This window comes from Mesoplodon densirostris, chromosome 5 (genome assembly GCF_025265405.1).
Source record: "Mesoplodon densirostris isolate mMesDen1 chromosome 5, mMesDen1 primary haplotype, whole genome shotgun sequence".
NCBI classification, from domain to species: Eukaryota; Metazoa; Chordata; class Mammalia; order Artiodactyla; family Ziphiidae; genus Mesoplodon; species Mesoplodon densirostris.
In genome coordinates, this window is record NC_082665.1 from 29,192,302 (window position 1) to 29,436,094 (window position 243,793).

Consider the following 243,793-nt stretch of genomic DNA (forward strand, 5'->3'; position numbering starts at 1 on the left):
CTAATTGGAAAGGGGATTTAAGTATGTTAACTGGATAAAGCACTTGTTAACTTAACAAATGTAGCCCACTTGGTATACAATGAAAACAGTAAACAATAAAATACTTCAACCAATGAAAGTGACTTAGATCAGCGGAAGTTGGAGAAAATGCACACATGGAATTATTGTTTATAAAAAAATTCTATAATTAGATGAAATAAGCATTTTTCCCCTGTGGAATATCTCTTAAGACATGGGTATAGTTTTATCATGTAGATTTATTCTTTTCAATGGGAATTTTGAGGAAATTTTAGCTAGAGTACAAGCAGGAAGGTAGCAGAAGCTTCTAGGAACTTGAGCTAACAAGAGTACCTTTTGTTTATAAAATGTGTACTCTACAAAATGAGTTCACACTCATGGTCTCAACAACACTCTGAGGTAGGCAGTAAGAAAGCTAAGCCAGTGATTTTAATTAGGGGGAGCAGCATGGGGTAATTCAGTGGTTTTAAAATTGTATTCTAGATCAGTGCTTCTCACTTTTACTATGCACACATACCACCTGGGGAACGTGTCACGTGTTAGATTCTATTTAGTGAGCTTAGGGTGGGGCCTGAGATTCTACACTTCTACTCTGCTCCCAGGTAATGCTGATGGTCACTTTGAGAAGGGGCTTTGGAAGTTCTAGGACTGAGTTTGTACTGTCTCAGGGCTAAGATGGAAGGTGAGGAGAGGTCCAGTAGAATCCTTGAGACTCTGGCATCACTGTGAGCTGATCATATGTTGAACTTGAATATTGGATTTTATTTGAAGAACATCTTTTGGTGTTAATTTTGTTTTCTTAACCATTCGTTTCAAAGTATTGGAAAAAAAACCCCACTAGGCTTCCATTATATCTCTAGAAGTGTGTATCATTAATCTCTCAGGATGTGTTGCTCTTCTCTAAAGTAAGTGAAATCAAACACAAAAATCTCCAATGTAACTGCAATTCTTTAACTGATATTATTTTTATAGTAAAACTGCTAGTAAGTGGTAAAATCAGAGGTTGGATCCAGATCTTCTGGGTCCAGGGATCTTGTTGCTATACCATATGTTTATTTAAGTATTTCTGGAGATTGGGAAACAAATATGGCCCTTTTGTTCATGGTGAGTAATGGAGGAATCATTGGCTTTGTTAGAGGATTTCATTTAAAAATTAGAAAGCAATAGTGCATGTTGGAAATGACAATGTGATGAGGTGGGAGAAAGACCTGCCCCTTCTTATTTATAGGTTATTCTTGAGTATCTTGGGAAATAGTGGATTAATCGGTCAGAGAATTTAGAACTGGAAGGGATATGGAAGATTTTCTAATTTGAACATGTTATTGCAGTCACAGAAGTTAAGTAACTAGTCCCAACGTCACTCAGTGGCAAAATTTGAACTATGGCTTGGATCTCCTGATTCTTATATGAATATTTCTTCACTTTTTTTTTTAATCCTATAACAAGCCTCCTACCAGTACTGATAAAGTGAAGCCATTTTGGTGGGTTGAAGATTTCATACATTTGGTTTCTACCTTCATGCCCTGCCTCCAACTCCCCTGCTAGACATATTATTTGATGAAGATGATATAAATAGAAGCAAAGCAGTAGATAGTGGGATGAACAGAGACCAAAGAATATACCCTGGGGAGCTGAGCACCAACCAAATTTCATAAATACTCTTTATTATTCACTGTAGAAATGGCCTTTATCATGCATGCTTCAGATTCTTTGGTGTTAGTGCATTCTGGTGCAAGAACCCCTTGCTGGGATACTGGGTGAAAGGTAGAATTTCATGACAGGGTAATATGAAGACATGGTTAAAATAAGTGATGACACTGAAGGAGCTTTCATGAGTACAACAAAATATTTTGGATATCCAAAACCAAAAATATTTATTAATATACTTATTATTTTAGCAGAGTCATATTTATTGAGAACTTATATGGTAGACTGTTCTAAGTGCTTTATACATCGTATACATTTAATTCTCAAGTGCATGCAGTTTCAAGTTTGTGTGTTTCCAGAGTGATAAATAAATGAGATGGAAAAGATAGCCCGCAAATAAGCTTCTGCCACTACGAGATTGAATTTTCAATGAATTTGTAGTGGTTTGACTTAATGCACCAAATCTTCTGATTTCTTGGGCATCCTGTGGACACAAATCTTGGCCAGGTCATTTTAGAGCTCTCACCTTTTGTTTCATCTTGTGAAGTAGAGCCTTCAAATGACTCTGAGGCCTGCTCTTTTCTCTTTAAGTTACCTAGAACTATTTAAAACATATCAATATTTTCTGTTTCTGTTCTCTCCATTCCACCTTGGGAACAACAATTATAAACAGTACACCTGAAACTAGTATAATATTTAAAATCAACTGTACTTCAATAAAATTTTTTTAAAAAATTAAAAAATAAGTGTAAACTATAAAGAAACTCTTATTTTAGGTTCTCAATTCAGTACTTTTGACACTAATGGTTTAAGTGGTCTAGATTTTGCTGTGTCTTTTTTTGTCATTCCAGATGTTTAATTTTTTGTTTCTTATAGGAACATCAGGTTCATTTTAAGGGATCAAAATACTTGCTTTCTTAGATATACCCTTAAGTTTCCCTTCTAATCCATTGTTGATATATCAGCTATAAATATTAAACCTTAAATATCTACTGTATGTTTCCTCTGGAGGAAAGAGTTCTATGAGGTTGATAACCACTGTATAAAGTCCATGACTAACTGGTCAATATGTGTGTGTGCGTGTGTGTGTGTGTGTGTGTGTGCATGTGTATGTGTTCTCTATGTCTAGTGTCCTGGATGTTAGGGAATGCCAGTCTTCCTTCCATCAAAGCCATTCTACATGGAGATGATATAGGATATGCCTGGGACTGGGGATTCAGCACTGAATACAGCAGATGATCCTATGCTCATGGGGATGGCATTCTAGTGGGAAGATATATCAATACATTATGGTTGTATGGATATGGATCTCCTTCTTATTAGTCCTCTCGCTGCTTCAGTCTTCCTATTTGATAATAAGACCTTCTATCTTCTTTTTGAAAATTTTCCTGAACACTCTAGAAATAATATTGGTAAGACTCATTCAAGTATATACATTTGTAATTTTGGATTGTCATCTGCTTTTTTATGTGCAAATGTAAAATACATCCATAGCTAGACGTGATAACATTTTTACTCACAAAATTTCTGACACGAAAAGTGTGGTTTTTTTCTTTCATCCAGCAACGAATTCTCTGATTCTCTGGACACAACCGAGTGTCCTACAATTCAAATTTCTGATACTAATTACAAAGAGTTAGCACAGGTCCCATAGCTTAAGGGCTCAGTCCCATAGGACTGTCACAGTAAGTCTCAGGTTTCCATCTATACTTCTGACCCACTAGCTATAAGTTCAGGGAGTTCTCACAACCCCCTCTTCAGGTTCAATAATTTGCTAGACAAGCTCACAGAAGTCAGGAAAATAGTTACTTATTATTAACAGTTTATTATAAAAGATACAACTCAGGAACAACCAAATGGGAGAAATGTATAGGACAAGATATAAGGGAAGAGGCATAGAACTTCCATGCCTCCTCTGGGTGTGTCCCTCTCCTAGCACCTCAGTGTGTTCACCAACCTGGAGGATCTTCAAACCCCATCGTTTAAGGGTTTTATGGAGGTTCCATTATGTAGGCATGATTGACTAAATCGCTGGCCATAGGTGATCGAACCCAATCTTTTTCCTTCCCGGGTGACCTGGGGTAGGACTGAAAGTTCCAATCCTCTAACCACATGGTTGGTCTGTTTGGCAACCAGCCCCCATCTGAAGCTACTCAGGGACCCACCAAGAGTCACCTTATTAGTATAAACTCACGTATGCTTGGAAGAAGCTTTGTGAATAACAAAATATGCTCTTATCATCTTTATCACTCAGGAAATTCCAAGGGTTTTAGAAAATCTGTGTCAAGAACTGGGGACAAAGATCAAATATATATTTCTCATTATCACACTAGATTTTTAAGGGCAAGGATTACTACACACATATTACTGCACACATATTCAGTTGCAATATATCTTTCATAGTGACATGTTAAAATGCCAAACCTAGCAACTTTCCTCTACAGTTTAGAGCAGTCAAATTCCAAGCTGAGCTCACAAACAGGAAGGGTGAGAGGTGGAGTAGAGGTGAAGTTTTCAGAGTCACCGTAGTAAATTAAAGGTTCAAATAGAATCTGATAGGAACTTAATGATAGTGCTTAATTTAGAGTGAAACGTGGCTGCTGAATGCCCTTTCTGAGCCCACAAACACTGTTAATGTGCCGTTTCTCTGCATTAGTTTTTGGACAGGACTTAACTCATACATTATTGTGTAAATGAATCACAACTTTTATGGCTTGTTGTCTGTAAGGTAAACTTCCAGAATTTCTTTAAGTGTAGTCATCAGCTTACGGCTGTTATTGCTCAGCGCTCCAGAAGACAGAATTCCTATGGTTGCAGATTGGCAAGTTACCACCAGTCCACTGTACTGTAGATGGGTGGACGTTTAGCTTTCCTGGCATGGCTTGATTTAAACTACTGGCCAATCCACACAATTAGTTTAGGTCTCTTAGAGTCTCTCAACACTGAGAGAAATATAAAAGTCCCAAGAAAAAAATGCTTTATCAATGACTAGTTTCCCCCTCCCCCTATATTTCCACATTGTGCTGCAAATCAAGTAGACAAATGTAGAAATTCAAAGGCCCTTGTGATTTTTTGCTTTTTTTGGAATTTATCTCAGCAAATGAGGAGATGATGTCATATCACAGGGGAAGTGTGATGATAAGTGAGAGGACAAGTCATCCCTTAACAAGGGAAAATTAATGTGCTGTTCTAAAACGGAACTATTACATGTGCTGTTTACCCAAAAGAAGTATGAAAGTGAACAAATGGAGCTGTCAGACAAAGTGCTGATGACATACAAAATATTGAAGTAAATAGCTGATGATGCACAAAACATCGAAAGACAAGTTGATACCCATGTAGGGTCCATTGCTCATTTATTTCCACATGGTTGTCCCCTTCTGAATGTGATAGAGCTTTTGCTCTGTTAATAGTCTTCCAGATGGGGTCTTCAGAGTGACAAGGGATCAGGGAGTTGGGCAATTTTCCATTGACTATAAAATAATAGAGATAAAAAATTAAAAGAATTCAGAAAAGATAAATCAATTACCATAGTTCGTAAAGAATTGTTTTTAGCTGAAAATTAATTAAGTTAGTCATAATGATTGTGGAAGAGACTGGTGCTACTCAGAAGCCTGTTCCTTTTTCTATGCACAAAATATGAACACATTTCTCTGCATTCTTTGCCATTGAGTTAGGGCCGCATACTTAGTTCAGACAAAGACAATGAGAATGAAAGTGTTGAAAGTCAACTCCAGGTTTAGAGCCTAAAATCTCCCATGAGATTCTTCATTTGCTTACCCTGTATGTCTGGAAATGAAAGACTCCAAATGGCAGAACCACACAATGGAAGGAACTCAGATGCCTGGGTCTCACTTGAAGGAGACAGGAAAGTTGCCCAATGCACAAGAATTTTCTTTGAGCAAGAAACAAAACTTTATTAACACTGAGATATAAGTGTTTGTTAGAGCAGCTAGCATTTATATCATAATATAGTAATCAACTAAGTTTCATTCAAACTCACATTTTTATCTTAGATTATTTGTATGATCTACCATTTTAGATTCCTTCAGTTAATATAACTTTAATTATTCTTCTTACAGCTAAATTGAAACAAATCATGAGTATAATGCATTTTAAGAGGACTAGACAATGAATTTCATTTACAGAAATGGGACCTTAACACTCACTTGAGAGTTTTGATTTCTGTTTCACAGAAATATCATACTTTCTTATCATTCAGATTACTCCTATGTAAATACTTCTTTTGGGGTTTCTAGATCGTTTTGGCCTTTAAAATACAACAAAGTTAGAAATGATCATTTTAAAACTACCTTTTATGGATATAGAAGGAAGTCATGAAAGACTTTACAATGGGTTAAGAAGATTGTGTATAAGCATATCCTCTGGGTTATCTTATTCTAAGATTCCACAGATTCTCTGTCCTTTCACTGTCTTTGAGCTATTTACAGTTCTTTTCATTGTAGATAACTAATAGCAATGTAAATGATTCTTGTCCACAGACATACAAATGAATTTTGCCCAGTGGAAATACAATTGCTCTCCTTCTACTAAGCAATCCAGATGATAGCAGAGATTCTGTATTTTATCAGAATAATTTTCTGTGCTTTTTGTTGACTTGATTTCCTTATTATGCAAAACAAAAAAAGTGAAAGAACAAAGGTTCCTCACTTATGAAAGAGCTAAGGTTTCTACAGTCATGTTTTTTTTTTTTTTTTTTTTTTTTTTTTTTTTGCGGTACGCGGGCCTCTCACTGTTGTTGTGGCCTCTCCCATTGCAGAGCACAGGCTCCAGATGCGCAGGCTCAGCGGCCATGGTTCATGGGCCCAGCCACTCCGCGGCATGTGGGATCTTCCCGGACCAGGGCACGAACCCGTGTCCCCTGCATCGGCAGGCATACTCTCAACCACTGCACCACCAGGGAAGCCCCATGGTTATTTTTAAATATTTTATTGTCACTTTACTTAAATAGGTAACGAAGTATTTTTTCCCAGGCACTCATGATCTTATTTTAATCATGCTCCAGATCTCCTCTTAAAATGTTTTGATTTTAACCTTCCCAAATTCAGGTCTTAAGTACAGAAAAAATAAAATAAAATTTTCAGCATTTCTTTTACTCTTAAGCTATATTTGGAATTTCCCAGAAGTCCCCTGAAAAATCACACAGATTTGTTCTTTGGCTTATAAAAAGAGATGCTAGAACTAATTAGTTTTGCTTGATATTCTACTTTATAAGAGTTGCATGGGAAAAGTTTTCAGGTTAGAAGAGACACTAAGTTAAGTTTGTAAAGGTAAATGTTATTAATATAAATATTTCCAAAATTGTATGCTTTGTATCAAGTCCCTGAAGATTTGTCAATGCCTTACTTTATATAATACATTTTTACCACTGGTGAAACACTGATCAAAATCCTTATGCAATAATCTGTCTTATGTATTTATCAGAGTTCTAGAGTACTTTATGTGATGATGTTAAGCCACCACAATATAGCATCATCTGTCACAAGTTTAGTTATTGCCACAGCCTTACTTTTTTCATTTGAATCTGTTGAAAGAGACATGGGTTGCTTGTGCTCTTGGGTGTCTTGCTGGGAATGCAAAGATTTCAAGGCCCTGACTGTTCTTTCACCTGTGCCAGTTCTTGGGGCTGTGCTCTCATGAGTAATGTGGAGGAACAAGGTTCTGTTTCCCTCTGAGACAAAGATTAGCCTTGCTTACTGCTTGCGATGGAAGCAATGGATTTGCCCAAACTCAGTGTTCCTCAGGCTGTGACATAAACCCTCTGCATGTACAGCATCCATCTGGGCTCTTTCTGTCACCCTTGTGGGACTTGGGGACAAGGGAAACTAATGCAACTTTTTACGTTCATGCTGTTTTCTGTGATGTGATCAATAAAGTCTTTTATCACTGACCAAGGAGTCTCATGTCTTCTGCCAGCATCCACAAAACCATAACAGGATATCTCAGGAGCTTGTAAGTAGAGTAAAATCAAATCCCATACCTCCCAAAAGTTAGCGTCTTCTGGTCAGTGGGTTTTTTTTTTTTTTTTTTTAATTTTAGGCTGTGTTGGGTCTTCATTGCTGCACGTGGGCTTTCTCTGGTTGTGGTGAGTGGGGGCTTCTCATTGAGGTGGCTTTTCTCATTGCAGAGCACGGGTTCTAGGCAAGTGGGCTTTAGTAGTTGCAGCACGTGGGTCTCAGTAGTTGTGGCTCGTGGGCTCTACAGCACAGGCTCAGTAGTCGTTGCACACGGGCTTTGTTGCTCCACAGCATGTGGGATCCTCCCTGGCCAGGAATTGAACCTGTGTCCCCTGCATTGGGAGGCAGATTCTTAACCACTGTGCCACCAGGGAAGTCCCAGGCCAGTGGTTCTTAATTGGAGATGAACATAAAACTTAGCCAAGGAGTTTTACACATGTTGAGGCCCTATTCCAGACTTGCTGAAACTCCTTACTTGATATCCTTGCTATAATCCTTGTATGTCATGTATATTACCTCTCAGAATTATTTTATGCTATATCTTAAGATTTCTTCTCTTAAAAGTGCTCTTCCATTTAATAAATTAGATATAACATTCAAAGACATCTTTGAAAATAGACTTAATCATTACTCAGGAACTATTTTTTGGAATGGCTTTATTGTCTTTATTTTTCATGTCACAGAAACAATCATCTGCTGTTTTTCAATTGTATTATTCATATCAGAAACCTCATCAAATTTTCACATTTGAAAATTATCAGTAATAAATTAACCACAGCCATTAATTCTCTATCATTTTCAGATTGTGTTTTTTTTTATTCTGATGCTTTCATGGGGGCTCCACTATAAGCTACAGGGAAGAGGTTGAGTCTTCAACAAAGAAGGAGAGTTTCAGAGCCTCAAGGAAAAAGCCTGTACTTCAAAGTGTTCACATATCAGGGCTGATCTTACATTTTTTATAGCAAGAGTCAGTGATCTATGTCCTGCTGGCCAAAAATATCCACTGCATGTTTTTGTAAATAAAATTTTATTGAACCATACTCATGCCCAGTTATTTATGTATTGTCTCTGGCTGATTTTTTGCTACAATTGTGGAGTTGAACAGTTGTAAGAGAGAACATCTGGCTTGCAAATCTTAAAATATTTACCACCTGAGTTCTTACAGAAAAAGTTTGCTCTCAGAATCTAACAGTGGATGGCTCTGGATTTTCACAGCTGCTTTTAGTTGAAAAGTAGATGGCTTCATGAAACTGGTAGCCCAAGATCCAGCATATCAAGAATTAATTTAATAGATCTAAGTGGACTGATGAGGAATTTTTCTTGTAGTAATTATTTTAGAATATTCTTGTTTTATTTTTCTATTTTCTGGGGGGATGAAGAAGTCCTATCTTCTTTAAAGATATTTATAATGCACAACAATTTAGTAAATGCTACTTGTGTAAACTAAAAAGAAACGTCTTAAAATAATAGCTGATTCTCACTGACTTCCTAGAATTCCAAAGCTCTAAGTGTCTTTACTTTTGATGGTAATATAGTTATGTGTGTAGGTTCAATAGGAATCTGTTCTCTGTTTAACCAGATTATAATTGGACAAGTCAATTATGCAACCAATGCCTCAGCTGAAATGTCACTTTTGAAAATAAAGTACATTTGATCAAATATGACAAGTCGCCTTTAAGAAGTTGATTTTACATATGGAACAAATGGCTACAAAGCCCCCCCAGGAATATTGGCTCACAAGGTTCTGGTCTTATAGGTGGTAAGATGGTCTCTTTCTTACAAGGCAGGAGACAAAAATTAGGGGGCCCTCAGAATAGAGGAATTCATGCAAATTTATAAGGTACTGGAGATGAAATATGGAGTAGATGTTTTCTTGGGCTTGTTTTTCTAGTCTTATGAGAACAAATGAAATGTTTAGTAAGGTTCAATCAGAGATTCCTTATGGAAACTTTCAGACAGAAATTACATTTAAGGCCCCAGCAGTTGTTTGATACTATACAGCTGTAGATTTGCAAAGCAATCTCAGAGAAGTTCATTAGCATTCTTGCTGCACCTGTGTAAATAATCAGACCAAAAAGAGTGGGAGCAGTCTTTTAAGTGATCAAAAATAATCCTTCTTTGAGATAATTATGATCTTAAAGTGGAGGGTGATTGGAGACTGTATTAATGTCCTATTGCTTCTGTAAAGATATTATCACAAACTTAGTGGCTTAAAATAACACAAATTTATTATCCTATAGTTCTGAGGTCAAAAGTCAGAAATGGGTCTCATCAAGCTAAGAGCAAGACCTGCAGCAGGCCTGCCTTTCTACCGAAGGTCCTAGGGAGAATATGTTTCCTTGCCTTTTCTGGTTTCTAGAGGCCACCTGCATTCCTTAGCTCATGGCATCCTCCCACCATTTTCAGAGCCAGCAATTGCATCCGTTGGACCTCTGCTTCCATCATCGCATCTCCTTCTCTGATTCTGATTCTCCTGCCTCTCTCTTTTATTACAAGAATCCTTGTGATTGCAATGAGCCTACCTGGATAATCCATGAGTATCTCCCAACCTTGAGATCCTCAATGTAATCACAATTGCATAATCTCTTTTACCAAGCGAGGTAACATATTCATTGGCTCTGGGGTTAGGACATGGACATCTAGGGAGCCATTATTCTGCCTACCACAGAGACAACAGGAAAAAGTGTGAAAAACTTTGAAATGGGCTGAAAACTAAGTGTTGCCTAAACACATTCTTTCAGGTCACCTGATTCTACAGCATTTCTGCAGCTTTCATTGCTTTTAAGATTTTTAACAACCCTTTAAATTGCAGATAACTGCTCCCAAACAGGTGATTGTGGAATATAGATATAAATGTGTTTGTCCTGTGGAAATACAATTGATTCCCTACCACCACCACCACCACATTCTCAATAGAATAAGCCAGTTTTATAAATATGTTTCAGGATTACTTACTACTTATAAAAGTTTAGTTCTTTGAAATCTCCTTTTAACTATGGGCCTTTTAACTATAGGACTTACCTAATAGATACTGAAATTAATTATAACATGGCATATATTACCATAGAAAAGTACTGGCATGAGAGTAGACAGATAAATAGAAAAGGTAATGTGGGCAAAAACAAATCCCTAAATATATTAAAATTCAACATTTGATGAAGATGATATCATAAATAAAGTTGGGAAGAGAGAGATATTTCAAAAAAGAGGTAATAGAAATAGGCAAAATTTGGTGGGGGGGAAATACATTGCAGAGCCTTTTCACATACTATATGTCAAAGTAAATTCAGATGGTTTAAATAATTAAATGTAAAATAAAACCCAGAAAAGTTGGTGAAGGCATGGCAAACTGTCCACAGATTTAATTTTAAAAGGTAAAACACAAATTACAATGAGATATCAACTCATACCTGTTAGAATGGCTATTATCAAAAAGACAAGAAATAACACATTTTGGTAAGGACATGGAAAAAAGACAAGTGTTGTGCACTGTTGGTGGGAATTTAAATTGGTGCAACCATTAGGGAAAGGAGTGTGGAGGTTCCTCAAAAAATTAAAATAAAGAACTACCATATGATCCAGAAATTCTACTTCTGGGTGTTTATCTGAAGAGAATGAAAACATTAACTCAAAAAGATATGTGCACCCCCATGTACCTGGCAGCACTATTTATAACAGCCAAGATATGGAAATATCCTAAGTGTCCACTGATGGATGAATGGATAAAGAAGATGTGATATATATATATATATATATACTATACATATATAGCTGGCTAAAGCATTAGTTTTGGTTTTTCTGTACCAACTTATGGAAAAATCTGAACAAACATTTTCGCCTATCCAATATATACCATAAACTATTATTCAGCCATAAAAAAGGATGAAATCATGGACCTTGAGGGCATTAAGCTTAGTGAAAGCAGTCAAATAGAGATAGGACCTTCAAGATGGTGGAGGAGTAAATGTGGAGATCACCTTCCTCCCCACAAATACATCAAAAATACATCTGCATGTGGAACAACTCCTACAGAACATCTACTAAATGCTGGCAGAAGACCTCAGACTTCCCAAAGCCATGTGGCTGACACAGTCTTGTTGCTCATGCCAGGTGTCAGGCCTGAGCCTCTGAGGTAGGAGAGCCAAGTTCAGGACATTGGACCACAAGAGACCTCCCAGTCCCACATAATATCCATCAGTGAGAGCTCTAGCAGAGATCTCCATCTCAATGCTAAGACCCAGCTCCACTGAACAACCAGCAATCTCCAGTGCTGGACAACCATGACAAACAACTAGCAAGACAGGAACACAACATGACCCATTAGCAGAGAGACTTCCAAAAATCACACTAAGTTCACAGACACCCCAAAACACACCACCGGACATGGTCCTGCTCACCAGAAAGACAAGATCCAGCCTCATCTACCAGGACACAGTCACCAGTCCCTTCCACCAGGAAACCTACACAACCCACTGAACCAACCTTAACCACTGGGGGCAGACACCAAAAACAACAGGAACTACGAACCTGCAGCCTGCGAAAAGGAGACACCAAACACAGTAAATTAAGCAAAATGAGAAGACAGAGAAACACACAGCAGATGAAGGAGCAAGGTAAAAACCCACCAGACCAAACAAATGAAGAGGAAATAGGCAGTCTACTTGAAAAGGAATTCAGAGTAATGATAGTAAACATGATCCAAAATCTTGGAAATAGAATGGGGATAATACCAGAAACATTTCACAAGGACCTAGAAGAACTAAAAAGCAAATAAACAATGATGAACAATGAAATAAATGAGATTAGAAATTCTCTAGAAGGAATCAATAGCAGAATAACTGAGGCAGAAGAGCGGATAAGTGATCTGGAAGATAAAATAGTGGAAATAACTACCACAGAGCAGAATCAAGAAAAAAGAATGAAAAGACTTGAGGACAGTCTCAGAGACCTCTGGGACAACTTTAATGCACCAACATTCAAATTACAGGAGTCCCAGAAGAACAAGAGAAAAAGAAAGGGACTGAGAAAATATTTGAAGAGATTATAGTTGAAAATTTCCCTAATATGGGAAAGGAAATAGTCAATCAAGTCCAGGAAGTGCAGAGTCCATACAGGATAAATCCAAGGAGAACCACGACAAGACACATATTAATCAAACTATCAACAATTAAATACAAAGAAAAAATATTAAAATCAGTAAGAGAAAAGCAACAAATAACATAAAAGGGAATCTCCATAAGGTTAACAGCGGATCTTTCAGCAGAAACTCTGCAATCCAGAAGGGAGTAACAGGACATATTTAAAGTGATGAAAGGGAAAAACCTACAATAAAAATTACTCTACCCAGCAAGGATCTCATTCAAATTTGATGGAGAAATTAAAACCTTTACAGAAAAGGAAAAGTTAAGAGAATTCAGCACCACCAAACCAGCTTTAAAACAAATGCTAAAGGAACTTCCCTAGGCAGGAAACACAAGAGAAGGAAAAAACCTACAATGACAAACCCAAAACAATTAAGAAAATGGTAATAGGAACATGCATATCGATAACTACCTTAAATGGAAATGGATTAAATGCTCCAACCAAAAGACATAGACTGGCTGAATGGATACAAAAAGAAGACCTGTATATATGCTGTCTACAAGAGACCCACTTCAGACCTAGGGACACATACAGACTGAAAGTGAGGTGATGGAAAAAGATATTCCATGCAAATGGAAATCAAAACAAAGCTGGAGCAGCAATTCTCATGTGACAAAAAATAGACTTTAAAATAAAGCCTATTATAAGAGACAAAGAAGGACACTACAGAATGATCAAGGGATCAATCCAAGAAGAAGATATAACAATTGTAAATATTTATGCCCTCAACATAGGAGCACCTCAATACATAAGGCAAATGCTAACAGTCATAAAAGGGGAAACCGACAGTAACACAATCAGAGCAGGGGACTTTAACACCCCACTTTCACTAGTGGACGGATCATCCAAAATGAAAATAAACAAGGAAACACAAGCTTTAAATGATATATTAAATAAAATGGATTTAATTGATATTTATAGGACATTTGATCCAAGACAACAGAGTAGAGTTTCTTCTCAAGTGCTCATGGAACATTCTCCAGGATAGACCATATCTTGGGTAACAAATCAAGCCTTGGTAAATTTAAGATATTTAAAATTGTACCAAGTATCTTTTCCGACCAAAATGTTATGGGACTAGATATCAATTACAAGAAAAAAACTGTAATAAATGCAAACTCATTGAGGCTAAACAATATGCTACTAAATAACCAAGAGATCACTGAAGAAATCAAAGAGGAAATCAAAAAATACCTAGAAACAAAGGAAAATGAAAAAAGGATGACCCAAAACCTATGGGATGCTGCAAAAGCAGTTCCAAGAGGGAAGTTTATAGCAATACAATCCTACCTCAAGAAACAAGAAAAATCTCAAACAAACAACATAACCTTACACCTAAAGCAATTAGAGAAGAATAACAAAAACACCCAAAGTTAGCAGAAGGAAAGAAATTATAAAGATCAGATCAGAAATAAATGAGAAAGAAATGAAGGAAACAATAGCAAAGATCAATAAAATGAAAAGCTGGTCCTTTGAGAAGAAAAATATAATTGATAAACCATCAGCCAGACTCATCAAGAAAAAAAGGGAGAAGACTCAAATCAACAGAATTAGAAATGAAGAAGGAGAAGTAACAACTGACCCTGCAGAAATGCAAAGGATCATGAGAGATTACTATAAGCAACTATATGCCAATCAAATGGACAACCTGGAAGAAATGGACAAATTCTTAGAAAAGCACAACCTTCCAATATTGAACCAGGAAAAATAGAAAATATAAACAGACCAGTCACAAGCACTGAAGTTGAAACTGTGATTAAAAATCTTCCAACAAACAAAAGCCCAGGACCAGATGGTTTCACAGGTGACTTCAATCAAATATTTAGAGAAGAGCTAACACCTTTCCTTCTCAAACTCTTCCAAAATATAGCAGAGGGAGGAACACTCCCAAACTCATTCTAGGAGGCCACCATCACCCTGATATCAAAACCAGAAAACGATGTCACAAAAAAAGAAAACTACAGGCCAATATCTCTGATGCAGAAATCCTCAAGAAAATACTAGCAAACAGAATCCAGCAGCACATTAAAAGGATCATACACCATGATCAAGTGGGGTTTATCCCAGGAATACAAGGATTCTTCAATATATGAAAATCAATCAATATGACACACCATAGTAACAAATTGAAGGAGAAAACCATATGATCATCTCAATAGGTGCAGAAAAGCTTCTGACAAAATTCAGCACCCATTTATGATAAAAACTCTCCACAAAGTAGGCCTAGAGGGAAATATCCTCAACATAATGAAGGCCACATATGACAAACCCACAGCCAACAACGTTCTCAATGGTGAAAAACGGAAACCATTTCCTCAAAGTTCAGGAACAAGACAAGGTTACCCACTCTCACCACTATTATTCAACATAGTCTCGGAAGTTTTAGCCACAGCAGTCAGAGAAAAAAAGGAAATAAAAGGAATCCAAATTGGAAAAGAAGTAAAGCTGTCACTGTTTGCAGATGACATGATAGTATACATAGAGAATCTTAAAGTTCTTACCAGAAAACTAGTAGAGCTAATCAATGAATTTGGTAAAGTGGCAGGATACAAAATTAATGCACAGAAATCTCTTGCATTCCTATACACCAATGATGAAAAACCTGAAAGAGAAGTTAAGGAAACACTTCCATTTACCATTGCAACAAAAAGAATAAAACACCTAGGAATAAATCTATCTAAGGAGACAAAAGACCTGTATGAAGAAAACTATAAGACACTGATGAAAGGAAATAGAGATGATACAAACAGATGGAGAGATATACCATGTTCTTGGATTGGAAGAATCAACATTGTAAAGATGACTATACAACCCAAAGTAATCTACAAATTCAATGCAATCCCTATCAAACTACCAAAGACATTTTTCACAGAACTAGGACAAAACATTTCCCAATTTGTATGGAAACACAAAAGACCCCGAATAGCCAAAGCAATCTTAAGAAAGAAAAACGGAGCTGGAGGAATCAGGCTCCCAGACTTCAGACTATACTACAAAGCTACAGTAATCAAGACAGTATGGGACTGGCACAAAAACAGAAATATAGATCAATGGAACAGGATAGAAAGCCCAGAGATAAACCCACACACATATGGTCACCTTAGCTTTGATAAGGGTGGCAAGAGTATACAGTGGAGAAAAGACAGCCTCTTCAACAAGTGCTGCTGGGAAAACTGGACAGCTACATGTAAAAGAATGAAATTAGAACACTCCTAACACCATACACAAAATAAACTCAAAATGGATTAAAGACCTAAATGTAAGACCAGACAGTATAAAACTCTTAGAGGAAAACATAGGCACAATACTCTATGACATAAATCACAGCAAGATCCTTTTTGACCCACCTCCTAGAGAAATGGAAATAAAAACAAAAATAAACAAATGTGACCTAATGAAACTTAAAAGCTTTTGCACAGCAAAGGAAACCATAAACAGCACAAAAAGACAACCCTCAGAATGAGAGAAAATATTTCCAAACAAAACAACTGACAAAGGATTGATATCCAAAATATACAAGCAGCTCATGGAGCTCAGTATCAAAAAAAGAAAAAACCCAATCCAAAAATGAGCAGAAGACCTAAATAGACATTTCTCCAAAGAAGATATACAGTTTGCCAACAAACACATGAAAAGATGCTCAACATCACTAATCATTAGAGAAACGCAAATCAGAACTGCAATGAGGTATCACCTCACAGCAGTTAGAATGGCCATCATCAAAAAATCTACAAATAGGGCTTCCCTGGTGGCGCAGTGGTTGAGAATCTGCCTGCCAATGCAGGGGACACGGGTTCGAGCCCTGATCTGGGAGGATCCCACATGCCGTGGAGCAACTAAGCCCGTGAGCCACAATTACTGAACCTGCGCGTCTGGAGCCTGTGCTCCGCAACAAGAGAGGCCGCGATGGTGAGAGGCCCGCGCACCGCGATGAAGAGTGGACCCCGCTTTCCACAACTAGAGAAAGCCCTCGCACAGAACCGAAGACCCAACACAGCCATAAATAAATAAAATTTTAAAAAAAAATCTACAAATAAATGCTGGAGAGGGTGTGGAGAAAAGGGAACCCTCTTGCACTGTTGGTGGGAATATAAACTGATACAGCCACTATGGAGAACAGTATGGGGGTTCCTTAAAAAACTTAAAATAGAGCTACCATATGACCCAGCAATCCCATTACTGGGCATAAACCCTGAAAAAAAACATAATTCAAAAAGAGTCATGTACCACAACGTTCATTGCAGCTCTATTTACAATAGCCAGGACATGCAAGCAACCTAAGTGTCCATCAACAGATGAATGGATAAAGAAGATGTGGCACATATATACAGTGGAATATTACTCAGCCATAAAAGGAAACGAAATTGAGTTATTTGTAGTGAGGTAGATGGACCTAGAGTCTGTCATACAGAGTGAAGTAAGTCAGAAAGAGAAAAATATATATCATATGCTAACAGATATATATGGAATTTAAAAAAATTGGTTCTGAGGAACCTAGAGGAAGAACAGGAATAAAGATGCATATGTAGAGAATGGACTTGAGGACATAAGGAGGGGGAAAGGTGAACTGGGACAAAGTGAGAGAGTGACATGCACATATATACACTACCAAATGTAAATAGATAGCTAGTGGGAAGTAGCCGCATAGCACAGGGAGATCAGCTCGGTGCTTTGTGACCATCTAGAGGGGTGGGATAGGGAGTGTGGAGGGGGATGAAAGAGGGAGGGGATATGGGGATATATGTATATGGATAGCTGATTCACTATGTTATACAGCAGAAACTAACACAACATTGTAATGCAATTATACTCCAATAAAGATGTTAAAAAAAAAGTCAGATAGAGAAAGACAAATGGCAAATACCATATGCTCTCTCTTATATGTGGCATCTAAAAAAAAAAAAGAAAGGAAAGAGGAAAGAAACCAAGCTCATGGTTACAAAAAACAGATTGGTGGTTGCCAGAGGCGAGGGCTGGAATGTGGGGAAAGTGGGTGAAGGGGGTCAAAAGGTAAAAAATAAATAATAATTAAAAAACATTTTTTAAAATTCAAAAGTGATATAATACTTCAGGATATTAAACAACTTTATAATCATATATTTGCAACATATTGGCAAAGGGTTAGAGACAACTTTTAAAGTACTTATAAAAGTTAATTAGAAAAACTCATGAAGAATACAATAGACAAATGGCAAAATTCATGAGCAGACATTTTCCAAAGAAAGAAATACTAATTGTTAACTAGTATACTTAAATGTTTATCCAGTTAGAAACTATAAATTCAGAAGAAAAAGCTGCCAAATTAAGAAAGCTGTACTAAAAATTTTAATGCCCTATGTTGGCAGTTGTATGGTGAAGCATTCATTCTTCACTGTTTGTGGGTACATAAACTGGTATAATCTTTCTGAACAAAATTTGGCAATATTTATCAAGAGCCTTAGAAATGTTCACACACATCCTTTGAAATTTCACCTCTGGTAATCTAAAGTTTAACGAAGAAGAGCAAAAAAAGGGGAAAAAAAGTAAATGTCCAGATTGGGGAATAATTACATAACATATTATTATGTTACCATAGAATATTGCATCCTTCCAGCTTACAAGAATTGTGTGCATCTCTTCCCAGCTCTGCATTCAGTGACATCAGAGGATAGCTTGAAGTCAGCTAAAATGGGAGTATTCACTTCATATAAATTAGAAAATGCTAATGTAAGGACTTTTTCCCCTTTAGAAATCCAGTTGTTAACTACTCATCAGCATACTACTAATTACGACTGGCATGAGCCTTGAGAATAATAGTCTAATTTTCTTATTTTACTAATCAGTATACAATAGTCTGTTCAAGTTCTCGCAGTGAATTAGTGGGAGAATTAGCGCTGTAATCTTGTCCTCTGAATTCCTAGGCCGAGAGCTTTTAACTTTAACACTTTGCCAGGGAAATTATCTGGTGCTGTTTTAAATCCCCAAACTCTTGACCTAAATACCAAGTTCTGGATGAAGCTGCAGTTAAAATGATGCTTATCTGATCAATTCTGTCAGTATTTACTGTCAAATAAAGCAGGAATTAATCATGATTGTCTATTTATACCTGGAAAACTTGCTTTAGATTGGTCCTGGCACAAAGCATCCATATTCCTCCATCTGTCTCCTATAGGTATCTAGGAAAATACCATATGAGACATTGCAGCATGTCATACTTGCAAGCAATCTAACAGGAATTCACAATTCAACTTGCAGAATATCTTTGTGATTGAAACACATAAAGTCCCATTTTCCTGGAATCTATGCAGCTGTATGAGTTCCCAATCCACTGACACACTAAAAAGCAGACCCAGAATTTCCAGCCTTCCATCCAATGAAAATTTGTTGAGGACCTATATTGTAGCTGCCCAGGGCTTGTATGATCCCTGCCAGAACTCCAGAGTTTATTCCCTTTTCTCACTATGTTCCCCTAATGATTTCTCACAGGCTGTTGACTCCGTCTTGTCTTTTAGGGAACTGCAGTTCTTCCTGAGTACGGCTGCATCTTAGTTGGGAAAGAATCTCTTTTCCTTCTTATCACCATTGTGTTCCCCTCCAATCTCTCTAGATGCTACCAGAGAAATATATAGATATTTTTTTTCTTTCCAATTTTTCTATTATTCTTGATCACAATCTTGTCAACAGGGGAATTGAATTTCTGGGCTCCACTTCAAGGTGTCAAGATTTGGAGATTTACCTGCTATCACGGTTCACCAATTTAAAAACCGAAGTGTGCACAAAAATTACTTTCGTTATTTATTCGTTGTGAAAACTCAGTTTTCCATGCCTTGTTCCCAGTGCTGATCCGATAGACCTGGCATGGGATGGGGATTATGCATCGCACAAAGCTAAGCTCTCCAGGTGATTCTGATAAAGGTGATCAGAGATTTACTCCTCTGGAAACTCTGCTTTGTAGGGCATCTGCAGTAGATGGTTCCAGGATGGATGAGCAGAGAGCTCACATAAACTGAGCAGCCTGAGTCACCATCAGGTGAACCAGACAGTCATAACTTCTGTCACCTCTCTTTATACCAAGTCTCCGTGTGGAAAGGATGAAGTGCATACAAAAATGGAAGTTTGGCAGTTCGATCTGTAATGTAGAATTTGAGATTTGCATGGTTGTCCAATTCCTAGTATATTTAAACTAGAAATCAAAAAAGAATGACTTGAGAAAAAGAAGTCTTTGAAATATCCCAAAATAACTTTTTTGACTTGTCTTTCATGTCAGAATACTTTTCCACTTTGACTCTAATAAATACTGGAAGTCTTTAAGCTCTAAGATGACAGTAGTGATAAGAGTAATATCAATAAGTATTTGGGCTTCCCTGCTGGCGCAGTGGTTGAGAGTCCACCTGCCGATGCAGGGGACACGGGTTCGTGCCCTGGTCCGGGAAGATCCCACATGCCGCGGAGCGGCTGGGCCCGTGAGCCATGGCCGCTGAGCCTGTGCATCCGGAGCCTGTGCTCCGCAACTGGAGAGACCACAGCAGTGAGAGGCCTGCGTACCGCAAAAAAAATAATAAATAAATAAAAAAATTTAATTTTATATGAAACACCTGACCTACCTGGTATATATATATATGTGTGTGTACAGAAAGAAATCATAAGAATAAGCTACGAATACTCAGCTATTCAAAAAAGTGTCAAACTCCTGATAAAGTTAAATATTCTTATTATTTACTTGAAAAATGAAAATATCTGTTAATGAAGAACCAATAAATCTAAATATCAGAACATATGAATCCACAAAGTGAAGTCAACTGGCAGATTAGCTCACCTCTTATTTATACACCCCTTTTACCTATTCAGCTTCTCTTCATCCTTCAAATTTTAGTTTAGATATTACTTCTCTGCATTCTCTGTTTACCCCTCTCAGAACACTTCTCATCTTCAGTTGTAACTGCCTCTTTCCCCATCAGTGCTCCTTTGGGTGGAAATACACCTTGTTTACTACTGTATCTCCGGGCCTCCTACAGGCTGTGGTAATAACTGTTGCAGTATAAATAGTCACTGGACCACAGTTAGTCAGGACCTGTCAGCGTTTCTGACAGAAAGCTTCTTGAGGATAGGTATTCTATTTCTAGTACTGAGCAGCTCATAAATATTTTGGAAACAATGAAAAAATATAAGGGGAAGCCAACTATGGCACCCCCCAGGCCCCCAGGGGGTGCTAAAGCACCAAGTCTTGTTTACTTATGACTTCAGCCAGAGTAAAATTGCTCTGTACTGTTTCAGTTTAAGGAAACAAACATTTATCGAGTGTTTTGGGTTTCCTTAGAATTGCAAAGATAACCAAAACTCAGTTCTTGCTCTTGAGGTATTTAGAAGCTGGTGCATAAGTAATGCGCAGAAAATTACATCAAGATTATCCACTAAAGGCAGAACACCTGACCTTTTAGATGCAGTAATTTAAGGGATGCTGCAGTGCCCAAGACATTTACTATACTTCAAGGCTATTCCAACTGCCACCACAGACCACCCTGGATCATTTGCAACCGTACCCTGGGATTGTCTTTTCCTTAGGAATTCTACTGAAGCTTGGGATAATTCCCAAGCCAAGAATATCTAGAGTTGATGAAAAATTCAAAAGTTCTCCACAGGCAACTTTCTATTCCTCCCTAGATGCAGGTTCAGGATTGGTCAGACCTAACTGATATAAAAGCCCTGCCCCTCTTGATCCTTTAAGACAAGTTACATATCATTTGATGGTCAATAGATGCATTTGAATTACTGGTCACATGTATTTGGCCATATGCTCAGAAATTTAGGCACTGCCAGAGATGCCTCTGTGGATAATGACTCTTTCCTGGCCACAGCTTCTAATTGCAAATGTCTGTAATAATATAATCTGAACATAGGTCAAAGGACTGCTGGGTGAAGTTTTCCATAGGGCAATTGTTTTTGTTGTTGTTGTTGTTGTTCCTGGCAATGATCAAAGCCTTCTAATTTACCTAATTAGAGAGTATGATTTTTGAGTGACCAAGGCTTAAGTTTATTACTAACAAAACACATGTCACCTGTGCCCTAAACTGAATTGGAACCCGTAATTCTTCTGGCAAGAAACTAGTTTGAAAATTTATTTTAACTGCTAGGAACTTTTTACAACAGAGTTTTTAATGTTAAATTTGGAATTAGATGGGTAGAGTAGTAATTCTTAGTAGGAATTGCTTGGCAAACTCTGTGTCTCACTGAAAATTTATATCCTAATATTAGCTTTTGGCTAATGTATATTCTATGAGTGAGATATAAGCTCTGCTTTAGTAAGAACCCCTACTGAAGGGTAGAAATGGCAATGGGAGGCTCCAGTTCTTATTGACCCCTTAGGTACTATATGCAAGCTGAAATATAACCTGAAGAGATCTAGTGATAAAATATTAGGAAACAAGGAGAGGTTGATGTATAATGTTACCTTCTGCAAGAAACAGGATATTTTTCCTTTTCTTTTTTTTTAATCATGCAAAGAACCAACACAGGTATTTCTAAATAATGGCTAGTTCAACAAGAATGTTTTCCCTTAATAGCAAAAGCCGTATTTTTGTGTTATGCTGGCTTGTCACACATTTAAAATTGACATACATTGGAGCACTTCAAATTTATATCTCCATTTCAACCATTCATTTAGTAGGTCAAATCATCATTATATTTCACCAGTATGGTGGATTTTAATCCATTTAACATTTTAATCTTCCATCAGTTTTTCATTTAAGAGGATTTCACAGCATATACGGGATTTGTATAAATTTGTGTGCAGTAAATTTATTCTTTTAACAGTTTTAGTCTTTCATCAGAAATTCATTTAAATGGATTCCACTATATATCACTTCCACTTCCAGTGCAGCTTTAGGTCAGGCTGTAATTGATGCAAAAGAAATGAGGTATTAAAAGAGATGGGAAATATCTGAAATTGGAAAGAGTTCAAGAAGTGGGCCATTGTAAGGGCATTACGTGCCTCAGATAAGGTGGGGAGGGGAAAATGATATAGCATTTTGATCTGAAGCCTTGCATGCTTTATAATTTCAATTCTCAACAAAGTCAAAAAGATCTATGTTATCTGAGCTTGTGTCTTTAAAACAAAATTAACTGCTTCACTGCCCTAAAACAGCCTCCATATGGCCATGTGAATGTGCATGCTTGTCTTTAACATCCATTTGAATTAATGGCACAGCTTCTTTCAGTGAACATTCTATCTCCTCCCTCCCCCCTGCTGACATTCATTAAATGACATCCAAGTGATAAATATTAATATAATAAATACAGTAGCTATGGAAATAACCCAGGGAAGAGGGGCATTCTATCATGTTTTCATATAGAAGTAGATGAAAATCACCAGTAGCGCATTATAGTTGGTGACAGAAAACTGTAGTATGAGAGATGCCTTTACCAAAGAGCAGAGGGGCTGGTGCTTGCTTTGTGTACATCAGAAAAGCAAACGGTGACCTTGAGAAAATCCTCCTTGCTCTCTAGGTCTCTGCAAAGGGAGTGACTACTTTTATGACGCCTAATATAAGAGGGCACTGATGTCGATTGGTGAGTGAAAGGTGCTAGAGAAACAATATTGGTGGAAGTCAATATTTATTTGAATTTGCTAATGTCTCTTTGGGAAGACAATGCCTCAGGAAGAAATGTTCTCACCACACACACACACACACACACACACACACAAATGGTAATTTTGTGAGTTGATGGATGTGTTAACCAACCCTATTGGGGTAATTCTTTCATTATATATACACGTATCAAATCATCACATTGTGTACCTTAAACTTACACAATGTTACATGTCAATTATATCTCAGTAAACCTGGGGGGAAAAAGAGAAAACGAAAGAAGGAAGGAAAGGAAGGGCAAAAGAAAATAAGGAAGGAAAGAGGGAGAGATATTTTTTGTGATGTTGTCGTTATGTTCAATATACTCCTTTATGAAACTGACAGCTACTTCTATCTTTCTCTGGTTTATTGACTCTGGATTGCTTGTTATGTCAAATGCCCAATAAATGTTTGTTGAATTGAATTGAATTGTACTGAATTGAAAGAAGAAAACTTTACATGCTGGGAAAGATGATCCAAGCCCATCATCCTCTAACCCCCATCTCCCCACAAGGTCACAACATAATCTGGAGTTAGAAATATGAAATCAATTTAACTGATCACTCTGTTCATAGAGCATGTCCCTTTACTGCATCTGGCTAGGGAGAGAATATGACTGAGAGGAAAAAGATGGCACTCAGATTAAGCATCTAAATTAGTATTTCTAGTGAAAATGATGATTAGTCATGAAAGATTACAGGAGGGCTGTAGGAAGATCATACCTTACTTCTACTTTAATGTCATGCTGAGCTCTCTTGTGCCTCCTCTCATGAAATTATGGAAGGCCTAGTTCTGGTCTATTTATATGTATATGGCAGTTTTGATATGGGAGTTTACAAGTAAGTTGGGGGCAATCACTGGATTTCTCTGCAGGTTCAGTATAGCTCTCATGGGTTCTAGATCCCATAAGATATCCTAGAACTGATTGAAATATAGAAAGTCTAGAATATTCCCACCTATGTTTAGAAAAGACTTCATTTTCTACAATGGTCTAGGGGAGACAGGGAGAAGGGAAGGGACACATTTTTTTCTCTCCGAGATTTCTAGCACTTTGGTGGACTGTATTCTGTCAAATCTGATCAACAGTTTTTCAGGTCCATTTGGGTAAGGCTCCTGGTCCTCCAAAGGGCACCGTATATACCAGGAAGTTTATTATGTGAAAGCATCTTATGGAAGGCTAATTTTATTTGGACCTAACTTAACCTAGCTGTCAAACTACAAGTAGGAAGGTGAAATTCATTGTGTGGACAATTTTATAACCTTTCAAATGATAATTTCCTCAATGTTTATGCAGGTATACACTGATGGAGACTGAGATGTTGAAAAGAGCCGAGCCACAAGCCAAACCATAGAACTGATGATAAAAATCATCCTTCCACTAGTCCCTCCTCTCTTACTATTTTTATAATGCATCAAAGCTCTCTTTCAAATGCAAACTATGAAGCTGGGCTCTTATTTACCTACCTGATCTTGCATACGTGTTTCCTTTAGATTTGGCTGCTCTTCTGACCAGCCAGTCTCCTGCCAGCAAGTTCATATCAGTGTGTTCATCTAGATGGTTTTCTCGTTATTACTCTTCTGTTTAATATTAGTAAGACCTGACTTAATACTTGAGTAATTTGGTTCAGGAAGAGCTAAAAAAGTCTGCAAAACTGTAGTCATCAATCAATTACACAAAGACTGAGCCCCACAACGTATTAGATTATTTGAGCATAGTTGAGTGTGTTAATAAACACATAAAGAACTCTGAATTTTATTTTAACTGCATGTTCACATGGCATATCTTTTTCCATCCTTTTACTTTCAACCTACCTAGGTTGTTTTTGAAGTGAATTTCTTAGAGATAGCATATAGTTGGGTCATTTTTCTTAATCTGCTCTGCCAACTCTGTCTTCTAATTGCTATATTAAGATCATTTATATTATAGGTAATTTTTGATATGATAGGGCTTGTCTTCCATATTGTTTGTTTGCTGTTTATTCTCTCTGTTTCTTGTATATCTCTTTATTCTTGACTTCCTGTGAGTTGCTTGACCAGTTTTTAGGACATCACTTTGATTTTTAATGATTTTGAGTGTATTTCTTTATATAGTTTTCTTAGTGGTTGTTCTAGATGTTATAATATAAATATATAAGGTACCAACAGTGTACTAGTCTTCATGTTTTACTACTTCCAGTGAAGTGTAGAAATATTATTTTCATTTTGGTCTCTTTATACTCCAACTGTGAAAATATAATTATCTTGAATATTTTCTCTCTATATATTGAATATAGGGCCTTATAATTTTTGCTTCAATGATCAAATATGATTTTTAAAAAATCATGCAGAAAAGAATAGTCTTACCATTATTTTTGCCCATTACATTTTTTGTCTTTCTCTTCTGGAATTCCTAATCTCATCTTGTTGTCATTTTCTTTCTATTTAGACATCTCTTTAGCCATTCCTTAAGGGTAAGTCTGATGATAACAAATTCTCTTAAATTTCCTCTGTCTGAAAAATGTTTTTATTTTCTCTTCATACCAAAAGTACATAGTTGGGGTCAATAGCTCTTTTCTTTAAGTGCTTGAAAAATGTCTTATAACTTCTCCCTGGCCTGTATGGTTTCAGATGAGAAAAATGTCGTTTGTTGACTCCCTATAAATAATATGTTGTTTGGCTGCTTTCTCTGTGTCTGCTGTCAAACTTTTGTCAAAAGTAAATAAACCTTTAATTTTAATGTGTCTTGGTGTGGATTTCTTTGAGTTTATTCTATTTGAGATTTTCTCAGCTTCTTAAATCTATAGGTTCATATCTTTCATAAAATTTAGGAAAATTTTAGCCATTATTTCTTCAAATATTTCTTCAGCTCCATTCTCTTTCTCCTCTTCTTCTGGGACTCTGAAGACAAAACATTTGATTTTTTATTATCATCCCACAGATTTCTGAGGCTCTGTGTGTGTGTGTGTGTGTGTGTGTGTGTGTGTGTGTATGTAGTCTGTTTTGTCTGTTGCTCAGAATGAGTAATTGGTTATTCTATCTTCAAGTTTACTGAATTTTTCTTTTGTCATACTCATTCTTCTATTGAGCACCTCTATTGAATTTTTAATTTGTTATTGTATTTTTCTATTTCCATAATTTCCATTTGGTCTTTTTAATTTTTGATGAAATTTTAATTTTTTCATTTGTTTCAAGGGCATTTGTAATTGCTTGTAGAAGCATTTTTATGATGGCTATGGTAAAATCCTTGTCAGATAATTCCAGTATCCTATTTATCTTAGTATTGCTATTGTCTTTTCTCACTCAAGTTGGGATTTTTCTGTTTCTTGTTATGGCAAGTGATTTTCAATTGTATCCTGGAAATTTTGATTACTATTTTGGGATACTGTGGGTCCTATTTAAGTTTTCTGCTTTATCAGTCATCTTCTTCATGTTTTCTATGTCTTCTATGGTTTCTTATATCTTGTGTCTTATTTTTGTGTTGAACATACAGTTCCTACATTTTGTGGGCTACAGTTGCACTGACAATTTAGTTTTCTGAGCCTCTGTAGTATATTTTGGTCTCCTTGGTTTGCTTGTTGAAACTTGGTCTCCTCATGATTCATTTTGGTGGCAGTAACCAGACCAGGCCACCTAGAATTTTAAGAGGAGAGAAAGGAGACTCCTGCTCATGGGGTTGAGAAAGTTCCATGGGTCTCCTATTGTTGGCAGGGTTCCCACTCAATCCTTGCTTGAGAAGACTTCCTGTGTCTCTGAGCATGGGGGTAGGAGAGAGTCTTGGCCATAGGGGCAGAGAATAACTAGCCAGGATGATTGTTGTTGGTAGTACACTTCTTCAATCTGAGGAAGGGATCAACTTACTAGAACCATATTCTGCCATTAGGTTGGGAAATCAGAAAAACTTGGGCCTAGTTCTCCTTCTGCTAGTGCAATTAGGGGCAGGGGGATGTAAGAAGATCCTAGGCCACAGTGTTGTTTATACATGCCTGGGGGCTCTAGCAAGCCTATCTTATTTTTATGTTTTAGGGTTCCCTGTTGGGTTATTTTCAGAGTTTTTACCTGTACTTGGTAAGGGAGGAACAGAGAATGATGAGTCTGCACCATCCTGTTTACCTTCTGCATTTATATGTGAATATATATTTTGATAAGAGAGAAGTAATCTTTTACACTGTTATCATAAATCCTTGTGATTTTATGTACTTAGCAACTCTATTAAAATATAAAGAATGAACTTATTAGAAAAAATGAGAAGAAAACATCAAAAATCTTTCACGATTTTCTTTTGGTTGATAGGATTATGGGTCATTCTTATTTTCTGCTCTGTTATTTTTTTTAACATCTTTATTGGAGTCTAACTGCTTTACAATGTTGTGTTAGTTTCTGCTGTATAAAAAAATGAATCAGGTATATGTATATATATAACACCATATCCCCTCACTCTTACATCTCCTTCCAACGCTCCTTATCCCAGTCCTCTAGATGGCTGCAAAGCACCGAGCTGATCTCCTTGTGCTATGCAGCTGCTTCCCACTAGCTATCTATCTTACACTTGGTAATGTATATGTGTCAGTGTTACTCTCTCACTTTGTTCCAGCTTACTCTTCCCCCTCCCCATGTCCTCAAGTCCATACTCTACTTATATGTATTTATTCCAGTCCTTTCCCTAGGTTCATTAGAACCTTTTTTTTTTCTTTTAGATTCCATATATATATGTTAGCATACAGTATTTGTTTTTCTCTTTCTGACTTACTTCACTCTGTATGACAGACTCTAGGTCTATCCACCTCAGTACAAATAACTCAATTTCATTTTTTATGGCTGAGTAATATTCCATTGTATATATGTGCCACTTCTTCTTTATCCATTTATCTGTCGATGGACACTTAGGTTGCTTGCATGTCCTGGCTATTGTAAATAGTGCTGCAATGAACATTGTGGTACATGACTCTTTTTGAATTATGTATTTTTTAGGGTATATGCCCAGTAATGGGATTCCTGGGTGATATGGTAGCTCTATTTTTAGTTTTTTGAGGAATGTCCCTACTGTTCTCCATAGTGGCTGTATCAATTTACATTCCAACAAACAGTGCAAGAGGGTTCCCTTTTCTCCACACCCTCTCCAGCATTTATTGTTTGTAGATTTTTTGATGATGGCCATTCTGACTGGTGTGAGGTGATACCTCATTTTACTTTTGATTTGCATTTCTCTAATGATTAGTGATGTTGAGCATCCTTTCGTGTGTTTTTTGGCAATCTGTATATCTTCTTTGCAGAAATGTCTATTTAGGTCTTCTACCCATTTTTGGATTGAGTTGTTTGTTTTTTTGATATTGAGCTGCTTGTATATCTTGGAGATCAATCCTTTGTTAGTTGCTTTGCTTACACATATTTTCTCCCATTCTGAGGGTTATCTTTTCGTCCTGTTTATGGTTTCCTTTGCTATGCAAAAGATTTTAAGTTTCATTAGGTCGCATTTGTTTATTTTTGTTTTTATTTCCATTTCTCTAGGACATGGGTCACAAAGGATCTTGCTGTGATTTATGTCATAGAGTGTTCTGCCTATGTTTTCCTCTAAGAGTTTTATAGTGTCTGGCCTTATATTTGGGTCTTTAATCCATTTTGAGTTTAGTTTGTGTATGGTGTTAGGGAGTGTTCTGATTTCATTCTTTTACATGTAGCTGTCCAGTTTTCCCAGCACCACTTATTGAAGAGGCTGTCTTTTCTCCATTGTATACTCTTGCCACCTTTTTCAGAGATAAGGTGACCATATGTGTGTGGCTTTATCTCTGGGCTTTCTATCCTGTTCCATTGATCTATCTTTCTGTTTTTGTGCCAGTACCATACTGTTTTGATTCCTGTAGCTTTGTAGTATAGTCTGAAGTCCAGAAACCTGATTCCTCCAGCTCCATTTTTCTTTCTCAAGATTGCTTTGGCTATTCGGGATCTTTTGTGTTTCCATACAAATTGGGAAATTATTTGTCCTAGTTCTGCGAAAAATGCCATTGGTAGCTTGATACGGATTGCATTGAATCTGTAGATTGCTTTGGGTAGTATAGTCATTTTCACAGTGTTGATTCTTCCAATCCAAGGACATGGTATATATCTCCATCTGTTTGTTTCATCTCTAATTTCTTTCATCAGTGTCTTACAGTTTTCTGCATATAGGTCTTTTGTCTTCTTAGATAGGTTTATTCCTAGGTTTTTATTCTTTTTGTTGCAATGGTAAATGGGAGTGTTTCCTTAATTTCTCTTTCAGATTTTTCATCATTAGTGTATAGGAATGCAAGAGATTTCTGTGCATTCATTTTGATTCCTGCTACTTTACCAGATTCATTGATTAGCTCTAATAGTTTTCTGGTAGCATCTTTAGGAGTCTCTATATGTAGTATCATGTCATCTGCAAACAGTGACAGCTTTACTTCTTCTTTTCTGATTTAGATTCCTTTTATTTCATTTTCTTCTCTAATTGCTGTGGCTAAAACTTCCAAGACTATGTTGAATAATAGTGGTGAGAGTGGGCAACCTTGTCATGTTCCTGATCTTAGAGGAAAGGGTTTCAGTTTTTTACAATCGACAATGATGTTGGCTGTGGGTTTGTCATTATGGCCTTTAATATGTTGAGGAAACTTCCCTCTATGCCTACTTTGTGGAGAGTTTTTATCATAAATTGGTGTTGAATTTTGTCAACATCTTCTTCTGCATCTACTGAGATGATCATATGGTTTTTATCCTTGAATTTGTTAGTATGGTGTATCACATTGATTGATTTTCATATATTGAAGAATCCTTGTATCCCTGGGACAAACCCCACTTGATCATTGTGTATGATCTTTTTAATGTGCTGCTGGATTCTGTTTGCTAGTATTTTGTTGAGGATTTTTGCATCTATGTTCATCAGAGATACTGGCCTGTAGTTTTCTTTATTTATGGTGTCTTTTTCTGGTTTTGGTATCAGGGTGATGATGGCCTCGTAGAATGAGTTTGGGAGTGTTCATCTCTCTGCTATATTTTGGAAGAGTTTGAGAAGGAAAGGTGTTAGCTCTTCTCTAAATGTTTGATAGAGTTCACCGATGATGCCATCTGGTCCTGAGCTTTTGTTTGTTGGAAGATTTTTAATCACAGTTTCAATTTCAGTGCTTGTGATTGGTCTGTTTATATTTTCTATTTCTTGCTGGTTCAGTCTTGGAAGGTTGTGCTTTTCTAAGAATTTGTCCATTTCTTCCAGGTTGTCCATTTGATTGGCATATAGTTGCTTATAGTAATCTCTCATGATCCTTTGTATTTCTGCAGGGTCAGTTGTTACTTCTCCTTTTTCATTTCTAATTCTGTTGATTTGAGTCTTCTCCCTTTTTTTTCTTGATGAGCCTGGCTAATGGTTTATCAATTATGTTTTCCTTCTCAAAGGACCAGCTTTTCATTTTATTGATCTTTGCTATCATTTCCTTCATTTCTGATCTGATCTTTATGATTTCTTTCCTTCTGCTAACTTTGGGTCGTTTCTCTGTTTCTTTCTCTAATTGCTTTAGGTGTAAGGTTAGGTTGTTTATTTGAGATGATTCTTGTATCTTAAGGTAGGATTGTGTTGCTATAAACTTCCCTCTTAGAACTGCTTTTGCTGCATCCCATAGGTTTTGGGTCATAGTGTTTTCATTGTCCTTTGTTTCTAGGTATTTTTTGATTTCCTCTTTGATTTCTTCAGTGATTTCTTGGTTATTTAGTAGGATATTGTTTAGCCTCCATGGGGTTGCATTTTTTACAGTATTTTTTTTTGTAATTGATATCTAGTCTCATAACATTGTGGTCGAAAAAAGATACTTGATTCGATTTCAATTTTCTTAAATTTACCAAGGCTTGATTTGTGACCCAAGATATGGCCTATCATGGAGTTGTTCCATGAGCACTTGAGGAGAAGCTGTGTTCTTTTGTTTTTGCATGGAATTTCCTAAAATATCAATTAAGTCCATCTTGTTTAATGTGTCATTATAAGCTTGTGTTTCCTTATTTATTTTCATTTTGGATGATCTGTCCATTGGTGAAAGTTGGGTGTTAAATTCCCCTACTATGATTGTGTTACTGTTGGTTTCCCCTTTTATGGCTGTTAACATTTGCCTTATGTATTGAGGTGCTCCTATGTTGTGGGCATAAATATTTACAATTGTTATATCTTCTTCTTGGATTGGTCCCTTGATCAGTCTGTAGTGTCCTTCTTTGTCTCTTGTAATAGTCTTTATTTTAAAGCCTATTTTGTGTCATATGAGAATTGCTGCTCCAGCTTTGTTTTGATTTCCATTTGCATGGAATATCTTTTTCCATCACCTCACTTTCAGTCTGTATGTATCCCTAGGTCTGAAGTGGGTCTCTTGTAGACAGCATATATACGGGTCTTGTTTATGTATCCATTCAGCCAGTCTATGTCTTTTGGTTGGAGCATTTAATCCATTTCCATTTAAGGTAGTTATCAATATGCATGTTCCTATTACCATTTTCTTAATTGTTTTGGGTTTGTCATTGTAGGTCTTTTCCTCTCTTGTGTTTCCTGCCTAGGGAAGTTCCTTTAGCATTTGTGGTAGGGCTGGTTTTGTGGTGCTGAATTCTCTTAGTTTTTGCTTGTCTATAAAAATTTTAATTTCTCCATTGAATTTGAGTTAGATCTTTGCTTGGTAGAGTAATATTTGTTGGAGGTTTTTCCCTTTCATCACTTTAAATATGTCCTGCCACTACCTTGTGGCTTGCAGAGTTTCTGCTGGAAGATCAGCTGTTAACCTTATGGGAATTCCCTTGTATATTATTTGTTGTTTTTCCCTTTCTGCTTTTAATATTTTTTCTTTGTATTTAATATTTGATAGTTTGATTAATATGTGTCTTGGCCTGTTTCTCTTTGAGTTTACCCTGTATGGTACTCTCTGTCCTTCCTGGACCTGATTGACTCTTTCCTTTCCCTTGTTAAGGAAGTTTTCGACTATAATCTCTTTAAATATTTTCTCAGACCCTTTCTTTTCCTCTTCTTCTTCTGGGACCCCTATAATCTGAATGTTGGTGTGTTTAATGTTGTCCCAGAGGTCTCTGAGACTGTCCTTAATTCTTTTCATTCTTTTTTCTTTATTCTGCACCCTGGCAGTTATTTCCACCATTTTATCTTCCAGGTCACTTATCTGTTCTTCTGCCTCAGGTTTTCTGCTATTGATTTTTTCTACAGTATTTTTAATTTCAATAATTGTGTTCTTCATCATTGTTTGTTTGCTTTTTAGTTCTTCTAGATCCTTTTTAAATGTTTCTTGTATTTTCTTCATTCTATTTCCGAGATTTTTGATCATCTTTACTATCATTATTCTGAATTCTTTTTCTTGTAGGGTGCCTATTTCGTCTTCATTTATTTGGACTTGTAGGTTTTTACCTTATTCTTTCATCTCTAACATACTTTTTTGTCATTTTTTTTTAATGGGTGGTTCTGTATTCCTGTCTTACTGGTTGTTTGGCCTGAGAGGTCCAGCACTGGAGTTTGCAGGCAGTTGGATAGAGTCAGGTCTTGGTGCTGAGGTGAGGACCTCCAAATGGCCTTACTCCAATTAATATTCACTGGAGTCTGAGGTTCTCTGTTAGTCCAGCAGTTTGGACTCAGAGCTCCCATCACAGAAGCTCTGGCCCAACCTCTGGCCTGTGAACCAAGATCCCACAAGCTTCATGGTATGGTGAAAAAAGAAAGAAAGAAAGAAAGAAAGAAAGAAAGATAAACAAAGGAGGATTACAGTATCAAAGAATGAAAAACAAAATAAAATTAGAAAGATAAAAAATATATTAGGAAAAATAAAACTATAATTGAAACAACTGCAGCAAGGTAAAATAAGACCACAACAGAAAAAAGAAAAAGAAAGAAAAAAAGAGTGGGTGGGGAGATAACAATCCAAAAGGAGAGAACAATAACAAATTATAAAGAATAAAATAAAATTAGAAAAATAAAAGATTTATTAGGAAAAATAAAAATATAAAAGAATCAACAACAATGAATCAACAAGGTAAAACAGAACCCCAATCTAAAAGAGGAAAAAGGAAAAAACAAAAAGCCTTGGCTATGGAGTGGAGTTTAGGTGGGGGTGGAACTTAGACAGGGGTGGGCTTTAGCCTGAGGTGGGACTTAGGGTGGGAGGGTGGCATGGGGCCTATGTTCAGGACCCGCTTAGTGGGAAAAGGCCTTGGGGGTGGGGCCTAGGCAGGGCAATGTTCAAGTGTGGGGCGGGGCCTCCGCTTAGTACCTCCATGGAAGGGGAGAGGCAGCATGTGGAAAGGAGGGCCTCTGGAGTGTGGAGTTCCAGAGTTTGGAGGTAGAGCTCTGAGTGAGGATGTGTGGATGGGGTTTAGACCCAGCACATTGGAGGGGGTCTCTGAGTGTAGAGGTAGGGCCCTGAGTGGGGGTGTAGGTGTGGGACTTGGGTTCTGGGCAGAAAGAGGGAGGCTCTGAGAGCAGAGGATTAGGCCTGGGAGCCCAACAGGCTCCCCAGTGCCTAAGTGGGCAGGGAAAGTGCTGGCCACATTCTCTTCCATTCCTTCACCCCCCCACCATCTCCCCCAGGGTCTCCCCCATTGCTGCTGTACCCATAACCGTGGGTGGGTCCTGTTGCATGTAGGAACTCCTCCCCTCCCCCAGCCACCCATCAGGGGTGCTGGTCCCATAGGTCCAGCCTTACTTTTGCTCCCCCTTCCCTCCTTCCCACTCCCTCAGGACCCGTGTGGCTGGAGGGGGCCTCAGTGAGCAGAGGATCAGGCCCGGGATCTCAGCAGCTTCCTGGGGGCCCAAGTGGCAGGGGAAACCTGGCCACACTCCATTTTGATCCTCTGTCCTCATAGTGGTTCTCCAACTTCCCTCTTCAAACATGGGATCCCTTCCCCTCCCACAGCCACCCGTCAGTGGTGCCAGTCCCGTCCCACCTCCACTTCTCCTCCCCCTTCACTCCCCCCAACCCCCACATCCTACCCAGTCACTGAGGGTTCCTCCCGTCCCCTTGGGTGTCCGAGGTAGGTGCCCTATCTGTGAGGAGACATGAACTCCACGTCTTCTTAGTACACCATCTTGACTCTGCCCTCCAACTCCATTTGCTCTATAATTTTTTGTATGTTCTAATTTTTTTAAATCAATGAACTATATTACTTATTTAGAAAACTATTATTTATCAAAGAGGAAAAAGAGAGTCATGAGAAAGAGATATGTATTAAGCATGGCTAGCTCATAAAGCACTGAGGAATAGTAAAAATAATAGCATCAATGTTTTTTATTTCTAGGAAGTGGGCTCATGGCTTTCTGTGCATCAATACTTACTGGATAACATCTTCAGAACTCTTGTTAGCCAGCTAAAAAAGATAAAGGCCTCTAAAATCCCAACAAATGTAGCCCTAGAGGGCAGTGGGAAAGGGTGGTTATTTTAATAAATGGTGCTGGGTCAATTGAATGTCCACCCATAGGGGAAAAATACATATATCTCAATCCATATCTCTCACTGCACACAAAAGTCAACTCTAGATGAACTACAGATCTGCAGGTAAAAGGTAAAACAATAAATCTTTTAGAAGAAGCATTGAAAAATCTCTTCAAGATCCTAAAATAGGGAAGTATTTCTTAAATATGGCCTCAGAATCAATAACCATAAAAGAAAAATTATTAAATTAAACTCTTAAGAATGTCCATCAAACACCAGTTAAAGAATGAAAATCAATCCACAGATTGGGAGAAAACATTTGCAAATCAATAAGAGAAAGACAGACAACCCAAACTGAAAAATGAGCAAGAATCCAGAAAAGAGGATGTCAAAATGACCAATAAACATATGATAAGATATTCAACATTTTTAGTCTCTAGATAAATGCAAATTCAAATCACAATTGATATAACTGCATGCTCATCAGAATAGCTAAACTGAAAAACAGACAATATCAAATATTGGTGAGGATATAGAGTCAATAAACTCTCATAAATTGCTGGAGGCAGTGTACATTAGTACAACTACTTTGGAAATTCTTCAAATTTGTATTTGTACAAGTACAACTATTTGGTGATTCTTATTAAAGTTGAACATAGGTATATCCTATCTCGACAGTTTAAATCTTATTTGTATATTCAAGAGAAATATTTCCATATATTCACTGCAAGATATATTCAGTATAAAAAATATTCATTGCAGCTCCACTCAAATAACCTCAAACTGAAAACTACCCAAATACCCATCAATCATAGAACTAAATACATTATAGTATAATCAGACAGTGGAATCCAATACTACAGTATGAATGAGCAAACTACAACTATAACCACAATATGGATGTACTGTATAAATATGGCATTAAGTGTAAGAAGTCAGATGCAAAAAGTACACACTACCTGATTACATTCTATAATGTTTGGAAACAGATAAAACTTATCTATAGTGTCAGAAGTCTGGATAGTGGTTATCCTTTGAAGGAGGAAGCACCTAGAAGAGGGGACAAAAGTGGTTGTTGTGAGATGTAATTAATGCTCCATTTATTGATTTGCATTCTGGTTATATGAGTGCGCTTACATTTGTGAAAATTAATTGAGTTTATGTTTATGTTTTATATTCTTTTTTGTACGTTATTTAATAAAAATATGACTATATTTTCACATATAATAGAATTTTAATAAAGATAAAATCAAATAAAACAACTATATTTTAGATAGGACTTGTATTCAGTTTTAGTTTTTTATGCAATTCCTGCTTCCCCAGGCCACAGAAAGGGAGGGGACAATAATGGAGAGGTAGAAATTGGTGACAGATTCTCTTCACTCTCTTAGCCACTATCCTGGAGTGAGGCTTAGGAAACACATCTCATGCTTCTTCTCCTTTACTTTTTTTTTTTTTTCTTTTGTATGTGGGCCTCTCACCGCTGCAGCCTCCCCCGCCGCAGAGCACAGGCTCCGGACGCACAGGCCCAGCGGCCATGGCCCATGGGCCCAGCCGCTCCGCGGCACGTGGGATCCTCCTGGACTGGGGCACGAACCCGTATCCCCTGTATCGGCAGGCAGACTCTCAACCACTGCGCAACCAGGGAAGCCCATCTCCTTTACTTTTAATGGTCTCAAAATAAAGTCTGTTCTGTCTGATATCAGTACAGCTACTCTGACTTTCTTTTGCTTACTGTTTGCATAGTACATCTTTTTCCATCCTTTCATTTTCAAGCTATTTGTGTCTTTGAACCTAAATTGTGTCTCTTGTAGACAGCTGTGTTGTGCATTGTAACAAGCTACTAAATATTAGAGCCATGAGAACAAAGGAAACCAAAATCTATAATTATTGGCATTTGTGGGAATTTTTCTAAGAACATTTAGTAATTTTAATCCAGTTTTATTTCTTTATGGTTCTTAACAAAAAGTGGCATATATACAGAGGGCTTCAATCCACAGCCTCCCTACCCTTTTTTCTTTTTTTTAAATGAGCTTCTAAAGTGAGCTTTTATGAGCTTTTTTCTTTATTTCTTCACATGGATTCACGTTACTGTCTAATATCCTTTACTGCAATCTGAAGGATTCCCTTTAGTAGTTCTTGTGGCAGTAGTGAATTATCTCAGTTTTTGCTTATCTGGGAAATGTCTTTTTTTTTTTTTTTTTTTGCGGTACACGGGCCTCTCACTGCTATGGCCTCTCCCGTCGTGGAGCACAGGCTCTGGACGCACAGGCTCAGTGGCCATGGCTCACGGGCCCAGCCGATCCGCAGCATGTGGGATCTTCCCAGACCAGGGCACGAACCCGTGTCCCCTGCATCGGCAGGCGGACTCTCAACCACTGCGCCACCAGGGAAGCCTGGAAATGTCTTATTTTTCCCTTTAAAAATAAGGGTAGTTGGATATAGAATTCTTAGTTAATAATACTTTTCTTTTGCCCTTTGAATATGTCATCCCACTGACTTCTGGCCTCAATGGTTTCTGACAAGAAGTCAGCTGCTAATTTTAATGAAGATCTCCTATACACGATGAGTTATTTCTCTCTTGTTGCTTCAAAAATCTCTTTGTCTTTCAACAATTTGATTATGATATATCTAGGTGTGGATGTCTAACACTGACAATGATACTTGTGTTGACTTTACTGATTTTACTATGGAAGTAAAGTCTGTTACCAACAAAGTCCCAGTTCTTTTCATAAGTTCCTCAAAGAGTAGCCTTGTATTACATTAGACCTAAGTACATATGTACATCTGTATCTTTCTTCAATGACATCCAACTGCAATGAGCTGGCCACACCTGTTACCCCAGGTGTGGGGTTGAAAGTCAATTGATTGAAAGTCAATCCCTTTGATTTTTCACCTACCATCTGTGTTACTTTCTTCAAAGCATTGAGGCTAATTTTATTTCCTCTTTTTTGAGTTTCAACAAGATGTTCTCCAAATGTTCTCTACTAGTCTTCTAAGGAAAAATCAATTGTCCTTATGTGAATAAAACTGTTGTTGTCATACACAGAAATATGGAGGTAGGATTGATGACTTGACATTCCTTCCTCTCAATGACCACTTTTCTTCAAGTTCTTTCTTACTTGGAGAAGATGGTAACTTCAAAAACTAAAGGAGCTGTTGAAGTGAATTGAGAATATTGTGTCTCAATAGGATGTAATTACATTGTGGAAGAAATGAAAATGTATCATAGTAGTAAAGAGACATAAATTAGGAAGAAGGACAGGGCCATCTGCTTTTGTTCTTCATTGACTTCATTCCTTTCTTCTCTTCTTATCAGTGGCAAAGTTCAGTGAGTCCATATTTTGGTGAACTATCTTTCAAAATAGTTGTGCTAAGTGATACATTCAACTTTAACTCTCCCATTTGGAAAGAGATTGAGTGTAGTAAGATAGTGGCATGGAACTTGGAGCATTACGGATTCTCAAAATGGAAAAATAAACAGAGTTTAATGACTTTCACACTAAACCCTGATCTGAGACATTGGTTTACAGAGCATATAATTCTTTTTCACTTTCCTTAGGGAGACTGGGTATGTTCAGATGACTAATATTCCCCTTGTATCAAGTCTATCAAAAAATTGCTAGTACAAGGGAGAGCAAACAACAACCAGATGACTAAATGAGGAAGTGTGTCATGGTATCTCTCTCTTGTACTTGACTCTTTTGTGTTTTGTTTAGTTTTGTTTTTAACTGCAATAATGGCTATTTCCAGGAACACAAATTGTCCAAATTATTGACAAACAATAAAAATGGGATAGTAAGATGTATCAAGCAGAGATTACAACATCAACACTAAAGTATAATTTACAGTGATCTTGTGTTCTTTATTCGATTCAGGATTCTTTCACAGATAGTTGTGATTACTGAGGGAGGAGCTCAGTATGTCTGGGCACCAAGAGTTGTTATCAGCCTGGAAGACTTGTATATATGTTTTTATACCACAGTGGGTCATCTAATAAGACTGCTTGGATCTCCTTACCTTACCGTGGTTAGAGAAATGCTTTGTTGCCAAAACTGTTATCTTTAAAGAGTGCCTGTTTAATAAGCTTCGCACATAAACCAGAGAAATTTTAGGTACTATCATAACTGTCTGGAAGGGCTACCCATGATTGCAATTGGTCATTGCAAAAACTACAAATCTGCAATTTATAACATTAGTGTTTGTCCTGAGATTGAGGTAACATTTTAAAATATAGACAAAAATGAGCACTTCTTACAGTATATTCTAGTCCTTCATCAGATTAACTTTATGGGTCATCCCATTGATAAAGGTGTGGATAAACTGAAGAGGACATTGAAAAGAGTCCTGAAGGTGATTAAAGACGTGAAAACAGATTTTATGTGTAAATATTAAAGGAATAGGGCATATTTAGTTTAGAGATGAGAAACCCAAGGAAGTCTTGAGCACTACTTTAAAATTTATTAAAGATTTTATGAGGAGCACAGCTAACAGTTATTCTTTCTGTTCATGGAGAACAGAATGAGAAAACAGATTTAACTCCTTATTTTCTTCTTATTATTATTTTACTTGCTGATTAACTACTTAACTAGATATTAATAGAATTTATTTCCCATTACCTAAATCACTCCCTGGCAGTAATTTGGACCCTAAGGGTTGTACATTAATTTTTTTCAGAGCTCAGGGACACCATTTAGTATTCTTGAGCAGTAGCGCTAGGTACTAAATGGTATAGGGTGACCTGAAGCTGGCTCACTGATCATTTAGTTATAGATCAAAAACTGACTTTAAGAGATCATCTGGCCCAGGATTCTGAGAGGAATCATGCATCATACAAGGCATAGGTTTTATTCTCTTCTTGAAGCTCTCCAGGGATGGACATGCCACACCCTTTCTCATTAATGAGAAAGGAACACACACATACACTAACTGATACATAAATTCATTACATACATTTATTGCTCATAAGAAAGCAGCATGTTAAAGTCTAATGATGAGAGAGTGGAGAGTGGAGGGAGATGAATAAAACAACAATCCATCGCTTCTTTTAAAAAATGAACACCTTAACAAATAGTGAATTCAGAGGACATGATTTATGAAGCTAATAAGTCAAATTTTTTGTTCTTTCCACGTGATCCAAATTTATATAAACGCTGTAAGAAACTTTAATTCATAATTAGTTAAAAATCACATTTACACGCTATGCCTACATATCACTTCAAACTGGCCAAAAGTGCAGCTTAAAGTTTAAATAGCAAAAATAACTAGTGTTATCATGTCTAGAAGTAGAGCTTTAAGGAAACTGGCAGATTCTCCTTCTGAAGAGAATTGAACCATTATATTTCATTTTATTAAATCATTAATATTTCTGTTTTCTCCAATAAGAGATATGTGAAATTAATTTATGCTGCAAGAGGGAAATTAATCCTGGTGAAGTTTGATATCTTCATTCATACATCACATTTTTTAAATTAAAATACTATTTAGAATCTTTTGCACCCCGACTTGAAAATCACTGTTCTGTGCCATCATTATTTCTTCTATTTATGAATGAATGTAGGTGGTATCTATAATTCCAACTTTCTGTTTTGTGAGTTCCACCTCCAGGCTGATCTGCCATCTCAGTATGTCAGAGAACTAGTTCCTAGCTTGCTGCACTCTATTTCTTTCTGACAGCCAAGAAATTTGATTTTTATAATGAGGTGTAAATCATAGAAAAGCGTTGTCTATAAAAGACTTCAGCAGAGATAAGAGCAGGAGTATGAGTTTATGCTAGTGGTGCTGTAGGTTGAAAAAGAACATGAGAATTCAGGACACCATCAGAGATTAATGGGACTTCAGTTTACGTGTGTATCCTATTCTGTATTCAATATACAGTGATGGTGACAATTAGCAGTGGTATATTTCATGTTTGGATCAATTTCTCCTATGATGGTTGTCAGGTGGGCTGTCTAACAGACAGAGGCATGACATAATACACATGATAATCTTTAACATCCTCTTGTGATTTCCACAACGCAAGGAGAAAGCAATAAGGGAATATTCTTCCTTCCTGATCACACACACCTGAGCATAATCATAGCATGACATCACTGTAAGGACCCTAGACATGCAGAACAGAAAAGGAGTGTTTAGAATTTTGGCAAAAAGAGAGTAAGCATTATTGACATGAAAAAGTTGTCTGTGTCCTAACTGATGGAGAAGAGAAAGGTTTTATTTCAGGATTTAAGTGTGGTATTGATACTTTTGGCATTTAGTCAGCTTCTTATTTTATTATTATCCTTGAATACATTTTCCTATTTAGTATCTCAGAGGAAAATGAACAAATGGGATATATCCCTAGTCAGGATTCCTGTTCTGCCTCCTTCCCTAGCCCCAGTGAACTGTTATCAGGTAAAACTGGGTTAGCATCTATATGGTGTCAGTGTAGACATGAATGCTCATATCTTTAATTGACCAATCAAGTAAATAGTAGCATTTATTCATAAAATAAAATTGAATTGATACATAATGTTATAGCTATATAATCCCAAAAGCCAGATAAAAATTTTGTCCAAAATATATATTCAGGTAGTTGTGTACAAAATATAAAACACTCACATAGAATGATAAATATCTAGATATTTTGCTCATTTAACACCAAACATCCAGATATTTCAGAAATATCCAGGTAACTGATGAGATGTTTCTATACTCCATGCAGATATTTGGCAAAATTTATTGATGTATTTGTTCCTGACACAATTACATGGAGGTATGCAATCCTTTGTCACCTGAGATACATTTGGGTAGTAAGAGGGACATAGGTCTTAGAAAATTATGTACATTTTCCTCTTTCCATTATATGTCTCATATGTTTGCAATTATTCTTTAACCATGATCAAGGTTTTTTTTTTTTTTTTTGCAGTACTTGGGCCTCTCACTGTTGTAGTCTCTCCCGTTGCGGAGCACAGGCTCCAGACGCACAGGCTCAGCGGCCATGGCTCACGGGCCCAGCCGCTCCACAGCATGTGGGATATTCCCGGACCGGGGCACGAACCCATGTGCCCTGCATTGGCAGGCGGACTCTCAACCACTGCACCACCAGGGAAGCCCCATGATCAAGTTTTAATATTAATGTCTTATTAGTCAAGATTAGGGTTAGGTTCAGGAAGTGGGGATGGATAGGATCTTCTATCTTATATCAGGCTTAGATCACCACTTGGATAAATTTCAAGCCCATTGGCTCAGATGCTCTATCTATAGATTTATTTGACTCTTAAATAACAATTCGACAAACTCTAATGTTGCTGACGAGGCTTACAATGATGATTCACAAGAAAAACCTATTTGCTTCTCTATATGTGCTTGTTTGCACATCATTCCTCTTGTTGGATTAGTGAGCAGAAGGAATTGTAAAACCTCAGGGGAACGGTTTAAGTGGGATAATGCAGACATTCGAGAATGATTAACAGTAATTTCACAAAGGTGGAAGGTAAGCTGTTCTTTTTCATGGAATGGAAAAAATGTGTTTGGAATGATTAACAAAGTAAGGCACGAAAAAAAATTAAAAATGTAGCCACTCAATTCGATTTGGGTAACAAACCATATGAAATATAAATGCAGATTCTCCCCCCCAATTCATGTACTTAACATTTTTAATGTTAAACTTCAGCTAGACTGTGGCAAACAACCTGCACAGAATGTAGAAACCGCAGTGCTTAAATGCCAGCCATCCCGCTCAGTTAAAAGGCAGTTTATCTGAGGTGTACTTTTCTTGAATTTTTTTTATCTCACAGAAACCAGCATAACTCAATGCTTATCAATAGTATTTGAATAAAGCCTAGACCACCTTCCGCAGCTAACAGGTCAGACAAGACACTTAAATCCTGAAAGCTTCCAATTATCTTGTAAAATAAAGAAAATTCATTTATTCATGCATTTGTTCATTCATTCCACATATATCTAACCTTTATTTTATGCAGAACACTATCTTCAGTGTTGTGAGAAATGCAAAGGAATCTATGTAAAGTGATGTCCTACAGAAGCTGGGCAAGGACATATCTATTCAAAATACATTTGTTACTATCCAGAGGTACTTGTTTTTTTCTGTCACTTATGCTAGGTAGGGATCAGTTTTAATTTCTGGAATGCTGCTACTACAGCTTCCTGAAACAACTTTCAATATCATCCAACTACACTTTCCTCTTTGTTTCCTTGCACCTGCTTACAGGTAGATGGACCCAAGAACTTCTTTGAAAGCACTGTGTCTACAACTCCCTGGTATAGCACCCCACATGGTAGCTTTGCTCTATCATTACCACACTCTGATCCATGGATCTGAAGACCACAATGAGGGTACTCTGAAGCTTTGGCAATATGAGAACTGCTCATTCCTAGGAAGGTTCAGGATTGTCCTTGAACCTGAAATCTTTGTTTAAAAAAATGTGGTGCATGGACAAGTAGTGTGGGCATCACTTGAGAGCTTCTTACAAAAGGGGTATCTCAGGTTGCACATGAGATGTAATGAATCAAAATCTGCATTTATATGCAAGTTGAGGTTTGAGCACTATAATAAACTACCAAAAGATAAATGAGTTGAAAGAGCTCTCTTTTATGATCTTTTTTATTTTATCTTATATCGGTGTATATTTGATTTACAATGTTGTGTTAGTTTCACGTATGCAGCAAAGTGATTCAGTTATACATATACATATATCTATTCTTTTTCAGGATCTTTTCCCATATAAGAATATTGAGTAGAGTTCCCTGTGCCATACATTCTTAATTTGAGTTCAGATTAATTAAGTCACAGTTGATCAGAATATGGTTTAATGAACTCTTATTTTCAATTCAATGCAGACAATTTAGGATAGGGATTGTATCTCCCAGGATATTATTATATCTCAGATTATATTTGTTTCCCAAATGCCCAGAACAATGCTGACATACACTAAATAGATATATGTTGAATGAGTTTATATGGCCTGCCCAGCATCAAGTATAAAATTCTCTCTATGCACAGTATATGCTTGTTGACTACAGATTTGAGAGAGAAATTTGGTATTTCAGCTTTCATTTCCCAATGCCAAAAAATCTATCACCTTCTACCTGTTGAATTCTTATATAAGTGCACCCCATTCAATCTGTAATATTTATTGAGTTCTGCAACTATTCCCTTTACCAGGAACTTGGAATTAAAGAATGAAAGGAGATTTTCCTTGCCTTCAGTGTGTTTATATTCTAGCTCATCGGCAGTTATAAAAATATGCTGTAATAGAGGGATATATAAAGTACAATAGACACGTAGGAAGATAATTTAATATTTCTGGAGTACACCAAGAATGGCTTCACAGAAACAATGTTTGAATTGAGACTTGATGGATGAGTAAGTACTAAAGTCATAAAAGGTTGAGAGCATTCTAGGCGAAGGAATCGAGGTGTAAGAGATCTTATAAGATAACATATTCCTGGTGTTTATGCAGAAAGGATGATGAAGGGGACAGGAGACTGCACAGAAAGGCAATGGCCTGACCAAGTGAACCCTTGTGTGACTAACCAATGGGTCTATTTATCATTGAGCAGACAATGTGGGAGCCATTGAAAAATTCTGGAACAGAATGTGAGGTGATCAGATGCATATTTTAGAAGGTGTGGGGAGTGAAGAGGAAGGCTTGCAATCAGAGTCAGAGATACTAACTATAGGAGACAATAACAACAGTCTACATTAGAAATGATAAGAACCCAGGCTGTGACAGTGACGATGAGAATGGTGAGGAGGGAAAGAAAAGAACTATTCTCAGGAGGGATAAAGGTGAGGAGGACTGTAGAGTTACCTATATGTATTCAGCTTGGCCAAAGTGAGAGTGAATTTCTCTTCGCAGAATTATTTTCATGGCTGGAATGAATAAGTACTCATCATTTCCCTAAAGTAAAAAGAAGCAATGGCCTTCTGAGGATCAAAGTTATGTTTAATCTAAGAACCTAGAGGATAACACCAAGAAGTTCAGAATCAACACGAAATGAGAGACCCAGGCTACTTGTCATGAAAATCTAGGCAGAGAAATTATCCTGAAAGGCACTGTCAAGACTAGCCTGCAATATAAGAGAACTGGCTGAGTTATGACTGATTTATTTCCTTTACAAGGAAAGCAAATATGAACCAGACTTTCCTCACATGTAAGTAGGTTCCATTATTGCTTACACGATATGATTTAAGGGATGACTTCAAAAGCCTTCCCTGTCCCTGTCCTTACTGGTGTCCCAAATTCTTATCATTAGAAGAGCCATGCATTTGGAGTAACAAGTTGTCCATGTTGGGAGAAAACACTGAAAATATCCCTGCTCTGTTGAGACATGATAGAGAGTCAGGAAAAGTGAACCCAGATCTCATGTGGAATTACAGAAATGTACCAGAGTATGAGAAGCCCTTTTTCTGTATTTCCAATTAGAGTGTGGTTTAATTAGAGGATAGCTAGTCAGACTATGGCTTAATAAGATCTAACTCAGAGTTTCTCAAATGTTAATGCCCTTACAAAGGTCCGAGGATCTTATTAAAATGCAGATTCTGACTCAGTAGTTTTGAGATGAGACCCATCTCAACAAGAGATGTGTTTCTAAAAGCTCCTGGTGATGTTATGTTGCAAACAGTGGCTTAAAACAAAACACCAGGAAGTGAGGAGTAAGGTGACCAGAAGTTAACAAATCAGTTACCTCCCAGGTCTCTGAAGGAGATGAGACACAGGGCGGGTAGTTTAGACTGTGGTGGGGATAATGTGGGTAGAAGGATGTATTGCCTTCATACTTCCTTCACATAAAGAATGCCTCTGAATGCCATTCATTTATATGGCAAAGAGAAACTGGTTCCTTTGAGTGTTGCTTTATTTCTATGAACATTGCCAACAGGTTATGCAGGGCATACTTACCATCATTCACTTACAGAAATCTTCACTTTTCTGAGAGTAGGGTATAAAGCACAGATATCCTTGCTATGCATGACTAGTATATAAACAAAATGCCTCAAGATGATTTTAAAAAATCTACAGCCAGACTCACAAATCCATATACTGTAAGAAAATAAAAATGAAAAGAAACTATTTACAAAAGTAAGACAGAGAACTGGGAGTGATTTAATAGAATCCCCACCTCAAATATACCTCATTCTACACCACTTACTTGCCTATTTTCAGCTGAACTCACTTTTATTTTTTTGGACAATTGAAATAATTGCTCACATTTTCCACTTCATATAGACACATCCTGATTGTAATTAGAAGAAATGCATCTGGTTGAATATAATCCAAAGCTGAAGTGAAGACATTAGCTATAGGCGACAGAACACTTTAAGGTACAATTAAAAGATTGGCGCTGGCTATGTTTGTCATTGTCCCTTCTTGCATAAAAAATACTGGTTTATTTTTAATGAAAGATAAAATTTTACTAAATGTTAACACTTTGGACGGCAACAGTGTTAACAAATGGAAATTTCACCTGGCCTGAATTCAGCCTATAAAAAACTCTTTTTCATTAAGTATAACAGTCACTTTATCAGCTTATTTAGTTATTTTATATCTTAAATAGATTAAAAATATCTGACCACATCAAATAACCTGGCTTTGAAAATTAAGCCCTTGGCTGCTCCTGCCATATAGCCATTCTCTGAACTTGCTCCGCAGACAGACAGGCATAGTATAAAAAGAGGATTAAAACTGTTTTCTGTATCCTCAAGTTTATCAGAGATATCACAGAAATCTCCATCATTCATACAGCCTAGAGAGTTCTAAAGCATTAACAGTTTATCTGGCTTACATGTTATAAAATCTAGAAAGTATATATATTTTAAACCAATCACCCAATCCAACCATAATGCAAAAAGTTTTATTGCAAGTTTGATTGGTCTGGTTCCTGCTAAATTAATAAAATAAGAGCATGCACCTGGAAAAGCTAGTGTCCAATAAACTTAACAATAAAATCTTATCCAAAGAGGTTAAAAAAGGTATTTGGGGAAACACACTGCTTTGCAAGAAAGGTATTATCTTTGTTGTGTAAATATTTTCGTTTTCTTTTTTTCTTTCTTTTTTTTTTTTTTTTTTTTTTGCATTTGTCAGGATGAACAACATAAGCCATTGGCTTTTGCAAGAAAAAAGTTGTTAACAGCTGCTTTAGTCATATAGATATAAATAAAACTTAGATTACAATGTTCCTGGAGTTATTTCACCATCACTAATCCTTTGTCCAGAAGAACTACTTTTAAGAGTTGAGTTCAAACAGGGCTCGAGGGGTTGGCCTTAGGAAAACTCAAGAAGGAAAGGTTGCTGTTCAGTAACTTGCAATGCTTCCCGATTTTTCCCTCCTCTTTAATGTCCTTCTAGCCCTCAGTGTATGTCTGGGGTAAGGGATCTATTTTTCTTTATTTCTTATGCAAAGTCAAAGGTTTGTTATGGGAAAGGAAAAGTGATTTCTGACATCCATATAATAAGCTAGTTAACAGAACGCATTTCCTAAAACCAAATGAATACTTGACAAATCTATATTTTCTTCAAGTGTCATTATGCATATTGCAGGACAATAGATTGTAATTCATGTTTTATGTCTTTATCATTAAATTGATATTGCTAGAAACACTATATTTTTTAAGGAAGTGTCTTCTAAAGCCTGGTTTAAAAAAGTTTTCAATACAAACACAAGAGTCAATATACAAGATGAAAATAAATTACCATCATCTGTAAAATACACAAAATGTGAAAACAGAAAAATAAAATTAGACAAGATGACTCTCTCTCTTTCTCTCTGTTTCTGTCTCTATCTTATCTCTTTGCCTTCCTCCCTCTCTCCATTCTATATGAAATCCTTAGAGTATCAAAAAGATGAAAAACAAAAGGACAGCCAAATGAATACAACAATAGTCAAAAGAAAGTTGAATTTTAGATGAAATAACCACTGAGGGAATTGACTAGTGGTAGAAATGGCTTTGGGTGACTGGACTTTAGGTAGCTTCTGGATTCTAAGAGTATGGTGAGAAATCCTGTTGCCTTAGAATCACTTGCCAGCTTATTTGAGATGTAGATGCCTGAGCCCTGCCACAGACCTCTGAATAAGGCTTGGAAGTTGGGCATTTATCAGAATTTTAAACAAGCCCCTCTGATATTCTTATATATATCATAGTTTGAAAAACTCTACATGATTGGATTCTAGAATCAACTGGACTTGTGTGCCTGACAGTGACAGTGTCTAAGGTTAATGATCTTCTTTTCCTTGCATTGTATAGATGTGCAAAAATGTCATGTTGTTTTACAAAATACCTCTTCAAGTTAGCTGTCCCTGAAAGAACAAGAAAGGTACAACTCAGCACTCACCCAAGGGTCCTCAATTTCTTGACTTTATCCCCATTGTTTTATGGTATTCCTTAAGTCAAATATCAAGAATCAATGCCCTGAAAATCCAACACAAAATATGTTGACAAACGAAGTTAAGTTTGGTAACCTACTGAAGTAAGGGAGAACACTACCTTATTGAGTCTTGGTAGTGTCTCAAGAAGGCAAATGTCAGGACAGGGTATTTATAGGGTTTGGAATCTTGGTTTAAGTGGGTCTTAGGGTGGGTGGTTCATGGTGGAGAACTGAATGGACCTGGGCCACATTTGTGACATAATAGTTTATGATGAACTTGGGGGGGGGGTCTTGAAGTGAATCTTGATAAGTTAACTGAAATTTGGTAAGTGAGCTGTTTGCCCAGGTGAGCAATCTATTGTCCTGATAGGAGAGTGAAGTATTTGCCCAGACAAGTTGGTTTGCAGGAATTTTCCTAAAGCAAACAGCACAGTTCTTTCTTGATTTATAATCTTATCTTCTTGGGTCTCACTAACAATTACTAGGCTCTGTAGACAGAGGCCATCTTATTTCTCAAACCAAGGAGAAGCAAAGAGGACTTTCCTGAGATTTCTTCATTCCAAATTCTTGGAGAACTTCATTTCACAAATGTTAATATGCAGTAAAAGATGGAAAGTGCCAAGGACAGATACTGGTATTGTCCCCCTGACACACACACACACACACACCGCCCATGACAGACATTAATAAGCAGTCACAACATTCCTTCCTACTCATCCTGAACTTGGCCTCATGATGATTTTCAAAGTAGCATTTAGGCAATCATTTTCAATTCACCAGAGTAGTCACTCAAACTGCAACCAAAGGGGCTGTGCTAAGTATTTGGGGAATATAAACCTGAATCAGGCATGCATTGTGTTCTCGAGGAGTCTAGAGTTAAGAACGCATAGGGAGTACCCAGGGAACATTGCTAAGGGGTTGGTTAGGGCAAAGCATACATGAAGGTGAGTAGTATGTAAGTCCACATGGACAGCTGTTGCCTTCCCTGTATGTCCTCTCCATCCCCCACTTGTACAGGGAAAGTTATACACAAAAATGATGTTCCTCAAACATGCCCAATCACTGCCATAATTTAGTTAAAACTTTTTGTTTGCCTGTAATAGAAATTGATTTTGCCTGAAGTGTCTAAATAAGAAGGAATTACTGGTAGGTTACTGGGTTTGACCCCTCACATTGCCAGCAGAAGTACCTGTTAATCAAGCATGGCTAAGATTGTACGTAATCCTTACCTCAGGGTCTGCTTATGGAGAGAACACAACTGAGACACAGACTTCTTAGGAAAGCATGTTATCTTCATCCTTTTATGGTAAACAGTTCCTAGAATTGCACCAGGGACAACTTTTGGGGAAGAGTCAGTGAGAACATTGACTCCCGCGCAAGGTGGTGTCTAGTTCGTCTTTGTCTATTGAGTGCCTAGTACAGTGCATATCACAGAGAAGGTAATCAGTAAACATCTGCTGAATGAATCATCACGGTCTACATAGCCTGGTTGCAGGGTCTGATAATTCCAGGGATCTGACAATCACAGCAGACTAGAGTTGAACCATACTGAAGATGAAAGACACATTTGTTCAAAAAATGTTTTAGCCAGCCACATAACCAGGACTGATGATGCTCAGACAACTTGATGGCTGGACCAGTTGTCCATGGCTGTTGTCCATTCTAAAGCTTGCTTTGTCTGTTCTGCTTGGTTCATGCCCATGTTCTCCTACTTGTTAAATATTTTCATATTATCCTTGTTCATAACCATTTTTTTCAAACTCTATTTCAGATGTGCTTGAATCTTGCTCTTCAGATCTGAAGAGAATGTTTTTATATTCTTCCATGTTCCTTATCTTAATGTCTCTTCTCACCAGCTCTTTAGCATTTCAGAGAAAGACAGTGTCTTAGCCAAAGTCATTGCTTATTTCTAAAGCACGTATACTTGATCATGCATCCATGCAAGTATTTATTTTCCCCCTCAGGAATTATTTTTCTCATCATCACTGATTGCATTGGTCTAGTGCCAGTCTACTCCATGCCCTATTAGATAGCATTAAATATTAGTTCTGTTTGATACTGTAGAACATTACTTATGATAACCTGGACAGTTTTAAGTCAGTGCTTAAAGCCAATCAATCAGAAAATAATGTTTTAGTATCTAATATATGTAAAGCACTATAAAAATGGCCAAGGGAATCTACAAGAATTTCAACAGTGATCTCTGCCTTCTAAATATATAAGATTCCAATCCAGGTTTGAACACAGTATTTTTACAGTCCCATGCAAGTGATTTAACCCTTGTTCCTCATTTACTCCTATGTAAAATGAGGATAATAACTACTGTGCAGGTTAGATGTAAACTTTTAAATACATAAATGCTCCTTAACACGTAATAGGCAGTCAAAAATGGCAACTGTGATAATCACCAGTCTAATTGCGAAGATGAAATGTCAGAAACATTCATCTGATAGGTGAAATATCACCTGATAGGTATCAAAAGGCAGGGTAATTTTTCACATGTGCAGAATCTAAGTACTCTGAATTCAGGGGAGGTAACCATTCTGGGTTGGAGAAACCTGGGGAAGCATTTTGGAGTAAGTGGAATTAGAATTGAGTGTTGAAGAAGGGGTAGATGTTGAGCAAACACACTCACTGTCTTAAGAGGAGAAGTGCAAGGTACACTAGGGTGCCTGGGACAGGTGCCCTAACCACACCGCATTAGGCTTCCAGGCTCAGGGGCAGGGGTCAAGGACAAAAAGAGCATCTGACTCTTGTCCTTCACCATGAAGAGATCAGATTGAGGAAGCTATAATTTGGCTGTAATCATAGTGTAATGAAGATAAAAAACAGAACTGTATTGGGCTGAATTTTGAGAGGCAACAGGCAGAGTGGAGGCAGAAGCTGGGAACTTTGCTGATGAGGCCATAGCTTATTCAAAGATGAGATGAGAATGCTCAACATCTACTTTCTGAGAATCAAGATTTCTCTCTTTGTACTCGTTCTCTCTGGGGTAAGCATATTTAGGGTGGTCAAAAAGAATGATAAAAATCACTTGCTTCCTTATTTTTTAATTTATTTTAAAACAAGACATGATATCATACCTATTGTACAAATAAAGAATTACTTTCCTACTCTTTTGTCCATTTCATGCTGGAGTTTCATTTTTTCCTACCTTGATTATTAATAAAATGGTATCATAAATTATTCTTTCAAGTAATAGAGAAAATATGAGATTTTTATATTTTTCATTTAAATTGGCCATATTTTAATTTTTTATTATTATTTTTAATATCTATTTTACTTGTTTATTTATTTATTTGGGTCTTAGTTGCAGCAGACGCACTCCTTAGTTGCAGCTCGCCAGCTTCTTAGTTGTGGCATGCAAACCTTAGCTGTGGCACGCATTTGGGATCTAGTTCCCTGACCAGAGATTGAACTCAGGCCCCCTGCATTGGAAGCTCAGAATCTGAACCACTGCACCACCAGGGAAGTCCCAAAATTGGTTATATTTTTAGGAAAAATACTCATAGAGTCTACTCCTTAAAAGAAAATTTTAGAAAAGAGAGTAATGGAAAAAAGCAAATATGTTCTAGAGTTCTTCTTAAAATCATCATGTGCTATGCAGAGATGAAGGTGTTAACTTCGGTCCTCAGGTCCATTTTTATGGTACCAGGCAAAACCACTGAATTATAGGTACGAGAGCCATTATCTCCCACAAGCACCTTGAAAAAAGAAGTGTCATTGCAACTCTGCATTAAATAAATCCCCCATGTTCAGTAGTCCTTTGTTCTTAAGAAGAAAATGTCTTATCCCTCTCTTCATTCACCTCTTCTAAAAAAGAAAAGAGTCTCAAAGAAATTCGAACTTTTACTAACCAGAATTGATTTTGTTTCTTTCTATTTGGTATTCCTCAGAACATTGTGTGTGTGAGTGTGTGTGTGTGTATGTGTGTGATGTGATGGATGAATAAACTCAGGAAAGCCAGTTTGCTTGCCAAATATTTACCATAAAAATTATTTTCCTATATATTGACTTCTCTCTCCATTTCTTATACTAAGTATATGCTTATTTAAAAAAAAAAAAACAGCCTAATAAGCCTAGTTTAATCAACCTAACCCTAACCTCTGAGGCAATACTTGGACAATGCTTGAGAAAGTATTTAACTGGGATGTTGAAAGGCTCAGGAGGGGGGATTCCCTGGTGGTCCAGTGGTTGGGACTCTGCACTTTCACTGCCCTGGGCAGGGGTTCAGTCCCTGGTCAGGGAACTAAGATCCCACAAGCCCTTGCAGCCAAAAAAAAAAAAAGAAAGGCTCAGGCCCAGGAGGTTTCTCACTTCTGCAGATGATCTGCACTAGAGGGGCATCCTGCAGAGGCTTTATTTTCTTTTGAAAAAACCTGCTCTATGTACTTTCAACTAGTTCTACACTAACAAGAATGTGCGACTTGGCATTTGCAGCAAAGTTTCTAACCAAAATCTGTTCAGTTTTGATATCAAAGCTGAGCTTTCTCCCTTATAATTTATGAGATATGGTTAACAGATTATATAGAACAATCATTTGAGTAATAGAAAGTAAAATGAGAATTCTTGTTTCTCTAAGTTTGACTTCAGGTGACTTTCTCTCTCTTCACCCAAACAAGTGTATCCACCCCTACCCACCCCCAAGCACACAACCTCTTCAATGAAACAGAAACAAATATTGAGGGACTTCTCTAGTGGCACAGTGGTTAAGAATACACCTGTCAATGCAGAGGACACGGGTTCAAGCCCTGGTCCGGGAAGATCCCACAAGCCGCAGAGCAACTAAGCCTGTGAGCCACAACTACTGAGCCTGCACTCTAGAGCTCATGAGCCACAACTACTGAGCCCGTGTGCCACAACTACTGAAGCCCGCATGCGTAGAGCTGGTACCCGCACACAGCAACACAACTAGAGAAAGCCCGTGCCTAGTAACAAAGACACAACACAGCCAAAAATAAATTAATTAATTAATAAAAAAAGAAAAAAATATTGATTAAAAATAAAGAGACAAAAAGGTAAAATTATATGTTCACATTAGTGCCCCCCCAAAAAAGTGTTACTGACTGAGAATAAGTTTTTATTTTTATTTTACTTATTTACATTTTTCTGTTATGGAGAGGCATGCAATTCACCATGTATACACACAGCAGTAATGTACAAAGTGAAATATTACTAAATATCTAAAATTCAGGGGTTTTTTAGACACAAGTCTTGTATGAATGGCATATACCTTATCTCACATTTTAATTTAGATATAAAATTATTTAGTTTGAGAAATCCTGAGACAAGTTTCCCTAGACTCAGAATATTAGAGCTAGAAGTAATCATTAATATTATTTAGCCTAACTCTCTGTATCAGAACAAAGAGCTACAGAGATAACTAGCACTTGGTTCTCATTAAGAATAGAGAGGCCCGGAGGAAGATGGCGGAAGAGTAAGACGCGGAGATCACCTTCCTCCCCACAGATACATCAGAAATTCATCTACACGTGGAACAACTCCTACAGAACACCTACTGAACGCTGACAGAAGACCTCAGACCCCCCAAAAAGGCAAGAAACTCCCCACATACCTGGGTAGGGCAAAAGAAAAAAAGAATAAACAGAGACAATAGGATAGGGACGGGTCCTGCACCAGTGGGAGGGAGCCGTGAAGGAGGGAAGGTTTCTACACACTACAAGCCCCTTCGCGGGCGGAGACTGCAGGTGGCGGAGGGGGAAAGCTTCGGAGTAGCGGAGGAGAGCACAGCAACAGGGGTGCGGAGGGCAAAGCGGAGAGATTCTGGCACAGAGGACCGGTGCCCTCAGGCACACACCAGCCCGAGAGGCTTGTCTGCTCGGCCGCCGTGGCGGGCGGGGCTGGGAGCTGAGGCTTGGGTATCGGCTTTCAGTAGGAGCGCTGCGAGAGGAATGGGACAAGTGGCAGGAAGAGAGCCTGAAGGGGTTAGTGCACCACGGCTAGCCCGGAGGGAGTCCGGGGAAAGGGTCTGGAGCTGCTGAAGAGGCAAGAGACTTTTTTCCCTTTTGTTTCCTGGTGCGCGAGGAGAGGGCATTAAGAGGGCTGCTTGGGGAAGCGCCGGAGACAGGCGCGAGCCGCGGGTAAGGTGCGGACCTCGGAGACGGGCGTGGGCCGCCGCCGCCGCCGCCGCCGCCGCCGCGGCCCGCCGCCACCGCCGCGGGGCCTGTGTGCGAGCGCGGGTCACTGTCCGCCCCGCCTTCCGGGGGGCCTGTGCACCCCGCCACTGCCGGGGTCCCGAGACCCGGGGACGGCTTTCCCGGGAAAGCGCACGGAGCACCACGTGCTGCTGCAACGTCACGCAGGCCTCTGCCGCCGCAGGCCCGCCCCACACTGCGCGCCCCTCCCTCCCCTCTGCCTGACTGAGCCAGAGCCCCCGAATCAGCGGCTCCTTTAAACCCATCCTGTCTGAGCTAAGAACGGACGCCCTCCGGCGACCTACGCGCAGAGGCGGGGCCAGGTCCAAGGCTGAGACCCGGGAGCTGTGAGAGCAGAGACAGGGAAATCTCTCTGTGCAGCCTCGGAGGCAGCGGATTAAAGCTCCACGGTCCATTTGATGTGCCCTGCGTCTGTGGAGTGCATGAATGGACAGCGAATCATCCCAAATTGAGGAAGTGGACTTTGAGGACAAGATTTAAGGCTTTCCCCCCTTTTCCTCTTTTTACAACGAATTATCCCAAATTAAGGAGGTGGATTTAGAGAGCAAGATTTCAGACTTCTCGCCCTTTTCCTCTTTTTACAACGAATTATCCCAAATTGAGGAGGTGGACTTGGAGAGCAAGATTTTTGATTTTTCCCCCTGCTCTCTTTTTGTGAATGTGTATGTGTAATCTTCTGTGTAAGATTCTCTCTGTATAGCTTTGCTTCCACCATATGTCCCAGGGTTCTATCGGTCTGTTTTTTTTTTCTTTTCAATAATTATTTTCTAATTTTAATAACGCTACTATATTTCATACTTTATTCTATTTTACTTTACCTGCTCTTCCTTTTTTTCCTACCTTCCCTTCCTCCCTCCCTCCCTCCGCTCCTCCTTTCCTTCTTTCTTTTTCTTTCCTCCCTCCCTCCCTCCCACCCTTCTTTCCACTTTCTTTTTCTTTCCTTCCTACCTCCCTCCCTCCCTCCTGTCTTTCTTTCTTTCTTTCTTTCCTTCCTCCCTCCCTCCCTCCTTTCTTTCCTTCTTTCTTTCCATCCTTCCTCTCTCCCTCCCTCCTTTCTTTCTTTCTTTCTTTCTTCCTTCCTTCCTTTCTTTCCCTCTCTCTTTCTTTCTTCTACTAATTCTTTCTTTCTACTTTTTCTCCCTGTTATTCTGAGCCGGGTGGATGAAAGGCTCTTGGTGCTGCAGCCAGGAGCCAGTGTTGTGCCTCTGAAGTGGGAGAGCCAACTGCAGGACACGGGTCCACAAGAGACCTCCCAGCTCCACATAATATCAAGCAGCGAAAATCTCCCAGAGATCTCCACCCCAACACCAGCACCCAGCTTCAGTCAACGACCAGCAAGCTACAGTGCTGGTCACCCTATGCCAAGCAACTAGCAAGGCAGGAACACAACCCCACCCATTAGCAGAGAGGCTACCTAAAAACATAATAAGGCCATAGGCACCCCAAAACACACCACCAGACGTGGACCTGTCCACCAGAAAGACAAGATCGAGCCTCAACCACCAGAACACAGGCATTAGTCCCCCCCACCAGGAAGCCTACACAACCTACTGAAACAACCTTAGCCACTGGGGTCAGACACCAAAAACAACGGGAACTACGAATCGGCAGCCTGCAAAAAGGAGACCCCAAACACAGTAACATAAGCAAAAAGAAAAGACAGAAAAACACACAGCAGGTGAAGGAGCAAGATAAAAACCTACCAGACCTAACAAATGAAGAGGTAATAGGCAGTCTACCTGAAAAAGAATTCAGAATAATGATAGTAAAGCTGATCCAAGATTCTATTTCCAAGATCCATAATCTTGGAAATAGAATAGACAAAGTGCAAGAAACAGTTAACAAGGACCTAGAAGAACTAAAGATGAATCAAGCATCGATTAAAAACACAATAAATGAAATGAAAAATACTCTAGATGGGATCAATAGCAGAATAACTGAGGCAGAAGAACGGATAAGTGAGGTGGAAGATAAAATAGTGGAAATAACTGATGCAGAGCAAAATAAAGAAAAAAGAATGAAAAGAACAGAGGACAGTCTCAGAGACCTCTGGGACAACATTAAACACACCAACATTCGAATTATAGGGGTTCCAGAAGAAGAAGAGAAAAAGAAAGGGACTGAGAAAATATTTGAAGAGATTATAGTTGAAAACTTCCCCAATATGGGAAAGGAAATAGTTAATCAAGTCCAGGAGGCACAGAGAGTCCCATACAGAATAAATCCAAGGAGAAATACACCAAGACACATATTAATCAAACTGTCAAAAATTAAACACAAAGAAATCATATTAAAAGCAGCAAGGGAAAAACAACAAATAACACACAAGGGAATCCCCATCAGGATAACAGCTGATCTCTCAGCAGAAACTCTACAAGCCAGAAGGTAGTGGCAGGACATAATTAAAGTGATGAAGGAGAGAAACCTGCAACCAAGATTACTCTACCCAGCAAGGATCTCATTCAGATTTGATGGAGAAATTAAAACCTTTACAGACAAGCAAAAGCTGAGAGACTTCAGCACCACCAAACCAGCTTTACAACAAATGCTAAAGGAACTTCTCTAGGCAAGAAACACAACAGAAGGAATATACCTACAATAACGAACCCAAAGCAATTAAGGAAATGGGAATAGGAACATACATATCAGTAATTACCTTAAATGTAAATGGACTAAATGCTCCCACCAAAAGACACAGACTGGCTGAATGGATACAAAAACAAGACCCATATATATGCTGTCTACAAGAGACCCACTTCAGACCTAGAGACACATACAGACTGAAAGTAAGGGGATGGAAAAAGATATTCCATGCAAATGGAAATCAAAAGAAAGCTGGAGTAGCAATTCTTATATCAGACAAAATAGACTTTAAAATAAAGACTATTAGAAGAGACAAAGAAGGACACTACATAACAATAAAGGGATCAATCCAAGAAGAAGATATAACAATTGTAAATATTTATGCACCCAACATCGGAGCACCTCAATACATAAGGCAAATACTAACAGCCATAAAAGGGGAAATCGACAGTAACACAATCATAGTAGGGGACTTTAACACCCCACTTTCACCAATGGACAGATCATCCAAAATGAAAATAAATAAGGAAACACAAGCTTTAAATGATACATTAAACAAGATGGACTTAGTTGATATTTATAGGACATTCCATCCAAAAACAACAGAATACACATTTTTCTCAAGTGCTCATGGAACATTCTGCAGTATAGATCATATCTTGGGTCACAAATCAAGCCTTGGTAAATTTAAGAAAATTGAAATTGTATCAAGTATCTTTTCCGACCACAATGCTATGAGACTAGACATCAATTACAGGAAAAGATCTGTAAAAAATACAAACACATGGAGGCTAAACAATACATTACTCAATAACGAAGTGATCACTGAAGAAATCAAAGAAGAAATTAAAAAATACCTAGAAACAAATGACAATGGAGACACGACGACCCAAAACCTATGGGACGCAGCAAAAGCAGTTCTAAGGGGGAAGTTTATAGCAATACAATCCCACCTTAAGAAACAGGAAACATTTCGAGTAAACAACCTGACCCTGCACCTAAAGCAATTAGAGAAAGAAGAACAAAAAAAACCCAAAGCTAGCAGAAGGAAAGAAATCATAAAGATCAGATCAGAAATAAATGAAAAAGAAATGAAGGAAACGATAGCAAAGATCAACCAAACTAAAAGCTGGTTCTTTGAGAAGATAAACAAAATTGACAAACCATTAGCCAGACTCATCAAGAAAAGAAGGGGGAAGACTCAAATCAATAGAATTAGAAATGAAAAAGGAGAAGTAACAACTGACACTGCAGAAATACAAAAGATCATGAGAGATTACTACAAGCAACTCTATGCCAATAAAATGGACAACCTGGAAGAAATGGACAAATTCTTAGAAATGCACAACTTGCCAAGACTGACTCAGGAAGAAATAGAAAATATGAATAGACCAATCACAAGCACTGAAATTGAAACTGTGATTAAAAATCTTCCATCAAACAAAAGCCCAGGACCAGATAGCTTCACAGGTGAATTCTATCAAACATTTAGAGAAGAGCTAACACCCATCCTTCTCAAACTCTTCCAAACAATATCAGAGGAAGGAACACTCCCAAACTCATTCTACGAGGCCACCATCACCTTGATACCAAAACCAGGCAAGGATGTCACAAAGAAAGAAAACTACAGGCCAATATCACTGATGAACATAGATGCAAAAATCCTCAACAAAATACTAGCAAACAGAATCCAACAGCACATTAAAAGGATCATACACCATGATCAAGTGGGGTTTATTCCAGGAATGCAAGGATTCTTCAATATATGCAAATCAATCAATGTGATACACCATATTAACAAGTTGAAGGAGAAAAACCATATGATAATCTCAATAGATGCAGAGAAAGCTTTCGACAAAATTCAACACCCATTTATGATAAAAACCCTGCAGAAAGTAGGCATAGAGGGATCTTTCCTCAACATAATAAAGGCCATATATGACAAACCCACAGCCAACATTGTCCTCAATGGTGAAAAACTGAAACCATTTCCACTAAGATCAGGAACAAGACAAGGCTGCCCACTCTCACCACTCTTATTCAACATAGTTTTGGAAATTTTAGCCACAGCAATCAGAGAAGAAAAGGAAATAAAAGGAATCCAAATTGGAAAAGAAGAAGTAAAGCTGTCACTGTTTGCACATGACATGATACTATACATAGAGAATCCTAAAGATGCTACCAGAAAACTACTAGAGTTAATCAATGAATTTGGTAAAGTTGCAGGATACAAAATTAATGCACAGAACTCTCTGGCATTCCTATATACTAATGATGAAAAATCTGAAAGTGAAATCAAGGAAACACTCCCATTTACCATTGCAACAAAAAGAATAAAATATCTAGGAATAAACCTACCTAAGGAGACAAAAGACCTGTATGCAGAAAATTATAAGACACTGATGAAAGAAATTAAAGATGATACAAATAGATGGAGAGATATACCATGCTCCTGGATTGGAAGAATCAACATTGTGAAAATGACTCTACTACCCAAAGCAATCTACAGATTCAATGCAATCCCTATCAAACTACCACTGGCATTTTTCACAGAACTAGAACAAAAAATTTCAAAATTTGTTTGGAAAAACAAAAGGCCCCGAATAGCCAAAGCAATCTTGAGAATGAAAAACGGAGCTGGAGGAATCAGGCTCCCTGACTTCAGACTATACTACAAAGCTACAGTAATTAAGACAGTCTGGTACTGGCATAAAAACAGAAAGATAGATCAGTGGATCAGGATAGAAAGCCCAGAGATAAACCCACGCACATATGGCCAACTTATCTTTGATAAAGGAGGCAGGCATGTACAGTGGAGAAAGGACAGCCTCTTCAATAAGTGGTGCTGGGAAAACTGGACAGGGACATGTAAAAGTTTGAGATTAGATCATTCCCTAACACCATACACAAAAATAAGCTCAAAATGGATTAAAGACTTAGATGTAAGGCCAGAAACTATCAAACTCTTAGAGGAAAACATAGGTAGAACACTCTATGACATAAATCACAGCAAGATCCTTTTGGACCCACCTCCTAGAGAAATGGAAATAAAAACAAAGATAAACAAATGGGACCTAATGAAACTTCAAAGCTTTTGCACAGCAAAGGAAACCATAAACAAGACCAAAAGACCACCCTCAGAATGGGAGAAAATATTTGCAAATGAAGCAACTGACAAAGGATTAATCTCCAAAGTTTATAAACAGCTCATGCAGCTCAATAGCAAAAAAACAAACAACCCAATCCAAAAATGGGCAGAAGACTTAAATAGGCATTTCTCCAAAGAAGATATACAGACTGCCAACAAACACATGAAAGAATGCTCAACATCATTAATCATTAGAGAAATGCAAATCAAAACTACAATGAGATATCATCTCACACCAGTCAGAATGGCCATGATCAAGAAATCTAGAAACATTAAATGCTGGAGAGGGTGTGGAGAAAAGGGAACACTCTTGCACTGCTGGTGGGAATGTGAATTGGTACAGCCACTATGGAGAACAGTATGGAGGTTCCTTAAAAATCTAAAAATAGAACTACCATACGACCCAGCAATCCCACTACTAGGCATATACCCTGAGAAAACCATAATTCAAAAAGAGACATGTACCAAAATGTTTATTGTAGCTCTATTCACAATAGCCCGGAGCTGGAAACAACCTAAGTGTCCATCATCGGATGAATGGATAAAGAAGATGTGGCACATATATACAATGGAATATTACTCAGCCATAAAAAGAAACGAAACTGAGCTATTTGTAATGAGGTGGATAGACCTAGAGTCTGTCATACAGAGTGAAGTAAGTCAGAAAGAGAAAGACAAATACCATATGCTAACACATATATACGGAATTTAAAAAAAAAAAAAAAAGGTCATGAAGAACCTAGGGGTAAAACGGGAATAAAGACACAGACCTACTTGAGAATGGACTTGAGGATATGGGGAGGGGGAAGGGTAAGCTGTGACAAAGCGAAAGAGAGGCATGGTCATATATACACTACCAAACGTAAGGGAGATAGATAGTGGGAAGCAGCCGCAGAGCACAGGGAGATCAGCTCGGTGCTTTGTGACCACCTGGAGGGGTGGGATGGGGAGGGTGGGAGGGAGGGAGATGCATGAGGGAAGGGATGTGGGAACAGATGTATATGTATGACTGATTCACTTTGTTATAAAGCAGAAACTAATAAAAAATTGCATCATCATCATGTCCATAAAAGATTGACGCAAAAAAAAAAAAAAAAAAGAAAAGAGACAGGGCTTTCCTGGTGGCGCAGTGGTTAAGAGTCTGTCTGCCGATGCAGGGGACACGGGTTCGTGCCCCGGTCTGGGAAGATCCCACATGCCATGGAGCAGCTGGGCCCATGAGCCATGGCCGCTGAGCCTGTGCATCTGGAGCCTGTGCTCCACAACGGGTGAGGCCACAGCAGTGAGAGACCCGCGTACAGCAAAAAAAAAAAAAAAAAAAAAAAAAAATGGAGACAAAACTCTAGTCTGTATCTTTAGTAAATTATAAAGTGATCATTCTTTCCTTTTAATCACTATCCAAACAATATCCTCTTATAACACTAATTTTCCTCATAAAACACAGTATTATAAAACCTTAAATATTAACACTGATGGGCTTTGACCAATTGGCATGGTCACCCTTGCCTATGTGCCACTCTGGTGCTTACTAGCTGAACATTAGCTCTGCTTGGTGACCATACATGACGATTTCTTCATGTTTCCTGACATGCCATTGACCTATTAATACAGCCAGGAATTATGCTTCTCTTAGTTACAATGTCAGTTATGCCAGGTTTCCAGTGGGGTCAGCTGTGACCTCAAATGCCTTTCTGGCTTAGACAAGTCAGTCTAGCTCTTGCTGGATCTTTTCCTTTCTCTTACCTAATTGACGTGAGCTGCATCCCATTACTTCATCCTATTTGGACCCACAGGCTATTTCAGCTTATAAAGGTCATGTCTTATTTTAGCTGGTTTTGGCTAATTCACAGCCATCAGAAAATGAATTGGAGAGCAGATTCACCGAAGACAGTATCTATACCATGAGCACCATCCAACTGATTCAGTCAAATGGCTGAAAAATCAGTCCAGTCAGTCGTTTGGATTTTTTGAATTAAGCAACTATTAATTTATTGTGTCACTTTTCAATAATTGTGCCGGATTGTTAATAAAATAGTTAATATTGTTTAAAGGTCTAACGTAGGTGGAATGCCACTAGAATTTTGACTGTTAGGATCGGAAATACCCACTAGTAAAACTCTCTGGGAATGACCCTTAGCACGTTTACAGTCACCTGCTGATAATTTGATTTAAATCACATTTCCTCAATCTGTTGGTGAGTATGCTATGCTATTTAGAACAGGGTGAAGGGATGGATTTTGGTGAGACATATTGTGTCTACTCCCTCCTTTGGCCCAGCAAGTTTGTCAATGTAATAGAAAAAGAATATTTTTATAGCTTTTAGAACTTGGTGTCGGAAAGCTTCTTAATTGGGTTTAATAATTTTTAATAGAAGCTACATGGTCAACAGAAAATTGTAGTGACCAACTTGAGCATGATAGAAAGAAACGTTCTTTTAAATAATTAATAGCTGCTAAAAGGTCCCATGCATCATGGAGGGGGGAAGGGAGAAGACCAGATTTAATCAGAGGATTCAGGAAGGAGGTTTGATGAGAAAGATTAATCAAACTAGCGCATGGTCATACAAGGGACAGGATCAGATGATTCATTCACAAAAAATGAGTAAAAGCAAAGGAGGCACGGAGAGTGGGGGGTGGGTGATGAGGTGAAGAAAGTCACATATGCGGTAGTAGTCAGATGTCAAACCTCATTAAAGAAGTTGTCCAAAACCTCTCTAATGAGCCGGAAACAATGTGCGACTCACCTGGTTAGAGGCTTTTTTGCACAAATCAAACTTAGGCCAGGTTGCTCAATGGGTCTTCAGAGAAATTACAAACACTGAAGAGAATCCTAGCCAAGGAGAGCTGTGTTAACAGACTCTTCCCAACCACACAACTTTGACTATGGAGACAGAGATGGATGCCTTACCTCTCTGAGGTTAATACTCAGCTGGCTGCACCTATATGTCGCCATTAATAATTGCTACAGTAGATATCAGGGCTAGGGAAACAAAAATAAGAACAACAACAAACAACGCAACTCAGTTTGTCTAAAATGTCAGGAGCAAGCAAGGCTGGGGGCCAGATATCCGTGAGCAGGGGGAGGATTTGATGGAAATCTGCATCCCTCTGCCAGAAGAGTTAGCTGCACTGATCCACCTTAGCCATCTGTACATGCAGAATGACCTTGGCACAAGTGGGACACATTATTTGTTTCCAGGGAAGAAGGGTGTGTGTGTGGTTTTTTAATCAGGTGTCATGGTCTGGTGCAGAGGTGTCCTCACTTTTCCTGCCAAGAACTGCTGGGCATGTGATGAAAGGTTGTGAAGTGCTTTTGAGTTTTTGATCTCAGTTTGTCCTCCATGTAGGCTTTAAAATGAATGGATTAAAAAATCATCAGACCTCAATCGTTTTTTTTTTCTTCTTCTTCTTCCAATTATAAGCAGAAGGAATGATCTTCTGCAATCATCCTTTTGATTATGTTGCCCTTTCAAATAACTTTGAAAGAGCACTTAGTTTTCACTTTCATCAAAATACAGAGGTCTGACTCTCTTCCTCTATCTGTCCTGTACTTTACTGCTCCGATTTTGCTTGGTACGCTGCTCTCTCCTCCTTTCTGAAGCCAGACATAAACTATTTGCCATTCTGCTTCCCTTAGTATTTCCCTCCTGGAAGAGTTGCTATTGTCCTCACCTAAAACATCACCCCAAACCCTTTCCATGAAACCAGGTCACTTATTTCTGTCCAAATTTGTTTCTGGACAAATATATTTGGACTGTGTTCTGTCTCCTGTTGTGTGTGTACCTGTTCCTGATGCTTAAAAAAAATTCACATGCATTTATGTTGTACTCTTCCCCACCAATTGTTTGTAAGTTTTTTAAGGACAGGAGCACTATATTCTTTTTAGTTATTATAGTAGTGCAAGGCTTATCACGGTCAGTCCCATTTACAACCAGTAAATACCATAATCCTTTGCTCTCCCCTCAAGCTTGGGTACACTGTGTCGCTTTGTACTAAGATTGATCTTTTCCATTTTCTATTTCTTCAGGTTTCTATCTCAAGTCTTAGCATGATTCAAGTCTTAACAAAAGCACACAGTGGATGGATTCGAGTGATCAGGGCATGCTTTGGAAAACCTAGAGAATGTAAAATCAGGAGCAGACTCATAATTCTCTCATCTTGCATCCACCCAACAGATACCTGACTCTGTGTTTATGTACAATATGTTAGATTCTTACTTATTCACATACTCATCGGTGGCAGGTGTGTCTGTTATTTTATTTATAGTGTAAGTTTCCAGAAGTATCACTTTTCTATTGATTAATTTATATTGTCTAATTCATAGTATGGTGTTATGTTCCCAGTCTCTCTTAATTACTTACTGATGATGATTAAACCACCAAACATGGTTTCTTTAACAAATATTACCAAAGCAAGAAGAAAACCAAAAACACATTGTAAATGATGGCATTTTCTACCTAAGCCTCACTTAAGTCCTAGTCATGATCTTGTTACTGGCTGTGAGAGCTGGATCTCCTGGGAAAAAAGCTCTGAGAACCGTGCATTAAGTACACATAGACCTTTAAATGTGAAGAATTTAAGCCCAAACATGTATTTGTGTTTATGTGCAATACCCACTTCTTTTCAGAATGTCTCAAACTGACCCCAAACAACCTTCTTTGTGGATGCCTGCCTTCCAGGACTAGTATTTGTCATTTAATTGCTCTCCTATCACTCTGTCTCTCAGAGTGTGAGCCTGACTCTGAGATCATTGTACTCATTAAAAATATTTGGAGACCAGCAAAAAGACAGACTTGAGAATATATTGGCTAAGTCCTATTCCAGGAGGCTTCACATTTTCCCTTGTGCTGAAAATGTCAGATTTTGCCCTTCAACATTTCTCTAAACAACTTTCTCCACTCAAGTCTCAATAGAAAAAAATAACCAATAATTGAGATAGTTAAGGGGGCATGATGATAATACTGCTCTGAAGTTTTCTTACAATTCTGGTTAGGGAAGAAAAATACAGTGCTGATGGGATCTCTGTGGCATGCATGTGAGTTAGAGCGTTGTAAGAGAGCCTTGGGAAGTGTGCATGGAGGTGTAAAGTGTGGATAAAATAATCAACAAGGATGGCAAATTGATCTGGGCTCTTATTTGTATTTTTAATGTGAACGTCATGTAAGGCTGTCTCCCTCGGATGCAGGAGGAGCTTGTTAAAAATGGCCCACAGGCCTGCTGGGTCAGCCTCCTCTGGAGGCGGTATTCAGGGAATCCACCTTCTTAGCAAGACACCTTAAGGGATTCTCATGTTCAGGTAAAGCTTGACGGTCACTGTATACACTAAAACAGTAAAGAAAAATATTCACCAAGTGCTGTGTGCCGTGCTGGATGTTGAAATAAAAGAGTAAATAAACCAAACACACTTCAAGAAATCCCAAAGACAAATTATAACACCAAAGAAAGTGAACACAGTTATGTGCTCCTATAGAGCAAGTTTATCCAAAACTTGAGGACTGAGTTTTTAAGTACGTTACTTTTAGCTACTTTAAATGGAAATGAATGTTCTTAGCAATTAATCTAAATAATTTATTTAAGATGTTCTTAAAATGTTCTAGCTGTTACAGTCAGAAAGTTTTTTTTTTTTTAATCTTATTGGGGACTTCCCTGGTGGTGCAGTGGTTAAGAATTCACCTGCCAGTGCACGGGACATGGTTTCACACTCTGGTCCGGGAAGACCCCACATGCCGCAGAGCAACTAAGCCCACGAGCCACAACTACTGAGCCCACGTGCCGCAACTACTGAAGCCCACGTGCCTAGAGCTAGTGCTCCGCAACAAGAGAAGCTACCGCAGTGAGAACCCCATGCACTGCAACGAAGAGTAGCCCTGCTCGCCGCAACTAGAGAAAGCCCACGCAACAATGAAGACCCAATGCAGTAAAAAAAAAAAAAAAAAAAAAAAAAAAAAAAAATTATTGTAGTATATTTGATTTACAGTGGTGTGTTACTTTCCTCTGCACAGCAAAGTGACTCAGTTATACATACATACATTCTTTTTCATATTCTTTTCTATTATGGCTTATCACAGGATATTGAATATAGTTCCCTGTGCTATACAGTAGGACCTTGTTGTTTATCCATTCTATATATAATTAAATCCCAAACTTTTGAAAAGTTATTTGTATAAGCCAATCTAAGATGTTTTGGCAGAACTGGAGAGGCACTTCTTTGGGACCCCGGCTTCTCCTTTTATTTTGTTGCTAGCATCTCCTTGATGTTTCTTCAAGGGTCCCCTGACCTGCTCTCCTGTCAAAGCTGATCTAATGATATGGGTATAATGGAGAGTGCTAAGCTGGGAATCAAGAAAATGAGTTTGCACTGTGACTCTGATAGTAAATAACTTACATGGCTCTGAGCAAGCTTCTTAACTGTTTGAGTTTCCTTATCTAAAAAAAAAAAATAAATGGTAGGGTTTTTAGAGCTCTGATATTCTTTCTGGTCCTCTTTCTATGATTCACGGAGTTCTCCATGCATTGCACTTTAAGATGGGAACGGAGGTCTTCATTTGGCAGGAAGAGAGGTTGCGTGGGGAGGAGTCTTGGATGAGTTGCCCATGAATGTTGGAGCAGGGATGTGAGCAGGGCCCCTTCGAGCCAGTGAGGAGTCAGAGCACCTGTTTGAGGGAGCCCAGCTCTACCTGTGACTTGGTGCGTGAGATGTGAACACATCCTATGGCTTCTTGGTCATTGATTTTCCTCATTTCAGGGGTGGAGACAGTAATGATAACTGTTCTCACAGTGTCATTATTAAGCAGGGGCTGAGCAGACATGTTAAAGGTACAGGGTGGTCATTCCATAACATTTCTTTATTCACTAAGAAGGTGTGGTTTATTTACTGCCTCACTTTACCTTCTCAAGTTGGGCTATTTGTTTAACAAGTACATTCAGGGATCATGATATTCCAAGAACTGATCTAAGAGCTTCACTTTAATAGTAATATTTTTCATCCTTATAACAAGCCTACAAGGAACTATTATTATCCTACTATTCAGATAAGGCATCTAAGGCACATAAGCTGCCCGTGGTCACCCAGATAGCAAGCCAGGCAGGCAGTCTGGGTCCACAGTCTGTGCTCTCAATCTTTGTTCTACTAGTCGACATGAAAGATCAGAGAACAAGAAATGGAGGATGCGGGGAGTGGGCAAGGCACCTATATTATTTATCGAAGACAGTGTAAATTTGGTGTAGCCAAAAGATACCATAATAACTCAGCAAAACATCTAAAATTATGTGTTAACCTACAAAACGTCCAACCGTTGGGTCCTTCTTTTGAAGAGACATTAGTCTGGCATCGGGAATATTTACAAAGCTTCTTAAATCTTTATGGCAGTCCCTCACAGACAAACCAATGGGCGAGGATGTTCTGAATCTTGCAATAGGAGTTGCAACATTTCTTAAACATCCTCTTTCCCACATGTCTTCCTATCACACGTCTCATCGGAATAGTAACTCACGAGGAATGTTTCCCCTGATCTACTTAGAGCTCCCAAAACTCTTTCCCCAGCTCAGCAGAAGCACATCCTACTGGCAGCTTCAGGATGCTAGCTGTATCTTCTCTCTCTTTGTTATTTAGATTATTATACATTATACATTGCCTTTTTTCCTTTTCTCTTTTTAAAAATCCCTTTTACAGGGGCTAAGAGAGTAAAAATTGAACATGTTGTGGGGATAAATCTCTTTACAGAAATAATCACTAAGGCTAGTTGCTTACCTGTTTTCTTTCACTCTGATGCCTCAAATTTGACTGTGATAGTCAGTTAGGTTTTCTTTAAACAGGAGACTTTATAAAACAAGAAAATGACTAATTAAGAATAACAATGGACTGGAAATTACTGTACCTATAACTTAGTATATAATAAAATTCAGCATAATTTTTTACAATGAACTAATATTAATTTCCAATTTTGCCTTGTAATTAAATTTATCTAGTCAATTAGAAGTAAGAAAAGAATTCTGCCCAGGGTTGATTTCAATGGTTACGTTTTTCTACTGCTCAAATTCTGCCAAACTTCTTAGGTAACAGGAGATTCCGCCCTGAGATATTACTTCCTCATTTCAAGTTCCTTTGGCTACAAGCAGATGATTCTCAGCCTCTGCTTATATAACTGGTCAGAGTGTACTTTAAGTAAAAGTTCTATCCTTCATGTTTCTAAAGGGGGTCACTCCCAGCGATATGCTCGGCCAAACGCCTGCTGTTAATTACTTCTTGCCTGGGGAACCATTTCCCTTGATTGAAACATGACCCTGAAGCTCTCTGTCTCCCTTCGAGTTCTCCGACTTCTTGTTTAGCTGACTTTATGTTCTTTCACTCATTGAACTTTGACTGAACATCTACTCATGCTAGACACTGCTGGGCACTGAAGTTACCAGCATAACTAAAAGACAACCTCTGTGCTCTGGAGGCTCACCCTTTACAGAGGGAGAGCTGTATAAACAGACACCTATGATCTTATTTGATCAATGCCATGATAGAGATTTGCCTAGGTACCATGGCAACCTAACAGAAAGGTATCAGTTGTATAGTAGCCAAGTGGGGCAGAGAAGACTTCACAGGAAAAGTGACCTATAAGTCAAGTTTTAAAAAGGAAGTCGAAGTTAGGTAATGAATGATGTTGGAGAGGCCAGGGTACTCTGGAAGGAGAAGCAGTGTGCTCAAAGACATGGAAAAGTTAGAGAACTGGTGCATTCAGGAAACCAAAAGAAGTTGATGTGGCTGGGCATAAAGTGTGCAGGACAGCTGGGGACACTGGGATTGCAGAGATCATCAGGGCTGGGTCATGAACGGTCTTCCATTCTATGCTAAGGTTTTTTGCTTTGTCCTGAAGGTATTCATTACTACTCCTCATTACACAGAGACCACAGAGAGTCAGTTTTCTAGCAACAAAATTTATTCCAAAATGAATAGTATAAAATTGACTCAAAGGATGCCATGAGATACATATGGTGGTGGACTTAGTGGTTTTTGGTTTTCTAAGGCAACAAAATCCGTCATTTCTTCATTTCAAATTTAAAATCGTATATAGCTTTGTTTTTTAAAAAGGGTTAATAATCAGGAGCTAAATTATATAATAAATAAGCATGTGTAATATGAGAAAATCACTAAATTCAAAATTGCTGCTAATTTGCAGCTCGGTCTTGATGCCCAACTCTGAGCTTCCTGTTAACTACCTTCAACTGGGAAAAACAATGAGTCACCATACCTTTCACTGGCCAGTAGAAGTTGGGACAACCAAGATGTTTCCTGGTCCTAAACCCCGAGAACATTTTATTGACAAAGCCTTTTCTGCCCTTTCCTCCCTCCCTCCCTTCCTTCCTTCCTTCCTTCTTCTCTCCCTTCCTTCCTTCCTCCCTCTCTCCCTCCCTCCCTCCCTCTCTCCCTCCTTCCCTTTTCTCCCTCCCTCCCTCCTCCCTTCCTTCCTCCCTCCCTCTCTTCCTTCCTTCTTCCCTCCCTCCCTTCCTCCCTCCCTCTCTCCCTTCCTTCCCTCCTCCCTCCATCCCTTCCTTCCTTCCTTCTTCCCTCCCTCCCTTTTCTCCCTCCCTTTTCTCCCTCCCTCTCTCCCTCCCTCCCTTCCTTCCTTCCTTCCTTCTTCCCTCCCTCCCTCCCTCTCTTCCTCTCTTTCTTTCAATGTGGCACTCTCTGATAGTGTAAGCACTGTGTACAAGAAGAAGGTGAGGCAGGGTGACACAGGAGGTAAGGGAAGAAGATGTGCTATAAAGAAAGCCAAAGACCTTTGTAAGCCATCTGTAGCAGGTGCTGTCAGAGCCTCACCCACATCCCTTGTACTTAAACCAGTTCACTGTGCTCCAGTGAAAAATTCAAGCTGTGACTGAGGCTTGGTTGGATCTATAGAAGTTCATTCTGCTTACTCATAGCTAGCTTACTCATAGGGTAGAAGTGCCAAAGGAAGTGAGACCCCCTCCCAGGAGCAGACTGACTGGAGTTGATGTGCAGACACCTCAACAAACCTCACCCTCCAGTAGGATAGCTCTGAGACATGAGTTTTGCAACATTTCCCCGAATATTCCAGTAGGATTAAGCTCCAGTCACCCTGCCTTCCTGTCTCTGCCTGAGTTCCCCACTCCCTTACTGGTATTTCTTGGACGTTCAAATAAACTATGATCATGTGAACCCTTATGTCATGCTCTGCTTCTGGGGAAATTTAAGCTAAGGCAACATGATAAGAAATGGTAGGAGGGAGTTCAAAGGTTTTAGACAAAAATAATTGTGAGAGGTCCCATTGACAGCAAGAGGATAGATGAGGTGGAATTGCAAGAGAGTGGAGGCAACAAGACTCATGAGGAGAAAATTGCTAGAGTCTAAGGATAAATCATAAAGACAGAACTAGAGCACTAGGGGATGGAGGGTGGAGGCAGATGTGGAAGCAGTGGGCAGATGTCATGGCAGTAGATGGGAAGGCAGAATCAAGGCTTCGGGGAAGACTGAGAAGGAATGGTCAAAGGAATAGCAAAAGACCAGCAGAAGGGGTTATCCATTCTAGGAGGCAAGAAACAACCAACTGTGCCAGGAACTACAGAGAGATGGTATTGCCGTGGCTCCACTGGATTGGGAATTTGAATACTTAGTGATTTACCACAAATCACTTTCCGTGGGATGACGGTGACAGAATTCTGACTGCAGCAGATTAAAGAACAAATGAGCCGACCAAGTGATTATAAACCAATCTTTGGAAGAACTTGGCTATAAAAGGAAGGAGAAAGAGAGTGATGGTTAATGGAAAGAGGTTTAAGGCCAGAGAGGGTGTTTTTTTTTTTTTTAACATCTTTATTGGAGTATAATCGCTTTATAATGGTATGTTAGTTTCTACTGTATGACAAAGTGAATCAGCTATATGTATACATATATCCCCATATCCCCTCCCTCTTGCATCTGCCTCCCACCCTCCTTATCCCACCCCTCTAGGTGGTCACAAAGCACCGAGCTGTTAAAGCAGGGATGGCTTGAGCTGATGTGTGGACTACAGCGATAGAACAAGCACAGGTGAAAAGGCTGAAAATACGTCAGTTAATAGTATAAGGTCTTCGTTCTGGAAGAGATGGTGGGGAGGGGATGAAATCATGAACATAGAAGGAACTTAACCTCACATTGCCAAGTTAAAGAGAAATCGTTTATGTGCCACACATGAGGAGATGAAGGAAGTCAGGAAACTGGTCTAAGAGGGATGTCAATTGTGAAATCTCCTCTTCCGATTGTTTTCAAAAGGATTCCTGAAAACTCATGTTCATGAAGAGAGTCAGAGTGCTTGTTGCAATTGCAACCCTGTGTCTTCAGCTGTGTACTACAGAAACAGAAGGTGAATATAAGCAAGGATTGGAAGTGGGGAAAGAAAGGAGCCAATTTGACAAATGGGACTGTAAAGTTTATGGTGCTAATGATTTTCAAACATTTTCGGAAGCAATGGAAAGAAGAATGCAAAGAAAATGAGTTTATTTTCTAAAACACACTTTTTTGTTTTGCAGTTTTCCCTTGCTAAAGTCATCTAAATGTCTGTATTTTGAAAACATAAAGACTGCACCATGTGTGTAGATTAGTACTACTCATCACTCCAGCAGCAAAAAGGGGGATGAACTCTCTAGGTTTTAATAGAGCAGGTTGCTACTTCTTTACATCCACTTACTAACTTCTCTAAATTCTACCTAAGATGTATACAATGAGCACTTTTTTTTTTTTTTTTTTTTTTGGTGGTATGTGGACCTCTCACTGTTGTGGCCTTTCCCGTTGCGGAGCACAGGCTCCAGACACGCAGGCTCAGCAGCCATGGCCCACAGGCCCAGCTGCTCCGTGGCATGTGGGATCCTCCCGGACCGGGGCACGAACCCGTGTCCCCTGAATCGGCAGGCGGACTCTCAACCACTGCGCCACCAGGGAAGCCCTAATGAGCACTTTTAACACCTAGCCCTTCCCCAAAAGGAGCTCTCAATATTATTCCTAAATATAGCTCACATGACCTCTGTCTGCTCTTAGCAGGTTTTAGTTTTTCAGATCTTGTATTTGGTGTCTAATTTCCTAAAGTCCAAGAGACAGCTGTCTGGGGGCCTGAGAGCTAAGACGATGAACGTGCAGATATCAAGGAAATGGTTTTCTTACAGAAACAGCTCCATTTAGATCTGAGCATTTCCTCATTCTTGCCTGACTGTAGAGTTTCATAAATTGCAATTAGTGCTAAATTCAGTCATATCCTTTCTTGCTGATAGGGGTGGTTAGGTTTAACTTCTTTAGCCTGCTTTAATTTAAAACAGGCCAGATCCAATTAATCTCCAGATTCCAGTAGTTTGACATTTTAACTGTTTATCCTCTAGAAAAACAAAGTACACAGATATGTGCATATCAAACCAATGGAAAGTATTAAAAATCTTTTTTTTATCATTCAAAGAAGATTTGTTTTTATTTCTAGGCAGTAACACTTTCGATTTTAGCCATTGTTTCCTCATCAGCCTGAGAAAAGAAAGCGTTTGTCTTCTCTTGAATTTGAGGTTTCTAGAAGAGGATGTTACTATTCTGCATATTGAGACAGGAAGTACCCTTGACTGGTTGACTGACTTCTTTCTCTTAGCATCTGCTTGGCTAAAGTTTAGGCTTCCTAAACTTGGTTGAATCTTGATGGTCCAAGTGAAATAGAAGATAAAGCAATTAACCACTTAAATTATGTCTAAAGTCAATCCAAGTAATTCTAACATCTGGCACTTTCACATCCTGAACTATTGATGAAGACAAATCTACAAAGCAGAATATTGGTGATGAGCCGGTACCGAGCTGGGTCATTTAGGACATGAACTAGACAGTTCAATTTCTAACACAGAGTATTTGGAATCCCTCTGGATGACTTATATTAGTGTTGTCAAATGGCTAAGTTGATAATTTTCTTTTTTTTTTTTTTTTTTTTTTTTTTTTGCGGTATGCGGGCCTCTCACTGTTGTGGCCTCCCCCGTTGCGATAATTTTCAATCATGTCCAACTTGAAATACTGTAATGTAGTTTGATTTTATGGCATCCTCTTTCACTTTTATGTTCTACGTAGCAGTTTTGCACTTCAGTTAAGTGACTTTACACTTAAACAAACAACTGCATGCCACTTTGTTTATAGATGATTTGTTCTTCAAGTTAACTAAAAATCCTTTGATTTGCCCTAAAGGCAGTTTTGGAAGTCATTGTATTAGAAATAAAGAACAGTAAGGAATCCCAGGGAGCATCTGGTCCTAACCCTTAGAGATAGGGAATCTGAGGCCAAGAGAGGCAAAGTGAACGGCCTAAACTCAAACAGCTTGTTCTTGGTTGTGGTAGACCAACTACAACATGGTTGTAATTCTTCTTGCCGCTTGTGTCCACATCCATTGCCATATGACTTTGCAGCTCCTTCTGTTAAAAGGAGACATCTACTTCCCCACACCTTGAATCTGGGCTTTCACTGCAACCTCCTTTGGCTGATAGAATACAGGAGAAATAAGGGTGCCAGTTCTGCAGCAATAGATAACTAATATATCTTTTTTTTAATTTTAAGCTCTCAGAGTATTCTAGAAAATCAGCAGTACTCAGATTTTTTTTTTTCTCAACTTCTGCTTCCAGCTACTTGGCAAATTTTCAAATATTTGATTTCTTTGCTTGTATATTGTGCCATTTCTTTTACATCTTCTGCCTCATGAAGCTTTCTAAATGTGTTCTTTTCTGGTTTTGAGTTTTTAGGGACATTTTCAGCTGAGGTGGAATTTTTTTTTTCTTTTTTTTTTAAAGGACTGTTATTATTTCCAGTTTTTTTTTTTTTTTTAAACCCACATTTGTTTATTTATTTATTTTTGGCTATGTTGGTTCTTCACTTCTGTGCGAGGGCTTTCTCTAGTTGCGGCAAGCGGGGGGTCACTCCTCATCGCGGTGCGCGGGCCTCTCACTATCGAGGCCTCTTTTGTTGCTGGAGCACAGGCTCCAGATGCGCAGGCTCAGTAGCCGTGGCTCACAGGCCCAGCCGCTCCGCGGCATGTGGGATCTTCCCAGACCAGGGCTCGAACCCGTGTCCCCTGCATTAGCAGGCAGACTCTCAACCACTGCGCCACCAGGGAAGCCCTGAGGTGGAATTTTTGATGGTGCTATTGGGCATTACTTTGTGGCACAAACTTTTAATCCACTTAACAGCTTCCAGCACATTAATTTTTTTGGCAGGCAGGTGATGTTGTCAGCTATGTCCATACTAGAAAGGCAAATTGCAGCAAGTGAGTAACTCTTGGAATGAATAAAAAAAAAAATCTTTAACTAAGGGGGAGGTCAACTTGCTGTGTTTGATAAAATTCAGTTCTTTGTCACCTGAAGTCGTGTATATTAGCATAATGCTCGAATGGAACCATGTTATCTGAAAGCCTCTATTTATTTTGGTTGATTTACTCACTTGGGGGGGGGGCAGGAAAAAGAAGCATGACATAATAAAATTAGCATTGAACTTGGTGATTGGAAATGTGAGTTTCAATTCTAGATCATCCACCTATTAGGGGTGTCACTTGAGAAGTCACTTAACTGCTTTTAATTCAATTTCTTTCATTTTAACTTTCCAATTTACTTAGGGTTTTTTGTTTGTTTTTTTTTTTTTGAGAATAAGGTGAAGTACGTAAAGCATTTTGAAAGCTGAAAACTCTAATTTCTACTGCTCTTCTGAGCTCTACACATTTTCAGTTGCTTATTGGACATTCTTTCCTGGATGTTCCACATCTAAAATCCATCTCCACATGCACTACTCAAGCTTTCATTTTCTCTTGACTTCCCTAATTCTATTCAATGATACTAACATTTTCTCAATTTCCTAGGTTTCAAATCTCAAAATAAGTTTTTTATGCCTCTCACTTAATCCTTATAAGGCATTTACTTATGTATTAATTTATACAACCAGCAAATGCTTATTAATCACCTGCTCTTTTCTATTGCTGCATACCCTCCTTTCAGTCCCATCCCTATGTTTCAAACTAGTCTTTGCTCCATGTAATCTCTCTATTTCAAACTCTGCTCCTCTGGATTTGGCATCCATCTTGGATCCCTCAGCCTAGACCTTGACCAGATTTTATCATTCTCTCTTAGTCTTCTCACCAGTCCCAGTGTCTCTTGTCTCTGGCAATAAGAATATCCTATTTCTAGTCTGTGCCCTTTAGGACCTCCCTCCTCACCCCCAATAGCCAGCAGTTCCACTAATCCAATTTGTTCCCATCCTCATCTCCTTGACAGAAGAAGAGAATCAGACACTCTGACACTGAGGGTATTACCAAATTGTAAAAAACCTTTCCTCATTTATGAAATAAGAGGGATACTGGTTACAAACTGCCTCACTAGGTCATTGTGAAATGAGATACACATATAACTGGCACAGAAGAAGCACTCACAACCTACGAGTTCTTCCCAAAGACCTGGATGTGATTGTACAATGCTAAATGCAATACTCCCCATCCTGCTGACAATTCAAAATAAAAGCATCTTAGAATCTAATTGAGATGAGAACGACATGTTTAATACAATTTGTGTATACGGATGGAGTATGAAATGCAGTGCAGGTGAGTGAATACTAAGTATGAAGTAAGTTTACTCGAGGAAGACAAGCAGGTAGTGGCTTGTAAAGAAACTAAGAGATATAAATTTGAGAAAAGAGAGCAAGAGAATATTTTAGGTGTGAAAAATTACATAGGAAAATTCTCAAGGGCAAAACAAAGTGTGACATCAGGGCACTGGCCTGATGAAATGGAGACAATGGCTCTTAGGTTAAAGATTGTGGCACCAGTTACTGCAGACTTCAATTCTTTAAGACTTCAACTTAAAGAATTTGTAAATATTTTGATAATGTATTAAACATTATCTCTAAACCCACTTCAAATGCACTGTTTTAAATGTGAAATAATATTTGTGGAAGGAAAAATTTGGCAACATTAAAGCAACCATCCTTCCAAGGGAGGTTTCCTGTGTTTTATTTATGAACATTAATTCCCTTCCCTTTCTATGTGAATTGGGTTAGAAAATCACAAATGCAAGTGTCTTTGGGTTTGTCTAATTCAGGTCCTGCATATTTTACAAACGAAGAACAGAGAGAGGGGGGTTAAATGTCTTTCACAAGGTCGTAGCTATACAGTGGCCAAGATGAAACTTAAACTTCTCTCCAGGTTTTCAATCTCATGCCTTAAAAAATATACTGAAGGACCTAGGATAGTCAAGATGATATTAAAGGTAAAGAGCAAAGTTGGAGTACATCCACTACCAGATAGCAAGACTTGCTCTAAAGCTATAGTAATTAAGAAAGTGTATAGCTGGCACAAAGATTGACCAGTGGAATATGATAGAGATTCCAAAAACATGTCTATTGATACTTGGAAACAGTGCCTTGATTTGATAAGGATGCCAGTTCACTTCAACAGAAAATCGATGGTCTTCTCAGAAAATAGCATTGGGTCAACTGGATGTATCAGTGAAAAACAGACAAACAAAAAGAGCCTAGAATCCTACCTCGAATTCACCAAACAGAGAAATTAATTTGAAATGGATCACAGACATTATGTATGAAAGCTAAATCCATCAAGTTTCTTGAATAAAACATGGAGAATATCCTCATGACTTTGAAATAGGTAACGATTTCTTAACTAAGACACAAAAGCCACTAACAAAAAGGAAAGATTAATAAATAATTAAATTTAATTGTTTAATTAATACATAATTTAAAAATGCTCTTTAAATGACAGCAGATGAAAATCAAGCCACAGGCTTGGAAAAGATTGATGTAATACATGTGTGTGTGTGTGTGTGTGTGTGTGTGTGTCTGTATTTGTCAGTGTTCATCAGCAGAATAAAAAGAACTCTTACAAATAAATAAATAACCCTTACAAAGAAATAACTTAAAAACAAATAACTTTTACAAAGAGAAAAAACCCAGACAACTCAATCAAGAATGGGTGAAAGATTTGAACAAACATTTCTTAGAGTCAAAAGGCTAAGAAACATGAAAAGGAGTTCAACATTGTTAAAACCACAATTAAAACACACATACCAGGGCTTCCCTGGTGGCTCAGTGGTTGAGAGTCCGCTTGCCGATGCAAGGGACACGGGTTTGTGTCCCGGTCCTGGAAGATCCCACATGCCGCGGAGCGGCAGGGCCTGTGAGCCATGGCCGCTGAGCCTGCACGTCCAGAGCCTGTGCTCCGCAATGGGAGAGGCCTCAACGGTGAGAGGCCCGTGTACTGCAAAAAAAAAAAAAAAAAAAACCAAACAAACACAGATGCCAGAACAGCTAAAATTAAGAAGGTAAATTATAGCTCAATTTTTAAAAATTGGCAATGGTGTTATTTCCTGAAACAAATAGTTTACCATTAGAAATCTTGGAGGAAAAGTTGCCTCATTTCTCTTAGGCTAATAAATACTTCAAACATTTGCTCTTGTCATCCCAGCACCATAGCTCCCAATCCTTGTGTCATCACGGCACACACAGACAATGCTGATATTTATGGCACCTGGTACGTTACACAGCCAGAAGGGACAGATCTGGGATTTCTAGTTCCTCGAGGCCCTGCCTGGTGGCCTGGATGCATATCAGTATTTTGGTTTGGCCAACTCTGTGAAAATACACACTGTTTTAGCATCATTAAACAAAGCATTGGCATAAGGCAGATACAGTCTGAGGTTGTTCTGGACAATGGTACATAAAAAGAGAAATTCAACAAGTAGACACTGATGGCTCTTTTGTGGCACATATTTTCCTTGATACTAAATTTATACTGTACCAAAAGCAAAGAGATTAACAGTAGACAACCATGTGTACTTCCTAGTGTCATGAAATCTTATCAAGGAAAATCATTTCAATTTAGTTGAGAAAAAGGTTGTATTCCAGAGTCATCAGCATCATGCAGCTCACACAGGGTGCTCTCTGGGGCTAGTGAGCAGGTCTTCTCTTGAAATTTATTGGATAGAAGATACTAGTTATATTTGCTATTACCTATATATATCTTTTATACTAAATTAAAATGTTAAAGGTCTATTAATGGAAAAAATGACAATTTTATTTGTAGTCATACTGCTTCCTTTTAGGTTAAACACATTTTTTCTATTTAGTTTAGTGTTGTCAGATATTTTAAAACTCTAATTTATTCCAGTTTGCTCACAAAGTTTAAAGCCATCTTCCATGCATTGCAGTTTTCTACAGGAGTTTGGAAAAAGATGCAAGAACCTTGAGACCTTGAGATTATTCAATTCTATGCCATATGCTTTACAAATGAAATTGAGGCACAGAGATATCATTTATGGATCATTCTTCTCCCACTAGAATACCCCTTTAAGAAACATTTTTCTTCTCTACCGTATCTGTAAATCACTACTTTCTAAAATGAATCTCTTAAAATTCCCCAAATCTTATTCTTTATCAAATTCTAGTTTGGTTGCAAGAAACATTGACAATCTTTACCAGATAAAGCTAGAAATCTCAGCATTCAAAACCAACACATTTCTGTAAACATGTCTCTAACAAATATGGCTCTCCCTAGCTGTTCTTCAAAATCTGTCCGTGAAAAGTGAATATTTATTGTTTGTTACAAGAATGTACTTCCTCTCTCTCCTCTCCTCTCTTCTCCCTCCCTCTCCCTCTTCTCTCCCTTTCTTTCTCTCTCTCTTTTCCTTTGATACTAGATGATATAAAAATGGGAAAACAATGTTATCCTTGGTTAACCAGCTAATGGATATGATGGTAATACTGGCTATGCATTATTTGCAAAATGTTAGGTATTTTATGTTCTACTATTCTAATTAGCTTCTTCAAAATTAATGACTTTACATCTGTCCTTTGTTTATGAAATTTTAGAAATGGACCAGAAACAATAAATGATTATTTATTGAGTTAAGACATTCCTTTGGGATGAAAAAGATGGTGTGATTTAAAATTATTTCAATTTAATTTAAGGAAGTGTCACCTGGGGATATGGTGGGGTCTCAGAATTGTCTGTACTATAATTTCATGCAGCAATCCACAAATTTGAATATAAACATTAGATTTACCTCTATCTAACTTGAAAGGCATTTCCTCACCCTCACTCTAACTGTACCATTTTCCCTGCTCTGAAATATCCATCAAGAGTATCAGGAGCTAGAAGGATTCTCGATATCCTCCAGACCAGAGTTTTCAACTGGTGTGTACAACTGGTGAACTGGTGTGTACCTGCTGATACACTGTGAATGGTTATAGATGTGTTGAGATAGCATCTCCTTGGAACCTGAAGTGGCCGGTAGGGCCTTGAGGAAACTTCTGTTTTTTGTATATGCTTTTACGTAAAAAATGTTGAGAAAGACTTAGTCTATCTCTTTTGTTTCATTGATAAAGAAGCTGAAAAACCCTTTGAGTCTGGGAGGCTTTGTCACGAAGTACCTTAGTTCTAGGTCTAGGTATAGAATCTAGATCTTGTGGCTTCTGCTCTGATGTACTTTGGCCATGACACACACTTCCTTCCTTCTCCTCGAGTGAGACAGTGAAATTTAGTGGCTGTTCATGTTAACGCACTTTAATTGGAAGACGTGACCAAACTAATTCATGATAGCAGTCTGCTGAATTCTTCCTGGAATTCACTTTATACACTTCGGTATCAATTTATATAAACAGATTTTAAGACAGATTCTATCATCGCTTTTTTTATAGAAGTGGGAAATTGGCATTCAGAGAAGTTAAGTGACTTGGCAAGGATTTCATAGTAAGTTACAGAATTCAAATGCAGGTCTGTCTGGTTCCAAAGCTTAAGATCTTTGTACACTACCATAATAACTACCTGTTGGAATGAAAGGTAACTGTCATCTTACAGCGCATAGAAATTATGTCTTCAGAGGATATAGATAAAAGACAGTTAATTTTCAGCATCTGAGAAAAGAAAGATGTGAGGGGAGGCAATAGGGGCATTTGCTGTGCCCACCAGGACCTACTCTGCCCTTTGAATTAGCCATGACTTTTGGGGAGTGGGTGCCTGGTATAACATGAAACACCTCAGAGACCTTTTGCAGAAAGAATCTTAGGATATTTTATTGTTTTTATTGCTTCTACCAGATATAAGTATTAGGAAAATTTCAAGTTGAAATAAAAGTACAGAGAGAAAATTTTTACAAAGATTTAAAAAGTTAGATACTACAGTTTTATCTTTGGATTCTCCCAATAGCCACCTCCTCCCAAATGACAGGAGTCCATGAAACAGAAGGATTATAAGGAGGGGTCTCTGACTCCAAATTGTACCACAAATACATAGTTTGAAGAAACAAGTTCTCTAATCATTATGTGTGGGAAATAACTGATGTCTTAAAGCAAGGAAATGATCTTGTTGTGATTTATGTCAAAGAGTATTCTTCCTGTATTTTCCACTAAGAGTTTTATAGTGTCCAGTCTTACACTTAGGTCTGAAACTAACACAACATTGTAAAGCAACTATACCCCAGTTTTTTAAAATTGGGAAAAAAACCAAGCAAATGAGAATCAGAGAGAAAAAATTAACAGCAAAATACCATGGCACGTGGATTTGGCCTTTTAGAAGCTATTGAAAGATTCCAGGCTTTCCTTGGATGGATGGCTGACTCTTGATCTGAGGAAGAAAATGATCCCAGAACTTCCTGTTGTGCTGGAATTCAAGAAACTCTGAGAATGTGAAGTTGTTCTTTTCTAGAATACAATTACTGAAAGTCTGTCAATGGCCAAAGATAGGACATAATTGGGCATCAAGAATATGGGAGATTAGCTGAAGCATATTGTGTATATAAAAGTCTATAAGCTCATAATGTCATGAGAAAGAGAGAGAGGAAGAAGAAGGAGGTGAGGAGGGAGAGAAAATAATAAATTCATTGGGTACCATTGAAAAAAATAACTGGAGAACTAATTCCTTACTCTGAAATTGTCATGTGTCCTGCTTTTTCCTCTATGTGCTATGTTTTAGGTAAACCATAGCACTAGGTGATGAAAGACATTTCTACTTTACAAAATTTTCCAGTGAATTAGTGTGAGATGACTTTTACAATTTATAAGATCATTTTGTAGCTCTTAATGAAATCATTTATTTAAGTTTGTCTAATCAGTAGAAACCCACTATCAGCGAAAGGGGGAAATAGTGTGTGATTCCTGACATGATACAATGTACTGCACGCAGAACCACCTATGAAATGTTCTTGCAAAGAGTTGATTCAGATTCTTACCAATTTCCATTGGTAGGAAAGAGCTGATTTTCATTTAGAGGAGATACTAGAGACAGAAGAGCAAGTTAAATGATGCACAACGAAGCAAAAAGAAAATTCTGAATGTGATACATTTTACAACACCTAATTTCTACGAAAGTTAGTGGTAAAGAAGAGAAAGAGAGAGAGAGTGGGGGCGGGGGAGAGAGAAGCAAGGAGTTCTAGATTAAAGAGACTTGAGAGACATGCTAACCAAATATGACATGTGGTCCTTGTTTGATCTTGATTCAAATGGAGTAAATGAAAAATTACTTAAAAAAAAAAAGATCATTGGGGAATTTAACTATGGAAAGTGCTTTGGCTATCTTGTCATATAACGAACCACCCCAGGATTTAGTGGCTTAAAAAAACAATAATTTCTTTTCTCACAGTCTTATAACTCGGGTAGGCCTCTTGGGGGACAGCTCTCTGTTCCATTTGGCATAGCTAGGGTGAATCGCTGGGGACTTGGGGATTTACTCTCAAGATGGTCTCTCCTACAACGCTAGTGCACTGGCGCTGGCTGCCAACTTGGAGAGCAGCTGGGGCCGTCACAGGAGCCTTCAATGTTCCTCCATGTAGATCTCTTTATGTGCTGCTTGACCTTCCTCACAACAGGACAGGTGGGTTCAAAGAAGAAGGAAGTGGAAGTTGGCAGTCCTCTTAAAGACTAGGCTTAGATCTAGCACAGTGATACGGCTGCCACATTCTAGAGATTTATCAGTGTAGTCACAGCCTCAGTCTCATTCCGGGGATTGGAGAAATAGACTCCCTCTCTCTGCGGGGGGTGTGACAGAAGGAGGTTGTTTGAAGTTATCAAGGAATAATGTTTAAGCGTAGCAAGGGCACTCTGATTATCTAAGAAAATTTCAAAGAATTTTTAGAGATACAAAGTGAAGGTATGTAGGAGTGTTGTTTGGGGTTTAAAATATTTTAGCAGGAAAGAAGAATGATAAGGATAAAACAAAATATCTTGATAATTTTTTTCATATAGGTAATGGAAATACAAAGGTATTATTTATTTATTTATTTATTTATTTATTTAGTAACATCTTTATTGGAGTATAATTGCTTTACAATGGTGTGTTAGTCTCTGCTTTATAACAAAGTGAATCAGTTATACATATACATATATCCCCATATCTCTTCCCTCTTGCATCTCCCTCCCTCCCGCCCTCCCTGTCCCACCCCTCTAAGTGGTCACAAAGCACTGAGCTGATCTCCTTGTGCTGTGCGGCTGCTTCCTACTAGCTATCTATTTTACATTTGGTAGTGTATATATTATGTCAAAGGTATTAACCCTACTTTTGAGCAGGTGTGAAAATTGTGTAATCAATTTTTTTTTAAATATTGAGATTTGAAGTAATGTTATAGCTCCTAAAAGAGACCCTAAGGAAGAGATTCAAAGTTTTAGTTTCATCTGGTTTTGATTAAATTTTAATATTACATCTTCTCAAAATATACCTTAAATAATACTCCCCACAGGTACTAACTTTGAGAAAGTATGCAGAAAGAGTGAACCTTACAGGGGTGCTTAGGCTGTCGGTAGCAATCATAGAAAGGCAGCCAAATACAGAAGGCTGCTCGACATCAGTGCCTATGATGTCTGATTCTTTCATCCAAGAGTGTGAGGACTTAATGCTTTGAGCTTCTGCATCGATATTCAGGCCCTGAAGGGAAGGGAAAGGGAACTGCAGCCAGTGACCACGACTCTGACCTCACTGACCCTCTGCATCAATGCCAACAGTTGTCAATCTGCAGACCAATTCTTATATGAGAAGAACAGCTCTAAGTAATGAGTAAGCACTCAGTCAGGTAGTCTGTTACATGAAATTCAAAAGCATTCTTAGCTAATAACATTCCAGCAGAAGTTTCCAATGCATCTCTCCACATATTCCTAATTAAAGGATAAGGGACTACTGTAGATGTGCTTTCCGGGAGTACTAGAAATAAATGTGACTTAAAGGAAAAATAAGTCTGGGACCAGCTGAAGAATAAGCATGTTTGCAAGATGTAAATTTAACTTTGCAGCAATTCTACCTTAGCATTTATAGTCAAAAGAATGAAAAGCAGGGACACACATAGAGTTATGTACACTCGTGTTCATAGCAGCATTATTCACAATAGCCAAAAGGTAAAAGCAACCTAAGTGTCCATCAACAAATGAATAGGTAAACGAAATGTAGTACACATATACAATGAATATTATTTAGCCTTAAAAAAGAAAGAAATTCTGACACACACTACAACATGAGTGAACCTTGAAGACATTATGCTGGGTGAAAGAAGCCAATTAACAATAGACAAACACTGCATGATTCCACTTAAATGAGGTACCTAGAATAGTGAAATTCTTAGAAAGTAGAATGGTGGTAGGGGCTAGGGGGAGGGAGGAATTGGGAGTTAGTGTTTAATAGGTATAGAGTTTCAGTTTTATAAGACAGACAAATTCTGGAGATGGACGGTGATAATGTTTGCAGAGCAATGTGAATATACTTAATGCTACAAAACTGTACATTAAAAAAATGGTTAGAATGGAAAATTTTAAGCTAAGTATATTTTACCACCATAAAAAGTGCTTATCTCAGTATCTTTCTATATAAGAGATCCAACATTATTTTAATTAACGGAAGAGATAAAAGGCATGGGAAGTGGGGAGGCACATGGTACCAGAGCCTCAAATTAACCCTTTGAAGGGAATGTGTTACTTTTATATTGGAGGATGACATTTTCTTCAGGGTGTGTTTCATATTCTCAATTTAGTTAGGTAGGCCTATGATTATTTTCACTGCATTTTTCCTCCAGATTTTAGGAATATTATTGTCACCTTTGAAATCTCCTTACAAAGATCATGGTAAGTCTTATTCTCTCATTTTGTTAGTCAGCGTTCCTCATTAATTTAGAAAATTGTTCAATAAAGACCCATCTCATTTGATAATGGTCTGTGAATCCTGGGATTATGGCAGGGATTTTACTTCGTAGTAATCTCCCGGGAGAACTGTCCAAACAGCTGTGAAGGCAAGAGAGAGCTACAGGGGGCACAGCAACAGGGGGCTAAAGCTGACCAAAATGAATCTTTTCTGCTTTTCGCTGGTAAGTGTTTTTTTTTACATGCACCATTTATATCCTCTTTTTTATTTTATTGTGTGCAATTCGGGTTTACCCTAAACTTCTTAAGTGTTATATTAATACATTTTAAGGTCTCATAAGAAAGTTCACATCAGAAAAAGAGGAAGCATGTTTTCATTAAAGAACGTAAGCCGACTGTATTCAGAGGCAAGTAATTTACAAAAAAGTATATATTTATCTATAACAATGACTACTTAAAATTTTTATACTGAATTTCTAAGTGGAATATGTAAATAGTATTTTTGAGGAACTATTTTCTTCTTTTTATTATTGAGTATGAGTTTTTTTGTTTTCAAAATATGCTGCATTTGGGTTGCTGGTTTTGCTTTGGGACATTCCTAGGAATCAAAATTTCTTCTTTATTGTTTGAGTAATGAATTCTGTTCAATGTTGGTCTGGTTAACCTGCCACGGAGGCAGCTTTCTGAGTTACACAGCACTGTAAATGCAAGGTACAATAGATTAATCCACTCCTGCAGATGTGCTCATTCAGGGTATAAGCACCTCTCAAATTCTTTTTTACATTATTATTTTTTTTTTTTTCTTTAGCCTGAAGTGGATCAATGGAAGTTAGCAGGTAGTCATAGATCTGGAAATACTTTATAACTCTAACCTGCAATTGTGACCACCTGCCAATGCTAAAAATGGATTTCAAAAATAATTTTATTCATTTCTATATGTGTTTACAGCAGGGTATTATGCCTATTCATTGGTTTTTCAAGATGTCTGTGGGAGATCCCTGTCATTTGAGGAAATAAAATGGTTTACTATGATGTTTGTTTTTTTTCCAAATTGCAAAGAAGATTAACTTAAGTGCTAGAGATGGTGCTGACATAGGTTGTAATACCTAAACAGGAGGCGCTTTAAGTCAAGATAAAGGATTTAATCTTAGAGCATCTTGAAAAATAAAAATGCAATTGTGAGTTGTGGCAGGCTGAATCATTGAGTTCAGTTTGCCTATATAGTCCCAATTTACAAAATAACTGCCAGTGCTCAACTTTGCTTTGTGCCATATAAATCTGACTGGAGAAATCCCATTTCGGGTGATTTAAGTGGTATTATGCATTCTTTTCTAGTTGCTGTAAAAGAGCTATATGTGGTTTACATGAATATACGTCCCACGGAAAGAGGCAGTGTAGCGGCAGAGATGATTGTGTTCTGAAATCACTTTGAATGGTGCTGTAATCAGTATGCTAATGTTTCTATAACACAGCATAGCTCAGCATACTGTGGCATACACTTTGTAATCCTGCTACTAAAGACATATAACCACGTAATGAGCATGATTGTCTTTCTCTGTAATATAGGGAAGAAGGCACATACTCAAAAAGGATTGCTTCAAAGCTATGCCTCATGGACTCAATTTGACTGCAACTCTTTTGTATCTTTTAAAGTTATCCTTAAAAAGTTCCTTGCTCAGAAACATATTGGATTAGGCTGAACCACCATGAACACTAACTAAAATTATGTAAGCATTCCGAAGTTTATATGTGATCAAAATTAATTATTGCTTTAATAAGAAAATGTCCACAAGGTACTTGGGGAAAAAAATCAAAACTATTTTAGGTATTTTTATTCCTTCCTGGGGAATAAATAAATAAAGTTATTTAGCATATGGGCTCTCAACCAGGGTGTTGTGACACGCTACTGTGCTGTTATGAGCTGTGAAAGAGGGGCGGGGTTACAGTTTTTGCCAGGAATTTGTGCATAATTCAAAACATATTTTATCTGTGCCTGTAGGAATGTGAACATATGGGACACAACATTTTAAAAAAGAGATTTAAAGCTACTGATTTAGTGGGAAAAATACAGAATTAAAAAGTGGAGGTGGATATAAATATATTGACCTTTAAATCTCTAGGAAGGAGGTGATTTAAAATATTAAGCATCACATAAAGATTACCACTAAGGAAAGTCAGTGAAAGAGTTAAAGTTCTCTTAAGTGTAAGGGGAAATTGTAAATCTTTTAGTAAATGAGGTTTTTAAGAGAAATATAAAGCCAAACTTAAAGAACTATCCGTTTTGAACCAAGGATACTATAAATAATCCATTAAAGGTGATTGCTATTATTTTGGATCTATAAACTCCAAATGGGGTCTATCTTTCAAAAGAGAGGCAGAAATATCCTTTTATGTGTGCCACTCTGAATCCAGAATTTTTCTTAGAGTTTTACATCGTGATAAGGTTTTTAGAAAGCTTGCTCATTAGAAGCAAGGTGATTTTCTTGTTGAGCTCATCATATAGTTAGAGAGTTTAATTTGACTTTGTAACCCAATAAGGTTACAAATCAATTATCCCTGAACCATTTCTTCAGTGATTTGAAATGCTGCCTTTATCTTTATTTGGTTTATATATTTTATCCTAATGGTTTATCTCCATCCTTTTCTTTATTACTGTTCTACATACCTATTAAGGTAATTCTAACGCCAAGCAGATACCTTACTCAGAATACCCTCTCCTTGTCTTTCTTCAAAATGTGGACTTCTAAAGTCTCTGTGTTTCTATATAAATACAGAATCATCTTATCAAGTTATATGAAAATCTTTGATAGGATTTTGATTAAAATGAATTTGAATTTTACACCTTTAGGGGAAATTGACTTCATTATTAGGTTGAGGCCTCCCATCTGCAAATGTGGATAGCTCTTCATTTATTCTAATCTTCTTTCATAGTCTTTAATGATGTTTTATAATTTTCTCTATAAAATTCTTTTTTTAATTTTTAAATTAAATTAAATTTATTTTTTTATACCGCAGGTTCTTATTAGTTATCTATTTTATACATATTAGTGTACATATGTCAATCCCAATCTTTTGCTAACTTTATTGCTAGCAGTCTAAGAATTTTGGTTGCTGTTATTATTTTTTTTCCTAATTTGTCTTTGCTGATTTGTACATACATTATTGATTTTCAGATATTGATACGGCAAATAAGTAGTTTTGTTGAATTTCTAAAATTCTGATAGTCTGTGGTTTTTAATGCAGATAATCTGTAAGTTTTCCTCTTCTTTAGCAATTATACCATTCTCAGCTTCTCTCTCTCTTCTATAACACTGACAAGTAAAAATACTATAATGGCAGGCATCCTAGTCTTGTTTCTAACATTCATTTAATTACCTTTAATTGCATCTTCCTGGGGTTTTGGATAAATAACTCTAATGAGGTTGAGGAAGTCCTGTCTTTTCCCAGTTTGCTGAGATTTTATCAAGGATGAATAATAATAAATCTTTCAAATGCCTTAGAATATTTATTAAAATTATAAGCTTTCTTTTAAACACATTACAGTATACTTAAACATTGAAACATCTTCTATTCCTGTATTAAACACTAACTGGCCATGTTATATTTTAAAATACATTACTAACTTTAATTTTGTTAACACTACATTTAGGATTTCTTAAAACTATAAGTAAAATTAGTTCATAGTTTTCTTGAAATGACGAGAAATATCTGTCAGTTTATTTTTCTAGAATTCCTATTCATCTGATGTTGTAATGCCTCAAAATGTCCTCCACACTTTTACCTGAATATTTCATGTGTTTCTATTTATCCTTTTATGATGAACCCTGGGTGAACTCTTCAGCATTTGCTAATTCTTTTGAGAGGTCTAGAGTTCATCCCAATTTTTGATTATTTAATACAAATTTCTGATTACATTATTCATTTTCAAGACTTTTTAATTATTTAGTGTTTGTTTCCTTTCTGCCTGTTTTGGTTTCATCATAGGTTATTTATTTTTAATTGTATATTCCTTTTTTATTTAGCTCTGTGAAGATGATAAATATTTTTTCTGAAATTATTTTTCATGCATTTTATGATTTTAATTTCATCTGGAATGGAAATGGCTTTATTTTCAGATGGTCAATTCAGTTGACTCTCTTTCTCAGCATTCGATCCCTTCTTGTGTTTTGGCTAATGTTGAATGATAACTCTTTTTCTCTCTGTGTCTCTCTCTGTGTGTCTCTTCTCTGTCTCTCCCTCTCCCACTCCTTTCCCTTTCACCTCCATCCTCCTCTCTCTCTCTCTTTTCTCTCCTTCCTGGCCTCTTTACCTTTCTCCATTTGGTTGTAAGGCATAAATCTCCAGTCTCTCTGAGGCCCCAGTTAAGAACCGAGGCTTACATTGCTGGTCCAGGGTTCTCATCCCAAGGTTATATTTGATGTATTACTGATCCATCACTGAGCCAACTGGCAGCTTGTTTCTGATCCCAGTGTGCCAGCTGCATTGTTGAATTTTGCTTTTCTGACCGACAGCTTCCTAGAAGCAAGAGCCCCAGCAGCTATGAGTAGGAGATTTTTTCAACCTCTTTTCATAGCTGTGGGTACTACTGCTGCCCTTGGATTTCCGCACAGAGTTTGCTTTATGTGGAGGAAAGCTATTACACATTACACCACCAGGCCCAAGATCCATCAAAGCTGCCCGTTTGTGGGTGGACAACTAACAGGTACAAAGCTTAACCTCCATTCACCACTTTGTGCTTCTGTTAGGTTTTTGGTTTCCCTACATGTTTAGGTATTTAGAGCACAAATGTCTTAGGGCTTACTTAAGTCTTTCAAATTTTCCCAATAATTTGCCATGTGTTTGGAGCAGAAGTTACTTGAATTATGGAACTGTAGAACACATTGGTTGAAAGTTTTAAAGGTAAACAATGTGAATACAATTCAATCTTAACTTTGCTTATATCTTAATAAAATATATTTTTAAAGATGAGAACATTTTCAGTGCAACACTCATTGTTTAAAGCAAGAAAACTTTTTCATAATCCAGCAGACCTTTGTTTTGATGCCACCATTATCAGCCTCCCCAGTTACTATGCCTAGAAATTTTCAATATATTAAGTGTATACCTCTTTCCCTTAAGATTGTTTCCAGATGACGCCATAACTAGACCAATTCTGTCTTAAAAGGAAAAAAAACGTAAGAAGTCAATTCAGTTAAGTTTGCTTCCCAAATACAAAGGGGATTTAACATAGAGCTTACAATAGTTTTAAATGCAAACTCATACATGTTAAAATTCATTATTCCATAAAACTATAAAAACAAATGAACAATATTATTTATTAAGATAAATACTGTAAACATTAATATGAATGCCTTTATTGTACTTGTGAAATACTTTTGCTGTTCCAAAACATACACTATATTCATTTCATCCTGAGAGTTCCTCTGTAAGGTGGATAAAACTGCAACTTTACAGTTGGGGAAGCTGAAGTATAACAAATTGTGTTTCTTATACAAGGACATATACTCATTAGTACTAATTAGTACCCTAATTAGAGCGATACATATAACTAAAACCTATGACCTGACACCCAACACAGTTTATTGGTGTCCAAATAGGTCTTTATTTAGTACCTTGAACTTGATGTCTTCATCATGCTTCTTGAGAAATTGCCACATTTTGTGCATGGCTCCCCAACACTTAGAGTTTTGTTTGAATTCCTGGCTCTGTAATAAGTGCTAAGAATGCCTCTCTTTACTCTCTTGTTCACTGTTGAACACTGGCATACCATAAACTCGTAATCCCAATGCATGGGCTCATTTAGATGGGGTACTGTATAAAGGTGGGTAGATGGTTAGATGACCTTTCAATGAAAATTATCATTTTATTATTCCTTGACTCAGAAATCTCTTTATTACAGGAGGGCTCTATGGACAGCTTATATGAGCCAGTCCCAGAACAACAAGCTCACCAAGAGAGAACTTCTGGTAGAACTGATTCTCTTTTCTCACCCTCTGGGGAAAATGGAAACTTACACAGCAGTCTCTTCATGGTGAGTGAACCTTGAGTGGATCACCTCTTCTCTATTATATATTTAGAATCACTTGTTTAATGAAACCTGTTAATACAGCAAAAACACCCTGTTTTCGGAAAGTTGTTCATTTACTTTTAGTTTCTGCTTTGTTCTTCACTGTTGTCTCTTACATGATTATGGCTTATTAGTATGAACTACCATTTACAAAGTATGTATTAGGTGATTATGTAACTTAAATCACTTAAACGAAAGCAACCTTATGACAAAGAAATAATTGTATTGTTTTCTAGATGAGGAAAATGCAGGAGAGAAATACAACCTAACTTGTTAAAGACTATAAACCATTAAGTGTTAAAGCTGGCAAGTAAATATATATATATGCCTGCATCAGCAGTTTATCAGCAGTTTACTGGTCAACCAGGTTTTTGGGGTGGATGCAGGGAACCTGAGATTTGTATAATAGCATTTGCCAGTTTCCATGGTGTGAATGCTCCTACCATGGTTGATTTCAAGCTACCAATGGTTTAATAACAGGCTTACAATACCTGAATATTTAATTATTCATTCTCTCTAGTGTCAACTCCAGCACACCTCTGGCTGCTTTAAAGTCTGTGGACACACACCATCAACTTACTTACAAAATATTGAGTATTACTAGAATGCAAAGGCAAATGGTTTTTGTGAATTATATTTATAATTACTAGAGACATAGAGTTCTCCATGTTCTGCAAAGTTGGCCCTGTTCTTGTTTTACAGTGCAGGCAGTTTTCTTAGTCAGTTGTGCTGTATTTGTATTAATCCCATTCTAATAAACTTATGTGGCTTCTATGGTGACTTAGGACAATACAAAAGATCCTATGTCTGCAGCAAATAAAGAACTTCTCTCTACTTATAGATTTAGATGCCACCTCTTACCCTTGCAATCACACATTTCCCCAATAACAACAAAAAATAATATTAACTACACTAGATGATGTTATATATGAAATTATCTGTGTTGATCCTTACAATAAACCTTTACAGAGGTTTAGAAATGTTGAGAAAGGTTAAATAACTTTCCCAGTTAAAAAGAGGATGACCCAGGATTCAAACCCAGATATTGTTTTGCTCTGGAGAAAGGGTTAGAGTAAAATACCTTCGAGTTTTATACTTGCCTGTACAGCTACCAGTTTTATTCTTTGGGGACCTTGAAAACTTCTTATTTTCCCAGCTTCCAGAACGTTTCTGTTTCCCAGAAACTTAGATCAACTAAAAGGTGATGTACTGTAAGTTTGTAAACAAGTTCAATAATAAGTCTTAGTAAGTAAATATAATTTTTAAAATTTAGTGCAGTGGAAACTCTTCCCTCAACTCTGTATACTTTTTAATACCCAGAAGATATTGATGTTGACAGATATGCTTAAGAGGAAGCAGCAATATATTTTACATCTTAATGTGTGAGAGAGAGAGACCATTTACAGTGATACTGTCAATTGACATTGCAAAATGTTTGGAAGCATTTTTATGCTACAATTAAAAAGACAAATTGAATAGGCTGAAAAGCCTGAAGATGATATTTCCTTAAACACATGAGTTTAATAAGTATGCATGAAAAATAAAAAAGTTCATGGCCAACCAGTCTACTAGGATTGTTATCAAACTTCATCTACACGCAAAAGTAGATGAGAATAATAAAAACATGATTTAAATTGCTACAGCTCTGTCTCTTTCTGTCTGTATATTTCTGTCTTTCTGTATATATAATTAAATACTGAGGTATATATATATACATTTTATATATACACATATAATATATTATATACTCACTAATTTTAAAATATATGCATATATACAAACATAAATGTGTGTGTGTGTGTATGTGTGTGTGTGTGTATATATATATATACTGAAAAACAACTGGTTCAATTATTGATTCAACTATTCAATTGTTGAATTTTACCAGTTGTATCAAATTATCATTGATACCTACTTTATTCCTAATTAAAATGATTCCACAGCTTGGATAAAACAAGGTTAGTCTTTTAATAATGAAATTTAGTGATTTAGAACTTTCCTCCTGACTTTCCACCTAAGCCTCTGAAGAATGGATGCTTTTTTTCTACTACTATTCTCACTTTCCTTTTTTTTTTTTTTTTTTCTCAAGGAAAAAGAGATTTGGACCAGTTTTAATAGAATTGGAAATAGATTCTTCTTTTGGATTAATGTTCTGAAAATACTATGAAAACATCCCTAAAGTTAATGGAGTTATTCCTCAAGCTCCAAGAGTCCTCAGCCCAAATGTATTTGTGATTTTAATTTTACTGGAAAGGAGAGGTGCTCTCAAACTTAAAGTCTTTACACCCAACCCGACAGCATATCTAGTTGTTACAGTGGAAATTTGTAGCCCATACTAAAAATGTCATTTGCCACATGAATTGAAAAGAAAAACCAAGATGAAAGAAGAATCCTAGGTTTCTTGGCTTCCCTTAAAGCTATTTTTTTGGGCTTCCCTGGTGGCGCAGTGGTTGAGAGTCTGCCTGCCGATGCAGGGGACACGGGTTCGTGCCCTGGTCCGGGAAGTTCCCACATGCTGTGGAGCGGATGGGCCCGTGAGCCATGGCCGCTGAGCCTGCGCGCCCGGAGCCTGTGCTCTGCAACGGGAGAGGCCACAACAGTGAGAGGCCTGCGTACCGCAAAAAAAAAAAAAAAAAAAAGCTATTTTATTTATGCATACTTATTAGGAGCTTTGCTATGTGGAAAACACCATGTTAATCAAAATGAGGAGTTACACAGATGGACGGAAGATGCTTCAGAGTCCCAAAGCAGATGATAAGTTGTAGACAAACTGCACAATTAAGGATAGAGAAGGCATTTAAGGGAAAGAAGTTAATGTTGGGATTTTAAATGAAGAACATCAAAAATATCTAGTTTACATTTTAATTGCAGTTCTAGGAGGGGTTGGTAATGGAGAGCTGGTCTAAAGAGAAATTGATTTAAAATGAGACTTTATTAAATTTCATAAAGATAAATAATAAGAGATCCACTTATAGTATATGGCAAAGCCAGAGAGTTTTGGAGGTCTTCTGCCAGAAAAAACAAACAAACACAAACCCCCCCAAAAAAACTAGCTATAAAGTTTGACAGAGTGAATGATCATGCAACTAAACAAACATGCTGAAGGAAAATAGACTAACATACTAGCCTCACTAGAGATCGACTACTTTGTCATTACATTGGTTAAAATGTAGGCTGTTACTCCTTGATTCTCTACCTATTTTAGCACCTCTTTATTACGTCTGAAGCTAATAAAGCATCTTGAATTAGAAAAAAAAGTAAGAACATAAAATGTTTGTATCTCTGCCAATTGCGGTTAACAGGATCAAGGCTGAATTATCAGGCTTGCCATCTATATTGATTGAAGTTAGCAAATAATTATCAATTTTCCACTTCATTTTGTATCTCATAAATTAAATTGGTAAGATATTTGAACCTTTTCAAAAATGAGCTTAAATGTGGAATAGGGGAAATGTCTCTATTACTTGTATGTTGCACAAATATTCATTCAATGACTACTGAATGAATGGTTCGGTGAAGGTTCATTAATCAAACTAAGGAAAGTCTTAATAATGGAGAATGTATGATGCAGTGTCATACGTGAGCCCTGGAGCTGGGCAGATATGAATTCTCATTCTAACTCTGCACTTACCAGCTATTTGACTTGGGAAATTTGCTTAAATTCTCTAGACCTCAGTATCCTCTTCGTAAAATGAGGAGAACAATCCTAGGTATGGATTCAGCTTAGTTCAGTTTCAGAGAAGAGCATTCCTTCTTGCTACTGAGCACTGGGGTTAGAAGGGCAAATGTGTCACTGTAGAGCTGCGGCTAGAACTACTGCCCCAGGAGGCCTGTGTGTGTACTGCCCAAGAGCTAAGAACAGCTTTTGCATTGAAACAATTTTTTTTAAAAACAAAAACAAAAATAGAGAAGACCATGCCATAGAAACTGTATGTGGCCCACAGAGCCTAAAATATTTCTATCTGACTTTTCACGGAAAAAGTTTGCTGACTCAGGGAGTGACATTTTTCAAAAGAGAAACAGGTGGAAATTTATTTAATAATGTATTTAAGCAAATATATCTAAAAGATTATGGTTTCAACATGTAATTATTATAAAAAGTTAATGATATATATATATATTTGTGTGTGTGTGTGTGGTACGTGGGCCTTTCACTGTTGTGGCCTCTCCCGTTGCGGAGCACAGGCTCCGGACGCGCAGGATCAGTGGCCATGGCTCACGGGCCCATCTGCTCCACGGCATGTGGGATTTTCCCGGACCGGGGCATGAACCTGTGTCCCCTGCATCGGCAGGCGGACTCTCAACCACTGCGCCACCAGGGAAGCCCCTGGTGTGTATCTTATATATCTCAATTCAGATGCTAAAGTTTCAATGGTTAAAGTGAATCCTGCTCCTAATGAAACAATAAAAATTGTGTATTTTTGACCCAGCTTCAATTTCAAAATTAAGATTAAATTAAATTAAAATTTAGTTCCTCGATTGGACCAACCAAGTATCAATTACTCAATAGCCACATACCGTGAGAAATGGCTACAATGTTGGACAGCATAGAATTAGAGGCTTGAATTTGCTGGTGATGTTGAGGCATCAGAGTAATCAGATAATATAAATCCTCTACTTTACTTATGAAAGTATATATACGTATATATATATATATATATATATATATATATATATATATATATATATATATATAGGAATACTTATAAAAGAAATATAAGGTATAAAAATACTTGAAGATAAACACTTAGTTATATACTTTTAGGAAGAGACAAGACCAGAGGGAACAAGTATATTAACCAATGAGGAGGCTGAGATTAATGACTTGTCTGAAATGAGGGATGGAGTCAAGACTGCAGCTCTGGCTTCCCAAATACTAATGTTCTTTGGTCCTTCTGTCCCAAGCATGTGTGTGTGTGTGTTATGCATGTACATCTATGCACAGAGAGTAGGAGAGTCTGAGTGTGAGAATATGTTTTAGGGAGATGAGAAGTGAAGAGGAGGGGAAGATAGGAAGATAAAGAACCAACCTTTTTATATGTACATTAAATACTATCTGATATATATATATATATATATATATATATGTGTGTGTGTGTGTGTGTGTGTGTGTGTGTGTGTGTATAAATATATATGTATATACAGGACATAGCAGAGAGAACTTGAGATGGGCAATGAAGTTAATAAACTTGAGTTTTATTCCTGCTCCCCAGGTAGCTGAGAACTGTGTATCCTTGAGAATGATTTTGAATTTCTCTAACCCTAAGTTTTCTGAGCAATAGAATATGGATAAAAATGTCTGTCTCTTGGTTTGTAGTGAGGATCAAATGTTAAAACAAACGTTAAGCACCTGGCAAAATGCATGTTCATGTTCATTTTCCTTCCTTCTACAACCCGTCACACCAGGGCAGAGTGATCCTTTAATTTAATATCCTTGATTAAATGACTTTAAGTCAGACTCTCCTTTGAGCTTGGATCGTTTTAAAATAACTGTTCAAAATAATTTGTAATCAACACTCCTTACCTAAAAGCATTGATTTTTACCAGGCTGGACAAGGAGAAGCAATAGGATTTATTGTTACGTGCATTAGAAAACCCAAGATTTTAATCTCCACAAATTGCCTCAAATCATGAACACCCAGTTTGAGTGCAATGTTTGACATTCATTCCTAGATTTCCTTCCATGTGTAAATAACAGTAAACAAGAAAATCTATCACGGTGGCTCTTGTTAGCCTAATTTATAATTCAGGTGCTGTTTTTTTTGGGGGGGGTCCATTTTAACTTAAATATTTTTAAATGCAAGTTTAATTTTTAAATGTACTCACATTCATCAACATTCTGCATTGATAAAATCACTGGAGAAATCAATTAAATTGTTCCCAGCTACCAGATGTTAATAAGAGTGTAATATAGCAGATTCATAGTTTTAAAGACAAATGATACAATACATGTCTAACAGTTGGTTAGAGCTCAGCACTAATGAGGTCAAGGTCAAGGGTTTAATCCCTCCTTGGCCAGTTAGCTTTGCTCTCTTTCATAGCCACTGGTAGGATCCATGACCCAGCCTGCCATCTTGGCTGTGAACACTACTGATCATTAAGGAATCTGGGTTGGAGGATGAGGCAGCAATGGTACAAAACAATTACCTGCTATCGGAAGAGCGACTGAAGGGAAGAACAACCCAGCTGATCAGTAGTTTATCTGCCCACGAAGATTTTCCTTCACTATAATCAGTCTTCAGGCAATTAGTGCAATTCTCAGCTCTCAACTTAGGAGAATTTATGGGCCAATGGTAAGGACCTTAAGAGAGAAAACTGAGTTCTTACCCTGGCTTTGTTCCTAAATAGCGCCGAATAAGTCATTACACTATCTGGTTCTCTGTTTCCACCTCTATAAGATAATAAGGTTAGACTAAATGGTCTCCAAGGTCCCTTGCTGCTCTAAAATGGTTCCATGTGTACATTTTAAATTTTTTTGGAAGGGGGAGTGTTTTCTAACCTAAAACAGTATTATTTTCCTTTTGGAACTGTGGAAGGCAGACTTTTAAGATGGCGTCTAATGAACCCTCTTGTATAAATCAGGGCTCTGTAGAGAAATAGAACTGATAGGATGTGGATATATAGAAAGAGAAATTTATTTTAAGGAATTGGCTCATGCCAGTATGGAGGCTGGCAGGTCTGAAATTTGGAGGGCAGGCCAGCAGGCTAGAGATTCAGGGAAGGGCTGATGTTGTAATAAGAGTCAAAAGGTAGTCTAGAGGCAGAATCCATCTTCCTTGGGGGACTACAGTTTTTTTGTCTTAAGACCTTCAACTATTGAGATGAGGTCCAGCCACATTATACAAAGTAATCTGCTTTACTTAAAGTCTACTGACTTAAATGATAATTTCACTTGGTGTTTGAACAAATACCTGGGTTGTGTGGCCAAGCCAAGGTGACACATAAAATTCACCATCACATCTGCCTTCTGGTATTTATGTCTTTATGTAATACTCACCTTTCTTTGTGTGAGACTTGATTCCAATAGAATTTGGCAAAGGTGATAGGAAGTCACTTCCATGATTAAGTTATACAAGACTATAACTTCTGTCTTGCAAGAGGACTGTCTCCATTGCTTTCTTGCTTGCACATTATGGTGAAGCAAGATCCCATCTAGAAGAGGCCCAGGTGGCAAGGAACCAAGAGCAACATTCAGCCTACAACCAGCAAGGAACAGTGGCCTTCATTTCAACAGGCTTCAGAAAACTGAATGCTGCCAACAATCACTAGGTGAGCTTGGAAGAGGATACTCTTCCCAGCTAAGCCTTTAGATGAAACCTCATACCTTTGGGCCAATAACTTGACTGCAAACCTGAATCAGAGGATCCGTTTAAGTCCTACCCATATTCTTGACACACAGAACCTGTGAGATAATCCATGTATATTGTTTTAAGGCATTCCATTTTGGAGTAATATATTGAATAGCAATAGATAACTAACACAGGACCTAAAATTAACTTGATGAGTTATTGATCAGGATTAATTTGAAGATAACCAAATCCACATTAGCTAATTTAAGTAGAAAGAAATGGATTACAGCTTAAAGAAATCTCAGAACTTTTGGGAGGCTGAAGATAGATACTCTAGCCGAGCTTGCAGAAATTACTGAGAAGCACACTACAAAACTTGCCACCCCCAGGAGAGCTGTTGCTTCCGCCACCATCAGGAAGTATCCAAATCAAGAAGCTACTATCATAGCAGTAGGCTCCAGAACCACACTGTCTCTGCTGCGATTTGCTACATTAAAAATGGATGCCCACACCTTACATTTTCTCCCATGTTAGTCAGTTTTGAATCAGTGTCTTAAGTTTGCCCATGTGATGGATAAGACCTAAGCCACATATCTCATCCTAGTAACAATGGGAGTCTTTTCTCTCTCTCTCCCTCCCTCCCTCTCTCTTTCTCTTTTCTCTTTTTTTCTCTCTCTCTTTCCTTCTTTTCTTCCTGCTCTCCTTCCCTCCTTCACTTCTCCTTCTCTTTCTCCCTTCTTCTTCTTCTTCCTCCTTCTTCCACACATTGATTTTAGGTTTAGTGAATGACAGTTGTCAACTACAGTAGAAATATGTATATCAAAAATATCTAGAGAGTGTTTCCCTAGTGGCGCAGTGGTTGAGAGTCTGCCTGCTGATGCAGGGGACAGAGGTTCGTACCCTGGACCGGGAAGATCCCACATGCTGCAGAGCGGCTGGGCCCGTGAGCCATGGTTGCTGAGCCTGCACGTCTGGAGCCTGTGCTTCACAATGGGAGAGGCCACAGCAGTGAGAGGCCTGCGTACCGCAAAAAAAAAAAAAAAAAAAAAAAAAATCTAGAGAATAAAATAAGACATTATGTAATTAAATGCTGTATTATAAGTATCAAGCCCAACTTCTACAATATTTCTCAGAAGGAACTTCAAAAAAAAATAATGTAATAGAAGCACAACACTTGGGGGTCAAATAAACTTTATAAAAATGGCAGCTTTGAAATTTACCAGCTACGTGATCTTGGACAAGTTCCTCAAATTCTTTAAGCCCAGTTTCTTCTCCTATAAAATGAGGAAACTGCTTGTTACTCTCATTCATTATTTGAGAATAAAAAGTGACAGTGCAATTAACATTATTAGCACAGTGGCAGGCACAAAGTAAATGATCAATAATGTGTTATGACTAAGAACATGATAGTGGTTTGTGGTTTAACCATGCAAGTTCAGTGGAGAAGGTGAGATTTAAGCTGGGCTTGAAAAGGAAGAAGTACAGTTAAAAATGGTGAAAGGAAGGTAAGACATTATCCCTGCACATTGTCCTAGCATCTTCCAGAAAAGGCCTTAAAAATCACTTAGAGCCAAGTGTCTTATAAACGAATAAATGGACACTGAAATGTGACATATCTTAGAATAGGTGAGTAATGAAGTCAAGGTAGGTGACTCCCAGGTTGGTATTCTAAACACTCAGCTGCATTTCTTACTTGCCTCCGAACTATTAAAATTGGGAGTTCTTTTGTTCTGTCTCCATATTAACATCAGCACTGACATAGCTATTAATAACATAGACACTAAAAGAAGAAAATGAGACTAACAATGGCATCCCATAAGCTAGGTCTTCATCAAACTATGAACAAGAGGAGTCAGTGTCAAAACAGTGCATGCAATCCTTTTCTTGATTTCTAGATTGTGAAATGACTCATAACAAGTTGACATATAAAACATAGATCGCTTTCATAAAAAACACTGCACTTTTCTTTCATTTTTATTTTTTACCCATTATATCTACGATCACATACAGCTATTCTTCTGCCACCAATTCATATGTGAACACTTTCTGTTGGTTTTAATTAGTTTCCTCCCATAAATAGAAACTTATGTTAAAATAAAATAAAATCAATGGATTGAGGTTAATTACACCCTATTCTCTTTTTTATTTCCTAAATTCATGATATAATTACTAATTGAATCTAATGAAAGCCATGGTTATCTCTTTATTCATGTTTTAAAGAAAAAGCTGTAAAGCAAAAAAGCCCATTCCCATTTTAATTTTCTCTTAAAACCTTTTGTCATCCCTACTGACTTTGGATTGAAATATTGTAGATAAGGAAACATGGATTGTTTTTACTGGAAGAGATTTTCAAGTTCTTGTTCACTAACCTTCATACTATTGATGTAGAGACAGTTCTGAGAGGGTTCTTGGAACTGGCCCAGTTTAGTAGCAGACCTGGGAGATCAAGCCAGGTCCTGGAGTGCCAGTTTGGTGCTTTTCCACTGTAAGGATGGAAGTTGATATTTTTACCCGTCTTATTTCCTATCACACTTCTTGCAAGTTTGTTTGGTTTTCTTTTGTTCCATTTGTGGCTCTGAGGATTAAATAAAATAATGATATAAGTGGCAGGCAACATGAAATTTAAACATTAGTTGTCTTTCCCCTTTCTAAAACCTTGTGTAAATATAATTTCATAAGTCAGAACACATTTAAGGATACTTAAGAAAGTTCTAAAAAATGAACTTATTTACAAAACAGAAACAGACTCACAGACTTAAAGAATGAACTTATGGTTACGGGGGGGGGAAGGGTGGGAGGGAGGGGTAGACTGGAAATTTGGGATTGACATGTACACACTGCTATATTTAAAATAAAATGCTTTTCCATGAAAAACAATGGAAGTCTGGAAAAGAATCTTTTTGAAAAGGAAGAATCTTTTATAATGCAAATAACCATCCTCTAAGTAACCTGTTTTGCCATCCTGGATATTTATAACACTGTGAGAGGAGTTTGTTAGCTCAGGATTGATAGAAAGCTCACTTGGCACACCGGTAGACGAATGGCAAAGTTCTATGCAATTTACCAGCCCTGTCCCTCATGGATTAGATACAGTACCCGTGCATTCTCCAGGCACTACGAGCTATAAGGTCTGCCCTGAGATGATGAGCCTTTTTGGGATGCCATACACCACCTGCTTCTCTTGGGGAAATCAGAATTCATTAGCGTATAGGGTTATTACTCTTTGATAGGAACTGGTGGGCTGGCAAGAAAGTCTACTTTTCCCATCACAATGAGCTGAGGTTGCTTCTGCTTCTTCGTTGCATTCTCATGGGGGGATAAAATCTGTTTTCCCTGAGAACCATAATTTTATTACAGTAATATACTGGGGGGCCTCCAATGTGCAGTCTCTCATCTAAATTCAATGATTCGTGAAGTGCCCATTTTTAATTAAATATGGGCATTCTTTGATGATGATGATGGCATTCACAAAATGATTAGTGCCTTCAAAACACATCAATATACTGTCCAAATAATACTAACATATACACACTACTATGCATAAAATAAAGAACCAACAAAGACATACTGTATAGCACAGGGAACTATACTCAATATTTTGTAATAACCTATAAAGGAAAAGAATCTAAAAAAGATTCTTACATATATATTCTTTAGTTATACACATAACTAAATATAACTGAATCACTGTGCTGTACACCTAAAACTAACACATTGTAAATCAACTATATTTCAATTAAAAAAAGAATTATGTGCAAAAAACACTAAATTATTCATATTAGTAAAAGTGTGCTTTCTGAATTTTTTGTTTAGTAGTGGCATATAGTATTACATTTCTCTAGCCATTCTCTCTTCTGGCCAACAGTTCGTTTGTGGGATCTCTGATCTAGAGGACAGGTAGATTTTGTATGTGTGTAGTCAAGTATTGAAGTAGCATTGTGTACTCATTAAGGCATCAGGCATAAACTCCCAGTTTTACCACTTAATAGTTATGTGACCTTAGGCAAGAATTTGACTGCTCTGTGCCTCAGTTTATTCATGTGTAAATTGAAGACACATAACTGTATAAACCTCACGGGATTGTTGGGAGGATTAAATGAATTACTCCATGTAAAGCATTTGGAAGTGTGCTTGATAATCCATAAGTGTTCTACCATTATTATTTCTCAAATGTGTTAAATCAAGAAATTAGAAAAGCTATAAAAGTCTTGTCATTCTTAGTAACTTGCTTTAACCACCTGGGCTCAAACTAGCTATATTGACTAACATTTCTCTTTGTGGTGTGATCTATTCGATAATTTAGGAGACTTCTTCATGTGATTTTTTTCACCACATGTTTGTAATCAGGTGTAGAGGCAGGATGGAGGACCTCATGGGTGGCAGGACTCCTTCACATGGGTGATGGTTTGTTATCCAGCACACAAACTTCCTCCTTGTTTTGAGAACAGAGCTGAAAGCTGGGTATACATTTTTTCATCACTCTGGTGGCTTTTCAGTGCACTGCAAAATTAGCCCACTTTATTAAACTTGAAGCATCGTAAGCATCCTCTTTCCAGATGTCTATTAGAATTTTTTTAAAGGGAAATTCACAGAATTTCCCTTTCTTTTTTTGAACGTCTGTGGGAACTTTATTGAAGCCTAAGAAGTTAAGAAATGTCCAGACATAAGCTCATTCAGTTTGGATGTGGCATTCTTGGAATCACAGTATTTTGATATTAGTTAAAATAATTTTAGTTATGCAAGTGAATTATCTTTATTCTTGCAAGAGAATGAGTTGAATAAAATAGGAACTGGGTTAGCTTATTTTAATAAGAAGTTATATGTATGTATACCAATATGTGTGTGTGTTTGTTTGTATTTATGTTCAATTCTTACCTCATTATCAGAATTCCATGTAACTATTAATGAATAATTAATCTAATGAGAAATAACATCTGTAAGTATCTTCAATGTGTTTGGAATCATGTAAGGATTTTATAAAGGTTAGCTCATTTAATCATCAAAATTAGGAAAATCATGGAATCCAACAGGATCCTGAGAGCAGCGGTCATTGATGGTGGATATTTGAGAGAAGAACCACTTGTAATTCTTTTTTGACTCTAAAAGAGTATCTGGTACATAATAGATGCTAAATAAGTGTTGAATGAACTATAAATCTATGAATGAATGAATTATATGATTCTAAAGAATACATTAGAATGAAAAATATGACGAGCATTTAACCAAGGTAAATCACTGTATGTATGACCCTAGACAAGTCAATTTACCATCTGGAACCTCAATTTATTCATTTGTAAATCAAAGGTCAGATCTCATCAGCTCTTAAGTCTTAAAAATTCACCATGGGATTTACACCATCATTTACTGTCAGTCATTATTCTCTGTGCAGAAATACCTTTTACATTTCCATTAGCTGGTCAACAACAACTCCTGACATATTCTTCACTTCATTTTTCCTTTTGACTTTGTGATTTGAAAGTAAGATTTAAAAACGAATAACACAAGAAACAGGCACATATTAGACTCAATCCCAAAGGACAGTCAACTGTAACCACTGCATGAGAATAGAAATATGGCAGTTGGTATCCAAAATTTCTCTATCCTTTTAAATGGCACCTTCTCTTTCTTCATTTCTAATTGTTTTTAAATTTTCCTTAATTTGACCTAGTTTCATAGTTATGTGAAAATGCTTTGCTCCTAGAGCCTACTCTCATCTACTTGAAAAATAGCATAGGTTGGACATATTCTTTAGTTTCTACTGGCCCATTTATAATAATGTGTCTACATTTCATATTTTTTTATTTTCCTAAAAATTGCCAGGGGTAACAATTAAATTAAGCCACAAACTCCCTAGTGAATGAAAGGTAAGACTAATGATTAGTGTTTGACTTAGGGGATAATGAAGGCTAACAGGAACAAGTTTTACCTGGTATTGATGGCAAGTGTCAAATTAATGGACTAGACAGAATGATTTCACTGACTCTCTGAAATGGTATTTTCCTTTTGTAGTTCAGAGTATCACGCGCGTGAACACACACACACACACACACACACACACACATAGATATAGTTCTAAAAATAAAGCTTTGTATAGTCCTTCTTGACTTGCCCCTCCAGAAATAAAGAACCTAGGGTCTGAACTCCAAAGTACATGACAGTCTGCTTATGTAAGCAGACTGCTTGGTACAAGAAGTACTAAAAATTGCTTAACCAGTTCAGTAGTCATCTACAATTAAGCAACACCCAGGGAACAGAAGTCTTATTCTTATAAGTAGATGTTGCCCTATTTGAGTAATCCCTTTCCTTCATATAATCACACCTGAGACTGAATTTAGTGTGCTTGACTCTCCCTACCCTCTTGTAGGAAGAAGGTTACCTAAGGAGAACTACATTAACTCTTTCATCTTAATAAGGATTCGAAAGAAGTTTTAGCTCAAAATCTTTTTCAAAGTATTTATTACAAGAAAACTCTTTAATAAAAGATCCCCGAACCTAAGCTGATTCATTACAGGCAAATATTGGATGACCCGGATTCCAGTAAAATAGAACAAAGTAGATAGTCCCTAGAGAATGTTGTGACAACGTGCATTCTAAAAATAACCAGTCTCCATCTATGGTCTTATGAAATTCTTTCAAGTCTTGGTCCAGATGTCTCTAAACCTCAGCTCAGAAGCTAATTGTGTCCTTTTCACTACAATCAGTAGCCATGCATATTTAACCAGTTTTGGTCCAACATCTGATTTTATTAACTTAGCTAAGGCTTCACCCAGCTGAAGCAAGAGGCTGTGCTTGAATAATATGCCCTCTGCCCCAATTCAAACACTTGGGGCTCAATTGCACACAAGTTTTGTGTCATCTGGAATTAAATCTCTTTGGTAGCAGAAAACAATGAATTATTGATATAATAAATGGATTCAAAAAGTACTATGATTCAAATGATAACAAATACAAAAGATATCTAATGTTTCCTATCTTTCTTATTTCAAATCCACCTTCTGTACTGCTTAACTCCAGACCAGACACCTTTCCTCTTTATACTCAAAAGAGGTAGAATGATTTTGAAGAGTACAATATTCACAATCCAAAGAAATTGATCTAAACTCACATAACAAATTAATGAGACTCATGACAATGGATTCTGATTATTGAGACATAACTAGCCCAAACTGCATAGATTATGGGAACATAGAGTTTGCTCCTTCCTAGCTACATTACAAATATGTATGACAGGAAAATGCTACTACAAAGATGGGTGGCCATCCCCTTTCCTGATGACCCTCACAAAGCTAGTGTGTCCTCTGATTGTGGTGAAAATGATACAGTTAGCTTCCAGACTGAGGTTTGGAGACTTCTAGACCAGACTGAAAAAATTTCATAAAAAGACCATGGACAGAGATTGATTATTTTTAGGACCCCTGATGACAAAGCACAGAGAATCGAAGGAGTGATCAATCTAACCATTAAGTCCTCAGAGTCTGTTGATATCTCAATTCACCTCAGGGCTTGGTTCATGACTCCCACTTTTTTACCTTCACCCCCACATCTCTTCTATAAGACATTGTCCTCTGGGTGATCCACAGGCATCTTAACTTGGCAAAACTTGTTTCTCAAGCTGGGGACTGATTATTTCAGTATATGGGTTTTCAGTTCTACCCAACAATGTGAAATAGGTAATTCAAATTGTCTTTGAAGTTAAATCTTGATAAAAACACAATAAGGGTTTGAGAAAGGTCCCCCTCAGTTACTATGTAGGGGAAAGCTTATCCTGAACTTTACAGTGCTCAGACTAATACTGTCAACTAGTGGAATAATAAAAACAGCTTTGAGTAACATCTGCAAAAAAATACTGAATCACTATGCTGTATACTTGAAACTAATGTAATATTGTAAGTCAACCATACTTTAATTTAAAAAAAAAACTTTCCTTTTTTGATTTTTGTTCACCACTCCTTCCAGCCTTTGCTTTTCTCACTATGTGGAATATTGGTCTCAATGTTCTTTACTACACAAATTTCTACCTCGCCAAACAAGACCCTTCAGAACATGGTCTGTTGCCTATCATATAGTAGGTGTTCAAAAAACACTGGACAGCAAAAACATAAATGGTTTTTGAATGAAGGAGTGGATGAATGAGAAAGAGAATCTGAAGAGTTCTTAAAGACACCTGGAAGCAGTTTAAGCTCTTTCGAACATGGTGAAAGATGTGGCAACATATTTCTTCTGCCAGAAGTATAAGAGATTTTACATAGCATCAGTGGCTCTGAAGAAAAAGGTCAGATGAATAACACGTGTATTTCAACACACTTAGGGTATTGTGATAGGCTACTTTCCATCTTTCTTAAAGAAAGATAATGTAATTAACATACTCTGGTATGTGTCTCTCCCCCTGGTCTTGGTGGGTTGAAGGGGAATATAAACTTGAGGCTACAAGGATTTAATTACAGATTTTTGTTTAAAATACTTGCTCACTAACTGTCACGGACTTACAATGAGGTAAACATTTATCAAGGTTACAAAGACAAAGAGAGAAAAAAGTAAAAACTAGAAACAAGATTCTACTAAATAAATTACTAAAATACAGTCATTTTACTAGGAAAAGGCAAAATGAACTGCATTTGGATTATACTCAAAGATAAACTGTACTTGAATTCTCTTTCCGGTTTCTTGGGGTAGTATTATTTTATTTTACTTTTTATTTTATTTTACAGGAAGTTTCTCATTTTGAGAATGCAAAACCAAAAAGAAAGTAAGTCAAATTTACTTTGAAAACTTTATGTTCTCTTAGTTCTACAATGTTGAATAGACTATTTTAGTGGGTTTCCTGTCAAAGTGCTTTTTTAAAAATCATCATGTACAAATCTAGGTATGCTTTACCCTGCTAACATTTATGTTTATGCTTATGCTTAGGAAACTTGTGTTGTGACATTCCTGTAGACAGGGATGTGAAAATTAAATTTTCAGAAGAAGAAACATGTGTCTAAACTAGGCTCAGATTAAAGTGGAAGCCTACTCAAAAACATGTTTCTATCGGTGAACTATTAACCTTCTGGAGTTCTTCTAATCCTAATAAAAATGTGTTTGCAAAGAGATTTGGGTTATTTAGGTCAGGCTTGGCTTTATATTCAGCACATTAAGCTGCCAGAGGACGTGACACACACATGTTGCATAAGGTAATGGGATTTTTAACTAATAAGCAAGAAATACATAGGAGCAGGAAGTTGGTTTATGGGGAAATTTCCAGATTGGTGGCTGATGATACAGAAGAACGGCTTCCTTGCACTCTGGAATGGTCTGAGACAAAATTGTTAACATGTGAAATTCTTTCTGGATGTAGTCTTTTTTGACAGCTCTTGCCTCTCCTCCTCCCCCAACTACTTCCTCCCACAAAACATTTGGTGTTTTCATAGTCTTTCCTTCCTTTCCTGCTCAAAGCTTTCTCCCAGTAAGGATATAAAATGCAGCCATAGTAAGTAGGTAATTTCATGATTAACAGTTTAGAGCACCTGCCAGGCAAGGGTAGTTGTATTTTAGTCATAGTTACCTAGTTAAACTACATCAGTGGCATTTTAAGCATGAATGGGAGTAAAGAGGGATTTTTTTAGCAGGGTTCTTCTCAGTCTTAAAAATTGCCCCACCTATGTAGCTGTTTATTCTATCCATGGATAAGGAGCTCACTAATCCCAAATCAAATACTTAAACAAAATTACAGGCATTGGCTGATGATTGATGCTTCTACAGATTAGATGATACCCAAACATGGAGGTGCAGAAGGAGGATTAATGAGAGGAAAAGTACCTGATGCTGACTGAATTAGGAATCTTCAAACATAAGCCAAATCAATTAACACGCTTCTCAGATTCCAACCAGTTAAAGTTGAAGACTTTCTTGAGTTCCTCAGTTCTTCTGTCCATCACTCCCCTGAAGGGAATAACCTCTCCTGTCATTATACACCTACTTCACTTTATAATATTATAAGTAGCTTTTTTGGGAACACTTGTCACTTCCCAAGAGCTGTCCTGAATGAGCATTTTGTGTTAAAAAATTAACACAAACCAAAATAAAATGGTTAAGAAAAAAAGAAACATTATATAGGTAAGTTTTTGCTTACAACCTTGAGCTTAAAAAAAAGGTGAATAATGGAAAACACTCCAGCTATGACAAAATTATTTACATGCACACTATGTGTGTGTGTTCACCCAATGTGTAAATTGATTAACATAATCAAGTATCAATTTATAGTCAATCTTATTTCATCTCTACCCATCTGACTCCCCACTCCCACTCCCCTCACTGAGTTTTATTTAAAGCATATCTCAGACAATTTCATGTTCAAATATATCATTAAGAAACAAGAATTGTTTTTTTAAACATAACCACAACACCACAGCTGTATTAGAACAAAATAAGAAAAATAACCTAATATCACCAAGTGTACAGTCAGTATTAAAATGTCTCTGATAGCCTCAAGTGCTTTTTAAACAGTAGTTAGTTTATTTGAATCATGATCCAAAGAAGATCCATGTGATGCATTTTGTCCATGTTTCTTAATTTATAGGTCTTTCCCCCCATTTATTTGCTGGAGAAACTGGATTATTCGTTCTGAGGAATTTTCCATATTTTTGAATTTTACTGATTGCATCCTTGTGTGTGTGTGTGTGAGTGTATATGTGTGTGTGTTTGTGTGTGTTTTAAACACGTGTTCTCTCTTCTGTTTCCTGTAAGTTTTTAGTTAGATGTCCAGGCTTGATAAGATTCAAGTTTGATTATCTATCTCTATATATTTTAAAAGTAGGTCATCAGTGACTGGATATTTCCTGTTGCATTACATTGGAAGCTCATATATCTGGTGGTCTCTATTTTTACAACTGTGAAGTTGCTTAGTGGGTTCAGATGGTATCAGACTGATCCATCCAGCACTAAGTTGCTCATCGGCCTTTCAATTAAAAACTTTAACAGCAACTGGTAATTATTGCCCCGATTTATTGTTTTATTAGGGATTGTACAATAGTTATATTCAATTTGCAATGTTCTTTCTGTATTTATTGAATAGAATTATTTGAAAAAGAACTTTCCCATATGAACTATTTGATTATCTTGAGATGCATTCATGTAGAAATGGCCCACTCTTTTTTTTTTTTTTTTTTTTTGCAGGGGTAGGGGTGGTGAGATTTATGAAAGTTAGTTTCTTCATATTGCACAGAAATTTCCAGGCAATATGTATTAACTGTACTTTGCCATCCAGAGTCAGGAAAATTCAGGCCCATATGTAGAACTTAGAATTTATTCCTGCTCTCCAAGACATTGCACACATGTCTAAGTGACCTAATTTCTGTTCACTTAAAATATAAATTATTAAATCTAGACTTAAATATTGGTTTCCTTTTTTTTCTAGGTCAATCCAGAGATCTATGTCTGAAAACAAAGTATTTGGTTAGTAATTCATAAGATTACTTATGCAAATGATATGTTCTCTTTCTCTAAGAGTGATTTTCTGCTGCTAATGCCATAAAGGAACAGAAAGTAATGGATGAAAGTCAAATTGATTTGTCTTTGAATTTTATAGAAGAAATTCAAAAAAAGAAATGTGGTTCCATTCTAATTTTAAATGGCTAAGACAAATAAACCATTGATTTATTCAGAATAATTTCCTTTTATATTAAAAAAATAATTCTTTTTGGCTTATTGGCTGACTATCTTCCAATTTCCCAACTTTAGCTTGGAAGGTCCATGGTCAAGATGATCTCTTAGATATCTTTTCATATCTAGGAATCTATGAATGAATAAAAAAGAAATAAAAAATGGTTGAATTATAAAAGACTTTCCACAGCATTTCAAGCACCAGAGCTTTTCTTCAGTTTCTGTGGTTACAGTACCCATAGTAATAATAGGGGCAATTGGCTTGATTTGTATTTTAATTTTAAAGTAAATATCTAATTATTTTTAGAAAGTTAATGGAAGATATCTCTCTTTCCTTTACAGAATATAGAAAAATAGAATGTTTTATACTAATTATAAAACATTTGTAGTGACAAAACAACTGGATTATTCAGTTAATAATTCATTTTTTATGCAGTTCATCAAACTTGTAGGTACCCTTTCTCCTTAGCAACACCTAGAAGTTGGATGCTTAAACCCCCTTTTTCCTCTTTTCAAAACCAGGTTCCTGGATAGGGTATGAAAAACACACTCAGGCCAAAGTGATGATCATCCATGGATGCATCTACCAAGGGCATCTGCATTTTAATTGGGTCTGATATTCTTCCAGTGGCAACATCTACAGGGGCTGAGTCCTATCTCATTAGTCAAGGCCCTGTGGGCAGTAGTTGCTAAATATTTTGAATACTAGCCCTGATTTGAATAGTGCATGATCTGAAATAAAAGGAAGTAGTCACTCTTTTATTTTCCATTTATATATGCCCTTCTCATAGCATATTCAGTTTGTGCACATAAGACTCTAGATGTGTCCATGCTAAAATAATTCTTGATGATCACCTTCCTTCTCTGTAGTCAAATATGAGAGCAAATACTGACTTTAAAAACAGCACAGCATGCTGAGTTTGTGTGATGCTTTTGTTGCATTATTTAAAATTTGCTTTGTCAATGGTGTGATACAGCATGTGGGATGCGTAGTCTTCAGTAAACAGATTAGAAGGGATTCCAGTTCTTTATTCTGGTGCAGTTCACTTCTTTAAAACATGTCTAGACCCTGCCCCGGGTGTTAGAAGGACAAGTCTGGGAAAATCATGGTTCTCCCAGTCAAGGATCTTAAGAGTTTCTTGAAACAACTCAATGTTCTTTCTACACGCTTACTTAATCATTTTGTTAAAAACAGTGAAGAATGTGGAGGGTGGAGCTACTTTAATTGATGTATAAAAAATAAATGGTTATTAATTCAAGAAAAATACTCCAAAGAATAATGTAATCAAAAGCTATCAAGAGGTATTTCAGTAGCAACCTTCTACCATCTATGCTTGAGTGCTTATGTAGTTTATGGAAATAAATGGGAGCCCACAGAACATCTGGGAGTGTCCGTCAGGGACCAGAACTTCCCAGAATGGACCACAATGCTTTCTTAACATATTACTTACCAAGTTACAACCGTGTGCTGAACTTGTTTTGATATCAAATTTCTTACACAGATGTTACCGTGAATTCTTCTAACCAATCTTCTGCTTTGCTTTAGAGGGAAAAACTGTGAATGACACAACTTGGCAGGAACCCAGCAAGCCTGAGAATGATTCCCACATCAGAAGACTCTGTCAGCTAAAAGGTAATTGCTAAATTTAGTTCAGCTGACTTTGCATTTTCCCAAAGCAGTTTAAAGGGCAGGTAAGAAAAATTTACATCTTTCTTCATTAAAATAAGCAGTGCAGTGTGGTCTGCTTAAAAAGGAAAAACTAATAGAATAGAATGTATATATTATTAATAGAATATATACGTGTGTGTGTGTGTGTGTGTAGATACACACAGACATTCAGAAAGGAAGTAGAATGTAATTAAGTTTCCTGTTGAAGCAAAGAATCAGTTGCAAAAATATTTGAAAGTCTTTAATGTCTAAAAGAATGCAAAAATATATTAACAGTTGTTATTTTTAGGTTTTCTTTAAGAATTTAAGAGAAATAAACTTGACTATTAATGCAAAATTATGTCATTTTATGATTAAAAATATCCCAAGAAAAGCAAATTAGCATTCAATTATAGGAAAATTCATTAATAATAAAAGACTTCATAACTAAAATTACTTAACTTTGGGAAGGTAATGAACAAAACAGAAAGTCCTAAGAGTTCAGAAAGATGAACAAGAACATAAAAAGTTGATCTGCTTGGTATTCTCCTTCCAATGTTGCTGGAAGAAGAAATAATTGTTTATATTAGTTATCGGTTATTTAAGAGTTTCTGATTTTTAATTTTAAAATATTTTTTAATATTTGGGGACAAAGGGAATTATAATGTATTTTTATAGTCAGGAATTTAATGGTTTGATTATACATTCTATTCAGATTTTGCCTTTTGAGCTCCATGAAGGAGCTCATAGATTTACAATGTAATTATTTATGAAAATAATCATTTTCCTTTGAAATATATCAATTTTATCCAAGATTGAATAATGTTTTGGTAAATAGTTTTAACTTAATTTTTAAATATTCACAGATTTCTCCATTATAAATAAATAAATAGGTGGAACATTTGGGGATTATTTTAGATATTTTCTTTTAATTATAGGAAATGTTTTATTAATATTGTGTTTTGATTGGATTCTGTCTTCACCTCATGAATGCTATCTGTATTCATTCACACCTCAGTTAGTTAACCAAACATTCATTCATCCATCCATTCATTCATCCACCTCTTTAATAAGCACGTGTTACTTTTAGATTATTGTACCTTAATCTGTGAATAAAGAAGGTATAACTATATTACAGATTATTTTAGTCATAAATTTTGCCATAAACCTCTTCAAGTATTCTATTTTCTTTAACATCCTTTTTGTAAAATGTTGTGGGTTTTGTTTTTGTTATAAATTTAGCAGTAATAGGTAAGTAATTCTATTATAGTTACACTGACAAAGCAGCAAAAACTCTTGGCCTGAGTTGAGGTGCTTCTGATTAGTGATCTTTTCATTGTCAGAGAACAAAAAAGAAAACCTTTAAAGAAGACTTTTCAGCTTTGATATTTCTCAGATTCTTAAGCACCCTTTTCAGTCTGTGTGTGTGTGTGTGTGTGTGTGTGTGCATGTGTGCCTAAGAAGTTCAGCTGACATTTCAGCAGTACCAGCTGAGTCACAGGACATTTCTTAGGGATCAATGCTGTGCTAGAAAGATTTGATGGCCTGAGACCAAGGCTGTCAGTTCCATTGTAAATTGAAGGGAGAAATTTAGTGGGAGAGGGAGAGCCACAAGTTGTGGACTTGAATTTTATGGGTGTAGTAGTTTTCTTTGGAAGGCTCAGAGTATTTCTAAGCAATCAGTGCCCTACAAATCAACCTATAATATTTCTTTCTCATTTTAAACACTACTATTTAGCTGTTAGTTGCATAATTACTTAAGAGTGGTTTACTGGGTCTGAGGATAGGCAGACTGTGAAGTTTACTGAGGTGAAGATAGGTAGGTGCATTGTTGTTATCATCCACAGCCCATGTTTTTATTGAACACTAATGATGAAATTGTAAAGACCATCTTTCAATAAAACAGAAGAAAACATATAGGGAAATGATAGGAGTGACATAAACTCCTAAAGAATCTATTACATACTTCAAGAACCAAAAAAAGTCCATTCCTCTCAATTTCAATATCAAAATGGTATTTCCACATGACACAAGTTATATTAACAGCAATTCAGTCCTAAGAGTATTGAGCCTGATGAAAGAAACTTCCACAGGCTATATTTAGCCAAGGATTTGTGCCTGGTATTTTAATCCATAAAGATATTCACATACCCCAATAACTTGATTGTGTTATGTTGCTTAAGACAAATTTTATCACAATAGTTGAGAGCCAGAAGCATTTTTAGTTTATGTAGTCTATTTCCTTCTTCTAAGAATACTTTCATCTAAATCTACATCTGTGATACTGAGACTACATCTGTAAAATACATGCAGCCTAAATTGAGTGCTCAGGACTTTACAACTGAAAGATTGGCATAATTTAGGTATCAAGGGAAATTAATCTATAATTCATGTTAATTGTTTTATTTTTAGCATTCTAAACAGGCAGAATATTCATAATATTCATTTTAGTAAATTAAAATAAATTTTAAAAATCTTTAAATTTGGGGCTTCCCTGGTGGCGCAGTGGTTGAGAGTCTGCCTGCCGATGCAGGGGACACGGGTTCGTGCCCCAGTCCGGGAAGATCCCACACGCCACGGAGCAGCTGGGCCCGTGAGCCATGGCTGCTGAGCCTGTGCGTCCGGAGCTTGTGCTCCGCAACGGGAGAGGCCACAACAGTGAGAGGCCCGCATACTGCAACAACAACAACAACAAAAAAAAAATCTTTAAATTTATTTTGGTCTTAGTTTTATGGGGGGGACAAAAGCCTGAAAAGAATAAACTTTGAAATCTATGAATTGGAATTTACCCAAGATCAAGTTATGATTTAAGTAAAGATATTTTCAAGAACAGGGTTTTCATTATTTTATACCAGAAAGTACAAAGAATAAAAACAAAGCAAAATTTAAAAAATGGTAAAGGAAACAAAACGCACTTGGAGATTTAGAGATTTTTTTCAAATGGTGTTACTGTGATAGACTATTCCATGAAACAGAAAATATGTGAAAGTAATTGGCTATGTTTGTAAAGGATGTAAGGGACTGGATACATTCAGGAAACATGGTTAGTGATGGAAGGAAAATTAACTCCACTCATGCTGCTGCAAAATTATTTTTAAAATAAATCCTCTTTACATATGATCTTGATGAGATTCACTATAAAAACCCCATAGGTAAAGATATTAGGACCTTCCAGTTTAACACTGGAGTTACCATTAGTTTGAAATATTCTTTCTTGAATTCTAGTCAATATCATTATTTGGCCAGCCTTTTCAGAGTAAGCATAAGCATATAAATATTTCAGTTTAGCTTCTCAAGATCTTATTAAGTCTTCTTCTTTACTGGCTTGATACCCTCATTTTCAAGATGGTAAATGTATAGAGTCACAGGTGTATTTACCATCCTGTTTAATTTTCAGGGACCACAATTTGATTGAGACATTATTTCCCAAGAGCATGTACTTTAACTCTGTTTAGACTGGACTACCTGAGGAATGACAGAGAGAAGTCTGATCTCACACCTGAATGTCTGCTTATGATGCGGGAATAAACTTCCTAAGCAAAGGCTGCTTGCCACAGCAGGCCTCTTTTATTTCTAAGGAAGCCTTTCTGAATTGAATGACAAGAACACTCTGAGTTCTAGTGTTTTATACAAATGAGTCTTGGTATCCCTTCAATTCTTTAGGAGAGTTCTTACTAGAATTATAGTTACCTGAGTATGGTCCGAAGTCTAATTTCCATTAGAATCACCTAGAAGCTGATTAGAGATATTGCTTTTTAAATCAAATCCCATTTTTTTTTCCTGCATCTGCATTTGAAGAGCGGTTGGAGTCTGAACATTTATGCTGGAAGATACATTCTTATGTACACTGTCTTTTGTGACCCGCTGATGTAGTTCATGCATGTACAGATAATCTATTGCTACAACAAACCACCCCAAAACATAATGACATAAAGCAAAATGTTATTCAGCTCATGGATTTTGCCAGTCAGAGATTTAGTCAGGGTAGTGCTTCACAACATCTGAGGCTTCCTCTAGGAAGACTTGAATGACTGAGGAAGACTTAAATGTCTGGTGGCTGGAGTCATCTAGAGGTTTCTTCACTTACATGTCTGGTACTTGTCTGGGATAACTTCAGGTTGGGCTCAGCTGGGACTGTCAACTGGAGAACAGATATGTGGCCTCTCCATGTAATTTGAGCTTTTCCCAGGCTAAAGGTTGGGTTTCAGGAGGGAAAGATATGAGAGGGAGCTTCACACATCACACAAGGAAGTGTCTTGAGAGTGAGTATCACAAGAGACCCAGGTAGAAGCTGCCAGCTTCCTCTGACCCAGACGTAGAGGTCACAAAACATCACTTCCACTGCATTCTCCTGTGACAAGCAAATCACTATGGCCAGTTCAATTCAATAGAAGGAGAATTAAACTCCATTTCTTGATGGAGGAGTGCTAAGGTCACATTGCAGAAGAACATGTGCTATGGGAGATATTGTTGTGGCTGTCTTTGGAAAATATAACCTGCATATTGCCTAATTCAACTATTGCCTTTGTTGCTGCTTCAGACCAAATTGCTCCTATCTTTATAAATGTTTTTGGCAGGGTAACATTGGGGAGATTAGAAATAAATGAAATGTATAAGATTACAAGACAGAGAGTTAATCTTCATAAAATGCCATTTTCCTGGTGTCCCTTTCTTTGTCCAAAACCCTCATAAATCTCCCATTTTTTTAAGCAGAGGCCACAAATGGGTAGTTTTAGAAATAAATTTATTTTGAGAAAAAGCTTGTTTAGGCCATACAGTCTTTTAAAAATCAAGAAATTTTACCTTAAAATTCATATATTTATACTCTACTGAGGAACATGAGGGACATTGCCAATCCTGGGTCCAAAGTCTGAGGTGATTTCTGTTGAGAGAGCTGAGAACAATGGCAGCCCATTAGCAATGGCAGACCTTCACCTCACCACAGATCTCCCAATGTCTCCTTGACAAAATTCACTTCATTGAGTTAAATTACCTATTTGCCTTCTGTAGATGTTTATATTTGCAGCATTGGTCTCGTGGGTTATGTCCACATTCCTCCACCTGGCACTCAAGGTCCATTGACATTTGGCCTTACTCACCCACCCAGGCTCACCTCCTCTTGTGCAGTATCCAGAACTGCCTCTGAGGTGACCAATCTCAATCTCTACATTTAATTGAACATGTTCCACTTATTCCACACTATAGGCTAGTGTTCACAACATTGTTGCTGTATCTGTAACTTTTCCTTTTCTTCTGCCTTTCCAAACAATCTCCATTCTTCAAGCTTCCACTGAGGCCTTGCATCTTCTGGGAGTACTCTGGGTCCTAGTGCTCTCTTCCCACCGTGGTGTATGAATCACTCATTTTACTGACTTGCACTGTTATGTAAGTGATATAAATGCATTGTGCACATCCCTCACTCTGTGGCTTCCAGATTCGAGAGTACAGGAGTCTACTTCACTGGTGTTTTCCTGAGCCCCAAAGAGTAATTATAGAGGGAACTCTCCAAAATTCAGGTTCGGAGGATTAAAAAAAAAGAAAAGAGATGAAAAGGAATATAGGAACAGAGGAAAGAATTTTTCTAAGTACAGAAACTAAAAAAAAAAAAAAAAAAATGGTGTAAAAACTCTGTTTCTATCATTCTGACTGTGTGATGGTAGATCTTTCTTCAAAGAGCCAGATCACAAAACCAGCTCAATTTAAAATTTCAGTATTTTCTGGAGCCCTGTAGTGTGGTGACTCTGATGTGAAATATTAACTAGGTGGTGTAAATAATTCTGAGACTGAGCTGTGAATTTAATATATCTTTTAACCATAGCTATAATGGGGATTGGGGGATAAACCTACTCCTATGTTTCACTGTGCATGGAAGGTAGGCCTTGCCTCTTCCTTCCTCACCCTCAGAATACAAGAATGAGGAATAGTGGAAACTTGAAGTAGTAGTAGTGACTGGAAGTAAAAGGGAGTGAAGGTGAAAGAAAAAGTCATTGGCCTGGAGGCCAGGTGATTTCTGTGTGTCTCAGTATCCTCATCTGTGAACTACGGGGCTTGGATTAAGTGATCCATGAAGTTCTGTCTTCTTTTAGCACACTGTGGATGTCAGATTTATATAAATGGAGCCCCTTTCACAGGGCCTGAAAGGGAAATGCTGCTATCTTTTGAAAAGGTTTCATTTAGCTGCAAGCAAATGGATGACACACTCCAAAGCTTTTACCAAAGCAGGCAGAGAACAATTTCAACATAAATAATTCATGTTGAGAAGACATAAGCTAATGAAGCTCAAAATGCCAGGGATGGAAAGCTCAGTTTAACAGAAACAAGTGAGGTGATAACATTACCTCATAGCATTTTGGAGTTAAAAGTGGTTTAGTAGCTCACATGCTACTCTTTTATAAGTGGGAAGGAAACTGAGTCCCAGAAAAGTTCCATGGCTTGCTCAAGGACACAGCTGGTCAGAGGCATTCTTTTTTTTTTTTTTTTTTTTGTTAAATTTCTATTTTACTTTGATTGGTTTCTTATACGAACAGTGTATCTTTAAGAAAGTAAACATTCATGGTCTAGTCAATATAATGTCTTAATAGACTAAAGAAAAATATTTAGGTATTCAATTGCACTTAAACTTCTTAAATCTTGTCATTTCTGATAATCTCTGTGTAATGCTTACCTCTTTTCATAGATCTAAATGAAGATAATTTTCTTTTGAGTAATAATAGACATACTCTTCAAGGAAAAAAACTACAAGGCATTTCTTATCAGGTAATGTAAATAATCAACATTTACATGGTGTTTTGTGAAAATCATCTTGTTATTGATGTGTACGTAGTGTACAATACTTAGCCTTGTAGCTATTTTGTATTTAGTTACTGCAGGCTGTTTTGTAATTCATATGCTTATGTCTCTGTAAATTGGAATACAAATGAAAAAAATTAAATGATGATGAGTTAATAAACCATTCTGATTATACAAAACATCATGCTCTATAGCCTTTTGATAAGTAACTCTGAACTTGGTAAATTAATATACTGGGATTTTCTCTGAAAAGACCTGTGCTAAGTGTTTAGAATTATCTGGCAATCTTCAGCGAGGGGCATGTCCCTCATGTTTTATGCTTGATATAAAAACATATACTGTGATTTCTGACATATCCCTTTAAAACTTGCATTAATTAGCCCAGGAGTTCAAGCAATTAAGAGTGTCTGAACCTTGGGCCTCCCTAATAAAAACATAGCATTAATTAACAGCAAAAAATTGCCATTCACCCTGTAACAAAAAATCATATATGAGTCAATAGGGCCAACTCAGTCATCATACTGATTTTTGATATTTTTCTGACAGCCATAGGGTTGTCTTTCATCATTCTGATGGTTTTATTAGAAAATTTAGAACTGACCTTCCTCAGCACAGTAGATTGATCAATAGGCAGATGGTATGTAGCATATGAATTATGAGGGGTTGATCTGGTGAGGAAAGGGAACTCAAATTCCTAAATCCAGCATGATTTCTGAGGCTGTTGGAGGTCCTCTGATGAATTAGACAGTAGACCATAACTTTTGATCAAGCACAGTTTCTGCTGGCTGCTCTGATGCCGCCGGAGTTATGGAGCTATGCTCCCGAGAGGGCTGCTGCACCAGCTTCCACTTTGCCGGGAAGTCTGTCAAACAGTGGGTTCTCCTGCAGTGCACGGTTGAGAGCTCTGAAAACAGACAGAGCTCTGCTGGAGTCTTAGTTTGGCCCTCGTAGCTATATGACCTTGGGCAATTTACTTAATCTCTCGATGCCTCAGTTTTCATCATCTGTAAAATCAATCTATAAAGAACCTATATCTCATGGCTGTCATGAGGATTAAGTGAAATACTTCATTAATGCACTTAGCCTCATGGCTGGCCTTTAAGAGATGTTTTTAAAATGTAGTTGTTGTTATAGAGCCTCCTCTCTTCTCTTTCCCCTTCCTTCTCCTCTTACTCTTTGCAAGAATTTAATGACCCTTTCACGAGCACAGCTGGCAGATTATCTCTGAAACATGCAGTCTCATCCTCCCAAATTTAGATGAGCTTAAGTGAAACACTGTCTGATAGCAAGGAAAAAATAACAACTGATTTATAGTAAGAGCTCCCCTGACATGTTTTGTGCCCAGAGGAATTCTTCTTTAGGTCTTTAGTAGAAAAATAGAACTATCTCTTAGAAATAAGAAAATGATGTAGAACATTCTTAGACTAAAGGGTTAAAGGTAAATCTTTAACACCAAACTTTCTGTACATTTTAATTGGCTAAGAAATGATTCTTCTAGAATGATAAACATTCAAATGTACTATGTAGTTTATCACTAAAGATTAGTTGAGGGAATTCATACCCAGTGACAGACAGGCAGGAGCTATCTAATCTAGAAATCTTCATTTGAGAGTTGGGAGGTGGTCTTATCTATCTTTAATATTCCTCTTCTTATTCATAGTAGGCATTCAATTGAGCTTAGTTAATTAAGAAACACTTTTTCTGTATGACAGAATACTTCAGTGTAACAGAGTATTATTAAATATTAAGCAGCTCTATGAAAATTATTAATATATTAACTCCTTGTGACTGAGGAAAAGAAAAGTAGAAGCAGTTTATCCTTTGAAAGATGAAGGAGAGAGGGAACCATTCTGTGGTGTGAAGGGGAAACTGGCCTTTTGGTGGAATCCATAAGAATGGACTTTGCAACAGACTGTAGCCTCTCCTCATGTGAGCAAATGACTTACCAGAGCATTGTTTCTCCAAGTGTGGCCTGGGGACCATCTATATCAGAATGACTTAGGGTATTTGTTAAAAATGCAGATTTCTGGGCCACACACTGGTCCAACTGAATTATCATGTCTGAGGTCCAGGAATCAGTATTTTTATGTGAGTTTTCAGAGGAGGCTCAGTACATGAACCATGAGACCCTGGGAACCAGGTAGTTGATGAGAACTTGTCTGCAGACTTGATGTCCCACGTATTTTCACTTTACAAGCCCCAACTTGGTTCAGGTCTGGTCTGGGAAGACAACAGCCTCCTGGAAAAACCAAAGTTGAGAGTTGTTCCATATTACAAGAATGATATGCATTCATTACAGAACTTTTTAGAACTATATAAAAGTAGAAAGGATCAAAATACGGAATAATAACTTAAAAGGGTGAATATTTTCATATCACTGGTGATTTTACTGAATATCATTGACATGGGATAAAGTTCATAAGATGTAAAACATATTATAGTTATTATTACCCTAGAACCATGCCTACAAAATATATTTTGGACAATACAAACATTCAGAATAAAAGATTTAAACATGAATTGAATTTCCAGCCAGAAAACACTCAACCAGACATGTTTCTTTCATGTTCTCAAACTGAGAAGAAGATCTCAGATGTAAAAGAAAGTACAAGGAACCAAGTGGCCGGAGTGGGGGAAGATATTTATGGAATGCTTTCTCCGATACTGACTTTACTCCGTGAATATTTTTGTCTACTTGGCCTGGGATTAGTCTGTTGGAGGACCAGGCTTGCAGGAGAAGTGCTCAAGGGGAGAGTTTGAAGCAAAGCCAGCTGCCTGGTACTGTGATCATTATAACGGCCATAAAGAACATCTTGGGGCAACTTGACTCCCAGCCTTGATTTTTGTATCCTTGTTCTTGTTTGTTCTTTTCCGGCAGCATTCAGTTGATGGCTCAAACCTTTTGTAGCATATTGAAAAGGGTATAAAATATGCAGTAATACGGACTTTGGGCTAATATATTTTCAAAAATGTTTCATGCCTCATTTCTCATGTAAATTCTTTGGTTGCATTCAGCCTTCAGAGCACCATTCATATTCATGATATAGAAGAGAGATAACAGTTATTACTTTCAGTGCTAGTGGTATTCAGCACTGTCAAGTACCCCCAGCCAGGAATGCACCAAAACATTTTCTCCTTGAGCAACTTCCATGGGAAAAGTGTTGCTGAATGAATGAATTTTTTAAATATTAAAGTAAATATTTATAAACAATATATTTATAAAATATATAAATATATTTGCATCTTTTATTATATATTTACATATAAATATATAATAAAAATATATTTTATTATATATATTTACATGTAAATATATGTTTATATTTTTATAAAAATATATATATATTCCCCAAAACCTTAGGTTCCCTAAGGTTAGAGTGTTAGATCACTCCATACGCTTTTAATCAATTTCTTTCTTGATGTTCTTTTCTATGGCAACTGTAAGGATAAGTATTTGAATTGTCAGCCACCCCTGTAGTTAAGGGTGGTCATAAAACCCAATTCTGGCCAATGAGATGTAGTCAAAAATGCCTGGGGAGGGCTTTCTTCTTTGAAAAAAAAATAAAGCAAACCTTCATGAGGAGAAAGCTTTATCCTTTGTCCTTCTCCCTCCCTGGAGCTGGAACTTGATATCTGGTATGTTAGCAGCTATCTTGCCACCCTCAGGGCGACAGGCACATGTTAAGGATGGTGAAGCAGGCAAGTGCGTGGAGCTTTATTCATCATTGACATTCTTGAGTAACTGCATCAGCATTGGACCACCTATGCCTGGACTTCTTATTGTGTGGAAATATAGGCCCCATACTTGTTTAAGCCACTACTGTTAGGTTTTCTGTTCCTCAAAGCTGAATGTATTCCTAACTGATATACTTTATTTTCAAAACGGTTACTTCTGCTAATATGGAATCCTAATTGGTTTAAGATATTAGACCCAAACTGTGCTCACAGAGTTGGATGATGTCTAGAATCAGCTCTGACTGTACAATCTAGACTAGCCTCCTTCAATTCTCAAGCAGTGTAATCAACATCTAGAATTGGGAGTTAGTCATTTAGTCTGTAAGATGAAAATTAGATCAATAACAAAAAATCTATGGACTACATACAGTTCATTGGTTATATATATACTTAAAACTGTATCCAATACAGCACAGCATTGTTGGGAAAAGTGTATGTATTAGATCAAAGCAGAATTGCTTTTTGGTGAGCTTAACTGAGGTCATGACACCAAGTGACTGGGGAAGAGCTTTAAGGTTATGCTGTGATGCTGTGATCCTCTTGTTAACAAGCAGCAGGTTGTTAACAAGAGGTGCTAATGGTCCCTCATTAGGTTTCATCAGACAACTTTTCTGTGGTTCTAAGCAAAGTTGTGAACAAACCATAAGGCAGGAAAAAAAAAAGAGGCCAAAATGACAGATTATTTAAATAGCTCCTGAAAGTGTCAACTAAAAAATAGTCTTTATGTGTGATGTGATCACTTAAGGATGAACTAATGATGTTGTGCATTGTTCTTATTTTCAAGTACTTTCTTCTCCATTATATAACTTTAGCTACTATATTATCTGTTGCTACATAACAAATTACCCCAAATTTAAGGGCTTAAAACAACAAACGTTTATTATGCCACAGTTTCTGTGAGTTAGGAGTTTGGCAGTGGTAAAGCTGGGTGATTCTAGTTCAGGGTCTCTCATGAAGTTGTAATTAAAATGGCATCTGAAGGCTGCCTAAGCTGAAAGAACTGCTTCCAAACTCCCTCTCGTGGCCGCAGCCAGGAGGCTTCAGCTCCTTGTGGGAGGAGCTGTTTGGAGGCATCAGTCTCTCACCATGTTGGACTTCGCATGGGGCTGCTTGAGTGTCCTCGCAGCATGGAATTTGGCTTCTCCCAGAGTGAGTTGTCCAAGACACAGAGTAAGAAGGAAACCAAAATGCCTTCTAAGATCTAGTCTCAGAAGTCATATACCATCACTTCCAGCTTATTTTATTTGTTAAAGGCAAGTTATTAAATCCAGCTCATACTAAGGGGAGGGGCCTTATGACCCATCTTTTGAAGAGAGTAGTATAAAACAATTTGTGGGTATATTTTAAAACCACCAGAGCTACCTAATAATATTTTGAGGCTACAGGTGGAGGATTCCTGCATCCCAAGACCAAGATTATAACTCATTTCACAAACAGAGAGAAGTAGAACTCTATTTGGTAGCTAGAATAGAATGTAACCTCTTTTTTTTTTTTAACTATAAGACTTTAAAGAGTGGCTTTAATTGGTATTAAAAAAAACATTGAATGTTATGTAATGTACATTTTTGTCTCTGGTGAAATGAAGTTAAAATCAGACTAGATCTTATTTCAGTATCCAAAGTTATACTCTATCTATCTATCTATCTATATTCCCTTTTAAAGCAAGGAAAAGAGCTTAAGCAACCTTCATTTTAACTTTTAGTTTATTCATAGAAAAGAAAATGGCTCGTAGTAACAAATGAATTTTATGAATGAGCTGTATTATCTAGCCAAGTTCTAATTCTAAATATCTGTGGGCATTTTCACCTCTTGATCATCTTAAAAGTTTGATAGGAATTATTTGGGTATTTCTCAGTATTATCCTCATTTTTTAAAAATTAATTAATTTATTTATTTTTGGCTGCATTGAGTCTTCGTTGCTACATGCAGCTTTCTCTAGTTGCAGTGAATGGGAGCTACTCTTCATTGCGGTGCCTGGGCATCTCATTATGGCATCTCATTCTCTTATTGTGGAGCACTGCCTCTAGGCACGAGGGCTTCAGGAGTTGTGGCTCACGGGCTCTAGAGCACAGGCTTAGTAGTTGTGGTGCATGGGCTCAGCCGCACTATGCATGTGGGATCTTCCCGGACCAGGGCTCGAACCCGTGTCACCTGCATTGGCAGGCAGATTCCTAACCACTGCGCCACCAGGGAAGTTCCAGTATTATTCTGATTTTTAAAAGAATTATATAATTTAAAAAATGACTAGCAAACATATTCTGGTAACTTAAACTGTGCCAAACTAGTTGATATCTTTAAAAGGGAGCACAAGCCTGAAAATGTGGGCCTAATTCTTTAAAAATCCACATGCTACACTCAATGGCAAAATGAAATCCAATCACTCAGTACTAGTTTCCATCACTTCAGCTACTCTGTCAGTTTCTACATTTTGCCTCTTGGTTTTGGTCTAGAACTTGTGGGACTTCTGCCTAGCTTTGGTTACTATAAAGTAACCAAACTTGCTTTACCTTTATATGAGTCATAACTCTTGACTTTGGACTTGTTTAAACTCTCTGTGCCTCAATTTCATTATGTGTAAAATAATGTTAAGAAAAACTTCTTATGATTGTTATAAATATTAAACAAAACAGCATATGTATACTACCCCTAGAAGATATTCAATGAACATTTATGTCCTTTCCCTAAACTCTTCTTAATCCCATTGTAAGACTTCCCCTCAGAATAAAAGTTGAAATTCGTGTCTGTTTTCTATTATAAACTCCATTTAGTGCCAGTTTTCTTCAGGCTTGTGGTGCCCTGGGTAGAAACTGTGTTTAATGCCAGGTACTTGGATTTTTCAAAAGAGTAGAAGTTGACAGTAAGGACGTTACATTGACAGGAACCAGACATAATAAAAATATCCTGTGCTATTGTTGCAGGAAGGGGGACCTCTTCCAGAGCCCAAGGGTGGCTCTTGTCTAACACTCAGAAATGAATTGCCCGAGGAGACACACGTGCTGACAAAACAAGAGACTTTATTGGGAAGGGGCGCCCGGGCAGAGAACAGCAGGGTAAGGAACCCAGGAGAACTCTCTACCACGTGGCTTGCAGTCTCGGGTTTTATGGTAATTGGGTTAGTTTCCAGGTTGTCTCTGGCCAATCACTCTGACCCAAGGTCCTTCCTGGTGGCGTGAGCATCACTCAACCAAGATGGATTCCAGTGATACGGATTCTGGGAAGTTGGTAGGACATATGGACTAGAGTCTCCTCTCTCCTTTTGACCTTTCCCAAATTCGTCCCATTGATGGTAGCTTGTTAGTTCCACATTCCTTACTAGGACCTCCTGTTGTAAGATAACACATGCAAGTGGTTACTATGGTGCCTGGCCAGGGCAGGTGGTTTCAGTCCCCTAACACTATGACACCAGATATGACCCAACTCCAAAAGTATATTTAGTTTGAGTTTAAACTCCATCAGAGTTTCAAGAGGGATACTCATTATCTACCCAATGATGGAGGACATTAAGGGAAGAAGGAATAGACGGCTTCATAAACCACTTTTCTGACCCTAACTTTCTTTCTACCAAACTTCTTCTGGGCTTTGGACCATGTGTTGGGACTTGAGTAAGTGAGGGATGGGGAGTGAATTCACTATACATATAATGTATATATACTATATGTACATACATGCACATACGTATTCATCTTTGTATACATGTATGTAAAGATCAAGTTACCGATGAAACATTAATCACTGTACTTTGATAATGTGATAATTTTGGTTGAGGAAATGAATCCTTTCCCCGTTATTCTGGTATCTTCGTACAGTTTTGCTTTTGTTTGTTTTAAAGAATGTCAACATCAATCTTGTTTTCTTTTTTTAATATTAAAAAGGGTGACACTTGAATGTTGAGGTGCTTCTCACTCTCAAAGACATATTAAGCTTACTGTATCCTATTTAAGTGGTTTCTCCATCTCTTTCCCAATAATTTTAATGCCATGAGCATTGTTTTCTATAGTTCTTTGTTACATTTGTTTTCAGCTGCCACATGGAAGTGTTTTTAGAGAACATAAAAAGATTTGTCCTTATTGAGAAAGTTCCTGACCCAAGAGAAGAATTTCCTTCAAAGAAGGATGAGTTTTTAATGTAAAATAATTTTCCCTAAAATTTAGCAATTTCTCCTGAGTCATGGAAAATTTTTTAGTGTTATAAAGTGTATCACCTTTGTGTGACAACTCTCTCTTATGACATTGAAATCCTCACATCACGTCAACCACCTTCCTTTCCTTGTTGAGCTATTGCTAAACAGAGGTTCAGGAAAAGGACATGTTTTAGCAGTATGGAAAAATTTTAAGTATGGAAAAATTTCCAGGACACTCATGTACAGCAGCAAGTCTTCTAGTATTATGGGCTTGAATAGACTGTAAATCCTCTTTGCAGTTCTTTTTCCAGATTGGCTTTTGCGAACACTATAAGCTAAATTATACAACTTTATTTGATTATTATTTCCCAAGATGTAATATAAATTTGCAGAGTCTGTGGCAAATAACCATCTATAACAAATCATTTTCTTTATGTAGGTACAAATATAATAGTTTCAAGATATCTCCATTTACGGCCTGCTCTTCCCAAAGATAATTAACATGTTAACATCTAAGTTTCTATAGTTTTCTTCTCAACAGTACTTTTTTGTCAAAGGAATGATAGCTATGCTAGGTAGAAAGAGGTGATGGAAAGGTACTATTTAAATATTACTTCTATTCCCTGAAAAATTACTGTACCCTACCTTTGCTAGTTTCCATGCCTTCTGAGTTTTTAATGACTAGTTAAAATATCAAAGAGCTGTGGGGAAAAAAACAACTGAATCTCAATGAATACTAGAAGGACTTCCCCGATGAAAATAAGGCTATGCGTTTGGGAAGACTAAGAGATAACTTAATTAGAACAGAATCAAAAGCACTGGATCGAAGGACCTGGAGCTACCACTGACTGTGTTCTTAGGCTATGAAATTCATAGTTCTGTGCCTCTTTTCTCACCGTTAAGGTGTTGGACTAGATGAATACAAAGGCTTTTTCAAATGTTAATAATCTGTGATTAATAGTAGCTGATTCCCACTTTTTCTTTGATACTCTTCTGAGGTCCAAGAGTTTATATAAGGTAGCAAAAGGGATACATATATAATGTAATGTCCCTAAACTTATTTGAGCAGCAACGCATTCCTATGATCCAACTCCTCATTTTGGAGACACATAGGGAAGTGAAAGTGGCTTGCTCAAGTGCACATGGCTAGTCACAAAGCAGAGCATCACAACAGAGCACTTATCTGCAGTCCAAGACTGGTTCTATTAAACCAGGTTTTCCTGACACTTTTCATTTATTTATTGTATATGTTAAATTATAACTCCTAGATATAAGGGTTGTATTTTTTCTATGTAATTTACTATACCCATAGCCCCTTATATTGCTAGGAATCCAACAGGTGCTTAATAAAAATTAATTAATTTGTATACTGGCTCTTAAATTTCTATCATTCACATTTTTGGGTCAGCTAGAGACTGTACCCCACCCCCCAAAAGAAATGTGCTTATGAACTGTTCCAGAAACTTCTTCAAAATTTCAAAGCAGAGGATATTACGTGGACGTAGGAAAGATATTGCTTCTGCAGCCTTTCCCCTTAAACCAACACAACCTCATTTACATCTCTGACTTGTGTAATCCTGGCAGCTTCCAGCTGGCTTGGCAGCGTCTCCACGTTAAAAGATAGACCGCAACCTACAGGTCAATGAGCAAAGAGCAGTCTTGGCTACTCATACAGAAATGGGGAGAGATGGCTGTGAACTTGTATCTTCCTTGCATCTTGGAAAATAGAGCCTAGGTGACACATTATTCCAAGGCCAGAATTATGCACCCCAAAATCTGCATGAGAGGGAGGAGAAGGAGCCAGAAATCTGTGTTAGAACTTGAGTGGGTGATTTGTATTTATATAGTGGGATAAGCCTGTTACATAAAGGGCTTTATTAGACATGCTAAATTACATTGCTTAGCTGTTCGAATGCCTGCTAATCCTCTAGACAAATGCATTTCCTTTCCCCACCTTACTTGGTTCAGTCTTTCCTGTGAATAACCATCACATTTTATTTGTATTTCTCGTATGACACACATTCACCTTTTCCTCCAGATGTATTTTTCACCAACTGTTCAGTTCCCATATATTTATTGAGCATGTTAGAGACCAGGGTTGAGATGTGCAAAACAGCTATGGAACCCTAAAGAGCTCACCTTTCAGTGGAGGGGATGGACACAGAAACTTAGGTGACTGTTTTTTAAAATCACTCATATTAAGCAATGAGCATCACAAGGCAGACAAAATGTCTTATTCTCTTTTGCATCTCCCAGAGGTTAGGTGCTCAGTAAATATGCATTGAATGAATAAGTAAATATCTTATAAGGCTTCTAGGAGAATATATTCTATTTCATTAATTAGTGTATGCACCTGCCTATTCATTCAATGACTTTTTTTTTTATTGTGCCCAATCCTCGTTTAAGTGCTGATACAGTCTTCATTTCATTATTTCAAAATAATACATTTTGTAATTATACTTATGTAAGTACATATAACATCAACATGGCAATTTTTCCACCAGTTATTTCTTCAATCAATATTTCTTTTGTGTAAATGAATTATTTTCAAATTGTCTTTTTAGCTAGTTGTAGTTCCAAAGAAAGCAGTAAAATAAGCCTCTGAGATGGAACTTGTTTGCATTGATTGATTCTAGTTCATAATCCTCTTGGTTTTATTACTGTCCATTGAGTTACTAAATGTTAATTGATCATTGTGACCTTACAAATTATCTTTTTAGAGTATGTTTTAGGTCATAAGTAGAGAGTAATCACTTTCACGTAAAAGAGAATGGAGATACAGTTTTGGCGGAAATAGATTTGATTAAAACAAACCTATATTCTTAATACATCTTTTAAATTATAGAATTTCTCCCAATTATAGAAGTAATATGTCTTCATTGTAGAAAACTTGAAAAATGCTGAGTAGATAAAGAAGAAAGAAGGTACTTAGAGGGGTGTTTATACAAATTTGCATTCTGATTTTCCACTTAACAGTGTATTGTGTGCATTAAAAAAATCATTTCTAAAGCCCTAAGAATTGGCAAAATTTGAGTAAATAAGTGAAGAGTCAAAAGACTACAAGGTTCAGAGAAATTGTCAATGCAAAATACATGAAACTACTTGAAGTTTCACTTCAGGGTGTTCATTACAGCTTCCTTTTAAAATAAACCAAGATAATAACTTTTTAAAAACCTCTATTTCCTCTGTTGAAGAAATTATGTGATATAGATGTCAGGTGATCTGTTTTTTTCTATTTGAATACTTGCTAAAGAGATCACTAGAGAGGAAAATTTTTCTAAATCAGAAATTAAGAACAAAAAAAGAACAAAGGGAAAATATTTTACTTCATTCAAGGTCTATCATGTTACTTTCCAACTTCCTTTTCATTAATAGCGTAAAGAAATCACAGTTCATACAGTTAGATGATTTACATTTACTTAGTCTCCATAAGCCTCAGTTTCTCCTGTGTAAAAAGAAGGGGATAAAAGTAGAAGAGATTTAAATTCCCTGGTAGTAAAATACATATATGAAAGAGAACACATGTATAAATATATGTGATATTAAATATTCATATGTATTATATACAAAGACATATATAAGAGTATATATTATATATTATATATATATATTAAGGTAGGCCTATAAATCTATATACCTGATACTTATCCTCTATATTGGAGAACCATATTTAACTTATAAATCAAAACCCTGAGTTTGGTTGGTCTTAATTTGACCAATACCAGATAACTAGTAACTAGATAATTAGTTGGTTCCTAAAAATCTTGTGAGAAAGAATATTGGATTAAAAGTCAGAACACTTGGGCTTCCCTGGTGGCGCAGTGGTTGAGAGTCCGCCTGCCGATGCAGGGGACACGGGTTCGTGCCCCGGTCCGGGAAGATCCCACATGCCACACAGCGGCTGGGCCCGTGAGCCATGGCTGCTGAGCCTGCGCGTCCAGAGCCTGTGCTCCGTAACGGGAGAGGCCACAACAGTGAGAGGCCCGTGTACCGCAAAAAAAAAAAAAAAAAAGTCAGAATACTTGATTCTCATCCTAGCTCTGTTATTAATGAATTATCTTTCCCTGGATAAGCCACTTATCTTCTCTGGGTTTTCTCTTTTTTTAAATAGGGTGGTAGACTAGAAGTCCAGTAATTTCCATTCTGGCTCATAAAATATGATTGTAGGACTAATGCAGTTCAATAATTCATTGGTGCTATTTTCTAAAAATTGTTCTATCATCCTAATAGTCAAGCAAAGTGTCAGAAAATGAGGTGTATTTAATCCAACACTTGCAACAAAATTTTTACATTATTTAAGGAATGTGAGCCAAGCGAACTAAAAGATATGCACATTTATACATAAAAAATATAGTATATACATATTAAATATTTGTATGAAAATATTTAATTTATATTCACATATAATTACCATTTTGATGAAGGAAAACAATAAGTAAGCAAAATACAATAATTTTTAAATTTCCTCTCATTTCTCAATTCTTAATCCTGTTTTTTGCATCATTACATTTTTTTTTTTCTGGTACGCGGACCTCTCACTGTTGTGGCCTCTCCCATTGCGGAGCACAGGCTCTGGTCACGCAGGCTCAGCGGCTATGGCTCACGGGCCCAGCCGCTCCGTGGTATGTGGGATCTTCCCGGACCGGGATATGAACCCGTGTCCCCTGCATCGGCAGGCGGACTCTCAAACACTGCACCACCAAGGAAGCCCTCATATTATTATTTTAACTAATTCATATGGAGTACTAACTGTCAACAATGTTACAGATACTAAAGATACTGCATGATACCTATATAGAAGGGTATGGTTCCTACCTTCCTTCAGTTTAGAGCCTATTGGAGAAGAAAGACATTTAACCAATGATGACACAAAAATGTAAATCTGAAATTGCAGTGAAAGACAAGACCGTGAAAGAATGCAGACCTAATTTGGACTTGGGAGTCAGGAACGATCTGCCTGAAAAAAATGACATTAGACTGAAGCTCCAGGGGTGAGTAGGAAGGAATTAACCAGGTCAAGAGAATGAGAATAAGCATTCCAGGCAGACGGAGCAGCATATACAAAAACCCTAAGAAAGGAGAGTTACAGAGATTAGGAAACTAGAGGCCTGCACCTTGTGAGCCATTGGGGACCCTAGAGAAGTGGGCCTTATAGACCCAGTTAAGTTTTGGATTTTATTAAAAGAATACTTGGTATTTCTGCAGTAATTTAAGAGATAGTAATATCACCAGATTTACATCTTTCAAAGAGAACACTAACCTTACATTACAAATCAACTAAAGGAGTACAAAAACCAAAAGAAAACCAACTGGGGACTTGGCAATAGTTTCAATGAAAGAAAATTAAACTAGGGTGATAACAATGGAAATGGTAAAAAAGAAACACGTCAAGACACATATTGGAGAATAAACCAAACTCGGTAATGAGATAAATATAAGTAAACAAAAGAGAGGTAAATGGCAAAGGTGATAATCTGATTTATGGGATATGCAGGAGGGTGGATGAAGATGGCATTCAGTGAGTTGAAGAAGACCAGATGAGAAACATGTCTGGGGGGGTTGGCTAGAGGTCACTCTTGATCAGGCTTATAAATCATTTTAAATAGACAGTGAGAGAGGTGAGTCTGAAGCTCTGAAGAAAGCCTTAGAGAAATAAATTGGAAATCATCAGCATATAAGTGGTATTAAAAGCTGTGTGTGTGTGTGTATCTGTGTGTGTGTGTATCTGTGTGTGTGTGTATCTGTGTGTATGTGTGTGTGTGTAGATGAGAAAAAAAATGATGGCAATATTATATAAAGGCCCAGAGATAGTTCTAAATGAATTTAAGCATTTAATTTTGAGAGAAAAGGAGGTGTCAGCATATAGGAGTTAGAGAAAAAACAGCCAAAAAAGGTGAAAGGAAAAAACAGGAACATGGAGTCACAGAAACCAAGAAAAGAAAGTATTTCCTAAAGGTCATCATGGTCAATATTGCTGAATATCAAGTAGTAATGGAGTTTGTGGAGTTCATTGGACCACAAAAGCAATTTAAATGGAATAGTAGAGACAAAAGCTGATTGATGAGTACATGAGATGGGTTGAAAGGATGAGAAATTAAAAAGATTAAGTTAAAGGGAGCATATACAGTTAACTTTTTTGAGAAGCATGCCTGGGAAAGGAAGTAGAAAGAGTGGTAAATAAAAGATTGTGAATTAAAGATGGATGAGATCAGAGCACGTTTGAAGGCTATTGGGGAAAGTCCTTTAAAAAGGAAGATGATCAAAATTCAATGAAGAGGGAAGATGAATAAAAATGTAAACCAAGTTGTGTCACTCCTCTGGTTAGAATAAAATATATATTCCTCAGCCTGCTTTAAAAAATCTTCCTTGAAGACTCCTAGTTAAGTCTCCAGCCTCATCTCATGCCACTCTTCCCTTCTTTCTCTTCCTTAGTTATACAGTAAGAATTCTCCCAAGAATTCCAGGTTTAGAACCTTTGCACAGGCTGTATCCTCTTCCAGGAATTCTCTTCCCTCTGCTATTTGCCTAGCTCGCTCTTTTCCATCAAAGTTTCAGTTGAGATGTTCTTCCTGACCATCCACTGAATCCAAAACGATCTCCAAATTTTCATATGTCTGGTTCCTTCTTGTCATTCAAGCCTCAGTTTCAGTATCCTCAGTGAAACCCTTCTGATAACCTAATGTAAATTAGTAACCCCCCCATTCCCATACCATCACCCTGTGAATTCTTAGCACAGCACTTCTTATGCCACATTTTATTGTTCATGTACTTGTTTATATGTTAATGGTATGTCACTTCTCTCTAGAATGTAGACTATGAAAGCAGGGATCTCATCTTACTTGTTCAATGCCGTATTCCCAGAAAGTGTGATAGTGTTTGGCATATAGTAGGTGCTCAATAAAAGTTCATTGATTGGTTGAATGGTAAGTTTAATTTACAGGTCGGTCTTCTTAGAAAATATCTAGAAATTCAAAGGCACATTATGGAAATTTTAATCAAATTCAGTCTAAATATACAGGTAACAGATTAGAGGATTGTAGTGAATAACACTATTATTTTAAAATATTCTAGATTTATTTTTAATAGAAAATCTTAATGATTCTATACCTCTTATAATAATATTAACCTAATTTTCATGCATCAGGTATATACAATCTAATAACAAGAGAAAGTTTTCCAGAAGTACATTGCTATTAAAAAGTAGCCAGCCTAATATAAACAATTTACTACGAGTAATCCATTTGGTAGATAAAACATAAGTATGAAGCCAAGAGTATATTTACATTCAGCAAGCATTTATTAAGCCATGCACAATCCTAGGCATATCAGATTCAAAAATGAATAAATGCAATAGACTGATCTCTAATACTTCAAATATGAGTAAGTGAATAAAGATATAAAAGTTAACAATACTGTGTCTTAAAAAGGCTATAATAGAGTATGAACAAAATAATGTGGGGCCAGTTTGTTTTACCACCTCTGGGCCATGGAACCACACATTTGAATTTAGACACTATTCAAAAGTTTCCCTTCCTCCTAGGGGCAAATAGTTAATAAGAAATTCAGTTACCCTGGATCTAACATGTTTCCCCAAATCAAGTGAAAGTCTTTTTCACAAAGAAGGGGGAAAGAGAAGGTTACTTTTGCTGCCAGTGTTTCAATGGAGCAATTAAGCTTTGTCTGTAAGATGAAGAGGTTGCCATAAGAAAAGAAGCACAACAACAAAAAATACTGTGCTCAATGGTTGTGCAATGCCAGCTCATTATTTCTGGAAGGGGCTAAAGATTAGAAAATCACTCTTCTTGAGTTGTAATAGACCTGTAAAGCTGAGTAACTTAGAAAGTACTGAAAAGGAATACTGGTGAAAATAATACAAAAATAAATAGCAATAGAAATCGTGGTGAGCTAAGCATGACTTTTGGAAAAAGAGTAAAATTTTGCATATCTAAGAAAATCTCATCACAGTCCTCTCTGTAAGATTAAAATGATTTCAGTATTTTTCCATTTATTTAATGCAAACAGGTATGGCTTGCTCTGACAAAACATCCCATTTCTTATTTGGGTATTATTATGCAGACAGAACATCAAGTTTATGTTGGTTGTTCAAAGTCATTCTTAAAGACCAAGAATAAGAACTAAATATAATAATTAGAAACGTTTGCATGCCAGAGATCCTTTTCTTCCAAATATTTCTTTGGGCTTACAGTCTTTGTCAAAGGATTGGAAAGCACTGTTATAAATACGTCTCATTCAAACATTAATGAGGAAGCAAATCATTCACCTTTTAAAAATTACAGTATCTATTTTGATGTCATTTATCAGCTGTTCAATGGAAAGAATAAGGCAGAAACAGGAAGAGAAGTATTTCTGAATTCTGAGTTTTCTGGATGAAAAAGAAGTATTCCTCTATGCATAACTTCTTATCTTGTTAATACAACAGAATACAGCTATCTTACCAATTAGAATAACATTTAGCACATAAACTATTAATTTCCAAAATATTTTGAAATCTTTTAACAGAATAATATCTTAAAAATAAGTAAAAGCAATATAAATACAAATTTGTCAACATTAAGCTAGTGAGAAATATTTCTGTATCTTCCAAAAAAAACTGAGTCATTAAAGCAATGTTAATTCTTTTATCGATTTTTTTTTTGCCACAATAAACCAATGACTAAATACTAATGACTATGTACTAAAACATAATATAGAATGTTGTGGCTGTGTTTTTGCTTTTCTCAGTGTGTATCTTTTAGAAAGCAAGAGGCTATTTAAAGAAAAGTATATTGTTTGAAAATATTCTATACTTGAAATAAAATGCTGGGTTTTGTTGTTGTTGTTGTTTTAAAGGCTTTTTTTTATGTTGGGGGAAGGAGTTTATTAATTTATTATTGCTGTGTTGGGTCTTCGTTTCTGTGCGAGGGCTTTCTCTAGTTGTGGCGAGCGGGGGCCACTCTTCATCGCGGTGCACGGGCCTCTCACTATCGCGGCCTCTCCTGTTGTGGAGCACAGGCTCAGTAGTTGTGGCTCACGGGCCTAGTTGCTCCGCGGCATGTGGGATCCTCCCAGACCAGGGCTTGAACCCGTGTCCCCTGCATTAGCAGGCAGATTCTCAACCACTGTGCCACCAGAGAAGCCCCTAAAATGCTGTTTTACCAGAAGTTTCCAAAAGGAAAATAAAGAAAATTGTATTCTGCTTTTTTTTTTTAACACTATCAGTCTATTTTAACACACGCAAGTAGCAACTTTCAGTTTCTTGCTCCATCTACGTTATGCTGCAAAGGACTTTTTCCTGTCCACCATTTCACCTTGAGCAGGGGTGCCTCATTTATAGATTGCTCTGGATCCAATCCATTTTGCTGCATTTTGAAGTAAAAAGAAAAAAAAATGCTTAAAAAATGCTCCATCTCGTTATGACTGGCCAGCTGTACTATACTTTACAAATTTGAACCTGCAAAAGGTGGTGTGCTTTTAAGTTATTGCTTAAATTGTCTCAGGCTACAGGTCCAGGTCATATTATTTAATTTTACTATGTTTATGATCTTGACACATTTTATATTTAATTTTTTGTGGAGAATGATTTGTCTTTACCCCGAGCTGTGTTTGTGCTAGGCCATAAAATCAGGTGATGACTCCATGGAATCCGTGGGCACCTTAAAGAGACTACAGAAACTGGTTTGGACCAAGAAAGCCAGGGTGCCGAGTCTGAATGAGATGAAACCTACATCAATAAATCTCCGTAAGTAAGAACTCAATGAGCTGATAAAAACGTTTTGAGGAAGAATTGGGGTAGCGTATATTAATGAAGGACATTTTGATAAGGCCTTAAAGTAATCATTAAACGTTGAGTTTTTTTTGTTTTTTTTGCCAAGTTATTTGTGAGACAAGTATCCTTACACTGTTCCTGAATTTCATCCGTGACATTCCATTTCCCCTTTCCTTCAGAACCAGACTCAGAGGAAGAGTAAGAGAAAGCTATGGGTAAAGCTCAACAAGAAAATAAGGGTCAGCATTGTCCACTGTTCCCATTCCTTGGCCGTATAAAACAGTATGATTCAGTTTTGATGTGAGTGCAGCTAATTGGCAGATCGTGACATGCAACTTTGATTTTCATTTATGTACAAGAATGCGCTATTAATCATAATCTTTTGTTTATACCAGCTAAGCATTTGAACTTAAATAGATTTGACCATATGGCACAATTTACTAAGGGTAATATATGTTTCTATTTTCTATAAATGTTTTATATATTAACAGAAATTTAATCAGACCCTACACTACATGAAAATATAGGTCTCACTAATCAACTTTATAGGACCAAAGATGTACCTTTTTCTTTTGTTTTCCCAGTCTTGTTCTTACTTTTCCAAAATATTTCACCATGAGACATACCACATGCATAAATCTCTTTGCAGGTTGATACTAAAATAGAGAATTTTAGGATACCAAAATATTTCCAAAAATCTCTACTGAGATTTCATTCTTTTAAGTAAGGCAAAGATTTGATGTGCTTCTTTATGATACTCTCTTATACACATGACCTCAAAAATTAAAAATATTTAAGAATAGAAACATACCATATCATGTTTATAACATGGAGAATTTTTTTAATTTGTATTTTTTCTACAGTGTCCTTCAGTACACTATTTGCATGTGGCTCCCAGTCATTCCAGTCAAACTGGCTTTAATCATTATATATGCCTTCAAAAATTTTTAGGTAAATCTGTTTTTACAAAACCAGTCACTTAATATATCAAAGACTTATCCTTTAAAGAAATGCTATTGTAAAATTATTTTGTGAAATTATATGACTTCCTGGTTTAGCCTGTGATGTTCATTCATTTCTATTATATAAAGGGAATTATAATAGTGATAATTTCTACATGTGCAAAATTATTAGACAGACTTACCTCATTTTTTTTTACCATTCAGAAGATGAAGATGAAACATTGATTTCCTGTATGAAATTAGCCAAATCCCAAGAAAAGAGAGTTAATAATGTTAGTACAAGGAGGAAGGAAGAAATGGAGATTAGATTGGATTCTATTTCTGCATCACTGGTTAGATCCAATACTTCAACTGGATGCAGCTTGGCCAAAATATTATCCCACAGTGGAGGTGAAGTTCAGATGTGGAACAGCTGGAAGCCTTTTCCAGAAAACCCGCTGTGGACATATGTTGATTTCCAAATTGACCGGGTTGGACCCTGGGACAACTGTTTCCACTGCACTCACCACCCACATCTCAAGTCTTCTTGTACAGATATGGATCTCCCACACTCATGGGTAAGTTCGTAAACTACGGAAATGTATCATCTTATCTGGTTGTTTGTACTAGCAGGAAAGAAACAGATAACAAACGTGCTAATCAGTCAAATTTATGAGTCTCTGGAAAGTTACCAGAGCTAGAGCTGTCTTTCCCAAAAGCAATGCAGCTCTTGTGACTTCTGTTATCATGTTACTATTGGACATGTTCCTTGTGTTTGAATAAACTACTGCATAATATTTTCCAGGGATTTATTTTTAACTAAAGGAAGACAATGGATGTTGATTCAGATCAAGAAGATGTGCATTGAATTGTCTAAATTATTGCTGTTGTCTTGCAGTTTCACTGACAAATAATAGCTAATTTAAATGAGCATTTTCTTTGTGCATGCTATTCTTCTAAGCACTTCACATGTATCATTTCATTTAAATCTCACAACAACCTTATAATGTAGGAAGTGTTATTCTACTATTAATTGCTTCCTATTTTACAATTGAGAAAAATGAGGTACAAAAAAGTAACAGGTACAACATCACAGATCTAATAAGAAATGGAGACAAGATCTAGAAACTAGACTAGGGATCCTGATTTTAACTAATATATTATAGTGTTTTCCATATACTAAGCTAGGTCCTAAGGCTATAAGGCACAAGAGAAAGAGTATGGATTTGGAATTAGACAAATCTGGGCTTGAATCCAACCTATTTGTTTAGCTTGGGCAAATTATTGAAACTTTTTAGTTTCAATTTTCTCAATAGTAAAATAGTAATATTAAACTCATGAGGTAATTGAGAAACTAAAATTAAGTAACACAAATATTCTAAGATATAAAAGTGTCTAATTTTTTTCAACTTGAACATAAGTTACTTATCTGCCTGGTATATTATTCTTTCCTTTAAAAACATCATGCTATCCCTTCAGACTCAGATCAAATACTTTGTCCTCTAGAAAGCCTTCCTGGGTCATGCCAGACAGGAAGTTCCTTCCTTTGAACTTCTAGATCACTTAAGGGCATTATTCTTTCATTGTATAGGCATCAAATATATATTGGTGTCACTGTGTGCCAGTACAATATTAGACTGGGGACTCAGAGCTAAACAATACATGCACTGCTCCTGTCTTCATGGAGCTTACCACACTCCACACTGTAGTGGGATGAGTTGGACGTTAGTTTATTTGCTATAAGTAATTCATCTTTGTATCCACCCTAATCTCTAGAATATTATAGGCACTCAATAAATATTTGAGTAACATTTGCTGACTAAATGAATGGAGTTTTAGAAACCAATGGACTTTGTTACCATAGATCTAGATAAAAATTTTCTTCTCATTCTTCTAACTGTCCCTATATTAATGCAATTGTACATAAACTCAGTTATTATGTGTGTGTGAGTGTTTGTGAATGCGTGTATTGATTTTGGTTTATATACATAGTAATGTTTTTCTTTTTTATTTAGGTAGTTTTGCCTATTTTAGTACATAGCTAAATAATTAAGTAAGGAGTTTTTATCTGCAGAAGGTCAAACATATCTGCAGAGTGCTCAGAATTTCAGAAGATGGTGTCCAGCATTTGTGAACAGGAAAACCTCAGTGGATTTGGAGAGAAGGTTCAAGAACATGTTAGAGTTAAATTGGTTTGGTAAACTTAATGAGACCCCTTGCACTCAGGGATTTGAGACATAGAGTGAAAGAAGTTGGATGAGTGCAAATTATTATTTTGATATTCTACACATATATGCTATAATAATAGCAAGTAAAAAATCTAGTTTCATTTTAGCATAGCTGATTTTTTTTTCTGTAGTAATTACAAGGCTATTATTTGGGTTATACTTTAACTGTCATTCTAGGGAAGATACAGAAGGCAGATAATGTTGAAAGAAAAGTCTTCTCAAATGACTGTTACTTACTATCAATGAGAGGTAGTCAGCAGTGACATTTTTGCAATTTTAAAGGGTAAAAGTGTGACCAGATTTTTTTCTAAATGTACCTACATATACAGATACATTGGAGCTGGGCCTAAACTCCACATTTTTGGGGAAATAAAACCAATCCACGAATTAGTTTCTCAATGTCAGAAATTTCAGCAATAGTGGATTCCAGTGTTTTTGATCCCATCATTAAATCAGAGTTTTGAGGTGGCCTGAAGGTGACTTGTCTTCCAGACAGTGCTTATTCACCCAGGTACACCTCCCTGCTAGCCCACTTCAGGATCATGCTCTCAAAGCTGGTTCTTATAGAGCTGGGTGTAATGCCAACACTGACATCACTAGCAAAGTGAGATTGGGCAAACTCCTTACCCTCTTTAATGTGCAAATTCCAATTCTGTATTGGTTTCAGACCCTACTCATCTCTTTTCCTCCAAGTGATTCTTTGCATACTGAATATACCCATTTGTAAACAAGGTTATCGAGGTCTGCTGTGCAAAGACTGTTGGGAATATTAAATGAAATGGCGTCAGGACTCAGTTGATAGTAGCTAATATTTATACCTAAATCAAAGGGTCAAGAGGCTTGTACTGGGCTTGGAAAGGAGCAACATTTTACTCAGTTGAGATACCATAAACAAATTGAATCCAGACAGGGAAATGTATTATTTGTGAAGGACTCTTCACAGAAGTCAACAAGGGGAGAATGAGACACACATAGATGTTTAACATGCAGTTTAGTTGTGTGTAAGGTCTATGGGATCTGAGGAGTGGGGAGAGATATGTGATTACAGACTTGATATAAATTGAGAAAGGCAAAAGATGAGATTTATGAAAGTGTAAATTCCACAAGAGAGATGTGAAAGGAAAAACTACTTAGGGATGCCAATCTTTTCTAACATCCAAGATGAGTAGTGTTGAGAATTTCAGATGCATCTTAAGAAAGATAATAGTGGAGGTAACCAAAAATAATATTTGTAGCCAAGTGTTTACAATCAACTTACAAGGAGAGTGATTGAAGGGTATTTATGAAATCCTGCGTGCTGAGAACTTGAAACATCATAACAAAAAAGAGGAAAGTGAGCCATAGACTTAGTTGGGAATAAGGGCAAGAAAGAATAAAGTTTGTGTGTTGCAAAGGAGATGAGGTCTTCCTTTAAGGTGATATTAAAAGAGGAGCTAATATATTTTTCAAAATCTTGGATACTTTTTTCAGATTTATAAGAAGAATACATAGTTTATCAGATTAAGAAATGGAAGTAATCTTGACATGAAAAAGAGGAAGAAATATCCCTTTTTCCTTCAAATGTCTAAAATGTTCCAGAATCTATTTTATAAAAATAGTGTGATATATTTGAAAATGATAGTAACAAAATCTCTTTCAGAATGAAGGGAAGTCAAAGGCCTGAAAGAACAAAACAGAGACCCATGTATAGAAGAATTAAAATGCAGCATAGATAGAAAAATTATAATAATGAGAAACCAAATTACATAAAAGTCAAAGAAAAATGAGTGAAGTTTACATACCAAATCTCAAGGTGAGAAAATAAACAAAGCTCTACTTAAAGCATCTTAAAATGCATAAGAGGAGGATGATAAGAGTGGAGCTGAAAGGTCTTATTGGAGTATTATGTGAACCCATCAAAATTGCACCAAAAGAGAAAGTGTGGAGAATGGAAGATTTCTTTACAGAACTGTTTCAGTGAGAGGAACAGGATGTGTGCTAAAGTTAACCAAGAAATAAAGGAACAAAGATTTTACAGTTAACCTTTCAATTCAAATGGGGAGTAGTGGATGCTCTAATTATTGACATAGAAAAATGTTCTTGGGTCCTAGAGCCCCACTGCTAGTGGTCTCAGAGTTTTAATACTGTCCCCCCAAAACTACTGATCTATGGGAAAGAGGTGACAAAACCAGGATAAGCTATTTGTGCCTATCTTCTACTTTGTCTTTCTATTCTCAACCTTGGCAATCTCTCCCAGTATCTCTGACCCTAGTCTAGTCTACTTCCTTCAATCAACATGACATGTCATTACCAGATTAATCTACCAGATTAATTTACTTGACTAATCTACTTGATAAATGCTACCTGAATAATGATTCTGAAGCTCAAACCTAGTGTTACTGCTCCCCTTACAAACTTTTAAGCATCTCTCCAACACCTACAGGTTCAAAAGCAAACTCATTCACCTATTCTGCCTTCTAACTAGATTCTCACCAGTCTCTTTCACACACACACTCTGCTATAAGCACAGTGATACCATCCTTTTGCCAAACACAATGATTTGTTTCCCATCTTCATAGCTTTGTTTATACTGTTTTCTCATTTAGATCTTTTCTTCTCTACCTGTTTGATGAATAGTATGGAAGGTTAAAAATACATATGGATGAGTAAGAATTCATGTGGTACACTTTGGTGAAAAGGAATGAGGATTGAGAGGACCAGTAAAAAGAGAGTAAGGAGGCAGGTGGTTTAGAAAAAAGGCAAAATTAATTTCATAGGCTCTATTATCATTTTCTTTGTACATTAGTGATGTTAGATTCTTGACAGAAGTCTCTGTGTCCCATTGATGGGCATATTTTTACTGGTCCAGTGAATAACACATACCAAGGAGACTGCTCCCATATCCACGCAGAGGAAGACAGGCTATGAACCATCAATGCCTGGTTCCTCATAGTTTAATGCCCTTGTGTTCAACTCTAACAGCAAAAGCTATTTGTTAGAACAGCTTTAAACTTGTGTCTGCTTACCTTGGAATTATGGTGGTATGGAAAGAGAACAGGTTTTAATGAATGGATCTGGACAACCTGTGAAAAGAAAGGCAGAGTAAATGATAATCTGGACTGAGAAATGCAGAAGGAAAAATAGGAAAATGTGATAGAAAAATACCAAAAGATATTTATACTTATTACAATCTGAACTGAAATTAATTAACTTGAGAATCAAGATTCTAAAAATAATTTAAGGTCCTAAATGAACAAGAACAAATAATTAATTATGAGTATTTTACATGACAAATTTTTAATTATAACCAATAATATTTGATGGAAGGAGAATTAACATTTACCCAAGAGAAGAATTTGAAAAATGGGAGATGCTGCAACAGCTTATTCATTCATTCATTTATTCATTCATGCATTTATTCACTCATTAGCAAACTCATGTCAAGTGCCTCCTAAGCCACTTAGGCTATGAATATGTATGTGGGAGGAAGAATCTACTGTTTCATATTTATAATGAGAGTTTATGGGGTCTTATTAAAAAAGGTAAAAAGGAAAAACAAATAATCACAATCCTCAGTATAAAAATTCACTAAGATGGGAAATATATTGTGATACTTGTATATAAAATAATCCTGGAAAAGATCTGGCCAGATGTGCAAACACATTTACATTAAAAAAGAGAAGTTGGGCTTCCCTGGTGGCACAGGGGTTAAGAATCTGCCTGTCAATGCAGGGGACATGGGTTTGAGCCCTGGTCCAGGAAGATCCCACATGCCACAGAGCAACTAAGCCCGTTCACCACAACTACTGAGCCCGCGTGCCTAGAGCCCGTGCTCTGCAACAAAGAGTAGCCCCCACTCACTGCAACTAGAGAAAGCCCATGCACAGCAAAGAAAACCCAACACAGCCAAAAATAAATAAAATACATTAATTTTAAAAAATTAAAAAAATAAAAAAAGAAGTTATGGAAGAAACATTTAAATTATGAGATGTTATAATAATGTAAGATATCAGATTTATGGAAATTATTTAGGTTGAGTTTGAGGAGAGTAATTTGGAAATGTTTATGAAATGTTTAAACGTATTTTTCTAATAAAATCTTGTATAATAAATATAAAGATAAAATGAGAAAATGTAATTGCTCTGTAAGTGTGAAGTCTTATTCTAGAAGTCCAGGATAACTAGAGACATTATTAAATTAGACTTTGAATCAGGGCAATGTAGAATGCAAACGAATCAAATTATTTGGGTTAATGTTTGGCTTTTCCCAGTTACACAAACCTCATGAATATAAGTGAAAATAACAGACCTGTGATCTAGTTCTAGAACTGTTATAGAAACCAAGAATCCCTCTTTTTCAAGAATTGCCCTAAGGGTTTTATCCCACTTCTCTCTTTGTTTTATTGTTGTTTTTTCTGTGCTTATTTACGCAAGTGCATCAAATTAAGGAGAAAGTTGAATTGGTACTCCCCAAAATAAAATCTTTCTAAAGTCTTCATAAAATATTTGTAATTTAGAATAGCTCTTGTGATAATGATATAGGACCCATGATAACTGTAACTACATTTTGGCTTCTACAAGAAAGTTTAAATTTGCTTCTTTGGATTCTCAAATAGACAAAGGAGGAAAATGAACGTCAATCTGAAGGGGACCCAGTTATGCTCATTGAACATGGGAGACCTCAAGTGCCTCCTTACTGAGAACCTAACTCTTTCGTGTGGTTCAGAAGAATAAAGCAAATCACTAATATTGGACATTGGCCTTTGGGAAGAGAGAGGCCTAAATGTTAGAACATTTTATATAATGAACCTTGGAGAATGCCCCAAGTATTGGTAGAATTTCTTTTTTTTTTAAATTTATTATTATTAATTTTTTTTATTAGTTTCTGCTTTATAACAAAGTGAATCAATCATACATATACATCTGTTCCCACATCCCTTCCCTCATGCATCTCCCTCCCTCCCACCCTCCCCATCCCACCCCTCCAGGCGGTCACAAAGCACCGAGCTGATCTCCCTGTGCTCTGCGGCTGCTTCCCACTATCTATCTCCCTTACGTTTGGTAGTGTATATATGTCCATGCCTCTCTTTCGCTTTGTCACAGCTTACCCTTCCCCCTCCCCATATCCTCAAGTCCATTCTCAAGTAGGTCTGTGTCTTTATTCCCATTTTACCCCTAGGTTCTTCATGACATTTTTTTTTTTAATTCCGTATATATGTGTTAGCATACGGTATTTGTCTTTCTCTTTCTGACTCACTTCACTCTGTATGACAGACTCTAGGTCTATCCACCTCATTACAAATAGCTCAGTTTCGTCTCTTTTTATGGCTGAGTAATATTCCATTGTATATACGTGCCACATCTTCTTTATCCATTCATCCGTTGATGGACACTGAGGTTGTTTCCAGCTCTGGGCTATTGTGAATAGAGCTGCAATGAACATTTTGGTACATGTCTCTTTTTGAATTATGGTTTTCTCAGGGTATCTGCCCAGGAGTGGGATTGCTGGGTCATATGGTAGTTCTATTTTTAGTTTTTTAAGGAAACTCCATACTGTTCTTATTTGTTTATTTATCTTTGTTTTTATTTCCATTTCTCTAGGAGGTGGGTCCAAAAGGATCTTGCTGTGATTTATGTCATGGAGTGTTCTACCTATGTTTTCCTCTAAGAGTTTGATAGTTTCTGGCCTTACATTTAAGTCTTTAATCCATTTTGAGCTTATTTTTGTGTATGGTGTTAGGGAATGATCTAATCTCAAACTTTTACATGTCCCTGTCCAGTTTTCCCAGCACCACTTATTGAAGAGGCTGTCCTTTCTCCACTGTACATTCCTGCCTCCTTTATCAAAGATAAGTTGGCCATATGTGCGTGGGTTTATCTCTGGGCTTTCTATCCTGATCCACTGATCTATCTTTCTGTTTTTATGCCAGTACCACACTGTCTTAATTACTGTAGCTTTGTAGTATAGTCTGAAGTCAGGGAGCCTGATTCCTCCAGCTCCGTTTTTCGTTCTGAAGATTGCTTTGGCTATTCGGGGCCTTTTGTTTTTCCAAACAAATTTTGAAAATTTTTGTTCTAGTTCTGTGAAAAATGCCAGTGGTAGTTTGATAGGGATTGTATTGAATCTGTAGATTGCTTTGGGTAGTAGAGTCATTTTCACAATGTTGATTCTTCCAATCCAGGAGCATGGTATATCTCTCCATCTATTTGTATCATCTTTAATTTCTTTCATCAGTGTCTTATAATTTTCTGCATACATGTCTTTTGTCTCCTTAGGTAGGTTTATTCCTAGATATTTTATTCTTTGTGTTGCGATGGTAAATGGGTGTGTTTTCTTGATTTCATTTTCAGATTTTTCATCATTAGTGTACAGGAATGCCAGAGATTTCTGTACATTAATTTTGTATCCTGCTACTTTACCAAATTCATTGATTAGGTCTAGTAGTTTTTCGGTAGCATCTTTAGGATTCTCTATGCATAGTATCATGTCATCTGCAAACAGTGACAGCTTTACTTCTTCTTTTCCAATTTGGATTCCTTTTATTTCCTTTTCTTCTCTGATTGCTGTGGCTAAAACTTCCAAAACTATGTTGAATAAGAGTGGTGAGAGTGGGCAGCCTTGTCTTGTTCCTGATCTTAGTGGAAATGCTTTCAGTTTTTCACCGTTGAGGACAATGTTGGCTGTGGGTTTGTCATATATGGCCTTTATTATGTTGAGGAAAGATCCCTCTATGCCTACTTTCTGCAGGGTTTTTATCATAAATGGGTGTTGAATTTTGTCGAAAGCTTTCTCTGCATCTATTGAGATTATCATATGGTTTTTCTCCTTCAACTTGTTAATATGGTGTATCACATTGATTGATTTGCATATATTGAAGAATCCTTGCATCCCTGGAATAAACCCCGCTTGATCATGGTGTATGATCCTTTTAATGTGCTGTTGGATTCTGTTTGCTAGTATTTTGTTGAGGATTTTTGCATCTATGTTCATCAGTGATATTGGCCTGTAGTTTTCTTTCTTTATGACATCCTTGCCTGGTTTTGGTATCAAGGTGATGGTGGCCTCGTAGAATGAGTTTGGGGGTGTTCCTTCCTCTGATATTGTTTGGAAGAGTTTGAGAAGGATGGGTGTTAGCTCTTCTCTAAATGTTTGATAGAATTCGCTTGTGAAGCCATCTGGTCCTGGGCTTTTGTTTGATGGAAGATTTTTAATCACAGTTTCAATTTCAGTGCTTGTGATTGGTCTATTCATATTTTCTATTTCTTCCTGAGTCAGTCTTGGCAGGTTGTGCATTTCTAAGAATTTGTCCATTTCTTCCAGGTTGTCCATTTTATTGGCATAGAGTTGCTTGTAGTAATCTCTCATGATCTTTTGTATTTCTGCAGTGTCAGTTGTTACTTCTCCTTTTTCATTTCTAATTCTATTGATTTGAGTCTTCTCCCTTCTTTTCTTGATGAGTCTGGCTAATGGTTTGTCAATTTTGTTTATCTTCTCAAAGAACCAGCTTTTAGTTTGGTTGATCTTTGCTATCGTTTCCTTCATTTCTTTTTCATTTATTTCTGATCTGATCTTTATGATTTCTTTCCTTCTGCTAGCTTTGGGGGTTTTTTGTTCTTCTTTCTCTAATTGCTTTAGGTGCAGGGTCAGGTTGTTTACTCGAAATGTTTCCTGTTTCTTAAGGTGGGATTGTATTGCTATAAACTTCCCCCTTAGAACTGCTTTTGCTGCATCCCATAGGTTTTGGGTCATGGTGTCTCTATTGCCATTTGTTTCTAGGTTTTTTTTTTTTTTTTTTTTTTTGTGGTACGCGGGCCTCTCACCATTGTGGCCTCTCCCGTTGCGGAGCACAGGCTCCGGACACGCAGGCTCAGAGGCCACGGCTCACGGGCCCAGCCGCTCCGCGGCATGCGGGATCTTCCTGTACCGGGGCACGAACCCTTTTCCCCTGCATTGGCAGGCGGACTCTCAACCACTGCGCCACCAGGGAAGCCCTCTAGGTATTTTTTAATTTCCTCTTTGATTTCTTCAGTGATCACTTCATTATTGAGTAATGTATTGTTTAGCCTCCATGTGTTTGTATTTTTTACAGATCTTTTCCTGTAATTGATGTCTAGTCTCATAGCATTGTGGTCGGAAAAGATACTTGATACAATTTCAATTTTCTTAAATTTACCAAGGCTTGATTTGTGACCCAAGATATGATCTATCCTGCAGAATGTTCCATGAGCACTTGAGAAAAATGTGTATTCTGTTGTTTTTGGATGGAATGTCCTATAAATATCAACTAAGTCCATCTTGTTTAATGTATCATTTAAAGCTTGTGTTTCCTTATTTATTTTCATTTTGGATGATCTGTCCATTGGTGAAAGTGGGGTGTTAAAGTCCCCTACTATGAGTGTGTTACTGTCGATTTCCCCTTTTATGGCTGTTAGTATTTGCCTTATGTATTGAGGTGCTCCGATGTTGGGTGCATAAATATTTACAATTGTTATATCTTCTTCTTGGATTGATCCCTTTATCGTTATGTAGTGTCCTTCTTTGTCTCTTCTAATAGTCTTTATTTTAAAGTCTATTTTGTCTGATATAAGAATTGCTACTCCAGCTTTCTTTTGATTTCCATTTGCATGGAATATCTTTTTCCATCCCCTTACTTTCAGTCTGTATGTGTCTCTAGGTCTGAAGTGGGTCTCTTGTAGACAGCATATATATGGGTCTTGTTTTTGTATCCATTCAGCCACTCTGTGTCTTTTGGTGGGAGCATTTAGTCCATTTACATTTAAGGTAATTATTGATATGTATGTTCCTATTCCCATTTCCTTAATTGCTTTGGGTTCGTTATTGTAGGTATATTCCTTCTGTTGTGTTTCTTGCCTAGAGAAGTTCCTTTAGCATTTGTTGTAAAGCTGGTTTGGTGGTGCCGAACTCTCTCAGCTTTTGCTTGTCTGTAAACGTTTTAATTTCTCCATCAAATCTGAATGAGATCCTTGCTGGGTAGAGTAATCTTGGTTGCAGTTTTCTCTCCTTCATCACTTTAACTATGTCCTGCCACTCCCTTCTGGCTTGTAGAGTTTCTGCTGAGAGATCAGCTATTAACCTGATGGGGATTCCCTTGTGTGTTATTTGTTGTTTTTCCCTTGCTGCTTTTAATATGATTTCTTTGTGTTTAATTTTTTTTTTTTTTCTTTTTTGCTGTATGCGGGCCTCTCACTGTTGTGGCCTCTCCCGTTGCGGAGCACAGGCTCTGGACGCCAGGCCCAGTGGCCATGGCTCACGGGCACAGCCGCTCCGTGGCATATGGGATCCTCCCAGACCGGGGCATGAACCCGTATCCCCTGCATCGGCAGGCGGACTCTCAACCACTGCGCCACCAGTGAGGCCCTGTGTTTAATTTTTGACAGTTTGATTAATATGTGTCTTGGTGTATTTCTCCTTGGATTTATTCTGTATGGGACTCTCTGTGCCTCGTGGACTTGATTAACTATTTCCTTTCCCATATTGGGGAAGTTTTCAACTATAATCTCTTCAAATATTTTCTCAGTCCCTTTCTTTTTCTCTTCTTCTTCTGGAACCCCTATAATTCGAATGTTGGTGCGTTTAATGTTGTCCCAGAGGTCTCTGAGACTGTCCTCTGTTCTTTTCATTCTTTTTTCTTTATTTTGCTCTGCAGCAGTTATTTCCACTATTTTATCTTCCACCTCACTTATCCGTTCTTCTGCCTCAGTTATTCTGCTATTGATCCCATCTAGAGTATTTTTCATTTCATTTATTGTGTTTTTAATCGATGCTTGATTCATCTTTAGTTCTTCTAGGTCCTTGTTAACTGTTTCTTGCATTTTGTCTATTCTATTTCCAAGATTATGGATCTTGGAAATAGAATCTTGGATCAGCTTTACTATCATTATTCTGAATTCTTTTTCAGGTAGACTGCCTATTACCTCTTCATTTGTTAGGTCTGGTAGGTTTTTATCTTGCTCCTTCACCTGCTGTGTGTTTTTCTGTCTTTTCATTTTGCTTATGTTACTGTGTTTGGGGTCTCCTTTTTGCAGGCTGCAGATTCGTAGTTCCCGTTGTTTTTGGTGTCTGACCCCAGTGGCTAAGGTTGTTTCAGTAGGTTGTGTAGGCTTCCTGGTGGGGGGAACTAATGCCTGTGTTCTGGTGGTTGAGGCTCGATCTTGTCTTTCTGGTGGACAGGTCCACGTCTGGTGGTGTGTTTTGGGGTGCCTATGGCCTTATTATGTTTTTAGGTAGCCTCTCTGCTAATGGGTGGGGTTGTGTTCCTGCCTTGCTAGTTGCTTGGCATAGGGTGACCAGCACTGTAGCTTGCTGGTCGTTGACTGAAGCTGGGTGCTGGTGTTGGGGTGGAGATCTCTGGGAGATTTTCGCTGCTTGATATTATGTGGAGCTGGGAGGTCTCTTGTGGACCCGTGTCCTGCAGTTGGCTCTCCCACTTCAGAGGCACAGCACTGGCTCCTGGCTGCAGCACCAAGAGCCTTTCATCCACCCGGCTCAGAATAACAGGGAGAAAAAGTAGAAAGAAAGAATTAGTAGAAGAAAGAAAGAGAGAGGGAAAGAAAGGAGGAAGGAAGGAAGAAAGAAAGAAAGGAGGGAGGGAGGGAGGAAGGATGGAAAGAAAGAAGGAAAGAAAGGAGGGAGGGAGGGAGGAAGGAAAGAAAGAAAGACAGGAGGGAGGGAGGGAGGAAGGAAAGAAAAAGAAAGTGGAAAGAAGAAGGGTGGGAGGGAGGGAGGGAGGAAAGAAAAAGAAAGAAGGAAAGGAGGAGCGGAGGGAGGGAGGGAGGAAGGGAAGGTAGGAAAAAAAGAAAGAGCAGGTAAAGTAAAATAGAATAAAGTATGAAATATAGTAGCGTTATTAAAATTAGAAAGTAATTATTGAAAAAAAAAAAAAAACGGACCGATAGAACCCTGGGACATGTGGTGGAAGCAAAGCTATACAGAGAGAATCTTACACAGAAGATTACACATACACATTCACAAAAAGAGAGCAGAGGGAAAAGTCAAACATCTTGCTCTCCAAGTCCACCTCCTCAATTTGGGATAATTCGTTGTAAAAAGTGGAAAAGGGCGAGAAGTCTGAAATCTTGCTCTCTAAGTCCACCTCCTTAATTTGGGATAATTCGTTGTAAAAAGAGGAAAAGGGGGGAAAGCCTTAAATCTTGTCCTCAAAGTCCACTTCCTCAATTTGGGATGATTCGCTGTCCATTCATGCACTCCACAGACGCAGGGCACATCAAATGGACCGTGGAGCTTTAATCCGCTGCCTCCGAGGCTGCACAGAGAGATTTCCCTGTCTCTGCTCTCACAGCTCCCGGGTCTCAGCCTTGGACCTGGCCCCGCCTCTGCGCGTAGGTCGCCGGAGGGCGTCCGTTCTTCGCTCAGACAGGACGGGTTTAAAGGAGCCGCTGATTCGGGGGCTCTGGCTCAGTCAGGCAGAGGGGAGGGAGGGGCGCGCAGTGTGGGGCGGGCCTGCGGCGGCAGAGGCTGGCGTGACGTTGCAGCAGCCCGTGGCGCTCCATGTGCTTTCCCGGGAAAGCTGTCCCCGGGTCTCGGCACCCCGGCAGTGGCGGGGTGCACAGGCCCCCCGGAAGGCGGGGCGGACAGTGACCCGCGCTCGCACACAGGCCCCGCGGTGGTGGCGGCGGCGGCGGCGGCCCACGCCCGTCTCCGAGGTCCGCGCCTTACCCGCGGCTCGCGCCTGTCTCCGGCGCTTCCCCAAGCAGCCCTCCTATTGCCCTCTCCTCGTGCACCAGGAAACAAAAGGGAAAAAAGTCTCTTGCCTCTTCAGCAGCTCCAGACCCTTTCCCCGGACTCCCTCCGGGCTAGCCGTGGTGCACTAACCCCTTCAGGCTCTCTTCCTGCGCCAGCCTCAGTCCTCCCCCTGCGCTCCGACTGAAAGCCGATACCCGAGCCTCAGCTCCCAGCCCCGCCCGCCACGGGGGCTGAGCAGACAAGCCTCTCGGGCTGGTGTGTGCCTGAGGGCACCGGTCCTCTGTGCCAGAATCTCTCCGCTTTGCCCTCCGCACCCCTGTTGCTGTGCTCTCCTCCACTACTCCGAAGCTTTCCCCCTCCGCCCCCTGCAGTCTCCGCCCGCGAAGGGGCTTGTAGTGTGTGGAAACCTTTCCTCCTTCACGGCTCCCTCCCACTGGTGCAGGTCCCGTCCCTATCCTATTGTCTCTGTTTATTCTTTTTTTCTTTTGCCCTACCCAGGTATGTGGGGAGTTTCTTGCCTTTTGGGGGGTCTGAGGTCTTCTGTCAGCGTTCAGTAGGTGTTCTGTAGGAGTTGTTCCACGTGTAGATGAATTTCTGATGTATCTGTGGGGAGGAAGGTGATCTCCGCGTCTTACTCTTCCGCCATCTTCCTCCGGGCCCCTGGTAGAATTTCTTTTGTGGCAGAGAAGCAAGCTCAAAATTCAAATATTGCTAAGCAAGCTAAAAACAAAGTCATATTTTGAGTGTGCAGCATAGTGTGTCAGAAGCTATGTTATACATCAAAGGAGCACAGGTTGGAGCCAGGAGAGCCAGTTGTGAGCTCAACTCTGTCGCTTACTGGGATCTCTCTGGGTCAGGGTGCTTAAACTCTAATGGCTTGCTGCCTCCTCATCTTTAAAAAGAGGGAGAGCTATCAATGATTTTTAAGACTCCTTTTTATCTTCAGTATTTGGACTGTGAGAGTACACCAAGGAAGATAAGGCCTATGTGCAGAAAGAGATTAGTACATAAAGATTTTCTTTCAGCTCTTTCAAAGCAGCTCTCTTCTCACTTTTCAGATGCCCATTGTTGACCTGATTTCTATCTTTTTTTTTTTTTTTTTTACATAAGCTATTTTAGGTTTGGATTTTTATTTTTTATTCTTTTTCCTGACCAACTACACTTCCTCTGTCCTGGCTACTTCCTCATGTTCTGAACCAGCAACTATGTATGTGAATACAGACTTCACCTGGGATACAGCCAGGTTCTCCTGACCAAGAAAACTTCATGAACCAAAATGTCTATATTTCCATTCTCAGGAACTAAGAAGGTTTCTGCCACTCAAGAAGAACTATTTTTTTAAATCCTTTTGAATGCCATCTCAGAGGACAAAATCTTGCTTTGACAAATGGGCAGGTGAAGTTTAAGTAGAATTGTAGAGGATGGCAGAAGAGCAGGGGCTGTGCAGTGTGAAGAGTGCTGGGCTGGAGTGAGACATCCTCCTCTGCCACCATCACCCACTCTCTCTCTTGCTCCCTCTCTCTCTCTCTCTCTCTCTCTCTCACACACACACACACACACACACACACACACACACTAGGTGGCACCTTTGAGATCTTGTCCTGATCATGCAGACATGTCGATACAATGACAATCATAATCTCCACTGACTTAGCAGTTGACTATATTTCAGGTGTTTTTATATATGCTATCTTTGTGTTATGATTCAGTTAGGTGGTATTATTATTCCCATTTTAATGGTAAAAGAGATTAAATAATTTATGTAATGTAACAGTAGGTTGCAGGACTAGATTTTAAACCCAAATCAGTAAGAGTCCAACGTTTTCCTGCAAAGAGCATGACTTTGTAACTTTCGAGATTAGGCTAGTAATGTATCTATACTTTCTCATCTGTGAAAAATGAAGACATTAGTTCCCAACTTTCAGTATAAAATGAAATGATGCATTTGAAAGTGCCAATTCAAGATAGGGGCTTAATCACTTAATAAATAGAGTCCCAGTCTTTGAGATGCAATATAACTTCTCCCACATTTCATTTTATACTGGCACTGTGAACTAGGCAAAACATCACTGCCATCTTAAAGATGGAGAAATTGAGGCACATGAAGATTAAGTGAATTACCTGAGGTCCCACAGCAGATGACGGCAGAGATGGTACTGAACATAAATCTCCTAACTCTCAGTCCAGACCTTTCCTATCACAAAGTTATCTTTAAATTGTTCAGCAGAAAGAAAAATAAACATGGTGGCAAAGAGGAGCTGTACATGGTGGAAACTAAGAGTACTGGAGCCAAAGAAGTCTAGACTTGAACTGTAGCCTCACTGCTTACTGTCTGTGTGATTGCTAAGTTACTTGACTTCTTTGAGTTTCAGTTTCTTATCTATATAGGCATAATGAAGATTTCTTTGTGGAGTTCTTGTAAAAATTGGATGTAAAATGTTTAACTATACCTGACACACAGTTGGAACGTAATGAAGAAGAGCTACTATTTCTAGTGACGATTAGTACTATTTAATTACAATTTTTAATTATGTGTTTATAATTATTTACCTTTCATGCAGTGGAAAACAGCATTATGTCTACGATATATCAGGTATTTCTCTGGGCTGTGGGACCACAAAGATGCCACACCTGATGTCAGAGTCTCAGTCGCACCATCAATAATTCTCAGCAATTTTGTATCATATGAGATAATGTTGTAGTAAATGTACATTTACTAGTTTTCACTAATTTTTAAGATTTATAAGTATAGTTTACCCAATTTTCTCCCTATAGATAAGAAAGCCAGAACTGCCTAGTTCGGGTAGGGTGAGACCCTGCTTATAGCTTCTCGGAGGTGCCCTGGTGACCCCATGCTTGTGAATCTCTGAGACATGCAGACAAAAAGAAGATGGGGTTCAGGGTACATGTACTGGGCTCCCCATTGCCCTTTTCTGACTTCCCAAATTATCACCGTATCAGCAGTGTCTTACATATGTAAAACAATTTTAGCTTTTTAAAACTCCTTTCATATATTTTGTCATAGCCATATCACATATGCATGTCATGATATTTTATTTTAGAGTCAGAAGATAACTCTCAGGCATAACACACCTTTTTCATAAGAGAATGAAAAATGAAGGAAAGAAATTCATGTCCCCTTTCCTTCCTATGAAATTGTAAAGCAACTGGTTGAATTCACCCTTAAAGCCCTTATTAATATTCAGTGTAAGATCTTTATGCATCTCATGGTTCCCAGCTATTAAACACAACCACACTGATGAATAATTAGATTAGAAATATGGCCTTTTGGCAGTTCATTTCAAGCACAACCCAAACTGAAGCCCACATCTCACCCACTGAAAGGGATTTTTAGCCAGGGTGCAAAATGGATTAACATCAGGAACTCATTTATGTATTCACTCAACAATTTGTTTTGAAGTATTGGCATTGTTCCAGATAAGGAAGATAAAATGATGAGCAGAACAAACACTGCCAGCCTCATAGTCCAATCAGAAACAAAAATAGAAATAACCACACAAATAAAAATGAAATGGTAACTTTGATGAGAGCTATGAGAGCCACATGGCTCTGTGGAAGCCTGTATAGGTAGATTTGATCTAGCTGAGGAGTCAGGATACACTTTCAGGGGTGATGATGATTGAGCTCAAATCTGATGTAAAAAGCAGGAGTTGACTAGCCAAAAGGAGGGAGAATGAGAGTCAGCATGGCGGGGAGAGAAAGCAAGAAGATGTGGCACAGGTAAGTACAGATGTGGCACAAGGGAGGATCAGACCACTTACGGCCTCATAGGTTACGCTAACTTTTGTTGTTCATGTCCTGAAAACAAGGGGAAGCCATGCAAGAAGTGTTTTAAGCTAATGGCTTGTGTTTTTTGTTTGTTTGTTTCTTGTTTAGATGCTTACGTTTTTATTTTGAGAAGAGGGCTTTCCATACAGTGATGAAAACAGATTGGAAGAGAAAAATAGATGCAAGATGATGGTGACTTGAACAGTAGTGGTAGAAAAAGAAGAGACAAACAGTTCTCAGGCTCGTAGACTTATGTCCCCAGTATGCACATTTCTCCATAGGAAAGAAATGTCAGTTTTGAAAGCCATCTTTGGTCGTGCAAACCAAAAAGCCCCTTTCACTTTAGGACATATGGTCACAGATGACGACAGAGAAGTGATACAATGACATGACTGTACATTCCAAATCTGTCCTTTCATTTTTAAAACTTAGAAGCTCATAGCCACCACAATGGCTTAACGGAATCATTACCAATGAATAAGGAAATTTCATCCATTTGCCCCCTCTGACTCCACTTGGACATAGGCCATGGTTTCTACAAAGAGTGGCTTGGAGCCATGCAAGGTTTCAAGGGAAATTGGCCTTTCAGAGGGGCATAGGAATAGATACTGCATATTGCCACCATAAAAATCTCTAATGAATATTAAGGGTGGCTTTCATTTGTGGTGATTGAAATGAACTCATCAATTCTCTCTCTAGGATGTGGGAATTTTTTTTCCTCCCTGTGGAGAGATTTAATGGATTTCTGGCATTCTGGATGATTTGGCAAGAAACCAGAGGTACCTACGCCGTCACCCACAAAGGGCACTTAGTTTCTTGCATGAGATAGTCACCACCACAAAACATTTTCTGTAAGAACCCAGAATGACTGATGCAACCCACCGTAAGTCATGACAAGGTGTCAACTGAAAAACTAGAAAAAGAAGTGGTTAAAGACACCACAGCAACTTTGAAAACAAATGTGACTTTTAGAGAAGGGTTATTTCCTTTTGGAAAAAAGTTAGACCTGCCACCTGCAAGAAATTTAGATCAGTTGTTTGTGGCGAGGGCCATCATATTTTGAGGCCACTGAGACCTCCTACTGCTCTCTGTATGGAGTAGATTAAACTGCTCCATACAGTGATAAATATATCACAAAGAGCCATAACAGGAATACAGTAAGTTGTAGCAGTTAATGGTACAATTTCCAGTTAAAACAATATTCTTAGGGTTTCCTTCACCAGTCCCCATTTTATGTGTGCTATTTTTTGATAAGTTAATTTTTCACATTTGCAGAATCAATATCTTTCAAAGCTTTATAAAGGGTGAAAAGAATTAGAGAAAAGAGTTCTGGGGATCTTTGCAAGCCGTGTGGGCCTGGGTTAGCAGAACACACTCTGAAAAGTGCAAAAATAATCTGTGAAAACAGCAGATAAGGATTCATATTAAAAATATCATCAGTTCTAAATTTTCTGTACACATGGAAAGCAAATGGGGAAATAACCCAAAGCAGCAATTACCCAAAAAGCATTCAGATTTTATGATGGAAAGTGGCAGAGCATCTTTATTCAGAGAAAATAACTATTATTTTTTTTTTTGAAGATGTTGCGGGTAGGAGTTTAGTAATTTATTTATTTATTTTTGCTGTGTTGTGTCTTTGTTTCTGTGCGAGGGCTTTCTCTAGTTGTGGCAAGCGGGGGCCACTCTTCATCGCAGTGCGCGGGCCTCTGACTATCGCAGCCTCTCTTGTTGCGGAGCACAGGCTCCAGATGCGCAGGCTCAGTAGTTATGGCTCACGGGCCTAGTTGCTCCGTGGCATGTGGGATCCTCCCAGACCAGGGCTCGAACCCATGTCCCCTGCATTAGCAGGCAGATTCTCAACCACTGCGCCACCAGGGAAGCCCCGAAAATAACTTTTTAATGCTCTTTAATGCTAGACTTTCAATTATTGAAGTAAAAAGATAATTTTTTTCTGTTGAAGGAGTGTATTCCTTTGTGGAATAAATCTATGATCCTACTTTTTTATCCCACGAGTTAAGGCATTATGAAAGAAATTAACCCAAATGTCCTGCCTTCTATTTATATGAAGGATTTGTGACTGTAATTTAAGACACCAGATTCCTTTCTGACGTGAGATAACAAAGCTTGGTTCAGTGGGGAAATTTTTCTGAGTGTAGACTGGCTTCTCGATTAGGATTCCCTTGGATGGGAAACTTCTTCGTTTGTGAAGATTCTGAGTTGGAGGATAAGCCAGATGGTATAGGTTGTGATTTCTTCAGCTGTAAAACAAATAAGTAAGACTAGGTAACCACGAAGATGTCGTCCAGGATAAATATTCATGAATCAACTTTGTGAAGGAGTAAATAGCAGTTGTGAATTATATTAAGCCATCATCTAGGGAATAGGACCTGATTCCCATGAAAATATTCCCAAACTCAGAGCCTTATATTTTAATATGTAAAATGGTGAGCACCTTTTATTTATTTTTATCCAATTTTAAAATAAATAGGCAGGAGGAAATGTCTAGTGCTCTTCTAACTTGGATGTCTTGCCATTGCATGCTTACTAGAACTCAATGCTGTCTGGATGTGAAAACTTGATATACTTCTATTTAGGAGTGGGGCTTAGGGAACTCATTCTAGATGAGAATTAGAGGGTTTGGAAGCCTGAAGATTTCGAGGAGAGAAAAGACATTAAAAGAAAGAATCACAGTATGTCTGATGATTCCAAATAAAACAGTCTGCCTTAAAATCTGGCTAGAGTATTATGTTTTAAAACTATTTCTCTGTGTGTGGTTTCATGAAGCAACTACATCGGAATCACCTACGGTATTTGTTACCAAGGTCTGCCCACTCCAGATTACTGAATCAGAATTTCTAGGATGAACATTTTTTGACAAGCTCCTCAGATCTTTTTTTTTTTTTTTTTTTTCCTGTGGTATGTGGACCTCTCACTGTTGTGGCCTCTCCTGTTTCGGAGCACAGGCTCTGGACGTGCAGGCTCAGTGGCCATGGCTCACGGGCCCAGCCAATCCGTGGCATGTGGGATCTTCCCAGACCGGGGCATGAACCCCTGTCCCTTGCATCGGCAGGCAGACTCTCAACCACTGCGCCACCAGGGAAGCCCCAGATGATATTTTTATGTTCACCAAAGTTTGAGAATCATCTCTACATTGAAGAAAAGAATTCCCTGATTTTTCAATTTCATCTTCACCAATCCAGGAAGTCATTTTGAGAAGCTCTCATATATATATCACTTTCAGAAGTTATTTAATCTCATAAACACGACAATCCCCAAAAGTAGATAATTCAATTTTCCAAATGAGGTAATAGGCCTCTGAAGGTTGAGAAAGTTGCCCAAGACGTATTACAGGGCCAAGCTGGGATTTCAAAGTCTTCCAAATCCCATAGCTATAAGATAGTCAAGTAACTTTAAGGCTCTCACACTGAGAACACAGCAAAGGAATGCACTGGGCAGACCTTGGGAATTCTCAGTACTAAAGACTCCTGTGATCAGCCTATATGAAAGTGTACAGAGCCTTTAATGGGTGCTGCTGATATTTCCCCAGAAATAGTTTTGTGCTTTCCAAACTGCTTTGGTTGAAACTCCTATCAGAGAGTGTTTGGGACTTTTGGTAAATCACAGAGTAGAAAAACCCCTGGACAGAGGGTATAACAAATGACCAGGCCAATTATATATCTTCCAGATTTTACAAAATGCTTTTGAATATAAATAGCTCTTATGATAATACATATTCTTTTAAGTAACTTTCTAAATAGAATCCGATTTTCTTAACTGGGTCATTGTTGTGTTCTTTCGAGCTTAATATCCAAGCTGGGTAAAAGTCATTCATCTTACTCATTTGTGAAACTTTCCCCAATTTATGGGTAACTTTTATGTTTTATACTCCCATTTTTCAACTGTCTCTTCTGCCAACTCCTTAATACAGATGTTTTAGTGGACTGCCTTCCTATTGTTCTAGTGGCATGGAACTCTCTGCCAACATTCCTCTATGACCTAAGGCCCTTAACACAGTGTTCTACCTGATTGCTGAGGAACAAAAATCATCCCCTCTGTCAGAGAGTCAAAGAAAATGTCCAGTTTTGCTAATTACACAGCCCATTTACTTTAGTAAGAGTTTCCAATATCATTTGGTCATGATCTTTAAATCCTGAGATGTTTGAACCAAGTTGATAGGTTTGAATGGGATCTTGAGGTGGTATGTGTGTGTGTATGTGTGTCTGTGTATGTGTGTGTGTGTGTGTGTCTTTGCATCAATATAACACTAACATAACTCAAAAAGAAATATGTGAAAAAGGTTTCATTTGATTCACCATGGCCAACCTTCCTCTGCCTTTATCTTTATTCTAAACCAACTTTTAAGTGGCATTATATGGTGGTAGCCATATATAATGCAATATGTTTTTTTTCTTAATGTTCCTTTAAATGTCAGAATAGGTTTGGGAAATAAAAATCATTGGTGTGAAATGGTAACAAAGCTGATACTTTTGAGATATTTATGTTAAAAGGCTTTTTAAAATTGAGTGCTTAGCTTCTGTAATATGCTTTTCCTGACAGTCTATAACCCTTGGATATCCTTATTCACCACAATTAGTAAATTTGACGCCTGTATTTATTGTGCATTAATTCAGTTCAGATGAAAGTGGGAAAGAGTCTCCCTTGAATAAAATACAGCTGAATTTAAATTCAGCCAAAGGAACCACAGCCCAAATGTGGTTACTGCCAAAGGGTTGTCAAGCAACATTCTGGTCTTTGTATCCAGGCAAATTGTTAGAAGAGTGAGCTTATGTCTTTACCAGTAACAGAACTAACTAGAAATTCAGTCTGCATGTACAGACTTGGAAGTGAATAAACTGTGATATGTCCCTGTTCTTTCCGCTGTCTAGATTTCTGCCCTCTCTCCACCCCACTGGCAAATGTACATTAGCTTGCCTTTTAAAGCAAAACCTATTAACCAATCCCCAACATTTAGTAAACCCTAGCATCCACAGAATATTTTTGCATTTTTCGTATGGCTAGCGTTGTACTCACCATGATGTTTAGAAGTTTATGCAACACAGTATAAGGGGAAGGCCACTAGACTTTAAAGGAAGAAATCCTGAGTTTAAATTTGGAATCCATGACATACACGGTCACATTACTGTCTGAGTCCCAGTTGTTTCTTCTGTGTAGTGGGAAAAATATAGCCTTTCTCCCAGACTTATCATTAAGATGGTAAGAGATGTTTTATGTAAAGGTGCTTAGCTCCCTGCCTGGTATATGGATGGTGACCAAGAACCCCAAGAACCAAAGTTAAAAGGAAACAAATACATTTTTAGAATGTTGTATCTCAAAACCAGGGTGGCAATTATAGATGCAGGTGTAAATGAAGCATTTTGTTGAGTTCATTGACCTACTTTTGAACTTTACTACTGACTCTCAACTTTTCAGTATTGCTCCCAGAGTAAATGTTAACTTTATCAACAGAGGATAAATAGTTGAAATATTTTCAGTACATTTTCCAGGACTTCTATATGGTAGACAGAAATCAAAATGTGTTTTCTTCTCAGCTTTACATGCTCTGTGATGTGTCCCTTCTGTTTTTCTCCCTATCACCTCTGCTCAATTTCAGTTATCTCCTCAGTCCTTTTTCCATTCTTTCAAAGCCTGCATGCTGTCTGGTAAGTATGTGTTTGCTACAACTTCTCCTACTGGGTTGATTTTGAGTTACCCTTCTCTGCCCTCAATTTCCTTCTCTGACTGCTCCTGAAATATACTCCTTTGGGGTCTTAGGAGGAAGTGACAGTGTAGTGAGGCCTTGGAAAAGAACTACAAAATAGAGAGTGAGAAAAGGGACTAGAGCAGAAGAAGAGGAGGTGGCCCATTCTCTAGCTACAAAACCAAGGTTTATATGTACAGCTGACTGCTAAAGAAATGAGTGGGGTTGCTTTGGGCTTGTTGTGTTCTTCCTTAATTTGTTTGTGAGTTTTATTCTACATGAAAGGTTTGGCTGTGTAGTATAGTGAAGTCAGCCCTGAGATCAATTCTTGGCCATTTGTTAGCTTTCTGACTTTAGGCGAGGTAGCTGTTTTGTGCCTCCGTATCTTCTTTGTAAAATAGGGGATAATAACACTTTATACGTTGTTAAGAGGATTGAGATGTTATGCTCTACAGCAGTGTATCAATAAATGTTTGTTCATTTTCCTCTTCCAAAAATCTATCTTCTTCTTGTCTCATTCTATACTTTAACAACAAACTAGACTGAATATATGAGTATGCAAAATGTTGGCTTTTAAACTCTAAACCGTATCCATATAACTCTTCTTTCAAGTCCATATTTTGGAGGCGTCTAAGTTTCTCTCTTAGATAATCTGATTTGAAATCAATTGTATGGGTTCAGAACTAGTCATCTTCTTTCTAAAGTGCAAATAATATATGCAAATTGGCAATTTTTAAAATGGAGTTAATTTCCAATGCTAAGCAACACAGTAGGAAGTAAAATATGGTGTTTGGAAGAAGGAATGAAAAAAATGAATGAATGTCAGTGGGTATGTATACTTAACTCAGCCTCCCATGTGGACATAGGGTATTTGGGGTTTACTTTTTGTTACCATTCTTAATTGTGCCTGTATTACTTGTTTAGTCTTTTCCTATTTAGGTAGTTCTACTGCTATGGGTACTGATACATGTGTCAATCACAGAGAGACAAGGCACTCCTTTATCAATATCCATGTTGACAACTGATCCCATATATTTTATATATGTTCTTTCCTGTTTTGCAGGGTAAGAAACTGTCATACAATACCATTTAAGGCCTCCAACCTCTCTAAAATGTCATTTTGTAGGAACAACTAATTGAAAACCCCTGTTGTTTGTGTATCCATGGCTTAATAAGTGGGGAGGAAGGTCACATGACAATAGTTCCGCACTACATTTTCATGACAAATGACAAATGAAGAGGCCAGTGCTGTCCTTAGATCCAGAACTGCCCTTAGCTGTTTCTTTAAATCAACATTCTTCTTCTCTCTCAGCCTTAACTTTCCCAAGTGAATTTTTTTATAATTTTACATATCAGTGTCCAAGACATCTGAATATTAACTTGTGTACAGAAGTTTTTCGTGTTTATTTAGAGTCTTAATAATCTCACTGATTTTTAAATGTATTGTACTCTGTGCTTCATGTTTTTAAAAACGGAAGTGATATTAAATTGCTTCTTCAATATAGTACAATTAGAAACATAATTTACATTTTGGGTGATGTCATATAATTAATATTTTTGTAACATTGTCAGTGATGGTATTCAGTAAATGAGGTGAAACATATATGGAGATGTGTTTTATATTCATTAAATTATTTACTCATATATGCAAGTATGACATGTTGTATCTCAGGAGGTTGAAAAGAGCTAAAGAGTATGTAGCCTTAGAAGTGTAAGTGTCATAGGTTTGAATGCCACCTACTTCAATTGGAGAAAAGTCATTTTCTTGCATCAAAGCTGCCAATTATCACAGTTCATGATATTTCTAGGAAATACCCCTAACAGAAATAACAGCTGTAATCCAGCTTCCTTAGTATTGATCTTAGTGATAGTATGTTTCTTAACAAGTTTTTTACTTGTACAGTAATAGACATTTCAGGATGTGGATATAAACCAGATTCTGCAACTAAGATAAAGAGCAAGGAAAACAATTTTGGGAACCTAAATGGCTTGCTACTGGAAAATTAATTTTATTCATTTCAGGGTTCTAAGATTTTTTAACTGAATTTTTAAATCAGTATCAAAATACCAATATCAACATCATTTCAAATGTCCATATTATTGTATTAGTACTGTCATTTTTTCATTGTGACATTTCTGTCACTAAATAAAGTGATCTGGTAGGACTGAATTTCAAAGTATGCCCTTTTCTTTATCCAGGTAATGTTATGCAGACAGGAGAGCTATAATATAATGTTTTGGAACAAACTGAGAGAAGGAGAAGGGTGATCCTTTTTGTTTGTTTCATAGGTGAGGAGATACTGAGGAGCTATATTGGGCAATAAACTTTGGAAATGTTGCAGATTCTCTCCATTCCCCATCTCTAACCTGCGTTCCACATTTCAGCCAGAACCCATTCTGTAACACACAAATCTGGCCTCATTGCTCTCTTGCTTCAGTAGTTTCCAACCCATATAAATTATGATCCCATTACATTCAAATCTACACTATTTAACATGTTGTATCAGTTTCCTAAGGCTACCATGATAAAGTACGCACCCTGGGTAGCTTAAAACAACAGATATTTATTATCTCACAGTTCTGGAGGTTAGAAGTCCAAAATCAAGGTGTTGACAGGGCCATGATGTCTCAGAAGCCTTTACAGAAGGATTTTTCCTCTTTTCTTCCAGCTTCTGGTAGCTCCAGGTTTTCCATGGCCTGTGGCAGCATAACTCCAATTTCTGCTTCCATCTTCACATGGCTATCCTCTCCCTTTGAGTTTCTATGTAGCCTTTCCTTTGTGCATGTGTGTGTCCAAATCCCCTGTTCTTTTAAGGACACCTGTCATGTTAGATTAAGGGGTCACTTTAATCAAGGATGACTAATTATGTCTGAAACAACCCTATTTCCAAATAAGGTCACATTCTGAAGTACTGGGGGTTAGGACCTCAACATAGCTTTTTGGAGGGATACGATTCAACCCATAACACATGGCCTCCAAATCCTTCATAGTCTGGCCTTAAGCCACCTGCCAGCCCCAGCATCTGACTGTCTCCTCACTTGCCACACCCACCTTCTGTGGGGAATTACTCCTCACTCCCAGACCATACCAAACACTCTCATGCCTCTCGCCCTCATATACTCTTCTCCTTGCTGGAATCCCCCTGCATTTCCCCTTGTCTGCCTGATAAATTCCTATTTGGCTCATTATTACCTCAAGTACTCCTGAGAGTTTTACTTCCTTCGTAAAAATTTTCCTTATATCTTCAGACAAATTAGCAATGTGCCCTCTATGCTTTCCCTGCTCATATACCCTGGGTTGATACAAAACACATCATGTTGAATTGTCACTCTATGGGTCTGTCTTCTCACTAAACTGTAAACTCTCAGATGGCAGTGCCTATGCCTCTCCATCTTTGGAAACCTGGTAGAGTGCCAGGCCCACAGTAGACATTCAAGACATATTTGTTAAACAAATAAGATAGGGCCCCACTTCCATATCTTGGAATACAACGAGAATGATGAGAAGAGTCGAGAAGGAATATTTTACGCCTGTGGGGCATTCAAGTCCCACTTAGTCTTCTCTGTGTTTGTTTGCTAGAGGGATTTTGCCAAATCTGCCTCTCTGGGGCAAAACAGTGTGTCACCGGGAAGGCGCTAAAGCATATTAAGGGTTGCTACACTCATGATGGCCAGAGGTGTGATGGCTTAAAGACTAGCAACAGATTTCTACAGTTTCCAAATTGGTACTGTCTCTAGGTGGATTGTATCCACCTGCTGATTATCAGTGGAGGAGATGACCTTTGCTGGCTGAAATAAAGAAGTTGGCTCTGCATGAACCATATGACATACTGACTGATTGTGCTAAGAGCTAGAAAAAAAAATTACACATTTTCCCCTAAGTATTTATCATCTTGTAAAGAAAGTTTATTTTCTCTTTCAAAGGAGAAGTGTTAGTTTTCTAAAGTGTCATCTCTACAAACATGAGTTAACAAGTTCAAGTCAAGCTTTAATATTTAGAGAATTATAGGGCCAGTATTTTAGTGGAGATGGGACCAATAAAATTTCTTTCAATAGGAAAGAATATATTTCACTCCAGTGAATGCTTTGCAGGAAAGCTTCTCGGCTCAAAATTAGATGTCCTAGAATCAGGAGCCGAGTTGGTAGAAGAGGAAATTTGGTATCCCATGTGCATAACATCAGGATAAGCACTTTACTGGAAAGCTGTTAGGGTAAAAACTTATGTTAAAAGATGTTCAGCCTTAAGAAAAAATGTGATATAAATCAATAATAGATCATGCATATTGCCAACAAACACATGAAAGGATGCTCAACATCACTCATCATTAGAGAAATGCAAATCAAAACCACAATGAGGTATCACCTCCCACCAGTCAGAATGGCCATCATTAAAAATCTACAAACAATAAATGCTGTAGAGGGTGTGGAGAAAAGGGAACCCTCTTACACTGTTGGTGGAAATGTAAATTGATACCACCACTATGGAGAAGAGTATGGATGTTCCTTAAAAAACTAAAAATAGAACTACCATATGACGCAGCAATCCCACTACTGGGCATATACCCTGAGAAAACCATAGTTCAAAAAGAGACATGTACTACAATGGTCATTGCAGCTCTATTTACAGTAGCCAGGACATGGAAGCAACCTAAGTGTCCATCGACAGATGAATGGATAAAGAAGATATGGCACATATATACAATGGAATATTACTCAGCCATAAAAAGAAACAAAATTGAGTTATTTGTAGTGAGGTGGATGGACCTAGAGTCTGTCATACAGAGTGAAGTAAGTCAGAAAGAGAAAAACAAATACCGTATGCTAACACATATATACGGAATCTAAAAAAAAAAAATGGTTCTGATGAACTAGTGGCAGGACAGAAATAAAGACGCAGACATAGAGAATGGACTTGTGGATATGGGGAGGTGGAAGGGGAAGCTGGAGCGAAGTGAGAGATTAGCATTGACATATATACACTACCAAATGTAAAATAGATAGCTAGTGGGAGGCAGCCACATAGCACAGGGATATCAGCTCAGTGCTTTGTGACCACCTAGAGGGGTGGGATAGGAAGGGTGGGAGGGAGACGCAAGAGGGAGGGGATATGGGGATATATGTATACATATAGCTGATTCACTTTGTTATACAGCAGAAACTAACACAACATTGTAAAGCAATTATACTCCAGTGAAGATGTTAAAAAAAGTAATAGATCTTTATCTTCATTAGCAAGGTATGTTGACATATCTCACTGATTTCTCCATAAAAGAGAGTTTTTTTGAAAGTGGTTTATAGTCTGTGTGTTTCAAAATTTTTGCAAGTTTTTTTTCTGATAATGTCTAGTTAAACAGTTATTCTGCCTGCTATAATCCTTTCTGGTTTTGAGGGGTACTAATTCTGAGATTTCAATCCTGATACTTGTGAATCCAAAGAAATGGCCTAAACTGCACAAACCTATAGAGTTGAGTTATTCATCCATTCAACAAACACTTCCTGACCTCTCCCTGTGCCAGGCACTGTGCTAGTGCTAGCAATAGGGGTGGCCTCTACCTTCTAGGTAACCAAGACAAACAAACAAACAAACAAATAAAAGCAGTTCAAAAAAAGGTCAAGCACCTATGTGTATTTAGTTGGAGAAGGCCCTCTGTGGAGGTGACATGGAGGCTGATGCTTTAAGAATGACAAGGAACCAGTCATGTGAAAGTGAAGGGAAGAGCACTTCAAACAAAAGAAAGGGCTTGACTAAAAGCCCAAGACACAAAAGAACTGAATGGTGTCCAAGCACAGAGCGAAGACCAGCATGACTGGATCAGGGAAAGAAAGGAGAGTGGCCCACACAGGCAAAGGCCATAGATGTCCAGGCCTTTCTGGTCATGAGAAAGTACAGAGTTGGTTTGCAAAGTGCAATTACAAATCCACAGTTACATGCTTATCACCAAATCTAAGTGAAAGCAGAACTGAATTCTTCTGTAGAAATTTCCCCTGGTTGGTGGCTGAGGATAAACAGCATATTCAAATATCATTATAGCATGTGACAGTGAGAGAACAGCAGGTTAAACTAGCCATGGCAAACGTACCAGCATTGGAAATCAGAGGCTAGACGCGTTCCCAAGAAGTTGGGTCACACTGTGACCACACTGTAGAATGAAAGTAGGACTTGAAAGCTTAGGAATCTAATGCTTTTCTACTATGTATTTGAAGGAGAGGGGATAAAACTAGCATTTGTTAAGATCGTCTATGTATCAGGAATTTTATATATGTTGTCTGATTTAATCCCAACAATAATCTCACGAGGAAATACTATTTTCCCCTTTGACCAATGAGGCAACTGAAAGTCGGAGAGGTCAAATGTTGGGCCCCAGTTTATATAGTTTGACTGAACTCAAACCTACGTCAGTCTTCCAAAGTCCACACACTCTCATCACATCACAGGGCCTCCTTGGAAGGGTGAAATGAGGAAAAGCAGACCCCAAACCAGCCTTGCTCAGCAGAGGACTAGTAACCAGAGCATGTAACTGCTGCAGTGGCTGTTTTGAGTGTCTAGAATCCCATGCCCTTGAAAATAAAACAGGGAATCCTATTTCCTTCCAAATAGATGTTAGGTTTCAATTAATCAGTTAGTGTTAACTTGGCTATTTGATTCACCACACTACTTGACTGACAAAGAAAAAACAGATTTTCCTTTCATTTCTCACAAGTATAGCTGCAAATGTTATGGAAAGTTTTCATATTCGAGAAGAAAATAGAATTGAATTGTGGGTAACATACTTGTAAAATCCTGTAAATGATCACTTGATTTCTCCCTTCTCAGAAATGACAAATACAAATGCTTTAAAATTAGAATGCAGAAGAATTCTCAAGAAGAAGGGTTTCTGAGGACCTGTGCCTTGCTGTGGCTTCACACTTTATTTGGAAACCTCAGTTTGTATGTGTTGGGTTGGCGTGGGCAATGTGTACCTATTTATATCATACTTGGTCTCCTAAGAAGTTCTTCCATTACTCTTTGTATTAAAAGGTAAAGATGGAATTCCATATAAATGAACACATACATACATGCATATATACACATGTATCCATACATATAAATACATATATATGCATACATATGATTTAAGTGTATGTATGTATGACACTGTGAAATTTGATTTTGCTATATACATTTTTACATTAAAAACCTTCACTACAATCATATTCTATTCATTTCTTTTGTAATTAAACTGATATGCAATTAAAGTATTCCATCTTAATTATAGTCAAAGTTGAAGGGATGAAGGTCCCATAAGGGGTTTTGATTAAGTAATAGGCTATACAGTTACTATCTCTTACAGCTTTAGCATAGTTGCAAATGTTAAGGTATGAAAAATAATCTGGTCACTCTTGAATCTGCTATAAATTTTTTTGATGAGTGAAGGTAGAAAGGAAATAGAAATAATTTTGTACTTCCTGTATAAGAATAGCTTCCTGAGGAAGCTCATATATATCTCTCCAGGAGTATTTTATTAATATATTTTTCTTCAACTGGTAAAGAGAGGAAATCATGGTCTATTGATCAGCGTAGTCTACCTTCCTCTTGTGCTTCTGGGGAAAGAAGTATGAATTAAGCAGGGGATTTTTTATGACTTTAGAAGTATTTTAAAGCCTACAGTTTTTAATGGAATGAAAGATTTTTTAAATTCTATACTGCCTTACAATTTCCAGAAGTTTCACACACTCATTGCTCCTCTCCCCTTCCCTCTCCCTGCTGGTAACCACTAGTTTGTTCTCTATGTCTGTGAGTCTGCTTCTTTTTTGTTTTATTGACTAATCTGTTGTATATTTTAGATTCCACATATAAGTGATATCATGTAGTATTTGTCTTCCTCTGTCTGACTTATTTCACTTAACATAATGGCCTCCATCCTTGTTGCTGCAAATGGCAAAATTTCATTCCTTTTTATGGCAGAGTAGTATCCCATTGGGTATACATAACATATCGTCTTTATCCATTCATCTGTTGATGGACACTTAGGTTGCTTCTATACCTTGGCAATTGTAAATAATGTTGCTATGAACATTGGGGTGCATGTATCTTTTCAAATTAGTGTTTTTGTTTTTTTCAGATACATACCCAGGAGTGGGATTGCTGGGTCATATAGTGGTTCTATTTTTAGTTTTTTGAGAAACCTCCATACAGTTTTCCACAGAGGCTGCACCAGTTTATATTCCCACCAGCAGTGTATGAGTGTTCCCTTTTCTCAACATCCTCTCCAATATTTGTTATTTGTGTTCTTTTTGATGATAGCCATTCTGACAGGTGTAAGGTGATATCTCATTGTGGTTTTGATTTGCACTTCCCTGATGATTGTGAAGTTGAGCATTTTTCATGTGCCTGTTGACTATCTATATTTCCTCTTGGGAAAAATGTCTATTCAGTTCTTCTGCCCATTTTTTTAACTGGGTAGTTTGGGTTTTTTGATGTTTTTTGATGTTGAATTGTATGAGCTGATTATATATGGTGGATATTAACCCTTTATCAGTCATATCATTTTCAAATAGCTTCTCCCATTCAGGTTGTGTTTTTGTTTTGTTGAGGATTTCCTTTGCTGTGCAAAAGCTTTTAAGTTTAATTAGGTCCCCTTTGTTTACTTGTGCTTTTGTTTCCTTTACTCTAGGAGACAGACCCCCTCAAAATAATGTTGCAATTCATGTCAAAGATTGTTTTGCCTATGTTTTCCTCTAGGAATTTGTAGTATCCAGTCTTACATTTAGGTCTTTAATCCATTTTGAGTTTATTTTTGTATATAGTATTAAAGAATGTTCTAATTTTGTTTTTTTTTTCATGTAGCTGTCCAGTTTTCCCAGCACCACTTATTGAAGAGGCTGTCTTTCCTCCATTGTGTATTCTTGCCTCCTTTGTCATTGATTAACTGACCATAAGTGTATGGGTTTATTTCTGGGCTCTCTATTCTGTTCCATTGATCTATGTGTCTGTTTTTGTGCCAGTACCATACTATTTCGCTTACTGTAGCTTTATAATACAGCCTGAAGTCAGAGAGCATGATTCCTCCAGCTTCATTCTTCTTTCTCAAGATTGTTTTGGCTATTCGGGGCCTTTTGTGTTCCCATACAAATTTTTAAATTATTTGTTCTAGTCCTGTGAAAAATACTATTGATATTTTGATAGGAATTGTATTGAACTTGTAGATTGTCTTTGGTAGTATGGTCATTTTTAACAATATTAATTCTTCCAATCCAAGAACATGGTATATCTTTCCATCTGTTTTTGTCATCTTCAATTTCTTTCATCAGTGTCTTATAGTTTTCCAAGTATGGGTCTTTAATCTCCTTAGGTAGGTTTATTTCCAGGATTTTATCCTTTTTGATGCAATGGTAAATGGGATTGTTTCCTTAATTTCTCTTTCTGATAGTTCATTGTTAGTGTATAGAAATTCAACAGATTTCTGTATATTAATTTTGTATCCTGCAACTTTACCAAATTAATTGATGAGCTCCAGCAGTTTACTGGTGGTGTCTTTAGGATTTTCTATGTAAAGTATCAAGTCATCTGCAAAAAGGGACAGTTTTACTTCTTCCTTTACAATTTGGATTCCTTTTATTTCTTTTTCTTCTCTGACTGCTGGGGCTAGGACTTGCAAAACTATGTTGAATAAAAGTGGCAAGAGTGGATATCCTTGTCTTGTACCTGATCTTAGAGAAAAAAACAAAGGATTTTAATTGTACTTGTACTATGCTCTGATAAGAATTAATTTTAAAATGTTTTTATGCAAAGTTAGTTCAATTTGTTCAGTCAGTATTTTACTATGAACAGAATTTCCTTTTAGCCTAATGAGACATAATGCAGGAGGTACTGGATTATATTCTTAGTTTAAAAATTACTTTGAAGATTTTTAATAAAAACATTTCTGGGCTTCCCTGGTGGCGCAGTGGTTGAGAGTCCGCCTGCCGATGCAGGGGACACGCGTTCATGCCCCGGTCCGGGAAGATCCCACATGCCGTGGAATGGCTGGGCCCGTGAGCCATTGCTGCTGAGCCTGCGCATCCGGAGCCTGTGCTCTGCAACGGGAGAGGCCACAACAGTGAGAGGCCCGCGTACTTCAAAAAAACCAAAACAAAACATTTCTTATTGTTTTAGACTATCTATAAAGAATGAAAAGGCAAACTATTTTCACAGGATACTGTGTTTCTGTGCTTGTGAGAAGAATCTGAAAATGTGGAGAGAACACAATTACTTAAATGTGAAAATGGATTTCTATTGAAAAGCTTCATATTTTTACCTGCCTTCTTCCTACTGTGTCATACCAGTAGCCATGTCTTATGTCAATCTTAAAAATTATAAGGTTGGAGTGGTAGTGATAGGGATCAGTTTTATGTAATTAGCTACATGCTTCATATAATTAGGAGTTTAGCAAATAAGATAAAGAACACAAATGTTTTAAAGGGCAGAATTAAAGAAGAGAGTTGGAGGTGATAAAAATGTGAATAGTTGGCAAAGCTAGACTTTGCTTAAATGTAGCATATCATCTATATACATTTACCAAAAAGATGCAAACCCACAAATACAAAGACATTTGGTAAAAGGATAGGAGAAGAGATGCTAGCTAATGTTTGGGATGATGGAAGGTGAATGGAGGATTGGAGCAAGGCAATCTCAGAACCTGCAGAAAAGGATGTTGCAATGAAGTGAGTTAGTGTGCACCAAGGAGCCCCTCAGAGCCTCAGCATTTGAAGCCTGCAAGGAAACTAACCTGCTCCTTCACAGCCCATCCAGGACATGGGAGGATTATTACCTGCAGAACTTAAATGATCTCAGAGAATAGAATTTCAGAAGCTGCCATTTAGGGTTCTTCTGATAAAAAGGCTTCCTTGCTGCCTGATCACTTAACAAGCCCACCCATTTACACAGAGCTTCCAGTCAGGATTTTTATACCATGCTCTTAGTGATATATCAATAACCAAAAGTCACTAGGCATTTGAAGAAAGCCTCAAAGATGAAAGACAGTGGTCAAAGCAAACAGTGGTAAAAGAAATCAGAAAGAGACAAAAACAATGAAAAGAACAGAAGGAAATTATTAAAATGGTAATTAATAACCTCAGATATATAAGAGAACTTATTCCATTTATATTTTAGTTCTTAATGTTTAGTACATGCCAGGCACTTTTCTACTAACTTTATAATAGTGTCTTTAATCCTCATAGCAATTCCTTTGAGGTAGGCACTACTATCATGTCCATTTTATAGGAAGGCTACATAACTAGCCAAGGACATCTTAGCAAATGGCAGAGCCAGGATTTGAACCCAGGTAGTCAACTTAAAGTCCACCCTCTTAACCATTACATTTTACCTCCTTTCCAAGAATTAAAAATAGAATGTTCTCAAAACCTCACTTTTCTTTAGTTAGTTTTTAAAATATATTGCTATTAAAATATACCCTTGAAGTAAAAGCTAAGACCTCAAAAATAACCTGTACCCATCTACACTAACCCCCCATTCCATCCCCTGACTCTCTGCACCCAAGTAAATCATTACACTAAAAGCTATGTTCCTCACTCTTTTATTTTTTATACTGTGTATGTATTTTTCTAAAGAACATCATGCTATATGCAATTCTTCTGTGAATGTTCTTTTCACTTAATATTGTATTTCCAAGATTCATCCATGTCACTGCATGTTAATTGATTTCATTAATTGTTACTGCTGTATTTTAAAAAAAGAACAAAGTGTTATGAAAGGAAACAATAAGAAGTTTTACAAAACAAAAAAAAATTTTAATAAATTTATTTATTTATTTTGGCTGGGTTGGGTCTTCATTGCTGCGCATAGGCTTTCTCTAGTTGCAGCGAGCAGGGGCTACCCTTCATTGTGGCGTGCAGTCTTCTCATTGTGATGGCTTCTCTTGTTGCGGAGCACGGGCTCTAGGCACGTGGGCTTCAGTAGTTGTGTCACGCGGGCTCAGTAGTTGTGGCTCTTGGGCTCTAGAGTGCAGGCTCAGTAATTGTGGCACATGGGCTTAGTTGCTCCACGACATGTGGGATCTTCCTGGACCAGGGTTCAAACCTGTGTCCCCTGCATTGGTGGGCAGATTCTTAACCACTGCACCACCAAGGAAGTCCCCAAACAAAATATTATAGTTAAAAGAAAATATATATTAGAATAATTAGTAGAAAAATAATGGAATTTCCTAGAAAGTTAAAAAAAAATGAAGAAGGGGAAGAAGAAGGAGAAGAACAAGAAGGAAAAGAAGGAGGAGGAGGAGGAGGAGGTGGAGGAGAAGAAGAAAACAGAGAAATATAATACAATGAGAGTATCAGTTGGGGTGTCTAACATTGTACTAATAATATTTCCAGAAAAAGAGAACAGAGAAAGAGATGAAGACTTTATTAAAGAAACAGACCTTAAGGTTGTGTGTTTCAAATTTGAAGAGCCATTGAGAGAGCAGTGCAGGGAATGAAAAAATAAACTATATCAAGACACAATATGACATTTTAGGACATACCAAGGATAAAAGGAATATATATATATATATATATATATATATATATATATTTATTTATTTATTTATTTATTTTTCTTTCTCTCCAATGTCATTTGTCTTCTCAACAAAACTTTGGAAGCTAGAAGACAATGGAGAGGCTTTCTAAATTCTGCAGAAGAATAAAGTTAGAATTCCAAGTCAAAATAGCATTCAAATGTTAAGGATCTACAAGGTCCTAAAACATTTCCATTAGGGAGGTGTGTTTCCGCAAATGAAAGAATAGACAAAAAAAAATAGTGTGAGATTCAGGTCAAAGAGGATCCAAACCAAGAGGTGATTGAGAATTTCCATTTAAGCCTCAGTACTGCATACTTAGAGATTAATCACACCCCACTGAAACAAGGAAAAAATAAATTTGAAATGTTTAAGCATTTAGAATTATAAGTATGGTGACTGAACTTAAATGTTCAAAAAAAATCAGTTGATAAATTTATTGGGGACATTTATTTGGGATATGTTAGCAATTATGAACTCCAAAAATAAACAACAAGGGGAACACAAGGCACTAAACATAATTTTACTTATCCATGAACAATATTTATAAAATAATAAGTAATGATTTAACTAAATAATTATAAGAGAGTAGGGAAGTGAAAGGAGTACAAAATCCTCAAGGACAGGGCTTCCCTGGTGGCCCAGTGGTTGAGAGTCTGCCTGCCGATGCAAGGGACATGGGTTTGTGCCCTGGTCTGGGAAGATTCTACATGCCGCGGAGCGGCTTGGCCCATGAGCCACGGCCGCTGAGCCTGCTCATCCGGAGCCTGTGCTCCGCAACGGGAAAGGCCACAACAGTGAGAAGCCCATGTACTGCAAAAAAAAAAAAAAAAAAAAAAAATCCTTAAGGACAAAAACAGGAATCAATAGACAATGTCTAATACATAAATCAAGAAAGTATGGGCTTATCATGTAGAAAAATGAATTTAACCAATGAGAAAAATGCTTTTAATATTGGAGGGATAAAACAAAGAATTGAAATAAGTCTGGGTGTATAAACAGATGTCACAGGGAGCTACTGTTAGGGTAAACATTTCAGTTTTTACAAAATATTAAATGACATTTAGAAGTGTAAAAGGGAAACATATTATAGAAATGTGAAGATTATGACTATAAATTTGGGTGTGACATTGAGGCAAACAAAGACTGTAAGATTAAAAGTCAAAGGTTAAGAGAATAATAAATATTTTTTAGAAACATAAATTGGGGAGTTATAGCTCCAGATCAAGGAGAAAATAGAATATGCTTATGGTAGTAACTTCAGAGATAATATCAATTCGTAGATGGATGCTTTATCAAAAGGCATCATCAGGGAACTTCAGAACCTAGGGAATTTCATAGCATGTAGACAAATCTAATCTGTGCTCCAACCCTGACTTTTATAAACGTGAAATTAGAAAAAAAATGATTTTAAAGATTGCATTGAGAGGATCTGGACTCTTTACTTAGAGTCACAACAAGGTAGCCTGGGTGGGAGAAGAAAATTGAAGAGGTAGCAGTTTTGTCTATGTGGTACTGAGTCTTAATTAAAGAATAGGGTTCTAGATAGTTACACACTTACTGATTTGATATTTTTATACACACCTACTGATTGAAACACTCTCTCCAACCAGTAGCTCAGCATTACCCTCCCTCTCCCCAGTCTTTACCATTCCTGACCTTAACCCCCAAATAAATCACTCCCATTTTATGTCAGGTCCTTAGGCATAACTATGGTATAGAGTGATGTTTATGAGCTGAGATTTTTGGATTGAACCTTGACTCCACCACTTCCTAGCTGTGCAAACTGGGCACATTACCTAACCTCACCTGGAAGTTGAGGATGAAACTGTTAGTACCAGCTTATGGAGATTTTTTGAGGATTACATGGGAAATACGAATAAAGCACAAAGCACAATGCAAGGCATATAATAAGTACTCAAAATTAATAGTCACCATTATTATTATTAACTTTGGGAATAAGAAGACTTCATGAATATTAAACTTTTAATCATGAATGTATGAAATTTTGTTTTATCATTACTTATTTCAGCTACCACTTAGAAAGTATATATCTATAATTTGTTGAAATAATCTGAGTAATTTGCATATATTTAAAACTTATATCCCCTAAATGTTTTAGTCACTGATGAACTGGTACGCCTCATTTTTTGTTTACTAAGTCTTCTCTTATGTTGTTTTCAAATACCTTGCCTTGCATAGATGTGATCTAAGAAGTTCTTCCTTTGTTTCAAAAGAGTTTCTTCCTGTATGGTTCTTTAGGTTCACCATTCATCTTAGACTGTTGGTCCTTTTTCTTTATCTCAATTCTCTGTTTCTTCTACAACTAAGATAGTGAGATAATGTGCCACATTATCTCTTTAGAAATTTATATAAGAAATAATGTCACAACACCAGGTTCTCTCCCAAGAGGCTTCCCAAGATATCTAGGGCCTCACCAGCAGCTCTCCTCTAGCAGAAGCATAATGTTTGCAGCACACCAAGAGTGGATCCCTTTTGGGATACACTCTGATTAACCACCATAGCATTTTTTAAATTTATAGTGAGAAATAGCAATTGCAGAGTTTCTGGGACTTGTTGTCCCTATGAACAATGCATTCTCTTTCTGCTGACAGGAATTAATCTGTGATTTGAATTTGATTATTCATGTTTTAGCAAACTATCAATAAATATTTATTGGACTGCTGAAACAACTCTTTTATGTCTCACTTTACTTTCTCATAAAATACACCCCAATAGCTGTCATTTGTTTGCAATTTCCTTAAAATGTTGCCTTACCCACTATGACGCAGAAATTGTAACCGACATATATGCCACGAAGTCCCAGCCTTTTTTCACCTTGCCTGTGTTAAGACCATTAAGGTAATGTGTGAAAACAAAGCAATGAGACTTTGCTCTTTTGCAATTTCCCTGTTTGGGAACGTCTTAAGCAACATGTGGCTTCGTGGTTCAATCATGACAGGGGATTTGTGTGCTCAATACTGACTTTCTACCTCATTCCTGTTCTATATACCTTTGACTTTAGAATTTGCTATATCACTCTGGGTCACTCATTAAATATCTTGATAGCACCAGACTTCCACAAAATAGGAGATAATCAATCACAACATTTGCTACTCTGTCACCTGAGATTTTCTGAGGACAAATATGTTTAATACAGATTGTAATAGCACCTCAAATGTCATACCTGTTTTTAATCTCTGGAAAACATTTTTCTCGAGTAGAAGAGAAAGTTGGAAAATTGCTTTTCTCATCTTTAATTCTGAGGGAAAAAATTTCCAGCTTTATTTACATTTAAAATATTTCTTACAGTATTAATGGTGGTAAAAATGCCTAGAGATCATAAATTGAGATTTTTCTACAAGCCGCTTGAGTGCAATACTTTTAAAAGCTGCATATAGTCCAGCTGTGGTCACCATGAATGTGAGTGTTCTCTATTCTTTACTTGTGATTATAGAAATACAATCTATAGCAAACATTATCCCAAACATAACTGTTTGAAATCCATGAACATTTCTTGACATAAAACATTTCTTAAATAAGTACATTCTTTATTGGCATTTCCTTTTATTCTCACCAAAACCCTAACATGTGATAAGCACATTCCCATGTTATTGCCTGAAGTCCACAACTGAATTACATTTCTACTCACAGATGAAGAAATGGGGCCACAGAAGTTGCAAATGTTTCAGTTAAGAGACACATTTTTTCATGACTTTCAATTTCTGAAGTAATGAAAAAATTTTTACTTAGATCACTGCTGTAACTTAAGCCTGAACAGAAAGTTTGAAAGGAAGCATACTTGTAGGGAATTACCCAACCTCAGAGTCCTCAGGTTTCTCAGTGTTACCCTCTGTGTCATTATTTTGAAAATACCAGCCTGAAAATTCTTGAAAAATATAATTCTGCTCTTAATATCCAGTAGAAGAAGCATATTAACCATAATCTTGACAAGTGTATTCCTTCAATTCTGCTATAGAACATAAACTATTTTTTAGCTAGTCAGGAGGCTCTATATATTGTCAAACAGCATACAACAGATGCTCAATTTAATATTCATTAAATGAATCAGGGAAATTTGAAAACTAGAACTGGGTTTCGGAGAGTAGGGGCTTAGAGGTCTGAGGGAAGACTGAGAAATAGAGGCAGTTGATTTGTAGAGAAGCTGCTTCTTAAGAATATGGTACCACTGTTTTTCACCCCAGGGGTTTTATAAATAAAATCTAGGTTGATTTCCTTTACAAGCCGGTTTTACTAGAAGTGGAATTTCAGACATTTTACAAGTCTCCCTTTGGTAAATCACTAATTAATAAGAAATCTTGAATTTTTTGCTTTTACTTCCTATGTTGGTTTTGACATTATAATAAAAATGTTAGACCATTTAGTTTGATAGGGAAAGTCTTTCTAAGCCTTATTAGCTCTCTTCCAGGCCCGTTAAATAAGGACTTGGGATGCTTCATCTGAAGGTACCATTGGTCCATGGGATCACCACTCTAACAGCAATTATCAGCATATGACAATGAAGTTTGTAGCAGAAGGACATCTGGTTAATTGGACTGTTTAATTGATTTCCATATTAATCAGAACTTTACAAAAGTAACAATATGCATAATCATTTACTTCTGGATTCATATTCCTATTTATATGAATTTCATCCATACTCTATTTTTTTAATGTGCATACATGCTTTAAATAGGATTAGTATTGTTTAAAGTCTATTTTATTATGTCTTCCAATAAAGTTTACCTAGGAATGCAAAATTGACTACCTTGAGTATTCTCTTCATTTTTAAATACTCAAAAGCTCACATTTCAAGTTTTGTTTCATTTATTGGCTCAGATGTTTTCTTCCCTCTGCCTGTGGAATGTGTTATAGATTTTTATTTTTGTATAAACTGAAAAAATGTACTTTATTTGGAAATCTTCATGGCCCTTGTAACGCAGTCATGTCAAAGTGTGAGATTTAGGAATCTACCTCGTAGAATACAGCAGGAACAGAACGTTAAAGAGTTACCAAAGAATTACCATAAAAAAAAAACAAAAAAAACCTTCACCCGTGTAGATGTGAAGTCATATCCTGACCAAAAGAGGAAGTGGCAGGTTACTAGGCTTAAACTTATCTGTGGCTCTACATCATAGACAGCATACTGCTGACCGTCTTCAGTTGTTTCTGTAACAACAGAAAGTGCACTCACTTGGAGTAGTCTGAATTCAAAATGCTGAAGAGAAAACCATCCAATGTTTCAGAGAAGGAGAAACATCAAAAACCAAAGGTAAGATAATTTCATACATAGTTGGACAAAACCAACATGTTTAATAGAATACACACACACACACACACACACACACACACACATTGTTCTTATCTGTCAGTCATAAATCAATTCAACCATAGGGTTGAATCCCTCATGGCAAATATGGAAAAAAATTGAATTGCCAAGTTAAGTTTAGGTGTTAAATAATACCTGACAATTATTGTCTCTGTAATTTTATCTTATAGGGCATATTTGATTATTTACATCTGTAACTGAACTTTGAGCTTGTATTGTCAACTTCATGGAAATCACTTTGGTGGTCTCTTTTTGAAAGGCTTGATATTATGAAATCTTTGTGTACATTTTTAATAACTATAAAGGTGTCAAGGTCTATTTAACAACTTACCAAGTGCATTTTATCTCTTACATTCTTAGTTCTTCATAATATATTTAATTATGAGGTTGTAAAATGGAGATGTTTTGATTAAATATTTAATTTTTTTCATTTTTTCAGACTAAAATATGATAGCTTGCTGTAGAGGTTATTTTTTCTACTCTCTCTCTTGAACTAACTCCACTACTAGAGAGAGGATTGGGTTGTGTTTGGGAAACATCAAAACCCCATAAATTTATAGATTTGACAAATTGGTTCTATTTTAAATGTTACCCTATTCTTTGTATTGAAAATAATTACTACTTAAAAAGTAGGATATGAGATAACAAAGTTTAGATTCTATTGTAGAACTATAAATTAGTTTCATTAATAACATAAAAGAAAATATCTGTGAAATACTAGTGTCAGAGAAGTTTTCCAAAACCTGTATATTTTTTGAGTTTCTTAGGTAAATAACAATTTAAATCTGCTTGTGAATAAACAATAACTGAGTTCAGGTGTCTTTTTAGAGGACTGATTTATTATCAATTATTGACCTTTATTTCCTTGGCACCATTCAGAGAGAAAGGAGCTGGGAATTGATTGTGAACTTTTGAATTGTTGTGACATTGAACAATTGTCTATGTTTTATAACTCTTTGCAAGTTACCACACAACCTCTCTGAATGAAACTAAAAATAAATGATTGCCAGTCTTTGGAAACTAAGAATAAATGATTTTCAATATTAATTCTTTCTGACACAAAGATCTGATAAAGGGTAGGCAAGCAACTCTAGTTAAAAATACACCTGGGGGGTTTCCCTGGTGGTGCAGTGGTTGAGAGTCCGCCTGCCGATGCACGGGTTCGTGCCCCGGTCCGGGAAGATCCCACATGCCGCGGAGCGGCTGGGCCCGTGAGCCATGGCTGTTGAGCCTGAGCGCCCGGAGCCTGTGCTCCTCAATGGGAGAGGCCACAACAGTGAGAGGCCCACATACCACAAAGAAAAAAAAAATACACCTGGATAACATAGCATGATTTCTTTTTCCTTAATAAAATAAAACTTCAAGGTAACATTTCCCAAAGAATACAACAAAGTTTTTAAAAGCATTACTTAACTTTCTGTTCAAGATTATTTTTACATACAATTTGCTTGATTAAACACAACCAATATTGAGTTGACAGTAGTAAGTTTTAAGGAGATCACAAAAATTTATATGAAGCAGTAGTTTTCCTCCAAGTATTTAAAATTTAAAGTTAGAGTATCTTATAAGAACTCTATTATGTAGTGAACTACTATCATATTTATGTCATTGAACAATTTTCAAAATGATACTTTAGTCTATGATCATCATTTGCCTTAATTGTAGGAGCTATTGTAATACAAGTGGTATATTGTTCATCTTACTGACTTACTTATTCATAAATGTAAAAATATATTTGATAAAATATACATCTGGGAACAAAATATATCACAGAAAATAGTCACACTGGAAACATTAACTTTTGCTGTGAATGAATTCATGTTTCCTTTAGATGGATGGTTTCATTTTATATGAATTTAAAGAGCTATGTGAATGTATATTCACATGTTCATACCTTTCAGATCAACTAAATCCTTTCTTTTTAATATGGAGGTAATATTTTTCCAATTATTATAATTATGTGTTAGAAACAACTTTGCTTTAATTCACATTTATTTTACTGGGTAATTTTCTTTGTGTATTTTATGGGAAAAGAGCCAAATCCCTAAGAGATGGCAGAGATTCCTACAAATAAATGGCTAGTAGAGTGAGGACTGCAAATTCCTTCATCTACTAGAAGGGAACATAGGGCCTGTATCTAGAAAGATAGAATAGGACCATCAAGAAATCAGTCTGAAATGTAAGGAATCACCGTCTACACTAATTGACTACATACTAGACAATCATTCACATCTCTTGACCCAGAAACATACACTCCTTGTGCTATACTCTTTCAAAATTTCTGAGAGAGATTTCCTTGCTTTTTAACTGTACATGCTAAAGTAGGTAAGAAGCAACAACATTAAAAATGAGGTGACTATTATTTAGTCATGCAGCTCGTGTTAACTCCTGTGGGTTGCAGTTCAGGTGACCTAATACCCAATTCAAATGGTGAGTGAATATTATACCTAATGTTATTCCTTAAATAAAAGTTACAAAACTGTTCATTTGAAAAGTAAATAAATGGAGAAGGACTTTGTTATTAGTATTTTTAAATATGTCCTGTGGTTGTGAGAAAGTTCAAAACATTCATGGTTATAAAATGTAGCAATAGATTTTATGAGTCCATACACAAAATAATTTATTATTTTCTTATATTCACAAGACTTATCAATAAATATATTCATGAATCAAAAAAAATCAAAACCCATTAAAATATCATTTTACCATCTATAATTTATTTATATGTTTTCTTTTTCACCTTTTATTCTCTTCTGTTTCTCCATTTTTGGTATGGGTTCTTTCCTTCAAATAGCTCATAAATAGGACAAATGGCATTCATATTTATTATAAGAGATTCATAGTGTAGGTTAAGAAGGAGAGACCAGAAACATTCCATAAGGGAAACTGTTATAATTCATGTCTCAGAACTCTCTATGCCGTAAAAGTAAATTCCAAATTAAGAAAGATATTTGATAAATTTCTTTTTGACAACTGACTGAGTATTCCACATTTAGATTAGTCAATCAAAAATAGCCTTTCTTAACATACTTGCAAGGTACTGTACTTTCCTTTTTGAATTTTGTTTTCACTCCTCATCACTAGTGCCCGCTACTGATTGTGAATTAAAAAAATAAGCATATCTAGTATGCAGAGTTCAAAAGATGTGATCTCATTACACTCAATAAATCTTTAAATTATAGAACATAATTTTCCTTAACTCTTTTTCCAACTAAAATGTTTTAGTTTGCTATATTTATTGTGAGGTTATGATGTACCAGTGGTTGTGTTTAGAGCTTTTTGTACAATAATTTATTTAATATTTGTAACATTTCTGTGAGAGAATAACTTTTATTTAGCCTTATAGATGAGAAGGCATAGAGAAGGTTAATGAACTTAAGCAAAGACGCACAGATAAAAAATAAAACTCTGTTGTGTGAAATACATTTGTCAATTTCCGGCACTCCTGTTCTTAATTATTAGGCCACCATTACAAGCATAGGGACCATAGATATTATTTCTATTTCTGTCTTAATCACCAGCTAAATTTTAAGGAAAACTGGGAGAGCATATATATATATATATATATTTTTTTTTTTTTTTTTTTTTTTGCGGTACGCGGGCCTCTCACTGTTGTGGCCTCTCCCCGTTGCGGAGCACAGGCTCCGGACGCACAGGCTCAGTGGCCATGGCTCATGGGCCCAGCCGCTCCGCGGCATGTGGGATCTTCCTGGACCGGGGCACGAACCCGTGTCCCCTGCATCGGCAGGCGGACTCTCAACCACTGCGCCACCAGGGAAGCCCTGGGAGAGCATATTTTTAAGAGCTTCTCTCTGTCAGGTGGAAAGGAATTTAGAGGTCCTCCATTCCTGTCTCTGACTAAATGCCAGAATTCCACCTATTAAATCCCTCCATCCAAGCTTTAAAACTTAAAATTGTAAAACAACAATAAGAACAACTTTATTAGCATTCAAATGTTCAAATTGTCAAAAAAGATCATGACCTAGTATTGAGATAACTAAAAGCATGTATTTCCCTCCTAAATCTAGTATAACGCCTTTAATGTAGTAAGCTCTTAATAAGTATTTGTAAAGTGAATGAAGTTTCTTGATTCTACTGTATGAAAACTGGTTCAAGTATGAATACTGACTAGTACTATGTATTTTCATTATTCTTGGTAGCAAGCCTGTTAGTGTACATAAGAAAGTTTGTATGCATGTGTGTAAATACAATTGTAAATCATTTCTAAGTTTCATTTTAAGAAAAACTCCAATAAAGCAAATATTGTGCAAGAATCCCTAGAGAGTCCCATTGTTACATAACAAGTAGACCATTGTTCCAGGTCAGGGAATATGGTAGAAACTTCAAAAATAGAAAGGGAATATACACCACAAGTGAAGCTCTGCACCTGTAATTAGAACAGGTTGACCCTTATTTGGCTGGGATTAATGATCTGTGTTAATAAATCTTAACTCAGGTTTTTCTTTGAGTAAAGGAGATTCAAATACCACTGTTATTTTAAAGGGAAACACTGGAATAATGGCAGCTCTAGATATAGTTTTTTTTTTTACCATTTTTTAAAATCTAAAGTGCATACTAAATGAGACACCATTAGTGTCACAGATGCTAATTTTCACTAGCAATGACTGAAGTGGCATTCTTTCCCATTTGCATTTGATCCTAGCAATGATGAGAGGTGATGAGTTGATTATGAGTTGTTTTCACTGCACTGCCCGCTGTGCAAATTTATGCTCCTAGACAAGGATGACACATAGTTGTGGCATTTAAGAGCTTTCTTCATTGCTTTTCCTATCAAGACTGTTAAGATACATTTTTAACTCTTATCTAACCAGGTATAAGAAAAGAGAAGAAGTATTTATATGAACCGGTGCTTACTTTAGGCCAAGTACTTTCACAAGGGGTTTATGGAACTCCCTCCACCACACAATTTACAGAAAACAGCACTGTAGCTGTGAAAAATTTTGTCCAAGATATCATGGCTAGCAAAAAAATCGATTTGAGATTATTCGGGACAGCTTTTCTTCTAAACCTGTGGGTTTCCCCCCTGCTACTTTTTTTGCATCATCACCTGGGGTATAATTTTCAGACTTTAATTTATGTGACTTCAGTTGAATGTTTTGGCTTTTCAAACAAAGTGATTCCAAGTAAGGTATGTGATATATAATGTAAGTAATATTTTGAATCCACTTTTCCTATTAAAAAAATGGTGGGTATAAATAAATGTTTATCTTTACTTTTGGTTATTACCCCCCTGTGCCCCTAAAAAATCTCTCTAAAGGTTCTCTTCACTTCTGTATTTAGTTAGTATTTATGTCATATTTGTTTTCCAAGAAATATTTAAAGTAAATTATAATGCAAACCTAAAAACAAATAACATAAGTCAGAAGAAAATGGAGTATAGACCACAGTAAAAAGTATTAGAGGGCCACCAAGTTTGAGTTGAATATGGATCTAAGTATTGCTACTCATTGTGGTCCTACAGACTAGCAACACTGGCATTCCAGGAGTTTGTTAGAAATGCAGATTCTCTGGCCTAACCCAGGCCTATTAACTCAGAATATACATTGTAGTGAGATACCCAGGAGTTCTGTGAGCCCTTTAAAGTTTGGAAAAGATTTCTACATTGATGGTTCTCAACCTAGGTTGCACATTTGAATCACTGAAGAGCTTTAAGAAATACTGATGATTGGGTTCCTTCTTCAATATTCTAATTTACCTAATGTAGAATGTACCTGGGCATCAATAATGTTTAAAGTTTCCCAATCTGGAGATATTTTTTTCTACTAATCTCTTCAAAGAACTTAAAAGTTAATTCACTCCTTCCTTCCTTCCTTCATTCTTCAAAGCAATAGATATCTACTGAGTGCTTACTATGAACAATATAGACCATATGCTGGGAATACAGTGGTGAATAAAACAAAGACCCCTGGACTCATAGGATTTACATTTACTGGGGATGACAGACAATAAACAAGATGAATATGTTAAATACATAGTATGCTAAGTGATGGTAAGTGTTAAGAAGAAAAGGAAGAATATGAAATACAAAGAACCAGGGAAGACTTGGTGAGAATGGGACATTTAAAAAGGGACCTGAAGGAAATGAAGGGCTGGCCATGAGATTGACTGAGGAAATCTTATTCCAGGACCAGGGAAGAGCAAGACCAAAAGCGTTTTTTTTTTTTTTTTAATTAATTTTTATTAGAGCAGAGTTGCTTTACAATGTTGTGTTAGTTTCTGCTGTACAGCAAAGTGAATCAGTTACACGTGTACATATAGCCCCTCTGTTTTAGATTTCCTTCCCATTTAGTTCAGCACAGAGCATTGAGTAGAGTTCTCTGAGCTATACAGTAGGTTTTCATTAGTTATCTATTTTATACATAGTAGTGTATATATGGAGTGTCCCTGGTGTGTTTGAGAAACAATGGATCAGAATACACAAGGGGAAGAGCAGTCACAAACAGCCGGATGTAGAGGGTCTTCTAGGTCATTATAAGGATTTGAGCTAGTATTAAAAGACTTTGAGAAGGGAAGAGAAGGATCTGGCTTACATTTAGTGGATTTATTCTTGCTTTTGTGTTTCAAATACACTGAAGAAAGTGAGGGAGGAAGCAGGGAAAAGAGACCCTTTAGGAAGCTTTTACAGAAACTAGGAAAGAGATAATGGTGGCTCAGACAAGGGAAGTGACAGGTTGGATGTTGAGAAGACGTTGAATTTGGGATTTATTTGTACATACTGTATACCTTTGGATATATAAGAAAGGAACTTACCACATGGGCTCTAAAGGTGGTAAAGAGAAAGGCTGCCCCTGCTCCACACTGTTCTTGCTTCCAGCTGGTGCTCACACTTCAAGGAGAAATGCCCTCATCCCTCTGCTCCCAGCCACCAGAAAATTACCCCCATATTGATATGCCACTTCCCAAAAGTTTCTACCTCTTTCTTCAAAATATAATTTTCTATTGGATTTAATTTTCATTTCTGGGGTACCTTGAATCAGAATAGATGAACTAATAATTTGCTTATTTCACCTGTTGAATTGTTTGAAAGAGGTAAATAAATTTAGCCTTGAAAAATTATCTTCAAAGTACCAATTCACTTTAGCCATCCCATTTTATGGAACATGAATCTGTAATCAAGTTTTATTTCAAGCAAGTAGTAAAGGTTTAGTACCAAATAGACGGCTATATCTGAAAAAAACACAGTGCCCAGATGATACATAGAAAGTTCTGGAGACAAGTGGTTGAGAGAAATGACAGAAGTGTAGACTCCCCTTGTAAATGTGGGTATTACATCCTATAGGAAGGTATAAAGCATTACCTTGACTACCAAAACACCGAATTTGTTAAAAATCAATTTAATGACACACTTATCTCTTTAAACTTTCCTTGCCTTGCTTAGGAGATAAATGGCTTCATTATACCTGCAGATTGTGTGTGTTTTTTTTTAAATAATAGAATTAAGTCCATACTCTACATAGCTGTGTTTCCAAATTTAGCATTCCCAAACTGATCCATTTCTCTTCCTTTCTAGTGTTAAGAACTTAGGTGAACTTTTGGAAACAAGGCATTCATAATTAGCTTCTTAGTAGAGAACAAAAATGTCCTCCATTAAGAATTGATTAATAAGAATAGAAGAGGGTTTTAAGCTGTCTCTGGTGGTAGACAAAATGATTCTTCTATAGATAGAGAGCCATTTGTCAATACAGCTGGCCATGTCCCCTTTCTCCCCTCATTTAAAGAGTTTTGGAAGTTTTCACCTAGTCTGTATTAGTTTTCTAGGGCTTCTGTAACAAAATACCAGAGACTCAGTGGCTTAGAGAACAGAAATCTATTTTCTCACAGTTCTGGTGGTTGAAGTCCAAGATCAAGATGCAGCAGAATTGGTTTCCTTTGAGGGCCATAGGGAAGGATCTGTCTAGGCTTCTTTCTGGCTGGCAGTTGGCCACCACTTGCTGCCCTTTAACTTGACTGCCCCTCTGTGCACATAACCTGGTGTCTCTCTTTGTGTATCCAAATCTCAGCTTTCAGTGGCTCTGACCACTCTCATTCTTTCCTGTTTGTGCCTCCCTTAGCCTAGAATACATTTGCCCATTTTTCCCAACTCATGAACTTATTTTTTAATTCCTCACTGGACTCTCATTCCCTCAAGAAAGCCTCCACCTGTTAACCCAAGGCAGTGCATTAGAGGGCATTCTGACAGAGCAGGAGGGAATATGAACTAAAGTCTTATAGATTGGGTTTGAGGTCTTATTTTGATATTTCTTAACTATGAGATGTTGAACATTTTGTTAAACATCTTTTGAGTTTCTTGTGCTTATCTGAAGAAGGGGATATGTTAAGGCACGTCACATAGGATTGATGTGAGAATTAAGTTAATTACCATATGTAAATTTCCTAGCACATAGTACATGTTTGATTAATAATCTCTCCCTCCTTTCTAGTTTAATAGTACTTGTTCAATACCTCTATTGTTTCTTTTAGCATAGTTTATTCTAATATGTCCTCCCAAATGGAGTTACCATCAAGAACAGGGTATGCATCTAATTCATATTTGTATCCCTGCAATTTTTGGTGGGGAACAAAGGGTTTTGAACTCTGTCTAACTTTCAGACTCCGTGTGCCCTCTATTACACTTCAGCTACCATCAAAAATATTTATAATATGGAACATAGTCGTGATTCCTCAACATATGCACAATACTTGTGTAATGACTAATGGATAATATAAGTCATATAAAGTAGTACTCTACTCCAAGACATAGTTTGTAAATGGGTCACTGATAAAGATCTGGGCAACTTCCACATAAAACAAAGTAGCCGTTCTTAGAATGTAATGAGACAAAACGATAATCAAAAATTGTAATGTAATCTGTCTGAAGGAAAAAAATAAAAGCATTTGCAGAGTGTTGCTTTCAGGGAGGTTAGAAAGGAGGTGGAGAGTAGAAATTTGCCATTGAGTCTGCAGAACAATCTGTATCAACAAAAGCAAATATTCCATTAGGCTCAGCAGACTTGCTCATTTAGGTGAACTAAGTTCAGGCTATTATAACTTTGTGTCTCTAGCCTTTAATACAAGCTAATTCACTTTTCTGTGACTCTACTATACTAATAAAACAAACTTCCAGCAATGACTTTGTGTCCCATGTCTCTAGGGGAGACATTTCTTTGATCAGTCAATAAGAATATGCATTCTTCTTGACAGTTGAATTTCTCATACTTAACCAATACTTGGTATTACCATTTTTGGTAGCCTAACAGTTTAGTATATGAGTCAGTCCCCCTTGGAGTTGTTTAGTTCTGCAAGCTTGAAAAATAAAGTTCTTGTACCTGTCGATGTGAGGGCCTGACATTGGACATGGAGACCCAACCAGGGACCTGGCTTCTTGGAAGGACTGGCTTAAGTTGCCATCTGACCCCACCTTTTCTCTATATTTATAAAATAAAGACAGCTAAACAATGAAGTTTCTTTTCTATGTTTTTCATAATTTTAACAATTTAAATTCCTGGAATAAGATTCAAGACAGATTTACCTTATATCAATATCATAATATATAGTGATATGACATTGGTCTGAATATTTGATTAAAATTTTTTCTGAATATTCACATGGTTTTAGCTGGGCAACTTTGATTTTTTAATTAACAGTAATAATAAATAATTTGATACATAAATTTTGTAATGCTTATGGGTATATATTCTTTATATTGTGAGTTATTATACAGTCATCATCTTTTCTAAACTAAGCCATCTACAAATTTCAAATTACTTTAAGCTTATGAATATCTCACTATAATTATTTATCAATTTTAAAGTACCCATTACCAATGAAACAAAGGTTCATAATTTTAAAAATAAAATTCCTTTAAAGATAAATGTTCTACAATTATCAGACATACATTGTAGGTTTAGGAATTGTCATAAACTGAGTTCATTTCTACCACTACTATTACATTTCAAACCACTATTAACTCCTCAGTAGACTAAAATATTTTTAGAGCCAAATCCAAATACAATGAAAGGAAAATAAATGTAATTGACAATGAAGAAGTTATGGAACCCAAACATCTCTTCCAAATATCCTAGCATGAACTTACAACTATTTTTTTTCTACTTATTCTTTCCTTGTTCGGGATTACATACTGTATATTTGCCCCACATAAACATGTCTGTTCTTACTAAGAAAAAAAAGTTTAAATTACTAAGCATAGTGTCAGTGGGTGCTGCCTGAGATGGGAATGTTTATAAGCTTTATGATATTAACTGCAGCACTCAACCTCAGGTGGCATAAAACATGCAAAAAAGAACTTTCTGTCAGTTTTATTATTTCTAAAAAGGTTCCCCTTGAAGCAGAAGAGTGACCTTGCTCTGCTGAGCTGACATATGCCACTGGATTAATGGTCGAGCTCTGCTGGAGGGAAGCTCACAGAAACATTGCAATTCCAGAAGCTGGGCTGGCGGTGACCATTAATCAGGGGGACCAAAATCATGCATCAAACACACTCATTTAAAAGTAGTAAAAGTGACTTTAAAAAAAAACCTTTTTGAGAATTAGCTTGTTGTTTGTCATTACCTGTGTTCAAGGAGATCACTGCATGACTGGAATATCCCTTGGGGAGAATGTTAGAGGTCATTACGTACCCAGAGGCCAAGTGAATGTGGTGGACATTGCAGACTAACGGAGGTAAAGGAGAGTTTTTGTTCCAGAGAATTTGATGGGAAAGTGTATTAAATGGATTCTATTTTCCCAACTTTATTTTCACTCCTTTATTTAACTATGATTTCAAAGAAATGGGTACTATGAATGTTGGCCTCTTTGTGAAGATTTTATTTTATTTTTAAAACTGGAGTGATTGGATTTAGTGGTAGAAACATTTGACTGGTAAATTTGGTTAGGAAATTTCTCAAGATCCTAAAGTTTGAGTCAACATACTCAACTACTAAGTATGTTAATAAGTATCTTCATGGACTTAAAGGTACTGTACATTCTTCCACCACATGTTAATTAAGAAAAAATTTTCAGGACTTTTTCTCTCTCTGATTACTGAAAAGGAGAAAAGGCTTAAATCTAAAACCCTGAAAGAGAATGTTCAGTTTAATTTAGATGATAAAAAGTTACTCTTGCTTTTTACAAATCTCTTTGATGATAAAGTTGAATAGGCATAACCTCTCTTTCATTTTTTCAATAGTTTGTCTCTTAGATTAATGATACTATGTATAATACATATAATTTCATTAGTAGGTAGAACAAATAGTAGATTATAGACTTTATTGAGAAAACCAGGACATTGATCATTAAGATTATGATCAATGTAGTAAGGCCTGCTATGATTACTACTTCAAAGTTATTCTTCTCCTAAATAACTGCTGTCTTCTTTAACCAAAATTGATATTCAATATTATCTTCTTTTGTTAGCCATATGCTACTCTGGAGAATTATTTATGCAGACTTATTTATTTGTTTTTGAAGATTATAGGATTAAAATACTTGACAATGTCGTGACTATAGTTAAAATATTATTTAATATTTGGCTATAAGTAGAAAAAATCTAATATGTACACAATAGAAAGTTAATTTCTAAATTTATGGGAGGATTATACATATTTCTTGTAACTGGAAATCTGAATCATCCATTTTTCCTACTGCATTCTCTCTATCAAGGTGCCTAGAGAACAAAATTAGTAATGGAAATTTGCTCACAGAAATTACTTATCATTGAATAGGTATGGTAAATGCATAAAGTATGTTACCTGTAATTCTTCATTCCCCTCCCCACCATCTTCCCTAAAACACAAACCATCTTGTGTAACCTTGGTGGACATGGTTAATCATGATCTCTAACTCTAAGCCCGAAAGTGGCATTGGAACACTTTTCAACGCAGCTCTCCATGAAGGTCTTAACAACCCATCTATGCTGGTGCAAAGAATTGAAAAGTTCCGCTTATTCTGGTTTCGAAAGATAGTCCATCCAGACAATGGGAAATCCTAGTGATATATTCTTGTGAATACACAATGCTTTTCTAGTGCCCCCAAATGAATATGTTCACTAGAAACAATCTTTCTTTCTCTCCCTTGAAGAGTTCGGGAGATAATTATTAAGACACATTTTTTTGTCATCCAGTGCTTCTTTTAATATACAGTGTGTGGTTTATTGTCTTTTTATTGCTTTATCATCATTTTAGCAAGTATCCTCTTGAGATTTGGCAATTTCTAAGTAGTCCCTCAGTCAATAACTACACAATCTCTTACAGTAAATAATTTTTGAAGATGGTTAAGCAAATTCAAATTGTATTGATTTCAGCTAATTTCATGTCCAAAATCTGTGATCATTTTACTGTCTTTCTTTAGACTATCAATAATATAGATATAGACATATGCATACAAAATGCCTTTCATGTATTAAGTAGTCAGTACAAGTATAAATAATGACGAATATAAATTTCCAAGCTGACATCTAGTATACATTTTTAATTTATTGTGTGTGTAAATATAATCTGCTTTTAGGAATTGCTTCTATATTTGTATACCATTCATCTGAATATGGCTCTATTTAGCTCTTATAGATTAAAATTATGTGATTGATGCCACCAATAGAGTGTAAATTCCTCCAAGATAGATTCTTATTCATACAGACAGCCCTGATCCCAAGCACAAAGTTTAGCCATAGAAGCCCCTTAGTATATTTACACTGAATTGCATAATGTAAAAATTATGCTCCTTAAGTAAACACCAGCAAATTGTTTTCTTTGACTATAACGTGACTAAGTTATAATTTGCTTTTGTGTAACTGTGAAATGTATGGTTTTTGTCATTTAACTTGAAGAGAAATGTGTGGGATTTGTCATCTGTTGTGATTTTCCTAAGGCTCCCAACTGTAGGATTTTTTCTATAGGCCTACATCACTTAAGATCGGGGGCAATCAATGTGTGCTAAAATGATAAGGTGTCAGCAAGTGGCCTCATAGACAAGGTAGGACTTGATCCTGCCCTTGAAGAATGGGCTGGATTTGAGTAGGAGGAAGAAGTGTGGAAGAACTTTCCTTAAGAGAAAAACAGCATGAGCAACAGCTTAGAAACATAAATGAGTGCGTCCATACTGGCCAGCAAGAAGTGTCAGAAGTTCTGCTTAATCAGATTGACTAGCATTACCGGAATCCATGGGGAATCATGAATGTGCAGCATGCTAAGTTTGGACTTCATTTTGTTAACTAAAGAAGAGCCACTTAAACTCTCTGAGCCTCAGTTTTCCTCATCTGTAAACTGAAGAAATCAATAACCATCTCAGAGGGGGGTTGTATTTGTTTAATGAAATAATTATAGATAAATCACTCGGCATAAAGCAAGCTCTCAGGGGCCAAGAAACCAATGTGGAGCAAGCTTTACATTTTGAGAAGAAGAATGGAATGATGAGAATTGGTATTTTAGGGAAATTAATCCAGTGTTGTGACTTCTTTAGATGATTGGAGAGGCAAGAATTTGGGAGCTAAAGAGCTGAAAGTTGTTATTTTGTTGACTCAGGCATGGGGTTATAAGCACATAGCTGCGTAGCGGTAATGAAGATAAATGCCTACAACAGAGATTTGGGGAAAGAATTGAGCAGATGTGAAGGCTGAAAGAATGTGTGTGTGGTAAATATATTACATTTTGCATTATGTGTCCAAACTCTCCAAAGACAGCAGTGAGCAAATACCGGTTTCCAACAGTGCAGGTGGAAGGTTCAGAAATCAGGATCAAAACAGATCCTCAGAGGTAAGAGGCCATAAGTAGAGAGAGATTTTTGTTGGCATATATGCCTTCCAGCCTGAAGACAGGCAAAGAAGCTACTGTAAATTAGAGAAGCTGTAAAAGTGGGTTCCCTAGGGGAATTCTTGAAGATTTCAAGGAAGAATGGTATAATGAAACAATTCCAGGAGGATCAAGAGGGACCACTTAGTATACTTGTTTATGGGTTTAGTAGTTAGAAAAAGAGAGAGAAGGAATAGAAAGTAAGTGCTATAATAATAATACAGGAATGAGTAAGCTAGCAGAAGTTTTACAATAGGAAAAACAAGAGCTGAGAAGTTCAAGATAGCCTGATCATGGTCACATTTTTTAAAGTTTTGCATTTCCTTTTTATTCTATAGAATTTTGTAAGAGTTGATACCTAGCAATATCAAGTGACTGAACTTTGGTTGCATTATGCTTTTTACCTGAAAAAAATATATTTAAGACATATCAGTATTATTTATCTTAAAAATTCTTTTCAGCTAAAATAGAATATCTTAATTTTTATTCAATTCCTAAAAGTGCAGCATACTTTTAGTCAGTGAATGCAATGTAAATCATGAGATATGGTAATAAGTAAGTAATACAGCAGTGCAATTGAGAATTCTCAATGTTTGAATCTTTCTCACTCATAAAACTTATTTTTTTTTCAAGTAGGTCTGTGTCTTTATTCCTGTTTTACCCCTAGGTTCTTCATGACATTTTTTTTCTTAAATTCCATATATATGTGTGAGCATATGGTATTTGTCTTTCTCTTTCCGACTTACTTCACTCTGCACGACAGACTCTAGGTCTATCCACCTTATTACAAATAGCTCAGTTTCATTTCTTTTTATGGCTGAGTAATATTCCATTGTATATATGTGCCACATCTTCTTTATCCATTCATCCGATGATGGACACTTAGGTTGTTTCCAGCTCCAGGCTATTGTGAATAGAGCTGCAATGAACATTTTGGTACATGTCTCTTTTTGAATTACAGTTTTCTCAGGGTATGTGCCTAGTAGTGGGATTGCTGGGTCATATGGTAGTTCTATTTTTAGTTTTTAAAGGAACCTCCATACTGTTCTCCATAGTGGCTGTACCAATTCACATTCCCACCAGCAGTGCAAGAGTGTTCCCTTTTCTCCACACCCTCTCCAGCATTTATTGTTTCTAGATTTCTTGATCATGGCCATTCTGACTGGTGTGAGATGATATCTCATTGTACTTTTGATTTGCATTTCTCTAATGATTAATGATGTTGAGCATTCTTGCATGTGTTTGTTGGCAGTCTGTATATCTTCTTTGGAGAAATGTCTATTTAGGTCTTCTGCCCATTTTTGGATTGGGTTGTTTGTTTTTTTGCTATTGAGCTGCATGAGCTGCTTATAAATTTTGGAGATTAATCCTTTGTCAGTTGCTTCATTTGCAAATATTTTCTCCCATTCTGTGGGTTGTCTTTTGGTCTTGTTTATGGTTTCCTTTGCTGTGCAAAAGCTTTGAAGTTTCATTAGGTCCCATTTGTTTATCTTTCTTTTTATTTCCATTTCTCTAGGAGGTGGGTCCAAAAGGATCTTGCTGTGATTTATGTCATGGAGTGTTGTACCTATGTTTTCCTCTAAGAGTTTGATAGTTTCTGGCCTTACATTTAGGTCTTTAATCCATTTTGAGCTTATTTTTGTGTATGGTGTCAGGGAATGATCTAATCTCATACTTTTACATGTCCCTGTCCAGTTTTCCCAGCACCACTTATTGAAGAGGCTGTCCTTTCTCCACTGTACATGCCTGCCTCCTTTATCAAAGATAAGTTGACCATATGTGCGTGGGTTTATCTCTGGGCTTTCTATCCTGTTCCATTGATCTATCTTTCTGTTTTTGTGCCAGTACCATACTGACTTGATTACTGTAGCTTTGTAGTATAGTCTGAAGTCAGGGAGCCTGATTCCTCCAGCTCCGTGTTTCGTTCTCAAGATTGCTTTGGCTATTCGGGGTCTTTTGTTTTTCCATACAAATTGTGAAATTTTTTGTTCTAGTTCTGTGAAAAATGCCAGTGGTAGTTTGATAGGGATTGCATTGAATCTGTAGATTGCTTTGGGTAGTAGAGCCATTTTCACAATATTGATTCTTCCAATCCAGGAACATGGTATATCTCTCCATCTATTTGTATCATCTTTAATTTCTTTCATCAGTGTCTTATAATTTTCTGCATACAGGTCTTTTGTCTCCTTAGGTAGGTTTATCCTAGATATTTTTTTCTTTTTGTTGCAATGGTAAATGGGAGTGTTTTCTTGATTTCACTTTCAGATTTTTCATCATTAGTGTACAGGAATGCCAGAGATTTCTGTGCATTAATTTTGTATTCTGTAAAACTCATAAAACTTATTTTTATTACATTAAATAGGCTGATACAAATAAACGCTTTTACAGGTATGGCTCATTCTGCATTGATTTTTTTTAGTTTTAGGTTTTTTTCCTTTAGGTAATTTTCTTTGAGGTAGTTTCAATTTACAGAAAACATCTCTTGGCACATCAACTTCTGAAAGGAAAGCTTTAGCATGGAAATTTTGACACAAATTTTAAAAACACGGTGGTGGAGTCAGAATCTGCTCTTCCTTTAGATAGTTTGTGGTTGATAGGAAAGATACTGAACCAGAGAGATCAAGCAGACTAACTTTTGTTCTAAGAGTCCAGATGTACATTAAAAGTATTTAGAGCATTGATACATATTTGAGTACTGAGTTGCCTTTACCCAAGGTTAAATTGTTAGTGTTGAAGGCCTTATTTCACACCCTGCTTGTCTTTCAGCCTTCAGCCCCCTGACACCCAAACAACTGTCTTCCATCAGTGCCACATGATAGTGTAATTATTTAACACTGAGGCAATCCTCACAGATTATTTTAAGTGAGTTAAATTTGTTTCACACTCTTCAAAAGATCTCAGCACCTGAGTTAGTTAGAACAATTAAATCCTCGAATGCCTTTGGATAAAGGCTGACAAGCTTATTGAGATTTAGCATACCATTATTATAGAATATTCATACAAGCACGTGCTGAAACAGAATTCTGAATTTTAAGAGCATATTACCAATGAACGCTCTATGTGCAATATTTAGATGATGTGAGAACTCATTGGCAGAGTGTGTGTGATTTTTAATTTGCCAGTATATTTCAAAATACTGCAGATGTCTGACTCATATATGCAAATTTTTCTTTGAAATAGACTGTGAAATTTTCCACCGATGCCTTACCCAAATATTGTCACACTGGAGATAAGATTTTTATTTATTTATTTATTTTTATTTTTATTATTATTTTTTTTTTTGCGGTATGTTGGTCTCTCACTGTTGTGGCCTCTCCCGTTGCGTAGCACAGGCTCCAGACGCGCAGGCTCAGCAGCCATGGATCACGGGCCTAGCCGCTCTGCGGCATGTGGGATCTTCCCGGATCGGGGCACGAACCCGTGTCCCCTGCATCGTCAGGTGGACTCTCAACCACTGCACCACCAGGGAAACCCCTGGAGATAAGATTTTACTTGAAGGTCCCGGAAGCTGGAGAGTGGTTAAAAAATGAAAATAAGGGTTCAATTCTTTTGGTTTTGGTCAAAAGGTTGATTTACATTCCAAAAAAAAAAAAGAGACTCCCTAATTCTCCTTCATGTTGATAAATTTAGGATAGTCATTGTTTTAAGAAACCTACTCAGTTCTATTCTATATATCAAGCTAACTTTACATATTTTTCATTCCACTTAAATAGCAAGTTTCTTTGAAAATGGAAAACAGGATCAAAACTTTGTAATGGAATGGCATAGTGGAGTGTACAGCAGGGTGGAGAGTTGAAAAAAAAAGAGGGGGGACTTTTTTTTGCAAGTTTTGGTTCCTACAACAGTTTCCTCATTGAGAAGGACTATATGATTTCCAAGAACCCTGCTAGCTTTATATAATGAATAGACATTCTGTAATAACTAGAATTATACAAAACTAGAGAAGAAACGTGACAAATAAAAAAGAATCCTTTCTTAAGTTTTCTGCATTGCATAGGGACACACACACACAAATGAGTTCAAACAACCCAAATGACACTTATTCAGCCCTATTTTTGTGGAAGCCAAGTAGACTATGTGGAAGAGGGTAACTGTACCACATAATCAGATAGTCTTCAAAAGGTAGTCCAGTAAAATACATTTATATCAGAAAGTTAGTTGTACTAAAATAAATTTAGAAAGCAAAACTTTATTTTCTCCTTAAATCCGTCCATACCTCTAAACAACCATGACCTAAGTAATGTTAATGATATCTTTAAAAATTAGTTCCTTAGAAAGTTGTGCAACCATTTACTCTTTTTCTTTTTTTTTAAGACTATTTTTTAAGAGCAGCTTCAGGATCACAGCAAGATTGAGGAAGGTAGTTTTCCCATGATTCCCCCTGCCCTCCACTTTATTAACTCTTTGTAAATTATTTTTTAGGTTTTATATAGGTACATTTGGTTCTTTTTTTAACCCAACATTTTATTATGGAAAATTTCAAGCATATGTCAACCCAGAGTATAGTACAATCTACCCCATATATCCATCACCCAGTTAATCATTAAATAACCTCCATTCTCTTCTTTATGCCCACATACTTCCTGCACTCACTAGATTATTTTGAATTACAAATGAAAAATAACAATACTTCCTCAATATCATCATTTAGCTACTTATTTAAAAATTTCCTCAGTTGTCTCCTGGATGTGTTTTGCTACAGTGGTTTATTTGATCTATATCTAAATAAGATCTATGGATTTTACAGTATTTATTTAGTTGATACAACTCTTAAAGATTCTGAATTTATACTTTCCCTCTCTTATTTTTTTTCCTTCTGTTGATTAGTTGAAGAAACCAGGTTATTTGTCCTGTAAATTTTCTCATTGTCTAAAATTTTCTGGTTGACTTCATCTTTTTGATGTCATTTAACATGCTCCTCTGTCTCTGTATTTTTTGTAATCTGGTAGTTAGATACAGAAGCTGGGTGTGAATGCATTTCTTTTGTAAAGAATATTTCATTGGTGATATTAGGTGTTTCCGTTATGAAGCCCATATTCTGGTTCATTCTTTTTTGTGATTTGAGTAGTCATTGATGATTGTTGCCTAGATCCATTATTGCATTAGAGACTTACAAAATGGTACTTTTGTAATTTCATCACTTAATTGATTAGCTAGAATATATACACACATATACATGGAAAGAAAAATTTTCCTTCATTAAATATTTAGTTATTCTAAAATATGTGTTATACAAGAAGGACAGATTAAATGTTTGTTTCTCCCTTTATTTGCCAGTTTTTATAATATGGCTGTAACATTTCCAAAGGTAACAACTGATATTTTTCTTCTTAGTATCATTATGAACTCATGAATTTTCATATGTTAGATGTATTTCAATGTAGCTCAGTTATTATTCTTCCTTTTACTAAAATTGTCCCATATTTGGATACAATTTACCCTACTGACAATCTTTTAATATGGCCCTTGTGTTGTTTTGGCATGGCCCTAGTAGTCTTTGAAAGTTTACCTACTTTATGGTATGACAAAATGAAAAATTTGAGAATATAGACTGAGAATTTTGACTTCAAATGTCATTAACATCATTACTTATTTTCATTGTCTCTCAACATTCGCATTTATATATATCAATATCATTAACAATGGTGTGAATACTGAAAACAGGTTAAAAGTTAAATTTTTTCCTTCCAGTTTTATTGATATATAATTGGCATACAGTACTATATAAGTTTAACATGCACTGCATAATGATCTAACTTACATCCATCATGAAATTATTATCACACTAAGTTTAGTGAACATTCATCATCTCATATAGATACAAGATAAAATAAAGATTAAAAAAATCTTTTCCTTGTGATGGGAACTCTTAGGATTTACTCTTTTAACAATCATATATAACATACAGCAGTATAAATTATATTTATCATGCTGTACATTACATCCCTAAGTAAGTACTTACTTATCTTACAACTGGAAGTTTGTACCTTTTGACTATCTTCATCCAATCCCCCTCTCTCTACACCCTGAATCTAGTAACCACTACCTGATCTCTTTTTCTGAGTTTGTTTTTGAAGTATAATTGACCTACAACACTATGTTAATTCCTGGGGCACAACATAATGATTTGATCTTTCTATATATTTCAAAATGACCAACATGCTGTCTAGTTACCATTTGTCACTATACAATGATATTACATTATTATTCCTATATTCCCCAATTTCATAACTGTGACTCATTTATTTTTCAGTTGGAAGTCTGTATCTCTTAATCTTCCTCACTTATTTCTCTCATCCCCCCACCCCTCCCCTCTGGCAATCACCTGTTTGTTCTCTGTATGTATGACTGTTTCTGTTTTATTACGTTTGTTCATTTGTTTGCCTTTTTCAGATTCCACGTACAAGTGAAATCATACAGTATTTGTCTTTCTCTGTCTGACTTATTTCAGTTAACAAAATACCCTCTAGGTCCATTCACGTTGTTGTAAATGGCAAGATTTTGTTCCTTTTTGTTCCATTGTGTGTGGGGTGTGTGTGTGTATTTGTATATCACATCTTCTTTATCCATTCATTTATTGATGTGCACTTAGGTTGCTTCCATATCTTGGTTATTGTAAATAAAGTTGCAATGAACAAAGTCATGCATGTATCTTTTTGAATTAGTGTGCTTTTTTTTTTCTTTGCATTAATACCCAAGAGTGAAATTGCTGGATTGTATGGTAGTTTTATTTTTTTAATTTTTTGAGGAACCTCCATACTGTTCTCCATTAGGCTATACCAGTTTACATTCCTACCAAGAGTGTACAGAGGTTCCCTTTTCTCCCCATCCTTGCCAACACTTGTTATTTGCTGTCTTTTGATAATAGTCATTTGACAGGTGTGAGGTGATATTGTGGTTTAGATTTGCATTTCCCTGATGATTAGTTATGCTGAGCATCTTTTCATGTGTCTGTTGGCCATCTGTATGTTTTCTTTGGAAAAATGTCTACTCAGGGCCTCTGCCCATTTTTTGATTGGGTTGTTGGGTTTTTTTTTTTTTTCTTTTTTTGTTGCTGAGTTGTATGAGTTCTTTGTATATTTCTGATATTAATCCCTATTTGGATCCATCATTTGCAAATACCTCCTCCTATTCAGTAGGCAGCCTTTTTGTTTTGTTGATAATTCCCTTTGTTGTGCAAAAGCTTTTTAGTTTGATGTAGTCCCATTTATTTATTTTTGCTTTTGTTTCCCTTGCAGGAGGAGACATATCCAAAAAATATATTGCTAAGATCAGTGTCAAAGAACCTACTGCCTATGATTTTGTCTAGGACTTTTATGGTTTCAGGACTTACATTTAAGTCTTTAATCCATTTTGAGTTTATTTTCTTATGTGGTGTGAGAAAGTAATCCAGTTTGATTCTTTTGCATGTAGCTTTCCAGTTTTCCAACACCATTTGTTGACGAAGCTGTCTTTTCTCTATTGTGTATTCTTGTCTCCTTTGCTGTAGATTGACTATATAAGTGTGGTATATTTCTGGGCTCTCTATTCTGTTTCATTAAACTGTGTGTCTGTTTTTGTGTCAGTACCATGCTGTTTTGATTACTGTAGCTGTGTAGTATAGTTTCAAATCAGGGAATATGGTAACTACAGCTTTGTTCTTCTTTCTCAAGATTGCTTTGGCTATTCAAGGTCTTTTGTGTTTCTATACAAATTTTAGAATTATTTGTGAATTCATACAATTCTGTGAAAAATGCCTTTGGTATTTTGATAAGGATTGCACTGAATCCATAGATTGCTTTGTGTAATGTGGTCATTTTTACAATATTTACTCTTCCAATTCATGAGCATGGTATATGTTTCTATTTGTTAGTGTCATTTTCAATTTCTTTCATGAGTGACATAGTTTTCTGAGTTCATGTCTTTTACCTCCTTAGTTAGATTTATTCTTAGGTAATTTTTTTGGATGCAGTTGTAATTGGGATTGGAAAACAGGTTAAAATTTGTCTATTTTTTTTTTTTTTGGTCCTTTAAACCATCAAATTACTGTCTTTTTAAAAGAATTGTTTAAAATAATTCCTCTCTCTAAACCACCAATTCAATATGAAATTAGATTCATTATTTTTATTTGGAATTGTTAAGGATTGCTTTTATTTTTATTTAATTTTGTTTATAAATATTTTTTAAAGTTACATGGTTTTAAAGTCAAATTTATAAAACAAGGCATATTCAGAGAAGTCTGTTTTCTGTCCCTTTTACTTTGCTTCTTTTACCCCATTTCTCTAAGAAGAAAAATATATTTTTGCCTGTATTGAGACACATACATGTATTTCCACCCTTAGATAAAAGGCGATCTATTATGTACACTTTTCTCCACTTGTCTTTTTTCATGTACGCTATATCCTGGAGATAATTCCATAGCAGATAGTTATATTTCAGTGTTTTTGCAGATGCACACATTTCTATTGTTTGAATTTACCATAAATTATTCAATCAGTCTTCTCTTGATGAACATTGGGGTTTATAGCTTTTCAATATTATAAAAGATTTACATTGAATGTGGATGAGTAAATCAATTTATATTCAAGTGTCTCTCTGACATAGATGTCTAGAAATGAAATTTCTGGGTCAAAGGGCAAATACATGTAATTTTGCTAGCTTTTCCAAATTACCTTCCATAGGTGTGCCATTTTACAAACACATATCTAATTGCATAAGGAAAGACTGTATAGATTTATAAAGAGTAAATATAATCTAATGTCAACAAAAACAAAGAATTATCTAAAATATAAATTGCATTTTTATTTAAGTTACTCTTTTGTCAATAGCTATTTGTTTATATAATAGCTCTGTCTTGATGGGAGCTCTGTCACCAAATGGTATTTGCTAAACCTAATCCGTTACAATTATACAGTGCAAAATTATCAATATTGAAATACATTCTTATTTATAAAGGACTATCATCTATGAAACCAGCTTACCTCCATGATTCACCTTCTCACTAGAAACTTAACAGCAGTAGAAATTTCACATTTGTTCACTGTCCATATCTCATAGTCTACTATGAGTAGACTATTAGCCCTTTTTCATTAAGCCATAACCTATACATTATGAAACCATCTCAGAAAGTCACTAACTTTTTGACTAGAGAATACTGAAATTTTAAAAATGTTATTTTAGATACTTAGATTTGCTTCTAAAGGGTGTCTTAGGACAGATTGGTATTTTACTCCTCTGGCTTAAAGCTGTTGAGTGATTCATAATGAGATGACTGACAAAACCCAAAGTAATAGTCCTGAAAACCACTACTCCATTATCTGCTTCTCTTTATTGACATAGTGAGGGGAGAATTAATTTTAAAAGGTGGTGACTATTGATTAGTTAATGGCAGAAGATACTGTAGAGAAATGCTGAAGTGAGCTTATTCTGTGTCCTCATGGGCAACACAACCGATTATCCAGTGGTGGATATCATTCTGTAACCCTCATTAATACTTAGTAGGCAGGACATAGGCTGGTTGTAGACTACAAAATTGCCCTAAGCACAGGCTCCAATAGTCCATAAGAATGTTTCAAGTATATAAAAGAGTAACAGATTTCCCTGTGTTCAGACTGTTTATAAGCAACACAAGAATACACTCAATTCCCTTTTGTGATTTTTGGGCAATGATGGCCTGGCAGAAATGCCTACTAGGCAAGTAGAAATGATTAATGCTCTGGGAAATCACTCTAAGTTAGTAAGCCCTGCGTGAGAACCAGAGTGGTTCTCAGTTTCAGCCCTTCTTTTTCTCTCCTCTCGCCACAAGCTGAAGGGCTTCTTCATCAGGGGTAGCAAGTCAGCAAAAGGCAATATTTATGTCTAACACAGCCATCATCCTTGGGGCGACGTTCTGTATCACACTGTCTATCAAGCTAACCCCTTGTCACGTGTCAGGATCTTTTTATTTCAACTAACTTAAAAGGGAAACAAGGAGTTTTAAAGATCACTAGCAGGGAGACATGAGAATAAAAATGCCTGTAAAGACTAAGAGCCTTTGAAGCTGACTTGAACTAAAATGGTCTGTGACTTTTAAAGGACAATACAAAGTTTTATAGATTACTGACTCCCATTTTTAACTTTTCAAATTACCAGGTTATTTTTCAGTACCACCAGCTTATTTGGAAAATATAAGCTTGAAATGAGATAAAGTTCTTAAGATAGAACATATTCTTGGGATTTGTGAGTATATAAAGTCTGTAACATCTGATATCCACCACCCAAACAATGTATAAAATTAAATAGTGAGAAAATATCAATTTTGTGACTCAAAGACTCTAAACATTTTTGAAAATGTGTTTAGGAGAATCATTTACTTTGCAGTATATCAGGAATTGCTTATAATTACCTGCCTAGAATGAGTTACATAGGAATAAAAATTTAGCCTTGTAGGCAAGAAATATCCAAGAGAATAAGTCTTCTATTAACATACTGAGCTTTTTCTCAAAACCAGTGAATGAAATTGACCCAGGGGTCTCACTGTGATTCCATGTTAAATGTGGAAAAATTCATTTTCCTCCCAACCTGTGTACACCTAAATGCTCTTTTCAATGTATTAATAGATCTGTGTATGTACCTTCTCATTCTGACATCTAGTAGAGAGTTTCAAATTATCAGGAGTTAGCAACATGAAATACATTTGTGTTAATTTTTATTTTTTGATAAATGTGATCTTTATGAGACACAATTGTGGATCTACTCAAATGCTTGTTTTTGTCTGTTTGTTTTCTTGTTTTTTTATTGGTTGGTTGTTTAGTAATACATGCCATTCTCAGGATCAAAAGTAACACTATAAATTAAAAATAATTTAATAGATTTTTCTCCAAGGTGCTTAACACTGTAACAAAAACATATGAAGACATTTTATGAACTGTAAATATTACAATGTTAATAATAGTTACACCTTCAGCGCCTTTAGATATTCTAGAGAGGAAAGTTTTTAGTCCTGTATTTGCAAGAGACTGATGCTTACTGAACCATAATCTAATATATTTAGCAGTTTTATCAGTGAAAGTCACAAATCCTAAATTTCCTTTCCTTTTTCTTTCCTATTTTATAGCGCAGCAGCAGTTTTGGGAATTTTGACCGTTTTCGGAATAATTCCGTATCAAGAACAGATGATTCAACTGGGGTTAGTATTCTATTCCATTATAATGAGTGTTATACAAACACGTTATGAAAAATTGTGAAGCCAATATAATTTTTGCAATTTACAGTAAGAAAAAGAAAGATATTTAAAAATCATAACCTTGTATACATTTTTGTGATAAATGAACAATTATTTAGTAGCTAGTACCATGGTGGACATTAAGAGTGAAAAGCTATCTAAGAAACCTAACAGATGTTTGGGAAGGCAGAACAACTTAAGAAGAGATTTACAGTTTAAAGTAACACAGACGATCCCAAATTTTCTGAGCATTTCCACTATAAAACAACATATATGTTAAATTTTATGTAAGTTGTAATTGCTTTAATTTAGGAAATGATTAAATGGTTTAATTGGAAATTAGTTAAGGAGAGCATAGGCTGCTCATTTGCACTCTCATACTTCTGTACACATTGAAATGTCTCAGTGGTGACCATTCCATACACATTTGAAAACCATGAACACTTTGAATGTAGCTTAAGAAAAGCTTCCCATAAAATTATTTACATCATCATCATCATCATCACCACTACATTTAGTTGAGCACTTACCAGGAAGTAAGCACAGCACTAAACACTTTACCTACCTGTAAGTAGGAACTATTATTATTTTTATTTTATCACTGAAGAAATATGTTTGAATAAAATTACTCCTAAATTATACAGGTCATAAATGAAAAAGGCAGGGTGCAACATCGTGTCCAAAGTTTGCTATTTGTTATACTATCTAATAAACCATGGACCAACTGTGATAAGTGATTAATGAAATGTAAAACAACTAATAAAATAGTAGAGAGGAGGGATATACATTGAGAAAAGTAAAAATATATACTTATCATTGAACCTGATTTATCTATTCATGTGATAGATTTGTTTTAGGTCAATAGGTTTTAGTTCTTATTCACTTCTTAATTATTCATTCTATATATTGCATCTTCATTTTTTACTTTTTTTATAAAGAATTTTTTTATCATATCTGATTCTCAGAATACCTTTCAGAGTCCTATATCCATCTACCTATAATACCTTTAAATAAGTTTATTTCAGCAATGGATATTCTAGACAAAAAATAATAGAAAGAAAATGACATTTATTATTACTTTATAAATAACTCCATTAGTGCATACATATGCATGTGTATATATAATATATCCCCTTTTATACATATATTACATATATCCCTTTTTATTCACCTATATATTTATGTATATATAAACTTATGGATAAACTTGTATACATACATGAATATACATTGATAAACTTGTATACAGCTATATGGTCTATCAACATTTACACAGTTGTAAATAATACAATGCAGTATGTGTATACAAATAGTGAGAAGCCCTATATAATTTTTTTACCATGAGGGATTTCTTGTTGATCTTTTTTTTTTTTTTTTTTTTTTTTTTTTTTGCGGTATGTGGGCCTTTCACTGTGTGGCCTCTCCCGCTGCGGAGCACAGGCTCCGGACGCACAGGCTCAGCGGCCATGGCACACGGGCCCAGTCGCTCTGCGGCATGTGGGATCTTCCCAGACTGGGGCACGAACCCGTGTCCCCTGCATCGGCAGGCAGACTCTCAACCACTGCATCACCAGGGAAGCCCTCTTGTTGATCTTTTTAAATTTTTTTATTTTATATTGGAGTATAGTTGATTAAGAATATTGTGTTAGTTTCATGTGTTCAGCAAAGTGATTCAGTTATACATATACAAGTATCTATTCTTTTTCAAATTATTTTCCCATTTAGGTTATTAGAGAGTATTGAGTAGAGTTCCCTGTGCTATACAGTATATCCTTGTTGGTTATCTATTTTAAATATAGCCGTGTGTATATGTCAGTCTCAAACTCCCATATTGTATAAACCTTCAACTTTCCATAATCATACATAGATATATTTACTGTTATTAAGTTTATAATTCTAGAGTTAACCTATAAAAGTTACTCAGGCTCATTCAAATTCATTGATTAGTAATGATGGCCTAGCAATTTGTGAAGGAATTTAGTGAACCTGATAAAGTAGTTTACACATTTTTTAGCAAACCATCATTCATTTATTCAGTAAATGTGTATTGAGCATCTATTCTATGACAGTATCTCCCTTAGGCACTCAGAAAGTACTGTTACAATACAGGTGAAAATCCTTACTTCATGAAGCCTAGAGTCTAGGAGGAGACAGACTTTAAAACAACAACAAAACCTATAAATAAATATCTAAATAAAATTGTGATTCAGGCTATGAAAGAGAACATCACAGAAAAATGTTGAAGTTAAAAATACGTTTAGATAGTTTCTTCAAAGCTTTTGTAAAGGAAGATAGAAAAACCTGAAATTAAAAATATTTATAGTACTCTTTTTTGAAACTTAGGTAATGGTAAGTTAACACAGATAGTAATAAACTAATATACTTTCTTATTTATTTTAGTTTGTAATTTTACAGTGAAGATAAAGAACATTGAAGTAGAGAAAGAGAAGAAGAGGGAGTGTGGACAAATGACAATGTTTTTCATTGCTTTATTATTTTGTTTTTTGTAAATAATTATAACTAGGTACATGAAGGGGAATGCATAAATGAAAGTGGAGAACAAAACAAAACTTCAAATAATGAAGGAAGTTTAGGTAAAAGAATGAGAGCTATTTCCTGGACAATGAAGAAAAAAGTGGGTAAAAAGTATATCAAAGCCCTTTCTGAAGAAAAGGTAAGTGTCCTCCGTTAATCACTTGTGTTTTTCTGTTAATGTTTTTCTAGATAGTTTAGAAATATTTGGCAGTTTATGAAGACCTTCAATGTATTTTCTCCCTCAATAATTGTGCCCAGAAGTTGGGTGGAAGAAAGCATTATCACATTCTAATAGAGGAAATTGAGTCTTGGAAAGATCACACATGTAGTATGTGAAGAACATATGTCATTTATGTTTTAACAAACAGTAGTACATCACTTCTTTTCATTACCAAATGATATTCCATTTTATAGATAAGCCTCATTTTATTCATCCTTTCATCAATTGATGAACATTTGGCTGTTTCCACTTCGGGATTATTTTAAATCATGCTGAATGAATGATTCAGCATGATTTAAAATATGAATATGAATATCTGTGTTCAAGTTTTTATGCGGAAGTATTCTTTCATTTCTCTTGATTATATGGTAACTCTGTCTGATACTTTGAGAAACTGGCAAACTATTTCCCAAAGAAGTTGCATCATTTTACATTCCCACTAGCAATGTGTGAGAGTTCCAATTTCTCCACATGCTTGCTAACACATTTTATTGTCTGTTTCTTTGATGCTAGCCATCAAAATGGGTGTGAAATGGATTCTCATTATAGTTTTGATTTGCACTTCCCTGTTGACTAATGATGTTGAGAATCTTTTCATGTGGCCATTTGCATATCTTCTTTTAAAAAGTGTTTATACAAATCTTTTACCTGCTTTTTAATTAGGTTGTATTTTTATTGTGGCTTTTAAGCTTTTTTTAAAAATATCTTATGAATACAGATCTTTTATGAGATATACGATTTGCGATATGATATATTTTCTCCCATTCATGGATAGTATTTTCATTTTCTTGATGTTGTCATTTACAGAACAAATGGTTATAATTTTGATGTAGTCCAATTTATTTTTTCTTTCATCAGTTGTGCTTTTAGTATTGTATTTAAGAAACCATTGCTTAATCTAGGGTTACAAAGATTTACTCCAATGTTTTCTTCTAAGAGTTTTATAGTTGTAGCTCTTAAATTTTGGTGTATGATCCATTAATTTTTCTACATGGTGTGTGGTAGGGGTCCAACTTCATTCATTTGAATGTGGATATTCAATTGTCCCAGCACTACTTGTTGAAAAGACAATTATTTCTCCATTGTATTGTCTTGGCATCCTTGCTGAAAAATCAATGATCATAAATATATGGTCAGAAATATATGGATCATAAATATATGGATTTATTTGTTGACTCTCAATTCTATTCCATTGACCTATATGTCTTACACCTATTTTCTTTTTAACGCACTTCAATAGGATCTGTCCCCAGTACTCCATTAAAACAGTTGTCACAATCAGTATTAACCTCTACATTGCCAAATCGAATGGTCACTTTTCTTTCTTCTTACATGACTTTTCAGCTGTACTTGATGCAAATGATGATTTCATTACATATGAAACATTCTTTTTTCTTGGCTTCTTAGGGCATTCTTCTGGCTTTCCTTCTTTCTCAAAGTTTCCTTTCTTAGCTCTGCTTTCTTTCCTGTCCTTTTAAATATTGAGTCTTCCTGAGGCTTGTTCCTAGATGTTTTACTCAGTTTAGTCTCTCTTCTTAAGTGATCTCATCTTGTCTCATGACTTTTTCACAATTACATCTCTAGCTATGATCTCTCTCTTTTTTTTAAATTTATTTATTTTATTTATTTATCTTTGGCTGTGTTGGGTCTTCGTTGCTGTGCGTGGGCTTTCTCTAGTTACATTGAGCAGGGGCTACTCTTCGTTGTGGTGTGCAGGCTTCTCACTGTGGTGGTTTCTCTTGTTGTGGAGCATAGGCTCTAGGCCTGCGGGCTTCAGTAGTTGTGGAGCATAGGCTTAGTTGCTCCACAGCATGTGGGATCTTCCTGGACCAGGGCTCGAACCCATGTCCCCTGCACTGCCAGGCAGATTCCTAACCAGTGCACCACCAGGGAAGTCCCATATGATCTCTTTACTTATCTGTTATACTTATACAGCCAATTGTTTATTTGATATTATCACTTAGATGCGTAATAAATAACTGGAACCTAATATATCTAAAACTGAATTATTGATTCTCTAAGCTCTACAGAAAGTTTGTTTCTTGTCCAGTCTTCCAAGTAGAAATAGACAACACTGTCATAACTGTAGATGCTGGAAAGAAAGGAGAAGGGGGAGAGAGAGACAGAGACAGAGAGAGAAGAAAGCCTACAAATCACTCAAAATTCCTTCTTTTTCTCACTTTTCACACCAATTCATCAGCATATCCTCTTGATACTAACTCCAAAGTATATCTAAAACCCTTAACTTCTCCATGTAAATTATTCCTGCTTTAGACTAAATAAACAAACTCTCTTGCCTAGATTACTTAATTGATTTCCTTTCTTCCACTCTTTCCTCCATAAAAGTGATTCTCCACATGAAAACCAGAAAGATCTTTAAAAAGTCAGATTCAGAACACATCACTCCCTTGGTTAAAATTTTACAGTACTAAAATGCATTCCCTTACTATGATGTGTTCATTCCAGTCCTCTGAGAAGTAGACCCCCAAGAAGGGAATAGACACACCAAAGACTTACTGGAGAAAATGCCTGTGAAGGATAAAGAGAAAGAAAAGATGAGCAAGGAAATCCTTCAGACTACAGTGCAAGTCTGACACCTGTAAAAGGACAGGAAGAAAGGAGGAGGATCATTCAAGTCTCAGGCTTCAACACTGTTCTAAGAAAGCTTTGGCCAGATTGATGGGAAGTCCTTGAACCAAAAGTTTCCATTAGAGAAGCCCCACATCCCACCAGAATGGACTCAAATGGTAGACCCGCTGCTTAAGTCATTGGAACATGGCTTCCTTGCAAACACAGCGATCAATACAGAAGGCTAGTAGTTGGGGCTGTCAGTAAAGAAGGGTCCTGCAGCAAGAGATCTGAGTGCACATTTCCATGGTTACTGCAAGTGGTCTATAAAGCCCTTCCTGAGCTGGCTCCAGTCTACTTCTCTGAGCTCACATCCTAATACTCTCCTTGCTCTCACTCAGCTCCAGCTACCCTGGCCTTGTTGTTTTCCTCTGCATAACCCAAGCTAGTTCTGAGTTTAGTTATTTTGTTCTTGCTATTTCTTTTGCTTGGAAAACTGTCTCCAAATCTTCATATAAGTCACATCTTCTTATCATTCAGGTCAATAATTCAGAGACTCTATTACCTTATGGGGGAGGTCTTTGGAGGCTATTCCCTCTAAATCAGTCAACCCTCTTTCAACCCTAATCCAAGTAGCTAATCCTCTCACATCACCCAGTTTTATTTCCTTCATAGCACTTATTTTTCTCTGAAATTGTCTTGCTCACTCTGTTTACACAAACCTCCCCAAACACTACAAACACGCACGCGTACACACACACACACACACACACACACACACACACACACAGCCTGACAAACTAAAATGTACCTCATTAAAGATAGGACCCTGTATATTGTTTCCCATGATAGCTGCAGTTCCCAAAACAATGCCAGGTACTTAGAAGGTGTTCTACAAACTTGTGTCAAATGACTGAACAAATGAATAAAAGAATGGATAAAAGCAGAGAATCAAACTGAGCATATATTGTATGTATAGTCTGAAGTATTACCAATGTTTAGAAATGCTCAAAAATGAGGAATATTGAATTATATTTTGATGAATATTAAGAAATTCATAGGCTTTGTTGAAACTATCTAAACATGGAAAACATTTGAGATGTTTTCAAGCAGATGTAATTTCTTTTGAAATTGTCTTTCCTAATTTTATGCAAGATGTGCTTTTCACTTGACTAGGTGGCAAGCACCATATGAGATTTGTAAAGCTTCTTAAATAAGCTTTGCTTTAGAATTGCAAAGTGTGTATGTTTTATTCATATCTAGTGGTCTGGTAGGGTGCAAATAACTGACACAAAGCAACTATGCAGAGTTTAAACTTGTAATATCAGATCTCAAAGGATTAGTAATGGTGGTAAATAGATGATAAGGAGAACATGAAGAAATAAAAGTGCTTTAACAGATAAAGCACAGATGTTAATAAATCTAGCATTTCTGATTAAATAGTCTTGATACGATATTCATCCTAACTACAAAAATAAACTTTATAATTTCAGTTAAATTCCGAATGTGGGCTGTTTCATCTAAAGAATTTTTCCCACTATACCATAAAATGTTATGCTTGAAATTGAGCTAAAGATTCATGACACTCATATTTTATGCTGATGTATTTCTAAGTATTTTATTGCTAAAATATGTCTTGTTTGTTAAATCAATGCACACAGTGAAAGTTTCCAAGGAAATCAGTTCTTTGCATTTAACCTCTGATATGATTTTCTGAAGGATGGGGAAGATGGAGAGGATGCCTTACCTTATCGGAACAGTGATCCCATGATTGGAACCCATACAGAGAAGAGCTCCCTCAAAGCCAGTGACTCCATGGACAGTCTCTACAGTGGGCGGAGCTCATCAAGTAAGGCTATAAAATAAGTGACAAGAGTCTAGATGGGAGATCTGGGTTAAGTTAATTAAAAACAACAGATTTATTTCTCTTGGGCTTGTTTGTCAAAATTTCACCAAGGTTCCAACTACTTGATAAGAGAAATAGTGAAAATGTAGGATGTGTTGAATCTATAGCAATGCTATTGTTTAAAGTAATACATAATATATTAGAATTATGGATTATTTTAAAACTTTTTAACACTGTGGTCAGCAAGACTCTTGGGGATATGCCTCAAAAAGATTATATTGCATGATTAAATCAGAATCCCTATAATAAAGTGTGCTGGGGAGAACCAGCATTATTTTGAGTCCCTATTTTTTAAATGACTTGAAGTATTCAGGAAACTAAAATCCTGTTTTATCTTTTTCCTTCCCTTTCTCCCCCCTCCACATACTCCTTCCTTTCCTTTTCTCTTCCTTCCTTTCTTCCTTCCCTCTCTCCCTACCTCCTCCCTCCTTCCCTTCCTTCCTTTCTTTCTTCCTTCCTTTTTTCTTTCTTTCTTTCTTTCTTTCTTTTGTTTTCTTTCATTTTTTCATTTTTTCTTTATTCCTTCCCTGTCCTGCCCTCTGTCATGTTTTCCTTCCTTTCCTTTCTTTTTTTTCCTGAAGTATTCTGAAAAGAGCTGGACATCTACATCATTTCTAATGTTTACTTTTTAGGTTTCCATTCAGCATTAGCCGGTAAAGAGTGAAGTAGTATATAAATACTAAATAGTAGGAATATCACCAATTAGTGACAAAAAGGAATCAGCATGTGTTCAATAAGAATTTTCTAAAAACATCGTTTCTACCAAAGAAGTCACTCAGGCTTCAGTCACATGTCCTGCTACAGTATTTGAATGGAACTACTGATACTACAGGGTGCCTTATAATTTTTTTATATGCACACTGTTACTTATCCCTCTAATCTTTTCAGGGCTTTTAAATGGTTTTTTTGCAAAGTTTATTTTCCATTTCATTTAAAATCAACTGTTTCTGTTATTTGAAGATGGATCACAAAGACCAGATGCTGCAAATATCCTGAATTATATTCCTACTTTCCTACTGGCTGTAGAACACTTATTTTGTGAAGAAAAAGCTAATACAGAAGCATTTGAGGGATATATTTTTGCATGTGTGAAATTCAGATTTTATTAGTATTCATTTCTGCTGGAAGTTTTTTTTTGTTTTTTTTTTTTGGTAGGCGGGCCTCTCACTGTTGTGGTCTCTCCTGTTGCAGAGCACAGGCTCCAGACGTGCAGGCTCAGTGGCCATGGCTCACAGGCCCAGCCGCTCCACGGCATGTGGGATCTTCCCAGACCAGGGCACAAACCTGTGTCCCTTGCATTGGCAGGCGGACTCTCAACCACTGTGCCACCAGGGAAGCCCTCTGCTGGAAGTTTTAAAATTCAAAATTGTAATGTCAAATATGGGTAGAATTTTATAACTTGAATATACCATGAAAAGCCAGGGACTGGAGTGGTCATGGAAGGGAGGGTGTGAGGAGATGGGGGGGTCTACTTAGCTGTTATCATAAACAACTTAATTTCTGTGACTAGACGCAACTCACCTTTCTTTTACACCAGTCCATATTTTTTTTAAAAAAATGGAGAATCGCTAAGGATCTTTCTCTTATTTCTATACTTATTTGAAAGAATGGCAGAGATACTGGGGCTGTTCCCTCATGAAACAGAGCAATGAAAAGCCACACTGAAGGAAAAAGTGAGGTGACAAGTGAGAGCAGTAGGGAGACTCAGAGTTACTTCCACTGGGAGCCATTCTTGCCCCCAGGCAGGCAGGAAAAATGGAATCTTTTTTTTTTCCCCTTGAGGTTCAAAATCAGAAAGGAAGAGGACCAGAGAGCAAGGATTTGGAGCAGTTTAAAAAGCCCAGTTTAGAACAATTTTGAACAGCTTAGGAGTACAGACATTGGAACACACTTCCTCTTTCCCTGACGCTCACACAACAAGCAAAAATGCTACCTTTTATACACAGAGATGTTGCCTCAAAATGGCTTTTGGTACACAATAGGAAGTCTGAGACACTATTTTTGCTACATTGTGATAAGGTGTAGGGAAGCTTGTGGTCTTATGCTTTGACCATTCCTGATCAATAGCACACAAAGATCAAACTGTCGCTATAGGTTTCTGCCTTTGTTTACACGTACAAAATTAACTTTCTGGTTTGTACAGGGAATTAAGTCTGTACTGTCTGCCTCTTTAGCAAGTATCCAATGCTCAAAGCACTGTGTTACTGGATCAGATGATAGAGACTGAAGTAAGAGTGTTTGGGTTAGTGGTAGAGGAAAGAATGATCAGGTTGACTGGAGAAAGATCAGAAATGGCTCAGAGGACAGAAGTCACTGGTGCAAAATGACTGGGAGGCAGAAACGGGGATGGGTCACTTAGGACCACCTCAGGAGGCTGGCATCCAATGCTTCAGCATTATTCCTGCTTAGTTATGTCCAGGTGATGGTTCAGAATGTTATGAACCTTCAGTGAGAACTGTTAACCTCTGCTTTGCCTTTATCAGGTGGAATAACAAGCTGTTCAGACGGTACAAGTAACCGGGACAGCTTTCGACTCGATGATGATGGCCCCTACTCCGGACCATTCTGTGGCCGTGCCCGTGTACATACCAGTTTCACACCAAGCCCTTATGACACTGACTCCCTCAAAATCAAGGTGTGTGCACATCATATCCCCATTCTGTATGGTTTGTCTAGGGCTGGGTGTATGATCTTTTTCAGGAAGTGCAAGGATGGGGAACTAGGGGGTGAGCGCATTCTTCCCAATAGGAGACCTAGGGACTGGTGTACTATGGCAGGAGTTCAAACAAAACATGAGAGGTAGGGTCAGGGGATCAGTGTTTTGAGGCTATTTGTAAAAGTTGCATTATGTAGATAATGTAGAATCAGAGCTTATTCGGGAAGAAGGAATTGTCTACATTTTTCTGAAAACCAAAATCCTCAAAAGTTGCTGGAGGTGCCCAGTTCTACCTGAAGCCAAGGAGAGGGAGAGAAAATGGAAATATCAGGCAAGAGCCCAGCAGAGCAAACGCTTTGGGAACCTGACTTGGCCAGGCAACTTCAATACTTAAGTCAATACCTGCAAATGCCATGAGTAACCTGACAACTTTCTCTCGGTGATATTCTCTCCTGAATTTCCTTTTTTTTTTTTTTTTTTTTTTTTGCGGTATGTGGGCCTCTCACTGTTGTGGCCTCCCCCGTTGCGGAGCACAGGCTCCGGACGCGCAGGCTCAGCGGCCATGGCTCACGGGCCCAGCCGCTCCGCGGCATATGGGATCCTCCCAGACCGGGGCACGAACCCGTATCCCCTGCATCGGCAGGCGGACTCTCAACCACTTGCGCCACCAGGGAGGCCCTGAATTCCCTTTTTTTATTCTTATCCTCTTTGTTCATTTTCTTTTGCTGTGAGGGCTTCACAACACAAAGGTTGGTTGCACCATCGTTTGTGCTGCCTAAGAGGACATTTGTGGAGCTCGAGTAGGACACAATAAGGAATCCCACAGACACACTGGGTGTTGAATACTGCTGTTCACCATCCAGGGTCTTATCCGAAATGAAATTGGATTTCGGCTTGTGATCTGTGGTCTTACGTGTAATGTGTGTGTGTGTGTGTGTGTGTGTGTGTGTGTGTGTGTATTTATTTATTTATTTTATTTTTTGTGTGTGTGTGTGGTACGCGGGCCTCTCACTGTTGTGGCCTTTCCCCTTGCGGAGCACAGGCTCCAGACGCGCAGGCTCAGCGGCCATGGCTCACGGGCCCAGCCGCGGCTGGGATCTTCCCGGACCGGGGCCGAACCCGTGTACCCTGCATCGGCAGGCAGACTCTCAACCACTGCGTCACCAGGGAAGCCCCTGTAATGCATATTTTTTACAAGTTTAAAGGATAATAAGAAGGATGTAGCATAGGACTGCCATACTTTGAAACTTCCCCTAGAGCTTCTGGGTATTTTCTAGGTCTGCTTAGCTGATCCCATCTAGCCTAGGATTTGATTCCCTATAGTTAAAGACAGGAAAAACAAGGTGAACAGCTCATAGGGTCTGAAGGGCAGACTATCATAAATCGGAAAGACCAGATCTTTTAATCATATTGAATTCTACTATTACAAACAAAATCCATGTTTTAGATTGAAGAATACACCTTTACAGAGCAGCAGAAAAAAATATTTTTAGTAGCAGACTTACTGCTTTGTTTGAGGGTAGACCCTTAAAATGGCAAAAATATCAGAATCTATAATGTAATCTCTGAGGTAGAAAGCTGTAAGTCTCAATGGAGTAACTATGACACAAATGTAGACACTATATTTGCATAGAAATCAACTTTCTTTACAAAAGAATACCCTGTGGAGTTTTCTACTCTTGCCAATAACTCCTGCAGTCTTAGTCTTAGATGTGAATAAAGAGAAAGACCAACTGGTTTGTCTATCCCAATGCATTTCATTCATACTTCAATCCAAACTTTGCTGTGGAGCTCAATCTAAGTGTTAAATAAGTAATTAGTAATTAATTATTAATTAATCTAGGATAATTAGCTTAATTTATCCTTAGTGCATATATACTTTTGTTACATATTTGCTATGTACAAAGTCCTGAACATTTTCATTATTTTAGATGGATACAATACTTGAGGTGGATTTATTTCACACTGTAGATGAATTTTTCAGATGAACTAGAAGCACAGACAGAGTCATAGACTTGTCTTTCTTCCCCTTCCTTTCTTGGGACCCCCTCCAGGAATGATAGCTTGAGCTTTGCTACATATATATTGTTTTGACAGGGTAAATAAAAAGAGCATTATTTTTGAGTTCAAACGACTTAGGCTTGAGTTCTGGTTCTGCCACTAACTTCCTGTAAGCTCTTTAGAAATTATTTAATGCTTGAATTTCTTTGTTTATAATATTTAGAGTAATAATGACACCTCGCATATATATCTAAGAGGTGTGTTGTGGACATAAAATGACTTAATGAATGAAAAAGTGTTTTGTAAACTATAGGATGCTCTACAAATATAAGTTGATAAGTTGATATGATTCCAAAAACATAAACACATCATCAATACATTTAGGAGCCTTTCTTCAAGTATGTTGGGTTTTTTTTCAATATTACTAGTAAATAGTTTCCTTAAACTTTTAAAAGAAATTTCCTCTTAGATTTATTTTTAACTCTAAACCCCCTTAGTGTAATGCCCTCATTATTCTAATTTTCAATGATTCCATTCTTTCTACCAATTGTCATGAACACCAGAGTTCTCTGAAATCTAATTTGTATATTTCTTTGTCTTTAGAAAGGAGATATCATAGACATTATCTGCAAAACGCCAATGGGGATGTGGACAGGAATGTTGAACAATAAGGTGGGAAACTTCAAATTTATTTATGTGGATGTCATCTCAGAAGAAGAAGCAGCCCCCAAGAAAATAAAGGCACACAGAAAGAGCGGAAAGGAAAAACCTAAGACTCTGCAGGAGTTCTTAGAGAGGATTCACCTTCAGGTTAGCAAACCTATGGTCTGTTTGATTTTGGTGGCATACGGATGGAGCAATTGAGAATGGGTCAGTGTTTCTTTAGTTAAAAAATACATGAAAATCTGTTTCCCAAAAATAGTTTATATATACGCTTTATTACTTTTATTATGCGAGGACAGGTCTTGATATAACACCCTTTGGACTAAACTCTAATGGTACTTAGCAGTCGCAGTAGAGATTAGGTTGAGAAAGTGCAGTGAAAAATGAAATATACTTGGGAGAATAAAAGTCCCAGAGAAAACATGTAATGAGAATGATAAAGAGAATATAAAGAGTGAAGGTAAAGATTCAGAGAATTGAAAGGAGAAATGAAAAGACAATTGTATTTTCTATAGAGCAGAGATCAAAAGCAAGTCAAGAGAAGATAACTAAATTAATTGTTTTTGAAGTAATTTGTTAGGAAACAGTGATCATTAAGCCCTTATAATGCTTGTGTTAATAAAACTGTGTTGTCCATATTTAAAATCCAATTATTTTCTTGTTACATTAGAAAAATTTTTATGAAATATCTATGTTGTTAAATGGCATGTAATACAATATGCCTAGCCTTACTCAATTTACTGTTTTGCAATCCATTTCTAAAATTAACACAGCAGTACTTTGATAGTTTTCAAAATTCATCAAGACAATAGCCAATTAATCTTTCCTTAACTGTTTTTCCTGAATTATCTAATTAGCCAAGTTGCATTCTTGGCTGTAGATACATTACATAGGCCTTCCAATATTACTATTGGTGTCCCCCAAATGGGGTACTCCTTGGAGGAAGCATAAGTTTGAATCCTGCTTCAGCTACTTGTTTGTTCTGTGACCTATGAATAAACCAAGGTCTAAGGAAGTGAAATACCTTACTCAAGAATCTACTGTTAGTTACATCAGGATGGGAATTTTTTTTTTCAGTGTTCCTTCTAGGATACATCACTTTTTTTTTTTTTTTTTTTTTGCATTACGTGGGCCTCTCACTGTTGTGGCCTCTCCCGTTGCAGAGCACAGGCTCCAGACGCGCAGGCTCAGTGGCCATGGCTCACAGGCCCAGCCACTCCACGGCATGTGGGATCTTCCCAGACCAGGGAACGAACCCGTGTCTCCTGCATTGGAAGGTGGACTCTCAACCACTACACCACCAGGGAAGCCCAGGATACATCACTTTTAAAAGAGTTGAATTGCTACTCCTTCTTTCCCTTTGTTAAAAATAAATAAAGGGCTAGTAATAAGTTCTTTCTGATTACTTAAAACTTTTATACCTCCTCTTACTCAATTTTAGTAACTAAAATAAGGATATTGAAATTATGATCAAGTAAAATGGGAGGAATATCTGAGAAAGTTGAAAAGCATTCAAATTCACTTTGCATTTCTATTGTTAGAGAGAACAGAAGTTACATAAATAACATAACAGACTTTGAAATCAGAAGCCTATGAATTTTAAACTAATTTATATTGATGCAAATGATGGACAAAATATACATGATAAGAAAAGGAAACAATACTTTTCCCAACCACAGTGCTTTTATGCTTAATAAAAGCTTTTAAATAAATAGAAAGTCTGAGATTCCTTAGCTTTCTATAATGCCTTTCAACCAAAATGCTAAGTACACTTTTTTATATAAATTGGGTCTGTTTCAAATTCATTTTTTAATCTACTCCAGGAGGTTGATGAGGGTAGATGATTTTGCAACCACGCAAACAAGAAAAGATATAGATCCAGAAATATTATTATAATATACTGTATTAGAGACATTTTATTGATAGACTTAATAACATACTAGCATTGTCAATTTCACTATTTGAGAAGTGAAAAACTGCCAAATGGGATGAATGATCCAGCTATTTAATTGATCCCTGATTTAGCATTTTATAGCTTAAGGTAGTCATTTCTTCTTTACATTTGCCCTTCCAAAAGGTGAGAACTGTACAATGTACTGTTTAAATGCCCCCATGTGGAAAACTAGTACAAATAAAGTTAAGCAAAAGTTCTGTTGGCACCTTTGGTCTCCATGCATTCCTACACTTTTTTTTTTAAATCTAAAGAGAACTAAAAATAAAATATTTGAATCTGACTAGCTTATGTTATACATATTTTTTCTTCCCCACAGGAATACACCTCAACACTTTTGCTCAACGGTTACGAGACCCTAGAAGATTTAAAGGATATAAAAGAGAGTCATCTCATTGAATTAAACATTAAAAATCCAGAAGATAGGATGAGGTTACTATCAGCTGCTGAAAATCTTCTTGATGAAGAAAGTAAGTATGCACACCTACTCTTCTCCCTAGCTGAGAATCACAGTTTAATGTAAACAGTAAGATCATTAAAAACAAAGCCCCAGTTTTATTTACTGAGAATCATGTAAAGCAGTCTTTCCAATAAAATAAGTATTTTCTTATACATTTGGAAACAACAACTCTGGTCAAATATATCATTAGAAAGAGGGCCTTTTTTTTCCTTACTGGATTCAGAAAACAAAAGGGCTTTTCTGGGTACCTCATTTAAATTCTGCAGAGCTATTAATTCACACACAAGTGGATGTCCACATTCCCAAAAACTGAGGAAGTTAGAAACAAATATTTAGTGACAGCATGAGCCATTAGTGAGAAATGTCATATGCAACTTCTGTAGAACAGCACAGAGCATGGCTCTGAGCTAATGAGCCTTCGCTCCACACAAGAAAATTCGTTTCATTACCATAGAGTCACATCTTGTAAGTGTTTACAGTATTCTTTCAAAATGCTATAATAGCTTGCAAAAATATTCAGCACTTACTTTTATTATCTGAGATGGTTCTCTGTATTTGTAAGTATAAACTAAAGATGGAGTAACACATGTAGATTCCCTTGAATATTGGCTACGCTAACTGGATTTGTAAAGATGGGATAGCTTTTGTTTTTACAACTGCCCAATCTGAGCATTCTTCTTATTAAATCTGGCCAGGCTCCCAAAACTCTGAGCTCAGGGAGTGCTAAACTCTGCAAGGAGTATTTTATTAGAAAAAAGGGGGGAAGGTGTCTAATTTTAAAGGAGAAAAAGAACTTAGATCATCTAATCCAACCTTCTCTTTCACAAGTAATACTAATAATAATCATTAATTATTCTTTGAACATGTTCTCTGACTAAAACTTTGAGCCAAGATCTTTACATTTATTTTCTTCCTTAATGCTCTCCACAACTCTGTGAGCTAGTATCATCCCTATTTTTATAATGAGAAGTTGAGAAGATAAGCAACTTGTCCAAGCTCACGCACTTAGTGAATTAGAAAGCTAGGACCAGTGTTTGTGATGCTATATTATACTTTCTTACACAGCCCAGATTGAGAGTAAAGAGGAGAGTTCTATTTAGGACCCAGGTCCTGACTGACCCTTCATGAGCTTTCCTATATCCTCCCTCATATGTCTCACAAAATGGCATAGTTGAACCGCACGTGTGTATTATACACTGGTCTTTTATCTAGTGAGAATTAATTTACTCTTTTAGAAACTGTACCTTACTTAATCCTTACTTACTGTCTTGAGTTTGCATAGATCCTCATCCTTTTCAAAGAGTTTTCACAGGCATCACTAATTTGACACCTGCAGAATTGATTTCATCCTTTGGCCTAGGAATTTGTATGCATTCTTTGAAGTTGTGGAGGCTAGGAGTTGCAGAAGAGAGAGGAATCGGGTCACAGAGGCAGACACAGGTCAAACTCAAGAAAGTAGCCTATTTACTCAAAAGTACAAGCCAAAACAAAACTGATCAGTGTAAACTGGTGTAACAATATCTTCAAAGGAAATGAGGCAGTTTCTTTCACATCTCATCATTTCAGAACATGGATCCTCACTAAGCAATATTACGCTAAGAAATGGATTCTGTAGATTTCTTGTAATTGATAATTTTCAGTGTCATTGTCAATACTCTCCAAAATAAGTTGATGCTGAAGTAGAGGGAGGAAGAAGAGTATTTTTTGAGCACTTGTAAATAATTGCTTTTCATCTACAGTAACATCCATGTAGGTATTTTGCCCATTTTATAGATGAGAACATATTTCAGAGATGAATTTCAAAGAGGCCAAACAGCTAGATTAGTAGCAGAGTTGGAGTTTTAATCAGAGGCAGTCTACTCTAAAAATCCAAGTTCTTTCTTCCACACATACAAACTGGTAAATATGAATAGAACAGTGACTATTTGAAAATTCAAGTTTTCTACTACTTGTTCAATTTCCCCAAGAGCTTCAGTTCAGTTTTCCATCTCAGAAAGTGGAAGTTAATATTTAAGTGAGAACGGAAACTTTGTGAGAGCATGACACCCTGAAAGGTGAAAGGTTACTAAGGCCTCATTGAAACAAGGGGCCTGAGAGCCATGGGAAACAGGGCTTTCAGCCGGACAAGTGTGCTCAGCAGAGACCCAAAGAGGGAAGCTCAGTCCAGTGCCAAAGGCATGGGCCACTGAAGGCCTCCCTCATCACTCATCTACTTCCCATGTTAACAAAAGAATAATAATAACTTAGGGATGATATCATATTAGAGCTAGGTATAATTTTAAAAACCGTCTGACCCAAATTCTTCCTATACAAGATGGGGAAACTAAAACTAGAGTAGTTAAGTAGCCTTCTCAAGGTCACACATCTAGAACCCAGTCTCCTAAATCTATTAGAAATACATTCTACTATGCCCTGGTCTCTGAAAACAAAAGACAATATCTCCAAAGCATGACGTGACTTTCCATGTTTGACCTAAAAAAGTAAAAATTCCCTGAATGATTTGTCTTTATAAAACTTCAGAAAACAGTACTTGAAGGTCACTAGAGGTTGATCATTTAATAATATCCAGTAATGTACAAACATACTCACACTGAACCAAATTCTGGAAGATGAAAAATGGACAAAATGTAGATTCGACCAGTGTTTGTTGTCAACATACAACCCTGAGATTTTTCTTCCTTTAATCTTACCGGTCTAAAGTAGTATTAGAATATACATGTCAAAAAGATGCATATTGCATGTTAGGCTATTCTGACTGAAAGCTATTTATCTTATATGAAACTGCTTTGCTCAAGAAATAAAGAAGAATGACTTCTATTTGTTGATAAGATGGTGAGTTCTGATGATTCGGCACCATGCTGCTGCATGCTTATTTTTATCTATTCTCTACTCTGTGAATCATATCTTCTACAACCATGCTAAAGATTAAATGCACAACCTTCATGTACCTTGAATGATAAAGAACTTGAACGTATGGTTGTATAAAACTGAGACGTTATTAAAAACAAATGCATGTCATAGTCATAGGTTAAAAATAGTTAGCTTTTTGTGTGTGTGTAAGAATGGGGTATGCAAATTGGCCAGGATTTTATGTATGCATTTTATTTTGATCACTGAATAATGTCAGTTTGGGGAATGTCAATAAATTCCTAGTTTAGAGTTTCATTGATTCTTAGGTTGGAAACTGGAAAGTTTTGCTTTGCTTATCATTCAGTATAAAAATTGAGCAGAGTGGGCCCCTGTTTTGAGGGCAGGAGTTAAAGCTTTGAGATTAGGTAGAAAAGACCACAAGCTCCATGTGAGCCTTTAATACGTCTAGAGGGACCAAGAAGATGGGGGATGGAACAGGGACAAGCAGAAATCTAAGACTTAGAGCAAGCAATTTCCCTGTTCTCTTAGGCCAAAATAGATAGCATTGTACCCACTCTGACCTTGAAAATGTTAACCGGATTAAACTTTTTTAGGTCACTACTTGACAGGAGGTAAAGATGATTCTCCAAGAAGCTGACAGTAGGGGTGGCGAGTGGTGTTAGGGCTGATCACAGTATTACCTCTGGAGTAGAATAACGACTTTGGGTTCTCCAATCCCAGGCAAGACCAGTACAGAGATATTCTGAATTTGTTCTGATGTTGCATTAGAACTGAGCAGAATTAAGTTACTGGCTCCTTCAGCTGGGAATCTAGATGAGGTCAGAAGAAGAATAAAAATTAGGGCTAGATCCAAATCATACGGCAAGTGGGTATAATACTCGGCTCTTGAAGGAGCAAAAGAGCAGAAACTGTTTATTTTGTGCACATTAGATTTTCTCTATTTATCTTCTGAATTTTAAAATTGTTTGTTTACTTTGAATAAATATTCCCAGCAGGGAGAAAAGAGAATAGAGAATGTGTGTGTGTGTGTGTTTTTCCATAAACACAACCTCCAAAACCCCTTTGCCTTGCTGAGAAATGGCTCTTTAAAATAATAAGATAGGAAACTGCTGTTTATAGTTAAACAGCTCTTTTTATTCTGAACTTGTTTCTCTTTTCCTACATTTAGAAGCACTTTGATGTGTCTTAAAAGTGTGTCTATGAGAATGTGTACTATGGTCCTTGGGGAAAACAGGTGATGGAAATATCTTGTTTTCCCCATAACAGAGGGATAATTAAAATTTAAATTGGAAACCAAAAACAACTTAGTAACACAACGAACAAACTATACTAGAATCTGTCTATAACGTATTGGAGGTTACTACCTGCAACCTTTGTTTGCTGTGCTCAGTGAGGAGGAAGGGGGAGGGTGGGTTGTGTGCCAGGCTGTCAGCACCAGCTGTGGTCACAGCAGCCCCTCATTGCTCAGCTATCCCCAGTTGTGTCTTCCTGCCTGCCTCCCTGCCCCAAACGGTACAGGGCAAATGGCAAGGCACAGCCAGGAGCCTGGAACATGAGCTGCCAGCAGGGGAGGCTTGTAGCTATGCCAAGCAGCAGTCCAGCAGTTGGCCTGACAGTGTGCCAGGGTAGCCTGGTGCATTAGCCCCTGACATGCATGCCTGGCGTTTCCAACCCACTTGCCATATGATTTGGATCTAGATTTAAGAAATGTGCGGCCTTTAAGAAAATATATGCTAACTATCCACAGAGACAGAGAAGGCACCCAGGTATTTTACATTGATGTATTTATAAATATGCATTTAATATCTATTTCTAGTCATAGAAATTTTGCTTTATGAAATTTACTTCCTTCAGAATTTTTTGGTTTTGCCCCTTAAGGTTGAAATTATGTTAGATGCCATATTCTGTAGAATACAAAGAACAATAAAGTGAAACAGAAACATTTTGTACTTCAACCAGAGAACAATCTCCAGAGGAAAGAGTTCATAGAATTTTCACCTCAGTCACTTATAATGTCTGTACATGTAGGGCATTCCTGTACTTGTTTTTATATTGCACTGTGACTGTGTACTAGGCATGACTTTGTAGTGTTTACCCTGGCTAGACAAGACCGAATTCTCTATTACCATGTACCTTCCCAAAGCCCCTAGCACCACACTTTGCATTGAGTGGATGGTAACAGATGCTTGTAGAATGCATACATGTTGAATGAAGGAGTGAAGAGATCTGCAAATAGTGAGCAAAACTTTTTTCTGTTTATAACAGTTAAAGTCCCCTGCAATCCCACTTTACACACAAAAGTTTTTATGACGGGCAGGTGGGTGTTGATATGTGTTGTCAAGATTCGTTTTATGTATATGCTAACCATGCGTTCATGTGAGTATGCAAGTGTATAAATGAGTACGTTTCTAGAGGAGATAATGTAAAAAATGTCAGGGCATCCCTGGTGGCACAGTGGTTGAGAATCTGCCTGCCAATGCAGGGGACACAGGTTCGAGCCCTAGTCTGGAAAGACCCCACATGCCGCGGAGCAACTAGGCCCTTGAGCCACAATTACTGAGCCTGTGCATCTGGAGCCTGTGATCCGCAACAGGAGAGGCTGCGATAGTGAGAGGCCTGCGCACCACGATGAAGAGTGGCCCCCGCTTGCCACAACTAGAGAAAGCCCTCGCACAGAAAGGAAGACCCAACACAGCCATAAATAAATAAATAAAAATTTTTAAAAAAAACTGTCAAATTTAAAATGTGCATACTTTTTTTATGCAGAAACTCCAGTTTTAGGAATTTGATTAATTTCTACAAATGCATAAAAACACTAGCTAAACTACGAGGAGTTTCATTAAAAACTAAAACCAATGTGAACTTCCATCAGTAATTAATTTATTATAAATAAATTAAGATATATGTGAACAATAAAATAATAGGAAAATATTAGGAGAATGAAATGCATACTGACATGAAGATGTCCGAAACATATTAAATGGTAAAAGCAAATTGTAGATCAGTAATATGCAAGGTAATGTTATTTTTGCCAAATAATAATACATTTTAAAATAATGAAGTTAGGTTATTTTTTCACCATGTCAAGTAAACAGGATTAATTTAACCTGTAAGAAATAGGATATTGATTTTCCAAGGCCCCTAATTTAGCAATAGAATAATAGCCTTTAATATTATTTGGTCATTATCAAAATAGTGCAATGTGACAACAACTCAACCACGGGTAAACTTTTCCTGGGACCAAAGCCTCTCATGGAGCTGTGTGCTTGAGTGAAGTGGCAGCCTAATGGTGCTGTCCCTGTCGGTGCTGAGTGATTGGATCTCGAGTGAGTGTGCCTCTACCCTACTGAAGGAGCCAGCAGAGTGGAGTGGAAGTTGTTGTGAGTGTAAGTGAAAAGATGTACATCTCATTAGAGAGGGGACTATGATGCTAGGATGCAAAGAGAGGTCTGCAAACAGGGAGAGTCATTCCAACTCCATATTCTCTCATGGCCTCGGGAAAACAGCAACTGGTTGGTTTCCCGTGAAGACATTCCTGTTTTCAGTTTGTTCTTGTTGTTTTTCCAAAAGGTGAGTAGGTATTCAAATGAAATAAATTCCAAATAGTCACTAAATAGAAAATTAAAATATTCAGGTAATTTAAGGACAGATAGAATAAGAAATAATTAAGAGTTACACCACGTTGCCTACTGAATTTTCCTCCATGGACAATGCTACCTCTGGACAAATAAATATAGCCATAGTTATCTGGAGAGTGCTTGAGTTTTGGTTTGAGTGACTCATGTGGAGCTACCAATGAGGATGAGATTTTGAGCCATCCTAAGATGTGCGTTAAGCCTGGTTTTTCCTCTTTGGAGATGGTACCAGGCTAGAGAAAAAGAGGAGGATAATACAAAGACCCAAGAGGCATCTTCATTTGAATCTCAACAAATTTCTTACTTGATCTTCTTTAGTTCATATTTCCTCTAATTAATCTAAATATTACATTCTTTTTATTAAACACATTGTTTATGGAGCACTTTCATTGGCCAGCTATTTTCCAGTGCCCTCCGGATTGCATTATTTTATAATATTGTACTTGGCCTAAAGAACAGAGGCTTCATACCTAAAGGAAAACAAGATAGTAAAGTCAAAATCTGGAATATTTGGGTAAAGAAAACTGGGAAAGTCAGGCAAAAACTAGTAGTTTACATTTTTTATTAAATCTTTAACTTTCTAATACGTGAATATAGGACAGATTTTTCTCCTTAGGGCATGAGAATTTTTCTCAGCAATAGGAATCTAGTTTGATTTCCTTAAAGCTTTCTTCATGTTTAGTATAATTGAGATTGCCTATACTTAATTAATTAAATGTCACAACTCGAAATTTATTTTATGAATAATTATATTAGCTCTCTTATGTTCTAATCACCATGCCACTTTTTATCTCCATTGATGACTGTCTTATGTTGAACCATGGCCTTTATACAATTCCATAAAAAATTTTGGTAAGAAATAAAGTATTTTATGGGCTTCCCTGGTGGCGCAGTGGTTGAGAGTCCGCCTGCTGATTCAGGGGACACAGGTGCGTGCCCCGGTCCGGGAAGATCCCACATGCCGCAGAGTGGCTGGGCCCGTGAGCCATGGCCACTGAGCCTGCATGTCTGGAGCCTGTGCTCCACAACAGGAGAGGCCACAACGGTGAGAGACCCGCGTACCACAAAAAAAAAAAAAAAAAAAAAAAAAAAAAAAAAGAAAGTATTTTAGTATTCACATTAGTTCTTTATGACAAAATATCTCCTAAATAAGTTTTTCTTAACATAATTATTTTAGTACATAAAGTACAGAACTGTTTGGGGCTGCTTTCTGTACTCCTATTATGCCTGCTGGTAGCTGGTAGCAATAATATACACCCTTTTTCAAATTATTTACTAATTCTCCAATATACCCAGATTTTTCAAATGTACAGCTTTGGGGATATTTGCAAACCACTCAGGGGCTTTATTAAAAAATGGAACTATTTTTTTTTTTGTACTTTATTAAAATAAAATATAAAATGTATATGATCCAGAAATATAGAGGAACTCTATCTAAAATTTTAACACTTTCATTTGTGAATTATATGATATCTCTAAGTTTTTACATAATTTTAATAATAGAAAAATTATATATAATAATTTTTTAACTTAACATATTATCAGAAATATTTTGTTATAAAAAGATGTACTCATATACCCTACGGGAAGTCTGTAATTTTGTAGACAAACTGTTTCTTATTCCAATGTATTACTTGCCTGGTTAGCTCAGATGATTGGACCATGGGACAAAATTGATGAAGGTTATAGTTTCAATTTCTAGGTAGGTCGGTTAGCTTTACTTGGCTTCATGGCCACATGAAGGGACTAAATGACTTAGAAAGAACATGTGGAGGTATTAGTGTGAATTCATCTCCTCTGCTGGAAAAACCACCCATAGCAGAAGACCTAGGTTTGTGCCAATCCCTAAGTCATTAGCATCAAGATGAAAAAAAAAAAAAAAAAAAAAACAAGAAGAGGAAAATCTTGACTCTCCAAATACAAAAACTGAATGCTAGATAGCTTTCATTTCCATAATATAATTTACTGACCTAGCTTCTCTTTTTATAGTTACAGTTGAGGGGCTCCAGCTGATCACCTGCCTGAAATTACTGCAAGCCTGGTGGGAAGCTTTTGAGGAGGCATAGTTGTGTTTTCATTTCATTAGGAAATCATTTAGCAAATTACTGCTGTTCTGTAAATTACTGTGCTGCATAACTTTCATACTGAGAAACTATTTCCTTTTTCCGTAAAAATTGCAGATGAAAGGTTTCTACAATAAATAACCTGTATTGAAAACAAACCATTCCTAGAATTTGGAGAATGTGATACAGGATTTCTCAGGTGGAAATAAAAACAAATACATTTTATTACTAATATTTTTTAAAATAACACATTCTCTGTTTAGATTTATTGTTTACTTTGTTACTCTTTGAGGTGAATGTATAGTGGCTTCTGAGGATGAAACCACAACCTAAGTATCTAGTTTTTGAAAGGAAAAGAGCTAATTTTGGAAATCAGAGTTCTTTAAACCTAAGTTTTATATCTTGAAGAGAGCCCCACTATCAGTAATCAACCTAAATAGAACACGGTGTTGGGAGCAGTTTTCATTATGCCAAGTCCAAATGTTTAGGATGTCAGTCTGTGGGTAGGAACTCAGTTCTTTCAATTTTGTGTTGAGGTAATGGGCCCAAATATAAACTGGGGAAATAATACAGCCTTATCCCCACAGCTATTCTGACTAACAGGACCACATTCCAAATATGGAGATCACTGCTGATGTGGCAGGAAGCATTGCAAAAAGACTGATTCCTCTGGCCTTTTCCGGAAACACTTGGCTAATGGAACACAGGGCTGGCTCTTTCACTTCAGTGGCAGTAAGACCAAAAAGCAAAGGAAGAGGAGAAAGCTTTTCCTTAAAGAATGAGGTCCCATTTCAGTGCTGCCTTTTCATAAAAGAAGGGCTTTGAAACAAAAATGAATGACTGATTCTCATAAAGACTAGTCAATATTAAGTAGATTCCCCCAAACCTGAAGGTCATTATAACTAATAAAGAGAAAATGCTTCATGATAGCTAACATTTTAAAATAACAATCACAATAGGTGAATATTAAGTTAAAGGTCCTTATGCCTAGAACTAGTTATAACATCACTAGACTTAAATTTGTGCTACTTGAGTCCACAGTTAAATAAAGTTGTGACAAATGTGGAGAAGATTAAGAAGAATGGCATAAATGTGGTTTCATCATTGCGAATGAAAACTTTGAGGAAAAGGTTAAAAGAACTGTTATGATTCATTTTGAAAATAAGTGGACTAAGAAATTTTTATCATTTTTTCCAACCTTTCTCAACTTGTGTTTCCCATATAAACCATAGAATACAGAAAAAAATTTAAGTGACTCTTTTCTCAATTCCTCCATGAAAGGTACGTACCTAGTACCATTGTAGATACATTGATGAGAACTTAATTCATTATGTACAAGGATGCTGAGGCACCAGGGCTTAATCCTCTCTTGTAATAGAGGTTGATAACAATTGGATACACATTGGACCATAAACTAATGTTGGCAAGATATTTGAAGCCTAGAAAATGCATTTAAAAGCAGGAGATGTGTAGACAAGATAAAGGGTAGATTTCCAAAAGATAAATTACTTAAGAGTCTACTGAGGAAAATTATACAATTACACAATTTCCTTCTTCCAAAGATTTTGAAGTTTGGATTTACTTTATTCTCACTGGAAGAGGATGATGTGCATAGTCTCTTAAGGCAGAGGTCTTAATCCACCCTGAAATGTATGTTCTTCCAATGTAGGTTTATTCCAGTGTCCAAAGTGGAGAAGCCTCGAGGTTAGAAGGGGAAATAGCAAGACATGCTGATACAGCTGAGAGGTGGTAGCCTAAGATACATCTCCTTTCCTTGAAACCCATTTCATGATACAGAGGAACATGTGTTTACTGGTGTCAGGCAATGCAAAGAAGGAAACTTCACATTGAAAATGAGAACACTGATGCTTAATATTCTTGAGGAGAGTAAAACTATAGTGCTGCTTAGGTTCTTTAGAAATATCTTTTGTTACATCGCTAATGTTATTTTTTTTCTAAAAGGATAATGCCCGTTGAATCCAGAATACTGCCTTGATGACACAGAATTACCACTCTGAATATAAATAATTGTTATTCAGAACTACGAACAAAGAAGTAGCAGACAAACTATAAAAGGCAGATTCAACGGACATAGTGTTTCTATCTAAAAGCAACCTGGGGAATTCCCTGGAGGTTCAGTGGTTAGGACTCGGTGTGGTCCTTTCACTGCCATGGCCTGGGTTCAATCCTCGGTGGGGGAACTAATATCCCGCAAGCCATGTGGCACAGCCAAAAAATTTAAAAAAATAAAAGCAGCTTGGCTTCTATGTCTACTTTTCTGATGAATGCAAACATAGGAAAATTCTGGATACTCTTAAGTTTTATTAGTTAAATTCCAGGTTATTGAAATCCTATTGTACATTGTTGCCCATAGTGATTTTTTATTCATTAATCCACATTATCATGATTCTAGAATTGTTCGCAAAGATCACTATTGACTTGGATTGTACATTTAAACTACAAATGACTTCTTCTAATGTTACTTTAAGGAGTATTTGGACAAGGCATCAGTCACACTGTGGATGCAATCTGCTTTCCCTGGCAACTTCTTATTAATGTAAAATGAGAGTCCATATTGATCTTCACTTATGTAAGCCATTCACATGAACTCCATGAAACTTCAAGTGAGCAACAAAGGGAAAACTTTGTCTTCTAAGAAAACAATGGTTTGAATATTTGAGTTCAAACAACTCTTTTATAATAAACAAACATATTGTTTACTTACAGAATTTTCAATTGTAATGAAGTCAAGTTTGGAACAGTTAAAATAGCTCAAAGATGAATGAGTATATGAACAAAACTTTTCTTGGCTTTGCCTAACTGCTGCCCTCTTTTCCATTTACAGCTATTCAGGAGCAAGAAAATGAATCCATGTCCCTATCCTTAAGCCCAGACATCTCCTTAAATAAGTCACAGTTAGATGACTGCCCAAGGGACTCTGGTTGTTATATCTCATCAGAAAATTCAGATAATGGTAAAGAAGATCTGGAGTCTGAAAATCTGTCCGACATGGTACAGAAGATTACTATCACAGAGCCAAGCAACTGAATACATATTATCAACTCTACATCACAAATGTGTTCTATTTTAACTCTTCTTGAGCTATCAATAAAAGATCAAAAAGGAGAGGAAGGGAAGTATTTGCAGATACAGCCTGAAGTTAAAATGTTTTAATAGGAATGATTGTACATAAAAGCCTGTATCTCTAATATTCCCAATTATTGTAAATAATATGTATGTTTATCATTTTAAATGCTACGTGTTAATATTTCACTTAGCTGTATCAGAAAAAGGATAGCGTAAGTTTTTGGTATGTGCGACATAAGCCTTATTTGGCTTTATTTTATAAGTGCAAAATGATTCTGCAAAAAAAAAACCTTCCTTTTTTTATACCTGCCAGTTTTGAATTTGTGTATATTGTTGAATGAATAGTAACAGAGCATGTGTCTGTTTAACTAATTGTCCAAGCAAAGTGTGAGTTAATATTGGAGACATTTTATCCTGATCCACAGTGGAGTGTTAGTAATTATTTTTTGTTGATATCTTCACTGTTATCTGTATGAAAGTATAGATAATGATATATTGTCAATTCTGATTTAGTAAAACTAATTTTAATAATTGTACAGATTTTTCATCTTTAAGTGTAAATATTTTTAATTTTGAAATACCCTAATTTTAATAATAAAAAGAACTATATGCATTTGGTATTTTCCAGACTAGTGTTACTTAAAGCATATTCATCTTAGAACTTTAGACAAAATATCTCCTACCAGACGAGGTTTTATAGTCAGTTCTCACTTTATATATATATATATATATATATATATATATATATATATATAGTATTTGTATATATATATATATATATAATTTTCAAATCAATTACCTCACCTCAGTCTCTCTTCTGAACCCCAGATCTGTGTTATCCAACTTCCTAAATACTTGTGTGTATTAACTCAGGCTGCCATAACAAAACACCATAGACTGAGTGGCTTAAACAATAGAAATTTATTTCTCACAGTTTCAGAAAATAGAAGTCCAAGATCAAATTGCCAGCATGGTTGGGTTCTGGTGAGACCTCTCTTCCTGGCTTGCAGATAGCCTCCAACATGGCAGTGAGAGACAGCAAGCTCTCTGGTGTTTCTTCTTATAAGGGCATTAATCCCATCATGAGATCCCCACCCTCATGACCTAATCTAAACCTAATTATCTCCCAAAGACCCCATCTCCAAATACCATACACTGGGGTTTAGAATTTCAACATCTGAATTTAAGGGGATCGGGGGAGGCACAATTCAGTCCACTGCACTCTAGGAAGCTTCAACTCAACTTACCTAAATTCTTGATTTTCTCTGCCAATTTGTCTCTCCTTTTTTATTCCCAATCTACCTCTCTCTTTAACAGTACCAGTTACCCAAAGCAGAAAATAATTTCTTGCTTCATCTCACATGTATCCTTTTCATACAGATTCAATAAGTAATCAAGCCCTATGGATCCTACCTCTAGAACTGCTTTCATATTCATGGCTTTCTATCTATTCCCAAAGTTGCTGTCTTGCTTTAGAACTTCATAAACTCATGTGTGAAATGATGCAATAATTTTCCAACTGACTTCTATTCTGTCAATACCCTATCTTCTAATCCATTCTCCACATGATCTCCAGAAAGAGCTTCTAATACAAAATTAAATCACATACTTTCCAGCCTAAAATTTTTTGATGGCTTTTCATTGTCTTTAGTATAATATTTAAACCTTCAGGGATATAGAAAATCCTTCCCAACAATTTTTAACCTACCCTATGAGTCATACCTTTCCTCTCCCACTCTCACTCTACATTCTCCAGCCAAAATAATCTACTTGCAATGCCCTGAATTCACTTTTCCCTTGGCAACTTTTCTTATGTTACTTATTTTCCTGGAGTGGCTCCTGCTATTTTCTATATCCAGAAGCCACCCTCTGTTTTCTGTCTTGAGACTCACCACCAAAGTCACTTAACTCTGTGAAGCCTTCCATGATTCCCTTTGGTGTTCTCCTCTTTGTGCTTCCATAGCAACTTGTACCTCTGTTGGTTACAACACTTATCACGTTACACTTTATTTATTATGACACTTGCCCTTCCATGAGACTGTAATCTCCTCGTGACAGAGATTATTTTGTTTAGTCTTTTTAATCTCTGGTGTAATGCCAGGTACAGAGTGGGCATTTAGGAATTGTTTGCTGGAGGGCATTAAATATAATGATTATTCCCATACAACACATTCCATATTTATGTTTAACTCAATCTACTCAATCTATAGGTAAATGCCTTCCAAAGTGACCTAAAAGTTTTTTTTTTTTTTTTTAAATAAGTAAAACATCGGGCTTCCCTGGTGGCGCAGTGGTTGAGAGTCTGCCTGCTAAGGCAGGGGACAGAGGTTCGAGCCCTGGTCTGGGAAGATCCCACATGCTGCGGAGCAACTAGGCCCGTGAGCCACAACTACTGAGCCTGTGCGTCTGGAGCCTGTGCTCCGCAACAAGAGAGGCCGCGACAGTGAGAGGCCCACGCACCGCGATGAAGAGTGGTCCCCGCTTGCCGCAGCTAGAGAAAGCCCTCACACAGAAATGAAGACCCAACACAGCCATAAATAAATAAATAAATATTCTTTTTAAAATAAATAAATAAATAAATAAATAAATAAATAACGCCTTAGGAAAAATCAGGAAACACAAAGTGTTATTTTAAATTCTTGGGGACAACATTACACTGTTAATCTCTATCATATTTTTCCAGATCCATGCGAGTTAATCCCAGATGTAGTGTCCAGGTCAGGAGTAAAGTACATGTCTCTTTCTGTTCTTCCCTCTCCACAGCAGGAAATCAGGTTTCAATTTCAAATTTCCAACATGCTGGCTCCATGATGGCCCCACTCCCTGTAGGACTACTACTTCAAAGAGATTATTCTAGGGCCTCCTTGGACACAGCACAACCACTGACGGTAATTTTTAAACTTTAATCAACCTGCTGCCTCAGGGAGGTCAAGAGAGTATAGCTTCTTTATGAAGATGCCAGGAAATTGTAGGTTGGGAAGCATATAAGGAACTTCCTGATTGTAAAATGGTGGATATCACCTGTGAAACATACTCAGCCATAACTTCAATCCCTTCAAAGTGAAGGTACCAGTCGAGAATTTAGGGAAATACTTTTGAGCAGAAGTGCTGCAGAGGCCTTGAGGAGACTGAAGCCGAGGAAGAGAACTTGGATTCATGCAAAGAGAAAAGAAAGGAGGAAAGTGAAGACACCTTGAGGTTGCAGTTGCTGGTAGGATGGCCCTATCATGGAGCACAGCACCGAAAAGGACACTGTAGCAGAAGTACATGTTGGGAACACTGCTGCCTTTACTTTACCTACTCAATCCCTGCAGCTCTAGCCTCACCTTCCTTAGGTTTTTCTCTTGACCATGGAAAGCTGGATAAAGAGGAGTGGAAAGGCAATAAATAGGTCATCCAAGGTTGTGAGGTAGTTGAGAGACTTAGACCTTCCACTGTTGGCTGGGAGAGAGACACGAGTCTGAGTCTTTTAAGAGTAGATGTGTGGCTTCCCTGGTGGCGCAGTGGTTGAGAATCTGCTTGCCAATGCAGAGGACATGGGTTTGAGCCCTGGTCTGGGAAGATCCCACATGCCGAGGAGCAACTAGGCCTGTGAGCCACAAATACTGAGCCTGCATGTCTCTAGCCTTGCTCCACAACAAGAGAGGCCGCGACAGTGAGAAGCCCGCGCACCGCGATGAAGAGTGGCCCCTGCTTGCCGCAACTAGAAAGCCCTCACACAGAAACGAAGACCCAACACACCCAAAAATAAATAAATAAATTTATTAAAAAAAAAAAAAAGAGTAGATGTGAAGGTGGTTCAAGGATTGACATTTTAACGTTTACCAGATGATTACACTGGCTTAGGCTGAAACCTGGTGAGAGAACCAGTCTCACTCATTTATTTAATCACTCAACAATATTTAGACATGGAATATATATGCTGCCCAAGACTATGCCATAAAAAACCTTTGGATCATATAATCTGCATCACAATCTTGCCACAGCCTCTCCATTGGAACCAGCTGAGTCTTTCAGTTTAGAAAGGTTGTAAAACCGTTCTGGAATGCAGTGATTATTCTGATCTCAGGGATAGCCTATATTTACAGATTCAAGTTTGTTGTGACAGTATGCATGGTTAGAGAAATTTTATTTCAGGTAAATGGATAAAATCTTCATAATACTTTATTGATAAGAGCAAAAATTAGATGATTTAAATTCTGGTTTCCTCCCCCACTCACTATTCTATTGCTGATATAAACAGGAATGTATCTTCACCCTGAAGTATTTTATCAGAAGCTTTTTTTAATCAATTAAATTGTAAAAAGAATTCATTAAGAAATAAAATAACTTTTGAAACTTTTGAAATGACAGCGAGCTAAAAATTTTCAGCTTTTAGACACTGTCTAATTCTCTGAGGTTACAGTCAAGTGCCTTGCAACTTCCTGAGTGAGGCCAAATTGATGACATTTCATGTTGAGAAACTTCCGTTACAGGCGTAAGTTCTGAGAAAAATAATATGATGAAATTTTAGATACTTCACCACCCCACACACACACCCACTTCCATCTCCCCACCACCGATAAAGAAAATTGTATAACCCATCAGCATGCAGACTTCAAGTACTCTTTCATAAAAGTGGGAAGTCATGCTAAAATTATGTAAAGGTTGAAAGCAAAATGAATAGGGACTAAATACAGGCAAAAGAACAGCAGTTTCTAAATTTGACCAGATTTTCGGCTATGGAAATAAGACAGAAGTAACCCTCACTTTATGCTACTGCCTATCTTACTACTGAATTCATCTCATCACACCCAACGTTGACCTAAACACAATGACCGGAGATCCTGGTTTGAGGACTGTGTGACTTTGGGTAGTCACTTATTCTCTGAGCTTAGCTTTTTCCCTCTACAAAATATATATAATTATAGTACTAATATTCCACATTATCTTGTTGATTAAATGAGATAATGTGTTTAACGCACCAGCACAATGCATGCAGTATATGCATAAAAACTAATATCTGAACATAAAATCAAAGCAGTGTACATGCTACCATAATACTGGCATGGTTTTGTAGTGATATGAAATTCTTCAGACACAAATGCCCGAGGGCTAAGACAAATGTGCTGTCCAGCAGCAATGAGAGAGTCAGCTGATTTAACAGACCTTTACAGATTCATGACCATTTTCTCATGACAGAATATTTCTTTGTTTACTCCTGGTAGTTTAGGAAGAGGCTATATTGTATTTAGCTCTGATTCCTCACTCTTGGCACATGATAGGGATAATCATTTTTGAAGAAGAAATGATTAAATATATAAATGAAGGCCTATATTAAATAAATAAAAGGTTTGGGGTTATTAGTGCACCTTAGGCCCTGGTCTTTACAGTATAGAGTCACAGGCAAGTGTGCTATGGCCAACAAAGGAGCCCTTAGGAAGATACCCTAAATGTAAGATTTAAATATTTGCAAAATTTATGGGCATTTGGGCAAATGATCTATCATGGGAAATCAAAGAGCAAAGAGAGCCTACCAGGAAAATATGAGCTTTTCATTACTCCCCCTTTCCTACTCCATCACGCAAACTTCTCACATACACAGAGTATCAATGCATCTGTATGATATTATAACTTAAGAAGCCAAGACAAAAGAACCTAAAAAATGTAACATTAGTATGTTCAGAGATTTTTTTTGACCTCTGGGGGCCCTGGTGAGCCTGAGTGCAAAGCACCATTTCCTCACAGGAAAGAGGTGAAATCCTGATGCATAGGCTAAAGACATGGTTTTCCTCTCTGAGTTCTTGGGCACTAGGCCAAGTGAATGGGCAGGAATCATTCCATTTGCAGAGTAAAATGGGGTGAAAAGCACTTCTGGCACACTTTGTCCATATAAATTATACTTGTTTGCAATTCATCAACTCCTTCTCTCCTTTATATCCATATGTAATGTAAAGGATCATCTTTCTCTGAAGCTCCATAATGATGCACAGCTCAAAAATGTGATAGAATCAGCTAAAAGAGAGCAGATGGAAGCTTTTTTTTCCCCAATATGCATATTCATTAAAAAAATAGAGAACTCAACAAAAGGAGATACAGAAGTACTTGTACCCAGGGGCTGCAGAGACTTATGTATAATAGTAAGTTGGTTTTCTGCCACTATTCATTCTTGAAACCTTTACTCATTCATTCCTGCAGTAATCATTGAAAATGCTCTGGGAAAAAGTCTGTCTCTCTATATAACACCAAATATATTTCCCTTTGGATTTTTATTGTACCTTAGAATCCATGATTCAGGAAGAAATGGTTAAATATTTTACTAGACAAATATAATTAGAAGGCAAACTATGGAAAGGGGAGGGGCAAGGCGAGCTTAGAACTGGGAGGAAGTGTGACTTTGACTGTTATACTTGTTTGCAATTCATCAACTCCTTCTATGTGTAAGAACTCTCAAGCCTTTGGGGACGGCCCATCAAAATCATGAGGCTTATCTGTCAGCCTCCAAATCAACAGTAGATGAATTCAAGCAAGAGAGTCTTGGGCTGCGGAAGGAAGACGTGAATCAATTTGCCAGCTGTGTGTGCAAACTTAGGGTCCTGCTTCAGCACGGGCCTGGGATGCCTGGTTCCCCGGAGGAGGGGTTGTCCCTAGCCTTTTCTCCAAGAGATCTCAAAATATCTAGGAGGGTAGTGGTGCTGGAGGAGAAAGCTCTGGTCTGGAAGGAATCTTGGCCCTTGATATTACATATCCATCTTCACAGTAGCAAAGGAGGGACCCTGGACACATCACCAACCCTCTGATCAAACCCTGGCCGGGCCGGCCCCTTGGTCGTCACAGAGTCCACACGGGCGAGGGCATCGTGATGGCTGAGGTGCTGCAGAACCAGCTGCCTTGGTTAGAGAATGTGTGGCTCTGGGTCAACTTTCTGGGTAACCCCAAGAGCCTTTTTCCGTTCTACTTCCCTGCGGCCTACTAGGCCTCTTTCTGGGTGAGCATTGCAGAGCTCTGGATCAGCCTCATCACCGCAAGGCTTGACCTTGTCTTCATGTGGTTTCTGTTCTGAGGCAAGCTCTTTTGGTGGGTCCATGAGTCTGGGTACTACAGCTAGGCTCCAGCCCAGGTTCACCAGTTCCCCTCTTCTTGTGAAACTTGTCTAGGCAGCCCTTCTGGACACTGTAAGACCACAGGAGCAGCTCTCTGGCCCATAATCATGGCCATCTCTTTCCAGGTGGCCACTTGGACCCACAGCCACTGGGTGAGGGTGATACCTAGCTTGGCTTATTGCACCTTCCTGCTGGCGGTTGGCTTGTCCTAGGTCTTCCTCTTGGCACATTTCCCTCACCAGGTATTGGCTGGCCTAATAACTGGTGCTGTCCTGGGCTGGCTGATGACCACCCCGCTAGGTGCCCATAGAGCGGAAGCCAAGCTTCTACGGGTTGAGCTCGCTGGCCCTCTTGCTGGGTGCCAGCCTCATCTGTTGGACTCTCTTTACACTGGGCCTGGATCTTTCTTGGTCCATCAACCTGGCGTCTAAGTGGTGTGAGCAGCCTGAGTGAGTACACTTGGACAGCCGGCACTTTGCCTCCCTGAGCCATGACTCAGGGGCCGCCCTGGGTCTGGGCATCACCCTGCACTCTCCCTGCTATGCCCAGGTACAGAGGGCATACCTGGGATACGGCCTGAAGCTAGCCTGCCTTGTGCTGTCCACGGGGCTGCTGGGCCCCCTGGACTGGCTGGGCTACCCCCCATCAGATCAGCCTTTTCTACATCTTCAATTTCCTCAAGCACACCCTCTGGCCATGCCTGGTCCTGGTCCTCGTGCCCTGGCTGGTGCACACATTCAGTGCCCAGAAAGCACCACCCATCCACTCTTCCTACTCTAGGTGCCTCCTACTGCCACTCTCCCTCTCACAAAGCCCACAGTCCATGACCTCCACAATCTGGGAGGCAGCCCCATCCCCTTCCAGCCCCCAACAGGCCCCTTTCATCTTGAATTTTCTACTTTTCCCACCACCTGGTCTCAGCCCCAAATAAGGGCTTTCTCTCTCCCAGGAAGGCTGTTCCTCCTCCTGCCTCCCCTCCCAAGTCCCCAAAGAGCAAAGGCAACAGCAAGACCAGTGGGTTCCTGTAACACTGTGAGGGGCTCAGAACAGCCCTAATAAAGCCCTTCCACAGCTCTGGAAAAAAAAAAAAAGAAGAAGAAGAAGACAAACTATGTAAAAAAGTGAAGACTTCCTCATTCCTTTAGCAGTATGGATTACAGATATTTAAAAGCACATTGGGGCTTCCCTGGTGGCGCAGTGGTTGAGAGTCCGCCTGGCGATGCAGAGGACACGGGTTCGTGCCCTGGTCCAGGAAGTTCCCACATGCCGCAGAGCGGCTGGGCCCGTGAGCCATGGCCGCTGAGCCTGCACGTCTGGAGCATATGCTCCGCAACGGGAGAGGCCACAACAGTGAGAGGCCCACGTACCACAAAAAATAAAAAATAAAATAAAATAAAATAAAAGCACACTGTTATACCAAACGGTATAGTAATGTTCAGAATAAAGTTCAGAATAATGAACTGTCTGGATGGCATTTAGCTATGTGGTTTTTCTCCCCTAAGTACTTTTTTTTTTTAAATTGGCGTATAGTTATTTTACAGTGTTGTGTTAGTTTCTACTGTACAGCGAAGTTGAGTTCCTCATGCTATACAGCTAGTTCTCATTAGCTATCTATTTTATACATATTAGTGTATATATGTTCATCTCAATCTCCTAGTTCCTACCGCCCCTCCTTTTCCCCCATGGTGTCCATACATTTGTTCTCTACATTTGTGTCTCTATTTCTGCCTTGCAAACCAGTTCAGAATCTAGCTAGGTGGGTTTTTTTTTTTTTAATATCTGATTACTCAGAGGCTAAGGTAGTTAATGCTTTTGTACTGAGGAAGCAGCCTTGCTACTAGAAATTTTGTTAAGATAATGAATATAGTATCAAGTGATATTGTGAAAGAAACTAGCCATGAAAGAAATGCTTTAAAAAAAGAAACATAGAAAAACATTCAAAGAGTGGTTATGAATTTTTGTCAAATAACTAAAGAAGTGGTATTCATACTAAAATGATATGTTTCTGACTTCCCAGGTCACCCTCACTCTCCACATGTGAATCCTTAGTATCCACTCAGGGAAGCTAACCTGTATGGATCACATTCTTGATCTGTGCCTTCAGGCTCCTGTTCGGCTCAATGAATGGAAAGTCCCATCAGGAGACTGAAGGGAGAGAGGGGAGTGACGTCAGGGTATTTGTTCTCTCCATGAGAGCACCTTGTGCTGGCTATCCCCCTGAATCAACGGTCAATAGTCCCCTAAAGGTGACTTTTTGTAATGACTCTCTTTCCTTCAAATTCTGATAACTGCTCCTTTCTCTCGACTCCTGAGGCATATATTTAATAACAGCTCTGTGGCTGTTAGCTCTCACTACCTACACAGCCCTTAATGGTTCCCCTACATTTGTAATTAGTCCCTTTATAAATAAGTCTCCCTTGAATTATCCTAATTTTATGGTGCCATCTGTTTCCTGTTGGGAGCTGGACTAGTGCACTGATCCACCACAATTGCTCATCACCTCCAGTTACTTAGGTCATGTTCTTGAATCCAATGAGCACTCCTCTGTTACTCCAGTGTAACTGCATTTACACAGTCACAGGTCACTTCTGTCTATTTCAGGACCAACCTCCATCCCTGCTGACAATCAAATAGCTTCAGGGTAAAGCATTTCCGCGAGCATTACCAAAAATCATGCCCTTTACTCTTTCAATTCCTCATTCATCTGTTTCATGGGGCCCACCCACATATTTCTCCTTTTCCCAAGCAACTAAGAATCCTTGGAAGTGGGGTGACTGGCAGCACATAAATGGAGGTTTTCATGGTGCAGTTCAGGCCAACCTAACTGCAAGGAACTCATATTCTAGCCTTTTCTAACAACTGAGCCCACAGTCCATTTTGCTATGAAACATAGTGTCATTTCTATTAGGACAATATACCATCTACCAACATTAACGTCCATCCACCAACTATAATAGAATAGAATGAAGCTAGTGCATATTTTCGCTGCTTGCTACCTAATCAGAAGTATCTGACATTAATACAATTTTTGTTTTTTTAATAAACGTGATGGCACATAGCTACTGGAACTTTACTAGCAACTTTGCATTGCTAAAATTCTTTAAGTTATATTTCATCTACAATATCATTCACTAACATGGGTCTCTCATATACGAAGCCTAAGGCTTCAATCTCTGAAGAGAGTTATTGTAAAATATGGATGCCCAGATAATTTGCATGATTAATGAAAATATGTTTTAGAATATTAAACATTTAAGATGTTAGCATTTAGTAGGCTTTCAGACAGAAGTTAAAAGACTATTAGAATGACTGATGAATTGCTACAGTACATTAGCCCTCAGAACAGGGAATGTGCTAGAGGACATTTATGTAACTTCTTTGCACTCTTCTTTTTTTTTCCTTTTCTCCCCCCTCCAACTAAGCTGTCCTTTTGTGACCTTGGTTTGGTTGTAAATGACCAAGCATACAACTTTGCAAAATTCTGAAGACTTGAAAATTACATGGAAAGCTATTGACAGGGAGAAAGAAAGCAATTGTATTAGCCAGGGCTTTGTACATGATATCTGTCATGGTAGGAGATGAATAAAATGTGTTGAAGGGATAAAACCTCTTTTTCATGGTTCAGAGGGTCTTACCTCAACACCGTGGAAAAAATGAAATAGAGAATTCCTCCCTGGTTAGTGACAAGGTCACTGACAGTTTAGCTGTTCATAACGAGGGAATGTAGACACACTTATTCTTTCCATTGGTTAGGAACTGTGTTTCTGAATGAAACTCCACTTGCTGATGTCTTTCTAGAGCCTTTTATCTTTGATTGCTGCAGAGCTTATCAGTACTTATTTGGTCATTTATTTCCTCCTCTTGTTATATTTACAGATGAAATATACCAGAAAGGACTGTCAAGGAGGTGGGTAAAAAGTAAAAAGTAAAATACCATTGAAAAGATAGGACCACTAGAAATACCAAAATAAATTCTAAAGGTAGGTGCAATAACCTGCTTAATGGCCTTGCTTTGGGGGAGACAATTAACGTTAACTTATATGAGGTATTATCATGAAGTTATGAGCTCCCTTTCTGAGATCTACTTGTCAAAACCTGCTTCTTTAGGCAGCATTATCCTTAAAGTGTTATTTGGTTTACAGTTCTTAAACACTCACTCATACAGCACCCTCGTTTCTGTGTCGGTAAGCATAGAGAAATGTACACTATTATACATCAGTTGGAATCCCACTACATAGTCATTAATGCAAAAGTGAACAGGGAAAAAGTAGCAAGCTGAATAATTGCCCCCAAAGACAGAAGACTGTAATCCATGGAACCTTGTAAATGTTACCTTATTTGGGAAAAGGGTCTTTGAAAACATGATTAAGTTAAGGATCTCATTAGGGAGATTATCCTGGATTATCTGGGTGGGCCCTAAATGCAATCACACGTGTCCTTATAAGGGAGAGGAAGAAGGAGATTTGACACACAAAGAAGAGAAGGCAATGTGAAGACACAGCACAGATTTGAAGATGTTGGCTTTGATGATTGGAGCGATGTCTTCATAAGCCAAGGAATGCTAGCAGCTATCCAAAGCTGGAAGAGGCAAGGAATGGATTTTCCTCTAGACCCTCCAAAGGAAGTGTGACCCTGCAGACATGCTTTGGATTTTGGTCCAGTGATACTGGTCCTGGACTTTTGCCCTAGAGAACTAGGAGAGAATAAATTTCTGTTGTTTTACATTATGGATTTTGTGTTAGTTATAGCCACAGGAAACTAATACTAATACAGTAAGGCTGAACTAAACCATGTTCAGCCTTAAACAAAAGCATGGTGACCCCTATTCATGGTCATTACTAGTAGAGCATGGGAACAATTATATTATTAGCAGCAAGTTTAATGCAAAAGTATATCAACATACCTATCCTTTGAAAACTATATATATAGTATTCTTCTTTATTTGTACATGTGTTGTGTGAACGTATTCAAGCAAACCTTTTTTGTTTTAAACAGGACAAAAATCTCCTTCAATAAAATAATGAATTTCTGAATATGACAGTTAAGTACACACTATTTTTACCCTTAAGATGTTTAAGATTTCACTTAATAAGAGTATGCTTTCTTTCATCCCCACCTGGAAGGAACATAGCTGTTATGGGCTAAAGAGCATAATGCAAGTTTAAAATGTTCTTGCAAAACAAAAAACCCTGATTTTGGTTTTATTAAGACCAAAATCTTCCTTTAAGACTTGGAAATATTTATTTTGCTGAAAGAAAAATGATACTTTTATCACGATTTATTTATTTCTTAGTTTCTTCGTTAAATGTTCATTGAACATGTTCTAGGTACCTGGAAACTCTTCTCAGCTCTGGGAATAGCAAGATGAATGGCAACAGCACCTGTTCTTAAGGAGTTAAGAGTTTAGCGTGCTCCCTTGGCAAATGTGTAAATAAATAAATCCCTATGCAATGTGATATGCTAGAATAGCACTATAGGCAAGTGGCATGGAAGCAGGCTTTAAAAATAAATCCTTCATTTCAGAATCAAATAATTCTATGAACTTGAGAAGAGTTAAACTGTGCCTAGGTATATGCAGTAGAAAAATAATTTAGCACATTACATTGGAAAAGTTTCTTATTCTTTATTTTGCTGCCAAATGCTGGGGTCATTCATGGTCAAAATTATATTCAAGGTTATAGTAGACAGGATTCAGCATTTTCAGATTCTGGATAACAGAATTAGCAAATTATAGTAATTTTCTCATGGTTTCAAAAACAACTACTTGTACAATAAAGGTTGCTTAATTAAAACTTACCCAACTGAAATGCCCATTTATCTGAAACAAATGTTTGTGCTATAAACATCAACCAGCTCTTCACATGAGTAGCTAACAATAAACAATGGAATGATGTTCGATGAATATCAATTAAAACAAATTGCTCCCAATAAACTTTGTCCTAAAAAAAAAAAATCCTGCATGCGCACATGTTCACGCGTACACACACACACACAGACACACACACGGCTTTGCCATTGTAACTTGTCTTCTTTAAGCTTAAGGTCAGTTAGCATTAACTGCATCTTAAAGATTGTACCTTCATTTTTTCATTGAGCCTAGTTCTAGTCTCTGGTAAGACATGAGTTTCAGGTAGGACCAGATACATAATAGGAGATGGCCAGAGTGCTTAGAATAATGGCCCAGTGTGAAATGAAAATGCAAGGCCCCTTGTTCAAAATTGTTAAGAATTTTAAGACAGCAATAGCAGAACATTAAGCTGAATATGGGGCCTTTGTGAGAGCAGAGCCCTGTGCAATAACACAGGTTACATGTCCATAAAGTCTGCCCTGGTTTCAGATAATCCTTATCAGTAGTCCGCGTTTGCATTCTCCCAAGGACCATACTATAGATTATAAAAATGAAAATAATCTGCCTAAAAGTCACATTATGATCATATATTCTTTGCACTGGCCTATATTAACAATGAAGGCATTGTTGGGTACCCATTAAAATTCTATTAGGATCAAAGTTTTTCATGCTTACTTGATTTTGCTTTTCTCTGCTCTAACCAGCCTTACTCACATAATCAATGAGGCAGAGAAAATGCTATGTGTTCACCAAACTGTCTATTAGGCTCCTGGGAATATTATGAGCTCTCTTGCATTCAATCCAAGTAACCAGTTCTGGGCAAAGTTAAGGCCTGGACCATAAGAGCCTTCTTTGAGGTTCATGTCCTCCCCTCACTAGGTTTTCCTTACTCTTTCCTGTGCTTCCCCACCCCTTTATCTATATACCTGGAAGCAATGAACTCTGAATTATAGAGCTCTGAATTGTGGAGACTACAGGAAAATTCTGAACCCCTGAGTCATATTTGGAGAGAGTCATTCAGGAATGCTGCTTGTCCCAAGTTAGAGTACCACATAAAATTAAATTTTACTATCTTAAGCCACTTACATTCCCCTAACACTCTGTGTTTGAGAGTATAATAGTCTGAGGCAGGGAGCATAGGGCCCAGAGCAGTATCAAGCTCACTGAGTGATTCTGATACATCTTTTGAAAAACATTGCTAAATTCATCTTTTTAGTGGACTATAAATCAGTGTGTTATTCATGTTATCTTGTGAGATTGTTTAGATTCTCATAATAGCATACATCTATAATTTTCAAAGCACTCTTTCCTTTGTATTTTTAGAGAATTCTGGAACATTTTAAAGACTTCAAAATCGATAGCAATGAATTATCAGGGATAGAATGACCAATAGCAACAATGACCCTTTGCCAAACATCTCTGCAAATCTCATAAATCGTTACCTGTCTGCTTGTAGGATTTACAGACCTCAAAAATTCAAATTACCCAAGGAAATGTTTGATAGAAACCCTGGAATCAGGCTGAGTCTAAGAACCTGGTAACACTAGTCTTAGGAAACTCAGAGCCTGGTATTATTGGTAGGGACAAGGAGAGCGGGCCAGAGTGCTTAGAGTAATGGCAAGCGTTCTTTTCCCTTTGGCTGCAGAATGTCAGCATTTATGGGAAAAAGTCGATCAAGTACTTACTGGATCTGCTTAATCAAGCATAATTGTCACCATGTGACTGGCAGTTATTGGAAACTCCTTTGTGAGACAGTGCCAGAACCAGTATGCGAAGATCTACCTATATTTTAGAGAGTAAAAGAAAAAATAAGTTTTCCTCAGCACAGGAAATCAACATTAAGCAACTTAAGAACATGGATTTTTGAAA

General features: G+C 37.1%; 2 protein-coding genes and 1 pseudogene across 4 annotated transcripts in view; all 3 read left to right on the forward strand.

The window, feature by feature from the left end:
* NRIP1 (nuclear receptor interacting protein 1) overlaps positions 1 to 8,484 on the forward strand; it is a 300,299-nt gene extending 291,815 nt beyond the window's left edge. The window contains exon 6 of one of the 2 annotated variants that reach the window (XR_009532560.1): positions 8,446 to 8,484. The gene's annotated coding sequence lies outside the window, so the exon portion shown is untranslated. Of the gene's footprint in view, positions 1 to 6,445; positions 6,487 to 8,445 lie in introns of those variants that run through there. The other variant, XR_009532559.1, reaches the window with a different exon arrangement.
* A 75,862-nt stretch (positions 8,485 to 84,346) lies between these two features.
* On the forward strand, positions 84,347 to 228,955 carry SAMSN1 (SAM domain, SH3 domain and nuclear localization signals 1). Of its 2 annotated transcripts, XM_060099793.1 has the most exons (15): positions 84,347 to 84,370; positions 90,046 to 90,177; positions 106,211 to 106,248; positions 108,895 to 108,932; positions 110,686 to 110,772; positions 117,464 to 117,543; positions 135,044 to 135,170; positions 136,364 to 136,716; positions 202,271 to 202,342; positions 204,903 to 205,052; positions 209,421 to 209,550; positions 212,091 to 212,242; positions 214,868 to 215,074; positions 217,198 to 217,348; positions 228,753 to 228,955. In XM_060099793.1, the coding sequence occupies exons 1-15, from the start codon at positions 84,347 to 84,349 to the stop codon at positions 228,953 to 228,955; spliced, it is 1,944 nt and encodes a 647-aa protein (XP_059955776.1). The 2 variants fall into 2 exon arrangements, with proteins under 2 accessions (XP_059955776.1, XP_059955777.1); XM_060099794.1 differs by lacking the exons at positions 84,347 to 84,370; positions 90,046 to 90,177; positions 106,211 to 106,248; ... (3 more) ...; positions 135,044 to 135,170; positions 136,364 to 136,716 and adding an exon at positions 177,302 to 177,358.
* A 2,849-nt stretch (positions 228,956 to 231,804) lies between these two features.
* LOC132490426 (glucose-6-phosphatase 3-like) lies at positions 231,805 to 237,007 on the forward strand (annotated as a pseudogene).
* The last annotated feature ends 6,786 nt before the right edge of the window (positions 237,008 to 243,793 follow it).

Coding starts and splice junctions, on each gene's coding strand:
- SAMSN1 (XM_060099793.1), top strand. CDS start 84,347: ATGAATCTTTTCTGCTTTTCGCTG. Junction 84,371..90,045: donor ATCTTTTCTGCTTTTCGCTG/GTAAGTGTTTTT, acceptor TCTTTATTACAG/GAGGGCTCTATGGACAGCTT. Junction 106,249..108,894: donor AATGCAAAACCAAAAAGAAA/GTAAGTCAAATT, acceptor TTTTTTTTCTAG/GTCAATCCAGAGATCTATGT.